General features: G+C 46.2%; 3 protein-coding genes across 3 annotated transcripts; 1 reads left to right on the top strand and 2 right to left on the bottom strand.

Annotated features, from left to right (window-relative positions):
• Positions 1 to 14916: 14916 nt before the first annotated feature.
• Positions 14917 to 31205, bottom strand: Slc26a2 (solute carrier family 26 member 2). Its single transcript, XM_034518440.2, has 4 exons — positions 31003 to 31205; positions 21106 to 21241; positions 19440 to 20158; positions 14917 to 17506 (listed from the first exon to the last, which is right to left on the bottom strand). The coding sequence occupies exons 3-4, from the start codon at positions 20136 to 20138 to the stop codon at positions 15986 to 15988; spliced, it is 2220 nt and encodes a 739-aa protein (XP_034374331.1). The 5' UTR covers positions 20139 to 20158; positions 21106 to 21241; positions 31003 to 31205; the 3' UTR covers positions 14917 to 15985.
• Positions 31206 to 41839: 10634 nt separating this feature from the next.
• Pde6a (phosphodiesterase 6A) lies at positions 41840 to 106985 on the top strand. Its single transcript, XM_034517824.2, has 22 exons — positions 41840 to 42453; positions 51434 to 51586; positions 52783 to 52872; positions 54072 to 54212; positions 58733 to 58807; positions 66131 to 66195; positions 69367 to 69433; positions 72506 to 72553; positions 73062 to 73211; positions 73680 to 73823; positions 76448 to 76513; positions 76661 to 76807; positions 77704 to 77811; positions 80974 to 81083; positions 83400 to 83487; positions 83631 to 83731; positions 84409 to 84516; positions 98453 to 98516; positions 98783 to 98857; positions 100589 to 100672; positions 102599 to 102746; positions 105286 to 106985. Exons 1-22 carry the CDS (start codon positions 41980 to 41982, stop codon positions 105360 to 105362), a joined length of 2583 nt encoding a protein of 860 aa, XP_034373715.1. The 5' UTR covers positions 41840 to 41979; the 3' UTR covers positions 105363 to 106985.
• A 1509-nt stretch (positions 106986 to 108494) lies between these two features.
• Ppargc1b (PPARG coactivator 1 beta) lies at positions 108495 to 217986 on the bottom strand. The gene is made up of 12 exons (XM_076912578.1): positions 217243 to 217986; positions 140284 to 140457; positions 133430 to 133642; positions 129884 to 130000; positions 128098 to 129193; positions 127301 to 127337; positions 126675 to 126736; positions 124841 to 125657; positions 122264 to 122339; positions 120191 to 120312; positions 116810 to 116964; positions 108495 to 115918 (listed from the first exon to the last, which is right to left on the bottom strand). The coding sequence occupies exons 1-12, from the start codon at positions 217318 to 217320 to the stop codon at positions 115818 to 115820; spliced, it is 3048 nt and encodes a 1015-aa protein (XP_076768693.1). The 5' UTR covers positions 217321 to 217986; the 3' UTR covers positions 108495 to 115817.
• Between the last annotated feature and the right edge of the window lie 16205 nt (positions 217987 to 234191).

Below are 234191 nucleotides of genomic sequence, written 5' to 3'. Positions count from 1 at the left end.
TCATATCCACCTATCACTGTCACCATCTTCTCGAGCCACCATCATGTGTCTGACCTCATGCTGTTCTTCCTACCTCCACTCTGGTCTCTACAGCCAACACAGCAGATTGATCTTTTTTGCATGGCTAAGTCTGATCTGGTGTCCTGTCTTTGGACCAGGTAATGTAGATCAGTGGTAGAAGGCTTCCCTAGCATGTGTTTAGCCTGGAGTTCTGTTTCCAAGACAGTTCTTCCCCCCAAACATAATGATTTGACCAAGACAAAAGTTACTAATTCGGCTCCTCATCTCCCCATGTCTCTTCTCAGTATCAGTAGTTTTCAAAACAAGTTATGACATTCATGTATAAACTGACAACATGACCATTCCTAAGTGGAGGGGTTTTACTGTAAATACGAGTGAGAATATTCAGAGGCATCTCGAAGAGTCCAGAGCAGAGAAAGAGGTAGACCAACAGACTGGACCTGGGTGAAAGAAGTGTCAGGTTCAAAAGAAGCTCCATTTCCCCAAATTCCAAAAGGCAAAAGAGACAGATGGCTACCTGTGATGCCTATCAGGGTACAAAAGCACATGCTAGCCTCCAGTCTCTCGGTATCACAAAGTCAGTGCTAGCCTCCCAACTTTTTTTTTTTTTAAGATTTATTTATTTAACATGAGTAGGCTGTCTTCAGAAACACCAGAAGAGGGTATTGGATCTCATTACAGAGGAGAGCCATCATGTGGTTGCTGGGAATTGAACTCAGGACCTCTGGAAGAGCAGCCAGTGCTCTTAACCAGCAAGCCAATCCTCCAGCCTCCTAACTGTTATCACCCCCTTCCTTACCCTAAACTCCCTCCAATTCAGAGACTGCCCTCTGCCTTACTCATTCTCCTTATAGCCCTGCTATTTTCAGTATGTTTGCCCTCCCTCCCCCCAATATCTCTGCTCTGCTCCTGAGTCTCTCATGGTCAGGTCTAGTCTGATGGCCAAGTTCAGTCTACTACTTTCTCTGATGCCTCTGTCTCTTCTCTTTCTTATTATCTACAATAAAAGCCTTCCCTTTAACCATAACACAGAGTTATGTGGTATGGTTATGTTGTCAGTTTATTCAAAAGCAGGAGCAGAACACATACACACAAACACACAGATGTATGTATGTATGTATGTATGTATGTATGTATAGAGGGGGGGGAGGGAGAGAGGGAGAGAGATGGAGGGAGGGAGGTGCTCTTGCAAAAATACAGGGTTATACGGGGAATGAGTACCTGGGGTTAGGGAAGTCCTTAAGCTGGAGGGAGTTTAGGGCTGGGGAAGAGGTGGGAAGGGTTAGCAGGACTTTGAAATGTTTAACAAGCACTTGTGACACTGAGGGAGCCTGAAGACCAGCACCAGCTTTAATATATTAATAGGTGCCATAGGTGCCTTCTGTCAGTGATAAGAGAAATGACTTCTTTTGGTAGGAGGAAACTAGCTTCACAGGATCCTCAGAAATGCTGGCTTTTATCTTACTACCAGAAATCCTCCTGTAGTCCAGACTGAGCCATTTCTGGATATCTGGACTGCATTCTGGAGTTTTGGAGACTGGAGTTTCCTTTGGACCTAACAATTTGGAGCATTTACATTCATTCTGCTACAAGGAAGCTCTATTAATCCTAGGAAGTGCTTCATGTAATACAGCCTCAGTAATTGGTCCCTGTCAGTAAATGGCATCACATCTGGAGAGTTACCCTTTACTCCTCCACCTCACACCAAGGCACAAAAGCAGCCAACCCCACCTGAACACTTGCCACCTCTCCTGTAAACCAACTTCCCATATCTGATCTGAGCTGTTCCCCTGTCTCCATTCGGTGCTGGTGATTGATTGAGCTCAGGGCTTTGTACATGTACCCTGCTGCAAGGCTACGCTCCTAACTCTGGGATTCCTGTTTTTCTCTGACACTCTTTAAACAAGTCTTGTCTTGTCTGTCTGTCTTTCTTTCTTTCTTTCTTTCTTTCTTTCTTTCTTTCTTTCTTTCTTTTTTCTTGTTCAGAGCCTTTCAGGAAACTCCCCGCTGTACTTAAATTAGCCTCCAAATTTTATAAGGTGAACTTCCAGCACAGCAAAAAAAAAAAAAAAAAAAAAAAAAAAAAAAAAAAAAAAAAAAAAAAAATCCAAACTGTTCCTGCTGGATGGTGTTTTGTCTGACCACACTCAGCAGAAACGGCATTTGTTTTCAATCTTTGAAGTTCTAGCTCTAGCACTTAGTCCACAGCTTCCCCCAATAACTTATCCCTCAATCGGTCACTTGTGCCACAGCCCTGCCCTTATAGGCACTGAGTTTACAACATTTATCTAAGGCCAGTACTTTAATCAGAAAGGGATTTTGGGAGTCATCTGGTCCTGTGGGTTTTGTAACATGGCTTTAGTAGGCCCCTAGACCTTAACACAAGTGACTCCATAATGCAAGTACCGATCAGGCCATAAAACTTAGCATGTAGACAGTACCACCTGCCAACATGAAAACAAAGACTTAATTCATCAACATCCATAGTTCTGGGAAAGCCTCTAAATTTATTAATCTTGCCTTTTGGCTTCTGGCTAACTGTTCTTGTTAACTGAAGTCTGTCAACCCAGAATATGGATTTTGTTCTTAAAAGCTCACCATGGTGAAAGCTACACCGAGCTCCCAAACGCCCAGTATAGTCACTAGCTAATAGTCATTCTATTGGCCTAAACTCCTGTCCCAGGAGTCTTCTCTGTGGGAAGGGCTACCCCACAACAGTTTCTAAATATGCAACATGTCAGAAATCACTTTGAGCCTTTAAAACTACCTATGTCCTCATGGAGATTTCATCCAGTAAGTGCTAGGTCAAGCCTGTGTATCAGATAGGACGTGCCTTCCCTAGTTGAGTCTAAAGGTTTTGTGTTTGTTTGTTTACTTATTTGTTGTTTTGAAACAGGGTCTTGTTAGATAGCTTTGGCCGGCCTTAAATGTTCACAATCTTGCCTTGGTAGCCCCAGTGGTAGGATTAAAAGCATGTGTTTCCATGCCTAAGCTTATTACAAAGCAGGAAACACACCGAGAGAGGGATTGTAGTATGTAATTCACCTATTATGTCTGCCATTATTTCCTCCCCAATAATAGCACCCAGATATTCCACCCATTTCCCACAATATAACAAGATTGACGTCTGTTTGCTTGCTTTTCTGGACAGGGTTTCTTTGTGTAGCCCTGGATGTCCTGGAACTCTCTCTCTGTAGACCAGGCTGGCTTTGAACTCAGAGATCCACCTGCCTCTGCCCTGCCCAATGCTGGGATTAAAGGCATGTGCCACCACCACTAGCCATTGAGATTGATTTTTTTTTTTTTAAAGATGCAAAGCAGGCAGAGAATAGTGGTACAGGATAGTGATCCTAGCCCTGGGAGAGACTGTGAAAAGAGGATTTCCAGTCTCAGGGGAGCCTGCTACATAGCAAGAGAGGAGAGAGGAGAAACAGACACACAGGAAGAATATGGATGAGAAGGAAAATTAATGAACATTCTCTCAGCAAACTCCCTGGAAATTTTGAGTGACTTTCTGCAGTACTCTGAATAAACGCCTGCTGCTTACCACAGTGTCAGAATGCTCTAGCTCCCCCACTCTTGTGACTGAACATCTGAACCTGTAAGCCAGCCCCAATTAAATGTTATCCTTTTAAGAGATGCCTTGGTCATGGTGTCGGTTCACAGCAGTAAAACCCTAACTTAGACATTGGGGTAGGCTTACATTTTCAGAGGTTCAGTCCATTATCATCATTGCAGGAAGCATAGCAGTGTGCAGATTGGCATGGTGCTGAAGAAAGAGCTGAGAGTTCTACATCTTCATCTACTTTCTTAAACAATTGTGACAAGTTAAAAAAAAAAAAATGCAAGAGGCATTTGTGGAACCCCAGAGGGAAAGGATGAGGAATCACGTCTCTGGTAGCACCAGAAGGCTCTTTTTGCATGGTTTCAAGAAATTCACACCAACCACATTATCATCCCTAACTTTGTTTATCAGAAAAAGGGCATTCACCTTGGCCAACAATGCTTGGCTATGACAGTTTTCAAGCAAGTGTAAGCTGATTGAACAGAATCAGTCTCTAGAATACAGACTAACATTCTTCTCCTTTGAAACCTCTTGAGCTGGGCTCCCATGGTTCAAATCACCCTCAGCACCACTATCTTACATGTTCCCACTAGGATGTTCCATTAAGCATCACTTAAGATGTCCAATCACACTTTTCTAGTCCAGAGCCCCATAGCATTCCATATTCCTCCAAACAAAAGCATGGACCAGCCTATCATAGCAATACTCCAGTCCCTGGTACCAACTTCTGATTTAGTCAGGGTTTTATTGTTATGAAGGGACATTGGCTTCCAGGCAGCTAGGATGAGGGTATTAAAGCCCATGCCTACAGTGACACTCTTACTCCAACAAGGCCACACCTCCTAATAGTGCCACACTCTGGTCTATGCATATTCAAACTATCACACTAACGTGGTTTGGATGAGACATAACCCATGGTCCGGGGCATTTGAGAACTTGGTCCTCAGTTGATGGTACTATTTGGGGGAGGCTTAGGGGGTGTAGGTTTGTTTTAGGAAGTATGTCACTGGGGACAGGCTTTGGGCTTTCCATTGTGCTCCTTCTGCTTTCTGCTTAATGTGAGCTTCTAGCTTCCAGACCCAGCTGCCATGCCTCCACTCTGCTGTTATGGACTCTTATTTCTCTGGAACCATAGGCCAAAATGAACTTATCTATGAAACTGCCTTGATCATGGTGTTTTTAATACAAATAAGTTACTGAATTAATTTAAATAAAGGGCTATTATTATGACAGCATACACAGTACTCTGAGATAAAGCTTCCTGGAGTGGAATTTGGGAAATAGAATTTGTGTGTTCTCCTTTGACTAATACAGTGCTTCTCAAACTTGCCTACACATCAGGGGTACCTGAGGATCTTTTAATTAATTCCAAAACCCAGACACTAGCCCTAGAAGGCTTCCCTATGTAAACCAGACTGGCCTCAAACTCGCAGAGCTCTGCCTGCCTCTGCCTCCCAAATAGGTCCCTACGTGCTGTTCCTGGGTCCACAGGTTGAGAACTGGGTGTAGCTGGGTCCTCACACTTCTGGCCGTTTAAATGTATTCCCTGTTGTCAGTTACTTGCTCAAAAAATAAAAAGCATAAACTGTGCTTACTCCAGACTCACTGATTCCTTTCTCCCCTGTGCTAACTAGAAAACTCTAGAATCTTCTTGAATAATCCCAATCGTTATTCAAGTATTGAGTAGGGAGTACACTTGTCTGTGCCCAAGAAATGAACATCCTGCCTTCAGATGGAGCACTTGGTGTATGTGAGAGCGCTGGGTGGAAGGTCATGCTATGTATGACTGGGTTCTGCCCACTGCTTCCTTGATGCCTGTGAGTAATCCAGTCTGTAAAACAGATTAAGATCAAGACATGTTCCATTTGTCCCCCAATACACTAGAAGTCACCTTCTTCCCTCTATGGATGTCCTTCAGAGAAAGGGGCTATATTTAAGTTATTTAAGACTGTTTAAGCCAGGTGGTAGTAACGCACGCCTTTAATCTCAGCACTTGGGAGGCAGAGGCAGGCGGATTTCTGAGTTCGAGGCCAGCCTGGTCTACATACAGAGTGAGTTCCAGGACAGCCAGGGCTACACAGAGAAACCCTGTCTTGAAAAACCAAAGAAAAAAAAAAGACTGTTTAAATTTATAGTCAGATTTATGTTTTTCCATACAGAGATATTCTTAACATCTTTTATAGCCTTAATATTTTATTACTAATAAATTAAGAGAAATATCAAGTTTGTGTGTAGAGAGCACATACAGTACCTATTAAAATGTTAGTGTAGTTTTTAAAAAATATTTATTTCTTAAGTTTTTATTTATGTGTATGTATGTGTTCCTGCCCAAGGAGGTCAGAGGACATTGGGCCTCCTGGAGTTGGATTTACAGGTGCTTTTGACCTCCCTGACCTGGGTTCTGAGAACTAAACTTGGGCCTTTTGGAAGAGCAGCCAGTGTATTTTAAATTTACTTTCTTTTATTCATGGGTGTGTATGCACAGAAGTCAGGGACAAGTTCTGGGACTCAATTCTCCCCCGCTACCTGTGGGTTACAGGGGATGAAACCCAGGTCCCATCAGACATATGAAGCAAGTGCTGTTACCCCGTGCTACGTCGCTGGCTCTGCTAGTCTTTATTTTGTAGTTTTGCACACTTACTTATTGCATGTGAGTACATATCTACCATGGCACACGTGTGGAGGTCAGAGGTCAGTTCTCTCCTTCCCCCATTTGTGTTTTAATGATCTAACTCACCTCATCAGGTTTGATGGCAACTGTCTCTACCCACTGGGCCATCTCGATGTAGCAGCTTGGTGCTGTTTTCTGCCAGTCTTCCTTCTGGGTAATTGCATGGAGTTTTCGGAAACCCACAGCAATTATTTTTCTTTCTTCAGTTTGTTAATTGAAACAGACACATAAAGCAGACTTATTATAAAAGCACTTCCATATTGAATAAAGCAAGTCAAGAAAAATACAGTAGATGTTTGGTTTCTTTTTCCTCTTTAACAAGCCAGTATGAAATTTTGAAATAAAAGCACTGAATATATTTTAATTTTTTTTGAGACAGGTTCTCATTATATAGTTCAAGCTAGGCTAGCCTGAATTTGCCATCCCCCTGCCTCAGCTTTCTGAGATTATAGGTGCGTATGCTGATGATTGTCTTACATTTTAGATTCTGACCACTTGGTGGGTGAAAATGTCTCCTGGATAGAGCCCGTGGCTGTACCTAGTGCTGTCCTCAGCTTCCTGTGTCAGGGTTAATTCAGAGTTCTTCCTCGGCCCACCCTTCTGCGGTCATTACTGCTTATTCTGCAAATTCTTTTGGGACCTTGCCATTCCCTGACCAAGTTTCTATGCTGGCTCTCAAATACCTACAAGAATACAAAAATCAGAGCCATTGTAGGGGCACAAAGCCAGCCCTGGAGAGTCAGCGGCAGGTGAATCTCTGTGAGTTCAAGGCCAGCCTGGTCTACACAGTGAGTTCCAGGATTGTTATACAAGGAAACCTTGTCTCAAAAACAAACAAACAAGCAAACAAATAAACAAAACAAATCAGATCATTCCTCTGAGTTTTTATACCTTGTATAGTTGCCGTGAACCTGCATTTCCAACCTGGAAATCAAGCTAGACACTGAATTCTTTGAGACAGTGGTTCTCAACCTTCCTAATGATGTGAACCTTTAATATAGGTCCTCATGTTGTGCTGGCCCTCAACCATAAAATCATTTTGTTGTTACTTTAGAACTGTAATTTTGCCACTGTTATGAATTATAAATATGTGATATGCAGGATATCTGGTACCTGTGAGAGTCTTTTGACCCTCAGAGGGGTTCCCACAGGTTGAGAACCACTGCCTTAAGGAATGAATGGAGTCTTTTGACCTCCAGGCTTTCCTAAAGTTTCCATCAACAGAAACTTCATCCTGTTCCTTTATGTTTTCTCAGTGTTCTGTAATACTTCTTTAAAATGACTTGTTTCTTCTTAGTGCATTGGTGTTTTGCCTGCATGTACCTATGTCTGTGTGAGGGTGTCAGATCCCTTGGACAGGGGTTACAAACAGTTGAGAGATGCCATGTGGGAAATGAACCAGGGTCCTCTGGAGAAGCAGCCAGTGCTCTTAACCACTGAGCTATCTCTCCATCCCCCACCCTGTAACTTTTTAATTAGAGTCTGAGCTCTGTGGGAGAAATAACCAGCCTGTTCTTAATGGTGCCTTGCCTAGGGCTGTGGGGATATAGCTAGGGCTGTACTCAATTGGAAAGGGTTGACCAAAGTTTTCTGTATCATAGCTTCCAACCCAAATGAAACACTATTGTTTGACAATGTGTTCTAATGCATAGCATTAAACTTGTGCCCTTCCATCAAAATCACTGTAAGACATTTTGCCTCTGTTTATTCAGACAGGACTTTAATAAGAAAGGCTTCATCTAAGTGCCCTGAACATAGTAGATATGTGTTTAATTTGCTTTTTTTTTTTAAAAAAAAAAAAAAGACTTATTTAGTTATTTTATATGAGTATACTGTCGCTGTCTTCAGACACACTGGAAGAGGGCATTGGATCCTATTACAGATGGTTGCGAGCCACCATGTGGTCACTGGGAATTGAACTCAGGACCTCTGGAAGAGCAGTCAATGCCCTTAACTGCTGAGCCATCTCTCCAGCCCCTCCTTTTCTTTTTTCTGAAAAAAGGAGACCCAGTGAGGTGGGTCAGTGGGTAATGATACTTGCTGTGCAGTCCTGGCAGTCTGAGCTCAACCAATCTCAGAACCCACAGGGGAAGGGCCACTTCCTAATATTGCCTTTTGATCTCCAGGCATGCACAGTGGCACATGTATTCTGTGTCTGTATCTGTCTGTCTGTCCGTCTGTCTATCATTCCCTTTCCTTCCTCCCCTGACCCCTCACACACGAGTGTTCTAGGAATTCTCTTTGCTGGGCTTTTATCCAAAGGGAAGAAAACTGAGATTTATTGTTTGCCTATTTATGTCTAGTACTGTTTAATTTGTGATCATCTAATCTTTCTAGAAAATCAATGCAAAACTACAATGTCAAGTTACAGAACTGTTAATAACTATGCTACAGGGCATACTTCTTTAGAGTGTAGCTGCATACTTCTGCCACCAGAGGGCAGAGGTGGACTACATAAGGGAGAAAGCTTGGGGAACCCTTAGGAACATCCAGCCCTAGTTGCTCTGATGCTGTAGGGAAGTCAGGGAAAGAAAAGCAAATAGGAGACTCAAAACGTGGGCCTCTCATTCAAATGACTAAAGCTTGAATTAACTGTGCCTGAGTGTGTGATGGTTTGAATACGCTTGGCCCATGGGATGTGGCACTATTAGGAGGTGTGGCCTCGTTGGAGGAAGTGTGTCATTGTGTAGATGGGCTTTGAGGGCTTTAGTGCTCAAGGTCCGCCCAGTGCAGAAGAGACCCTGTTCCTAGCTGCCTATGAGAGTCTCCTCCTGGCAGCCTTTGGATAAAGATGTAGAACTCTAGAGAACCATATCTGCCTGCATGCATGCTGCCATGCTTCCCACCATAATGGACTGAACCTCCGACACTGCAAGCCAGCCCCAATGGAATGTTATCTTTTATAAGAGTTGCCTTGGTCATGTCTCTTTACAATGGGAACCCAAACTAAGACACTGAGACCATTTAATCTACCCCACTACATATCTCTTTATTAAAAACTTTTCTTTTTCTTTAAAGATTTATTTATTGATTTTATGTATGTGAGTATACTGTAGCTGTCTTCAGACACACCAGAAGAGGGCATCAGATCCCATTACAGATGGTTGTGAGCCACCATGTGGTTGCTGGGAATTGAACTCAGGACCTCTGGAAGAGCAGTCAGTGCTCTTAACCACTGAGCCATCTCTCCAGCCCAAAAAACTTATTTTTCAATCTATGAATATTATTGGAAATGTAATTGCCTTTTACTAGGCATATTCCAGAAATAAACTGAAGAAATAATTTTCCAGCAAACATATCCGTGCTTGCAATAATAATTTATCTTACAATATAGGTACTGCTTGCCTTCTGCACTACCACTCTCAAGAAACTCAGCTGTAGAAGTTGCGGGGATGAATAAGAAACATCACTTCACTCACTATGCACAGGCGACACAGGAGTGCAGCAGTTGGAGCCCAAAGGATCCACTGATTAAGAGGAAAAGGACGACTGAGACATGAGGCAGGGAGACACAGGGAGTTGGTAGAAGAGGGTGGAAGACAACTCGAGGTGGAACAGTGTAGCCTAGGGTGTCAACTGTTCCACTGGGCACAGCTAAGGCGAGTGGTTGGCATGTTAGGCAAGACTTCGTGGTAGAGCAAAGGCTAGAGGAGCACTTGTCTTCTTTCTCCTCTCCTCTTTGGGGAGACAGTATCTTGCTATGTAACCCAGGCTGATTTCAAGCAGGAAATTCTACTCCACCATGCTAAATGCTGGGATGACAGGCATGTACCACCATGCCCAGGTAAGGCCAGAGATTTTAAGGTCTTGTCAGCCAGGCCTCTAATCTCGAGCTTATCCTGAAAACACTGAGGAACTACTGATGAGTTGTCATTTTTTTAAGTTAATTCCTAAGTAGAGTTAGATGTGCTGGCTCACACCTGTAATCTGAACACTTAAGAATCTGGGGATAAATACAGTTACTGTTACAGGTTGGCTGTGGTCCTTTTTAAAAAATCTGTATAAGATTTATTTGTAGTTTATATATGAATGAGACACCAAAGAATGAAAGTGTTCTCTATAGGATCCAGGACGCTTGGTGCTGTGCAGACACTGTATGGAAAGGCTAGCGTAGTTACCGCCCTCACTCTGCTGAATGCTAATGAGGTTGGGGAGAGAATACGCAAGTTGCTGTAAAAAGACTAGAAGCCATCCTTAGCCCTGTGCCCACATTCACTCATTTGAGAAGGCATAAGAAGTAGGTATAGAAAGTGGTAGTGCCAGTGCCTTCCAGGCAGACATGATGGCGCCATGTCTGTGATCCTGACACGCAAGCTGAAACAGGAGGATCAGCTGTTTGGACCACGTGGCAAGGCCTTGTGTCAAGCAGACAGACAAACAACCATCAAAATGTCTAACTGTGCTCCATTAGGAATTGCACTAAGTTCTCTGTCACCCTGTGGTACTCTTCTCTGTTCTCTGATGTGAAAATTCGGCTTAGGCCTCTCTTGCTCAACCATGCAGATTGGGGCTTTCTGACTGATGTTACAGGAGTCCAGCACTGTGAGAGCTGAGGGGTCTTGAAGCAATCTAACCCTCTTGTTGTGTTCGCTAACAAAAGAACTGAGTCCCCAGAGGGACAGCATTGAGTTGTCTATCATTAGATGCGTGTGTACAGGTGAATGAGATACTATTTATTTATTGAGACAACCTTGACTGACCGTCCTGCCTCCCTGCCCCGCCTCTACTTTCTGAGTGCTGGGGAAGCAGGCCTGTGTCACCACACTAAGATAGCACTTTCAAATGCACGGGTAACTGATTTCAAATAACTGGTAACTGGCAACTAAGGGCACTGGCTGCTCTTCTAGAGGACCAGGGTTCAATGCCCACATGGTGACCCACAACTGTCTGTAAGTCCAGCTCCAAGGGATCTGATTTCCTCTTCTGACCTCTGTGGGTACTGCACACACATGGTACACAGACATATGTGCAAGTGAAACACCCCAAGACGTAAAAGTTAAAACATTTTAAATCAAATTCACCAATATCTAAATGTTTTAGTCAGAACCTCCAGTACTAAAATAATTTACACAGTAATATTTTATTATAATAACAATTTATTTAAACAAATGACACCCTTAAATCTCAAATACATAGAAGACCCTTGTAAAATAAGCAACACAAACATATTCTTCCAGAAGGAAATGATTAACAACCTCCTCCCCACAACAGGAAACACCTCATCCTTGTCTGAAGGAGGGTTGAGTGCTGATTATCAGGATCAGCAGGGAGGCACGTAACTGAATTAAAAAGCCTACTATAAAATACATCCCTAATAGTAATCAGGCCTGGCAAAGGGTGGTGACGGCTAAACCCTTCTCCATCATGTCTGCATTTGTACACAGTGCTATGAGGGGGGCAAGCCAGGCCATGTGGGTATTCTTACACTCACTGCTAAGACACAGAAGGCACAGTGGCATCAGGACCCCAATTTCCCAAATAATTTGCACTGAAGAGGAGGAAGGAGCTATTTGGTTCTGCATTTCTTGCTAGGGATGCGGTACTGGGTGTGGGATTATCCTCAGAGTAAGTCTGTTCAAGTTTCAGATTAAAGCCCTTTGTGACCTAGCAGCTATGACAGACTTAGAATACAGTGTCTCCAATAAAAGCATTTGTTACTCTCACTACACAGTCTGCAGACTTCAATACACTCTTATTTTAAATTAAGTCATAGGGTACAAAATACATACTCAGAAATATACTAGTATAACGTTTATTTGAGTTTTAAATAGTACTTAGCAATTTAAAATTTCAGTTACAAAATACTTTTGGTAAAAAAAAATAGTTCTTACCATGATAAAAATCACCTTATTAAAAACATTCCATCTATGTCTAAAACCTCAATTTCCAAGTTACTATTAAAAATAAAACTTTAAAAACTTACTTTTAACACAAAATAATTCAGTTGTACTCTACTTTATGAAATAGCCTATAACAAGCCAGCTGGTGCACTGTTTTGTCCTGTTCCATTATAATTTTCATGCTTAAACTTAGCACCCAAATGTACTATGATCCATAATTTACTAGAATCTTTATATATAAAAAAAGGAGTTGGAGGACAAATGGGTCTCCAACAGCTAGCTAGTTTTCTTCTCTCTTCTGCTGGCAAGGTCTCACCAACTATCTCAGGCTGGCCTCAAAGACTCAATCCTCCTGCCCCAGCCTCCCAGTGCCTCCCAGGCTACTGTGCCCACTCTGAGTCTAAGTAGCAATCCATCCTTTCTGTAACTTAATTTAAAGTCCAAGTTCAAATTAAAATTAAGACCACCAGAATTAAGAGTCCAAGAACAACACAAATGAACAAAAAAATTAGGCAAAAATGTAAAGCTAATCCTGGAGAATTCCACTTTTCCGGAGATCAGTCTTGCCTGCATGTACCAGAGTGGCACTTGCCTCCAGCTCAGGCCTTGATCTGCCCTCAGCACAAATATTCTCCACAAAGTACTTCTAAGTCCCCCGGGACACTGACTCCCAGACACTGGGGCTATGCAGAAGCGTTTACTTCTGTGCAGAGAGCCATCAGCTCATTCCTGTCAGCACCTCCATGAAAACTCGGAAGTGAGGACACTAACGGGGGACACAGAGCTCCACCATCACTGTAAATGAAGAGACTCATTGGAGGGCCTTAGTCCCCAGACCTACCGCACTCCTTTCTGTGTTTTCTAGACTGAGGTTAATCCTGGCAACGTGTTCTTAAAGGTCCAACGGCCAGGGACACCCGCGGAGGATCGCTGTTGTAGCTATGATGCAGCCAGGAGCATTCGTCTAATGAACTCGTCTATCACCTCCATGTAGTCTCAGAGTTCGCCTTCATTGTGCTGAACACTTTATATAAATCATACCTGTCCCACTGACCCTGCTTAAAATTAACTAGGCACCCTGGTCAATTTCTGGCCAATACAGATTTTGGTGTTCTAACCTTTCACTCCCCTGACCTGTGTTCTTTTCAGTAGCACGTCTGCATACACATTAGCATACTCCATCCCCAGGACCTGTGAACTCCAGCACCTGGAGGCAGAAGCAGGGAGACCAGCAGTTCACAATCACCCTTAGCTACTTAGCATGTCTGAGGCCAGCCTGTGCTACATAAGACCTTGTCATAAAATATACACCGACACATGCACATTCTGTATATCAAATAAATGATAGTCATTTAACAGCATTCAGAGTTCAACTCTGTAAACAATCAGGAAATATTTTACACTCTAATGTTCAGAGTGAGCAAGATAACTTTTATAAATATGTTTAAAGCATCAAAAAGGAAATGAAAATGGTTTTTTTGTTGTTGTTTCTGGTGCTGGTGGTAAATTAGGCTTTGGTTCTAAATTCGATTCCTTCAAATGTCAGCAATCAAAATCAATTTTTATGTTCAATTTAGAAAGATATCAACCCAAAGAGAAAGGCGGCAACAAACTCTAGTGCAATTGTGTTTTAAAATGGCTATTAAAAAGCAGGATCCTGTTTGCTTTTGTGGGACAAACACAAGTCAGAACATAACTTGTGAATTTCTTAATACACATATATTAAAAACCAATTAGATCCACACTATGGACGTACAGGTTAATCAAAGGGCAGATACTTTCCAAACACTGAGCTAAAATCTTCTTCTATTCTGGTATTGAATGGATTATACAGTTATCTTAAACATGTGCCTTAAAAAATGTGTGTGTGTGTGTGTGTGTGTGTGTGTGTGTGTGTGTGTGTGTGTCTGTGTACCATGGAAGTCAGGAGAGGGTTAGATCACCTAGAGCTAAAGTTGCAGGCGGTTGTGAGCTGTCTAATGTGGGTGCTGGACTTGGGTCCCCTGCAGGAGTAGCAAGTGCTCTTAACTCCTGAACACCTCCCTCGCCCCCACTGAACATGTACGTAGTAGTCTGTCCCTGAGTAACATCTCTAACAGTCTTAATTCCAACATGGCCTGAGGAAAGGGCAAGAGGGATTTTCAAAAATGACAAGGATACTGTGATTTTTCAATTATTCATAAAGCTAGGGAGACAAAAGAACAAGCGAGCAGCAGTCGACATTTCTAGAACTCTAGGACAGAGTCCAGAGGGATGTCAAAATCCATGGCAATGATTTGAAATCCAGCAGAAATCCACATTTTCTACTGTGAAGCTTTTATTGGAAGCATGGAAAGCTATTTCCCACATAAGCAAACAGGAACACTCTGCCACTAGGGAAGAACAGCGGCAGATCCTGGAGTTCGCGTGTGTAAAAGGTTTGAAAGCACTCCACCTCAGTAGGTTCGTTACACAGAGTGCTTCCCATAAATATTTTAAATTGTTTTGCATGTAAGAACAGGCTAAAAATGATTTTACACTTCAGAAACTGTTACTTTAATAAATGTCTTCATTGCATGTGAGTCTTCTATGCCTCACTTGGGAGAACTTTTCTTACCTGTCGAAGTCTTTTTTTGAAGAAACTACTCAGCTCATAACCTGCAGCCAGCTACTGAGAATGGCACACCAGTACATCTAGAGCTCTTTGAAGGTTCCAAGTCTTGCATTAAAAGTGGCCACGGACATCAATATTTATCATATACCAACAGGGTGTGTCGCAGTAAGCATCAATGCTGTTTTCACACCTGCAAAGTTAATGATGGACGTCCTTTTGGAAGCACTCTCTCACCTCTGTACTCATCCACAAACAGCCACTTCTATAAAGAAAGACTGACAACCCCCAGTGGATCCTTGCTAAGATGTCTCAGTGGTGGGATGGTGGCATTTCTTAAGGGGAACTGTCATTTATTCTTTACTTTTTTTGCAACCTCTCCTTGAATGTGCACCACGAGCCCATTCACTGTGTTGTAAGAAGCTGCTGAGCCAATATTCTGCTTTCCCTGACAACACTGCCACTCGTGTTCAGAAATGCCAATTTAGCAAGGATTCTGGGGAAACATTGAGAGTAAGTCAAAGGTGAGACAGAGCTTAACATTAGACAAATTCTCAAAGACAGAGACAGAGATGAAGAAAGACGACGGCTTCCACTACTGTTCGGGTTTTAAACTCTTTCCTTGCCTACTTATTCTAAATACAAAGGGATGACTAACACACCAGATATTTATAACACGGGGTCTGTACAATAGTGTCAGGCTGGCTGTGAGGGTCAGATTCTCTTATGAGACTCTGGCACGGTTCCTGTGTGAAGAAAAGGAAAGATGGTGATTTCCAACTATCAGCAAGAGATCTTACTGCTGTCTGGGGAGCAAACCCAGACAGAGACACACCAGCAAGGTCAGACCTTGTCTCCTTAGGCCCTCGTGCTTTGCCAGCCTCTGTACCAGCAACACTGCCTCCTTTCTTGCCGTCTCCAGAGCCATGCAAAGGCTCCAGTGTGTGTAAAGCAAATCCCAACTTTATGTTCCTCTGCATCCTGGGGATAGAGTTCAGATATACAGTTCCTAAAGTAAGGCAATTAAGTTGGGGGCTGCTTTGCAGTTCAATTCTGTTTACACTGTACCCTAAGAATGCTATTTGCATGAAAGCTGGAAGCCACAACACTTACTTCTTTTTGATTCCAAAAGCTCTACTGCACATGAGACGATCAAAAGGCTAGCTGCAAAGGAGAACTATTTCAAGAGTGCACCGCTTTCTCCTTTCAAGGTAGAAAATGTTGCACACTGAAACTGGCAAGACTATTTTTCCTTTTATTAACTTTCCCAGCCAACAGAAAGACTCAGATTAACTTTCTCAGTCACCAGAAAGACTCAGACCATTGACAACGCACACCCCTTTCTGCTTCTGAGAGTCTTCTGCAAAAGCTACCGCTTCAGACAAACTGTAGAAGAGGAGATTTTCTTCTTCCTTTTTGCAATATTCTCCTCTGGCTAAAGAATCCCTCACAGAAGGATTGCACTGAGCCAGTAAAACCTGGATACCAATGGCTTCATAATCCCGGCGAACTTCTTTCAGTGTGTGGATCCCTGCTGTATCTAAAAACTGTATTGCACTACAGTCAATTACGATAGTGTGCACCTCCAAGGGATCATGGGAAAGCTGCAGTGAAACTTCATCCGGGTCCCCACGAAAAGTCACTGTTTCCTCTTTGAGTTTCCTCTTTGCTGCCTTTTTCCAAGCTGCCTTTACCAAGACTGGGTTTAGAGTTTTCTTGTATAAAGCTGATTTAAAGCACTCTTTGTTTATGTAGTAGAGAGGGGCTATGAAGCGGAAAACCTTGATGCCTGACTTACTCCGAAGGTTCTTGTAAGTGGAAATGGATTCAAAGGTTTCAGATTCTTCTTCCAAACCAAGCAGTGAAATCTTTGGCTTCTGAGTACGGAGGATCACACAAAACATTGAAAAACAAACCCCTACAAGCAGGCCTATTTCAGTGCTTAACAGAGCAGAGGACAGCATAGTCACAAACCAGATAACTGTATCCATTCGGCTGAGCCTCCACATCTTTGGCAGGTCTCTAAATTTCAGAAGTGCACCCCGGAGATTTACAATAGTGATCACACCAAGGACACATTTTTGAAGGGAATAGAATAAAGGAGCTATTACCAGAAGGACCAACAAAAGAACAAGGGCTGTCACTATAGCTGACAGCTGCGTCTGGCAGCCTGTTGACTCTTTAACCAATGTCTTTGCGAGAGCAGCACTAGTAGTTATGCAGTGGAAGAAGGAAGGTATGATATTGCAAAAGCCAATGGCATACATTTCTTGGTTTGCTTTGACCGTGTAGCCATGCTTCTTGGCAAACATCTCAGAAAGTGATACAGTGATAGCAAACCCAATGATAGAAATAGCTATTGCATCTACAGCCACATTAGGAATGAGGCTCCAGTCTGGTGCTTTGGGTGGCATAAACCCAGTGGGAATTTTTCCAGCAATACTGGAATTGTAATTCTCATTAAGTTTTCCAAAATGAGAAGCCAGTGTGGCTGCCACAACGACAATGAGCTCGATGGGAATTGGTGCCTTGAGCTGGGACTTGAAGTGTTCATTGAGTTCTTTGGTTGGCACAAGGACCAGGAGACACAAAAGGCTGGTGATGAGATCACAGATGTTGGTCTTATGGATGTTTCTGAAGATGTGGATCCAGGTAGTAATGACTGAGCCTACTCCATGACTCCGAGGAAGGCTCAGCCCAAGGAGGTACTTGGCCTGGGAAGTGAGGATGGTGAAGGAGGCACCAGTGACAAACCCGCTCAGCAAGGCGTCAGAGAGGTAGACAGAGACAAAGCCTACTTGAAAGAAGCCCATCGCTACCTGGAAGGGAGCATATGCAAGTGTTAGGCAGAGATGGGAACGAGCGCCTCGGCTTTGTACTACCTCAGCCTTCCTTGCCTGGCCACAAATTATCAGAGTACCACAGAGTGTCAGAGCTAAAAGAAATGCAATCACACATTACACTTTTCCATGTCTCTACGAAAGAAAGTTTCCTGTAGTCAAACTCATTAGCCCAGCTATAGTGAGGACTTGGGATTTCCACCTTATATAATAATTTAAAACTGCAACACCATTCAGACTGCTTCCAAAAAGAACTGTGTTCAAGGTTCCAAATAAACGTATACAAACTCAAATTGGAGCCAGGCAGTGGTGGCGCATGCCTTTAATCCCAGCACTTGGGAGGCAGAGGCAGGTGGATTTCTGAGTTCAGGGCCAGCCTGGTCTACAGAGTGAGTGCCAGGACAGCCAGTGCTACACAGAGAAACCCTGTCTTGAAACAAACAAACAAACAAACAAAAAACAAAAAAATTATTATCATTAAACTGAAGGTTTTTAGTTTTAGAGTTAAGGTCTCATGGTCCCAGAGTAGCCTTAAACTTTGCCAAAGATGAGCCCAAACTGTTGATCCTCCTGCCTCCACCTCCTGAATGCTAAGATTACAGGCATGGACCATGTTACAACTGAAAGTAAAATTAACTGGTAGAAAAACTAGATTCACATCAAAACTGAGTCCCACTCTGTCATGCGTCCGAGTTAGCAGTAATGCTACATCCTTCCTGCCCACATCCTCAGAGCCTGTTACTCTTCCTCTCCTTGGTGAAATACACTAAGAAGAAGTCCACGTGGACTCTAGGAACACAACCCATTGCCCCTTCCTTCTGTCTCTCCCTCCTTATCTAAGTACCAAATAAAGCCAGCTATTCTCCCCCTTCCTTTCCTGGCTCCAAATACCTGTACTAGAGAGCATGTTTAATGTAGTATTGATTAAGGCAGGGACATAATCATAGCAACACATTAGTGGCTCTATAGGATACTCAAGGATTTTTAATTTCTAATCATTTCTCCTGGCTGGTAAAATGATGGTCCTCAAGTTTTTCTTTCCTTCTTCATCAATCCAAAAGAACTATTAAATTTAGCAGAAGTCTCTCAGTAATATAGCTACTCTTCCCCCCCCCCCACCCTGTTCTTTGAGACAGGGTTTCTCTGTGTAGCCCTGGCTGTCCTGGAACTCACTCTGTAGACCAGGCTGGCCTCGAACTCAGAAATCCTCCTGCCTCTGCCTCCCAAGTGCTGGGATTAAAGGTGTGCACCACCACTGCCCGGCTAAAGTAGCTACTCTTAAGCAAGGCAAGAGCTAGCAATAATGTCAACCACTCTGGGCTTTCTCTTCACCCTTCCCCACTCCCTGTCCCATCCTACTGCCCTCCTGTCTGACTATTCATGGTGATTTGCCAAGAATCAGCCACAACAATCTTAAGCAAACTCAGTGTTTCCAACATACAAAGTTATGAATTGTACTAGTTATGACTTGTACTAGTTATGAATTGTACTAGTTATGAATTGTACTAGTGGGCCTGAGGACCCTTTTCTGATCTTTTTTTTTTTTTTTTAAATAATAAAAATCTGGCTGTTGCTGCTTAAGAGGTAGCCTAGGACGAGCCCAGTTTTACAGTGGGATGTGTGGTTAGGCTGTGGGTTCTGCCATTCATCTTCTTAGCACTCAGTACGTGGTAGCCTTGTTACAACCCCAGCAGCCTATATACCAGAGACTTTGTGTATAATGATTACTTTCGCCAGAAATAACCAACTGTTACATCTCCCTCTTTCTTCTTCCCCTGGTGTCTCAGGCTCTCACCATGTAGTCCTAGATCTTGCTATGAAACCAGGCTGGCCTCAAACAACTCCCCTGCCCCTCCCTCTTAAATGCTGGGCTACTACGCCCAGCCCAAATGTTCATTTCTCTGTTTCTTACCTGATAAACTCCAGCCATGAATGTCACAGTGCTGCCAATTTTAATTGCATAATAGCTTTTGTCACAGAGTCCGTCTAATGTTTGGTTTACCACCACAGATCCATTTGAAACCACTGCTAGCGGAGACGATGTAGCAGCAGTGTCAGGGCAGGCTTTATGTAGTTCTCGGTCAACTACCTCACCAATCATAAGGCACAGTATTCCAAAAATGCCCACAGAGATGTGGCGGGAGGTACCAAACAGGAAATAAATAATGCTGGCAAAAAATGATGTATATAGACCATAGACAGGCTCCTGGCCAGCCAACAGGGAGTAAGCAATAGACTGGGGCACCAACAGTATACCCACAATCAGGCCAGACATCACATCGCCCAAAATGTTTTTCTTCAAATCATATTTTGGGAGCCACCGCAATACAGGAAAGCAATCGAAAATCCCATGTCTGACTTTGGCTGCACTACACTGGCAACTCTTCTGGAGCTTTCTGATGACAAACTGTTTGATGTTAGTCTCTGGTTTCTCATGAAGTTCCATGTGGATCCTACGGAAAGCTCTCCGTGGATCACTGGTCTCAAACTGCCTCAAGTCAGTGCTTGATCCTCTTTGAGCCTCCAGGGGGAGCTCAGATGGGAAACCATAGGGTTCTTCAGGTAAGTCCCTCGGTGAGAGGTCATGTTGCTCTTTATTTTCTGAAGACATTTCTGGAGATAGTTTACTTCCTGGCCCAGAAAAAAAAAATGTTAATTTACAAATTAGTTCTCAGTGCTCATATGTATTAGCAGCCTTATTTATCATCTGTGAGGTTAAAGAATTCCATTTGGGGGTAGGCTTTTTCTTTTGAGACAGCACTGGCTGACCTAGTACATGTAATGCAGATCAAGCTAGCTTAAAACTCACAGATATCTACCTGTCTCTACCTCCTTTGTATTGGAATTAAAAGGATGGGCTACTGTGCCCAAACTGGGGATAGATAACCTGCATATCTCCCCCTTAAGTGAGGCTCATTTGGCCCTGGCCTGAGAAGTTAGAGAGAAAGGCCAGAAGTAGACTATAAACAGCAAATCAAAATAAATCATTACTATACAACTTCTCAAGAAAGTCCTCAAGAAAGAAAGACAGTAATCACTAAGGATTCTCCCATGTATCCTCCTGGATCCCCTGAAGATTTTTCTAAAAAATAAATTAAAAAAAAGTATGAGGGCCAGGTGATAGTGGTGCACACCGTTAATCCCAGCATTCAGGAGTCAGAGGCAGGTGGAGCTCTGTGAGTTCCAGGCCGGCCTGGTTTCCAGGGCAAAAGTATGAGGTGAGGCAGCCTTTCTTGGTTCCATATGCTACCAATGGTCCTCACAGGCTAAGTAGAGAAATAGTGTTGCCCAGAACTTCCACTTGGAAGATAAACAAGAGGCCCTACATCTCCGGCCCTGGAACTAATCATCTAGTACCAAAGGACCTACCTACCTCTAGGAACTAGAACATAACATAACAAAACAAAACAATTGGTTTTTGTTGTAATAGAATAGCCAAGAGTTTGGTATGTGACATATCAAGTATTAAATATCAAGTATTTAAACATAAGAAACACTGAAGTAGAGGTCCAAGAATCTTGAGAATACCCAGAAGGACGGGCAGAAAAGCTAACTCCCCAACCATCACCACCACTTACCAATCACTGTTGCTCAGAGTGTGCTTCTGAAGGCAGACACACATCACTTACAGAGTAACAAAGACAGGAATTACAGTACATGTCCTGGAAATGATGGAAGCCAGAAGATGATGTCTTTAAAGCAGTAACTTTACACCTGGAATGCACAATAAAAAGAAAATTCTTTAAAAGATGGAGTCACTGAATTTATTACCTGAGCTCAGTGTGTGTCCACATGTGCAGGAGTGAGAGAACCTGCACGCTCACCCCCTCACCCCAGGGGCTTTTTTTTTTTTTTTTTTTTTTTTTTTTTTTTTTTTTTTTTTTTAGATCTATTAGGACAGTGTTCGACTTTAAATATACCAATTTTGGAAATAAAACATTTACAAATCCACATTAATCACTATGTAGCTTTGGCTGGTCTGTTTAATTACGTAGACCAGGTTGACTTTTGTATTAGCTGGCTTTGTGTCAACCTGACACAAGCTGGAGTTATCACAGAGAAAGGAACTTCAGTTGAGAAAATGCCTCCATGAGATCCAGCTGTAAGGCATTTTGTCAATTAGTGATCAAGGGTGGGAGGGCCCCTTGAGGGTGGTACCATCCCTGAAGTCCTGACTTCCTTTGGTGATGAACAGCAACGTGAAAGTGTAAGCTGAATAAACCCTTTCCTCCCCAACTTGCTTCTTGGTCATGATGTTTGTACAAGAATAAAAACCTTGACTAAGACAAACTGGTACCAGAAGTGGGGTATTTCTGTGACAACCTAACCATGTTTTGGGGAGGATTGAGGAAGGACTTTGGAACTTTGAGTTAAAAGAGCCATTGGAATGTTAAGAGCTATATGGGATGTTCTGTAGGAGCTTGGGAGATAATGTTGAGAACAGTGCAGAAGATGGAGGCCTGGCTTGTGAAATTTCAGAGAGAAGATTAAAGACTCTTATCAGGGCTGTTGCTAGTTTGATTGTGAAGATTCTGTGGTTTTGGTTAGCTGGGGCTGAAGAATCAGCTGTGATTAAGAAGATACCAAGAACTACTAAAGCGAAACCTTTACATTACCAAGATTATTGATGCTGGTTAACTGGAGCTAAGAAATTAGTGGAGATTAAAAAGAGACCAGCATCACTGAGGTGAAATCTGGGAAGTGTTTTCTGAGAGCACAAAGAAGTTGTGTTTCAGAGATAGCCAAGGTTGTACCTCGTGCTGTGGCTGGACTTGGTAATGTGTAAGAGTCACCCAGGTGGTACTGGTTTTGAAGACATGAAGGGGTCATAAAGAACAGCTGAGGCTTGGCATTGTGAGAGGCCATGGAAGGCCATTTATGAAGTTACAGCTTCAGTTACAATTGATGGCCCAGGACTGAAGGTGTCACGAAAAGGAGTTGAGACTCGGCACCATGAAGAGAGTCTATTGGTAAAGCCTAGTTACAGTAGAAGACAACAGTGTTTTAGAGATGCCAGTACCATGAGATGACCACCAAGAACAACAACAGCAGTGGAGTATAGAGAGCTGGAGCCTAAAAGACAATGTGTGTGCTACTAAGGACAGGGCTGGAGAAGTGTCTCAAACCCTTGGAGGAGCCCAGAAGATCTTGAATAGATCCCAGACATTGGGTGGTTTGCTTTTGCTTTTGATTGTGACTGTGCCCTGATATATTTTTCCCTCTGAAAGAAAAAAAGTATTTTAGTAGAGCCCACAGTTAAGAAACTTAATTGTAAAAAGACTTTAAATTTTAAAAGAGATTAGATATTTTAAAGAGATTAAAATTTTAATATGTAAAATTTACAAAGACTGTAGGACTTTTAAAGTTATTTAGATTTTAGAGACAAATAAGAAAATAAGGGTCGAGGCTTAATAGTGATGTGTTTGTGTGTCGAGTTGACAAGGGGTCAACTGTACTGGCTGGTTTTGTGTCAACTTGACACAAGCTGGAGTTATCACAGAGAAAGGAGCTTCAGTTGAGAAAATGCCTCTATAAGATCCAGCTGTAAGGCATTTTGTCAATTAGTGATCAAGGGTAGGAGGGCCCATTGTGGGTGGTGCCATCCCTAGGCTGGTAGTCCTGGGTTCTATAAGAAAGCAAGCTGAGCAAGCCAGGGGAAGCAAGCCAGTAAGTAACATCCCTGCAAGGCCCTGCATCAGTTCCTGTATCCTGACCTGCTTGAGTTCCAGTCCTGACTTCCTTTGGTGATGAACAGCAACATGAAAGTGTAAGCTGAATAAACCCTTTCCTCCCCAACTTGCTTCTTGGTCATGATGTCTGTTCAAAAATAAAAACCCTGACTCAGACAACTTCAAACTGATAGAGGTCCACTTCCCTTTGCCTCTTCTCAAGTGCTGGGATTTACGGAGTGCACCACCATGCTCAGCTGGATTTTCATTTTACTTCCTATGTGTGCTTTGTCTGCAAGCACATCTGTGCATTATCTGCAGTCAGTGGCTGTGGAGTCCAGAAGAGAGCATTGGGTCCTCTGGAATTGTAATTGCAGAAGCTTGTAAGCCATTATGTGAGTGATGGAAATTGAATTTAGTCCTCTGGAAGAGCAACCAGTACCCTTGTTTGCTAGGCCATCTCTTTTAGACTCTATAATTAAATTCATATAGCTGTCATTTCTTGTTTTTTTTTTTTTTTTTTAAAGACACTACAGAGCTACAGTCCTTTGAGTATGTGGCTTAGTGAGGAACTACAATGCTGACCCAACAGCCTAACACACTTGCAAAGAAAGCCCCTGAGGAGAAGTAAGGAGAAGAGCTGAGGCAATTCACAGTGGCTGAGACCCAGGAGTGTGCATGCCTAGGCTCATGACACAGCTTTTTAAAACTTACCTTCTACATGGTTACTTGCTTTCCTCTCATATATAACCATTTTTACTTTTTTCCCTCAAAGTATAAAAGGCATTAAGTCTGAGCTCATCCACTGCACACACAGACTCGCAGCTCAGGCGTTACAGAGCTGTCCACACGCTGATAATCATCTGATTCAGTACAACACAAAGAACCAGGGCACAAAAAAACTGAAATAAAACCTTTTCGTTAGACCTAAGACTCAGATACTCAGGCTAGCTCCTTTGCATCTCCATGTTGATATACTTATATTCCTGTATAAGCTTGTTTGCTGTCACTACTTCAAGTCAGGTCTAAAACCTCAAATCAGCTACCCAGACAAAACAAGTAAGATTATCTCACTAACCTCATAAATTATGAGGTCAACTTTCATGATAACTCAAAACACTGGAATTTGACAACATACGCTCGGTGCTTCTTTACAGCTCTTTTTGGTGAGGCACACTTGGTGGAATCCGGGCACAGAAGGGAGCCTGTGTCCTGCAGACCCACTATGCACAGCTGTATGAGGAATGTTAGTGTGTACACCAACTGCCACTCGGTTCCTTGTGCACTTCAGCCTGTCGCAAATGACAACAACCAAAGTCTCTGAACACAGCGAGACTTGCAGAGAGGAGGATATTCTTGGAGAACGATGGCAATGTCAATAGAGCAATTCTGAATTTCTTCATCCATTCTGAGATATGTGCTGTAAAGTCTGGATTAGCAAACTCTCGAGGAAAAGATTTCAGGTCCCCAGAACCTCTCATAACCAATGTCAATGGGAAATTCTTTGAGATAGCCATGACTCCAGTAAGCTGTATAATCCATTTTGAGCTATCTGTGTCACAACTGTCAGGTTACTAACTGGGCAGACCTGACTATAGTGTCCCTTTACAGGGATTGTTCTGGAGTCCTATTTCTTGGTCTTTTAGCAGGCGCTGAATAAATACATTGTATGTAACTAATGTAATACACATTTATAATCTCAACACTTGGGAAGTAGAAGTAGGGGCATCAATAGTTCAAGGTTATCCTCAACCTATACATTAAGTTTGAGGCCAGGGATACATAAAATAAACACATATAAATACATAAAATAATAAAATAAATAAAATATACATATACATCTTATTTTGCAATTGGGGGTATGTCCTGTATTTTCATCCCAAACATGACATATGACCCATATCTGTTGTTTATTGCCACACTAATCAATGTCTACTTTCCTACCTGTCTAGGAACAACTAAGGGCAAGAACAGCCTCTATGGTGACTTACCACCATTATTTCAGCAGTCTAGTCCTTTCATCAAGTCCCAGTAGACGTTTGGTCCACTGGTTCTCAACCTGAGGGTCTTGACCCCTTTGGGGGTCACCTAAGACTACTGGAAAACACAGATATTTGGGTATGTCTCAGAATCCCTCTAAGGCTGTCTACTACTAAACAGAAATACTGGTATAGTCTTCCTCTAAAAGCAAACCCCACAGCCTCTATTTTCTTTCCCCCATGCACCCAATCAGCAGTCATGAACACTAAGCAGCCGGTGCTGGGTTGCAGCCTTCAGACTCCATGCTTTTTCCTGACATCTCCATCTATTTCTTTGGGAGGTGAGCAAGTGGAGTGTTGGGGTTTGAACCCAGGGCCTTATACACACTAAGCATGTGCCCTACAGAAGACTTCTTTTGAGAGATAGCATCTTTCAAAATGGTGTGGAAGTAGAAATAGAAAACTGAATGTCTGCATACAGAAGAATGAAATCAGGCCAACATCGATTATCTTGCACAAAACCTAAGTCCAAATGGATTGAAGACCTCAATATGAAGCCCGAAATACTGAAACTCAGAGAAGAAAGCACAGGCAGTATCCTACAGATATAAGTGTAGCAAAGGACTTTCTGAATAGGACTGCATTTGCTCAAGGATTAAGCAATAATCAGTAATTGCCAAGTGGATCCTCATAATGTTAAAAAGCTTTCTGCACAGCTAAAGAAACAATAGGATGAAGAGGAAGCCCATAGAATGGGAGAGAATCTCCAGCTATATATCTGACAGGGGTGTCTTAGTTAGAGTTTCCATTACTATGAAGAGACACCATGACTAAGGCAACTCTTATGAAGTACAACATTTATTGGGACTGGCTTACAGGTTCTAAAATTCAGTCTATTATCATCAAGGTAGGACGTACAGCAGTGACCAGGCAGGTATGGCACTAGAGGAGCTGAGAGTTCTACATCTTCACCTAAAGGAATCCAGGAGCAGACTGACTTCCAGGCTGCCAGGAGAAGGGTCTCAAAGCCCACCCTCAAAGTGACAAACTTCCTCCAACAAGGCCATACCTCCTAATGATGCCACTCCCTGGGCCAAGCATATTCAAAGCACATCAAGGGTTAAGACCCAGAATATATAAATAAACAAAACAAAATTAAAAACCAGAGACAAAAACAAAACAAAACAAAAAATTTTTAAAAATGGGCTAGGGAATCTGAACAGAATTCTCAAAACAAACAAGCAAACAAACAAACAAACCCAACCAAAACCAGAAATGTTTAAGAACTATCAAATCATGTTCATCACCCTCAGCAATGAAGGAAATGCAAACCAAAACAACTTTTGAGATTTAATATTACCCCGGTCAGAATGGCTATCAGTAACAAATAACTTACAACAAATGCTGGGAAGAGTTTGGGGAAAGGAATCTGTTGGTGAGGTTGCAAACTGATCCAGTCACTCTGAGAATCAGTGTGGAGAATTCTTTAAAAGCTAAGAATAAATCTACCCTATGGCCCAGCTATGCCACTCCTTGGCACACGCCTGAAGGATTCAACACCCTATTACACAGCTGCTTATCTGGTGAACCTGAGCTGGGTCTAGCCTGGGCAAGACTACTGGCTGCTTCCCTCTGTGGCACCTTGCATGGCACCTTCTGGTATTATGAAAACTAGTCCTTAGGGAGGACTAATTTTCCAGTTATGTTCATTGCTGCTCTAGTCACAGTAGCTAGGGAATGGAGACGATCTCAGTTTCTCTCAACATATTAATGGACAATATATGATACATACACAGTGGGATACTATTCAGCTGTAAAGAAACTGAAATTGTAATAATTTCAGGTAAATGGATGGAATGAGAAAATATTGCATTGAGGGAGGTAACCCAGACCCAAAACACCACATATTCTCTCTCGTCTGTGGTGTCTAGCCCCAGATCTTCATGTGTGAGTATATACAATCTGGAGTAACACAGAAACCTGCAAAGTCAAAAAGGATCTAGGAAGGGAGGTGGACCCCTAGAGAGGGGAATAACAGGATATAGGTTTCAAGTTGTTGGTCACTGTGGTAGTCTGAGTAGATATGGCCCCGACAGACTCATGTGTTTGAATGCTTGGTCCATAGGGAGTGGCACTATGAGGAAGTGTGGCCTTGTGTGGACATGTGTCACTGTGGGGACAGGCTTTGAGGTCTCTTATGCTCAAGCTATGCCCAGTGTGGTACACAGTCTCCTGCTGCCTGTGGATCAAGATCCCAGCTTCTCCAGGACCATGTCTGCCTGCATGCCGCCATGTTTCTCCCATGATGACATGGGGGAAACCTCTGAACCTGTAAGCCAGCCATAAATTAAATATTGTCTTTGTAAGTGTTGCCCTGGTCATGATGTCTCTTTGTAGCAGTAAAACCCTAAGTCAGGGAGTCCAAGAATCACCCAAAACAATACAGGCTACTGCTGTTGTCCCTGGAGGTAACTTTCTATTGATATGCACTTCAGACACAGGACCCGGAGGATCCTAGCTTGATCAGACCTGAAAGCATCCTCCCTGAGGACTAGGTTCCAAGGACCCATGTAAGCTTCCAAAGAAAGGAAAATGCCAACAGTCCCACCCAGCTGGGATACCTGTGAACCACAATGATCGGCATAGCAAGACACCTTAGGGGTATAACAGTGGCACTCATATATCTTTGTGAGTAACCTACAGTTGTCTAATTGGACTTAAGGCCTGCTGACAGGAGGAATTTATGCCCAATACTGTAAACCTAGCCAACTACTTAGGACTAGTGAAGTCATCAATTTCAGAGAACTTACTGTCGATAGTTTACTAATCTAGCATGATTCCTAACTGCATTCTAAATACTGTCTTATGCCCACAGATAAGTGTAGCCTTCGCCCCTTATCAAAGACACTTCTCTGTACAACAGATGGATGAAAATACAGAAAGTCACAATAGGTCAAAAGGCAGAGAACAAGTGACTGTAGGGTGTCGAGTCCCGATAGATGCATCCAGAGCACAACGCCTGCACCTAAGGCTCAGGGGATATCGTGGAGGAGGTTGGGGCAGAAAGAGGGCCAGAAGGCTGGGAAGTCGGCTGGGACACTGCATTACAGAAATGCCAGGGAAGCTTTATCCATGATACCTCAACAGTGTGGCTGCCTAAACGAGACCTGAACAAGGATGACAGACACCAACAGACACTGAAGGGAGAACTCTCACTGAGTCCCACCCCAAAACAAAGAACCACAGGCAACTGAGGAATGCTGAGTCTGGGTGAATTAGTCTTCCCCAAGGATGAGCCTCCAAATGTGTTATCCAATACTAAATGGTCAGCCCTGAAACCATACACAGACAGATAACACTAAACAGACTCAGCACACACTATTTATATCAACACAGTGAGTTTATATATTTGAGCATCTGTAGATATATGTACCAATACCAAAGAAAAAGAAGGCAGACATTTGAGAAGTGAGGGGGAACGTGGGAGGGTTTGAAGGGAAGAAATCAAAGGGAGGAAATGATATAATTATGTTTTAAGAATTAAGATAAAGTTATAGTTGTGTGTGCATATATACACACACACAGATACACACACACACACACGCGCACATACACATACTGTAGTGGATATGTCTTTTTAATTAAAAAAATTAATTACTGTGTGTGTGGTTCTGTGTGCAGGCACATTAGTGTTTGATTACTGTATGTGTACATGTGTGGTCCTGTGTGCAGGCACATGAGTGGACAACTCTGTGAAGTCAGTTCTCTTTCCACTTCTACCTTTACATGAGTTCTGGGAATTGAACTCAGTAACCACACATATGCAGCAATTGCCTTTATCCACTAACCCATTTTGATGACTTGCCACTGTATTCTCTGTAACAGGGTCTCTCACTGAACCCAAAGCTCAGAGTTTTAGCTAGGCTGGCTGGCCAGTGAGCTCCTGAGACCCTCCTGTCTCCATCCCCCATGACACTAGCAGTGGTCATGGCTATTACATGTCCTCCACTGATGTTTTATGGTATGTGCACATGCCACTAAAATATTCTTTCATTTTCTATTAGGAACAACAATATAAAGTTATTATCTGTGTTATAATCTCATGCTTTGCCTTCCTCCGTAATTCTTTGTTTGTTTCTTCTAGCTGGATTGTCTTTCTCCAATTATATTCACAACCCATTCTTTTTATTTTCCTCAAGTGTCACCTCACCGATCAGCTCCTTACTAAACACAGTATGCAAAAACAGCACCCCTGCCATCTCCATGTCTGCCTCGAGGGGCCGGCTGCCCTTCTCTTTGGCTTGGCTTTCCCCTATGGCCTTTTTACCATTTCTATTACATATTCACTTTTAAAAGATTCATTTGAATTATGTGTATATGTGTGTGTATATGTGAGTGTGTGTGTGGGAACTTGCAAAAAGGTGCCCTTGGAGCCTAGAAGAAGGTATGAGAACCTCATCAGTTACAGGTGGTTGTCAGGCATCCACGGTGGGTCCTGGGAACCTAACTCAAGTCCTCTGCTGGAGCAATCTACTCTCCCAAGCACCGTTCCATCTTTCTGGCTCCTACACTTATTCTGTTTAAGCTGTAACCTCAAGTTGCTTGCATGACACCTATTAAGTGCTTTACAACTATTTGTAAAGTGGACAAATGATGGTTTAAGAGCTTTGGGGGTGGGGGGGGGAGGGGGGGAGGGAATCTCAATCTAACTCACCAAGTGCCTGCACCTCTTTCCATAGACGCTAAAACCAAGCCTGCATCAAAACACTATAGTTTGTCTAAAGCCATCTACTTGGCTTTGCTCACTCAAAGCTTATAATGTCTACTTTTAAAACGTATCCTAAAATACAATTTGGAGATCTCCAAAGTCCCAAATATGTTCATCTCTTGCTTTTCCTCTAGGAGGCAGCACACCACAGTACTATACAATGATTTTCAGCATAGATTTCAGATAAACATGCAGATTCTTGGGCCTGCCCCTGCAAATCAGAGGAAACAGAAGGCTCTGTATTCCGGGTGATGCTGAGCTAGTGAGCCTGGGACCACAGTTGGCAAATCAATAGGCAAGATCAATCGCCACTCAGATCCCAACTACTATTCAACAGCTTGATGGTACTGGGTGAAAACCACTTGGCATCAATTTCTGACCTGTAAAAAGGAGAGATTATCAAATACCTCACACAAACGAAGATCTCAGAATAGTACAGTACGTGAGAGAGACGTGTTTATGCAGTACAATAGATATTAGGCTCTGTCTCTTGCAATCCTTAACATTCCTGAACGACTTTACACTTGTTACAGGTTTAAATTTCAAATACAAGAATTTCTTCTATATCCAACACAGTATATCACACTAGTTCTAGATGTCTCATTTTTAAAAATCGTGGGGTCAGGGCTAGGAGTTACATAGCTCAAAAGAATACTTTGGGGAGGGCTTTGGTTCAATTCCCAGCACCTTTACAGCCAAAAAGAGCCCTAGAGCAAAGAGGAAAAACTGCAGTAGCCTAGTGCCAAAAAGGGAACTTGATGTCTGAATGCTTGTATTTCTGTGTACCCCAGTTTGTGAGAGCATTGGGGAGAGGTGGAGTATCTTCTCAGCGTGTCCGTCTACCTAACCACTGAAAGAATACAAACTCTAGTTAAGTGTAAAAGGATTTCTGCACTTTTGCATCTAACTAGGAGTGGAAGGTGGAGATAGCCCTTCGGTCCGGCCCGAACACATGAGGTCCGAGGCAGCCCGGCTAGCACTGTTTGCACCTGTCCGGTTCTGTCTCGGCTGCAGATGCCCTGCTGACCACGGCGCTCCCCTCCCGCCTCCCGTCCTCACCTTAGAGTTCGGGGCCGCCGTACACGGGCTCCCGCGGGGCGTCCTCCCGCAAGACTGAGCTGCGGGTTCACCACCGCACGGGTACAGGCAATCCAGCCGCGGGCGAGCCTCCCTTTAATACCCCGGCAACGGTCCCCGCCCATGGCCCGGCCCCGAGGAGGAGGCAGTCGGCCACAGTCACGGGAGGAAAGGTGCAGGAAGGAACCGGGCAAGGCCGGCAGCGTGGAAGTCACGTGGCGTGGCGGCACGGCCGCTGGCCAATCACCCGGGCCGGTGGGCGACAGCCCCGCCCCTCGCCCGCTCGCTTCATCGTGATTGGCTGTTCTGGACTACAAGCCACGCGTCAAAGTCTGTGAATCTTCTGTGGATCGCGGGATCTACTACCCGGACTCCTGCTGGGCCGTAGTCATGGAAGATACCCGGGTACGCGGGGGCGCACCCCGAACCCAGCTTGCCTCTGAAGGCTTTGAATGGCCACAGGCTCTCGCCCCAGGATTCATTCTCCACCCAAGAGCCAAAAACCAGAAGATGCTTTTAAAGTTGTAAATGGAAGTGTAAAGATAAATATGAAATTTCACCCCAATCCCTGTTGACACCTTTCCATGATCGTTAGGGAGAAAAATCAAAGGGGCTCCCTGCTGGCCCTATCCCAATGTTTGTTTCTTCTACTGGGAAGAGAGAGATCTGTGTCTCTACATCCCAAGTGCTGGGGTTAAAGGTTTGCACTCACATAGCTCAACACATTTTATTCAGTCCTCAAAGCTTGAGGGAATACTGTATTATGATTTCTTCTTTTAAAAATATTTAATGCTTTAAAAGTTTTTATTACATTTATGTGTGGGGGTGAGATAGAGGTTATGCGTGTGGAGGTCTAATTGGTTCTCTCTCTTCTACCATGTGGATCCTGGAACAAAACTCAGGTTGTTGGGCTTGACGGCAAGCAAACTGAACCGTCTTAAAGGCCTCGTCTTTTGTTTTTGTTTCTTGGTTAGTTGGATGGTTTCTTTTGTTGTTGTCTTTTCTTTCTGTCCTTCCTTCCTTCCTTCCTTCCTTCCTTCCTTCCTTCCTTCCTTCCTTCCTTCCTTTCTTTCTTTTGACAAGGCCTCACTCTGCAGCTTAGTTGTTCTTGAACCCATAACAATCTTGCTTCCAAGTGCTTACAGGTGAGAACTGCCACACCTGGCTGTGACTGGCTCCCTTTGTATAGTGAAGGACTATGACTCAGACAGTAGGTGAGTTGCTGCAGGCCTGTAGGCAATAAGTGACTGAATATAACCCTGTCACAGCTAAGTAGGAAGCCCACTCTCTTAAATCGCAACACTAGTGAATAAAAATCTCTCATCCCAGAGCTTAACAGATAGCAGTAAAGACTGACCAGATTTAGTAAATAGCAATGACCCGTCTTCTTTCTGTCAGTCTATGTCAATCTTCATTATAGATGAAGAAACTGAGAGTCACAGTATTCATCAACATGTTGTTTGTCAGGGCAATGCCACCGAGTAGTGGTGGGGCAGATACGAATTTTGGTGGAAACTATCAGATGCCCAAACGTAAGAACTCTCAACTATGTCCGGTGCCAGGGAGGACGCAAAGAAGCCATAGGTCAGCCATTGTGGCTTTTCCTCCTGTTTCACTGTTCCCAGCTGCTGCTTCCTGTTGCATCTCCCTCGGAAAACATTCCAGGCAGCTGGACTTTGGCCTGAATGTCTGTCTTTCCTTCACTAGTGCTCCAGGAGAAGATAACCAGTTGCCAGGCTGCTGCTGATCTGACTGAGCTCCCTAATAATCTGCTTTAGCAACGGGTCAGCAGCCTGGCCACTCAGCACCTAGATCTCTTTAACCTCCTGTCTAAGCCTGAGCGTTTGTCCTTCAGTTCATGGAGGCTGGGTGTGGCTGCCTGAGAGCAACACATACCAGTTATAATGTATCCTTCCCTAAACATCTCTTACCAAAGAGTAACTCCTGATATATGCAAAGAATCATTTCAGTTAAGGACCATATCAGGATTCCCCCCCTCAGCACTTCCTGACCACCCAGTGAGACAGGCTACTGGTTTCTAAAGCCCTCTGATGTTGGGATGACCCGCTAGCTATTTAATGATCTGTTCCTAATGGTCTATATAGCTGTTTTATTTTTTGAAAAAAAATCAGTCTCATTGCTTTTAAAAATAGGTGACACAGTTAAACTCAAGATCAACAGGAATCTGAGGATGTGGTTTAGAGGGTAGCATGTCCTTAGGATGTACAAAGCCCTGGGTGTTCATCGGTGAAAAGTAAGTCTCTCTCATACCCTCCTTTACTAAGTCATTTTTGTCCCTTTCTAGAGACACCCACAACAGCAGTTTCCTCTGTTGCCTTCGGTGTTCAATTTATCTCATCAGTTCTCAGTTGAGACTATACATTAGACTGTGTTGCAACTTTTAAAAGACAATGTAAAGATTTAACTGATGTTCAGAGGGGATTGGGGCAATTTTTTTCTCTTTTGTTTTTGGTGCTGGGCATCTGAGTCAAGGCAGTGACTCACCTCTATCCCTATTCCGCTAGTGTTCTTTTTGTAACTATAGAGAGTTTTCCTCCATCCCCTCATCTTCAATCCCCAAAAGGGGTGTGGCCTTTCAGGACCACTTGGAGCTATTATACAACAAGGGAAAAGCCACATTCTCAGACTCAATAGAGCAACCATTTCTATGATTAGTCTTGGAAGAGAATTTTCTTTGAGTGGAAAAGCCAACTAGCTAGGAAAAAAATAAGTTTTTTTTTTAAATATTAAAGAAACTTCTCTAAGGTTATGGGAAAAAAAAAACTATGCTTTGCAGGATTTTTGAATGAAATGGCTTTGGGGTTTTCCTTCACTGGAGAGGTAGCTGCATCTTGTATGCTCTTATGCAATTGGTTGCTCCAGAAAATGAGGGAGCCTACACTATGAAGGCCAAGCACAGCAAGGCTTCTGAACTCCCCCTGAGAGAAGACTCTGCATTTCAGGGGACCATGCCATCAAAGTGGAGTAACAGCCAGAAGATTCTTATGGGGCTGGCCAAGCAAATCTTCACATGATCATAAGGTGGACCATCAGTTATAATGATTGGGATGGAATGTCCTGCTGGCTCTGTGGGGTGGGCACTTGCAATATATACAGTTTGGTTTGGAGAAAAAAGAGAAAAGTGATCCTCATACCCACTGTGGAGGAACTCATATCACTTGTTATAAATATTTCAGTACTGAAAGTAAGCAATCACAAACTACAGTACCCAGTACCCAGGTTGCTTTCAAGAACACAGGTTAAGAACTGTAGGAGACAGACACTCGAAATGGAACGTGATCTTGGCATTAAAATATTGACTTCTGAATTATTTGATTAAATTCTGCCAGATAGCCACGACAACAACTTACAACATTAGAAATAGACTTTTTCTCTTTCTGGTCAAGAGTTTGATTAAAGAAATTAGAAAGTAAGCCAGGTGGTGGTGGCGCACGCCTTTAATCCTAGTACTTGGGAGGCAGAGGCAGGTAGATCTCTGAACTGGAAGCCAGCCTGGTCTACAGAGCCAGTTCTAGGACACCTGGGACTACACAGAGAAACTCTGTCAAAAAAAAAAAAAAAAAAAAAAAGAGAGCAAAACAGTATTGTACAACCACAGTTTCATTTTAAACATTGCATAACTGGGAAAGAAGATGGAGGCTGGAGGCTGGAGGCTGTAGCTGTAGCTTAGTCGGTAGAGTGCTCGCCTGACATGCACAAAGCTCTGGGTTCCATCCCCAGCACCGCATGGTGACTCATGCCTTTAAGAACAGTACCAAACGCAAAAGGATCAAAGCCAAAGAATCCTCAGCTTTGTGGTGAGTTCTAAGATAGCCTGAGGTGGATGAGTCACTTTTAGAAAGAAAGGAAAGGGTGTGGAAGAAAAAAAGAGGGAAGAGGAGGGAAAGGAAGATATGTCTCTGAGCGATAACTGCTGTCTTATTTGCCTGTATTTCTCAAATTACCTATATCATGAAAATGTACCTATATGTGACTCATGCACTATAAAGAGAGGAAATATAAAAGTTTATTTCAACAAAAGGAGCCAGCCATGCTAGTGCACAGCTCTAGAATTCGGAAGCTGAAGCATGTGAACCGCTATCTCCAAAGAAATCAAAAGGGGAGGGGGACAGGGAAGGAGGGAAGAGAGCCAGGAGCCATGATATTTGGGAAGATAGAAAAGAGATAGCCTAGGCTATATTATGAGACCCTCTCTCAAAAGAAAATAAGAAAATACTAGAGAGATGGGCCTATCTGTCACTATCTATCCTCATTAATCTTTGTTTTCAACTTAATACAACCTAGAGTCAGCCGGGAAGGGGGAACCTCAAATGAAAAATTGCCGTCGTCAAACTGGCCTGTGGCTGTTGTGTGAGACCTTGTCCAGATTGATAATTGATGTGGGAGAGCCCTGCCTACTCTGTGCAGCCCCATCTCTAGGCAGGTCCCCAGGGCTGTGATGTATAAAAGCAGGAGCCTCTAAGCAGCATTCCTCTGTGGCTTCTACTGCAGTTTCTGCTCAAGTTCCCGTTCTGATTGACCTCAACGAGGGACTGTGACCTGGAAGTGGAACCCAGATAAGCCCACCCCCTAGCTCCGCTCCGCCCCGCCCCGCCCTTTCTCCTAAGGTGCTTTTGCCCAGGGCTGTTTTATCACAGCAACAGAAAGCAAATGAACACTGCCTCACACTCGGCTTATGTGATCATTTGTGATAGCTGTGTTTACTGAGACCTTGCCATCCTTTGTTCAATATATCAGCCTCCCAGCAGTTCTGTTAATAAATGTCATCATTACCTATCATTTGCAAATAAAGAAATTGACACAGTAGTTTAAGTAACTTCCCCAAAGTAAAAAGTAAAATATTTGTTCACAGAAGGAACAGGGTTCAGACTCAACTCTCTCTGGCTTGGATAGCTGACTAATTGTGTGTTCTCACCTACTGTCTTTTTTTTTTTTTTTTTTTTTTTTTTTTTGTTTTCCTGGTACTCACTCTGTAGACCAGGCTGCCCTCGAACTCAGAAGTCTACCTGCCTCTGCCTCCCAAGTGCTGGGATTAACTGCCCGGCCACCTGCTGTCTTTTAAGATCAAAATTTTTAAGGTTTTGGCTGCACCTCTTGGGAGTTGCTATGAATGTGTTTCATGTGCTGGGACCTTGGTCCTTAGTGTGGTGGGGCTGAGGTGGTGGGGCCTTGAAGGAGTGGGGGGGGGCATAGATACCTGGAACATTTCTAGTAAAAGGGATTAATGTCATTTCTGAGGTACTCTGAGGCAACAGATCCCCTAAGACAAGTAAGCCAAGCTCTTGCAAACCTGCTGGCTTCTTGCATTGACAAGTGATCCCTCCCACTCCCAGTCCCATGGTGACCAAGAACTAGGAAAGCCTTTACATTTTAAAACCTCAATAAACCTCTGTTCTTTGGACATTCCAGTCTCATGGATTTTGTTGCTATCTTAGAAAACTGTGATAAAAAAAAAAAAAAGATTATAGAATCATCGAGAATTTGAGCTTAAGGGGAAAAAGTGCTGCAAGGTGAAAATAAGGGCAAGCCTTGGCAAGCCATTTCTCCAGGTTAGACCCTCAAGATAAAATACAGACAATTTTCCAAACTCAACAAGAAACTCATCTAGCTGGAATAAAATTAGGTTAGCATGTGGCCAGATAGGAATCGACAACAACTCTAGGTCAAGGGTAAGAGAAAGTGACATTTGAGGGTGAGCCGGTGTGTGTAAAGTGAGGGTGGAGGCCCTGAAAGGTTGTTCAGCAGCTCTAAAGGCAACTATCCTGTAAGGGAAGCTTGCCTCTGTGGCTTCCTGGATGAGGTTGGGTTTGGCAAGTCCAGGGGAGAAAGGTCTTTCATCAGGAAATGCAAGGTAAAGCAGTACCTAACACCAGTGAAATGTCCTGTACAGGGTCACTGGCTGATGCCTAGAGAATCCCAGTGACGTGGAGATTAGCCAAGGTTACCACTGTACCTCATGCTACCCTCTTCCCATCACACAGCATGGCTCACATGTTATCCTTCCTCCGACAGCCTCTTTACTGCTGTTCTAGTCCTAGAGTCAGCTTCCTGTACAAGTGCTGATCCTTGCGGTGTTTGAATGTACCCCATAGGTTCATATATTTGAATGCTTAGTCATTAGGGAGTGGCACTGTTTGAAAGGATTAGAAGGATTAGAAGGTGTGGCCTTGTTGGAGTAAGTTAGAGGAAGCTGGCCAAGGGGAGTGGGCTTTGAGGTTTCAAAAGCCCATGCCAGTCTCAGACTCTCTACTGATCAGGATATAGCTCTCATGATTCTACTCCAGTGCCTGCCTGCATGCTGCCATGCTCCCTGCCATGATAGACTAATCTTCTAGGACTGTAATCTAGCTCCAACTAAATGCTTTCTTGTATAAGAGTTGCTTTGGTCATGGTGTCTCTTCACAGCAATAGAACAGTGACTAAGATAGAGATTGGTACCCTTGGCATAGAGCTTACTACCTATATGGTGAAACAATTATTTTATGATCAAAATAACTAGAAATAGCTAATTACTATCAAATTGAACACATTGCCATTTGTGTAAGGAAACAAAATTTCTGTCAGTTTTGACGGTTCAGCTTAATGTTCACATGTGGCTTTGTATTATATATTACATTATCTTGTTGATTGTATGACATTATATTATCTCATTTAATTCCCAGAATAGTCATGTAGACTTATTCTAATTTTATAAGTAGGCACAGTGAGGTTTGCAAATTGTAAATAATTGACGTAGTATGAAAGGCTCATGGTCTCATTAAATGGTATAAGCTTGTCTCTTCTTATTTCTCTGCCTCAGCCTCCCAAGTCCTGGGATAGCAGTCATGCAACACCATGCCAAGGAACCTTCTGTCTTGTTTTGTCTTCTGTTTTTTGAGATAGAGCCTTACTGTATAGCCGGTGCTGGCCTCAATGTTTCCTACGCAGCCCAGGCTGGCTTCAAATAGTAATCTTCCTTCTTTAATCCCACTGACCTCTAGAGTCACTGCCACGCACGCTGCTCCCAGCTTCCTCCATTTTCTGACAGTAACTTATATCTTTGTCTTAGTAGATTGGCCTGTTCTCTGGACCCTTCCTGAACAAGCTAGCATTCTCCTACCAGGACTTAGATTCTCAGCACCCATATCAGGTGTTCACAACTGCCTGTAACTCCAGCTTCTTGGAATCCAACGCCCTCTTCAGGCCTCTGTGGGTACTGGCACACACATGTATAAACATGCATGCAGTCATACACATTTAAGAAAATAAAAAATAAATATTTTTGAAAGAAGCCAAAACATCTAACTATGGAGACTCATTTACCTCTCAAGGGGCATAGGGAAATGTCAACAATATTTTTAATTGTCCCAATATCGAGAGATTCCTCTGGCATTTAGGGCATGGAGACTAAGGTAAGTATCTTTGGTATATAGGACAACCTCCTTTGTTGTTTTTTTTTTTTCATTTTTTATTAGATATTTTATTTACACTTCAGATGTCATCCCCTTTCCCCATTCCCCCCCCCTTAGAAAACACCTATCCCATGCCCCCCTTTCCTTTTTGCACTTATACATTTTTTAACAATGTTAATCAAAGGCTTTATAAGTTTGGTATTGCTCAATTAGAGGTGTAACCCACTACCTAACCTAGATATATCAACTATCTTTGACTGGTGGAGATACATGAACATCTGCCTCCCTGTCTCCCCCCTCTTTCTCTCTTTCATCACCTAGCTTCTCCTCTCCTTTTTCTCCTCCTCTTCTTACTCCTTCTCTTCCTCTCAGTACTCCTCCCACCTTAGCTCCTCCTACATATAACCCTTCCTGTTAAAATGAAACTTTTCTCTCAAAATACAATTAGAGCATAATTATGCCAATTTGTACCAGTGAGGTACAAGATAGTCCTAATACCCAGTCCATCATTTTGTTGACTAACCAAAACCTCTGTCATCTATCCTAACTAAAATACTTAGTTCTGAACCTGGCTTTTTCCTTGGTTTTAGGATGAATGTCAGCTGATGACCATCCACTCAAATCTTTTCCCTCAAGGTAAATAGCCAGGATTGGCTATGAGGCTCTAAGTTTTCAACCCCGTCAGAAATCCAGAATGACTGAGTTAACTATAATTGTGGGAAGCACAAAGCATAGCTTCTAAAACTTAGCCAATTTATAGAGACCTCTGAACACCTGGACACTCCCTCTACTACAAAACGTTGGAGCATCTGTTCTTCTGCCTTCTGGCCCAGGATCATCTGACAGACCTTAGTGCTGCAGAATTATTAAGGGCTGATTACTCTGTCTAGGCAGATTTTAAGACAACCTCCTACAATGAAGAATTACTGGACTCCAAATGTAAATGGGGCCAAGGTCAAGAACCCTTACTGTAGAGGACAGTGACACAGCACAGAGGACAAGTCTGCAGTTGTTACAGTGAATGAGACGTACGTACCTTTGAAATACATGATAGTAAAGAAGGAAAAAGCATGTTACAGTCTGGTATATGGAAGTACTCTAGAAATCTTTAAGTGTGCAATGAATTTTAATTTTGATCTTCTCTTTTTTTGGTCACCCTGTATTTTCTAAAGTTCAGTAGTCAAGAACATATGAAAATTCTAAAAAAAAAAAAAACTTTAAAAAATAGCTTATAAAAATGGCTTCAAAAACTTGGCTGAACACCAAGTATGTACCAGGCAGCCCTAGAAAGACCTAGAGAACAAACCCTGGTAGGTCCTTGCCCTCATGAATGACTTTTCCCGTCCAGTAGGGAGGACAGAGTCCAGTGGGAAGGACAAGAGAGAATTTCTGGAAGGAATGAACACAATAAAAGAAATAGGATGGGATGTCGGGAAGGAACTGAGGGAAGATGGCATGGTGCTTCCTTGGGCTGAGATAACGAGACCCGATGAGCAGTACTAAAACCTTAGTCTGCAGACCCTGCAGAACAGGGTAAGAGTGTTTGAACAAGGTGTTCCAGTGAGATATGGCATCTGGTTGGGTGAAGGTCAGATTGTCATATGTACTGTCCAAGTAAGGGGCATCCTTTTCTTTTCTCCTTTAACAATAATAGGTGAATATTTCTGTGACTTGCTCATGCCATTACTTGAATGTTGAAGAGAAGAGCAACAAGCATGAACGAACTACCACCACACATGACGATACAGACGAAAACCACAAACGCGCTGAACAGAGAGCTTTGCGAAGCTCACCTGTGCACTGTTTACCATTGGGTGGAGAGGGGCACCTTTGTACATGGTACCGAATGAGTGCAATGCCCCCTCGAGTTTATTGCACTCTACGATGAAGGAAGCAATCCGCTTTACAATGAAGTCCCTTTACAAAGTTCAAAGGGCCAGCAACTGTTTATAGTTATGCATTCCACAGTGTTTATAGGTACTGTGCACAGCATAAGGCTATCGTGGAAGCTAAACGAAGGTTTGGACAGAGAGGGGGTGTTCTTTCCTACCCCTTTTTGTGCAGGAGAGACACATTGACGAGAATTCTGGTGCTTCTAGATTCTCTGCAGTTGACAGCCTACAGGCAGTATGTTTTCTGATTAACAATCCAAGAAAGCACAAGGATAGAGTCAGAAAAATCACATTAAAGCACCAGGAGGAAGATCAAGTGGAACAGAAATAGATTTTTAAAGGTGAGCCTCTCTGGAAACCACAACTACACTGTTAAGCACAGCAGTCGGATTATGTGTGGTTTTAATTGCCCTTTTCCATTATTTTCTTCAGAGAGCATGTATTAAATTTTCATAATAAAAGAATAACTATGGGAGGTGTGTTGGTTTTTTTATAAGGGCCATTAGAATACTAAAATTAGAACATCATTAAAATCCAAACCCAAGAAAGACTAAGACTATGATATACCTGTGTACATGGATAATAAGCAACCTGGCAACAACCATGGCCACTGAAGCCCCACAGTTGAGAGGCTTAGAGAGAGAGGTAATGAGTGTGGGGTGGTTAGCTTTAATTGTCAAATCAACACAACCTAGAACCACCTGGAAACATTGTCTCAATGAAGGATTGTCTCCCTACACTGGATTGGCCTATGCCCCAGAGGGCGTGCCCTTTGGGCATATTGATGGATGTAGAAGACACCCTACTATCCCCTAGGTAGGGATTCTGAACCGTAGAAGGACAGATAATCAAACCCAAGGACAAGCAAGCAAGTGTCAATGCATGCATTCATTCTGGTTCTCTCTGCTCTTGGTTGTGGATGTAAGGTGACCACCAGCTGTCTCAAGCTCCTGCTGCCAGGCCACCCCACTCCCACCCCCATCCCCCACAAATAATGGGCTGTGACCTGAAACTGTGAACATAAACACACCCTTCATCCCCTAAATTGCTCATTGTCAGGATATTTTATCACAGCCAAAGACTGGAAGGTTCCAGTTGAGGAATGGCTGGAGAGGCTTCCAGGTGGCTGTGGCAAAACTCTGGTCCTTCCTGCATGGAGGCCTGCAGTTAGACTTGTTAACTCTTCTTATTGTCCATGAAGTCAAACAAATCTCCTAAATAGTAATTGTCAGGCATTGATGTCATGGGTCCAAAGAAAGCCACCGAGGGCAGAGAGGACACATTTACAGGATGGTGTTAGGCCGCTTCCGAGCTGTCTGTCACATCCTGTGCATGAGGGATGTTCAGGGTGGATGTCTCCTCCCAGCTCTTATCAGACCAGGGTGAAAAGAAGCCACACCCACTCTCTCTTCCGGGCACCAGCAGAATTTGGAACACGCTGATCCTCATGATCTTCTCAAGATGTATTAATAACATATATTAATAACTTAATCCCCCAGCTTGCCCCTGCTCTTGTGTGGCCTGCTCAGTGTGATTTACAGACAAGACCCAGAAGAACTTCAGATTGAGGTGGGGCATATTGAACTCAATTTGCTTGGAAACTGCCCAGGAAAGGCTGAACCCTTCCCTGGGAGCAGCTAGAGGGAGTCTTAGCCATGGGTGAGGTGACAGCAGAGGAGGTAGAAAAGTTCTTGGATTCAAATATTGGCTTTGCCAAACAATACTATGACTTTCACTATCGGGGGAAGGTCATCTCAGACCTTCTCGGGGCCAAGGAGGCAGCCGTGGACTTCAGCAACTACCACGATGTGAACAGCGTGGAGGAGAGTGAGATCATCTTTGACCTCCTGCGGGACTTTCAGGAGAACTTACAGGCCGAGAAAAGCACATTCAATGTCATGAAGAAGCTCTGCTTCCTCCTGCGGGCTGACCGTATGAGCCTGTTCATGTACAGGACCCGCAATGGCATCGCCGAGCTTGCCACCAGGCTCTTCAATGTCCACAAGGATGCTGTCCTAGAGGAGTGCTTGGTGATGCCTGACTCCGAGATTGTCTTCCCTCTGGACATGGGTGTCGTGGGCCACGTCGCACACTCCAAAAAGATTGTCAATGTCCCCAACACAGAAGAGGTACGCTCTCCCTGTAAGATGGACTGTGGGAATGTACTGTTCCCTGGGGTTCTGGAGTCCAAGTGGGCTGGCTATTGGTGGCCACCCAAGCCTGGGCTAGTCATAGCATGGTACCACTCTCTACTTATCAAAAATACTTAGAACATTTTATTAAAAAAAAAAAAGACTCAAAACTAGCAGGAATTTAAAATATTACAAAGAATTGTGTATCTTTCATTCATATTCACCAGTTACTGACATCTTGGCACATCTGTTTCTCTCTCATTTCCATGGTCTGCTAGAAGGAAGTTGCAGGCATGCCCTGAGCATACAGCCTTTGGTCTGTACTTCTAGAGCAGGACATTTCTTCTACAACCACAATACAATGGTGGAATCTGCGGAGCATAACAGTCTCACAGTAGCATTATCCAACCATTTATATCCAGTGTTTCCCAGATGTCTCAAGTACACTAATGTAGTCCTGTCTCTTTAGTCCACTCCTGTCTGAGACTGTTCCTCTGTCTTTGTTTTCTGGAAAACTGGTGTACTTAAAGAAACATTTTATGCCAAACTGGCCACTAAACCCACAACTATTTTTACAGAAATTCCCTTCTGTTTCAGCTTATCTAACCCCTCCCCCCCCCCGCCATATATTTGTTGGAGCGTTTGTTAGATCAAGCTTACTACACTTCAGACAAAGAGGGAGAGAGGGAAGGAGAGAGAAGAAGAGGGAGGAAGGGAAGGAGGGAGGGAGGGAGGGAGAGAGAGAGAGAAAGAGAGAGAGAGAGAGAGAGAGAGAGAGAGAGAGAGAGAGAGAGAGAGAGAGACAGAGACTCATTTGACATCCCAGGCTGGTCTAGAAGTCCCTGTGTAGCCCAGGCTGGCTTCAGACTCTTGGCAATCCTTTTCTCTCAGCTACCCAAGTGCCAGGATTATAGGCATGAGCCACCATGCTGGGTTGTCTGATATGCCTTCATAATTAGGTTGAGTTTCAAGTTCTCTCAGAAGTATCCCAAAGGTAATATTATTTTTCTTCATGTTTTCTATCTGGAAACAGAGATGATTATCCTATTATGGAAAATGTTAACATTGATTACCTGATCTTTCTCCCCAAAATTCAGAAGTCTAGAGTATCACTGAGTTCTAAGCAGTGAGCTACAGAGTCAAGTCGCAAGCCAGTCTGGGCTACAGAGTCAAATTACAGGCCAACCTGGGCTACAGAGAGCCTCCACATCAAAAATCCAACCCAACCCAAACCAACCAAATCCTGCAGCTCATGGAATCTTGCTGGAAACTCTGACAAAGATCCCTATGAGCAGATCCATGTGCTTGCTGGATATTAACTTTGAAGGCTGAAAAGCTGTTCCACTTGGTCTCCTGTCCAAGCCAACCCCACTTCCCTTCAGATCTCAGTTTAACAGTCTCTTCCTTGGGAACACCCTCTGTCATAGTTGTCCCCTTCCTGAAGTCGCTGATCAAGGTTCTAGCACCAGGGACCATATTGACTCAATATTTATCCTCAGATCCTTCACACTGTTAGGCATACAGCAAGTGGTCAATCAACATATCCCAAAGACTAGGAACTTTGCAGTGATTTTCCCTTCATTCCACGGAAAGTTAATCCCTAAACTCCAGAGTCACACAGGCCTCATTTACTAGTTACTCCAGTCACACTAAGAAACCATGTTTGACCATTTCCAAGGTCCAGCTCCTGGATATGTTGTGTCCCTTTCATTTGTTTGTTTGTTTGTTTGTTTTGCTTGCTTGATTGTCGCAAGACAGGGTCTCACTGTGTGGCCTTGGTTGGCCTAGAACTTGCATTGTAGACCAGACTGGCCTTGAAGTCATAGAGATTCCCTTGCCTCCATGGGCTGCCACATGCCTGGCCTCCAGCACATTTTGTGACTTTGTCTTTATCTTACTCCTGTATTTATTTCAGATCAATAGTCTTGAGGTTAAAAAGGGAAGAGGAAGGGCTAGGAAGGCAGCCCAGTCAGCAAGGTGCTTGCTGGGCAAGCATGAGAAGCAAATTCAATTCCTAGAACCCACATTTTAATTTTTTTTTAAAACTCAGTCATGCTGGCATGTATCTGTAATCCCAGAGATGGAAAGGTAAAGACAGGAAGAAGCTGGGGTTTGATGATCCACTAGCCTAGCTAAATCAATGAATTTTAAGGCAGTGGGAAACTCTGTCTGGAAAAAAAAAAAAAAAACAAGAAAATTAATCTAAGGAATGGCATCTAAAGTTCATCTCTGGCTTCGACATGCAAGCACATATAAATGATGTATGTCTACACACACACACACACACTACAGAGGGAAGAAAAGAGGTAACATCAAAGTCCAACTTGTTTAACTGGACTCCAGAGGCTTGCAGCAAAAGCAGTAAGCATTAAGTCCAAGTTAACACAAGAATTAAAGGGGTCATCAAACAGCGATTACCTGGTCTTTCTCCTAAAAATCCAGCTGTCCAGAGGACCACTGAGTGTTCTAAGATGGCATGAGCTACAAAGTCAAGCTTCAGGCCAGCCTAGGCTATGAAGAAACTAGCAGAGATCTCTCCAACACCAGGCAGAATGCATGAGGGTAATCTCTCCCTGTGTGCCCACTTGTTTGTCTCCTTTTCCCTTGTTTACAAACTTTGGTACACTCTACGTTCTCAGGTTCTTGTGTAATATCTCACTATCTCGGGGCTACAGATGATGACATGGAAACTCTAGCTCACAGTCACACGGGTGTAAAGCAGAGATGGAATTTAAACTCAGGTGCTCTGGCCTCGAGCCTATGCTCTGACCCTTCCTCCTTAGGTGTAAAGTGAGGTCATGGGATGGAGGGTTACTTACGAAAGGTCATTTCTAATCATATTTCAGGAGTTATGGCCTTATGCCTTGAGCCCAGAGCTGGGTGTGGCTCTTGTCAGAACATAGCCAGGCAAATCATTTAGCCTAACTAGGCTCTCCTCTTACTGTATAAAACATTGATAGTACTCTGTTTTTGCCTCCTACATGCTAGGATTTCAGGTGGGCTGTTACACCTACCTAGCTTTTACATGAGTTCTGGGACTCTGAATTCTGGACCCAGCTTGGACAACAAGTGCTTAACCCATTGAGCTAGCTTCCTAGTCTACACGAGCAGTTCCTGTTCCTTTTGCAATCCCATTGCTTTTAGTAAGGACCTATTCTAAGTGACAGAGCCACATGACATCTGTATGGACTATAGGAAAAAAAAATCTAACCTTGCCTTCTGGAGTCTTCCTTTTAAATGTGTTTAGTCTCTAGAAGCGCTAAGTCCTTCATAGGCCTTTGTAAGTGTTGTGAAATCCAGGATTTGAGAAGGTCTGATTCCAGAAGATCCAGGCCTCTGTGCTGACCTGTTATTTTCTGTTCAGCTCTCAAAGTTCATCCTTGCAGCCACACCTATGCTTTCCCAGAAGTCTTTAGGTCTGGGGCAGTGTCCCTGGCTGTGAGTGACTCAGGCCTGCATGCAAGTTCAGCCAAGGCCAAGAAGTCCAGAGTACTCAGTATTTGCATGTTGCTTGCTGTTCTCGCACTTGGGAAATCTCACTTAATTCTAGGCTATGGGATGGACATGGTCTTTCTAAAGAAGCTGAGTAACTAGTGGAGGAGAAGATGGTGTGGACTGGGGTCTGAGTTGTCTTTGAATATCTATAAAGTTATATTTTGAGCCTTCATTGCCCTAAAGAGTCTGGGAATGGTTACAGTTGCTGCACTGTTGGGACTGGAAACTACAAGCTAGTTTTCCCAGGGTTCTCCTGCACATCTGCGTCCCTGGCAAATCTTTGCTCATCCTGGTGCTCGTTATAAATGAGATCAGCATCAACAGGTAAAATGCTGCAAAGATGGAGAAACTTGCCTGTGGTTAGCTTCAGCGGTTACTTAGTACACTGCCTCAGTTTCCCCCACAGTGAAGTCAGAGTGATGGTTTAGGTACTCTATGAGGTTTCTCTCCTGTCTAGTGTGCCAATTTCTGAGTCTCCAAAGAAAAAAGGACAGAGGCAGACTAGACCTGAAAGGCTGCAGGTGATGATTCTCTCAGCTAACAGTCCTTTCAGGCCTGAAGTCTTCAGAATGGAATTGGTTGGTACTGAAGAGAGGCTGCCCCTTATTCACTCACACATTAAGTGAGCGAGTATTCTACTCTACCCCAGGTACTGGATGAAGTGTCAGGGACAAACAGTAAAGAGGAGAGATAGGGACAGACACTTCATGGGGTTGGAGACTCTTTCCAATAGGCAGGAATCCTGGAGCTAATTGACTTAATAAACCAAACAGACCTAACAGATACTTACAGATGACTTCACCCAAACACAAAAGAATAGATTTTTTTCTCTGCACCTCATAGAAACTTCTCCAAAACTGATCGATCACATACCGGGACACACAGCAAGTCTCAACAGATACAGGAAAATGGAAATAACTTTTGCATCCTATCAGACCACTATGGATTAATACTGATAACCAACAACATGTTGTCATGTTAAATCTGAAATTCCAGTAGGTAATAAATACATTGTCCTTATGTAGGCCTCTAGCAGACGGTATGGCCCAGATTAAAGGTGTGTACCACCATGCCTGGACCTAAGCTGTTCTTTTCTTGGAACTTGCTCTGTCCCAGACTGGCCTTGAACTCAGAGATCTGTTTGATTCTGTCTCCTAGGATTAAAGGTGTGTATCACCTTGCCTAGGCCTAAGCTTTTCATGGTCACTATGCTTTAAATCCTGTGTCTTCCAGCCTCAAGATCTGGATTAAAAGTGTGCCCTGCATTTCTGGATTGTAGTTCATTCCAGATAGGGTCAAGTTGACTACTGGGAATAGCCATCAGATGCTCACTGCTTGCTTGCAGTTCAAGGGCACAGTCCATCATGGTGGGGAAGTCAAGGGTACAGCCCACCATGGTGGGGGAAGATCAAGGCAGAAGGTGTTTGAAGCACTGGTCACAACACATTCACAGTCATGAAACAGGGAATGATAAACAGATGCTTGCTGCTGAATGCTCTTCCTCTACTAACATAGCCCAGGATCCCAGCCAGGGAATAGGGCCACCCACAGTGGACAGGTCTTCCCATCTTAGTTAGCAATAAAGGTACTTCCCCACAGGTCTTGACATATCCAGTGCCTGACACAGAGCCAAGGCTCAATTAATACAAATGAGTGAATGAATTAGCCAATTAACCAGTGACTAAATCAACAGCCAATGAATGGGTAGAGCGGCTGTGCTACTCATCAGCAAGGGACTTGTCCGTGAATGAGAACGAACAGCTCAGTTTGGCAGATTTAATAATGTATGTAAGTCGTCTGGCTTTTAGCAGAGCACATCCTTATTATTCAGTAAGTAATGGGTTCTATTAACAGATCCTGCCATGGGTCCAACAGAATTCAGCACTGTGAGTGCTTAGAGGAGGAACTGGAGAATAGGGAATGAGAAGCAGAATTTAAATTTAGGCACGGTAATATATACCTGAAATCCCCGCACTCAGGAGGCTAAGACATGAAGATGGTGAATTTGAAGCCACACTGGGTTATGCAATAAGTTATAAACCAGTTGTAGATGCGTAGAAACTCTCCTGCACAATGAATGAATGAATGAATGAATGAATGAATGTGTGAATGAATGAATGCTGAGGCTCGTCACTCCAATTCTGTCCTCCATTCTTCCCCTCTCTCTCAATGCCTCAGATACACAGATCTTTCTTGTGTTCTAGTCTTCTGTCTTAGAATTTCATTGCTGTGATTCATAGACACCGTGGCCATTGGGAACTCTTATCATGGAAAACATTTAACTGAGGCTGCCTTACAGTTCAGAGGTTCAGTCCATTCTCACTATGGTGGGAAACAGCCGCATGCAGGCAGACATGGTGCTGGAGAAGGAACTGAGAGTTCTATATCTGGATCCACAGGCAGCAGAGAGTGAGACACATCTCCTCCAACAAGGCCATACCTCCTAATGGTGTTACTCCCTATGGGTCTATGGGAGCCAATTTTATTCAAACTACCATATCTTTCAAGCCCATTCCTACCTTCTGGACTTTGTAGTCGTTACACCCCTCCTTAGAATGAATGCACTCCCTCTGCTTCTCTGCCTTGGGCCCCCAGCTCAGTGCTACCTTTCAGAGAAGACTTCCTGACTCCCACTCAAACCTGAGCAGCTTCATGCTAGCACCCCTCCCGTCACTAGTAAGCTATTCCTGGTTTGTTCCTTCAGATCAGATTAGCTCAGGCTGCAGGGCAAATGCTGAACTCTCTTCTTATTTTTTTTTTAAAAAGATGTAATATATACTGTTGTCTTCAGACACACCAAAAGAGGGCATCATATCCCATTACAGATGGTTATGAGCCACCATGTGGTTGTTGGGAATTGAACTCAGGACCTCTGGAAGAGCAGTCAGTGCTCTTAACTGCTAAGCCATCTCTCCAGCCCTCTCTCTTTCCTTATTTTTTAAAATGTCTCCTCTGTTTAACTATGTTTTCACCAGAATAAAAGTCTCCAGTTCTCTACTGTAGCCTCAGGGTTCAGAGCAATGCTTCACTCAGAAAGCATTCTGTCAGTCCGGAGTGAATGAATGACTCTGGGCCTTCCTTAACCAAGACTCTTATGCCTGGATTTTAAAATCAATGGCTTGGGGATGAGGAAATAGCTCAATAAGTAAAAGAGCTTGCTTTATCAACATGAAGACTTGAGTCCAAATCCTCAGCACTTATACACACACAGAATAGTCAGGTATAGTTATCTGTGTCTACAACCTCAGTATTGGGAGAACAGAGACAAACACATCCCTAGCATTCAGTGGTCAGCCAACCTAGCCAAACTGACCAGCTTGTGTTCAACAGGAGACTGTCTCAAGGGAATAAGACAGATGCTCTCCTTTGGCTTCTATGCCAATCTCAATTCTGTGCTCTCCTCTCTCTGTCTCTCTCTGTCTCTGCCTCTCTCTCTCTCTCTCTCTCTCTCTCTCTCTCTCTCTCTCTCTTGTGCACACACAGGGTACTTTAATTTACTACGAGATGGATACAGGGACGGCAATGCTTATGTAGATTCCAGTCATTTGGAAGATGGAGTGTCCATGAAGAATCCCTTGTCTGAGAACTCTTTCAGTGTATGTAATGGTAATCTACACAATGGACTCACTTCACAGACCTTGGGGCATGTCAGTGAGGGAGTATTTCGATCAGATTAATCAAGGTGGAAAGACCCACCCTAAATGAGAGCAGCAGCATCTCCATGGGCTGACATTCCAGGCATCATCTCCATGGGCTGACATTCCAGGCAGTATACAAAGGAGAAAGCAAACAGTATATCCATGTGTTCCTCTCTGCTTGCTGCAATGTGGTCAGCTGCCTCTTGCTCCTGTCAACACACCTTCCTGGAAATAGAAGACTGTGTCCCCTCAAACTGGGAGCCAAAATAAGCCCTTTCTCCCTGAAGTTGCATTTGTCACGTATTTGAACACAGCAATGTGAAACGTGACTGATGCACTGGAAAAGAGGCTTCTGGTGGATTTAGAGACTTCTGCCTTAGAGCAGGTGAGGCCCGAGTCCTGGCTTCCCTTGAGGAAGGTGAATATTGCAAAGCTGAACTGAAATGAAACTGAGCGTGCCCGATCCTGGGCTACGGCACTCAGCAGGGTCTTCTGAGAGTGACACAGAAAACCCTCCTTGGCTGATGCTGCCTTCTAGCTTTTTCTAATCCCCCGAAGCTAATTTAAGTGGAGCATGACTGGTTTATCTTAATCTCTTTACCTTCACCTGTTTGAGTCAGCTTCCCTGACCTTATGCTGTTGTCTGTTTATTGAATCTCACTTTGCCTGGGAAGAAATCCCGAAATACAGAGCACCGCAGCAGGAATAGGAGCTGTAGGAAAAATTATACCCTTTAGTTCTAGAGAAGTTCTAGAATTGGCTGTGTAGATGAATCGCTCTTCTCACAAGAGTTCACACTGTGCATGTTTGGGCTGGCTCAGGTCCCATGGGACATGGCAGTCAGGAAATTTACCGTGGTACTAGGGACAGAGAGGTGGATTCTTTTGACTATAGACAATCCAGCCTGTGTCTCCTCTCCCTGACCACATAGACTGTATCAAAGCCTCTGAAGACTAGTCAGGCTGCCTTTGGGTTTAGGAGTCAGGATGTGTGGATCTCTGTGTGCTTCAGTTTTCAGCTAAGTGTTTATAGCCTGTGTTAAGGTATTAACTTCTTTTGTGCTACTGTGACCAAATACCTGACAGAAACAAGAGACGAGGACACTGGCATGGCTCAGTGGCTACTTGAGTTTGATCCCCCAAACCCATGTAAAGGTGGAATGAAAGAAATTGCTCCACAAAGCTATCCTGTGATTGCCACAAGAGCACTGGCACCCGTTCCTTACCACAAACATCGCACCTCCCCCATAACGAGAGTAAATAATATTTTTAATGGAAGGAAAGAAAGATTGCCTTGGCTCATGGTTTAGGGCTGGTAGTCTGTCACGGGGACATCGTGAAAGAACAGGGCAGTTCATTTGGAGGCCATTGTTCAATGACGTGGACCTCAGCGTAGCTTCTCTGAGGCAATGTGAGCTGAGCAGAGCAGAGAACAGGTTCTAAACACTCACAAGTCATGTTATCGTTGAGTTGCAGATCTTTCTGTGAGACAGGCTGTTGGTTCCTCTCTCATAGGCTGTTGGGAGTATGAAGATGAAGGGATGAGGTGGAGTACCACATGCCATGCCCACTGGCAGTCATCATGGTCACGCTCCTAACTCCCTCACAGCTCCCACTAGGCTTCATTGCCATGATGTGTGTGTCCTCCGTGGCCCTTGGTGGACCGCCTGTCAGACCTTCTTCTGATGGATGGATGCTGGAGGTGTACATGGTTGCCTCAGGTCACCAGGCCCTTTTAAAGGGGAACAGATAGATGCCTCCATCCCCTTGTCAGCAGGGTCTCTGGGATGCTCCCTGATCTTTGTATTCATCTGTCTCTCTGTGCTTGGCTCCGCCTTCTTTCAGGACGAGCATTTCTGTGACTTCGTGGACAATCTCACAGAATATAAGACCAAGAGCATCCTGGCTTCCCCCATCATGAATGGGAAGGATGTGGTAGCCGTCATCATGGCTGTGAATAAAATAGATGAATCCCACTTCACCAAGAGAGATGAGGAGGTAAGGCTGCTTGGGACACTGCTGAGGTGGCCATTCTAGCCCATTCTTCCAGCTCACAGAATTCTCCAACCTTGCTATTAGGCTTGACTTTAGTTTTTCCAAAATATAAGGCAGGAGAATAGCCAAGCATGGTGGTCCATGCCTGTAATTTCAGTATTTGACAAGCTGTGCCAGGAGTATTGTTATAAGTTTAGTACACACCCATAATTATAATTATATAGCCTGGGCTGCATAATGTGCTTCAGCCCAAGGGCAGCATATACTACAGATCAGACCCTGTCTCAGAACTAAAAGAGAGAGAAAGAGGGGTGTGGTGGTTCACCTGCTAGTCTCAAGGAGACAAGGGAAGATGACAGTGCCAACACTGGATTTGGGGGTTAGGAATGGAGAGGTGATTGGTCTGGGTCTCTCGAAATCTTGTTTTATTTGGACAAATCACTTTTTTTTTTGTCTTAGTTAGGGTTCTATTGCTGTGAAGAGACACCCTGACAACTGCAACTCTAATAAAGGAAAGCATTTCATCGGGGCTGACTTACAGCTCAGAGGTTTAATCCATTGTCATCATGGTGGGAGGCGTGGCAGTGTTCGGCAGATGAGCTGCTGGAGAATTAGCTAAGAGTTCTATAACTAGATCAGCAGGCAGCAAGAAGAGAAAGAGAAAGAAAGAAAAAAAGCCTGGCTCAAGCTTCCCTTCTCAAAGCCCATCCCTGGTAATACACTTCCTCCAGCAAGGCCACACCTACTCCAACAAGGGCATAGGTCCTAGTCGTTTCAAACAATGCCACTCCCTATGCTCCCTATGAGCCCATGGGGACTATTTTCATTCAAACCACCACATTTATCTTCCCTGATTGTATTGTTTTTTTCCTTTGTAACATGGGGTGATTTTACAGTATCTACCTCACAGTGACTTATAATGACCAGGTACCGTATACCAATGACTTATTACAGGGACATCAAGTTCAATATACACTAGCTATTTTTATTAATCCATTCTCATTAACAAATCAGCCCGCATTGTGAGTTTCCAGTCACAGTGCAACAAGTGAAGAGTCTGCACGCCACGGCTCGGTTGTGCAAAGTACCTCTGCAGGCGTGAGTTTTAATGGCGGTCAGACATTTGCTGGTGTCAGACGTTAGCGAGCTGAAGGATTTCTCCTTCTCATCTGCTTCCCTCATGCCGTTTGGATTTGTAGATTCTTCTCAAGTACCTCAACTTTGTGAATCTGATCATGAAGGTATTCCACCTGAGTTACCTGTACAACTGTGAGACCCGGCGTGGCCAGGTAAGTGGCCTGGCTCCAGGGCAGCCAATGAGCTTGTCCTTCTACTGGAGCATTGGCGGGGTCAGGGCAGCTGGTATGAAGGTACTGGGAACTACTGTGCTGTGTCTGGTGGGAATCCCCTGGTATTAGGAGGTAATGGATGCTTGTAAGATTGAATCCTAGAGTTGTTATGGTTGGATTTGAACACTTGCTCACTAAGGAGCCATCAGACCCTAAGCAGGTTTCTTAGCCTCTCTAATAATGTACACAGTGAAGATGGGCAGAGTGAGGCACGCTTGTCTTCCTACCACTCAGGAGATGGAGGCAGGAGGATCAGAAATTCAAGGTCCGCCTCAGCGACATAGCTAAGTCGAGGCCTGACTGGGCTACAGAAAACCTTATACAAACAAGCAAAGAAATAAATAAAAACATATGGATAATTATATATCACCATCAAAGATTATTATCAAAATAAGTTAACATATGTGGGGTACTTATGCTCAACTGCTTGTTATAATTTTATTTTATGGTTTTTGCCGTGTTGGGGGATTGAACTCACAGCCTGTACATATAAAGCAAGTACTCAGCTATGGATCTGCATTGCTAAATCCTGTGCTTACTTTAGTAATAACATATGAGATAAAATAAATGGAAAGAATTAGACCCAGTGTAAGCCAGCTGATCACTTCACTGCTTCAAGCCTGTTTGCAACCTATAAGATAGGGCTAATGACCCCATCTGTTTCTCTAGATCAATGGTTCTCAACCTCCTGATGCCACAACACTTTAATACAAGTCCTCAATGCTGCGGTGACCCCTCCCCCAACCATAATATAAGTTTCCTTGCTACCTCATAACTGTAATTTTGCTTCTGTTAAGAATCATAATGTAAATATCTGTGTTTTCCTATAGACTTAGGTGACCCCTGTGAAAGGGTCATTTGACACCCCCCCCAAAGAGGTTGCAATCCACAGGCAGAGAACCACTGTTCTAGATTATTATGAGACTTAAATAGATTAAGTAGAAAACTTTTCAGAATTCTTATTATTTTTCTCTCTAAGAAACTTTTAATTTGTACTTCAAAAACTCTGATTGTGTGGGCAGGGATTTGTAAGGGCAGGGCTGGGAGGAGAGGAGGGAAGGATTGTAATTAGAATGTAAAGTGAATAAAAAATAAATTATTGGAAAAAAACCCCTCTGTTTATTTTCAAATGTCTTCAGATATTGCTGTGGTCTGGAAGCAAGGTCTTTGAGGAGCTCACGGATATAGAGAGGCAGTTCCACAAGGCCCTGTACACAGTGCGAGCTTTCCTCAACTGTGACAGATACTCCATAGGACTCTTAGACATGACCAAGCAGAAGGTAAGCAAACTTCAAGGACAGACCTTTCTGAGGAACACATGGTGACTGAATGAAGTCTGGTCAATAATTCAACTAGCACATGACACAGTCTGGGTGGATTTGAACGGCTGTGAAGGGTTTTACATAGCAGGCAGGGAGACAGCTCAGTCAGTAACATGCTTGCCTTGAAGCCATGAAGACATGAGTTTACCCCTAGAACTGATATTAAAGGCACGTGCCAGACATAGCACAGGTGTAATGGTCAGAGGACAACTTTTGGAAGTTGCTTCTCTCCTTCCACCATGGGTTCTGGGGATTGAATTCAGGTCATCAGACTCACATGGGCAAGTGATTTTACCCTGGAACTATCCTGCTGCCTCTAAGTCTGGATCCACAAACATCTCTGACTTCAAGCTTTCTTTATCTTAAATGTGTGTTTTGGAGCATGATGGCGCACGCCTTTAATCCCAGCACTTGGGAGGCAGAGGCAGGCGGATTTCTGAGTTTCAGTCCAGCCTGGTCTACAGAGTGAGTTCCAGGACAGCCAGGGCTACACAGAGAAACCCTGTCTCGAAAAACAAAAAACAAACAAACAAAAAAATCTTTTCTAGCCTCTAAGATCAGAAAAATATTTTACTTATGTAAGCTTTATTTTTGTGGATTTTACATGTAGCTCTACAATATAACAAAAATCTTAATGTATTCTGTGACACATGGTAAATATTACTATTCCACATGGACAACCAACCAATCAATGATCTTGTCTGAAAAAGACCCATCCTTCCCCACTGGCCTATTGAAAAGTTCATCTTTTCTCAGTGTCCCATTAAAAAGCCTGTCTCTCCTTGCGCTGGCTTCTGGAATCTCTAGTTTGTGGCATTGGCTTATTTCTCTCTGTTATTCTACAATGACACACTTACCTTCAGTATGTTTATACAGTATCTTGACATACACTTGTGAAAAGATCTCTGGGTTTGGTGTTTTATGTTAAGAGTCTTCACTGTGTGCTACATTTTGTGCCTTTTCTCCCCGTATTTTCCACCCTTTCATACTTAGGGGCTTCAGTTTGAATATTTCTTCTCATGCTGGGTAGCAACGAAATTCTTTCTTATCTTCTTCATGAAACATTAGGTTCTAGGGCAGTGGCTCTCAGCCTTCCCAATGCAGTGACCCTTTAATACAGTTCCTCATGCTGGGGAACTGTCTCAACCATAAAATTATTTTGTTGCTACTTCATAACTGTAATTTTGCTACTGCACTGAATCATAATGTAATTTTTTTTTTGAGACAGAAGGTTGCCCAAGGGGTCAAGACCCGTGGGTTGTAGGGCACGTGCGGTGGTGTTTCATACACCATCAAGTGGCAAACAGGAGGTCCCCAGTTCACATTCTCACCCAGTCCAGCATCTCTTTCTATTGTCAGAAGTCTAGAAAAAGTGCCCAAATGGACAGAAGGCCAAGGGTGTGGAGTGTGAACTTCCTGTGAACTCCCTGTGACCCCTGGGTGATATTAGCATAAGCAAACCTCATGATAAGCATACTCAAAGGAACAAAAGAGAGGGTGGCATCTACGCAAAGCAGTTTTAGTGCTAATAGGTCACTGTTAGTCCCTAAATACTAACAGCTCAGTGATCAGAAGGAGCCCTGGAGGAGGAAGGCCTTCTTTGAAGGCAGAGACTTTGACCTAACACAATCTTTGCATCTCTGCAGGCAAACAATGCCAGCAAAGAAGCCACAGGCAGAAGCCTGGGAAACTCTGGTGGCTTCTCCTCATGAGCCTTCTTTCTGGGCTCTTTCTTTTTTCCTTCTTCCTTTCTTTCTTGAGACAAGGTCTCCTGGATCCCAGGCTAGTCTTAAACTTGGTCAAAGATGAGCTTGAATTCCTGATCTTTCTGTCTCTACCCTCTAAGCACTGGGAGTCCAGGCAAGTGCTTCTACGTGCATTTGGTGTTTTGTGTTGGAACCTGGGGCTTTAGGCCTGCTAGGCATGCATTCTACCAAGTGAGCCACATCCCTAGTCCTCTCTCCTCCATCTTCTGCTTGTGTCTTGGGCCATGGTAAAAAGAAAAACTCAAAATAAAATAAGTTCAGTCAGGAATGATTCCGTGAATCAGGTGGCGCCCAGACAGCAAGCCATCAAGGGCTCTGCTCTCCAGCGTGGGCAGAGAGCTTGTCTGAATGGAACAGGATGAAGCTCGTGCATAACTTGATTAGCTCCAGTTACACATTCGTCTGACTTAGGTGTGATCCGATCAGCTGGCTAGCTGTGGTTGTCTAAATGCCGGGAGCCGACCCCCTCGCCCCCGGCTTGGGGGTGAGAGAAGGGGAGAGAGAGAGATGTAGTTGGTTCTTCTTTCTTCTCCTCCTCCCACCATCAGGTTCTTCTCCAAGGCAGCCCCTATGCTACTGTAGCTGACCTGCAGTCAGCATCCTGGCCCTAAGACCAGCAAGGTGTTAAGTAAATAGCCCTGTGCTATCCTAAAAACTTCTTCTGAGGATAAATGGACTGCAGGCTAGGGTGATTAACACCTGTAGCCTAACAGCAGAGGATTAGGCAACGTGGTCTTTGTTCTATCTCAGCAGGAACTGCTGGGCTCTAACTTACAAGAAGAAAAGACACTTTAGAAAAGTTACTATAGAGTTTATTTAGTGTAAAAAGTATCCTATGAAAGCTATCTGAGGGGAAACGTGGAAAGGTCCTGAGTGGGGAAGAAGAAAAGATTCTAACAAAGTAAAATTCTAAGGGAGAAAAATTCTAAGCAGGGGGAAAGGAAAGGGCGATGGGGTCTAACTAACTGACTAGTCTAACTCACCATTCTAACTGCTCATTCTAACTTCCTATTCTAACTGCTCTATTCTAACTTCCTATTCTAACTGCTCTATTCTAACTGACTGTCATCTCTTTGTCCTCAGAACTTATACATCTTTCAGAGTACATGGTCACATGTTACAAGGTTCATCACAAGTTCACACCAAATTTCAAGTCATAAATTGAAATAGAAGTTTACAACATAAAATGTTTACATGAATACCCATTAGGAGTAATTATCTAGCTAGACATTCATCACCTGTCTAGCTCCACAGGTTCGCAGAAAGTTTGAAACTATAACTTAAGAAATTAGTGAAGTTTTGTATAGATAAACCCAGGCAATATTTTCTCTTCTGTCCTGGTACCTATAATAAATTGTGGATTCCCTCTAGTAACCCAGGCTAATGGTTTTATGACCTCTTGGAATGTGCTCTGGGCAGGAGAAGGTCCAGTTACTATCACTCTTGGGGCATTTAACTAATAACACTCAGGAGACTGGCAGAGTTCTCATTGCAGTTCGACTATGCCTAAGGGACTTAATAGCAGTCCCGATATAAAAGAGCTTAATAATCACTGATATAATTTTAGGAATTCTTATAAGATCATCATTAAGACTTAAGAAGTCATCTATTTGTCTATATAGTATCACTACAAGACAGTACATCTTCGTGGATCTGCAGAGATCTGCTACAAAGGGGTGTGCTATTGCTTGGTGATAGTAGCATATGTCTAATAATAGTAATAATGGGAAAAGCATATTAATAGCAGGAATCTTTCCTAAAATCACGTCCACCACAGCCTTGCTAATGGGGCACACTCGTCGCAGATTATATAATAATCCGAGGCAAGCATTTCAGGATGATCATCTGCTCATTATTAGCTTGTCCCATTATGGCTCCCGACATCTAAAATTTAATTTGTCATTAAAACACGTCTCTTAGGTTATGACTCTAGAGCTGGGATGGACTCCCAGGGCCTTGCACAGGCTAATCAAATGCTTTAGCCCTGGATGGCCCCAGCCCTAGCCTTTGGTTGTGATGGGGGGGACATGTATTGTAGTACAGAAGCCCAAGTACAAAGTCAGGCTGAGGTACATGCCGTGTTTATGGCGTTAAATAGCTTTTAGGGTCTTTTGAATTTTTTCACAACACTTAACCATTTAGCATTTCTGGAGTTGACAATGGGATTATGTAATGTATTTTGAGATCTTATATTTTCTCTACTGCTGAATTATATAGCTGTGGCATCATCATCATCAAGGCCCTACTTAAAAGAAACCTTCTTTGTGTGTTTGTCCGTTATGTGCGTTAGCATGTGAGTGTGGTTGTGCACATGCCACCATGTTTAAAGTCAGAGGACATCTGCTTTGGGGGTTGGTCCTCTCCTGCCAGGTTAGCTGAGACAGTCTCTTTACTGTTGCTATTCCATGAGACAGGCTAGCTGGCTAGAGAGTTTCGGGAATTCCTCCTGCCTCTACTTCCCGTTTTGTTCCAAGAGAATTGACATTACAGACACAGTGCTACTGTGTCCTACTTTACCTGGGATCTAGAATTTGAACTTGGGTCCTCACACTTGCAAAGCAAGCAAGCACTTTTACCTACAGAGCCATTTCCTCAGCCCTAAGACCTCGTTTTCCCGTGCCAAGTTCAACAATACTAGGGACACCCCAACTCATCACCCGTATTTTGGCTGATTCGACAGATCTGTTTATCAATGTTTTTGTTAACCCCTAGGAATTTTTTGATGTGTGGCCAGTTCTGATGGGCGAGGCTCCAGCCTACTCTGGTCCCAGGACTCCAGATGGAAGGGTAAGTTTCTTTGAGATCTTTTCCATATGCCAGGCTTGGCAGGCTTGCTTGAGGACTTTAATTTATCATGCATACTTATCTTCACTGTGATAGGCTTTCTTTACTATGTTGTGGTAATTCTTGCAAAAAGCTTAACATCCTGCTGGAGTTTCAGAGGGATCCAGAGGAGCAGATGTGGCAGGAGTCAATACCCACATCCTGCAGACAGGATGAGCCTGGAGATGTCCCGCAGCTGGCTCAAGGATCTTCCCAGCAGGAAGTTAGAGCCAGTCTGCAACTAGAAAGAGGCCTCAGATCTAATCTAGAATGTTCAAACTGGTAGCCAGAGAGCCCAGACACAACTACTTGATATGTTTGTGAGCTTCGTGCATTTACTTGTTCATTTCTACTTACAAAAAAACTGGACTGGTTTATAATGATAGTCATTTTTTCCCACAGTAGCTTCTAAATTTATATTGAGAAGACAGAAGAAGGTCAGTTAGATGGGATACAGCAGCCACAGGATAAACTGGACTGGAGCTGGGTCAACAGTCCACATCACTCAGAGTTCTTCCATACTCCTGGCTGGGTGCTCCTGCTTGCCTCCCATCCTTACAGCACAGGATCACAAGATGTCATATAACCAAGTTATACCTGCCAAAGCTGTGGTCGCTCCAAAGAGGGAAAGGAAAAGAAAGTCAACAGTGGCTGGATGTTTGGATCAGTGCAGCGCTGTTTGTGTGCCAGGAAGTTCAGTGCAGGCGCTGACCACATTCCTGTCAGACGGTGATTAAGTAATAGCTTCTCTGAAACAAGTGGTGGTATGTTCCTTCTAGAGCACTAAGAGAAAACACAGGAGGAGCCCTGCACAAACTCACAGATATCCCTTAGCCAAGGCTAGTCAGCCTTGTGCTGTTCATTTATGAGCAGAAAAAAAAAACCCATAATAACAACAAAACCCAAATACCAGGCCAGATATAGTGGCTCATTCCTGCAATCCCAGCAATGGGGAGGCTGAGACAGGAGGATCACCATAAGATCAAGTCTACCCTGGGCTACATAGAGAATTCTGGGCTAGCCTGGACTATAGTATAAGACCCTGTCTCAAAACAACAAAAAAACAAAATGGCAAGGTAAATGTAATAGCTTAGCTACCCACAGAAGAGCCTGAGGCAGGGGGAATTATAAGTTCAAGGCTGCCTGGGTTACCGAGAAAGTTTAAGGCTATCTGGGCAACATAGTGAAATTCTGTTTTAAAATATAATGTAAAATGAGGGCTGGAGATGTAACTCAGTGGTGGAATGCTTACCTAGCATGTGTGAGGTTCAATTCCTAGTATAGGAAAGAAAAGGGGGAGAGAGTGTGGGAAGGAGTGTGGGAGGGAGGGAGGGAGAGAGGAAGGGAGAGAGGAAGGGAGGTAACATGATTGGATCTGTTTATTTCTGGAGACAAAGTAAATGTGGTTGGTCCCATTTTAACTGGACCAAGTGTATCTGATGTGCTTGATCAGAAGTTATAATCAGAAGTGTTAGAACTGGCTGATACAGCCCATAATAGACAGCATGGATTTGAACAACTGCGTTATGCGCTGAAGTCGTCTTCAGCTTGAAAGTCATTCCAGAGAAGAAAGGAATAGACACTAATTGGGTGAGACCCTCCAGGACTCAGGTAAGTACTGCTTTGGGGTCAAAGATACTGAAGGCTTGGAAACAGAGCCTGTAGAGATTCCTGCAACCAATGAAACTCAGGATATATTAAGATGTGTTTATCACCAAGGCATAGGAGAGGAAACAATTCTCCAGGGAACAAAACATGGATAATCTAGTTTCCCAAAGACCACCCACCGGCTGTTGTCCTTGAACTCATCACCAAAGCCAAACCTAGGCCTACACTCACAGATGTGACCGGGCCCAGACACAGAGTCACAGGATTAGCCTGGATGGATAATGTAAAGAGTGGGAGTCGCTGCTGAGGTGGCTTGGTGGGCAAAGGTGACTGAGGTAAAGCCCGAGGACCAGAGTTTGATTTTCACTACTCGTTCTGTGAGAGGAAAGAATGTGCTTCCATTAAGTTGGACAACTTGGGTCTCTTTATGCACCTCTGTTCTGGAACGCTCTATGCAGACCTGGCTGTGGCCTTGAACTTGAAGAGATCTGTCTGTCTCTGTCTCCCGAGCGCTATGGCTATGGTTAATGAACCTCGATGCCTCACTCAAAACTGTGTTTAGAACAGAATGTGGGTGCAGTGGGAATATGGGTACACTGAGTCCTGACAGTAGGCTTGGGACATTTCCAGAAGCCCACCACATCTGTCACACTGGGCTAAGCCAGTCTATCCACAGGACTTAGGTTACAAGTGCTGGCTTCCCACTGACACGCAGCAGGCAGGCGCTCCAGTATAAAAGCAGAGCTGACTGGGTTGTACTTCATTGTCTGCTGGGCACTGTACCTGAACTGCTCTCTCTCTCTCTCTCTCTCTCTCTCTCTCTCTCTCTCTCTCTCTCTCTCTCTCTCTCTCTGTGTGTGTGTGTGTGTTGAGGTGTGTGGTTTGAACCTAGGGCCTCATGCCTACCAACAAGTGTTTTATCACTTCTTCAGCCCTTTTTATGTTTTTTTTTTTAATTGCTTTTATTTTGAGACAGCTTGCCCAAGCTGGCCTTGAACTTGCCTCTTAGCCTAGGAGGCCCTTGGACTTGGGGTGCTCTTCCTTCAGCCTCCCAAGCAGCTGGAATTACAGACCTGCAGCAGCAGGCCCAGCTGTCTTCCCATTGGACAGGCAGTTGAAGAGATTAAAATCTGGAAAGGCCAAATCATTTGTGCAAATTTAAAAACCAGGGTCCTTCTCTCTCTGGTGACTGTCTTCACAAACATGCCTTCCCATGGCTTCTTTTGCCTTCCAATGTGACTCACGCTTTATTGGCCGAATTCAAACACAGTTTTAAAATACAGCTTTTGACTTTAACCACCCCTCCCTCCGTCTGAGGTCTGAGGCTCTCTAACAGTCAACTGTATCTCATTTCATCTCCTTTAGAAAGTAAAAACAGCATGTGTGTGTTTAAAGTAGGAAAAAGTCACACAGGCTAATTAATTAGGCTTCATGGAAAAAAAAAAAAAAACAAGACATATACCACTTGTCTTCAGACTGCCATGTTTCCAGGCCTTGTTATTTGGCCACCACTGGACTGGTGGCTCTTTCATAGATCCTGGTGTCACAGTGTCTGCTGTTCAGCAGAAGGTAACAAAGGTGCCCTTGATGGCTCTGGTTTGGTTTTCCAGAGTCTGGGAAGTCATCCATGAGTGTGGCTTCCAAGGCCACACAACAGCTGCAGTGTATAGAAAAAAAGCCCTCTTTGCCTAAAACACACTGAATTATTTTGCTGCTTTTTCTGAAAGCAAATTGATTTACCTGTAGGCTTCAGGAGAAGAAAAAAACAACCAACCCAACACACTAACCAAACCCATTGGACACAATAGGAACTTTTCTGAGTCCAGAGTCCCCTGGCATCAGCACTGGCCACATGTTCGTCTGCAGACTTCACAGCACATGTTGCTCAGTCCAGATGTTTGAGTACCTTTTCTTCTCTTGTCTGTTTTTTTTTTTTTTTTCGAAGTCTAACTCTGTAGCCCAGGCTAGCTTAGAACCTACCATGTAGCCCAGGCTGGCTTCAAACTTGTAGTGACCCTCCTGTCTGTTTCCTGACTGCTGGCATTACAGATGTGACCACTATATTTCAGTGACTCTGAGTCTCTTTACATAGCTCAGGTGATCCTGGAACACAGTCCTCCTGCTTTAGCCTCTGAAAATGCTAGATTTACAGGCATGAGCCACTTTGCCCGGGTGTTTTACAGTATTTGAACTTACGATGGGTTTATGGGGAGGTTACCCACTGTGTGTGGAGCAGATGTGTGTGGTATTTGCTTAATCATTTTTCCAGTCATAGACGTGATCAGGTGGGGCATGCTCAAAGTTCTTCTGTGTTGTAGAGAATAGTTCCTTTCAGGCTGTGCCTTGCCCTGAGTGATTCCTTGTTATAAACAGTTGGCTCTGTTTTAAGTGCAAATGCTGGTGAAGAATGATTTCGCATGTCGTTTGTGCAAGCAAACAGCCACCATCTGCCCAGCACCATCCATGAGGCAGACTGATAGCTCATTTATGCGAAGAAAGGATGACCCCCTTTGAATGTGTCAAATTAAATAAGAAACATATGGGTATATGCATCAAAACTGTGCCAGAGTCCAGACTTCACATGCCTTTGATCCCAACACGCTGAGAGCAGAAGCAGGGGCAGGGGCAGGGGCAGGGGCAGGGGCAGGGGCAGGGGCAGGGGCAGGGGCAGGGGCAGGGGCAGGGGCAGGGGCAGGGGCAGGGGCAGGGGCAGGGGCAGGGGCAGGGGCAGGGGCAGGGGCAGGGGCAGGGGCAGGGGCAGGGGCAGGGGCAGGGGCAGGGGCAGGGGCAGAGAAGCTGAGGCAGAGGGTCAGCCCAATCTACATAGTGAGTTCCAGGCTAGCCAAGACTATATAATGAGACCCTGCCTCAAACAAACAAACAAACAAACAAATAAATAAATACATAAATCAAAACTGTATAAGGAAAATAGGCTTGTGAGTCCATTGAACTTAATGAAAGCACTGAATGAATGAATGATGCAACCCTGTACTAGGATCATATAAAATAAGGGGCACCTATCGATGAGCAGCACAGCATTCTCCAGCCCTTCATCAGAGCATCCTGTGCATGAATCATGGGATCAAAGGGTATTGAGCTCTCAGCTCTTCTATAATGTGTATGTTTTACACACACACACACACACACACACACACACACACACACACACACAGAGAGAGAGAGAGAGAGACAGAGAGACAGAGAGACAGAGAGACAGAGAGACAGAGAGACAGAGAGAGGTGGGAGGAGAGATGCACACCATTTTATGAGACAGAGAGAGAGAGACAGAGAGAGACAGAGAGAGGTGGGAGGAGAGATGCACACCATTGTATGAGACAGAGAGAGAGAGAGAGACAGAGAGAGACAGAGAGAGAGAGGAGAAAGAGATGCACACCATTGTATGAAATGTAATGAATAACCTGAGATCTAATATTTGTATTTAAGATTGGATTGAAAAAAAAATCCGGAACTGTCAATAGCCACAAACAAAGTGAAGTCAGTAGTAATTGGTGAGTTTGAGCTGATGAAATTGATGTAGTTGTGAATTTGTTGTTTTTCAATAAATTGTGACATTGTAGAAGGACATAGGCATGTCAGTTTATGTTTCTGGCATAACTGACTCACCATAGGCTTGGAGTTGTCACAAGACTTTTTAAAGTAACGCGGCTGAGACGTATGGATGTGACAGGATTCCTTGAGGACGTGACTAGAGGATGGGTACGTTGCCATATGTGGAAATGCTAGGTCAGAGAATATGTGCATTTTGATCCTATAGACATCCTGCTAACTCTCCACCTGCAACCGTAAGTCAGAAGCAGGATGGGGCCTCAATAGTATTGAAGTCATAGGTAGGATGAGCCATCCATAAGATTGTGTTTTTATCTGTGACATGTACAAATGAGATCAGTAGAATGGAGAATCCCCATGTGCTGTGGGCCTGACAGAGTTCTCTGTCTATAGCTCTATTTCTTTGTCCGGTGGAGAGTGAGAACCTTCTGTAGTTTTCCTCTGGAAGCCAGATTCAAGATCCAGATTCCTGAGCCAGATGGTGGTGCATGGCTATAATTCTAGCATTTGGGAAGTTGAGGCAGGAGGATCAGAAGACTAAGGTCAACTTTGGCTACATGTCAAGTTTGAGGCCAGCTAGGGAACACTATACAAAATCTTATCTCAAAAAACATAGCCAACAGAATCGATAAGATAGCTCAGCAGGCAATAGCACGTGTCTCTGAGCTTAGTGACCTGAATTTGATCCCTGGGTCTCACATTATGGGAAGAAAGAATTAAATTCTACAAGCCGTCCTCTGATCTTCCCACCTTCATTGTGATATGTGCATGTAAAGGTACACACATATCCCAGCCTACTAACATACACACTTGAAATAAATTACACACACATATATGTATATAATATATGATATACTATACTATAAGTATGAACAATGGGCTAGAGCGAAAGCTCAATGGTTACTTCCTATGCAATGATGATGGGGAGGGTAGGCAGAGTGATAAAAAACTCCTCTGGGCTTGCTGGTGGGGCCGCCTTTCCTAAAAGGCATGCATGATGAAGAGTGGTAGAGGAAGACACCGAGCATCCTCTACTGGCCTTCCCACATCCACAGAGGTTCATGCATCTGCCAGCACAGACGTGCATACAGCACCCTCCAGTCCAAAACAAACTATCCAGACTTTCGTATTTTAGTTAATCATGCCATTTAAAAAATGTTTGTTTGTTTGTTTATTTATTTATTGTATACGAGTACACTGTAGCTGTCTTCAGACACACTAGAAAGGGGCATTGGATCCCATTACAGATGGTGGTGAGTCATCGTGTGGTTGGTAGGAATTGAACTCAGGACCTCTGGAAGAGCAGCCCGTGCTCTTAACCCCTGAGCCATCTCTCCAGCCCAATCACATCTTTTTTTTTTTTTTTCAAATAAAAAGAGGTCTAGTAGCTGAGGGAGAGACCCAAGTGTGGAGTCGATGCTTCTTAATAAATGCAAGTAAATGCCTGTTTCAAGTAAATGTCACTGTTTCAGTGACAACAGTCTGCTGGTCATTATCTGAGTAGCTGTGTCCCAGGCAATAGATGTAAAGAGAGACACTGCAGTTCCATCTTAAACTAAGTTCCATCTTCCCTAAATTATATAACTAAAGGGTCTCTGAGCTAGCCAGGACACAGGCTCTGATGCTGGCTCATTGTCTCACTACACAGTAGTCCTTTCCTCTCCTGGACCTCAGTTCTTGTCTGTGAGACAGTTGCTAAGCTGTCCATCATAGTTAGGCATACAGAGGACCTGAGAAGGTAATGGAATTTTCTGTGGAGAGCAAGTGGAATGGAGTGAACTACCAGCTGGTTCTACGAAGGTCTATGACCTTCTGTGACCCTCCATGAGTGTTGCTAAGATCCGTGAGCATGGAAGGCAGCAGAGCTGTCCTTAGACAGAGCTAGGAGCAAGCTTGGTATCCCTGAATAAATAAACAAAACAAAGCAAAACAAAAAAAAACCTCAGATGACAGTGAAGGACAAGGTATGGTGTCTTAGGCATGGGTAAACTTCCTGTATTCTTTTTCTTGTTTCAAAAAAAAAGGAAAGGAGAAGAAAGAGTCAGACTAGCTTCATGGTGCATTTCCGCTGAAGCTCTGCCCTCACTGTGTATAATTTTCCTCTTTTGCCAGGAAATTAACTTTTACAAAGTCATTGACTACATCCTGCACGGCAAAGAAGACATCAAAGTAATCCCGTAAGTTTCATCCCCAGACATGAAAATGTCAGGCTTACTCCCAACACAGTCTTATTTCTAACTCCTTCAGTCTGTGGCTCCCAAACTGAACTCTGGTCAAACCCCAAACCACCATGCATTTGGTTGAAGGCAGAGAGAGCAGGGGGAGCCCTGAGACTTGCCAGGTGGTGGACCCAGGTCCCCATAGAGGAAGAGCTTGATCAAAGACACCACAGCTGGGTTATGTATCAAGTGGGGTCCCAGACCCATAGCCAGTGTTAAGAGACAATGGCTGCCCTGGCCCCCAATAAGAAAAGAGACAATGGTCTCAAATCGAGGCTTTTCAATCACTCTGTGGAGCAAGAAGCTGGGAAAGAGACTCACACCAAGGAACACCGAGTCCTGAGCCTGGCAGGGAAGGATGCTGAGGGTGCCTGTAGAGAATTATTTTAGGGGCAGAGAAGTCACAACCTCTTTTGGGATAGGCCTGAGCTGCTTCGGTCAACAGAATGTTCCAGATGTCTTCTTGAGGGGTCTTCTTATCTCCCAGAATCCCTCCCTGTTCCTAGAGCCACACCTAGAACTCCACCAGGAGACAAGCTCACTTTCTTGGTTTGATTGCAGGGTCCTTAAACTGCAATTAGGCTCTGAGAGAGGGCCACACCTGTATGCGCTGCTGCCCGCAAAGCCAGAGAGCTGAAGGGATTTATCTGTGCTGCCCTAATCCCCAAATAGTAGTGATAACCAGAAAGGCTGACTCAGTCTTGGTCCCCAGGTCAAATCCTAAATACTCCTCGGGTCTGCCTTTTACTGGTTGTGGGTGAGAAGTTATCTCACACTTCCCTGTTGCTGAACTCTCTACTCCGGTACCTCTTTGCTGGTGTAAATACTGTTGCTGGGCCGATGAGAGGACTCAGTGGTTAACAGCAGTGGCTGCCCTTCCAGAGGCCCTGGATTTAGTTTCTAGCACCCACATGGCACATCTGTAATGCCATGGCTTAAAAACACACACACACACACACACACACACACACACACACACACACACACACACATTTCAAAAGTTACGTTTTAAAAAAATAACATATTCAACCTGGTGGTGGTGCCATACACATTTAATCCCAGTATTTGGAAGAAGGTAGGTAGATCTCTGTGAGTTTAAAACCAAGCTGATCTACAGAGCTAGTTTTAGGACAGCCAAGGCTACACAAAGAAACCCTGTCTCAAATCCCACCCCCTACTCCAAATAAATAAAAAGCATATTCAGCTTCTCCCATATTCTACTGACCACACAGATCCGTGGTAAAGATTGCTGAACGTATCTAGGATTCTTGTTTATTATAAAGTGTAAAAAAAAAAGTCGCCATGTAAAATGAGATTTATGACATAGGTAACTGCATCACATCAAGTCTACAGAGAAATCTAAACCAGTGAAAAAGGAGCATTACAGGAAAGTAAGAGAAAGACGTGATCAGGACGTCTGTAACGGCAATCATACTACAAACACATTGAGATAAGGAAGACCACGGTGACAGTCTTCTCAGACCCTACAGAAGGGCTGTAATTCAGGAGTCTGAACTTGCTAAGTATAGGCAGGGGCGTGGAACAAAAGAAGCAGCAGCATACTACAGCTGGGGCATACATTGCTACTACTTTAGAAATTAGAAAGATAGACATCTTCCCACTTAATATTTCCAAGACGGACACTACAGTCTACAGAGCTGACTTTGCAATGCTGCCTCACGGGATCTCCAACCCGGAAAGGAAGCAGAAGGTAACCAGCAACAAGTGAATGGATGAATCGTGCTACTGTGGCAAGGAGAAAATTGCAGACATGAAAGAGAAAGCAAACAAAATAATGAGCCTTGAATAATTCCTTCTAAAGGAAGTTGAAAAACAGGCTGATCAGGTTGTCAAGGACAAGGGAGCATAGCCAGGTGGTAGAAAGCTGAAGAAAAGCCACATACTTACACCAGAAAGATGGTTCTCCTGGGTTTGGGAGAAGGCTGCGATTGACAGGGGCTGCAGCTTCCAAAGTGCTGACACCTCTGTTCTTAACTGATGTGGGATTTCTGAAATGTTCGCTTTCCAGTGTGTGTGTGTGTGTGTGTGTGTGTGTGTGTGTGTGTACATGTGTGTGTACATGTGTGTGTACATGTGTGTGCATGTGCACATTCTGAGGCCAGAGGACACCAAGTGACTATTTCTGTCACTCTCTGTTTGAACATGGAGCCAGGCTGGAGGCTAGCAAGCCCCAGTCACCCTCCTGTCCCTATGCCCTACCCTTCAGTGCTATGGTAATAGGTGTGTGCAGCCAGTCACACTCAGCCTTTGGCATGGGCTCTAGGGATCTGATCTCAGATCCTCATGACTATGCAACAAGCACTCTTATCCTTTGAAGCTGACTTTCTAGCCCAGTGTTGTTCACTTGATAATGACTGATGATGGTTGTTTTTGTTTTACTGTTTGGTTTTTTCCAGACAAGGTTTCTCTGAGTAACAGAGCTTTGGCTATCCTGGAACTGGCTTTGTAAACCAGGCTGGCCTTGAACTCCCAGAGATACATTTGCATCTGCCTCCTAAGTGCTAGGCTTAAAGGTGTGTGTCACCGCCGTGCCTCACTAATGATGGTTGCTGTACACTTTTCTGTATGTGTATTTTTTTTCTTAAAATAATGAAGCAAAAAGTAATAAAAATCATGTGTCCCCTCCTCAAGGAAGTCGGACACATGAGAAGCACATTGCCAAGTGGTTTTGTACCAATACACAGTACTGAGTGACAGATCTGTGAGGCCACTGACATATATGTGCCCACTGTTGACTGAAGCACTGTTATACAACATGTAACTGTGAGCCCAGGTTCTAGTGTTGCTTCCCCTAGAAATAAACACTACAGTATTAGCTTTGTGCTCAGTCCATGGCGGGAACTTACCACCTCCGCACTTCACGAGGGGAGACAGGGCATCTGCTTCGCAGTTAGTAGCGATCAGTGTCTGGAGTGTTCATCCTCATGGACAGTCATGAAAATGTTTTATTCATGACCTTTCCCATTTCGGAATGCACAGTACATGGCTGGCCAGCCTTTGGGGCTGAGGCAGCTGCAGTGAGTGGGAGCAGAGGATGGTCCAGCTGAAAGTGAGGAGGCACAGCCCCTCGCTTGAAAGTCACTATTTATTTGGCTTTGGCTTTTTCAGGAACCCACCTGCTGACCACTGGGCTCTAGTGAGCGGTCTCCCCACTTATGTGGCTCAAAACGGTCTGGTAAGTGTGATACATCTTGGGAAGGGGTTGAATCTGGGGGGACAGGAGAGTTTTAACCAAGAGAATGAGGAAAACAAGGCTAGTGTGAGTCTTTCAAGCCAGAGGCTCTTGTTTTTCTAGTTTACTCAACATCCGACCCACAGAAGAGAGTAGATCATTGATTGACATGTCCGGAAATAGCAATTGTAGAGAAATAGCTCTCACATGGAAAGGCTTACAGTGTCCCTGACAGTAGAAACTTGTGCAAATATGTCAGGGACAATGTCTTGACTAGCTGATCTCCTAGGCGCCCCAGATACTAAGAACAAGCTCTTACACCAGACTTAATTGCTATTCCCAGCCTCTCCCTCCTACCCACATCCAAGGCAGAGCACCAGTGTGCTATCTCCTGCCATGCCTGTGTTACTCAGACTTTTAGTTGCTATGACAAAACACCTGGCTGGGGACCTTGTATAACTTTCAAAGTCACACTCCCAGTGACCTACTTCCTATAGCTAGGCCCCAAAATAGCCCCATTCAGCTGAGGACTAAGCTGTCAACTCAAAAGCCTGTATGGGATTCGCCCCCTCCATATTTAGACCAAAACAATGTCCCATCCACTCAGTGTCATAGGGGAGAGTGATATGTGCTGTCTCCTGTGTTCCAGAGCAGGGTCGTGTCTGCTAGTCACACATCACCCCTATGTGATGCTTTGGCCTGTGGCAAAGCATCATGGTAAATCAGTGTCCAGGAAGCCAAAAGGAGACAGGGAAATGATGTGTGGCTTCCAATATTCCCTCAGTGGCATGCTCCAATAATTGGAAGAGTACCTGCTAGGTCCAATCACCTCTTAAAAGTTTCTACTACTTTCCTGCAGGGTCTCATTGGTGAGCAAGAGTCTCATTTTACCCATGGGATTTGGGGACCCTCCATATGCAGACTCTATGACGTGCAGAGCTGGGTGCATGACATGCTGTGTGTGCTTAGTTTTGCTACAGTATTAGGTTGGAGACAAGAGAACAGATTTCAAGGTAGCTCAAGAGGGAGGAAGGATCCAGATCTAGTGGGCCTTGGATGCTGTGTGGAAGGCTGGAACTTCAGTCCACAGGTCACTGGAGGCAGACTGAGAAGGGCACAGTTCAAGTAAGAGGTGATAAGAGTCTCAAAGAATTGGACAGGGGATGGATGTCACTCAGGTGATGGAGTGCTTGCCAATATCCGTGAAGCTCTATACTTCATTAATCTGGTTGTGGTGGTCCACTTCTGAAATCCTAGAATCCAAGAAGTGGGGGCAAGAGGATCAGAAGTTCAAGGTTATCCTTGGCCACATAGTAAGTTGGAGACCAGCATGAGCTAAATGAGACTCTCAAACAAACAAACAAACAAACCCCAATCTCAATGAAGGCTGACAGACAGTCACTAGGTACTAACGATGATTCAGGATCTAGATAAATGTCTCCATTTAATACAACTTTAGCAGAAACGAGATGCAAAGAAAGAGATACAGAGTTAGATCTAATACTGAGAAGGCAGAGCAGGCAGGACTTCGTGATTAAGCCAGAGGGCAGAGGAGAGACAGGTCAGAGTTGATCTCAAGCTGCTGGATGGGTTGGACACCACAGATGTTGAGCTGGGATACCTAGTGATGTGTTACCCATACTCAACAAGAAGTAGAGACATTTCTCAGGGGCATATCCAGCAGGGGGATGAAGAGACAGTTGTCACACCATGGAATGCAGAGATAGAGATGGGGAGCCTCAGGGTCAGGCAGCACCAGAAACCACAGGTGCAGATTAAAGCTCCAAGGGAGATGCCAAGGTTTCCAGAGCTGGTAGAGGAAGAGGATTTTGTGAAGATCAAACAGAAGAGGTCAAAACTGTTTGGAGACCCAGGAGAGGCAGGGCCATGGTAACCAAGGAAGCAATGTGGGAGACCACATGTATATAGCACAGGGATCTGGTGAGGAAGAAGCAGGAGTCTCACCACAGCATGAGGCCCTTGGCAGACCCAATAAAAACAGATCTGGTAGTGAAGTGGAGGTAAAGCCAGCAAAAAAGTAACTGAGGAATGATGGTCATCGAGCAGGTAGAGATAAAGGAGGAGAATGTTTGCCTGGATGGTTGCTATGGTGACTATGTCAGCCGGAAGAAGATTAGCAAGACTGTGGGAGAGATTGGAGCATGCCCCTGGACTAGGAGCAACAATGAGGAGGGAGCAAGGGCATCTGATGGACAGTGCTTAGAAAGGACATGCCTAGTTCCCTCTCTGAGGCCAGGCAGCCTATCTCTGCAGCCTATCTCTGCGCAAGCATGGCTGTTGCTAGCCCATGTGGGAACTTTTTGAGAACTGAAAGAGGAAATAATTCACAGTTGGATTTCAGCAGTTAATCAGATGTCTTTGTGCACAGTACACACAAATAGTGGCTCCATTGCCAGTGTTCCAGAGGGGGATCATATTGACCTTCAAGAGAGAAATCTAGCAATATAGAAGCAGAGTTGAAACATTTTTTTTTTTGTTTTTTAATCTACTTTACAGCCCAAGGAATGAATTCCTTCCTACCAAATAAACAGAACTCTAATGTAACTGAGCCAGAGATGTTTAAAGGAACTTCTTGTAACATCAGCCCTTAGGAGGCAGAAGCAGATTGGCTCCAAATTTCAGGACAGCATGCATGGGCAGACACACACACACACACACACACACACACACACACACACATATATGCATTTACATACATGCACACACAGGTGTGCATGCATGGGCACATACTCACACACATGCACACAACCTTACACATGTACCTGGATATCCAAATACTTAGCATAAAAGCCACAGAATGGGATACTATGCAGTTATTAATAATGACAGCTATACTTTTAGCTGAAATGTCTAGGATGTAACAGAAATAAAATCTACCAGGTGAACTTTCCTAGCTGGTAACCTCATTTAATAACCCTGAGCCATTTTGAATCTGTCCACCTGACAAGGACAGCATACTGCCTTGGACAAGGACTTGGGTTCTGAATAGGGAGCAGGGCTTGTGGGCTCCTGCTCAGCCCTGACCAATTGCATTATTCCTCTCCTGACTTGCAGATCTGCAATATAATGAATGCGGCTGCAGAGGACTTTTTTGAATTCCAGGTAAGACATTTTTTAATTTGATCTCTTAGCCATGGGACTTTCTTCTTTCTCTCTCCAGAAAGAGCATCAGAATATACTAGGATCTGCCTATTTTCTTGGGAAGCAAGAAATAGTGGAAATTTGGACCAAGTTACATAAGAATGGAAGGGAGAGACAGTGGTAACTGGGTAAATTCCAAGGACACTTACAATTTCAAAACACTTGCATCCTTTGCTTTCTGACCCCAGGAACATTGTTTAGGCTACTCCCTATCTGAGATGTTTCTGATCCTGGCATCTAACACCCTGCCCGGCACATGCCAGCCCTGACATCTTGGGGATGGGAACCATAGCTCTTGGCCTAGGGAGTTCACAGTGTTTGTAGGCATCTAAACCCACACAAGATCCAAATTCTATCTTCTTAGAACTGGGCCAGGCCATTAGAGTCCAGCCATAGCCCCAATTCAATCCCTGCAATCTGCGCTGCATGGAAGTGGTGGAGCCTGTATAGCCCTGCCATTATCTTACAGAAAGAGCCTCTGGATGAGTCTGGATGGATGATTAAAAATGTACTCTCCATGCCAATCGTCAACAAGAAGGAAGAGATCGTTGGCGTGGCCACGTTTTACAACCGCAAAGATGGGAAGCCCTTTGACGACATGGACGAGACCCTCATGGAGGTGTGGGATGCTGGGTGGCCCTTGGCTGATGGGGTTCAGTGTCCACCAGCTTCAGGGTCGCCCTTGAGAGCTGTGTGGTGGGACCTAGTGTGCAGCTGCCTCACCACGGCAGGTGGGGTGGGATGGGAGGCCATAATCTTGAGGAGGCTTGAGATCCACTTTCTCCATGCTCCTTCCTCACCGCTCCTCACTTCCACACTTCACTATCGGGAGCAGTCTTAGGATCACCTGAGAACTGATGAGAAGACACCAAGCTCCCCTGTACATCCTCTTTGCTCCACACATCTCCATTCATGACATTGTCACTGATAAATCTTCACTTAAAATGCATTTACATCCATTATTTTATCACAGCCCACCTGCCCCACACACTTTATAGCTGAGAAAACTGAGGTCTCAACAATCTTCCCCTCAGTCAGCATCAAGACCCAGGCTGCTACGGCCTCTAACTCTTTCTTTTCTCTACAGTCTTTGACTCAGTTTCTGGGCTGGTCAGTCTTAAACCCTGACACCTACGAGTCCATGAACAAACTCGAGAACAGGAAGGATATCTTCCAGGATATTGTAAAATATCACGTGAAATGTGATAACGATGAAATCCAGAAGATCTTGGTGCGTAGCGGTCTTTGCTTGTTTCCACTGTGGTAGAGGATGTCAGGGAGATGTGCCAACCAGAGGCCCTGTAGGAAGCCCATGAGGCAGAGCCTAGGATGAGTAGACTCAGCCCTGTCCTCTCCCACGTAGGACAGAGATTTGACAGGCCTCAAGGATAGATAGGTGAACACCAGAGACTAGCCAATAATGATTGTCTGAGAAACAATATCTTTTGCAGGGTCACCTCTGTCTTGGAGACCTGACAGCACCATAGACTCCACTTCCCCTGAGCTCAAGACTGACTTGACACTAGAGACAGAGGCAACTAGCCTTAGCTCTTACTCTGGCAGCAGGCTTTATCTGAGAACCCTGTGGATCAGAAGCCATTTCTCAGAGTCTCTCTTCTATAAGGAAGGTCACTATAGGACTCACCCATGTGGTGAGCAAAGCGGTGGTTCGAAGAGAGTAGGAAGCTTTCCCGTAATTACACCACATTGTAATTTAGGGCTGGAGATGCGGCTCAGTGGCAGGGTGCCTGCCTAGTATGCATGGAGCCCTGGATTTGATACTGAGTAACTGTACACACTAAAGCACTATAGTGCACACCTGCAATCACAGAATCTAGCAGATGGAGGGTCGGGAGTTCAAAGTCATCTTTGGTTGCATAGTATGTTTGAAGCTAGCTCAAGCTGCATAAAATCCTGTCTCAAAACAAAATACAGTTTACACAGCATCCACGAATATATTTGAGGCTTTGTATGCATTAGCCTGGTCAGGGGTGCAGGGAAGCACTTCTTACCCAGTGCAGAGATGAAGAAATTGAAGTCTTCCCACTTTCCCAAAGAGGTGGGGGGAACTTAGCCTCAAATCACCTACTATGAGAAGAGTTCTCAGTTCACATTTGTCAGGAAAATGAATTACTTCTCTGTGATCTTTCTTAATGGGTGCCTCCGTAGGTGGTGGGCACCCATCAGGAAAGTTGTCCAAATAGAAGCTGGGTGCTCATGTATCAGGGGTATAACCATGAATGGGAAGCCAGATGTGTGGGGGTTGGTGGTTTATTGTTCCTGGGTGGGGGGGATTGGTGTTAAATAAACCAAGATCCAACAAACAAACTAATTTAGTCAAATGGCTTGGGGTATGATACCCAGCTGAGCTGCCAAGACCTCACATGTTGAAACACCCCAGGCCAATGTTCTCAGAGGTCTCTTATTTCCTTCTCTCTTTTGTTTTTTTGAGGTATAAGTAGTCCAGGCTGGCCAGTCTTCCTGCCTCTGTCTTCCAGTGCTGGCATTCCATGTGTGTGACACCATGCCCAGCCTCGTGAGTTAAGGACACACAGAGCCCAGGCCGGCCTCAGACTTGTTCTGTAATTGAAAATGTCCTTGAGCTTCTGATCCTCGTCTCTACCTGAGGTTACAGGTGTGCACAGCTATGCTTAGGTTATGCAGTAACCCAGGGCATGCTGGGTAACCTTTCCACCACCGACCTATGTCCCCAGCAAAAGGTCAGTTCTTAATCTTAGAAGATGCCAGAGAAAATTTGATGATTTCTTATCCATCAATGGTCAATTCATAGTAGAAAACACCGAGTTTAGATGAAATGCCTCGTGGTTTGACTCAGGCAGTAATCCCAGTCAAATGGTGCATATGTGAACTAGAAGGATACACAGGCTCAATGAACCAGTAGGAAGTTAACAGATTCCACTCTGGATCAAGAAATCACAAACAGTTAACTTTTTATGAAGGATTGCTTCATCTGGCACAGGGGAAAAACAGTCCAGAGAAGGAAGGCACTTGCCTCAGGTCACACAGCAAAGGAAAGGAAAGCAAAGCAAAGCAAATGGCCAAACCCTCGTTATTCTCATTATTCTCCGTCACTAAGAACAATAAAAATATAAATAGCAATATTGTTAGTACTACACTGTGACAATAATTTATGCACTTATTTTAGTTGTACTTTTGTTTGTTCAGAGACAGTTTTATACAGCTTGGGCTGAACAGAACTTCTCTATATAGTTTACATTGCCCTCAAGTCTAAGATTTTCTTGCTACAGCCTCTGAGTGCTGGGATTTCAGATGTGTTAAACCATGTCTGGCTAGTTCACATATTCTGTTTAAAAACAAGAACCAGGAGTGGTGGAGCGTGCCCATAATCCCAGCACTTGGGAAGCAGGGGTTGGAGAATGGATTGTTCCAGACCAGCAAATATGAGCCAACCTGGACTACACAGTGGGACCTGTCTTAAAAAGCAAAATCCTGAGGTTTTTGCTTTTTAAGAAAAACAATGCTACAGTGTTTCCCAGTATGGGAAAGGCCTGGGTTCCGTCTCTAACACACACACACACACACACACACACACACACACACACACACACACAGCAAGCACAAATTATCAATTCCAGGTTTTGTTATCCCCATTTAACAGAAGAGGAGGTTGAGATTTAGGCATTCAGTAGCACAGCTAGACAGTGACAGCCTGAATTTGAGTGTAGGTCTCCATGGCTCCTGAGCTGAACAGCGGCCTCTGATTGGGCGCTTCTGCTGGAAGAGGGACCAAAGCAAAAGTGGGACGTGGGGGTCTCCTTGGGTTCTTGAGACAATAACCTATTGCATTTTTTCTGCTGTTTGGGGGCATGGCAGAAAACCAGAGAGGTGTACGGCAAAGAGCCATGGGAATGTGAGGAGGAGGAGCTGGCTGAGATCCTGGTGAGCAGCCTGACTGGTGCATTAGGGCTCAAGCACTGCCCCTCCTGCCCCGACCCCCAACCCCGCTTGGCTTTCCTTGGCAGACCTGGGGGAGGGGCCCAGGAGCACATCATGTTCTTTAATCATTGGAACTCCACTCCGATGCAGCAAGGAGAACTTCCAGATCCCGAGAAATACGAAATCAACAAATTTCACTTCAGTGACCTGCCCCTCACGGAGCTGGAGCTGGTGAAGTGCGGCATACAGATGTACTACGAGCTCAGAGTGGTGGACAAATTCCACATCCCGCAAGAGGTGAGGCCCCAAGTTGCTCGCCTTTCCTCCCTCTGCAGCCCCATCTAGCGCAGAGCTCATCACGTGGTGCAGCCTGGCCTTGAACTTGTGGCTTTTGGGTCCTGGGACTCCAGGTGGGAGCTACCACACTCAGATCACTGGCCTCCCTCTCTCTTTGATTTTAAAGGAACAGCTTGGTCTGTAGAACATGTGGAAAGAGTATGCGCCCTGAATTTGGGATTTAGAGTTTGTGCCTACAGCCTGTCTGAGTCCTCTGGTAGAAAAGGCACTGCTGTCTGGACTGGGCCCAGAAGCTCTCATGTGGGTGGGAGATATTAGTTAAGTTCCTGGAAACAGGATCCTTCACTGCAGGAATCCTTTCAACGGTACTCAGTGGGAGGCAGCGTGGGAAGGAGGCTGGTGCCCCAAACCTCCTAGACTTTGATTAAAGTAGTGGTTTTCAAAGGGTTGCCCCAGACTACATCCGTACAAGCCAAGACACTGTCAGACTGGCAATACGCTTCACACACCACACGCTCCACAGATGCGGGCACATCAGTGTGTTACTAGCTCTGAGGACTCTGACAGTAAAAGGACCCCCGGTGATTCTGAAGTACACTCCAGCTGGAGAACCATGGGAATAAACAGTCCTTTCTCCCAGGACTCGTTGCACTCTGGCGCATTTAGAAATCACTGCGGAAGCTCAGCCTGTGGAGGATGTGGGCAGCTCATGGTCTCCTTGGCTCTAACACCCGCCTTCACAGTGTGGAGAAGTACAGCACTTTTCTGGTGCTTCTGCATCTGTGCCTACTTCCCACAATCTGGGTCAGTGATGGGGTTGGAGAACATTGGGTCTCCGGAGTGAGGTCTTGGCCACCCTGGGCAGGTACATGCCTCACTGACATGTGTGTTCACAGGCCCTCGTGCGCTTCATGTATTCGCTAAGCAAAGGCTACCGGAGGATCACTTACCACAACTGGCGGCACGGCTTCAACGTGGGGCAGACCATGTTCTCCTTGCTGGTGGTACGGAGTGCTGTGGGGTGGGGGAGACTGGCCCACTTGGCAGCCATGGCATGGCCATTTTTATTTATTGACTTTTAAGAATTGCAAAGTTCTGTCTGGGACTGTAGCTGAGTGATGAAGTACTTGCTTAGGAGGTTCAATTTCTAACATTGATTTAAAAAAGAAAAAAAAAAAAAAAAGAATTGCAGGAGTAATACAAGCATAAAAAAAGAGGTCCCTGAATAAGCTGGGCACAGTGGGCAAGCCTGAAATCACAGTACTCAGAAGGCCAGAGCAGGTTAGCCTGTACCATCTAGCAAGACTCTCTCAAAACACAAACAACAAAAAATTCCAAGAATAGAGAAGTGTACAGATTTTACTAAATTTTTTATAATACACACAGAAAGAGAGAATGCGTGTCATTTATTTTTAAGATCAATGAAACAATCTATAATGTTTTATTTGAAAATATATGTATCATACATTTTTATGTTCTTCAATTATATATGACAATCAGACTTTTTTAAAAGTAGATTTTCCCCCCCTTTGGATGAGTGTTTTGTCTGCATGGATGCAAGTGTACCATATATGTACAATACCCAGAGGGACCAGAAGAGGGCATCAGATCCATTAGAACTAGAGTTTTAGATCATATGGGTGCTGAGAATTGAACCCAGGTCTTGTAGAAGAGCAGCCAGTGTTTTTAACTGCTGAGCCATTTCTGCAGCCCCAAGATTCTTTAATTATATAACCTCATACACACATAAAACACATTTTATACTATATACAACACGAAACTGACCACTGAAGTAATTTTTTTAGGTGTATAATCCAGTGACATTAAGTACACTCACAATGTTGTGCTGTCTTTGCCACAACCATCTCTAGAATGTTCGCCTTCTCAAACATCAGTTCTGTGCTCGATAGACAATAATGCCCATTTCTCCTAGGTCCTGGGGACCCCACTGTATCTTCTCTCTATGTAAGCTTGACTACTCTAGATGCTGCTGCCGTTGGAATCATAAAGTATTTGTTCTTTTGTGCCTAGCTTTTTTCACTTAGCACAGTGTCTAAAAGGTTCATCCATTTATAATTTTATTGCTGCACAAAACAGTTGTCCTTTGCGATCGTGTGTGTGTGTGTGTGTGTGTGTGTGTGTGTGTGTGTGTGTGTGGTGGGTGTTGGAGATTGGTTCTAATGTTTTAATTCAATCAAGAATCTGTGTGTCCAAATGCTGAAGGTCCTTGTCCCCAGTAGGTTTTTGACCAATCAATATAGATACCAGCAGCCAATGGCTGGGCAAAGGAAGATTTAGAAGGTGTTGAGCCAGGAGTATGGGAGGGAAGAGCATGTTAGCTTCAGGAGGCTTAGAACTGCCAAGCCCTTGAGTAGCCAAGTCATTTCAAGAAATAAGTTAATGCGTGCGTGCGTGCATCTTTCATTTGAGAATCCAGATAGCTTCTGGGCAGGTACACGTGTGCAATCTACCATGAGCCAGCTAAAGCAGTGTAGCCCAAACTCACCGATGGGGTTTGGGTGTGGGGTGTTTTAGAACACCTCCTAAAACCAAAACTTTGTGTACAGTCAAGTTTCTTATATAAAACAGTAGAGTATTTGTATGTAACCAGTGCCTCCTACATATTTTTGTTTGAGATCAGGTCTTGGTATGTCGCTCAGCTTGACCTTGATGCCATGCTTGTCCTGTTTCAGCCTCCTAAGAACTGGGATTACAAGCATGTGCCACCATGCCAACCTCCTTCTGGATACTTTAGTTAGCATCTAGATTACTTAAGATGTCTAATGTAATAGAAACACTATACAGGTGTTTTGCTCTATTGCTTAGAGAATAGCAACAAAAAAAATGTTGGTATAAGCATAATTTTTTAAAAACAGGATTCATGTAGCCCAAGCTGGCCTCGAACTCTCTGTGTAGGCCAAGATGACCTTAAGCTTCTGATTCTCTTGCTTCTACCTTCTGAGTGCTGGGATTAGAGGGTATGACACCATCCTTGGTTTAAACAGTGCTGGGGGTGGGACCCAGGGCTTCATATATTCGAGGCAAGTACTCTATTGGGCTACATCCTCACTCCTCTAGAAGACAATTTAAAAATATCCTTTGGATCCACAGCTGGTTAGATCCACAGACATCAAGCCCGTTAATACAGAGGCTGACTGTAATTACGTTTCTTTTCCAACACCCTAATGTTGGATATGAAGGCTGGTTTTTAATTTTTTTTTAACTAGGGCAAACATTGCTACAATGTCTTTGAGTGGCCTTGGTATGTTTGTGTCAATATTTTTGACTCAGAAATTTCAGGGACCATTATATCTCATCAAAAGTATATCTCCAGATAGGTTGTTCTGCAGCTTCCTGCTGGGGTCGGTTCCTTATCTACATTCCTTCCCCTCAGGCCTAGCAATGCCTAAGCACTAAGACTTGGAAGCAGGAGTTCTGGCAGGCCACCAGAAAGAGACAATTACAGCTATCTTAAATTTGGCTTTCTTTTTTTTTCATTTTCTTTCCTTTCCATCCCATCTCCTCCCTTCTTCTCTCCTTTCTTCCCTCCCTGCATACTGTGTGCGTGTACGTGTGTGTGTGTGTGTGTGTGTGTGTGTGTGTGTGTGTGTATGTATGTGCCTGTGTCTGTATGTGGTATTTTTGTGGTAGGTATGTATGTGCAACCTGGTGAGTGTGTATGTGTGTATGTGCAGTGTAGGGTGTGTGTGAGTGTGTGTGTGGTATATATATAGTGTGTATGTGCATGCAGTGTGGTATGTGTGTGTGGTATGTATATGTGTGTAGTTTGTGTATGTTGGGTGCAAGGGTATGTGCGTGTACACATGTGCCTGTGTGTGGTGTTATGGCCAGATTTCAAAAGTTGTCCTTTGACCTCCATGTATGTGTTGTGGCACATACAGGTACACAGGTGAGCATGCACATGTATGCATGTGTGTGTGTGTGTGTATACATGAACACACACATGAGAGAGAGAGACACAGAAAGAGCATGCAGAAATTTTAAAATGAGTTCTAGGCAGGCCTGGGATACTTGAGATACTATGTAAGGAACTAAAACAAGCAAGCAGACTTACGTGTATCCCAGTCTTGCCCTGTCCACCTGTCTTTCTGCCTTGCTTCCATTCTACTAAATGTTAGTGGCTTAGACTTCTAATATCCTTCCAGACAGGAAAGCTGAAGAGGTACTTCACTGATCTGGAGGCCTTGGCCATGGTCACTGCTGCCTTCTGTCATGACATCGACCACAGAGGCACCAACAACCTCTACCAGATGAAGTGAGTCAGGCCCCACTCCTCTATCCCCCAGCCAGATCCATTACCCAGCTCTTCACTATCCCCAGACCGACTTACCAGAGAAAGCCCCACTGTCGGAGCCTCCATTTCTCTTGCTCTAGGGTCTAGGTTCAGTCCTATAGTAAAAGAAGTGACAATTTCCTGAAAATGACCATAACCCAAATCCAGGAACCCATAGATGTTGACTGACATTCAGAAGGGGACTTTTTCCATTGTGATTAAGTCCAGAAGCTTGGGATGTAAACCAGGATGATGTGCAGGGCTCCTACAGTCCCAAGGGTCCTGGGGAGGAGGAGGCAGGAAGTTAGTAAAAGGTACGATTCTATCTGCTGTCTTTGAAGATGTTAGAAGGGCCTACCAGCAAGGGGTGTGAGTGGGCTCCAGAAGAGGGAAGGGACCCAGAGACAGACTCTCTCCTCCAGGGCCTCGAAGAGGAGCACACCCTGGGACCCACATTAGCTATCTGAACTCCAGAGCTAAAAGAAGGTGCAGTTTATTGTTTTACACCACTAAGTCAGTGATGGTTTGTTATTGTAGCAATAGAATGATGTCCCTCCCGTTCTCTGTCTTATGTGTGGAACTAATTTGAGCTACCAGGTTAGTAATTGTAAAAGTTCATTCATTCGCCTTGCATTTGTAATGTTCCTGGTGGGAGATCATGAGTTCCATTAAAAAGAAGGAGAAGGAGAAGGAGAAGGAGGAGGAGGAAGAGGAGGAAGAAGAAGAGGAGGAGGAGGAGGAGGAGGAGGAGGAGGAGGAGGAGGAGGAGGAGAAGGAGAAGGAGAAGGAGAAGGAGAAGGAGAAGAAGAAGAAGAAGAAGAAGAAGAAGAAGAAGAAGAAGAAGAAGAAGAAGAAGAAGAAGAAGAAGAAGACGACGACGACGACCAAGGCATCCTGCATCCTAACCAAATTTATACTCCAGTTGACCTCTGAGGCATTGTCCTTGAAGCATGGTCTCACTGAAACCTTATGATAGGCTTTGAGCTCGGGTAGAGCACAGGTGTTACCTCAATGTCTTAATTAAGTTTCTGGTGCCATGAAAGACACCATGAGCCGGGCGGTGGTGGTGCACGCCTTTAATCCCAGCACTTGGGAGGCAGAGGCAGGAGGATTTCTGAGTTCGAGGCTAGCCTGGTCTACAGAGTGAGTTCCAGGACAGCCAGGGCTACACAGAGAAACCTTGTCTCGAAAAACCAACCCAAAACAAACCAAACCAAAACAAAACAAAACAAAAAAAGAAGGACACCATGACCAAAAGCAAGATGGAGGAGAAAAGGGTTATAGTCCATTACTGAGGGGATGCAGGGCAGGAACTTCAAGGCAGGAACTCGAAGGGCTCGGCTTACTGGCTTACTCCTGAAGCTTCCAGTCAGCTACCTTTCTTATCCCTCCCAGGACCACCTGCCTATGATGGCGCTATCCCCAGTGGCTGGACCCTCCCACATTAATCAATGATCAAGAAAAGGCCCCACAGACATGCCTACAGGCCAACCTGATGGAGGCATTTTTCTCAGTTGAGATTCCTTCTTCCCAGATGACCCTGGCTTGTGTCAAAGTGACACATGAGAAAACTAAACGGCTCACTCATCTTATGTGAGAACACCGGGATCCCACTCAGGCCCGTGACCTGTAAGACACTCTGAGCACCGGAATTCATTCTTCTCCATATCTTCTCCCTATCCTCAGCTGCTCCAAGTATCATGTTATGTTTTACACTATAGGACTCTGAGTGCTAAGCATAGCATTATAAGTTTAAAGCATAATTTATAAGCATTATAAATTTACTGAATTTAAAAAAAAAAAGAACAAACATTTTTTTTCTCATGGGAATTTCCCTAAAACTCAGCTATGTTCAACACATGGCCCAGTGGTGTGTGTATGTGTGTGTGTGTATGTGTGTGTGTGTGTGTGTGTGTGTGTGTGAGAGAGAGAGAGAGAGAGAGAGAGAGAGAGAGAGAGAGAGAGAGAGAACGAACAGGGGATAAACAGCTTTCTAAAAACTGTGGTTTTGCATATACTTGTGTCTAAAAGATCCATGACCCAGGGGCTCTTAGTCACTTAAGAAGAAAGGGAAAGACAAAGTTAGGATGTTTGACATCTGCTCCTCATCTTCTCCTGCTCCGTTTTTATTCTGTGCAAGATCCTTCTTGCTCCTTCTCCTTCGGCATCTGCCTACAGAATTAGGAGATAGCAGGACTGGGTTTAGAACGTCTTTAGTCTCCATCTTACCCATTCTATGTTGATATTCACATTTAGTCTGTCTCTCTGTCTGTCTGTCTGTCGCTTTCTCTCACTTAGATCACAGAACCCCCTGGCCAAGCTCCATGGGTCCTCCATCTTGGAAAGGCATCATTTGGAGTTTGGCAAAACACTGCTGAGAGATGAGGTAAGGTGATGCCCATCTGGCAGGCAGCCTTCTTGCCATTGGCTGAGGCTGTCATTGTCTGCCATCACTTCTGGTGGCCACCAGAAGAAGAGTGACATTACCACCAGCACCATCTCTCAAACTTGGTCTAATTCTTTTTTTAGAGCCTGAATATCTTTCAGAACCTGAATCGCCGGCAGCATGAGCATGCCATCCACATGATGGACATTGCAATCATTGCCACAGACCTGGCCTTATACTTCAAGTGGGTATTTCTCCTCATTTAATAATGTCCTCACTTTAATATTAGCAATGCAGGGGGTGGGGTGGGGTTGGGGAGGGGCTGGAGAGAGCGGTTAAGAACACTGACTGCTCTTCCAGAGGTCCTGAGTTCAATTACCAGCAACCACATGGTGGCTCACAACCATCTGTAATGGGATCTGATGCCCTCTTCTGGGGTGTCTGAAGACAGCAATGGAATACTCACATACATAAAATAAATAAGTAAATCTTTAATAGTGGCAATGGCTATTGTAGCAAATACAATAGTTCATATTGATGTTTGTTCTGCTTCAGGCCCAACACATTGTCCTTGTAAGGAAGATATTCTTACACTCATCTTAGAGGGAAACAGATTCCCTAAACACATAGATCACTGACATCTAGTCTAGAACCTAGTCTTTATTTCAAGGCTAGAGTTTTTTCCATGTTGTTTTGGTTTTTTTTTTGTTTGTTTGTTTTTCTTTTTGTTTTTTTCAAGACAGGGTTTCTCTGTGTAGTCCTGGCTGTCCTGGAACTCAATCTGTAGACCAGGCTGGCCTCGAACTCAGAAATCCTCCTGCCTCTTCCTCCCAAGTGCTGGGATTAAAGGCGTGAGCCACCACTGAGCTGCTTGCTGCCCCACTGTACTTGACCTCCTTACCAAACTGGTGTGTCTTTCAGGAAAAGGACAATGTTCCAGAAGATTGTGGATCAGTCAAAGACATATGAGAGTGCCCAGGAGTGGACCCAGTACATGATGCTGGAGCAGACACGGAAGGAAATTGTGATGTGAGTCAAGGCAGGGTTAACACTCTTCAGCCTGGGGGGCTGGCAGGCGGAGGCTGCACCCATAGCTCTTACTGCTTTCAACAGAACCCTGGTACGCTTGCTGCTTAGAGGTCACCCACATTTGAAAACATGAGGCTGTATCCAAATGGAATGGCACAAGCTGCGCGGAATATTTAACTTTTATTTTAGCACTGAAAACGCAAGCCCATATGTTGTCATTATTTTATATAACTGCATACAGAGAGCATAATATTTGAAGCATGTTAATGATAAAATCTAGGATTTGACTAGCAAAGTGATACAGTGTTCAAGCTTTGAACAAATATGTGCTGATGACAGGGTGCAAGCATAAGGACCTGAGTTAGAGTCCAGGAACCACATAACAAAGCTAGACATAGTGGAGCGCCCAATGGAGCTAGGTGGTTCTCTAGCACTCATTGGCCATTCAGCCAAGCCTTGTTGAGCTCAAAGCCAATGAGAGACCCAGTCTCAAAAAGCAAGGTAGATTGCTCCTGAAAGCAGCGTGCAAGGTTGTTCGCTGCCTTCTGGATACACACAGATGCATATACACACATACACATGTACCTACGTCCACATGAATACACAGATGCACACATACTTTTAGCATCTGTAATCTCAGCACTCCAGTGGTGGAAGGGTGGCAGAGACAAGGAAATCATTCATTCACCAGTTCATGGACGAGCTACCCCGGAGTATGCAGTCAAGAGACACCTTGCTTCCGCTATGTAGAAGGCAAGACCTGAGTCCAGAAAGGTATCGTTTAACGTCCCCTCTAGTGCTGTGGCATTCACATGTCCCCACTCGTCCCCCTGCACAGAAGAGCCAGAAAACTCTCAAACAGAAGGATAATAGGGCAGTTTATTCCTAAACATGAGTCGGTGCTGATATTAATGGGGCAATTCTACTTTGAAGGACTACATGTTCTAAAAGAGAATTTCCTATCAGGAGAGAAAGGCATACCTTAGTACATGACCTTGGGAAATCGGGGTGGCTGCAAAGTTAGACTCCTCTGTCATTCTGATGGGTAGCACCATCTTTGATATCAAAGTAAATTCCAGATGAAACCAAGAATTTTTAAATAATGGGGGGAAGGTAATGGGAGAATGAAAAGGAATAATAATTTCAGAATAAGTTTTTCTAAGTGTGACCCAACATTCATAAGCTATTAAAAAAAAAAAAAAAAAAAAAAAAAAAAGACTGGATGAATTTGAGTATTGGAAAATTAAGAATCTCCACACAACGCACACACAAAACCAAAGACAAAATTCAAGTGAGTGACAGGCTGAGGGAAAGTATTTAAATTGCTTCTAACAGAAAAGCAGACAATTTCCCCAGTAAATGCCAATACAATTCAAGAAAAAGGCTAAGTCACCAGAAAAAAGGACAAAAGGCACACAGAGCCTATTGCCAGAAAAAGGAACCACAGCGGACTGTAAACAAAGATGGTGGAGCCCAGACTGTGCACAGAGGAGTATGGAACAGAAGTACAATGAGAGGTGGGGTTCTACCTCTCCTCTTGGCAAAGACATCAGTGTGTTGGCCAGAGTGAAGGGAGTGGGCGTGTCCTTCACGGTGCTGGGAGGGTAAATAGGTATAATCTTTACAGAGGACAGTGGGGCACTACTATCTGTGAAGCTGTGACCCCAAACTTGAGAGAACATCTTAGCTATCTTCTGAAAGCAACTTTCCAGTTGAGATAAAACTGGGTATTCGGGGTAGGGCGAGCAGTTTTGAGGTAACTCAAGGTGATTTTTCCTATTGTCTCAGGGAAAAGTACGTGGCTTCTGCTTGCTTTTGTTTTCATTGTGGCTTTGGGATATTGCCACCCTCGTCAACAACCACATCCTCCGTGTCCACGGGTTTCTATCCATTCTTTTTCTGGCCAGACTGCACACTTTCAAATCTTCCTGCTTCTTTGGGTTCCCAGTGCTCACTCTCAACCTGGATAAAAGCATCCAGCATTATCTGTGCCACAAGCTGAATAGTATGTATGTTCTCTGGACATTCCCTCCACCAAATTAATTAGACCTTTAAATCCAGCCTCCATCTCAGAATACAAAGTATGGACAAGGTATTTGTCATACAGAATGCAGATGACTTACAACCCAATTCCTAATAGAGCCCTCACTTCCACCTTGAAAGCTGTGAGCCCTCTGGATTGCCCATGCTTTTATCAGCACTGTGGTCCTCTGTGGTCTTCAGAATCTCCCACTGTGCTTTGCTGACCGAAACCCAGGCTTACTATCCTGCTTCTCCAAACTTAAATGCCTCTCCCAAACCAGCTCCAAAGGCTTAACGATGACATTTTCAGGCAGATACAACAATGCCCTCACTCCTGGTACCAATTTTCTGTTCTACTTTCTTTTGAGTGGCTTTGACCAAGCCAGCTGAGAGAAAAACTTAAAGGCAAGGAGAGTATGGCTTTAATCCCAGACTTGGGAGGCAGAGATGGGATTGCAGCAAGTTCAAGGCCAGTCTGGTCTACTTAATACATTTGAGGCAAGCCCTGGCTAGACAGCAAGATCTTGCCTCCAAAGCACCGTAAAGGGAAGGGAATATTCTGCATGTTGTCTCTTGCTCAGCCCCAGGCACTTGGGCAGAACTCCATGGCGGTGGCAAGGTGTGGTAAAGGGGCTTCTTGACATCACAGAAGACAGGAAGCAGCGGTGGGGAATGGGAGGGGCTCTGAGCAAGGGACAGCTTCCAAGGACACACAGTGACCTTCCTCCAGAGAGGTCCCGTCTCCTAATGCTTCTAGAACTTCCCCAGATAGGACCACTACGTAGGGACTAAGCAGTCAGCATATGAGTTTGTGAGGGACCCTTCACATGCAATCTGTAACACTGTAGGAACTGCAGCTACCTCTGCTCTGAACCAGCAGCCCCACAACTAAGATTTTATCACTACACATTCTCCCACATGTGCACCAAAGGGTGTATCAAAGTCCTTGCCACGTGATCTCTAGTCCCAGGGAAGCCCGAAAACAACTTACAGTCCCACCAAGTAGAACCCAGGCTAAACACTCATGGCGTTTTCACACAAGGGAATATCAACTAGAATATGCAAAGGAATATCATATTGAAGATATGTTTAATTAAACAAACAAACAAACATTTATGTTTAATCAAACAAACAAACAAACATACACACAACATGGACAGAGCTCTGCTTATTGTAAAAGCCAGGTGGCCTAACAAACATGTTTCTAGGCTGAGCCCACGGATCCTCTGGGGAACCCGACGCCTTCCAAGACATGTCTGGGCGTGGTAATCAGTGTTCTCTTTCATAATACTAATCTTCCTGAAAAAAAAAGCAAAGGCTTAGTAGGCAAGGCGTTCCCACCCTTCTCCTAGTTTACAAAGGAAAGGCACATTCTTCTCTTTCTTGATCTGCCTTCAGGATTTTGGCTCAAGGTGCAAGATTCTCTAGGCCACACAACAGAGCAACTATCTGAATGTTAGAAATCTGTTAGAAACACGTGTGTCTTCAAAGCCCCTTTTGATTGACGTGTTACAAGCCTGAGGAAGGGCTGCAGGCCTTCTCCGTTTATATATTCTGATAAAGATACTTTCCTCTAGAGTCTCAGAAGGGATACTCTTGACAGGGTACGCAGAGGTGTTTTTTCTCTGCAGTTCCTTGCTGTGCATCCTACAATCGATTTATTGCTAAACTATTATGTGCCTGGAGTTAGGATCAAATCTAACAAGTTAAGGGCTCATTCCTGTGAGATGCGCTTGTCTCCCTCCACCCCCTCTCTGCTGGAGGTGAAAATCAGGATCTTGGCACATGCTGAAGTAAGTCCTCCACAGCAGAGCTGCAACCTTCCCCTTCTTTCCCGTGTAAGTGCTGCACACTAACCAGTTTTGCTCCCCTGGAGCATTCTTCTGCCTTGTTTCTGCCTTGTCTCACATGTCTGGGCTTCTCACGTTTCTCGCAGATGGATGAGTCAGACATCCTCATGACTTCCTCCTTAACTTCTATCATTTTCCATAATGGCTCACAGAACTCTGGGAAATACCTCACTCACATTTGCCAGTATGGATGGGATGGCTACAGATAGATAACCATACAGAGGTACATGGGAACAGTCTGGAGGCAAGTGCCCTCTCGCCGTACAGGTGGCCACTAGCCTAGGAGCCCACCCTGTTGCTGGTTCTAAAGGCTTTTTTTGGTTGTTGTTTGTTTTGTTGCTTTTCTGAGACAAGAATCTCACTACGTAGCCCTGGCTAACCTGGAGCTCGCTATTCAGACTAAGCTGGCTTTGCAGGAACTCACAGAATCTACCTGCCTCTGCCTCCAGAGAGCTGAGATTAAAGGCATGTAGCATTACCCCTGGATAAAAGTTTTGCCATAGTTCAGTCTCTAGCCAGTCTTCCCTAGAGTCAGTGAACAGGGATAACACTGAATCCTGAAATCACTTGGTCCTCCTGGTAATCGGCTCCAATCCGAGGCTATCTAGAGACCCATCCTAAGCCACTTCAATGGCATCATATAAGGTACAATCAGAAGGAGCTCTTATTAGAAAATTTAAAGGCTTTAGGAGCTGTGTGCAAAGACCTGAGGACAAAGGCCAAATATATTCCATATTACACACCATTATATGCAATATTTTAAAAGCAAAACAAGACATTGGAAATGGAGGATTTTGTTCTTGGCTATTTAACACATAGGCAAGATCAAGGTATGTCCTAATAAGCAACTATAACTTTCTTCAGAGTATGTGTCACTGTTTAGGGACCATTCTCTAATAAAGAGCAAAGGCCATCTGTAGGAAGTAGTGAGAGTGACAGATCCTGATATATATATATATCAATATTTAAATTGCTAAAGGGATCAAACCTCATGACGTTAGATAAGGACTCTTTGGACTTACACTACTACCTAGTACCATGCCTGTCTGTCTGCTTGTCTGCCTGCCTGCTCGACTGTTCATCTATCATCTATCAGTCTGTTATTATCTATCTGGTCACTTGTTTATGCAAAACAGTGTTCCGTGTGACACTTGGAGGAGGGAAACTCTACTGTGAGTCACAGTTTCAGATGCTTCAGTCTAAGGCCACTTGGCCCTTGCTTTGGGTTTTTAACTGCATAGTACATCATAACCATACCATGTGCCATAGACGGCCTGGCCTGCTCTTCTTATGGTAACTAAGAAGCAAAGAAAGAGGAAGGAATGGGAGCTTTTAAGGGCACACCCCAACTGACCCAACTTCTACCCAACCCCATCTCCTATCCACCACATCTATACTTGGCAAGAGTGCTGTGGACTAGAGACCAAGCCTTTGGCATGTGGGCCTTTAGAAAGTATTCAAGATCCAAGCCAGAACACTATTTGTCTGTCTATCCATCCATCCAACTGCTTATCACCTATCCTGCACTATATCTCCACTTCTCTTAGAATTAAAAATAATGAGAAAAACAAGAGAGGAAAAATACAAATGAAAGACTAAAGAGATGTCATTGGGATACATTATAATGTGCTCACTGAATTGAAAAGTTACAGGTCAGACTCTGATGTGGCTGCTTTAGTTGATGGCAGGAACCTATGGCTCCTAGTGACATCACACAGTATGCATTTCCATAAACTAAATGAGTTAAATCTGAAGCCTCAAAGTTTCATTGAAAGCAATATTGAAACTCGTTATAAGATAAAATCCCTTTACAAAAATATAACACTGGAAAAGATGTATTAGAATTAATAATGTTTTAATGTACCTGCTCATTTTCAGTATCTTGGGTTAACATAGCACTTCTGAAGAAATGCCAGGGGTGTAATTAATAGTCCTCTGAGGCGCTTTTGTTCTGTCTTCATGGCATGCATCCCAGAAATGGAAGACGTTAAGACTCTAACATTGGCTTACAACAAAATGGAAGGAGAATGTAATTGAACTGTCAGCAGATGGATCACCCGGTTAGCGATCACAAGATAACTTTTAACAGTTAATTCAGAAAAATTCAAAGAATGGGTGATTTGCTGTAATGAGACTCCTTCCACCTCTAGGGCATTTATAAAAATGAAAAGTGCCGCATAAAACAGATGCTGAGTTTCATCAGTCTAGCAGTGAGAAACGTTTAAAAATCCTGCCTTATATCCCCAGGGATGAAGTTCCAAAATCAATGACTTCGAGTATCAAATAATTGTTTATTAAAATAGATAATATATTTTGTTCTTTGGTCTAATTGTAAGACTTAATCCAAAGGGGGGAAAATTAACACTTAAAGGCTTATGGTCAGTGGAAAAAAATCAGAAATAACTGAAACTAATCAAGATATTTTGTTACTGTAGTATGAAAGGGTGGTCGGGAAAGACTGAAGTGTGTACATAAGTGCACAGATTAAAAAACATATCCATGTATATATCTGTGTATATACAGTGCTAGGATACAGTTCTGCAGAGGTCAAGTGGAAATACAAGTTCAAGGAGAAAAACTTGTTTGTTTTTTTCTGCCATAGATGATGACAGTTGATATTGGATTGCCACACTCTTCAGACTCCTTTGGATTTCGAAGAGTGAAGTAATACTTTCCTCTGGCTGTCAGTATTTGTGAGACATTGCCAACCAGATCCTGGCAGATATTTGGACCTATGATGAAATAGTTTCAAGTGTTCAAAAGGTTCACAGTTTTCAAAACTGTTTAAGGAGACCTTCAGAGAATGTGGTCGGAAGACACAGAAAGCTGACCTTGACAACCTCAGCACCACTGACAGGGAGGGAAATTAGCTTTTAATGTGGGCCTGTCTTGTGTCCTATGGGCTTTCCCTACCAGATGCCAGTAGCAGACTTTTTACCCCAGTCAAGATTATCAAAATGATTTCAGACGGTGGCAGGCGTGCTGAGTCTCCCTGGGCAAGAAGCACTGGTGTGAGGCAATCTGAGTTTTGTCCACTGGCTTTTCCATCTCTCATCAGAATCACTTCTTACCCGGGTAGAGTGGGGGCAGTTACACAATTAGAGCCTCAGTACCAACCAGTCTGGGTTTGAGTCTTGGCTCTCTTACTTATTGGTGGTATGACCTTAGCAGGTTACTTCACCAGTCTGTGCCTCAGTTTCCTCTGTAACTCAATGGGGACGATGATAGTGTTATTTTTCAGATTCTCTTGGAGCTGAGCTGGGGGTAAGTGGAATGCTTTACAGCATGGGTTGGGTAGGTGGAGCTTTTGGGGTGGCATTTCCTGTAATATAACGACATATAGATTTGGTCTTTGTCCTTGGTTCCTCACAGGGAACCTAAGAGCCTTGGGTTTTCCTGAGTGGTAATGGTATCCTTTGTTCTTCTGAGGTTACTCTTGGCAAGAGCCTAGATAGTTTTGGAATGGGGGCTGGCTTCTAGACCCCATTATAAGAAGCTTGAGACTTATAGCCTCATTTCTACCCTCTAGGGAGGTAGGGGAATACCTGGATAATTACTAGTTACACATGTTACTACTGTTACACTGTTACACTGTTAATTACTAGTGATACATGGTTTAATTTATCATGCCTACAAGACAAAACTTTCATAAAATGGTTTAAACTTGGGAGTTTGGAGACCTTCTGGATTAACGACCACTCATGACAGGCATGAGCAAAGTGTTCCCTAAGTTTTGTGAGCTGATTCAGCAAATTATTGAACCTGAAAGGATGTTATGGATGCCCCCCATGACTGATTAAAGCCAGATCAGACCAAAGAGGGGCTAATGTAGGGCACAAATCCAGACTCAGCTTCCGAAGGGAGGGCAGTCTGTGAGACGGAACACTTAAATCCTTTGAGTCAGCGCTAACTCTAGGTGCTAAGTGTTAGCTCAGAGTTGATCTGTGAGGAGGGAAAATTCTGAGACCTTTGAAGGTTAGTTAGAAGGCAGGGAGGGATGAGACATGGAGAGGAGAGATGACAAGATACTATTTGGCTAACAGTTTAAGCCAAACCACCAACAACCAACCAAATAGGAAGGTCAGACTTCACCTTCCTAAACACATGGTGGATCCTTGTCTCTAAACCACCAGACAAAACACCACCAATGTGTTACCATATTCATCACTGAGAATCGACAAGCACATCTTCTACACAGCATCCTCTTACCCCAGGTCTTCCCGCCCCTCTGCTCTGCAGCCAGGGTAGGTTATTGCACCTTCTTTCCCAAAAGCATAGGGAAGTTAGGGAACTGGGGGCATCTTCTAACTGCCCCCATCCTGTAGCTGCAAGACTTTTTCTCAGGACCTGGCCCTTTCTTTTTCAGACTAGCATCTGTAATGACTCTCTAAACTCTTATTTCCAAGATCTCTTGGTCTGCAGAATTTGGGTTCAGCAAAAGGAAACCATCAGCACGGAGTGCTTTGATTGTCTTAAAGGTGCTCATGTTGTGAGCTTTCTGAGATCCGCACTGAACTCCTTGCTGTGTCCTGAGTCATATATCTGTGTCAGACCCTGCCTGGCTCTTCTGTTGTCCTACTGTTAAGGCCACGATATCCCACCAACTCTTGAGGCAAGGATGTGACTTCCCACTCTATACCAAGCCCTTTCTGTCTCCTCTTAAATTTATCTCTCATTTCTTGATTGTGGCCAAACAAGGAGTTGGAAGCCCTCAGCATCCTCAAGACTAGGGTGTAGGGCCTGCTGCCTGATTTCATAGGACTTTCAAGATTTTTGTTTTGTTTTGTTTTGTGTGAGATGGTCTTACTACATAGCCCTATATAGCCTGGAACTCACAATATATATCAGGCTGGCCTTGAACTCACGGAGAGATCTGTTTTCTCAAACCTTACAAGTGCTGGGATTAAAGGTGTGTGCCACCATGCCTGGTGCTGATTATATTTTTAAGTGGTTGGTGGGAAATTTTAAAAATATCATTTCACACCAAAAGAAACTAAAGTTTCTATGTCCATAAGTGAAATTTGATCCTTTTAGGGAGAGCTACATTCTGACTTTATGGGCTGTGGGTTCTTTTGCCTTTATGATACCTTCCTCCATGAAAATCAATCAAAAAATTAGTTAGCAAATAAATACAAATGATATCTTATGACTTTATTGGTAGAAAGATAAACTAAGAAAATTGATTATCATTTCCTTTTTTCTTCTGACTTTATTGATTGATTTGTTGAGGCTGTCTTCATAATTTCTGCTGGCCTGGAAGTCACAACAATCCTCCTGCCCTGGTCTCCCAAGTGTTGGGATTATAGGCATGAATCACTACATCTGGTTTTCTTCTGTCAACAGCAATTAAAATTAAGATATTTTCATAAACTTCCAAAAATATGTGAATCTGTAGCATTAGAAGTCAGATCAGGAAATAAAACAGGGCAGGAACCTGGAGGCAGGAGCTGATGCAGAGGCCATGGAGGGGTGCTGCTTACTGGATTGCTCCTCATGGCTTGCTCAGCCTGCTTTCTTGTAGAACCCAGACCACCAGCCCAGGGATGACATCATCCATAACAGGTTGAGCTCTTCCCCTTCAATCACTAATTAAGAAAATGCCTTACAGCTGTATCTTATGGAGTATTTTCTCAATTGAAGTTCCCTCCTTTCAGATAATTCTAGCATGTGTCAAATTGACATAAGACTAGCAAGCACACCCTGCTTTCTTATTATGTATGGCTGCTCCTGCATCACAATTGGAGCTGAACAGAGAGATACAATAAAGGCCATGTCTTCTGCAAAACCTAAAATGTCCATCACTGGGACCTTTGCACAAAGTTGATCAACTCTTGGTCTAGTGTTTTACAAAGGAGAAAAGAGAGATCCAGAGAGACAGAAAAGTGACTTACCTGGTGACTTACCCAGGACTGTGGCCCAAGACAAAAGGCCTGATCCTGCTTATTTACTATTCTCATGCTGCTGAAAGGCCTCCCAGCGAGTGTCTGAGCCAATGTTCTACAGAGTTCTGGAAATTGGAGGTCTAGAGTGCTTTCTCATGAAAGTCAGCCAGGGGGCAGGAAGAAGGCCGCTGGGCTTCACAGCCAAGTTCTGGAAGGCCTTGTGGATAGACCAGGTAAGAACAACTCAGGTGCCCTCGAGCAAGCTGAACTCTTAGAGTAGCTGTCCTCCTAAATGGTAATTTGATAATGTGATGACAAACTGAGGACAATGGCACTAGTAAAACCCATGCTTTGTGCTCGCCCTGATACATCTCAGGGGGAATGACCACATGAAATTGACTGAATTCCTTTTGACCCACAAAACCAGAATTTCATGGGTTCTAACCTGGTACAGCTGTCTCACTTTATACACTGAGCTGAAAGACATATCTTAGACATCTTGTTCTAGTCATTCCAAGCCAAGCAAAGGTGGAAGGGCGGGATTCCTCTGGGTCTGATGCCAAAGCCCTGCATGGAAGCATTAAACTCTAATCCTTTCTCCCTTAGTGACTTTGGCCTAACACGAGGCTCTGGCATGGGTCCCCGGGCCCTCAAGATCATCCTGTGTCTTCTTGTACCCACGTCCTCCTTCCCACTGGTTCACCTCCATGCCTCCATCTTCCACCAGCGGGGTTTACTCTTCAACTGCTCTTACCCCTGGGCATTTTCTTGATGATTTCTTCCATCTCCTGCTCATTCCCAAGATGGTTTCCTTCTTGAGCTTCCCTGGTGCAGAGCTCAACAACAAAGCCTCTGTGGTGTGTAAATCTGACCTTGTCCCTCTTCCATTCAAATCTTCCTGTACTTTGGGAGATGTGGCCCTGCGCCTCTCCCTGTCCCACGTGCTTTGAGGTCTGTACCCACGTATCAAGGGCCCCTCTCTCTGTCTCTGTCTGTCTCTGTCACTCTGTCTGTCTCTGTGTCTCTCATTTTTGAGACAGAGTTTTTTTGTGTAGCACTGGCTGTCCCGGAATTCCCTCTGTAGATCAGGCTAACCTCAAACTCAGAGATCTGCCTGCCTCTGTCTGCTGAGTCCTGAGAGATTAAAGGTGTGCATCACCTTGCCCAGCCTGACTGGGCTTCTCTTAACAAGGCTCCTAAGGGTTTCCCAAGGTTCTTTCTCCCATGCCCCAACCTTCTGAATGCCACCAGACTTCCCGTTACCTGGTGCCAGGTGTTCTCTCTGTCTTCTTTACCAAGCTAATGAAGACATCATAGCTGCTCTAACATTTAACTGGCTTTACTTCCTAATGCCATTAGGTTAAGGCTTCAGTGTGTGGATTGGGGAGGAACACAGCATGTGGTCCATAGCAGAAAACTCCTATGCCCATCTCTTGCCCGGCTCTACCATTATCTCTCAGCCTGAGCAGGACCAGTTGCTCTCACTTATAGGTACTCCTCTCCCCTCCCCTCTCCTCCTTGTTTTCTTCTGTGCCTTGCACTTTACTGTCCTTAGCATATTGCCATGTCAGTGCTCTGCTCTGTGTTCCTGGAATGACCATGAGCTTCATCTGGGCCTCCCTGAATCCCTCATGCCTCACATAGCACCTGGGATCCTAGGATACATCAGGGGTGGTGATGGGGCACAGCCATGCCTCGTCTTTAGGGTGTGACGTTTGGATTAGTTATTCTGGGGCTACATGGCTTTCTTCCAGCTCACGCACACACCAAGTCTGCCTATAACACACGCGGGTGTGCTTCCCCAACCTCCAGGAATGTTTCCATGTGATCTTTTAGCCAAGCAAATCAAATATCCTGTACTCTCCGGAAGCCACACCCGTGGTTTAACCTGGGGACAATGACAAGTACCAGGGAAATGGTGGCTCTTGTATACAGAGCTAACTATTTATTTGCCTGATCTGTTTACATATGCACACACCTAACATTAAACACAGGGCGTGGAAGTTACTATAAAGCCTTAAGATGTTGCTATGAAACACCATTTCTGGAAGCGTAGCCCCTTGAAACTTATCCACTAAAAATCACATGTCTCATTACATAATTAAAGATTTTATTTAAAGTTGTTAATGTTTTATGAGTGACCCACGTGGCCTCCTGGACCAGCTGATACAAAATGTTCCAATATACAGGTGACTAGTTATAAAAGCCATCTGTGAGGCTAGGGAGATAGCTCAGACAACAGTAAAATGCTTGTCGTGCAAGGTCATGCAAGCCCAAAAACCTGGATCCAGATCTATAGCACTTGTGTTAAAAAAAAAAAAACAAGTTCTGGAGGTATACTCCTGTACCCCTAGATCTGGGGAGGTGGAGGTAGGAAGAACCCTGGGGCTTTCTGGCCAGCCAGCATAGTTGAATTAAGGTCCAGCTTCAGTGAGACACCCTGTCTCAAAAAAATAAAGTGGAGAAGCAACTGGAGAAGACATCTGACCTGGGACTCTGTCTTCCACATGCACACACAGATGCACCTGCTGACACACATACATGTGTACCCATGGACATGTATAAACTCACACACACACACACACACACACACACACACACACACACATAGCATAAAGATAAAGAAAATTGCCTTCTAAAAATGTCGAAGCAGAAATTTGGTTCAAAGTCCAGCCTGTCCACACTGTTGCCCTTCAACTCCTGCCCTTGCATTGGAGTGAGGTTGACCCTGTTTCTTCTGCTTCATCCGAGTAGGCATGGCTACAGGCAAGCCTTTTTTGCCTCTTTTTGTTGTTTTTCCTTCCTACAACATAGCTCTGACATGTCTCCCTCCCTTACTTATCCCATACCATGTGCAGCCCCAACATGGGCTTTAACCTCTGCTTTAGTTCTATTGCTTCAACAAAACACCATGACCAAAAAGCAAGTTCAGGAGAAAGGGTTTATTTGGCTTACATTTCCGTATCGCTGTTCATCATTGAAGGAAGTCAGGAGAGGAATTTAAGCAGGGCTGGAACCTGGAGGCAGGCGCTGATGCAGAGAGCGTGGTGAAAGGGTGTTGCTTACTATCCTGCTTCCCCTGGCTTGCTCAGCCTTCTTTATTATAGAACCCAGGCCCACCAGCCCAGGGATGGAACCACCTACAATGGGTGGGGCCTTCCTTCATCAATCACTAAGTAAGAAAAAGCCTTACAGCTGGATCTTATGGAGGCATTTTCTCACTCGAAGTTCTCTCCTTTTAGATAACTCATTTGTGCATCAAGTAGACCTAAGATTAGCCAGCACAACCTCAAAGCCCAGGACGACTGACTGGAATGTTTTCTCATTCTGCTCCCTCTGTGGCTTCAATTCTTCTCTGTCTTCATCCTTCTACTCTCTGCTGTACCCACTGTGTAGGGATTCATGACCTGCCTTCCCATCAGTGTGAGACGGAACCATTCACTGAGCCCGAGGCTCCCCACTGGCTATCTGGCTGGCCAGTGAGTCCAAGGGCTCCTCATTCCCTTGCCTCCAGAGCTTGGGTTATAGGAGCATCTCACCATGCCTGGCTTGGTGCATGGGTGCTGGAGATCAACACTCGGGTCCTTATGCTTACGAGGCAAGCACTCTAATGGCTGAGCCATCTTGTCAACCTGACATCATTTTTTACTTTGGGGAATAAACAATCAATCTGTACCACATGTGTTGTGCTACACAGGAAGTGATGTTTGTGTGTCCAGCAAAGTGCAGACTCCTGTCTCTTCAGTAAAATGGAGTCACTCAGGGCAAGGCACAGCCTAAGAAAAACAGTTTATATAATATAGAGTAAGGGCCCAGCTTGATCTCAACAGGAATAGATACCCAGTGTGTTTGCTGCGCACATTCCATGACTGAGTGCAACAGATTGAACTTCATGTTCATTGTCTCACCTAGCCTTGTGTCTAATCTATGAGGGAAGCACGGCTATTATACAGACAGGGAAGCAGAGGCTTAGAGAGCTGAGCCCAGTGGCAAACTTCTGATTGTATACAGAGGCAGGACTCAAACCTGTGACTTGAAACTCCACCTCCAATGGGAAGGATGAGCAAAGGCTCACAAAATGCTGGGGTTACCTACTAGGAATCGGGCAGAGAAACGTGAGGGGAATTACCTGGGTTTTGTAGCTTTAAATGGCTTTGGACTGAGAGTATTCTGTTTACCCAGGGCCATGATGATGACAGCCTGTGATCTCTCAGCCATCACCAAGCCCTGGGAGGTACAGAGCAAGGTATGAACTCTTCCTGCCCTGGCAGAGGGAGCTCAGTATCGCCGATTACAGTTAATGAGGTTGGACCCTCTTAGCCCAACCCCACCTCTCGGTCTCTCCAGTGATGATAAATAGTGTACCAGGAAAGGGGGCGGGGCTTTCCTCATTAGCTGAACTTGAAGCACAGGTGAAGTGGGAGTAGGGGTAGGAGGGTTGGGCTGTGCATGTGTATGTATGTATGTATGTATGTATGTATGTATGTATGTGATCGGGTCCATCGGTTGCAGGTGGCTCTGCTGGTGGCTGCTGAATTCTGGGAGCAAGGAGACCTGGAGCGCACAGTGCTGCAACAGAATCCCATTGTGAGTAGTTAAAGGGAAGAGGGTGTCATCTGGATGCCAAGAGAGTACCATTTCTTCCTGACCTGGAGGTGTGATCAATGACACAGGGCTGTGTGACCTTACTTTGGGTTGATCTTTTACCAGCACAGTGGTTCTCTGAGATGGTAAACGGTTTCTAGATGACTCTCAACCTCATTCTTTGAGAACAGAAACGGGGGGCCAGAGATATGTGCTCTACAGTTATTTAACCCTCTGCAGTTTGAGAGCCTTGCCGTCAGCATGTGGGTCCTTAGCTAAGTAGAACTTGACCAGTGGATACCAAACTGATGTTCTTACAGATACAGAAGAACAGGGGCCACTTACCCTGGCTCTCTTCTAACTGCTCAGAGCCAGCTAGAGGAAGCTTGTCTATCTGGGAACTTATCTTACCACTGAGAGCTGACTAGGCTGGGACTGAGGGTCAGCTGGCTTCCGACAGTTAGGAACTGTCCTCAAAGGCCTGAGGGTAAAGCTAGGAAGAGGGCTTCGGGTGGAGGAATCAAAAAGACAAACCACGGATGGGGAACAGATGGAACTGTGGGAGTGCTGAGGGTTCATGGGTCACCACCTTAGCCTTCAAAGGGAGGCCAGGGAGAGGAAAAGGCAGGGCAGGTGGAAGAGGCAGAGTGTGAAAAAGAACATGAAGAGAGAGCCTCAGATCTGTGTCTTCCCTCCTTCCTCCATTCATCTCTTGCCTTAGGCAGATTTTAAGGACGAGGCTGGGAGGGTGGGAGGGTGGGAGGGGAACAGCTACATTCCTTGCCAAAATATCATAAGAGTGGTCTCTGAAACCTCTTGAGCCAAGCAGTCACAATCTACTTTGATCTCAGCACTGCCATCTTCTGTTGGTTTTGTTCCTTTAACATTTTAAAACGTTGACTGACTAGTTAGTGATCTCCCAGTCTCATCAGCCAGAGTCAACAGTTAGCAAAGCATGCCCATGCTCCGATTACCTATTCTGGTTAATGCATTTTCTTTTCTTCCCTGTTTGGCTGGGGTATTTTATGTGAATCCCAGACACGGCCATTTCTTCCTAAACAGTTAGCGTGTATCTCGGCGAGAGAAGATTTGATTATAGATAAAAACATAGCTTGAGCCAGCACCGTCTCACACTGACATCATCTGCAATGATATTTTAACAGCACCTGGCTTCCACTGCTTGTCTCCACTGATGGAGAAAAAGAATTCTGTTTATTTGTCCAAATCAGAACCCAAACACAGTGTGGCTCCACCTCTGAAGCCTCACAGAAGCAGCAGCAGGTTGCTCCACTCCTCCCTTTCTCTTCTCTCTCCTCCTCCTCTCTCCTCCTCTCCAACCTCCCGCCCACCCTCGTGTAATTGTTAAAGACAATGGGTGTTTAGTGGGTGTTTGTTTGGCTAGTGTTTCCCACACTCTGGCTTGGTCACTTACATTCTGCATGTTCATTAACACATCCTCCTCTGTCTTCCATATTTTCTTCAAATTGCTAGTCAAATCCGGAAGCTTGGTGAGTTTAGGATTTTATTTATTTTATCTTATTTCTGAGAGTCTCCCACAGGGCAGGCTGGCCTTAGGCTCACTACGGGTTGAGGATGGCCTTGAACACAGTGATTACAGCCTGGTCCTACCACTCCTAGTTCTTCTTCTTCTTTCCTTTTTTGCAAGAATGTTTCTTGGGTTGGGCGACCCCCTATTATTGCCCCATGCCATTAACTCTTTCTCTCCCACGACAGCCCATGATGGACAGAAACAAGGCGGATGAGCTACCCAAGCTTCAAGTTGGCTTCATTGACTTTGTGTGCACTTTTGTCTATAAGGTAGGCTTCCCCAGAATCCAGCAGACAGCAAGGCAATCACATGATGCTTTGCAGAACAATTTTCATCTCCAGTGGCACGTGGTTCTCGGGACCGCCTTCTAGAAGGGAATGACGTACCTCCAGCTGAAGCCTGGAGCTCCTTTCCCTTCCTTGCTCAACAAATACTCACGGGACAAAAGCTAAGCATGCTTTTGTGGACACAATGTCATTGTGAAAAAGTAAGTCGGAATTTCTCTTGTAGTTCTCATTCAGGTTAGTCCCTTCTTGAGCGGCCCACCACTGACAAACCCATCTCTACTCTCTACCTGCTGCCTCTTCATTTTTGAGACTTGGTCTGGCTATGGGCTGATCTCCAACTCATGATCCTCCTGCCTCAGCCTCCAAAGTGCTGGTGTAACATCAACTACATCACTATGCCTGACTCTACCTCCCATTAATTATTTTTCTTTTGGCCACATTATGTATATATATAAGGAAACGGAGGTCAGAACAGATGCAACAGGGCCAGCATCTCTGGACCCACCTCTGGGTCAGGACAGAAGCTGGCTCACCTAATACCCAGGCCAGGGCTTTCTACAGTATGAGCTGTAGTTCTTTTGCATGGAAGAAGAGCAACTGATCCCCAGAGGGAACAAAAGTATTTCTGTCATCACACAGACCAAGGGCCATCTGCTCAACAGGACAGCATGGCTGATGCTTACACTGCCAGCAGGAGAGTTATGAACAGGGATTCTGAGTTTCATATTCACCTGCCTAATCCCAGATCCTCTAGGGTAGGAGCCGTCGCCACCCTACTATCTAGATGAAAGTGAACTTCAGCAGTGACCGCCCCAAAGTCACACAGCTCCTGGTAGAGCATAGACCACAACTCGGGCATCTCTGGGCACAGCGAGCCCTGCCTGGCTCCTGCTGCAATGGGTCCTCCTCACTTCGGCAAACCTACTTCACCAACCTGCACTCGGGTCCCTCTCACTACAAGCCTAGGAGTGATGAGACAACCCACATTGGTGGCGGGGCTCAAAAGACCCAAGGAGATAAAATGTCCCATAGAATGCAGGGTACTGTTCTCAAGGTATTATTTATTCAGTTCCTAGAGTTGCCAGAGGTCATAGGAATAACCTCAATAACCCAGTTTCATTCACTGAGTATTTGTGAAGTATCTGTGTGTTCCAGACCAGTGCTAATTCTGAACCAACTGAGGGGATGACCCAGGCAGTTCCTGCCATCTCTAGGTGTCACCTTCTAGGAGAGGCAGGCAAAGGGAGTCATTATAGGGAAGTGGGAGTTGATTAGAGAAGGCTTTGGGGACATCCATTTACCTACAGGGTCAGAAAAGGTTTTCCTGGGCAAAGTGGTATGGACGTAGGGACCTCAAGGAAAAGGGGAAAGGCAGAATGTTCCATCAGAAAGAACAGCAGTGGGAAGTCCACAGGTGGGAGGAAACACTCATAAAGTGAGATGTGGATGCCTGGGACTTCTGGATGAGAAAGAATAGAGATCAGTGAGTAACATACTAAGACTTACATTTGCACCCTGAAGGAACGGCCATACAGGAAGGTTCCAAGCAGGGGAAGGACGGGCTCCCTAGTGTCAGCAGGCATGAGAGGCAAGTCACTCCAGTGACAGGCAGAACATACCCCACCTTGATCCAGCATCCTAGGGCAATGCCCCTGTTTTCACTGAGGCTCCTGGAGATGAAGTGTTATGGCTAAGACACATAGTATATGGCAAAATCTGGTCCCAGAGGCTGCAGGATGCTCTAGGGTCCTGTAGTTGAACATAAAGTAGACTTGTTCTCTCTCTCTCTCTCTCTCTCTCTCTCTCTCTCTCTCTCTCTCTCTCTCTCTCTCTCTCTCTCTCTCTCTCTCTCTCTCTCTCTCTCCTCTCCCTCCATCCCTCTCATTGTACTTCTCCACTTCTCCCCAGGAATTCTCCCGGTTTCATGAGGAGATCACACCCATGCTGGATGGGATCACTAACAACCGCAAGGAATGGAAGGCGCTGGCTGATGATTATGAGGCTAAGATGAAGGCACTGGAGGAGGAGAAGCAGAAGCAGCAGGCAGTCAAGCAAGGTAGGCAGAAGAGGCAGGGTGGAGTCTTGGCCAGGCACGTTTCCAGCATACAGTGCATCTGGGCTTGAACTGTGGTCTCCATTCGGGGGGGCGGGGCGGGGGCGACTGAGCCTGCTGGAGGCAAAGTATTGTGGCTAAGCCACACAGTATGAGGCAGAATCTGGTCCTTAGATAGAATAGAGGCTGAGGCATGCTCTAGGGTCCTGTAGTTGAACATAAGGTAGACTCTGATTCTAAGGCTGCAGACATTTGTATCAGGAATTATTAGTTGGAAGGAATTTTAATAGCGGACTTTCCAGCCATTTGTCTACTTGAGTCCTAACTTTACCACCACGAGGTTTGGTTTGTATACTACTAGTGAAAGAGGGCTAGATATCCTTCACAGCACCCTTTGCAGTATGCGGTTGGAAAGGGCTCCCTTGAACTCAAAGTGCATTTGACTTGTAAAACTCTTAGTGGCAACTTCAGAACCACCCCACACTGCCCAGGACTGAGCTCAGCAGGGGCCTGCCCATGTTCACATTAAGTACCATGTGTAGAGGTTAAGGAGATGGCTCAGGTCTCACATAAAGTCAGATGCAGAGAGAGAGAGAGAGAGAGAGAGAGAGAGAGAGAGAGAGAGAGAGAGAGAGAGAGAGATCACAGGCCAGCTAGCCTCAAATAATGAATAAGAGACCCTGTTTGAAGTATGGTGAGGACTGACATCTGAAGTTGTCCTTTGACCTTTGACCTTTTTTTTTTTTTTTTACATGTGTAGCGTGGCATGCAACATCTGAACTCAAACATATGAATGGGCACCCACCCACTTCCCCTCCACACATACACGCAAACTCATACATAACCAGGTATCCAGGGGGGTTGTGTGAAGTTAAGTACAGGGACACATGCTTGCAATCCCAGCACTCGGGAGACTGAGATAGGCAAATTACTTTGAATTTCAAAACCAGCTCTCTCTCTTAAAAATTTAATTATTTATTTTCTAATTACACTGCAGCTGTCTTCAGACACACCAGAAGAAGGCATCTGAATCCCATTACAGATGGTTGTGGGCCACCATGTGGTTACTGGGAATTGAACTCAGGACCTCTGGAAGAGCAGTCTGTGCTCTTAACCTCTGAGCTATCTCTCCAGTCCCAGCCTTCTCTTAAAATATAACAAAACAAGCAAACAAAACGCAATAACGAAAAGGGGCAGGGCCAGCAAGATGGCTCAGCTCATAAAAGCGCCTGCTGTGCAAATTGGATGCCCTGAGTCTAATCCCAGAGCCCATAAAAGCCAGATAGAGCACCAGGAATCTGCACCTTCAGTATTTCTACATCAGAATGGGGAGGAGGGGAGGTAGCTCACGAGACCTTGCCTCAGTAGGTGAAAGGGGAGGACTGATTATCAAAAGTGGTCCTCTGCCCTCCGCATTTGCTGTGGCATGTGTGCCACCCCAACTATTAAATGTAACCAGAGAGACAAAGACTGTGTGCAGGAAGGGAAGTTAGTCAGGGTGGAGCAGAGACTAGACGCCAAGACTTCACATACAAGTGGTCCTAGCTTCAAAAGGAATTTGTCCCAACGCCTGTCACATGGCATCATATGACACAATTGTCTCCGTCCTCTTTAAGTTATCTCTGTCTAGCTGTGTGTTGTTTCCTCACAGGACTTGGCTTCTTGTCCCTGCGGTAGGCTGCCCGACTTCCCGAGCGTGTGTCTCTCTGTTCTCAGCACAGACACTGTCTGGTCCCCAGTTCTTCTATGGGCGAGCGGCTTTGAAGATGGGGGCACCCTTGATATCTCTCAAGGGTCTCTTATATATCACTGCTCCTGTGGGTGGATTTAGCTAGTGCACAAGCTGTCTTTGGGAAAAGGAGCAGGTTTGTGTAAACATGAGGCCTACAGTTTTCCTTTTTAAAATAGCAGCGCAGGGAGTCAAACCCAGGCCTGATGAATACTGAGCAAGTGCTCATATCCCTGAGCTATCTCTTTACCCAGGAGCTTTTTTTGGTTTTTCGAGACAGGGTTTCTCTGTGTAGCCCTGGCTGTCCTGGAACTCACTCTGTAGACCAGGTTGGCTTCGAACTCAGAAATCCGCCTGCCTCTGCCTACCAAGTGCTGGGACTAAAGGCGTGTGCCACCATCGCCCGGCTGAGCTTTTTCTTAAAATGTGAATTTACTATTCACCTTTTAAAGTTGGGATACTCCAGATCTAACAAACAAAAAAGAGATTTTCAGCAGCTTTTTTTTTTTTTTTTTTTCAAGATCTAGCGAGTAAACTAGCTAGATGAAAATGGCTGAGTTGAATAGTAGCTGTCCTCTGGGAGTTTTCTCCCCCAAGTCAGTCCCTACAGCTCCCTGTGTCTCACAGATGTTAGTTGACATTTGTCATTCTGTGTGGCTTCTCAGTGGGGGAGAACCTCTGATTCCCCTGCTTCTCCTGACTCATGGGTCTGCTCTCTGCATGTGCCAAGCCTTGAACTTGGTCCAAAAAAGGTCAAAGGTAGGTTTGCTGCAGCCTCCTCTGACCTGTTGTGTGCTTTCCTGTTCTTCACAGTTGCTTCCAGGAACCAGCCAGGAGGGAACCCCAGTCCAGGGGGCGCAACTGCATCCAAGTCCTGTTGCATCCAGTAGCTGACTTTGCTGCCGGCAGGGGGTACAGCCCTCAGGAAGGAAGAGGTCACTCAGGCCACTGAGCAGTTAAAGAATCAGGAGTTGAGGGGTGGTGACAAACACAGCAGGCATCTATATCATCAAATGGTCTTAGACATTGTTTCTGTTTTGTTTTGTTTTGTTTTGTTTTAGACAGCTCTGGCTGGCCTGGAACTCTCTATGTAGACAAGGCTGGCCAAATTCACAGACACCCACCTGCTTCTGTGTCCCAAGTGCTGGGTTAAAAGCATGCACCACCACACAGGGCTTAGAGATCTTTTTTTTTTTTTTTTTTTTTTTTTTTTAATCTTACAAAGTCTATTGAGTTTAGCCCAATATTCTAGACTTCATATACTGACTTGATAAATTTTTGTTCTTATAATTCTTATAAGCTCTTTAAACTTAGTGTTTTATTATAAAAGTATCTGCTAATTTCCAAAAGTAGAGAATTATACATCAAATACCACAAACTTACCCCAGATTTGAACATCAAGCTCTGGTCATGTGTGATTCACGTGTCTTCATGTTCCTTTTCAATTTCTCTCTTTCTCTCTTTCCTCCTTCATCTTGACCTTCTTCCCTCCTTCCCTTTCTCCCTCCCTCCCTTTCCCACCATGTAGCCCCAGCTTGCTTTAAACTCTCCATTCCTGACCTTTGTGTTTACTACCACCCATGACTTAGCTGAACAACTTATGAAAAATTCCATACACATGGCTCCACCCCTTCACAGTCTTTAGAGGAGTTTGTGCATCTTTACAGGAATAGGCATCTTTAAAGCTCGCATATCTTACGTGGTAGCACATGCCTGCAATCCCAGCCCTGGGGAAAGAGGAAGGAGGAGGTCAAGAGTTTCAGAGGTCTTGGTCTATACAGCAAGACCCCACCTCAAGGAGGAAGTTACCCTTCCTTAAAGGAACAGAGCCTTTTCTAGCATGACACTGTCACATGGAGGTGAATGCTTCATACCCAGCTGTGGAGTATATTCTGGTGAGCCACAGAGAAAGGGCTTGGAGCTTCAGTAGACAACTCTTTCAGGGGTTTCCTTAGCTGCAGGATACTCTGCATTTCTCGGGGAGGGGGGATCTCTACCTGAGGTGGATAAGTATGATCACATTGCCCAACATGGGTCAACTGTGGAAGGCCAGTCTAGCTCCAGGTTAGAGTCTGTTTCCTAGGAAATCCAGCTGTGATGTAAACTCTAAATCAACCACCCTTATGGCCCCAAAACTTTTTAAGAGACTATTTGTGCTGGGTGTGGTGGTGCAGACCTTTAATCCCAGCACACAAGAGGTGAAGGCAAAAGCATGATGGTAAATTTGAGGCCAGCCTGGTTTACACAGAAAGTTCCAGGCTGGGCTACAGTGTAAGATCCTGTTTCAAACAAAACCAAAGAACAGAGGGGAAAAAAAAGTTTGGTGTCTTAGCAGGTAAAGGCTCCTCCCACTAGGGCTGCTGACCTGAGTTCTGTCCCAGAGCTTACCAACACATGTCCACATGTCATACACACACACACACACACACACACACACACACACACAATGTACATAGTGGAAAATAAAGTATTGCCTAATCTAAATTTCACATATTAAATGTGTTTATTCTGTCTCTCTTTGCTTGCTTCCTTTTATTAAGATCTACTTTTTGTTCTCCAATTTTCCGTTGATTTCAGTTGCAGACCTTCTGTTTAATTAAGAGGCCCCCTTGGCTTAAAAATGGACTACATTTAAGTATGTTGTGCCGGGCAGAGTTACTGTCCATGACATCCAAACTTATGAAATTGGTAGAAAGAAACCAAAAGTTGTCAATAAGATAATACTCACAAGAGACTGTCAAAAAATATCTGCCATACTTGCTTAAGTTCGAACTTTGTTTCTATTGTTTCCCATCCTCAGGTTTTAACAGCTCTAACAAAGATCAAATTTAAGGCTCAGAGTGGTGCTTTGTTCTATCCACATGCTGTGAGATTAGCTAGACCATCAACAACCCTACCTTGTGCAGGCACAGCTGAAGCTGCTGTAGTAACCTGTATGCCCTCATTTCTTTTTCCTTTGCCAGCGACTTCCTGCAAAGACACGGGTCAGTTGCCCCATATTCTTTAATCTCCCCTGCCCTCCCCCTGCTCCCACTCTGGGGGTGGTGCATAACACCCGCCTGCCTTTCATAAATGGCTATCTCTTAGACATGTCTTCCTCCCAGACTGGGGGTTGTTTCTGTAGACACTTATATTAAAGCAGTTGCCTCAAGGAGGGGGAAGGGAAGTGCATAGTTTCCCTCAAATGTGGACCACAAGTCTACTCTAATGCCCCCCTTTAAGCAAAACAGGAAACTGAAGGCCAGAGGAGAAGGCTGGAGTCCTTACAGCTCAGTTGTCTGGCCTTCTTCCAGAAGATATCCAAGATCAGAGAACACTGCATGTCGTACTTACATCCTGTGACTTCCATTGCAGAGCTAGCTGTGCCTCGGGAACAGACGTCCTGACCTTCTGTTCAGGTTTCATTATGGCAGGACTTCAGTCTTTTAATCCTGAGCTGTGTTTTCTGCTCTGTTACAAGTGACACTAAGGACTCTCTTTTCTCAAGCAAAGACATGTCCCTAAGCATGGTTTAAATGGCAAGGAGAAGAAGAGCTATAACTCTACTGAAGAGATATAACTCTTACTGAAGAGATGCTGTCCTGGAGCACACAGGGTCTGCTCCGCTGGATTTTCATCACTATATTTAATGAGGTTGAGAGAGAATCTGGTTGAGGACCAGCATAGTCGTGTGACAATACTTCTACTAGTCACGAAGCTGAGGCAGGAGGCTTGTAAGCTGAGGCCAACTTGAGCTACACAGTGAGTTCTGAACTAGACTGGACAACTTAGTGAGGTTTTGTCTCAAGATGAAATTAAAAAGGTGCAGGGGTCTAACTCCATGGTACTACTGTGCAAGCCCTTGGGTTCAATTCCCAGTTCCGGACAAATAGAAACCAAACAAAACCCAAACCATACATTGGCCAAGACTTTCTGAAGCAAGACTGGATCTGGATTCCCTCATTTAGGGAAGAGAGTGCGCCCCCTCCCATACACAAAATGAATTCACAGGACCAATAAAGAAAGACACCTCTGGGCAGAGCTGTGGGTGGTATTTTTTAATTTCCATAGTGTATTTGTTCGGTTTATTTATAAGCAGATCACTTCACTATTTACAGTACATGAGCATAGAGAGTCTACAGTTTTTTGTGATGTAAACAATAGCTCCCCAGCGGGAGCTGAGAAAAGAAGCCAGTTCTGAAGTATTTACAGACGTTAAAATAGAACTTTATACTCACAGAATAATAATACATAGAGCAATTTGGTTAAATTATCTACGAAACTATAGAATCTGACAATGTACAAATACAGGAAAACAGTTTCTCATTTAGAAGGTAAGACGGATAAATCACTCCGGAAACAAAATAGGGACAATGACAACCACAATAATTAAGAGCAAAGAAGTCTTCTTCCTTGCTTCTCACAGATATAGTATTTATATAAATAAGGACACAACCCAACGAAATGGAAAAAATATATAAAAATCTTCTACCAATTAAAAAAAATAGCAAAACTAAAAACTCGATTTTTTTCAATCATTAGCAGTGTCCTTTAAAAAATTAAAATTTAGCTTCTATTATAAATAATAAAGCAGATGTGTCCCTCTGTATAGGTGAAATTCTTGCACCTTTCTCAAGAAATGCATCAATGTAACACACACACACACACACACATACACACACACACACACACATACACACACACACACACACACACACACACGCATGCACACACACAAACACAGCCTTACATTCACGCACCCCAGGCTACAGTTACCTTGTTGAGTTCCATAATACATAATGCCCCTACAACAGTACCCTGGGTATGACCAAACCTCTCAAGTTTAGCCATTCCCTGGTTTGACCCTGTCGTGGAGTCAGGGAAAGCCCTGGCTCCCTATTGCTCAAAATTCTCTAGGCTGCATGGTCACACTAAGAGAAAAGGGTTTTGAGTCCAAGATTTGGAACTGTCAGAAGGGAGCACAGAAACCACCTTGCCCAGTTGATTAAGGCTAGCTACAGACAGCATCTCTTGATACCTAGGGGTTGAGGAGCAGGGTAGTCTTGGTTTCAACCTTAGCAGCCGCTTCTAACAAAAGCACGTGCTTTAGGCCAGTGCTTAAAGGACACAGGAGACAAGGAGGCAGGTGTGAACCTCTGGAGTCACTTGCACGGAGTTGGACTTCCAGATGGTCATCTTTCCCAGCATCCACCAGGAAACCCCCACCCCCCATGCTCCATCGCCCTGTCTCATGTACCCTTCAGAACATGCTCCCTTGAGACTTCCAACCTGTTTCAACTGGAATCAGAACACCCCTTCAGAAACCAAGGTGGGAATAGTTTATGACTTATTATTCCTAACACAAAAAACGTTGGACGAGATTCGAAAATACAAAATACAAAAAATTTAAAACAAACAAACAAACAAACAAACAAACCTGTTTGGCTATTCAGTGGACCATATCAAAGGTCATGGCCAGGGCCCCCCTTTTCCCCCCAATCCTCATACATAACTTCTATGCTTGTCCTAAAGGTACCACGTGGGCCACCTAGCAGAAAGGTTCACTTAACAAGGTTGGCAGCTAGGCTGCCAGTATTGCAGTTATAGTAAACCCCTCCGGACACATGGGTGCCGGGTTCAACCCCATCCCCTCTTCCACAGGATAACTAGTGCATTTCCTGGACTGCTTAAGCAGCTAGGCAGCAGATGATTTTCTGAGTTGGTACTAAACACACAAGACAAAAAACTCATTTGTGTTGCTGTATTTCACTGCCAAGATAATGTTGGCCGACATGGTGGCTGACCAAAGGAACTTATTTTGCCTTCCATCTTGGTGTCTGGTGGACACCAGTCTTCGGCCACTAGGTTGGTGGCCACACATTGATAAGGCAAAGTGCTGACCAAGCCCCTCCACAAGGACACTACCCAAGGCCAGCAAAGGGAGAAAGGAGGCTTGTTAAGGCTTCCTTGGAGAATCCTTTGATGAAATAAAAATATGGCACGGAGGGGTTGTAGCCACATGAATACCTTTCGGAGGAGCTGTTGTAGGGACTGACCACCTAGAAACCATATGTTGCAAGTCCCTCGATTTGGGCATATGGATTCCATACTCCTTTCAATAGTCAAGGCTTTCTGATGAAATGGCTTTGTGAACATCTGTCTCCCCAAATCCCAAAGGCTTGGTCACTGCTGCTATACCATTAAAGATTAAAAAAAAAAAAAAACAAAAAACCAAAGAACCAAAAAAAAAAAAAAAAAAAAAAAACCAAAAACAAAAGCTGCCCTAAACATATGCAGTGTGATCCATGCCTCCTGATGCCCCATGTGTCTTATAATCAATCATCTGAAAGCAATGTGTGAAAACTGTCTAAGTCGAGCTATTTGGGGAAAACAAGTGTATTGCTAGTATTATCCGCAAGCAAGCAAGGGACAGCCAAGTGATCACAACATTCAGATTAAAAGCTGTTCGGTGGGGATGATGACAAGGCTAACTGGAGACTGGAGGTTGTCAACGAGGCAATGAGGGTTAATTCTTTACTATCCCACAAGAGACTATGGCTTGGATCTGTCCTGAGGAGCTAGCCTCTTCGTAGAAGGCACCTCAGTCAGGACTATGTGGATCTCATCCTATCAGAGGTTGATGACCTCGAAGAGAGTGCCCTTTCCCCCCCCACACACCCCAATTTAGCCAGAGAGTAAGTGGAATTCTGGGCTCCCCTGGCTCCATTATCATTGGATAGCCTCATTTGCTCAAGGAACAGGGCTCTAAAGTCACACAGTAAAGAAGAAACATAAAGGGAAGATTGCTCCGCAAAGCATTGCAATTGGCTAGGCTGGGTTTTTTTTTTTTTTTTTTTTTTTTTTTTTTTTTTTTTGATTTTCTAAAAGTGGGTACCAAGATATAAGCCCATCATTCTATTTCTTGAGCTTCTAGGAATGAAGCCAGTCAGGCAAGGACTGACTATCTGCAAGCTCTCTTGTGGCTACTACCTTGAAAGATGCCTCTGTTTTCTTTCTCACACTAGCCCCCTCCCCTATCCCCTAACCAACCTTCAGGACAACACCTTACACACAGATAAAGGATACACAGATTTACCAAAGGAGAGTGTGGAACAAGGCTGAAGTGTCAGATTTCTCAAAGTGCTTTCGTGGACTAGTGCAAAGTGCCTAACTGCTTCCCGGGTGTCCCGGTATTCCGCAGCTAGAGTCAGGGGCACCCTGCCCACACTCCCATCTGTTCTAGGCCAAGACCATCTCTGTGCAGGGAAGTTTCTCTCCCAGGCTGTCTCTGCCCTTACCCTGTATCCCCAGATGCTCCAAACTGCCTGGGAGCTCATCCTTGTACAAAACCCTCAGGGAATTGGAGGGCAGTGTCAACATATTGCACATAAGGACTAGTTAGTTTCCTTCTACCCCAGTGAGCAGGGCGAAGGGATCCCTTTTCTTTGGCTAATGACACCAACAGGTTCACTCTATTTATTATCATACACCCAATCCCTTTCCATTGTCACACGCGACACTGGGATATGGCTTTCTCAAGCTGATCACAACTGCTGACAATCAAACATTAAGAAAAATACTTTTGACCTCAGTGAATCACATCAACACATCCTCTAAGGGTGACTCCGGTTCACGGAGAGATGCCCTTGCCTCTGAAGCAGCAGGGTCAACTGAAAAGTGAACTGAACTCGAGGGCCAGGACAGACCCTGGAGAGAGCTAGCCATGCAAAAAGAACAGGCTGCCTGCACTTTCTTTCTCTCCATTTACCACCTGTACAGCGGCCATGGCAGGCATATCACATCTTCCCCCAAATGCTGACCTGCAAGGCTTGAGGTCACAAAAGACACCTTACTGTATGTCTTCCCATATTAGGACTTGAGGACTAAGACTCTGTGGCTGGCTCAAAGTAGTCCTCCCACCCCTGGAGCCTTGCTGTTCACCAGATTTTAAAAGATCAACAGAAAGACACAGGCATAGGATGGGTACTTTCTGACTCAAAGCATTTTTCTAGCTGGGGCCACAAGTGATGTTGGGGGAATGGGGAGTAGGAACCTTGGCTATATTGCACCCACTCATATTTACCTACTTGATGCATTTTTCTTCGGTGACAGAGTCCCCTGAGGGAGAGGACTCTGATTCAGCCTTGTAGTGACTGAGGAAGGAGATGGAAGAATTCCACTTAGTGGTTGGATCGGACAGTTCTAGAAAATACCAGCACGGCACAGAGATGACACGGAGCCTGCCCTCCCTGGGCGGCTGTCAACAGTCTATAGGAAGCTGTATGGCAAGCACACATAAACATCATTGAGACACTTCAGGACAGCTATAACGAGAAGGTTGCCAATAGCAACTGCTCCCTCTGGGTTACTCCTTGATTTGATGGGAAAGAGATCAAGATGGATTCCGGGTCTTGGAGGGGCCTGACATTCTCCTTGGAAATTTATATGCAGCACCGAATGAATCTTCCAGAGAGAGAGGTCATCTGCAGAGCTGGTAATCCATTTTTATGAGAGTGTAAGTGGAGAATACTAGAAACTTTTGGTGGGCATCAGTTCTCGCCAGTGAGCTCTGGGACATTAGTCCCCAGTGTCAGGCCTGGGGCTCTGCTCTGCTCTGCTCAAGAACAACATGTAAGTGACTTTGAGTGCCAGAGAGTGAACTGACTGGTCATTTCCAGTTAACCCTGGCTGGGGAGAAAAAGACTTAGTGTTGATTAAGTATTTGTTCTTTTACTCCAGAAACCATCTTCTGGTTCAGTGTAACTGCAGAAGCAAATGGTAAGAGCCCATGATTCCCTGGACAACTTCTACAGTCCGAGGCCCAGGAAGAAGGGACTCATAAAGTCACAGAAGAAGTTCTTGGTGGGGTCAGAATTCAAATGGCTCTCCAGATTAAATCTAATCCATTTCCCTTTGCATGATTTCGGTGAGCACTGGCTTTTCTCTGCGATTAGAGCCCTGGTTTTAGTGGATGCAACTGAAGAACTCTAATTCAGTTCCACTCCATACCCATCTTCCATGTGCCCACCATATGCTAGGCAATGAATAACCATAAAGGAATTCAGAATCATTGGGTCTGTGCTGTGGAAAGTCCCTTTTTGGATCTATCCTTAGAAGCCACACCTTCTCCAGTTATGTTCCTGTATGCTATTCTGCCCCTTTCTTTCTATACTATTTTGTTTTGTAATAGTTTTGGGAGTCCTCTACCATGTAATAGCTTCAGGGGCTTTTTTTTTCTCAATGGATCAGGTTATGACAGGGCTGGCCAGCATAAAAACCAACCAGCATATGGCTCTACAATGATAGTCTTCCAAAGATTAGAACAGGATGTCAAATCAATTAAACACTGACCAATTAGTAATGCCTGCCCAAAGCACTGTGTTGAGTATTCCAATAGCATGACCAGGCTCAAAAACATTAGTGTTATGATCAATTCGTTATGTTTGCATTGGCTAAGGATGTGGGGGGTGGGGGGAGGCATGGCTATGACTATAGACTGCCCAAGCAGCAGCTAAGACTTCTGCTGTCTAATTTGCTCCTCAGTCTGTTTCACAGAAAGAGAACCTGGGTTTTAGGGAGGTCAATGGATTTGACACAGAGATATTCTGTTTCCCTATTTCTGCTAGAGCCAGCCTTCTTGTCTATGGGTGAAGACTTTCCCCTACACCAAGCACAAGATCATGGTTCACTTTCTCTACTGAGGTATTTGATAATCTTTAAAAAATAAAAAATAAAAAAACCACCAATTCTCAAAGGAATAAGCCTGGCATTAGCAGCTGATTAATTTAGCTTGGGTAGTCTAATGAGTAATTTACTTTCAAACTCTCTCATTTTGGCAGAACATTGGGTGGGGAGGGGGAAGGGGAGAAAGAAAGAAAATGTCACAAGACCAAGGAGGAACAGAGCTATATGAAGTATTAGAATTGATACTCTGCCTAGCTGGTTCTCCGTAACGAAGGGCCCCTGGGAACCCAGAGAATGTCACACTGGATATGGCTTTGACAGTAGTCAAGAATGGGTTGAAGAGGAGCTCACTGTGGATGCTCCTTGGGAGGGCCTTGTCCACCCCCAACCTGTGCAACCCCTCACTTGGCACCTCCAACTTTACAGAGGCGCGGGCAGGGACACTGTAGGACATAGGATGGGCTGCCAGTTGCCTTCCCTGCCCCAAAAGACTGCCCCTAGGTAAAGTCTGTGCACCACTTGCTGGTGTCTCAGAGCCCTGAGGGGTACCTGCAGGCAGGATAAGTCACAAGACACTGAGGATCAAAGCTCGGGGACACCTGAGTCTGTGCTGAAGTTTGAATTAGCCTTAATGCTGGTGAGTCAACTGGTGGCCCAATTCTCAAATGAGAAATAGGCTTCTAGCCTATTGCTCAATTTAGCTAATTCCACTCCTCCAGCCTCTGACTTTTGCATCTTTATGCTGTCTCCTGCAGCAGGCTGGGGCCAGGAATCAGGAGGCTTGGTGTGGATCACTGCTCTGCCTGCTCCCTGGCCGTGGGACCTCGGGGTAGGACATTTCACCTCTCAGGCCCTATCCTCTTTCCCTGCGGAATGGGTCTAACACAGCTTACTCTGCCTTCCTTACAGGCACTCAGGGCTCTGAGCACGAAAGACGGGCACCCTCCAAGTGTGGGTAGACAGGGGAAAGGGATTCTCATTACACTGAGTGGAACTCACTCAAAATAAAAGATACCAGGACTTGGTAGAAGATACCTGGACACCTCTCTCTTCCTCATACCTGTGACTGCAAGCCCCTCTTTTCTGCCAGGGATAAGCAGCAGTGAAGCTCAGTAGCAAACACCTAGTGACAGTGCATAGTTAAACAATCAAGGAAGCAATACGATAATCCCAGGCACAGAGGATCTGAGCCATAAATACATTTTTTTTTAAGGATATACTTTTTTTTTCTTCAATTAAAAATGAGTTTCTAATCCTGATTCTATTCACAAGTAACAATTTCATCATCACACGCTACAGACAGAAGATGTTATGTGAACACAGCTCAAGTCTACAGAAGGAAGTCAGTCGGGTGGGAGGGGCAGAGGATGACTGACAGCACTTTGAGGTGCACCCAGGACGATCCGCTGGAAGCGAGGACGACGCTAACGTGGCAGTGGAACATCGACAGCATGGAAACTCACGGACGGAAGCAGCTTTGTTCAATGTAAACATTGATTTGTTTTTAGAAGGAAACGACAGCAGATTCAAGTCTCTCTCTCCTGTGTGTTCTCTCACGCTCGCTCGCTCGCTCGCTCATTGGCTCGCTCTCTCCCTCATATACTCATTTCTTTGAAAACGTAAACATATTGGAAGGGCCTTGTCTGAGGTATTGAGGTATTCCTCGAAGGTTAAGGCTGATATCAATGCAGGCTCTGCTGGGCCTCTTTCAGTAAGCTGTCAAAATCCATGGCTTCATACTTGCTTTTCCCAGACGAGGGAAGGGACTCTTCAGATGTGGGATCTGCGGGCCGGTGAGAGGTGAGGTGGTGAGAAACTCAGTTGGAACCAGCAAATCTACCACTGAGGGTGGGCCTCAAGGAACCGGGATGGCCAGGGTGTCACAAATCTACCACTGAGGGTGGGCCTCAAGGAACTGGGATGGCCAGGGTATGACAGTGCAAGAGTGGGCACTACCACAGCATCAACAGTCATTCTGCTATGACATTTCTTCCATGTTGACCAGACCTCATGGCTTCCAAGTTCCTGATATAGAGTGATGGGTTCCTGAACAGAACACCCTACAACTCCTTTCCAGCCAACATCATAGAAGTATATTTTCCAAACACCCTTCCACCAGCTAGTAATTTGATACTCTGATACTAGTCAGTCACAGAAGAAAATGCTAATGGATCTATTTCAGACAGATGGGGAAACTAAGTCTCACAATGGACTACCTGTATCACAAAGGCTACCATGGGCTCTCCTCTACAAATCATTTGTCTTTATGTCATGTTTCTTTGTCTTCCACCATCTTGTGCACAAATGGCACAGGCACCGTGTCTGTCCACACTGCCCTCTATTAAGGGCAAAGTTGCTGTCTGTCAAGGGTCACCACAGAGTACATGTCAAAAGGCAGGACAGCCAAGGTACTGCAGGGTGGCTGAGAGCACAGACTGTACCATCCTATGAGAACAGGAAGGTGACTGTGTGGTTAGAGCTACTCACAGGACCACAGGCCAGAAGAAAAAGCAAGATGTCAGTTGCAGAAAAAGCAGCCGTAGAATAACAATGGGGGAGGAGCTTGACAAGGGGGCCTGTTCAGAGGGGCCTTCAGTCTACGTGTCATTAAAGGAAGTCACTGTCCCTTTTACTCTGGGACTCATTACAATACAGTTAGACTCTGCTTTCTTACCGTAGTCAGTGTATCTGGGCCAGCGGAAGTGCCGGAGCCCTCCATAGCTCAAGTGGAAGGAGGGCTCATTGCGCTTTCTCAGGGTGGCGCCGTTCCTCACAGACAGGGCAGCATGCTCTGAACACCGGAAGGTAATAAAGCCGTGCTTCTGGCCTCTGGAAGGAGAGGATAGGGTAAGGGAGGGTGTTCTAGGCCAGCCTGGTGGATATCATAAGAGTACACATCATAGGATAAAGAACAGGAAACCATGTCACGTGCCCGCTCCTCTTCAATAGTGAGATTTGATAGGCCAACCGCTGTACTGTGAGGATAGCAGGAGCATCTGAACTCCTGGACGTTTGACAGTTGCTGGACATCATGCATTGCATCATAGTCAGATGACCCTGGGAGGGGGTGTTGTCATCTCCGCCTTGCCCAGGCAAAATAAGCTTTGTGGCATTCCCGGGTCAACCCAATGGCATGGGACTCAGCAGGGACTGATAAGACCCCTGGTCATGAAGCTAAATGCTCTTAACACTCCCCTGTCTCCCTCATCACTCCCCTGGTTCTGCTATGTCTCCTTCCCATTCTCACTCTGCCATTCTCTGGACCAGCGGTTCTTAACCCTTCCCGTGCTGCGACATTTTAATACAGTTCCTCATGTTGTGGTGACTCCCAACCATAAAATTATTTTTGTTGCTACTTCATAACTGTAACTTTACTACTGCTGTGAATCATAATTAAATATCTAATATGAAGGATAGCTGATATGTGACCCTTGTGAAAGGGTCATTGGACCCCCAAGGGGTAGCAACCCACGGGTTGAGAACCACTGCTCTAGACCCTTCAAAGACAGCTTCAGCCTCTACTTCCTTGGCTGCCAACTTGCCCTTCATCTTAACGGAATCCCGCTGATGTTTCAGACCCATCTTAACCTGCACGTATGACACTTGCTAGTCTACCTGCCTGCAGCATCATACACTTCCTACCTCTGCAGAGAGCACCAAGTCACATCACAGTACCTCCCTGGGCATGGTGATATATGTTCAAGGATGAACCTATCGCTCAAAGCTAAACCCCAGAGGTCTGTACCAGATCTCTGCTGGAACAGTGAGCAGAAATTCTGTTCCCCAGGAAACTCTGAGCTGTTAATACACCGGTGAGCTTAGAGCTCCGTGGCAACCAAGAGCCTGTTAGGGAAGGACTCAAGGCAAGGGGGACCTCCAGCCAGCTCTGCTCTGATAGTTCAGCTCCATCGATGAGTAAACAATCCACTGACACAACTTCCTCGAGCTCCTGTGACTCAGGATAGGCCAACCACAGGAGAATCCTAATCATGTACACTGATACTTGTCTCAACTGGGGCCAAGTCTGAGCCCCTCTGCTGCTATGAATATCTGAAAATGATTGTCTGTCTAAGACTCTCCTTTTAAGGAGGTTGTACACTTTTACAATCTTAGCAAACTAAGCCTTTTCTTTGGAGTCTTCTTTCTTTTTCTATGTTTGGATGAAATCCTGAAGACTGCATAAAACTTTGCAAACTTCTCTTTGTGTAGTGAGTCAAAAATTATAGTAAAAATATATAACACCACAGTTACCATGTTTAACTGTATAGTTGAGTAGTGTTAAGTAGACATTGTTGTATAATGAGTCTCTAGAAAAATGTTTAGTTTGTTTTGTATTTCAGAGATAGATGTTACTATGTAGCTTAGGCTAGACTTGAGCTTGCTGTGTAACCCACATTGTCTTCAAATTCTCAGTTCTCAGGCTTCCAGCTTCCAAGTGCTGTGGTTGCAGGTGTCTACTGCCATTCCTTGGGTGATCAACAGAAAATAGTTTATTGTCTAAAAAGCACTCCTATAGCCTTTAGACAGTATCTCCATTTTATCCCTGGGCCTCCAGTAACAATCATTTCACCTTCTGTTTCTAGGTACATGGTATAAGTGTGAGCATACATTGGCCTTCGTGTGACTAACCCATTCCCTTAGCACACTGTCTTTAACGGATATTCATCCATGTGAAGCATGTATTGCCACTTTCTTAAGACTGCATAATACCCCACTATACGTATACACTGCATTTGGATTATTCTCCTGTCTCTGCTGTTGTGAGCTATGAACATGGGTGGCCGGCCCCTCTTTGCAAACCTGCTTGTCATCCTTTTGAATATATTACTGTATACCCATAAATAGAGTTGATAGATCACACAATAGCTCTACGCTTGTTTTAAGAAACTGCTCTAATGTTTTCCGTACCAGTGATGTCATTTTATATTCCACTTCACTCTAATTGGGTTCCATTTTCCCCACGTCTTTACCAGCACTTCTCTATTTTTATTTTAACAGTAGCTATGCTGGTTAGTTTTGGTCAACTTGACACAAGTTAGAGCCATGTGGGAAGAGGGATCGTCTATTGAGGAACTGCTCCCATCGAAGTGGCCTATAGGTAAGCCTGTGGGTCAGTTTTTTTGATCAGTGATTTGATCAGTATGGGTGGACCCAGGCCATTGTGAGTGATGCCATCCCTGGGATGGCTGTTCCAGATTAAGAAAGCGGGCTGAACAAGCCATGGGGAACAAGGTCATGAGAGGTGTTCTTCCATGGCCTCTGCTTCAGTTTCCGCCTTGAGTTCCTGTCCTGCCTTCCCTTCATGAATGACTAAGCTATAAACCGACATAAACTCTTTCCTGCCAAGGTTGCTTTTGGTCATGGTGCTTAGCAATGGAAAGCAAACTAGAGCAATCATCTAAATGGATATGAGGTGCAGAATGACAGACAAAGGGCTATTTTCTGGCTAAAGATTTTTATTATGATTATAACTTACTTTGCAGGTATGATAGCAGATAATTTGGAACTCCTTTTAAATTAGCAAAGCTATCTGTGGAGTCTATACTAAATGTTCATGGGCAACTCGATTTTTTTTTCTTTAGATTTTCTTACTGATTAAAAACCAGCTCCCCTAGGTGAATGAGGACTACTTAGCAGATTGCAGGCCCAGGATGCACTGCACAGGAGGGGAGACCTGTGAGTAACATGGAGACTGTGCCGCAGCAAGGTCTCAAAACAAGTACATCTTCCAGTCGTCAAAGGACACTTCCTGGCCTGCACGGTTGTTTGAACAAAGGCTTTGAAGCCAACATGGCCTCCAGCTCTCCCCTGTCAGCTTGTCTGAGATCCCCCAGAACGAGAATGAGAATGAATGGGTTTTTAAAAGTATCAAGTATTTCAATGACAGAAAGCATGGATGCTGTTGGGCGCTGAGTCACATGGCAGCACGGTGTGGAGCTGTCGCCAGTTTTACAATGACCGCGGTTCTTGTCCCACCTGTGTCCCTCCCAGCTCCTGGCTCCTTCCCCTCTCCCCCTCCCCCATTTGTAATGGCTATCCCCCGACCCCCGCTCACCTCTTATTTCTCGTCAGCACCTGGCACTCTACTATCTCACCAAACACCTCAAAGCGCTTCTTTAGTTCCCGAGAGCTCATGTCACTGGAGAGATTACGAATGTATACCACACGGCCTTCACCCTGCTCATGAAGGGGGACAGAGAGGGACCCCGTTATTACCCTCATGCAGTCTCTGTCTAGGCCTGGGTGAGCAGTAGTAACTCTTTACTGCTAGAGTAAGAGAGACGACCATGACAACCTCTATACCAAAAGACCTGAGCTTGTTGGAGCAGGGACCACTGAGTCCAGGAGAAGCAGCCCCGAGGGGAAGCTCCCACATGGAGGGACAGAGCAGAGACTGGGCAGAGAAGAGCTATATCATCAGACAGCCGCATGTTCTGCTCATTGCTGTTTTGAGCCTACAAGCTTCTGAGGATACACTGGGGACCTGGTGGTTTGTGGGGGTCAGAGTACATGAGGAGGAAACGTAATGAAACGGGTCACAGGAGCCATCATTTTATCTGAGTTTACCAAAGAAAGCGGGATGAGGCCGTGACATAGACACCATGCCCCACAGGTCACCCTCAGGAGAGTTTGGCTCTTTGTGAGATGCTAGTGGGTACGCAGATCAGACAGGGAGAGAAGACAGTCAGGGAGGCCAGGCTGCGACCTCCTGCCTCTCCTGAGATTCGTGATTTGATGGGGCCGTTGACTGAATACCTGTGCTCTAGTGGGTTGAGAGTGTGTGGCCCAGACAGACTGTCTCTAGGCATAGCCAGCAACTCTCCAAACAGCCAATCCACCAACCACAGATGTCAGAAAAGAAAGCCTAGAGCCAGCATCCAGAACAGGACCTCATATGCAGTCATAGAGTCTGCTTTGGCATGCTGGGGTCCTTCCAGGTCCATAGAGAAAGCCCTTCCTCCCAGTCTGCTGGTCATTCCCTGAATTTCTGACCCCCCCCCCCCACCTGAGCTCTTGGACCCTGCATACTTTTGGTTGCTCCTTTATCCCTAAGTTCCTTATGGTATCTCTTGCAAGTCACCAATGTAAATGGTCCAAGTCAGGACTCTGTCAATCTCAAGGACTTTATATCAACGCTTAATCCTATCAGTTTCCCTTTATGAGTCTGCTGTTTTTCTCTCCTTTCTGCCTCAACCACAGGAATAAGGACTTAATTTGTCTTCATACTGCTGTCACCTGAAGCCTGGGAGTATGCCAGCTTTGTCAAACCACCTAATCCAAGAAGACTATGTTCACCTATAATTTGGTTTTGTTTGAGATAGGGTCTCACTATGTAGCCTCAGCTAACCTGGAATCCACTATGTAGACCAGGCTGGCTTTGAACTGACAGAAATGCACTTGCCTCCTAAGTCCTAGGATTAAAGGTATGTGTCACCATGCCTGGCTTTACCTGCAGTTTTAAGTTGTACATGGCTGTGCACCTCTGGGTTTGTGTGCCCCGCCCACACACCCACCTCCCAAAGCATGGCAAGCAGTGAGGCTGTTTGTCCTTTTTTGTGTCTACTATACCTTCCCTCCCTTCTTTCTAGGGCTATGACATAATGTCTGGCCCACGAACACTGAAGGCTCACAGGGACACCTTTGTGGACAACCTCAGTTTCTAAGGACAGGCTCTGGGAAGATCCTTGAGGTGGGTGGGGAGGACAGAATGGGTTTGTTAAGGGATCCCTTATGAAACACAAGGCCCAAATCTCCTGTGTACAGACAAATAAACTGAGGCTCAGGGAAGATAGGCTCTTGTCCAGGATCAGACAGAAGGCATGTGAACTGACCAGCCAAGCTTGTCTCTGCTTAAGTCCCATCGTCTTCTGTCTTGATTCTTTCAGAGTCCCTGAAGCTACCTACTGCAGACGATGGCCAGTCAAATGCTGGGCTTCCCATGGTGCTACCTTTAATGGCTTTTGGTTACTTATGTTACTGTGAAATAAGATATACTTGTGTCCTTTCATGCAGTCTATGGCTCACTAGTCCCCAGGCAGGTGGGGAGTGAAGGCTGGTGGCTTAGCATTTCTCGATGCTCCTGGGTTGCCCCCACTTTTTCTAGGTCCAGGGACCCCATATCACTTACGATGGCCTTTTCCCGCCGCTTCCTGGCATGCCGGGCGCTTGGGGTTCCATCTGAACAGGGCCCTCTGCTCTCACGTCTGTCAGTGAACAAGCAAGGCACAGTGCTCAATCTCACTCTTGCAGAAACCCAGCCCTGACTGTGTGGGACCAAACACTGGCCTGGTGTCCTCTGGGGCTCCCAGGCTGAGATCCCTGCGAAGCACCCCGTATAAACTCTTGTCCTGACCTTCTAGGCCTTGCCCTTCTCCACTGTCAGGGATAGAAAGCCCCTTTGCTTCCTTGCATTATTAATTAGAGGAAAAAATATCCAGGATGTTTTATATACGTCCATTTTCCAAAAGAAAGTCTGAAGCTCAGGTGCCAGTTAAGATTTGACCAAAACTAGAAATGGTAGAAGCTAGAACTGGAATCAGGTCTACTCTGAAACCATGCTTGTTCTTACCCCAGTTTGGAAGGACCAGGTCCATCACAAAATTCACCATCTACTCTTGCTCTCAAGGGGTTGCAGCCATACCCAGGGCCTGCCCTTCCCCAAATGAGTCTTTAAAATGTAAATACAGCTTAGAAGAGCATGGACTTTTGGGCTACACGGACTGGACTTAAACCCCTACTTCTTTTACTTCTACCTCTGGTCTACAGAGCGAGTTCTAGGACAGTCAGGGCTACACAGAGAAACCCTGTGTTGAAAAAAAATGAAAACACACAGAAAAAGAAACATGTATCTTCCAACGACATCTGTGAAGCCCAAGTGCCACAACAGAAGGCGATGTGACTCGTGACTTGTTAACTTTCATGTGCTATTATTCAGTCAAGAGTTATCATCCACTGAGACCAGAGTTGGCGAGCCTTCCCTTCCAGACTGCTGAGACAGGAATTCTTGGAACTGGGCTGGCATTGTTCAGCTGGACTCAGTGCATTGTCTACTGGTAGCCAGTAAGTAGAAAGTAAGTCTAGAGAAGGCTGAGGGATGGTTTCACAGGTTTGTCAGATACACAGCTCTGTGGGCAGTTGAACAGGGGACTGGCATAACCAAGTCACTCTCCAGTGAACAGAAACAGCCAGGCCTACACTGGGCCTATATCTGAGAAGAGAAAATACAGAATCTATAGTCTCAGGGAAGATTTGGTCTCAACTTTTAGGGTCCTGGAATACAGACCCTGTTCAAATCCATGGACTAGGTGGGAAAGGAAGTGCCCAGGAACTCTAATGCTGGCAGTGGGGGATTGGCTCAACACCGAGGAAATTTTGATGGCATTAAGATGTCTTAGTGGCAAACTCCTGGGAAATTATAAAAGGATCAGCTGGCAAGCCTTGAGAGTTCTGCAAGACAGCTGAGCTGATGGCTTGTCAGTAAAACCTCAGGGAAAGTCATTTGTAGTAACAGATAACTTGCACATTGGTTTGTGGGGCATTCCTGAAATTTCTTTGTGTGTGTTGTTGGATGAGCAGAGGAACCTTTGCTTTCTTGGGGTCCTTGAAGAGGTAAGAACACAGCTGGTAGAAATGTGTACGTATAAAGCTGAATTTGTCTAAGAGAAGGTATCTCTACAAGATTTGAATTCTGATCTCAGAATGCTTCGAGAGCTTGCTCGAAATGCCAATTATCCACACCCACAGGCACAGACGGCTCAGCATATCCCTGACCCCTCCAGCAGCTTCACAAGATTCCCCCATAACTCCATGGCTCTGCTCAAGGCTAAAGAGTTCCATCTAGTGGCCAATTAGGTAACCTCAAGCTCAGGGCTGGGACACCCTCACCTACCCACCCCTTGCAAAATCTTTCTGGAGTCTCTCCAGGACAAAGCTGGTCCCATTACCAGCTGTGATGAGAGAAAGCAGAAGCTGCTGTCCCCCAAATCTGCCTCCAGGTTCTTCCCTTGAATTCCTGCCCTGTCTTTCCTCAGGCATAGAGTGTGACGTGAGAATTGTAAGATGAGATAACTCCTTTCCTCTGCCCGCTGCTTTTTGTCATGGTATCTTAGCACAGTAACAGAAACCCCTTTCCAGGTCTGGTGCTCAAAGAGGGGATGCTCAAACTAGCTCGTGATGCACCATCTACCAACTGGGCTCTCATAGGGTCTGTTCACAGCGACAAACAGTGCAAGGCCAAGCCCAGGAGTAAAGCCCATCACCATTGCTTTTAATCTGGGTGTTTTCCAGAACATAGATCAAAACCACACCATTGATCTTTCCCTTATACATTAACATCATGTTGCTTTTCAACTATGTGGATCTGCTTGTTTGCATAAAAAAATCTATCCATTGACAAACACAGAGTAGAAAACAAGTTCATTAGGCTATATAAAGTCTCAGAGGGCCAGGATATAAAGTCTCAGAGGGCCAGGATATAAAGTCTCAGAGGGCCAGGATGTGGAGTTTCTTTCTTTCCAACAGTCCCTGCCAGGCCTTACTTGCTTCAGATACCCCAACTCTTGGGGAGCCCATCTCATGCCTTCTGACCAAGGCTGGACTGCAAGCAGAGATGCAACCCAAGTCTCAAAGCAAATTCCTAGGCCTACTCCCCTCTGGTACCTAACAGGTGCTCAGATATCCCTCTCCCCAGGGCCACCAAGAATACCTGAAGTTCTTCCGGGTGGCTGGTGACCAGGAGCTGCAGGATGAGGAGCCAGAACTGGAGCGACTGCGAGAACAGAGCTGCCGACTGGCCTTACTGGGTGGGCTCTGGTAGGGGCAGTGGTCAGAGCAGGGAGGGCTGACCCCTGAGTCCTCTCCTTCATCGTCTTCTTCCTCTCCCTCCTCTTCTTCCTCCTCCTCCTCCTCCTCCTCCAGCAGGAAGTTGCTCTCCCCGCTGCTGCTGCTGCTGTCCTCAAACACAGTGTCATACTCTGGGCTTTTACATGAAGCCAGGTCTTCATCCTCCAGAGCGGTCTCCAGCAGCCCAAAGTGCTTTGTGAGGCTGGCACGGATCTCATGGTCTCTTAGCTGCATGCTGTCCTTGGGGGTAGGGTCACAGTTCTGGTCTCCCTCCCTCCTAGGGGCCTTTGTTTCTGTTGGCAGAGTGGCACCCTGCTGGGCCAAGTCTTCAAGGTGGACCCCGATTGGCTCCCAGGACCTCAGCACCTTCCTCTGCAGGGCAGCCTCTGGCCTGAGCACCTGGCAGTAGTCATGGTCTCCAAAGGAGCAGGAGAAGGGGCGCTTTTGGCCAGCCTGGGAGACTGGCTGGGTGGTGGCATGCTGCAGATGGGACAGGAGCTCACTTCGCTCCGGGTGCCTCTTGGGCAGCTTGTGGGAAGCCCCTGGGGTGGCTGTGAGCTGAAGAGCCTCAGGGGAGGGGAGGCTGGGAGCTGTGTCTTGGCCTGGGCTGTGCTTGGTGTCCGGCTTGAAGACGTCCTCCTCCATGGGCTTGTATGGAGGTGTGGTGGGCGGAGTGAGTCCTACCCAGGCAAGAGGTAAAACAGGTGAGGGCAAGGCAGGTCTTCTTGGAGGACATTAAGAGTTCTGTTTGCAAGGACACTGAAGTGGCTGCATGCCACAACATCCCTACAGGTGGATGGCAGGCATCACTAACTGCTCACCACACCACTGCCTAAGCCTGTATGTAGCCCAGGTATCCTCCTGCTCTTAGGAGCTGGCACGAGGTGAGAGCCAATGGGCATCCTTTGGGTCTTGGTAATAGCAGCTAATGTGTCCAGGTCAGAGATATCTGTTCCTGCTCTACTGTCAACCATTTAAAGAGCTCTGCCTCAGAGGTACCCCTGAATGGAGGAGGCAATGCCATTGGGAAAACCAACCATTCGGTGTCTCTGATGCTACTCGATCTGCTTTTGTCTTCCAGTCTTCCCAGCACACCACAGGAACTTGCTAAAAATACCCACTTGTTTCTCTCCATGCCTTCCAAAGCCTACAGGATGGGCACCAGGTACCTTTATGTGTTGGTCCTTTGGGGACCGCTATCCCCTCCCCCATTTTGCTTTTAGCGGGACCAGTGGACCCGTAACTCTGATGTACCCTGTACTTCCATTCTTTGTATCTTTACTCATACCAATTCTTCAACTAAGCACACCTTTTTTTGTTTCCCAATGTCTGTTGGTCCTTCAACCCCTCAGCACCTTCTCTTGTCCTGGGCACTCCACCCTTTGACCAGGCCACTCTGACCTTCTGCTTTAACCAGATCCCACCTCACTCAACATACAAGACTGAGTGCTTGAAATGACTGCATGGCTAACCATTCTCCTGAAGGTTTAGCCCCCCAGAGCTGATTTTCCTTTTCTGATCTCAGTACCCTCTCAGCTGCTGGTACCAGCAGGCAAAGGGCTCGCCCCAGGCCTTGACCCTCCTCCCAGCATGCTCCCTGTGCATCTCAGTGCAAGAGTAGTTCAGGGGGAGATGCACTCCTGCCCAGGCCATGCAAACTCCCCACAGGTACCCCGCCAGCTGAACCCATAGCTCACCTGCTGTGCCGCAAAGCTCCACCGTCAAGGACTCCTCAAAGCTCTTCTTGCCAAGAGGGTCGCTGGTAGAGGCAAGGAGGACAGAAAGGGAAGAGGCTGGTCAGTAGGAGGCTTTCGCAGGCCCATACTTTTGAGGGGAACAAAAGGTACTGGGATAGACCCTGGGACTGCTACTGAAAGGGGCTGAGAAAGAATGTGCTGAGAGGCCCTATCCTGGCTGTTAAAGAAACTCAAGTTGCAGTTTTGGGAAGGTACAGGCAAAGTTTGATGTAGATTCCTTGCTTTATAGGTGGAGTACCTGAAGCCCAGAAAGGGAAGGATCATAGGCTTCCAGTCCTCATCCCAAATAACACTCTTTAGAGCCCTGGAGATACCAGCTTATGAAGTGGCTTGACTCTCCATCTTTCTCCTTAGCTCACAGAGGTTCCCCTTTAAAACTCAAACCCTTTGAAAGGAGTCTGGATCCCAAGGGCTCAAGGTGACAATGAAGGCATGTCCTGAGGGTGAGGCCAGGCTCAGGGGCTGATAACCTCCCACCCGAATGCATACATCTAAGACAAAAGCTTATGGAATAATAGACCAGCAAGTTCTAAAAAAAAAAAAAAAAAAAAAAAAAAAAAAAATACCTTTGTGACAAGGCCAGCATGAGGCACCTGGGGGAGTCTGAAAAGACAAAAAAGAAAATAAGATTTCCCCCACACACCATCATAAACACTCTCCCCTTTGGGGAGACCTCACAGTTCTGGGGGGCCCCAAGGACAGATGCCCTTTAAGGTGACATATGGCCTTGGCCATCTAAGGGAAGGATCGGGTGCAATTCAAATCTACCTTGCACTGCTGGGTCTCAGCCAGCAGATCTCCTCAGTTTGCAGAAATAGCAGATGGGTCAGGCAACCCCTGCTGACCAAACAGTGCTGCACAATAGCCATGCACTGAGGCCAAGCCTCCAAGCCCAGGCTGTGCTTCTAGATAGTTCTGGTGGCAGGTCCTTCACTAAAAAGCTCTGAGCCTTGGGCCTCTGTCTCTGTTAGTTATATGAAACAGGTCTGCGTATGTACCCAGGCTACCTTCAAATTCTATCCTCCTGTCCCAGACTCTTAAGTACTGTTTATCACCATGCCTAGCTTGCTTGCTTGCTTGCTTGCTTGCTTGCTTTATTTATTTATTTATTTAACTGTCCCTTGCCCTTATCTACGCATGGATAAGGCCTCTTGTTCTTTGTTCATTAAGCAGTGCTTTGATACGCACGATGAAAATCTTGAAGATGACCAGGTATTTTCCTGAAGGTCTGCCACAGAAAGGGCAGTGAACAACTAGATCCAACCTCATTCAACACACAAGACTGAGTGCTTGAAGGAAGTGCTCCCAGCTCCCAGTGGGGATGCTCTGCTCACCCCACCCTCTCTGGTGGACCACAGACTACCTCTGGAAGGGGGCTGTGGGCAGCTTGGATCCTCATCTGTGTCTCCACACCCACTCTCACAGGGACTTTCCAGGATGGGGATCTGGGATCCCTGGGGAAGCTGCTGGCCTTGACTACTGTCTGTGAGGCTGCCCAGGTCTTCCTCCAGGTTGTGGGTCTCTGTGGCCAGGCACATCGAGGGCAGAGCACCTAGGGCCTCATCAGTGAATGTCAGCCAAGGGCCCAGCTCTGGATTTAGTCTCCTGGAGCGCCGCACTGGGCACACAGAGCTGTCCATCTTCCTCCCTAGTTTGGTCCATGGCAGGCCACGACCTGGTCTCTTCCTGCCCCACTCCTCTTCCTCCTCCTCTTTTTCTTCTTCCTCTTCTTCTTCCTCCTCCTCCTCCTCATCTTCCTCCCGCTTTTGCCTTGCAGGCTTGTTGACATCCCGTTTCACCTCCAGCCTCAGAGGACGCAGGCTGGGTCTGGGTCCGGTGCTCTTAGGGGAAGCAGTGATTCTCACCTCTTCCACCATGGCAGAGTGGGTAGGGGAGGCCTGACTGTCTTTGGGGGGCCTGGGTCTGGACTGAGGTGTGAGGGAAGCATACACAGGTATGGCCAGGCGGTAGGGCTTGCTAACATCACAGAGGATATCTTGGGCCAGAAGTTCCCTTAGGATGGAGAACTCAGTCCAGAAGGCTTTGGGGGGATGCCGGGATCGGGGTGAGGCCTGCCTGGAGGGGCTGCTGCAGGGCTGGGGGATTGGCTCTGGGGCCCTTTGGGGCAGCTTCCTCTGGGGTAGGCAGTAGGTATGCATGTAACGAATAAGCTGTACCATGGCCCTCACATCCTCCCCGGGAGCCTGGGCACTGTCGGGGCTGGCTGTGTCCTGTGCTAAGGAGTCTTGGGGAGAGGCTGGAGTTGGCCAGGGGCTTGGGCAATCCTCCCCCACCTCCTCATCCTCCTTGGAAAGGAGCTGAGGACTTGGGTGGGGAGTTGGGGAGCAGGCTTTCACTCTGGGGCAGGGCAGCACTGAAGTGAGGTGCTTATGCAGTTCTGTACAAGGCCGGCTCTGAGACCGCAGCGTGGGGGTCTTCTTGTCCTGGGTGCCATCCACCTGGAAAAGGAAATAAGCCAGAGTGAGCAGGGAGGGGCACAATGCTTCTCCCTCGGCCTGCTCTAGTAGCCAGAAGTTCCAGGATCTCTCTCAGGATTGTGGGACTGGCCTGTTCCTTCATTTCATCCCTAGACCCCAGCAGGGCTGGTACCTGGCAAACTGAGTTGGTGAGGAAGGAAGAGATAGCCAGACTTCTACAGGGCTCCCAGCCTTAAAGCCACTGTACATCCTTCTAGATACCCACCAAAGCTTTCTCTGACCCACCAAAAATAAGGCCAGGGCAGGTATGGGTGTCACCTTTTGTGTGCAAGGTTCTAAAGTAGCCAGAGGCTCCTCAGAAATCCTGAAACCCAAGTATGATCTGGACTGTGGCCTCCACAGCGAAGTTCACATCTGTTCCCCATTAGCTCATGGGCCCCAAAGGAGGCCACGCCTTCCCGTCTCTGCTCTAATACATGTCAAGATCTGTGTCAATATCTCACAGCTCAAAACACTCAAGTGTGGGAAAGTCCAGAGCTCTTTTTAGAGTCTTAAACTATGCTGGTTTCAGGGAGCATTGCCTGGGATTCTGGCTCAGCTAGCACTGTGAGGAAGAGAGAGAAAGAGTGATGTAGACTGAACCTGCCACTCTTAGCCACAGTTGAGAGCCACCTGGGGGCTCAGGTCACTTCTGGGCATATGCAGAAATACCTTGACACAAGGCCGCTGACTTCTGGAACTGAGGCTGGTCTGGGACCAGGTGGCTCCATCCTTCAGAGCGTCAGAGCTTGCTGTTGGGGAGGATGTGGCCAGGAGGAGCTTCTGTAGCTGGGAAGAGGCAGAGGGGAAAAGACTAGGGCCAGGGCATACAGAGACACAGGGCACCACGTGCCAACTGACCATGCCCTGGCCAGAAAACAGATTGCTGTCTACCAGACTCCCAAATGCTATTCGCTCATCGTTAGTACAGTCAGTGACCCAGGTCTGGGTGATGCCTGCTCAGTGGACTGTTAGAGTCAGTTAACTCCACATGCCTGTAATAGACACATGTGTATACATACACAGATGTCCCGATGGAGAGGATATAAACCAAAATGATGCTCAATATGGGACCCAGCTGACTCCCCCTTTGTCCATGACATTTAAGAATGTATTTCTTTAATTAAGTACATATTACTCACAAATGTTAACACGCGCATGGGTGTGTGTGTGTGTGAGCATGTGCGTGAAATTCTAAAAGGTAGACAATTAAAAGCAAGTCTCCTGGCCAGACGGTGGTGGTACATGCCTTTAATCCCAGCACTCAAGAGGCAAAGGCAGGTGGATCTCTGTGAGTTCAAGGCCAGCCTGGTTAGCAGAGCAGGACACAGAGTATGTGTCCTGGGTATGACACAGAGAAACCCTGACTAGAAAAAAAAACCAAACCAAAACCAAAACCGAAGAAGAAGAAGAAGAAGAAGAAGAAGAAGAAGAAGAAGAAGAAGAAGAAGAAGAAGTCTCCTTCCTTCTCAAGGTCCTTTCTCCTTTCCAGATGCAACTGCCACTATTTTCCTGCAAGCCTTCATGATGTGGGCTTTAATCATAAGAATATATAATCATGCAAGAATATATCCAAGGTACATGCTACCTCCAACCCACTCAGCTGTTTGCATACAAGTAAGAGAATGCTAACCTTTAGTTTGTCTTTTCTTCAACTATTTTTGTGGGGGGAGGTTAGAGGGGGTCAGGTCACATGTAGCCCAGGCTATCCTCAAACTATGTAGTCAGGGATGATTTGAATGCCTGACCTTCCTGTCTCTCCTTCTCAAGTGCTGAGAGTTCAGGCATGCACATCCACACCCAGTTTTATGGGCTTCATAATGTGCCAGACAAGCAAGTAGTTTACCTATCGAGCTGCCCCCTTAGCCCTCAGATAGCGTTACAGATAATAAAGATCGTCGAGGCTCTCCAGCTTCAGGTCCCTGCTGGCAGGTGCACAGTTCATCTACCCAAAGAGCAAAGAGACTGAAGAAAAAAATATCTTCAGGCTCCACTGCAGCCAAGGTGAGAACAAGGTGAGAGGTACCCTGGGATTGTTCTATGGCACCACGCCTTCCCAGAACCCCAGCAGAAAGCACCAAAGGCCCAGCTAGAGAAAGGCCACACCCTACACTCTAAGTGACTGAGGATTCCTGACACCTTATGTAGACTACACACACACACACACACACACACACACACACACACACACACACACCACTTTTTTGGATCCTGGGCTAGAGGGAAGAGATCTGGTTCTAGTCTACCTCAGCCCCAGTCCAGGTCACACTCTGAACAATCTATTTCCTTCTCTGCACTGACACAGGATGGGGGGCAGGAGGGAGACACCAAACAAAACAACCCCCCCCCAAAAAAAAACCCCACTGGATCTGAGACTTTAAAAAAATCGAAACAAAACAAAAACCACCTCTGAGAGTTTAACAGACACTACTGACCTCAGAATTTGTACAGACCTGTAGAAGTTCACAGGTCTTCCAAAACCTCAGGCCAGCCCTCTGAAATCTAAGGCAAGGCCTACCGTCTGCATGGTTTCTCTGGGCTCCTCTAGAACTATCAATGTCCCGGGGGATTTGACATTGAGACTTACTGCTCCTAAGTTAACACAGTGTGGGAAAATAGAATGGAAGGCTCAGGACTAAGACAGCCTTTGACCACCAGGGGCTGCTCTTTCCCTTGCTAAGGTCTCCTGCTGCAGCCTGGTGCAGAAAACACTGAGAATTCTTAGTACTGACGGCCCTGTCAGGGCTCTGAGTCACCAAGCGTGTCCTAGGTGGGCCTGTATGCTAGGCAATGTTCTAAACGCTCCCTGGATAGTACCCACAGTAATCCTCTCAACAGCCTTTGACCCAGGCCCTGTTATCCACTCCCATGGACGAGAAAGCTGAGTCACAGAGAGGCTAAGAGAAGATCTGTGCCCAAGGACCCACAAGCTCTCACTAGTAGAGCTGGGGTCCAAATCTAAGAGACCTCTTCCAGTCTGGAAGGACTCAGGACCCCACAGGAGGGAGTCGCATTATGACACTGAACACGATCTGGGCAGGGACACAGTAAACACTTGGTAAAAGTCCCCTCAATGTTCTGGGACCTCAAAGGCGGCAGAAGACAAGCCACAGAGCCCTAGAACACAAGTCAGTACACATCCAGTCCAGTCTAACTTGGTTACCATACCAACTTATGAGACTTATGCCCTAGGCCTTCGCTACCCCAGAGCAGAACACGGTGCTCACCGAGGGCCTTTCCAGGATCTAAGAGCCCAGCTCTGACCAGCTCTAAACCCCAAGGAGCTCCAAAGCTCCAAAGAAAGGAAGGAACCCTTGGCATCAGCACAAAGTTGACCCCTCGTGCCTGGGCTTGGGTATCCTCAGCTAGAGCCCAGGGCAAATGTCTTCAGGAACTTGGGCGGTCCAGACTCTTGTAAGGGCAGTCAGAGCTTGTATCATCTCATTTCTTCGAAGACTCTACACACATACATTTAACTTGTACATGTTAGTGTGAATATTGATCCAATGTCTTTGAAGCATAACCTAGAAGGACCTATTTGAAATGAAAGTCATGTATCCGTAGACCCAGACATTCTATTTCTAGGATTTGGACCTATTTACATGGGTTCAACTGATGACTATAATGTTGTGTGTGACAATGGGGCAGGTGACAATGGATGTCCATCAGGAGGGGAATGGTTAAATGATGGGACATCCTTACCTGGAAATCCTACACAGCCAACAAGGAGACAGAGCTCCACACACTCATCTGAAGAGTTTCCAGGACACACACACAGCTCAGTGAGGAAGCAAGGTGCTGAGCAGGCTATAATGCAGGCTCTGTTGTTTTTGTAGTTAAAAAAAAAAAAAAAAAGGTGAAGAGGAAAGTCATGTAACAGATCAGTAACCATGGTTACCTCTGGGGAAGAAGAAGGCAATTGTGAGAGGGCTTGGAAGGTTTTGCTTTTAACTGTCCATGTTTCCATTTCCTTGTTTTTGTTTTTGTTTTTTATCCCACATGTGTTATCTTTGTGTGTGATTTTAAGGTTTAAAAGAGAAATAGAACAAAGTCAAACACCACTGTCCAGGCAGGAAGGATAAGGTTGAGGGAGGCCTTGAACCTCAGGCTCTCTGCAGAAACCATGTCCTGATGCTCAGGGCCCTGACTGAGCTAGATCTGACAGCTCAGCCTTCACTGGTCTACAATCTGACATCAGCCCCAGGCCACAGTCCTCACCAGTGAAAGTTCATCCACTTCAGACACTGGGGACAGAAGCCTCTCCAGAGGGGGGCTGGGGGGCGCAGACAAGGGAGCAGGTGAAGTTGGGGTGCAGGATGATGTGTCGCCTTCATCCAGTCCTGGGAAGGCAGCCAGCCCCACATCGTCTTCGGGGATGTCATCCAGGGTCTTGGTAAGTGCAGCCAAGAGAGCTTCATTCTCACTGTCAATCTGGATGGAAGAAACAAAGGGGGGGGGAGGGAGAGGGTTAGTCACTGTGGGGGACCCAGCTGCCTGTCCCAATGAACCAAAGCTACCAGCCCCTTAGCCCAAGAAATCTGTTCCATATTTCTGGAAAATTCAGTAAACAGGTTGTCAACTCCAAGAGCCACAAGAATTTGATAAGCAGGCCACGAGAAGGAGCCTTGCCTGAAGACCCAATCCCGGCTCTGCTGCTCACTGAGCTGTGACCTGCACAGAAGACAGCCTATTTAAAGATACCTGCCTCGTCAATCAAAGACTCAAGCAAAGACTTCTCTTCATCATTGGTACCTTGAGGCCCACACAGGCTAGAGACTGGATATCCCAGGGCTCAATGGGGTCATAAGTAGAGCAATGAAAACCAGCTTGGACTTCCCGTGGGATCCTAGAGTTTGTTCTCTTTGCTCCCTCGGGGAGAGGTAGTGGGTGCTGTAGTTAAGAGCTTGGGCTTTGGAGCTGTTGACTCACAAAGACCACACTTACCAACTGCGGGTTCTTAAGGGCAAATTAAACCTTCTCTGCCAGGTGAGATAACAGACAGGACCCACACCAAGGAGTTCTTGTTGAGTGTGAGTGGGTGACTGCAGGCAAGGCGCTTAGAAAACAGGGCCTGGCACCAAGCAAGCGCTTACTACTTGTTATGCTATACTTACCATGCTACCACCATTTTAGAGACAATGATGAGGGCCAGTGCCCACCCTACTTCCTTTCTTCCTTTCCCATTGCAGGCTGTATTGCATCTGGCTTTGTATTGGATGCTGGCCATTCAGCATACCAAGGCCACCATATTCCCTGCCCTCCTAGAGTTTGACCCTTTGTAAGAGTTGAGCCAGACAAGAGAAGAAGACAAGAGTGCATCTTTGAGCTTGAGAGAGACTTGGGGAAGACAGAGGAGCCTGGGATAGGAAAAAAAAAAAACAAGATTGCAGGCTGCCTAGAGTGGTCAGCTGCCGATCCTTAAACTTCAGTAGCCAAGCAAAGGGCTAAGAAAACAAAGCTCAGGGTAAGGGGGCACCCACCATGAAAGCCTTGGGCTTGACAGGGACTGGAAAGCTGTCAGTAGCACCTAGGAGCTCACACACCACCACTGTGAGGGGAGCATGGTTTTAATCTCCATTTTTAAATCAGAGAAACTGATCACCCAGAAAGTATCAGACAAAGTCAGGGCTTGGACCATGTGCCTGTGCAGAAATAAACCAGGGCCCTGCTTCTCCGCTGTCTGCAACCCAAGGTACTTAGCCCCTCAGGCCCCCGAGATCTAGATTGGGAGCAATGAGCAAACCGCTTCCAGATTAGGCCACCCCAGTCAGTAACCCTGAGTCCCTGCTCCGTGCTGGCAGAAGCTCAAGCTATCACATGGTCCCTTCTGAGGCACGCTTTCCCATCCCAGGTCCAGCTGTTCATCTTTTCCTCAGGAAGTTCATCTGAAACACACATCTCGTGATGGCCTTTTGGCTGCACTAAATCTGTTCCAGGCTGCAACCTTACAGTCAGAACGGCAGCTGAGTAACTCAATCGGGGACTTGGGGAGAGGAGAATAAACGCGTTTGTAATTTTAGAACAGAGCTAAGAATAAAAAAAAAAAGTCAGAAGTTGTTAGTGGGTCTGAGCCAGGGCTTTGTGGACTGTGGATCTAGAAAGCGATGAGGACTCACGTGGCTGCCCCCACCTGCAAGACTCTCCCAATCCCCAGGCAAGACTTGCTAGGCTCCATTTCTGTAACAGCTTCCTAGCACTGGTGGAGAATTAAGAACCTGGGGACCCACTGATATTGTGTGGGGATGGCCACACAAAGCTCTACCACTACCAGGCTGGCCTTGGACAAGGTGGCTCCTTCCACTGAACTTACTACCCAAGGTGAGGGCATAACCACAGGATCATTCTTCCTTCCAAGCTTGGGTATAGGAAGCAGGGAAATTGCTGAACAAAGATGAGGGGCAAGAGGGAGAATGGCCGACTTCAGTTTCTCAGGTTCTAGCGAAGTCACTCAGAATGATGTCATTACTGCTGAGTGGAGAGAGAATTCCCAGGGTGCCATAGATTATCGCATAGAGCAAAACTGTAAGGGCTTTCAGGGTCATCCAGTGGTCAGAGGTGTCAAAGGAGCCACGTGTGTGTTCCAGCTCACCTGCGGCATGGATGACTTCATGCCAGAGTCCTGGTGACACATGGCTCTAGGCAACAGCCTCCAACAGTCACAGCTGGTGTTTCCTGGGAAGCCTACCTGCCATTCTTTCCACAGGCGTTCTGAGGAACAAAGACCTATCAAAGCCACATAGCAAGCCAGGGCAGGGCCAAGGATGAGAGAATCCTAACTTACAGAGCACAGGCCTGGGTGGGGATGAGCACCAAATGACAGAGACCACGATGAGACTGGATGTAACCTACACTGACTAACAAAAGGCCTGCTTCTCACCCCTCTCCCCGGGTCAGCCTCACTCTGGGATGGCTGAGTGGGGCTGGGACAACAGCCACCTTACCCACACATTGCTGTGGCTCTTTCTGGGCCTCCTGGCTGCCCTGTAGGCGCCTTTGGATATCACTGGAGCTAGCCACTTCATCCTGCCTGGGCCCATTAGCTTGTTCCCCGCTCAGCTTAGAAATGGAGTGAAAATTAATGGCGAGTTAATCAGCTGAGAAAGGGATATTAATAGACTTTCCCCACCCCCAGCCTTCCCAGGCTCATCTCAAGCTGAAGGAAAAGGAGCCTTGGAGGAACCTTAATGAAATACTGCATTTGGGGACTGGAGTGGCATGAAGGAGGGCCAGAAGAATACACAGACAGAGATCCTTGCCTGTCCAAGAGGCCCTCATGAGTCTGTAGACACTCAGGAAGTCACCATGGCCTATCATGCCCTTCTTCTGAGAGAATCAGTGAATTCCCAGCATCTGTAATGACTGGTACTTTCTTTCTCCATCTTTAACATACCAAGAAACAGTGATACACAGTCCAAGTTCCTTCTTCATTCCTCACAAGGGGAAACTGGGGACCTATAAAAGGGAGCTTGCCAAGGCCACATAGCACAAAGTAGCCAACCATCGGCTTACTCTAGGCCATCCAACTAAGTGCCTATCATACCCTGGCCCAAAAACTTTGGAACATTCAGATAATGGAAGGCAACGGCCAGGTCCCCAGATTTTGTCAACCCTTATAACTATAGCTTGCTATCATCCTTTCTCTTAGCTTGTTCCTGTAGCAAGTCCTGTAGCAATGGTGCCATTAGATGGTCAGAAAAGGACTCTGGCACAGCACCATGCTCCATGGTGCCCCCTGGCAGGATGAAACTGCCTAAGTTAATGACAGAAAGAGGATCAGAACCAGTGGGCCCTGGGCCTCTCCACTCAAGGTGTCGGAAGAGCTCATATTTGGCCCTTGAGCTACTAATTGAACCATTACCATATGCAAGGGCTTCAGAAACAAGTAAACCATCATCTACAGGGAGAACACAGACAGAAGATGAGTGTCCATGAGCAGAAGTGACCAAATGCCTCAGGAGAAGCAACTCATGGCTCTTTTTACATGATTATTATTTATTTGGGCTGGACACAATGCTAGACACAGACAGGGTAAGGCCATGGGGTACTCTATGCATGACAATGACATAGTCCTGGAGTTCAAGAAGGGACAGAGGGATGCCACACAGACAATGATGACAGCAGACACTAAACACCTGTACAGCAGCTGCATTCATGTGCCATGGCCTGGTCTGGGGAAGAGGGGATGCAGCAGAGAGGTACTGATGTAAAAGCTCGGACACTGTGAGGGCGAACTGCTCGCTGGGCTGAGAGCCTCTGCATTGAGCTCTGAATCCGTGTCACCCATGGCAGGACTTCGCCAGAGGCCTGCTGAGGCTCTAAGTTGGAGGAGTAGGTGTGGGGGCCTGAGCAGTCTCCTGGGGATGGACTCCACAGCACTCTGGCCCCACTTGTCCATTAGCTCTCTGCAATCTGAAAGCATTTTTGAAAAACTGTCCCTTAAGAGGGAGGGAACAACATTATTTTGGCACCGTGTTTTAAGTTTTGATTTTGTTGTTGTTTTGTTTTGTTTTTATTGCTTTTGTAATAGAGAGGGCTGGTGAGGCAGTTGGTAACGCGGTGGCCTCGCAAGCAAGACAACTGAGATTAAGGCTCAGAAGCTGTGTTTAAAAACAAAGCCACAAAGCCATGAGTGGCAGCGTGAGCTTTTTATTCTAGGGTTAGGGATGGTGAGACCAGTGAACTCCAGACCTGGGACAGAGTCTGTCTCAAAAAAGCAAGATGTGCTGGATGTGGTAGTGTGTGTCTCTGATGCTGGCACTCAGGAGGCAGAGGCAATGGGCCTCTGCAGGGACACATGATGAGACCCTTCCTCAAAACTGGACACATGCAAAAAGCAAAGTGGCTGTGCCTGAGGAATGACACAGAGGTTGTCCTCTGGCCTCCACAGTCAGAGAGAGACAGAGAGAGAGAGAGAGAGAGAGAGAGGAGACGGAGAGACACAGAGCGAAACAGAGAGATACAGAGAGAGAGGAGACGGAGAGACACGGAGGGAGACAGGAGAAACAGAGAGAGACACAGAGAGAGACAGAGAGGAGAGACAGAGACAGAAAGAGACAGAGACACAGACAGGACAAACAGAAAGAGATGCAGACAGACAGGAGAAACAGAGACAGAGAGACAGAGACAGGAGAAACAGAGACAGAGAGAACTAGAAAGAGACAGACAGAGACATAGACAGACAGACAGACAGATCCTGAGAGACAGACAGACAGAGGCATCCTGCATGGACCCACACAGGGCCAGGGCCCAGCTTTCACAGGATTGGCAAAGGGGTTCCTGCAGGTTGTGGGCTCCTAAGCCAGAGAATTTGCCTTGACCCCTCCCAGCTGTGTGACCTTAAGCCGGTCACCTCAGCTCTCTGGACACCTATACAATGTGATAATAATGTGCAACTTACAGGTTAGAATAGGCTCAAGGAAAATCCATGCTCTCTACCACAATGCACAAGACTCCTTGGTGAGACCCCGACTACCTGTCTGACACCCATACGTCCTCCCCAGCATTGCAAGCTCCCAGCGGCTGCACCAGGGTCACCGTTTCTACCCTTCTACCCCCAACACCCAGCTAAATCCAAGAGGCTTTTCCTGACCGCTCTGCAGGCATTCTCTGCCATGTGCCCTGGCAGTCCCAGCTGCTGGCTTATGGGTTTGCTAATCTAGGGATATCTCCCTCCAGACTGAAATCTCCTGGTGACCTCAGCTCCCGACACACAGAGAACTTGACAGGCTGATCTGGAAGGACAGACAAGCTCCATCTGCAGGACTATCTGGGAAGGCACCATGGCATGCAAGCCCTGCATGTGCATGGTACAGTGCTGCTGCCTGACTGGCACAGAGGCACGCTCAGCCTAGGCACCTTCCCCTATGGGAAAAGACGATTTGGGGGAAAGACCAGTGAATCTGAAGGCTGCATCACCTAGCTTCAGCATGGAGAGTTTTATTTCCTCTGTGGCCTTCCATGTACTGTGCCCCTCCCCCCAACACACATAAGCAAATGTCTGTACAACTTGCTTTATTCTGAAGAAAACTCTAGACTTTTCATGCTATTATTCTATTGAAGAGGCCTCCTTAAAAGGAATGTCAGCCATCACGTGCCTGGGGATGGACACCCAAGCCACTGGAGCTGAGTAAACTCTGCAGAATGGCTCTGGGCACTGGTTTGGTTGTACCTCTGGGTGCCCTTTCTAGTAAGAGCTGCTGAGAGAACAGAGTGAGGCTGTGCAAACAGGCAAACCCAGGCAAACAGGAAAACTGCAGAGACTATCAATACCACAAGCCCCACACTGGAGTCCTTGCCACAGTTATGGCTCAGGAAGAAGGCCGGACTTGTATAGTGGAAGCTGTTGCTAAGATCTATTTCTTTATAATTTATTTAGGTGTACGTATCCATACACATGTATGTGGTGTCTGCAGAAGCCAGAAGAGGTGTCACATCCCCTGAAGCTAGATTTACACATGGTTGTGAGCTGTCCAACGTGGGTGCTGAGAACCAAACTTGAGTCTTCTGGAAGGTCAGCAAACCTCAACTGCTGGCCCATTTCCCCAGCTCCTGATTTTATCTTTTGAGATAAGAATTCACTCATGGAAGGGAGCCCGGGCTGGCTTCAAATTCATGGCCATCATCCTGTCTCAGCACCCCTGATACTGGAATTTGAAAGCACGAATCATGATGCCCAGCTCAGAGTCTAAGTCTAATTCAGCTACAGAGGAAGTGACGTGCCCAATTTCTCCAAGCCTCAGTTTTCCCATTTATAAAACCAAGAAGTAATGACACCCGACTCACAGGAAAGGGAGTGAGGAGATAGTGTGGGCACAGAGGACTTCGAACCCCCTGACCACCAGAGGAGCCTGCTTCCTCCTGTGAGGCACAGAAGGGGCAGCTCATTTCAGACCCTACTTTCTAGAGGTGGCAAAACAGGCCAGGCACGGGAGCTAGAGCTGGCCTAAGCCAGGCGTAGATCCAGAGAGGGAAACGGGAGCCCAAGAACCTGGGTACAGTTGGCTTGAGCAAGCACAGAAGGCAGGAGACTGAGAAGGCGACACAGGGTGCGGCCAGCGAGAGTCAGGATTCACCTGGAAGAGCTCGGAGTCATCGGAGCTGTATTGGATGGGCTCTGTCTCTGAGGTCTCCGGGCACCACTGCAGCTCCCCAAAGCATGTGGCTGAGTCAAAGTCACTGGTGTCCAGCTGGGAGAGGTCGAGCTCTGGCAAGTCAGCACACAGCTGTTCCTCTCCAGATTCCCCACCCTGAGGAGAACAGGGAGAGAAAGAGGTGATCAGAGCTGAGTATGGCCATACCCAGCCAGGAACCTGCTTATTCATAAAGCTGTAGATCTGGACCCTATATTAAGACCCAAATTTACCAGATAACCAATAAATGTAAAGATTTGCCCTATTTCTCGAAACTGCTGAGCTGACTGGAAGGTACGGTGGGCCCTGAGGCACAAAAATCCCCGCTTCTCTCTTTCCCTTTGTGTTGCTACACATCCCTCAAGGCCCTGCCCACATAGCATGTCTTTCTTACTAGGACTTGGTTGGAGTCTTTATGAGAGCTTGGAAACAGTTGCCACTTTACATATGTGCCCAGTACCTGAAATACATTGCCACAAAGTTAATGCCCCGTATATATCAATCCCAGAACAGAACAAAGAGATAATAATAATGACACATAATGAGTGACTCCCAAGCTCTTGTAAACCACCTCACTCCACGGGCATGGAGGGGGGGTTATATCTAAAGTGTAGAAGACCACCCGTCAGAGGATAGGTTGAAATAAAGCCACGACACAGCTCTATTACAGAACACGGCAGTCTTGCCGAAAAGAACAAGGCAGATCTATGAAGATGCGGCAAAGAAACGCTAAGTCATAGAATAGCCTCACGCACGGCAGGCAATCCACAATCCTCATGTGCGTGGGAGGAAATGACAACCAAGCTGGAAGGTTCTCCGTTTGGGAATAATATCCATGTAAGTTCACAGGAAGAGGTTGACAGAGCCCCTCGCCCACCTGCAGTAAGGCCAGTGTGGGAGGAAGTTTGAAGGGACTCTGGTAACAGCACCATCCTGACCAGTGGCTCTCAAAGTACCAGGGCCAGCTGCATCCTCATCTCCTGGGGATTTACTATTATTGTAGACACGAGGGCCAGCCCACCTCTGCTGAGTCAGAATCTGCTGACTTTCTTATCTCCTCCCCAAGGTTACCCATCACCAAGTATAGGACTGCCCCGAAGATTCAGAAATTGTTAAGGCGGGAAGACAGCGCTGTAGTGGATGGGTCACCACAGATGTGAAGAAGCAGTTGAGGCCTGGCCCCATCTACTCATCAGCCATGAGCCTGTTAGGGAAGACCATTCACATGACCCTCTGAAACCCAACTGTCTCACCTATGAAATGGGTACAGCATTGTACCTGCCTTACAGGCTCAAGAGCAATTGAGATGATGTTACAGTCGGGTCCACCAGGTGCTCAGTAAATGTCGGTTAAGGGTAGTGACCTCAGAGAAAGATGATGGTCATATAATGAATGTAGCATCATTCCGTGGAGGATGGGAGGGGTGGCCTCAGCAACCCCCAAAGCAAATATGACACAAGAGCAATCGGCTTTTCCAGGGCCTTTTCCTTAATTGTTCCCACTTACCAGGCCTCATAAATTATGAATAAATGTGTATAATTAGCTCAACTTGAAACAGGAAAAGGGCTTTTACCCAAATTTGGGTCAAATATCTTAATTGGCATTTTGCAAGAATCCTGCCTATATGGGCAGCATGGGGAACAGGCCTCTGTGCACATGGCCACTCCCAGCTGAGTCTTAGGCCAAGCAGCACTGTGCCTGTGCTCCAGGGACCGGTCTCCCCATCCCTTCTCTCCATCTTCTCCAATACACGGATACCCACTATCCCTACGTATTGAGCTGCAAGTTACACAGAGCCATGTACCAGAGAATATGCAACAGCCAGGGGTGGGACAGACAAAGTCAACCACTGTCCACTCAGAGGTGGACTGCTAGGGCTGCAGGAGGATGGCATTAGGCAAATCACACAGAAGATGTGATTCTAGACACCCCCTCTTTATCTCTACAGAAAATTCCAGAAGTAAGCAATTCATAAGCTTTAAATTATGCACCATTCTGATTAGCGTGATGAAATCTTCAGGGCCGAGTCTCTGAGTCATTCATTGGTCTAGTGTATCCACAGGGTGTATACGACCTATCCATCATGCTCTCTGGAGGCACCATCATTACCTCGCAGACTGCTGTGGCATGGCCGTTCAGTTAACTCTTACCTCACTGGCAAATGACCCCAAAGTTCATGAGCAGCAATGCTGTCATCAGGACATGCTAACGTGCCGCCATGAGGGGAAAGGCATGTGTTCTAGTCAGGAAGGAGAAGAGGCCTATGGAAGACTAGTTAGGATTGCAGAATTTGTGAAGAGGAGAAGAATTCATGTGGGTTTGGCTGTCACACCTCAAACTCTTACAGTTACGGCTGCAGTACAGAATAAGGACCACTGCAGGAACTGCGATGAAGTCAGCTAGATGCTTCCGGGCCTAGCTCGGGGCCTGACGGTGAAGGGAACACATTGCCTTAACTCAGAAGCTCCAAATCACCACTACTCAGTAGCTGCTGCCACTAACGGGAACTCACTAAAGGTGGCTACTCCCAGCTGCCTCTTGGAGCTTCTGTCCCCTATACACTCACTCGGTCTGTGACAGTGTGGATGGCTTTGGCTTTTGTGGATGGCCAATTGCTTTGCTTTTAGGTTTGGGCCACTGTAAGTTTGTCACAGTTATGTTTAAGTCTTTCGGCGGACATGCCTTTATTTCTCTGGGGATAAATATTAGGTCTGGACTTGCTGGGTCATTTGGAGCATGGGAGTTGACTGTTTTAGATGGGGTGGGGGGGTGGGGGGGGTGAGGTGGGAACAGACAGAAGCCAGAAGTGATGGAAGAGGCAGGAGGGGCGTTTGGGGCATTAGTCAGGACAAAGACCTCAGTGAGGGCGAGCCTAGGACATGCTAACATGGAGCCAGGGAAGTGCTGAGCTCAGCAGGCTGCGGGCGCATTGACCAGAGCTGGGGGATGGCAGTGGACAGGCAGGTGGAAGCCGGATCAGGTGGGGATTGTAAGAGATTTGGGTTTTACTCTGAGCATGATGGGGGTGGAGTCACCATAGCAACAGTGTCCGAGTGTGATGGGGGTAGGGTCAGCATAGCAACAGCATTAGGCTGCTGGAGGCACGCAGGAGACAGGAGGTGGCAAGCTGGAGAACCATCACTTGGCTATCACGTAGAGCCTGTAGAATAGCAAGGGGGGCCTGCAGGCGAGATGGAAGGGTGCTACATAGCGGGAGCCTGCTGACAAGCAAAGCCTTCGGCAGTCAGCCTTCTGCTACGTCCTTGGTCTCTCTTACCCCAATAACTCACAGAGTCTACCTCCATAGCACCTGGTTTTTAGAGGCAGCCTTAGAGTCAGACTCTCAGAAGCCCAGTTCAGCCAGGAGTCAGCAATCCTGAAGGATGATCTGGGTGGTAGATGATCTGGCATACGCAAAACTCTAGGTTCAATCTCTGGTACTTCCAAAAAGAGAAGCATAATGCTAATTCTTCCCCACGACACACGTGTGCACACAGAATTCACACACAGCTCAGCGGAAAAGCTTCTGCGCTGGGTGCTCTACCTCATTCACTTTGCAGACGTGGAAACTGAGGCTCAAGGAGGGTAAGGAGTCTGCTTAGGGTCATCCAGAGAATTATCTATCCCTCCTTGGCGACCACGCTACCTCCTTCACAAAATGCCCATAAGTGCCGGTGGTAGCTACACATATTGATCTTCACAGCAGCTCAACAGCATCCTCAGAGTGCAGCCATCATATAAAAATAAAGAACCTCGGCTTTGTAGCTTCGTCAATTAGGCCCAAGACCACTCTTTAGCTAAAAACCATTAGGTGCTCCACTAATGGGACATTCTTGGCCTCCTCTACATTTACAGGCTTTTGAAGGGGTACGTAAGGTGACCCAGTTCCCTGAGAAAGGTCTCAGCTGGGGCTTTCTGGCCCTGTCCCGGCTGTCTACCTTCTGCAAGCTCTCCTGATAGAGCCAAGAGGTCATGGCACAGGACTAAGAGCCACCGCTATTATTGTGTGCTCACTATATGCCCAAAGCCATGCTAAGTGTCTCATGTATACCTTCGCCTCAGGGTCCTAAAACAACTCAGGAGAGTGGCCGCCAATGTTCCCCGCAGTACTGGTCAGGAGACTGGTGGGGGTGGGTCACCTGTGTTTATTGCTATGGCTGCAGGTGACAGCATACTACCTGTGCGTGGTATCAACAGAAAATCAGGATCTGTAGTTTGGAAGGTTGGCGGGCTGACATCGCATCAGCTTGCCAACTGGGCTCTTCCGAGGCTTTCAAGGGAAAGAACTGCTCTCTGTCTTAGTCCTCTCTCTCTCTCTGCCTTAGAGGTGGCTATCTTCTTTTTCTAAATACATTCTCTCCCTTTGATAAGGAAGCTAGCCATGCCAGATCAAGGCCCATCTAATTGACCTCAACTGAACTTGATTTTTTACTGTGAATAACCAACCTTATCTCCAAATAGCACCACCCAAGGTCCCAGAGAGATGAGGCTGAGTCAAACCCAAGTCTTTCCTCTAAAAAGCCTGTGCTACCCCTTTTACTGTTGGTGAGTGTGAGAGGAACACTGCAGACCACCCATTCCACTGACAGAGGGAAAGTGTGACTTAGGAAGGGAGTTGGGAATGACCTAAGTCAGCAAGGTCAGACTAGGGACAGCAACACTGCACCATGCTCCCAGCTTCCTACGCACAACTTCTCTCGCCCATCGGTTCTCCTAACAAGTTGCTGTCCCATTATGCCCCTTCCTCTGGCAATACCATACCCCTCATCTGAAAGGGTTGTGGCTTCCTCGAGCCAGGGAGATAAATGACCCTGGCAGAGGATTTGCACGGCTTCACTCCAGACTCACATAAATGGCTTCATTGGGAGCTTGTGTATCTTGTTGGGAATTGATCCCCTGCTTCAGAAAGAATGCATCAGAGAGAGAGAGAGAGAGAGAGAGAGAGAGAGAGAGAGAGAGAGAGAATGTTCTAGTTTTCCTGCCTGCAATCAGCAAATCTCCTAGCTTACTCCATGGCCCAGAGCAAATTCTCAGAATTCCTGAGTGGAAGGGAGGAGGGGATATGGCAGGTAGCTGCAGGGACAGCTTGGGTTTTGGACCTATGCTGTACTCACCTCGGGTCTTTCAGGGGATTCTTAGAACGTGACACTGGACAGACCGCAGGGCCCCTCCTACCCAAACCTTTCATATGTTTCTTGAATTTATCAAATGTCTCAGAACCATGTAAGCCTTGGGGTAATATTTAGGCTGAACTCAGCATTTAATTAAATGAGCACATCAGCGAGTGAATTAATGAATGAACTTCCAGAGTGGAAATTCCAGTACAAAAGGAAGAACTGCACTGAGATGAGAAGCAGCCAAGCAAAGGTGGGCGGCGGCGGGCAGGCTTGCCGGTGACTCCGCCTCTGAGATCAAGACAGTCACCTTGACTTTGTTTTTCCAGACACATACTGATGGTAAGGAGAGTCCTACCTTCAGGGCCTCTTACCAAAATAAGGAAGAAAGGCTGAGTGATTCCCACATGCCAGGCACTTGGTGAGTACCCTGTATCACTGCAGACTGAATACGACCCCACAAATTCATGTGTTGAAATCCTACTCCCCAAAGTGAAAGGTGATGATGTTAGGAGATGAGATATTTGGGGGATGACTGGGTCACAGGGTAGAGCTCTTGTGAGATTTGTGTCCTTAGAACGGGAAGCCTTAGCAGCCATTACCAATCCATTACAAATGGCCTAGTCTAGACCATGACCCTGAGCCTCCATGCCTTTCTGGGAAAGGAGGGAAGGAGATACACACAAGGTCCCCACAAAAGCCATTTCCTTCTTCTCTGACATCCCTTGTTTGGTCTGCATCTCACCAATTCCCTCCGCCGTGGGAGGAGTCTACTGAGTATCTTTAGGAACCTACCCCTCCCCTAAAGCCAGGCAAGTCAGTCTGGCCGAGTGGGCAAGATTGGATTCAGGTTTTGTGAAGCGTCTGATTAAGAGGGTTCAGCTATTCTAGACAGGCTGGCAGCCATCTTTGCCGGTGACTAGGAACAGCAGCCTAGAGAGCAGCAAGCTAGGGCAATGCAGAGCCAACCCTGAGAGTCGGATTCCAACAAGGTAATTTACACACTGGATCCAGCTGGGTCTGGAGGCAATGACTCCCTGCACTCTACAGTTGTACAAGTGAATAAATTCCCCTTCTAAACTGCATGCAAGTCAGAGTTTGTATCACCTATCAATGACAAAGTGATAGCTAATTCATCTCTCTTACATACAAAGAAAATCCAATCTTCTTCTTGTCTTCCAAATTAATACAAAAGCTCCTAAAGAAGTCTAGAAGAATAGTAAGAAGGGTAGGCAAGCTTTGTATCCCTCCCCCAAATACTTACAGCATCATCAGAAATCACACACACACACACACACACACACACACACACACACTCACACACGCTCAAATGCAAAGAAGAATAGATAAGATAAAGATACTCTAAGCCCAGCTTGAGAAGTCCAAAAATGCTTGAAGTCAGAGATCTCTGAAAGGGCCTAAACACTGGGCTAGCCAATCATGGGAGAGTCTGGCCTTGGGCCAACTGAACACAACATGGTGTTCAGCCCTTTATAGCCAGGTTCCAAGCTCTAACCAAGCAAGTGGTCAAAGACCCTAAGAGAAAGTCTGAAAAGAATGGATCTTGCAGCTCAGAGAGCAAGGCAGGGTCAGGTACTTAGAACTGGTCACGAGCTTACTCCTGTCGGCAGTAAAGGAGCCAAAGTACAGTGTGCTTTCGACAACATTTCTGCTCCAAGGACAGGGCATCGGAACCACCCTGGACAGCAACCTCCGAGTCCCAGCCCAGCTCCACTCAGAACTTCTTGCCATGCTAGTGTTTTTGCAGGCTGTGGGCAAACCTAATCCCATCAGACCTATGGTACAGCGATACCCAGTCTCCAGCTGACCAGCTAACCAGGTTAACTGGTGTGCTTCTGTCCTGCACACCATCACCGCTCACCCGACCTACTTCCCCAGAGCCTGTGCTCTGCTAGGCCCTGCTTCCTCCCGATTCATTTGTTACCGGCCTTACAAAACTTAAATAGTTCTTAACTAGAACGTGTTCGTAGAAAAGACGAAAGCTCCGTGAAAACTAAACTGTGGGCTTCGGAACAAGCCAAAAAGCTCGGGTTACTGAAAAACCAAACTGCTGTCAAATTTGATATGGATGAGATCGGATCAAAGGTGAGACACACTGATGGGAGATCTCCAAAGATGAGGAGATGGTGGACTCTGTACTGGCTGCCCAGCAAGCATCTGGATCCAACTGTGTGGCTTCCCAAGCAGGACTCTGGGGCTCTGGCCCTGGGATGGGGACTGTGTTGCAATGACTGGGATTGTCAATTTGGTACCAGAGTCCTCTACCCAGAGGCAAGATGAAAGCACAGAACACAGGGCTTTGTTAAGATGGTAGGTGGGTATAGCATTTCAGAACTTATCTGACATTTTCCTAGGAATTCCCATCCCCCACACAGCTCCCCTCTCTGCCACCAGATAAGAGATAACTGATGTAAACCTATTCCACCTCTGCTGCGCTGGGAACAGCTCCTCATATCAGCTGAGAAACAGCATAAGGGGTGGAGCGCTAGAATATTCCCTTGCCACACTTGTCCAGACAAATCCCTTGTATTGTAGGTGACAAAACTGAGGCTAATATAAGAACAGGAATGGAGTCACCCAAGATCCACAGAGCCAGCTCCTAGCAGGATCATACAACTAGGATCTCCCTGTATCCTCTGTTCAAGCTCTTTTCAAAATGGCAGGTCACTTCCTCAACAGCTGTGGTCCATGTTCCCAAATACTGGGTCAGATTCCTGCCTGCCAGGATGAGGGGAGGGAAAAAGAACAGAGGTCCATAGTGCAGGTACTATCTTGCTTAGTCACCGCCTCCCCTATTCCCCGTGGCCTCCAAGCCATCTCTTATCCCTCTGAGATCTGTGAGCTCAGGTGGCTGGGCAGGGTGGGATTCCCTGGAGGTTGGGAGCTCTTGCAGGGCTGGTGCAAGGCCTTTAGAGTCCAGACTCCCTTTGTCTGGCACCAGGGTCTGGGAGGGTACTCTCCTCTCTATCCGTGGCAGCATGGATTCCGGTCCATGCCATTAGTGCCGCTCAGCAGGCACACTGATGTTCAGGCCCTGGAAGGCAGCGTTTGTTTTTAAACAATAAAAGGTTACTGTGTGCTGTGACTTGGGCTACTGTGCACTTGGTGTTTGCCCGTCTTTGCCGCTGATTGTATGCACTTGAACTCAAGGGCCTCTTGAATTCCCACGAGAGTGGCAGGAAAGACACTGGCTCAACTGCCAAGTGAGGCGTGCATGCACATCAGAGGCACCAGAGGCAGAGCTAGCTAGCCTTGGCTGAGCCTCGCTATTCACAGGCAGCTACTGTGCCTCTAGACATCTCCAGAGACCCACATACAGCAGAGAGCACGTGGGTTCCTACCTGGGGCCCTCTGAACTGGCACCCCTTGCTTGCCAGTGGCTACCTCCCCTTCGAGGTCTCCAACCCACTTGAGCAGACCACCCCGCCTCCCGCTTTTGTAGCACCCTGCTGAGATTCTCTCTGTGAGCGCTTCATTTTTTTCTGGAATAATTTTAACTACTTTCAAGCCTATAATTTAGTGGCATTAACTACATCCACACTGTTGCGCAACCACCGCCACCACTACCACCCACTTTCTGAACTTTCCCCTATTTTAAATGTATCTATTCCTTAACTAGGAGTTCCCTGGCAGCAGAGCCTTGTCCTGCTTTGCCCCCGCCACGCACCCTGCCTCCCCAGTGCACGGCACGATGTCTGGCGGGTAGTAGGTGCGCAATGAAGATGTGTGTAATAAGCAAAGCAGGAGTCGTGTGAACTGTGAAGGGCAGTGAGTGAGAGCCAAAGATCACGTGTTAATTTTTTCCCAGACAACCCCCAACCAAAGCTAGGTTGCTCTTACAGCCCCAGTTATCACATAATAATTTCACCTCTGTCAACCCCTGTCGGGACAAAACTGCTCCATGCTCCTTTTCGTTCCTGGTTCGAGGCCCCTCGCCTTGAGGTCGAGAATGAAGGTATGTGAACACAGGAGCCAGCTGATGTCAGCACTCAGCATCCGAGCGCATCACCTCTGCCCAGTGCTACATTTATCAGTTGCTGAAGGGCAGGGCCAAAAATAAACCACTAGGATCAAATGCCACTCGGGGCTGCACTGCCAATACTCAGAAGTAGCTGAAAGGCCTTGAGAGTCCTGGTGATTGGGGGTAGGGGTGGGGCGGAGGGGGATCTGTCACAGTAATGTACAGGAACTGGAAGGCAGAGCCACAGATGAGAAGAGGGTGACTTAGGCAGCCAAGGTTATAAAAGGTACATCAAGAAGGGGGTGGGGGAGGAGGAGGGAGAAGAAGATACAATAGATCCACCATGACTAACAAAATACCAGAACTCACATATGGTGGAGTGTGGATTTCTGAGTTATCCCTCTGCCTCAGGTCCTGGTGCTCCAAGTTCCTGTCTTTATTTTAAAAACTAGTATCTTTATACTTAAGGTTTAAAAAAAAAAAAAAAAAAAACAATGAATTGAAATACAACTTATTTTGATTACTGAATTGTTTGCACAGGAGCCAAGTGCCTTCTTGGTCTAACCTGGCCTCTCCTTGGCAAGATACAATGAAGTACTTATTATATGTGCAGGAGACTAAAATAGAATTACATCCTAGGCCATGTCATGAGCTGAGACTTGGGACCTGTGTTTCGATCTCTCTGCAATGGGACCTCTAAGCTGTCATTGGCTAAGGAATTGTCCTAGTCTGGTGAAGTATTCTGTGTGGAAAGTGTTTGGGAAAGCTATGAAATGCTCTCTATAGGAAATGCTACTAAATTCTTAAAGTAGCAGAGGGACTAACAAGAGGAGTTTGGGGCTTGTTTTTTTTTTTTTTTTTTTTTTTTTGAAACAGGTTATCAATATGTACCCAGATTGGATTCAGACTCTTGGTCTCCTGCCTCAGCTTCTTGAAGGCTAGCATGGTATATGTGCAATACCACACCTGGCCAACAGAAGTTTATGTTCTTTTGTTCTGTCTCTATCTGTTCCTGTCTCTCCTTCCCTTTTTCCCTCCCTCCCTCCCTCTATATCTGTCTGTCTATCTCTATCTATCTATCTATCTATCTATCTATCTATCTATCTATCTATCATCTACCTCCCTCTCTCTCCATTCAACCCAGGTTTCTAGAAAATACTCTACCACTGAACTACATTCACACTCTACAGTCATACATGTACATGTTTCTATTTATTATTATTACATGTGTGCATCCTGTGGGCCTGTGTGTCACAGCACACTCGTGGAGGTCAGAGAACAACTCAGTGGGCTCCAGGGTCTGATCCCAGGCAGCCTGGCTCTCCACGGTACTGTCTTTCCCCATCCCCCACCCATCTTCCCTATCTCACCAGCCCTTGTTTGTCTAGATTTTGAGACATGGCCCCACAATGCTACCCAGGCTGGAACAGAATATGCTTTGTAGCCCGGGTGAGCCTTAAACGTCTGATCCTCTTACTTTAGCCTTCTAAACAGCTAGAAGTATGGGCCTGTCTCACTATGCCCAGCTTTCAATTTGAAGTAGATTATAAAATACTCGCTCTGTTTCTTTATAAAAGAATGGAGTCTAGCAAATGACTAGAGGGCTTGCAAGAGGACTCAGAGAATTAAGGGGCTTGCTGCCAAACCTGGGGGGACCTGAGTTTGATCTCTGAGACCTACATGGTAGAAAAGAGAAAACTACTAAAAGTTGTTCTCTGACCTCCACATTAGTGCCATGGCATTGGCACACACACACACACACACACACACACACACACACACACACACACACACATAAATAAATAAGTAAATAGATAAAAGAATGAGAGATGAGAGAAGATTCCTGTTTTTTCCCCAAATCAAGGCATTCTCTCACCTTCTGACTTACTAATAAGGAAAGCTGGGCCAGGGAACCAGGTCTTTTCACCCCTCTGTAGCTAAAAATAGAGGCCACTGAGACCCTAGCAACAATCTGCCTTGCTCTTTCCCTCATTCAAAAGAGTTCCCAAAATTTAGGGTATACCTTGGGGCAGGGCTAGAGCCTCCTGGGTTAGGTGTCTGAAAAGGACCTGACAAAAACATTCTGGCCAGCCAAGCATGATGGCACACGCTTTTAATCCTAGCACCCAAGGGACAGAGACAAGAAAATCTCTGTGAGTTCAAGGCCAGCCTGGTCTACATAGTGAGTTCCAGGATAGACACAGATGCATAGTGAGACCTGCCTCAAAACACACAGACTGAGACACACACACACACACACACACACACACACACACACACACACACACAAACATTTTGGAGATGGAGACTGGAAAGCTTATACAGAATAGTCAGTGTACTTAATGCCATTGTTTTGAATATATCAGTATATACGTTTTGCATACAATAGTGTTTTGTTTTACCCTAATAGAAGCAAAATGAATGTTTAAAAGTTCCAGAGACATAAGAAGACTAAGAAAAGGAAAAAAAAAAAAAAAGAAAAGCATACACCCCATCTGAAGGCTCCTTGGGGTCCTGGAAATCCATTTTCTCTAGTTTTGTCCATGTTGTCCCTGCCCCAGCTGGCAGCAGAGATGGCAGAGCCTTGGCTGGGGCTCATCTGAAAAGCCCTTTGCCTGTTAGCACTGTTATAAATAACCAGAAAGAAGCAGAAAGGGGTTCTGGCAGAAGAGTGAAGGTCAGGCAGCCCCATGTAGCATCTGAGAAAATGTCACACTCGACAGGCCAGCGAGGTGCAAGCTCACATCTTTTCCCGTCTGCCCTGGTGGAGTGAGGCCCTGCTGGGACCTGCCCAATAGCAACCATCCTGAGGTGGTCGGCTTCTTGGGGCTCGGAGCTGGGATTGTACCCTTGAGGGGTTCGCTTTTCCTAGCAGGCTGGGACCTTGGCAAACTGAGACAGCTAGGTCTTCCCACCAGTGCAGGCTTCTTGGCCAGTCCTCCCGACAACCCACCCAGGGAGCATGACTCAGTCAGTGTTCAGCCCACCAGTGCCCCTGCTGCCACACAGTGTGGAAGCTGGAGGGCCACATTGCCCATCTGGTCCTGTGGTTACTATGCTGGGCTCCCTGGGGAACCCCCAGCCTGTTCTTTTCCTCCCCCACAGCCCCAGTAAGGCCTTCGGCTTTGAAGAGAGAGGAATTCTGAGGGAGTTAATTAGTTTTTCCATTTTTATTAGCTGAGAGCCATATAGTGGCAAGCAGTCTCACTATTTAACCTTAGTGAATCCAACACAATATGTCTGGCCCCAAAATAAAATAAAATAGATACGTTACTATTTTCTATACTTGAAAAATAGGGTACAGATTTTGCACCATAGATGCATACACACGCTACACACACACACACACACACACACACACACACACACACACACTTCGATGGTGATCTAAAAGTTTTTATGAGGTTAATTTGATCCAGATTGCAGACTAAGCAACCACTCCTAAGGAGATCTCTCCATCACTCTGAGTCTGAGCGACCCATGAGAGCCCAGCTATGTGGGTAGGCTCCGTCTTAGGATAGAGAACCTGAGACCTGGGGGTAGGTAATGCGGCTCTGCTGAGCAGGAATGTGAATCCAGACTTAAGCTCAAATTCCTTGTTGTACTATTAAGCTTGACCCACAGTGTGATTGCCCCTGCAGAGAAAAGTCTCCTTGACTCTGGGCTGCTGGACTTGGGGCCTTGACTCTGGGCTGCTTGACTTGGGGCCCTGGTGAAACAGCAAGCTCTTAATGCCTGTTGACTCCTTTGAATCCAGGCAGCACTTCAGAGAAATACCCAGGGAAGGCTAGCACTCCAGCAAACCAAGTTGGGCATACTATTTGCCTGAAAACCCTACTATGTACCAAAGCTTCATAGGGTTCCCAACCTGGTTTGTCCAGAGGAGCTCTCTCTTGTCCACCTCTCCATGACTGTAAAACAGTGGTCTTCCTTCCTCTGGAACACAGCTCATGAACCTTTGACCTCTGCCATGTCATGGTCACTGTCCCACTATTCAATTTCAAGTTCATTCCTGAGACCTCAAGTCACAAGCTCTGTGAGGCTTATAGCACTGTACTTCAGCCATAGCACCAAATCAGAGCCTGGCTGCCTCTAGTATGCAGGGACCAGGGTCTGGCTGTGTCTTTGTGGGAAGGCTGGGAGTAGAGCTGAGGAGAGAGCTCCCACTTCCCTGGCTAGTTTGGATATCTCTGCCTCACATTCCTGTGACAGCCATCAGCTCCCTCACACTCTCCCCCTTGAAAGAGGGCTTCTGCATCCATGTATTCCCCATGGAAACTTCTTTCCTTTTCAGTGGGTCAGATGAGAAATCCAGACCCACAGACTCCCAGATAAAGCTGGTGGGAAAAGAGATTCTCTTTGGTCCCATAGGCTTTCCTTGGTCATGTGCCTAGGGGAGGCCAGAGGCCCAGCAGGCTGATCTGCTGGGGAGGATACACAGGCTGAGGCACAGATGATGGGTTTTCAGTCATGGGGGATGGGGGGATGAGTCCTGCCTTCTGAAGAACGTTCAGGCTGAAGAACTGGACAGACCAAGAGATCTGCCACTCAATCACAAGTGTTCACAGCCTTCTTAAGAAGCAGGTGACTGAGGGAGGGGGTGTCATTGCCCACAGAGGCAGTCAAAAGGAAACACATGATTCCAGGAGTCACTCAAGCCTGAAAAAGGAGGTTGGAAGCCCTCACCCACACTATACAACACCAAGAACAAATCGCTTTGTCCTCCTTGCTAGGACGTGGGGTCGCAGAGTTTGTAAGAATTCTTTGAGTTCTAAGGTGGACACTCTCCTCTTTGCTCTTCCTAACAGGGCAGAAGTTAGAGTGTTTTTCCAATAGTGATACTGAAGTGTCTGGAGGGGAAGTGTCTTCTATAAGGCCACACAGGAAGTCAAAGAGGGGAAGAGGACCCATCCTAAACCTCCAGCTCCTAGCTGAAGCAGTAACAGAGAAGGCAAGTGGGGTGCTTGAGATCACACTCTTTGCAGTGGCATGGACCTTGTACTGGTTATCTCTGAGGCTTTTTCCCATATCTCAACACTGGCCAACTTCACAGACCAGGAGAAGTCACCAGGGCCTTGGTACACATGGGGTCAACAAGTGACACCCTGGGCACAACAGAAGCCACAGACGCCCCATAAGCAACTAACTCCTGATGAGGAGGAACACATGGGGGGCACGAGTCCTGAGGGACCAAGTGTCATAGTGTGTGTCATGGCGTCAGTCATGGGCCAAGTGTAAGACACATCTGGCGCACCTTCACTTGCTCCTAACTTTGGGGTCCCAGCAACAACAACCTCACCTGGAGTACCCATCTTTCATGCTGATCTAGACCTCAATCAGAGCCGGCCTGTAATAAGATCCTGGTAGCACAGATGTACATTCAAGTGTATTCAAGCAAGAGTATTAAAATTGGGAAGAGAGCCTAGCACATGAGTCTAAATTCTGCTGGCTGGCAATCCCCAATGAGAACCGATAAAGCCAAGTACCTACTGCCCGAGGCTTAGTGAGACCACAGAGGCAAACCTCTGTACCAAGACTTTGGGTGGTAACAGCTGCATAGTTACTCTTCTTTCCTTCCTCAGGCCAGAAGGAAGCCGGCTTTTGCTTCAATTCCAAGTCCTGCCTGCACATCTGGGAAGCAAGGCCAAGACCCCATGGGCAGCAACAGATGGGGACAGGGTGGGAGCAGGGAGAAAAGTGGAGAGCACAGGAGGTCAGTGACAACAAAAACCCAAGCAGCAGAGACCATCCAATCCCCAGAGACACGCTGCTTAGCTCACGGCAAGAGATGCCAGAAGCCAGCAGGCCTGAGCAAGGATCAAGAACCACATGGCTGTGTCCCCTCAGGCTACACATGACAATGCCTTTCTAGGCCTGGCTCTGAACTGGTTCATGTGGCTAGGGCAGACAACGCTGAGGGTCACTAGAGCAACTGGATTGAAGCTTGGGTCATAGCTTGCCCTGAGCAGGGTCAAACACTTCTAGGTTGTCCAATGAGATAGGAGGTCCTGTGCTGTGTAATTCTGGCCAAACTATTTAACTACTCTTGTTCTTTAAATAGTGGTGCATTAGCCAGAATTGTATGTGCCTCCTTCAGGTCCCTATGAGGGTGGAGTGAGAAGATCTCTGTATGGTATCTGGTGTTCAAAAGACAATGGCTATGCTGGAGAGACGGCCAAGATGGAGAGGTTAAGAATGTGTACTGTTCTTAGAGAGGACCAGAGTATGCGGATCACAGTCCCTGTAACTCCAGCTGTAAGAGATCCAACACCTCTGGCTTCAGGGGATGCACTCAGGTGCACATATTAACTCTCTCTTCCCCTCATATTCTCTCTCTCTCTCTCTCTCTCTCTCTCTCTCTCTCTCTCTCTCTCTCTCTCTTTCTCTCTCTCCCTCATACACACACACATTCTCTCTCTCTCTCTCTCCCCCTCATACACATACACACACAGAGAGACACAGACACACACACACACACACACACACACACAATATTAAAACATTTTGAAGGTTAATAAAAAGACAATGGTCATTAGTGAGACCTCAACATGGTCCTGGACCAGCTGCATCTAGGGCTGATGGATGGCTCTGTCCCTCGCTCACCACACAGGCATGGTGTTAACTATCAGGTCTGAGGATGGCCCAGTCTGCAGTAGATTCCCTCACATCTCAAAGGTAACCAAGGCCTATCGCCTCCACTTAGGCTCCTTCCAGCAGTTTAAGGCATTTCCAGGCTGCTGGATGAAGCAGCTACTGCCATCACCCTGAGATGCAGATCCGAGCCTGCCAAATCCCTCCAGGGACCTCAGAGGGAAAGATTAAACCCTCTCCAGTCCATAGACACTGTAAGGTCTGGCTCCTGGGTCATTTTAAAGCTGTAGCACTCCTCTGCCTTGGGCTCCAGCCTTGGCCAATTGTCTGTCCCTGACTCATCAGAATCTCTCCCGGTAAGGAGTTTTGCACATTTCATTCTCTCTCTGTGGAATACACTTCTAGAATGGACATCTAACCCAGATAATGCCTATCCACATGTCCTTCCTTCCTTCCTTCCTTCCTTCCTTCCTTCCTTCCTTCCTTCCTTCCTTTCTCCTTCCGGAAGCTTCCACAGACCACATTAGGACCCCAACTGTATCCTTTCATAGCCTTCTCGATCCTGAGCCTTCTATAACTTATAATGTGAAATTAAACATTAATCTGCATGCTATCCTTAGTACCTGATACATAGTAAGTGCTCAATAAATACTTAGAGCAATCAGGAGCCTGTCTAATATCGAGCCGACATCATACCCACTTGCTCCATAGAACTGACCCTCTTTGCCCGCATTTTCCTTTAGTCCCACCCATGACCCAAGCCCAGATGCTGTCTGATCCTTAGTCTACGTCCAGGACCCAAAGGACTTGTGCCAGAGGTCCAAACATTTCTAGATCTGATTTTCTTGAAAGCAGCCTCGGCCTGGATCACGGCCAGGGGAGGCGTGTGTTGCTGGCCTCGGCAGCAAACGCTGATGAAGCTGTCTGGCCCAGCTGAGCCAAGATCAGGAAATGCCAAGACTTAAAAGCATCCGGAACCCATTATTTACTGTTGTTCTTGCGCTTCCAAGCTATTTTGAGCTGTGGATCGATTGGCTGGCTCTCCTCCTTCCAAAAATTACTCCTGAAACACCCAGAATTCACCTGGCCTACCTGTCAGGGGTCAGCTCCCCAGCCCCACCCACCAGTCACAGGATGAGACCAGCAGAAACAAGGAGGTTGTTCTTGTGAATCAGGTGTCCTTGGGAGGGGGTTGGGGGACTTCACGGACAGGTCCCAGAAACCCCAAAGGGTTATAGCGATGCAGAAATAGACTCAAGAAGGTAAAGAAACTTGTCTAGAGATGGAGAGATAGTTCAGGGGTTAAAAGCATCTGCTCCTCTTGCAGAGGACCCAGGGTCTATTCCTAGCACCCACATGGTGGCTCACAACTGTCTGTAGCTTCAGTCCCAAGAGATCTGTTGCCCTCTTCTGGCCTCCATGGGCACCAGGCACACTGGTGCAGACATATATGCAAATAGAATACTCATATACGTAAAATAAATAAGAAAAAAGGAGAGAAAAAAAGTGAGAGGGAGGGAGGAATAGAAGGAGAGAGGGAGAGAGGAAGGAAGAAGAAAGAGAGAGAGAAAAAACATTCTGAATCACACAGCTGAAGAAGCTGGGATTTGACACCAAATCTTCTGGGGTTTTTTTGTTTTTTTTTTTTTGTTTTTGTTTTTTTTTTTTTTTTTTTTTTTTTTCTTTTTTAACACGACCACATCTGCCTCCAGAGGGCGGGCTCTCAAGGCATGCGCCACCGAGCGCATGCTCAAAAACCAGGCTCTTTACCACTCAACAAGTGGCCTTCCCAACGGGATCCAAGTTCCTCTGTACACTGTGGGGTTTCTCACATCTCTGAATGCCTGAACACACCCTTTTGGCCACGTGCAATGATTCCCGTCATTCCCTCACTACTAATAAACAAGCAAACAAACAAACAACAACAACACTCCCTCTTTGGGGCTGACAGATGGCCCAGTGGCTAAGAACATTTGTTTCTCTTGCATAGAGCTCAGGTTCTGTTCTTAGCACCCATGTGGCAGCTTGTAACTGTCTGTAACTCCAGTCCCAGCAGATCCACTACTCTTTTCTGGCCTCCTTGGGCAGTAGACACATATGTGGTGGATAGACACTCATGCAGACAAAACAACCATACACATGAAAATAAGTAATTTTTAAAATATTTACTTAAAATTATTTATTATTTATTTTATTTATTTAAAAACAAAACAACAACAACAAAACCCTTCCCTTCCCATCTTCATAGCCATTGCCAAAGTGGCTATGGGAAAGGAGGGCTGGCTCTGCATAATGCTGCCTGTGGTTTTACACTGATGCATGTTGAGCCCTTCATACTGCATGCACAGCTGTGAGGACACACAGAAGATACTAAGGGCCTGAGAGAATGAGAAAAATGGATTGCTCAGAGAGAGGGAGGCCAGAGAATATCTCCTTCCTAATTAATGTCCTTCACAGTTGGGAGGCTTTTGGTTTTAATCACATATATGTTCAGCCTATTCTCTGTCCCACACACAGCCACCCTGGCTGTCCCAGCTTGTTTCTCCTCTAGGTCTTCCTCTGGTCCTCTGGACACATCTTTGAGTCCTCCCCACTGAGAGTCAGAGACCCAGTAGCTGGTTCAGGACTTGGCCCCGGATCTGTGCTTGGGGTGGAGCATAAGACAGGTGTCAGAATCCTAGTGTACAGTCATCAGCTTTTTGTCTAGGCCTGTGGCCTGGCAGAAGCCAAAATAAGTCAGAAGCACTAAAATGGAGCCCGGGGAGAGAAGGGAAGGCAGAAAGCAGAAGATCTGAGGTAAATTCTGCTTTTGGCAGCCAGCCGGGTACATGTTCCCAAGCCATGACTCAAGTGCAGCTTCTGCCAAGAGACAACAGTCCATCTACGCCCTAAGTCACCAAGACTCCCCACGGCCATGCTTATTAAATAAAGAGTGCATAAAATAGGGGTACCACTACTCACACTGGAACAGGGATGGAGATGGGGATGAAGGGCCATTCTCCCTGATGGCTCATCTCCGATGCCCCTGGTCTCACCAGGAGCCTAATGATTATGCCATCTCAAGGAGCAAGGAGGTATCTGTCCCCTCCCTGAGATCCAGGAGAGCTGGGTACCATCTCATTGTAATGGCCACTGCCCTTGTAGGACTTCTGGGTACCAATCCCCTTACAAGGCACCTTACTTTACTGTCTGACAGCCAGATAAAGGCATATCTAGTGTCCAGATCATCTTGGGAAACTGAATTCAGGGAAGTAATGTGCTCAGGCTTGTAGTGCTACCGGAGTCGGGACTGGACCAAGACAGCAAAGGCCTGACCTGGAGCTTGATGGCTGATAATCCCAGATTCATCTTACTTACTTGCTAGATTAAAGCTAGGCAAGGCTATTTTCTCTGTCTCTGTTCATACACTCAAGGGGCACAGAGTAGGGTCAAAAAAATATCCATTTCCTTTCCCTCTGAGATCTACCAGAGCAGAAGAGTAGATCCTCCTTTTTTTTCCCCTTTGTTCCTTTGTCTTCCTTCTTCCTCTTTAAAAAAAAATTATTTAAGTATGTGAGTACACTGTCGCTCTCTTCAGACACATCAAAGTAGGGAATCAGATCCCATTACAGATGGTTGTGAGCCACCATGCGGTTGCTGGGAATTGGACTCAGGACCTCTAGAAGAGCAGTCCGTGCTCTTAAACACTGAGCCATCTCTCCAGATCCTCCTATTTTGTTGTTTGTTTTTGTTTGTTTGAGACACAGTCTTACTATGTAGCCCTGGCTGGCCTGAGACTCACTATGTAGACCAGGCTGGAGATCTACATGTCTCTGACTCCCAAGTTCTGGGATTAAAGATGTGTACCATGCCCAGAAGAAAGAAAAATCTTTTCCCTGGTAAAGAACGCATTGATCTATTACAGGAAACAAAGGCATGACAGGAAATCAGCTGCAAAAGCTGCTTTTCTGTTTCCTTTTCATTTGTATTGTTATTTTCTTTGCCATTGATTTGAAGCAGGATCTCAGGTAGCTCAGGTTGCTACCTGAGCTAAATAGATGTTTAGCTAAAGATGGCCTTGAATTCATGATCTGCCTCTTAAGTACAGGGATCAAAGCCATGTGCCACTACCCCTGGAGAGAGTGTGTATGTGTGTGTAGGTGTGAGTTAGTGTGTGTATGTGTGTGTGTCCAAGTGCACTTGGGTATGTGCAAAGGCCAGAGACAATGTTAGGCATCATTCTCAGGAATATTGCCTGCTTCCTTTTAGATAAGGTCTCTTATTGGTCTGGAGCTCACCAATTAGAGATTGTCTTGTCTCTACCTCCCCAGTACTGGCATCAGGCTCCCCAGTGACCTCGTTTTTGGAACTTACTCTGTACCTCATCTTAGGCAAAAGGCTGAGAAGCAATATTGAATGGACTGTGCTCAAAGCCTTTGTACATCTAGCTGATGGGGCTACTTGGGCACTGACAGACTGTTAAGAATACTGACTTTGAGGCCAGCAAGACGGCTCAAAGGGTGAAGGGGCTTGCCACAAAGTCTGACAAACTGAGTTCAATCCCTGCCACCAACATGGTGGAGAGAACCAACTCCTTCAAGTTATCCTTGGCCTCCATGGTGTGTGTGGCATACATTCCTGCAAGCACAAAGAAAGGGGAGGAAGACACACAGAGGAACGGACAGACAGAAGGAAGTGCTTTGGAATCAGAAAGAACTGCATGGGTTTGGATATAATCCCCCATCAGCTCTGTGCACCAAGATAAGATCGACATCTCTGTGCCTTAGCTGTTCTCACACAGTGTGGGGAAGAGGCCTTGGCCTTCTCTGAGCCACAGGCTCCTACACAATACAGTGAAAGTTATAAAGTCCTCAGAATGCCCGTGGATGCATAAAGTAAAAATAAAACACAGGGTTATAAAGAAAACACAGTTAATATCAAAATACACTTATAAAATATTGAAAAGGTGGGGCTGGAGAGATGGCTCAGTGGTTGAGAGTATGTATTACTCTTGAAGTGCCTGGCAGGTGATGCCCAACTCCAGCTCCAGGGAATTCAGCGCCTCCTTCTAGTCTCCATGGCCACCTGCATTCATGTGCACACTCCCACACATAGATACATATACATCACATACACACATAATAAAAAATTTTAAAAACTACTCAGAAGGGTGAATTCTACCCTAACGGTGGCTCCTTATTAACGTACTGAATAGTGAGAGCCAGTGGCAAGTATAGTAATTGCCTACAACTTCTAATTAGCAATAAACCCAAATATTTCCAGAGAACGTTGACAACTGTGAAGCAATATGGAAATATCTGTGATTTCCACTGGTGACAAGTCACAGGCACCACTAAGGCTTTTTTTTTTTTGTCACCTACGTTCATATTTAAACGAAATGCTAAAACAAATACAATTTTTCTCATCCAAATTCCCATACTTCCTAAGCACGAGGTTGTCCAGCATGTTACACAGAGGTGGCCATCCTCCATGACCTAACAGGGCTTAAGTTTCCACCCGCATGGCAACAGAGATCTTTGGAAGGGAATAGGGGTATAGCAGAGTAAATGGTCCAAGTGGCTCTGGGTCTTAGGGGCTCAAGGTAGGGTGTGGGTTATATGAAGTGGCAGGGTAAGGGCTGTGGGCCTCAAAGCTAATCCAGAAGCTTAGGCCAGAAGGGGGTTAAGCCTCCATCAGACAGACACAGGCTGTCCAAGCACAGAAGAAACTGCATTCTCCAGCTGGGGTGTAGCTCAGGTGGTAGACTGCCTGCCTAGTGCCTATGAGGCCCAGGGTTTGATCCATAATGCTGTATAAACTGGGCATAGCTACACATGCCTGGAATCCCAGCCCTTGGAAGATGAAGGCAAAAGACCAGAGGCCAAAGGCCATTCTTGGTTATATATGGAGCTACAGAGGACCATGTGTCATATAAAGAGTAAATATCAGTCATGGTAGCTCATGCCTTTGATCCCAGCACTCAGGAGGTGGAGGAAGATGGTTCTCAGTGAGTTCCAGACCAGCTGGTCTACACATTAAGACCTTGCCTTTAAATAGATAGATAGATAGATAGATAGATAGATAGATAGATAGATAGATAGGCATTTCTTTAAAGAACAATTTGTATTCTTCTATGCAGAAGCTATGTGTGTTCTTGCCTACACCAGCGAAGAAGGAAGGACCCCTTTGCATCCTGCTCCTCTGGCTCTTATCCCTAGAACAGAGGTACCAGCCATCTTGAACTCTCCAGCTCTGCTGTCACTGGTCTGTGCTATCTTCGTCTCCACCAGAGTTGGGGAAAAGATTCGTAACTTGTCTCCCATTTGCCCACTGCCCTCCCACCCAACACGGTCTCCCCCATGGGCGCCAAAAGTCGCCTCTAAAATATGCAAATTAGATGATGTCCCCTCACCCGCAGGTCAGAAGTGTCTGGAAGCCCTCATGACACCTAAGAACACAAACATCTAAGGCTCACAAGGCGGCTGTCAACTGTGCCAGTTTTTTACAATTGAGCTCAACAGCTGCTCGCTGCTTCGTGGCCTTTGCACAAGCCACTTGTTTATGGCTGTCTCCTTCTTGATTTTCCCATCAGACGACACTCATTTTAAGAAGCAGTTGGCTCTGCAATTGTCCCTCTCCCCCCCCCCCCCGTCACATTCTGTGACCCTTGGCTGAGTCATGCTCTTCCTGAGCCACACCGATGCATTCGCTGATGTTATCTTTCCAAGTCCAATAGAATAAAAGCTCCTAAATGCTGTCTTGCTCCCCACAGATCCTACTCAACACAAAGTTGGTACTCTTCACATTTTACCGAGTGGGCTGACTGTGTGTGGGAAAGTGAGCTGAGTTCTTACATGCATGATGTCAGACAATCCCTTAGCTGGCATCGTTCCCATTGCATATAGGAGGAAACTGAGTTTCCCCTGTCTGATTTCAAAAACAGGTTCTTAGTCACTGTATCATTTTGCTTTCTACACACACTCGCATCAATCCTAAAGAGAAGACAAGGATGCAGAAAAACATAGAAGTATGGGACCGAGGTAACAGCAGCCCAGGACTCATGAGCTTGCAACTTTGACTCCCGAGCCCGGTGCCTAGAGGAGCTAGTGGGGCTGTCGGGCCACACTTGGATTCACATTTGCAAGTACAATCCTGGGAATTTCCTAGTGCTCCCTGATCTTTGTCTCCTCTTTCCCCATCCCTGCTTCTCCACCCTCCCTACCCCTAGGCCTCTAATCCCTAGGTCAGGTTTCCAGAACTCTAAAGTGTCCTCTGCCTGGGAAAGTAACTGCCCAACCAAGCCTGCCTGAGAGCCTCGGGGTGTGGATGTATACTTGCAAAGCCCCAGTAGGAACAACCTCTGGTTTGGTCTCTACCTATCAGTTTAACCACGACAGCCGCAGGTGCTGATGGGTGGACCCCATTTACGTCCACTGCACAGGCGAAGACACCTGAGTCCCACAGAGGTCCACTAACTTCCTTTGGAAATACCCAGCTGGGGAGGTGGTTTAACTGAGCTAGGAGACCAGGAAATCTAACACCCCCACACCATGACCTTTACCCTCTCTTCCATAATAGAAACAAAACCCTTCTTGCTTCAGAGCTGTTCCCAGGAATGCCCAGGAGGCAAGAGCATAGAACAGGGAGTGAGAGGGAACCTTTGCCCCAACAGGTCTAACTCTCATGGTAGGAAGTAACTGATGCCCGGTTGCTTTATTGTTTTTTGTTCTTGTTGTTGTTGTTTTGGTTTTGTAATTGGGATTGAACCTAGGGTACCATGCATGCTAATCAAGTGTTCTACCACTGAGTTGTTGTAGCCTCAGCCCACTTTGTACATTTTGGGTTGAAACAGTATTTAGGGGCTTTCACTAGGTAGTCTAGGTTAGTCTAGAACTTGTCATCCTCCTGCGTCAGTCTCTTAAAATAGCTAGAATTAGAGACCTGTGTCACCACACCTAGCTGAGAAAGTCTTTGGTGGAATATCTGGCATTCCTTTCAGCCAAAAGGCTAAGCTACCTTGTGTGTCCCCAAGGCCTTGGACACAAGTCAAGGTATACAGGGGTCATTTATCCTTGGGGCACTGGTCCCCACAATGGACATACTCCAGGAGAGCAGGCCCAATGGATAGGGCTTGCATTCCAGTCTGGTGACAGCAGGGTGGTCAGGTGCTAGGCAGACAGTGTGCCACTGGCAGCCGCCTGGCAGCTGCTATGCAGGAGTTGGCCTCAAGCAGATCGGGCTGTGACCATTTTAGCCATGTTGCTATGGGGCAGCCCTTGTCAGGACGACGACCTCCTTATATAGGGACAGGGTAGCAATTTGTGTCCACACTTCTCCTTGCTCAAAGGCAATAAGCACAGGAGAAGCACATCTCTGCCATTTTACTGCAGATTAATTCACACTCTCTCTCCCCCCTCCCCACCCCATGCATGTGTACCCATACATGCTTACAATAAAATAGCCATTCGGAACAGAGTGCTCTGAACTGGGTTCTCTGGGACTTAGTTCTGCCAAACCTGCTCCAGGTAAGTCTTGTTGCCTCTATGGGTCTCAGTTTCCTCCACATGAACATGCAAGGGTCAAACTAGGCACTGTCTGTCATCTTTCTCACCCTATTGTGTATTAAGTCTATGGAACCAGACAGGCTTCCCATTCATTAAAATTTCAACAGATGACGGACGACACTTGTCAAACTGGGAAGGCTCCAAGGAACTTCTCTTGGCTTTCTTTTCCTGAAGTTGACTGTTAACCCTCCTTTGTTAGCTCACATCAAAAAGTGCTAGATGTCTTTCCATTTGGACTTTTAAGCCAGAAGGCCTCTTTGCAAGCATTGCACACAATGCTGTAAAAGACATGTGCATGGCAGGTTCTAATAAAATTTTATTTACAAAAACAGGCTGCTAGCGGGAGTTAGCCTACAGGGCTGTAAAGGAGTTTGCTAATGGGGGGCTGGAGAGATGACACGGCATTAGAAACACGGACTGCTCTTCCAGAGGACTCAGGTTCAATTTCCAACACCCATATGATGGCTCACAACTGTCCATAACTCCAGTTCCCAGGGGACTCAACACCCTCACACGGACATACATGCAGGTGAAACACCAATGTACATAAAATAAAGATAAATAAAATCAAAAGAGAAGAGGATGAAGAAGAGGAAGAGAAAAAAAGAAGGAGGAGGAGAAGGAGAAGGAGAAGGAGAAGGAGAAGGAGAAGGAGAAGGAGAAGGAGAAGGAGAAGGAGAAGGAGAAGTTGTTGAAGTTTGGTAACCACTGGAGTCACCATCGTCCCAGCCTCTCAACACACAGTATTGTCTATTTGCCCGCATGAGTCCTGGGCTGCTGTTACCTCGGTCCCATACTTCTGTGTTTTTCTGTATCCTTGTCTTCTCTTTAGGATTGATGTGAGTGTGTGTTGAAAGCAAAATGATACAGTGACTAAGAACCTGTTTTTGAAATCAGACAGGGGAAACTCAGTTTCCTCCTGTATGCATCTATTTGCCCTGGGCTGCTTTCCAGGCACTGAGAGGGGCTGCTCTCTGCTCAGACAGAGCCTCTAGCTGCCATCTCTCCAGCAAGCATTCCTCTCTGAAATGAGACCACTGTCTTCAGGAAATGCCCCAGCTCCCTGCTTAGGTGCAGTCCCTGGCCTCCTGCAGTGACCGCCCTACCCTGCTGCAAACATAGGCAGTATCTAAAATGAAAGACTCTAGGCTCTGAAGGAAAATCTCTGTGGGGACAGCAATTTGAAGTCTCTGTGATGGTCCCAACAAAATGGCTTGCTAAATCCAGGAAGACAAGGCTGCTGCATGGGGCATGTTGGGAAGCTGAGGTGTACCTTGCCTCCCCACAAACCCTTGTGGCCTGCTTGTCAAGCAGGGTGGTGCCGGGCACTTCTCTAAGCAGCGTGCTGGATCTATGAGGAGACAGAAGTAGCCCTAATTGAACCAACTTCCTTCTGTTCTTCCCCTAGGCCTTGATGATCTAACTACTTCTCTCTGCTGGCAAGAAACCTCTCCTCTGAGTCAGGGACTCCTCCTGGCGGGCAGAAACACTCCAACCTACGCAGAGCACAGCTGCCTCCACCTGTTCCCAGGAAGACCAGGAGAGAAAACAGTAGCAGCCACCCCAGAGGCCAGAGAGCTCCAGGGACCCATCAAGGATAGACATAGGGATTCACAGGGAGATGAGCTGGAGGGCATCTGAGAATGTCTGGCCTGTCGTCTCATCTGTGCAGTTCTGGGAGAAGACGCAAACTTCTATCGTGAAGTCTTAAGGGTGGACCCAGGACACCAGCGGATGAACGGCCTATCTTTTCTTCACAAGGATGTTAAGATTAAGTCAACTATTTCCTTTCTTGCTGTGATTTATCCACAGGGTGATGGTCACCAACTGTGAAGGTGAAGCCCCAGCAATCTAATGAGAAAGAACAAGTTGGCATAGCCTCACCTGTATGTCTGCTCTGGTCCATGTCCTTCATCAGAGTCTCACGGGGTGGGAGCTGGCATTAGCCCACCTTACAGATTCGAAAACTCCAAAGTTACAACAGGTGGACACTGTAGTCCCTTGGGGAACAGAATCAGACTCTGACTCAGATTCTGAATTAAGCCCATTCTAGAGGCTAGGAATACATAGCTCAGTTAAAAAAAAAAAAGTGCTTGCTTAGCTGGTTGAAGCCTTGAGTTCCATAACAAGAACCACAGAAACTGGTGTGGTGGCGCACATCTGTAATCTAGTGCTTGGGAGGTACAGGAGGCAGGATCAGGATTTAAAGGTCACCCCCAACTACACAGAGTTCAAGGGCTGTTCAAACCCAAGCCTGGGCTACATGAGATCTTGTCATTCACAGATAGATATAAATAGAATCCCCGCTCCTTAAACAAAGTCAAGAATCTGCTTCTCTCTTTACCATCTTGCCTGAGCCAGGGCCCAAGATGGAATAAACTGGTTCTGATAAAAGATCTTTGCTCTTATTTGGTTCCTTTTGCCTCTAGAGGGATGTTTGCAGGGGATGGAGGAGGGGTAGAGAACCCAACATCTCACCCCCTACTCTGCTCCTGAAGGATCACAACTCTCCTGTGGGAGCTCCTGAGGACTCCCAATACGAAGTCTACTTGCTGATCCCATTTTACAGCATCCACACCCTTGACTCCAAATAGAGCAGGCTCCATCTTTCCCTCCCACCCCGCCCTGCCAGGTGATTGCACAGTGCTGTCTGCACTTCCTCCACATCCTTTCTCTCTGACTTGCCTAAAGGCCACCAGTGCCCTTTTGGTGCCCTCCGCATCGGCTTCAGTACTATTTCCCCATAAGGAAGCTTTAGACTCAAGGCAGGGATTTACAATATGTGCCCTGGGCTGAGGAAGGGCTCATTCACCCTGCATTTATTTCAAGAGCAAAGCCTTCATAGGCATGCCCTTTCACATACAAACAGGAAAAGCATGCAGCACTGGAATATGGCCCTCAATATCTTAATCTATAAAACATTACAAGAAGGCAGGAGGGTACTGCTGGCCATTGTCTCCTTTGCTCTCGGGACTAGGCTGGCCTTGAAATTGTGCTCCTCCCACTCTGTCTCCTGAGTGTTGGAATTACTATAGGGTAGAAAGGATCACCACACCTGGTCTTATTCGTGCGTGTGTGTGTGTGTGTGTGTGTGTGTGTGTGTGTGTGTGTGTGCATATATGAATGTACGAATGTATGTATTTGCTGGTACTAGGGATTGAACTCAGAATCTCAGCCTGCTAAGCAAGCACACCACCACTGAGCCATGCCCCCAGCCCCCTTTTGTATTTTTTTTTCCATTTAGAGAAAAGGACTCCCTAAACTTCCCAAGCTGGACTTGAACTTGCTCCACAGGCCAGACAGGCTTTGAACTTGCTATCTTCCTGCCCCACACTCCCAAGCAGCAGGACTCACTTACAGGCTTGCTCTTCAAGGTTTGACTCTGTCAGTATCCCTCCAAGTTTGGTCCCTAGCCACTCACTGGAGAATCTTCTTGGAGAGCAGAGATCCAGAATCATGGATCCCAGGGACCCCAGAGGTGCTGAATCCATCTCAGGGATGCCCAAGAATCTGTCCTTTATCCAAGGCCCCAAGCAGTAAAGTAACCGTTACTGTAATTGTGTGACTATGCACACATACCCACCACAACTGCCAGACCCTGATAGACAGCCCGGCTTCCTGTGACCTCTAATAGAAGGAATGCACTCAGCATGAACCACGGGAGGGAGATCCACGGTGTGCTACCATCTGCCTTTGCTTAATTATAAGTACTTTACATGTTCCTCACACCAGAGTTGGGAGCAGGACCTCTCCGAGACGTGCCCATTGACATTATAATCTTCTAACCAGGAGAGGCCTCCAGGAAACAAGGGCAGGCTGCAGACCAGCTCATTCTGGATTGGACTGGTTTGGGGCTGTAGAAATAAGATAGGATCCAGGCACCAGCTGTTGACTGCAGTCTGACCAGGCAGAGCAGGTAAAGGGAGCTGGCCCTAAAGGAAAAGCATGCCCCAAGGAGTCAACCCACCCCAAGAGGTCAGCTTTCCCATGGATTGGGAGAGTGGTAGTTTCCACCCATCCCCAGCAAAGGAGACATCTGCTCACAGCTGACTAGGACATGCTATAAATGGTGCTGCAGCAAGATCCTGGTCCCTGGATAGCACACATGATTGCCATCAGAGCTCAAACAGGAAACTAATGCTTAGAGACATTAAGTAACATGTACAAGGTCACCCAGCAAGGAAGGCATAGAGCCAGTAGGTGAACCCAGGTGGTGCGACTGGTGACCAGTCAGATCCTTAACGTTGGACCACGTCTCCTCCCTTACTACCCAGGTAGCCTGGGAACAGTATCATTAAGCCCTGCAAAGTAGGCACAGATAAAAAAGAAAATCCGTTTTTAATTTCATGGGTGTCAGTGAATGACTAAACGCATAAGGTCATTTCCTGAACAAAAAAGGAAATAGCCCTTCCAGAAGCATGGCCGTAGGTTCTGGAGCGAAAAGCACCACAATGAAGGGCCTGGGGGCATCAACCCCACTGCCAGGCTCCCTAGGCCCAAACCTTGCTCTACAACTCTGTGATCTGGGTCATGTGTCTTGGCATTTATGCCCAAGTGCCATTTTCTATAAACCAAAGAGAACAATAGTAAATACTTCATAGGGTTATTCTGAGGACTAAATGAGGGTATAAACAAAACACTTAGAACAGTGGCTAGCACGTAAAACTGCTTGCTGCTATTTTAAGTATGACAAAATGACTTCACATTTATGAGTTCATTTCAACCTCCTTAACCACCCTGCTTAGTTCACAGGAAGGAATGGTCTGTTCCATTCTGCTGATGAGAAAAAGGAACTTAGCAAGGAGCATGCCTTCCACAGGGACACACACCCCGTTAGTATAACTCAGAACTCTTGAGTCACTTCCCAGGCTGGCCACTATCTCATGGGTCTCTTTTTTGAGCCCGGAGGCGATTCATAATTTTGCTCTGTTGATTCATGTCTGAAGTGAAAGATCTGGAAACAAGTACACGAATGGTTCCTACACAGTGAGCATACCACCATTTTTGGTGTCTCTGCCCACTGCAGACATTACTAATCAATATCAGGTCTCTTTCCAGCTAAGTCAAAGTACCGCTTTGAATTTTCCAATGGTTGTTATCAGTCAATCACAAATGGACAATGATCAAACCTAACCTTTCCACTCCATAGGAAGAGTCTTTTTTTCTTTTTTTCCAAATTCAGGATATTTATCTAGCTATGACAGGGAAATGGTGCACATAACCCCGTCCATGTTCTTATATACATTAACCTTTCCTACGGATACCATGATAAATCATGGCGCCGATGTGTAGAATACCACATGTGTGGACTACCACAGCATCAGCCACCTTTCTCTATATCCTGACTGCTCGACACTTTGCTTAGTTCAACCCCACAGCCTCATCTTCCTGACTGCCAGCAGCAGATGTTCTCAGCATTCTGCATCAGCAAGGTTCTCTTGTGGCTGTGGACACTAGCCTAGTGTGTGCTAAGTAATTTGTTGCTTGTTACATTTAAATCCTAACTTGGTGGGTGGTCGGGGTGCTTACTCTAAAGCTGGGGAGTCTCTGTGGGCTTCAGGGTCTTCGTCTCTTCATCATCTGTCTGAGGGACAAACCTCCTATCTGAAGTCTCATGTATCAAGAGAAGCTGAGCCATAGACACATTCTTACCCTAGTGGTGGGCTTAGAACACTGTCCTAAGCAATCAGAGAGCCATCTTTCTTATCTACCATGATGGGCTCAGGACTTACCATGTGACCTATTAGACAATGAAAGCTAGCCCGTGGACAAAGGCTAATACTATTGAAAAAGTGCCCCCCCCCCCATCATTACCAAGCCGACTCATGTGAAACCCTGTGGGAGCTCACACTGGTAGCAAAGGCCTGTCACAGGGAGAGAGCAAGCCCAAGACCTGCCTGGGCTAAAGAGCCCAGATCTAGCCTGCACTAAGTTGCATGTTTAAAAGGTGTAACCCTGTCTCCATGTAAAATTGAAAGAGAGACTGGGGATATCTCTACGAGAGTGCTGACTTAGAATGTGTGAGGCCCTAGGTTTAATCCCCTGTACCAGAAAGGAAAACAAAAAACATTTTGCCATTTCTCCTTTGACTGGGGGGAGGCACAGGGCAAACAAGTGTTATAAATGGAGGTGAGGTGGAAAGTGGGTATTCCTGCATCCAACTGAAGCACATCTTCAACCGCAGAAATCAGTTGACTTCTCTTGGAAGGAGGTGGCTATGAATCAGCTCTGCCACTTAGAACCAAAACAGATCTCACGGCTAAATATATTGTCATGAGGATGGGAAAGAAACTCAACTGGAGCCCTGTTCCTGTGGCTTCTCCTCCACACCCACCACTGGTACACAGGCCAGCAAGCCTGGCGTTTTAAATCTCTTTTTTCCCTATATTTGGGTGTGTGTGTGTGTGTGTGTGTGTGTGTGTGTGTGTGTGTGTGTGTACTTGCAGGAGCTGGTTCTCTCCTTCCACCATGTGGGTTTCGGAAACTGTACTCAGGTGGTCAGACGTTACCTACTGAGCAATCTTGCTACCTGGTCCCCAAGCCTGGCTCTCTAACACATTTTCCATTAAAAACGAGAAGATCTGCGGGAATCTCTGAGCTTGACCTTTTGCTTAAGGTTTGCTTTTGATACATTTTTGTCTGCTAGTAACCCTGGACACCTAATAAAATTGGCCAGCCAAAAGGCTTAGTCCTCGGCTCTCAGACACGGGAGAGACTTTTGCTTCTAGTGGAAAGAGGTATCCATTCATTTCCCAGCGTTTGCTGCTGTCTGACGGTCTCCGTCCTTACTCCCCACTGTTGTTGTTACCAAAGATGCTCCTCTCAAACCCACACCTCAGTTCTGCAGACAGTCTGCAACACGCGCACACGGAAGGGCTCAACAGGAACCCACCCTGTGAGGAGGGTGTCTGGGACAGTAGGCATGTCGATGATACCTGCCTTTGCACAGTGGCTCCTGCCTCAGGCACCTTCCCATGAAGAAGGGTGCTGGCTTATAGCTTCGTTCGCCTTTGCTTTGAAACAAGCATGGAGCGAGCCTCAGTCAGCTAACTGTACAGACATGGGGAGGGATAAGCAAATCATTCTATTCTCTGGCTCCATTAATGCCAACCCTGGCTGGAGGCAGACAGTCTCAGTTCTAGCCTCCCAGACATAGCCGGACACTCAGGTGGCACCTTCGAATTAAAAAAAAAAGGGGGGGGGGCCTTGCCTTTGCATGTAAATAAGGAAAATGGAGGTCCAGAAGCCAGGGGGAAAAATGGCATGGTGGGCTGTTATAAACATCAAGTACCACAGTCGATAGAGGAGAAGAGCCAAGAAGTCTTGCTAATGAAGACTTGAGACGTGTAAGCGTCTGGTTCCATCATCAGATTGGAAAGGGGCACTATCTTCTTGGGCTTACTAAGTATCAGGATTGGGTTGTCTCATTTGGTTGTCCTAGCACCCTGAAAAAGAACCTAGCTATTCCAGTCCTCTTCACAGATGAAGAAAGTCGGTGTCAGAGAGGTCACGCAGCTAGCAGGCGACAAGAGCAAGATCGCAACCTGGCTCCAGCAAGCTACACAAGCCACCTTAGCCTCTTTGCCTCTTTCCTGTGCTCCCTTCAGAACCAGTGGGTCCCGTAGAGGAGAGTAGCTGGTCCAGTCCCTGGTACACTAAACATGGAAAATCAGAGAGGAACTGACCCCAGGCAAAAATTCCACCTGGGACTCAGTGTTCCCGATACCCTTGGGAGGACTTCACTTCCTATCACCTCAATCTTGAATATCAATGTAATGACCCCTTGTCATTGGAGGCCAAGGTCACCTGAGAGCAAGTAAATGCTCTATATGAGAACTATGACTGGGAGAATAAGCAATACCAGGTCCTATCTGAACTTTGATGCAAGAAAGGTCATAGGAGAAAGACTTCCCTGTTATCCAAACTGAGCAGGGAGCCCCAGACCAAGCAATTAGATCCCATGGGAAGGAACTGAGAGGAACTCAGGTGGCCAGAGTGGACAGTGAGGCCTTGCGGAACAAGGGTGAAGTTCTAAGGACTAGATCCTGATGGGCTGTCACTGGGCTACTGAGGGAGCCTATGCAGGACTCCTTAGGACAGGGACAGGAAGATTACCACCTGGCTGACAGGCAGCAATGTGTGTGGGAGGTTGCCCTGAAGAACCCCATTTTGGACTGGCCGATGAAGGTGAGCAGAGTCACCAGCCTTGTGAACCCCACCAAGAGGTCTCACACTGACCTTGCCCATCCATGCAAGCAGCCCACATGCATGTGTGCAGCAGAGACAGGTGGCCAGCAGGGCATGGTACATTTATATAACACAGTAGACTCTCGGAACCACAAAACATCCCCGTGAGGCCCCTCCTCTCTCTATCTCACAGATAAGAACTCAAGACCCTTGCCTACCAAGGTCATGACTTCAGCGCCTTTTTTTTTTTTTTTTTCTATAGTCCTTGCCTAATTCCCTTTGGCTGGCACCCACTTTCTTCATGGAAAAAAAAAAAAACCCACACAGGTGAGCATGAAGATATGCCTGTAATCTCAATACTCAGAAGGCTGAGCCAGGGAGAGCATGAGTTCATGGCTAGCCTGAGTTACATCCTGTGACCCTGCCTCAATCGGGGAGGGAAGGAAAGAAAAGGAGGAGGGGAGAGAGAAGCGAAATAAACAATCAAAAAAGCTACACAGCCCTTAGCTAAGATTCAGCAGAGCCTAATAGGACAAGGGTGGTGGTAGGTCAAAACAGTCTCTTCCATGGCTGCTCGTCTTAGGAAAGTGACAAATTGGCCTTTGGGGTGCTGAGTACGACACCAAAAAAAAGAGAGAGAGAGAATGGCCTGAAGGAGCTGACCGTTTCTCTTTCTTTTAACTCAGTGTGACTTTAGCACCGGAACCTGGGTGTGGCAGTGTGCACCCTGGGGACTCTAGCCTGTAAGCTCAGGATCACTGGTCACCACATGCAGGCCTCTTTCCCTTCTCCTTCCCCATGTTCCCCCTCCTCTGTTCCAGAGGGCCTCGTGGCCCTTTAGGGTTGGGGCTGAGAGAACTCAGAGGGAATGCTCTGAGTGGGCTTCCAGCCCTGCACTGCGGGTTCATACTAGGGCATCTGCTAATCTGCAGGACACTGGGGTCACTGACAGTGGACAGGCGGCAAGATGAGGCACTCAGCCATGCCAGTACCCAGGACCACGTGACCCCGAATCCCAGCTATAAATAAATGTATGAGAACCTGTCATCCCCTGCCCACACCGGTTCCCCTCCTTCTCAGGGAAGAATAAAGGGTGTCTTGCAGTAGCACAGAGGCCTGGACACCAACTCTACTACTCTGGGTCCAAACTTTCTGCTGACCTGGGGGTGATTTTATTCTCTGGAAATGAAGGCATCTATGAGCCATGCAGGCCTTTCTAGCCCACACCTTGGCTTCTTTTCGCAGTAACTATGCTAGTGTAGCTGCTGTTTCCTGCCCCCACACTTCTGAGCCATTTGGATCTGTCTTTCACAGACTGCCACCCCCACGAAGTCATTAGCCCTGTGCTTGGGAAAATGAAAGATAGACACACACACACACACACACACACACACACACACACACACACACACACGCACGCATGGCTGCTGGTGGTGGTCTTTGTAAAAAAAAGAAAAAAAAAACAATATCAATCAATTTGCACCTCCTCTTTCTCCTTCTCACTTGTCTCATAACCACCTCAACCAAGAGGCCACATCTGCCCCAAACCACATCCAGTCCCTGCCAACACATGAACACTCCCCCTTGATCCACTGGCTGAGTCACTTGCTTAATGATGACAGAGATTGGTATTCCTGCTTATTTTCTTTTATTCAGCAGAGGCCCACCTCATAGGTCACGTGGTACCAGTAAGTAGTAGCTGTCACAGGTGAAGAATATGAGGTCGTACAGCCAGCAGGAGAGGACAGTGAATGGCTTAACCATCCACTCATGCCTACTTTGGCTATTCCTGATGGCTTGTTTGTTTATTGTGATGCTGGTCACGGAACCAAGGGTCTTGTGTATATGAGGTAGGTATTCTACCACAGAGTTACATCTCAAAAAACAGTCCTTGTTTTTTTTAAGATAAAATCTCACTATTGCTCTGTACCCTAGATTGGCCTATATCCCAGAATGGCCTTTAACTCATGATCCTCCTGTCTCAGCCTCCCAAGTCCCTGTATTCCAGGCACACAATAGTATACCCAGACCTGCTTTAGTATTTACCCTTTACATCACTCTTCTCAAATCTAAATTTCTGAAAGCAGCCATTTGGCTATCTAGACTAGATGCCTTAAACTACAGGTTGGCGGGGGGATGGGGGGGAAAGGGAGGGTGTTCCCTCATCTTGTCCACCATCTAAGAGCCAGCAAGGTGGCATGCAGACAGCCTATTCCTTTGGAGCATAATGAAGTCTCTGTCACCCCCTTAAGAAGCCACACAGGCAGACATTCATTCTGTCTCCTTTTCATAGGAGGAAACTGAGTCATGACTGTCACAATGCTATTTGCCAGGACTGCACCTGAGCCCCCAGCTCAGCTCACAAAATGGCACTCATCCCGAGCCAGCAGAAATCATCCCATCCAGTGACCCAGGGGGCAAAGAGCATCTTTGTTCAGGTGTTCATCCATGTGCCTTCTCACGCGTTTCCCTGGAGAGAAACTCCCTGCCATCCCAAACAGGCAGCTCATTCCAGCTAGAGCCAGTCTATGGCAAGGTCCTTCGGGCTCACACTGAAGTCTCTACCCATGATTCCCATTCACCACTTCCCACATCAGAGATTCTCAAATGGCTTTCATGATCTCCTCCTGCTTGTGTCCTCTGGGATGCGCACCTTGACAGCATGGGCCACAGATGATCTGAGGATGTGTGTGTGATGCTAGAACGCCCGCTAGGTCTATGTCCAGATCTCTGTTAATATAGCACAATGTTACAAGTATTGATTCCTTATGGAGATTCATTACTCTCCCAATACCTGCCCCAAGCCAAGAGCTCCAAAACAGAAGAGCAGAAAGGACAGACTATGGAAGCCAGAAGGGTCTCAGAGAACCCAGTGCAAATCTCTCGCTGTGGAGAGATGGCTCAGAGGAGAAGAGCACGGACCGCTCTTCTGTTTGGTTTAATTGTATCACCCCCGAACACTAGGTGATTCTTGACTTGAAGTCTTGTACCCAATTCAAGGTCAAGAGGGCTAAGTGGGGTCATCTGAGCCTTGGTGACTAGTGAGGAGAAGAATGTGAACCCTCCAACCTGGGGCCAGGCCTTGGCCATAAGCAGCTCCCGCGACGGGAGAGGCAAGGCTTTGGGTGCGCAGATTTACACTGTCCTTCTCAAACACTCTGCTTCCCCACCCCAGCTGCCCCCCAAACTCCACAGTGAGAGCAGTTGGTAATATGAGCCCAGGAGTTCATCCCAGGTCCCCATCCCTCCACTCAGCCTGGGACGGATGCCCTTTCACCCAGATCTTCTTTCAGTGGCTCCTGCCAGGCAGAGAGTGTTAGGAAACACCACAGGGCCATGGGGAAGATCTGGCTGGGCCAACATGAATACAGGGTTGGAAAAGACTTCCTTCTGCTCCTCTAACAAGTATCACAGAGCAGTGGCACCTCGTCCTAGGCATAGCCAGGACCTGTGACAGCGCTGTCCTGCAATCTTCCCTGTCCTCTTCAGCCTCACAGTCCTTCACCACGCCAGCCTCGCTCAGATTTTCCCAGGCATCTTCAATGTCAACCAGTCTCAAGAGTCACTCCTAGACCAAGTCCTTCCTGATACACTTCCTCTCATTGTCCTTTCCTCCATGTCTCACCATCTTCTGATTTGTCTCCTTGACTCTGTTGGCAGCGCTATGGATAGGGCATCTTGCTGGTCCTTGGTAGACCCTCCATTTCTAGTATATAGTAAATGCTCAATAAAAACCTCCTAAAGACACAAACACTGCAGTGGTGTCTGAGGCAGTCCAGGGATACTGGGGCATGTGAGAGGTCCTAAAACTTGACCTTTAGGACAGAAGAGGTAGCCCCCCACCCCACCCTAACACGTTCACATGCCTCAAGAGGAAAGTTGATAGTTGAACTTGCTGATCATATACCTGTTCAAGTCCACGATCCCCAAAGGGTTATTCGTTCATTTGTCTGTTTTTTTTCCTAGGGCCTCAAGCATGTTAGCAAATGCTCTGCCACAGAGCCATATACTAGCTCCTTATCTGAGTGGAAGAGACCCATTTAGAGAGGTTTTGTCAGGGATCTGTCTAAATTGCCAAGCTGCCCCCATGAGCTACACTGAGGAGTGGATAGAAAGGGAGTTGGGATAAGATGGTGTTGGCCTTAAGGACCCTGGCCTGGCCTGGGAGCTCAGAGAAACTCCAGGAAGATCCTTGAGGGACTGGTGTGTATGTGTGTGGGGGGGTTGTCTTCATGCTTGTGATGCTCAAAAAAACAGCATTGCTTGGAGCAATGGCTCTCGGGGAACCTTTTCTAAAAGATGGACAGAGAAATAAAGCCCTGGGCCAACACCAGCACTACCCAAGCCATGGCCCCTATGAGATGTTCTAGAACTTTCTAGCTGATTTCCTTCCCTGAATCCTGGGAACTGAAGGGCTCATAATTAGACAGTCTGCCAAGCTTCTACTTTGCACAGAAACAGAGGCTACCCCATTGTGGCCAGACAGTCCTGAATGCTCCTGAGGTGACCAAGAAGGGAGGTGTGTGTGTGTGTGTGTGTGTGTGTGTGTGCGCGCGCGCGTGCCCCTCTCCCCCCGACAGTTCAAAAAGGTGAGCCTTGCTCTATGAAGGTCCACAAAACTGAGCCCGGGGCCACAGGTAGACACCAGGATGGCAGTCAGAACTTCCCAAAGATGGTCACAGACAGCCTGGGAGGTGGCCTTGGGAGGCTCTGTGACAGGATGTGTGCAAACACAGACTGCCTGCAGTGGGCCAGCAGCCTCCACAACACAGTCTTTCATTTCCCCTAGCCCTATCAAGATGAAGAGTCAGGCTTCTGCTCTGAGCCTCTCCTGGTGGTCTCTGAGCTGTTTCTTCTGCTCATTGAAAATCTACACCAAGTCAGGGAAACTCACCAACCTGGTTCCTCGCACTAAGCTACAGGCCAGGGAAGAGACAGCCTGAGGCACTGGCCAGTAATCCGGTCCTCCACACTGGGTTCAGGCTACCTTTCTTCTGCAATGACTTACAAATACAAGTCACCTGCAGACATCAACCTAATGCTGATTCAGGCATGTAAGTGATTGGGTAAAACACACACACACACACACACACACACACACACACACACACACTCGTTTTTTAGGAAGAAAGCTTTAAAATCTCTCCTTCTCAGTGTCCCCTCCTGGGAAGCTAGAGGCCCTGGGAGGAGGACAGGGCTCTGTGGCTCTCATGGGGAAAGAGGACCAAAGAAGGAAATAAATCCAGATGGAGTGGGGAGGGAGGACACTGCCCATCGGTTTCCTGAGAAGAGTCAGGCTGTAAAAGGAGAGAAGAGGCCTCTGTGATCCATGGGCACAGGGCAGCCGCTTAACTCTTCCGGTGCAGCATCCAACTGTGGGAGGATAGAGGAATTTCCCAATGCATTCCTGGGCTTGAAGCCAGGCAGGCCCCCTCCTACTCCTGGCTGTCAGTATTGCTTAAGCTCCACCTTACTACACAGGGCAGCTAGTGGCCCAGAGGGTAGTAGCTTTTGAAAATGGTTAGGGTTGGTGGAAAACAGACTCTGCAGACAGGAAACACTGGCAACCAGGACATCTGTTTCTGGATTTCTCTCTGAAGAACAGTTTCCACATCTGTAGGTTGGGCCACTGTGTGTGTGTGTGTGTGTGTGTGTGTGTGTGTGTGTGTGTGTGTTTAGCTTAACATAACATGATTCTAAAGCCAGAACACACAGTAAGTATGTCATAAATAGCAGATGAAACAAACCACAGCCCTGCCTCTGTTCTACAGCATAGGGCACATTCACACTGACTACTGCCTTCAGCTTTTACTCTCCTTAAGTCATGACCCCCATCTGAGTCTTAGGCTGGCAATTGCAAAATGGAAAATTATAGTCTCCCTCTTGTGAACTACAATGTTCTTCCAGCCAGGGAATGTCTGCCACTATTATGGAAGAGTGGAGGGGGCAGGGCAGGCCTCCAAAGAAGCGGGTGGGTGGGCAGGGCAATGTAAGTGCATAAGTCTGTGTATCTCTGTGCAGTTCAGGGACCTGCCCAGCCTCACCCAATCTGAAAATGATGCCAAACAGAAGAGGTTCCTGGGCCACACATGCCATCCTGTTCCAACTGTCTGAAGTCCAGAGCTGGCCAGGGGCAGGGCGGACAGTTGAACCCAGGGGCTCCTCCTTACTGTACACTGGAGCCTCTCGGTGAGTCATGCCATGGAAGTGTGCAACTCATCTTCAAAACAGCTGCTACCAACAGCCCACCCAGCCCTCCCTAGCCAGCAGCCACTTCATCCATAATCTCAGAAACCTCAAGGTTGCCAACTACAGGTGGCACAATGGCTAAAAAGCATTGGGTATGTTCTCTTGTCCCAAATGTATGAGACAGTCCCACACCAAAGAAAACCATCCAAGTGGGAAACACTTTTGTTACTCCTTTTGGGAAACACTTCATTCAGGCAAACTTCTGATGGGGAAACTGAGGGCCAGAGCGAAAAAGGAATCTGTCCCATCACATGTCAACCTAAAAATGGAGATGAAGCTACACATGGCTCAGCTCTTTCTACTCCTAGACCAGTGTCTTCACTACCCACATGCTGAGATAGATGTGTGTGTGTATGTGTGATATCTATCAACATATATCCTATATATATTTATCACATATGTATCATACCACACACACGTGTGTTGTACTACCTATTACAGTCAGAGCATGGTGTAGAAGGGGTCCAAAATAAACGTAATTGTATGAGGTCACTAATGGGAGCGGGTGGTCAAGGGCAGACACAGACAAGGAGTATGCATCTTGTCTCTCCACCGCTAACCACCAGGAGGCACTGCTAGCCTCAGACAGCTTGGTTGTGTTGGAACAATGTCAAGAGGCCAGAGAGGAGAAGCAGAAATGGAAAGACTGTATTGAATATTGATTTCTGTCTCTCTCTTGATTTACTTCCCTTACAGACAGCCCAGTGCACCTCTAGAGTTGCCTGGGAGGGAGGTTTGGGGGAAGAGGGTGAAATGGAGAAGGTGTTGTGGTGTATGCCTATAATCCCAGCTCTTGAAAGAAGGAGGCGGGTTAGGAGTTCAAGGTCATCCTCAGCTACATAGTGAATTGGAGGACAGCCTTGATTCCATGAAACAGCCCCCACACACACACACACACACACTCACACACACTTAAGATCCAAAGCCTGGCCAGAAGTGGCTGTCACTGAAGTGTCTATACCAAGGAACCTTTCTAGACCTAGAGCTAGAGCACGTGCTTTCAAGTGGCAGACAGTCCACCTCTAAGCAAAGTTGGAGCCTCTTGCAGGGGAGTCAGGCCTGTCTAAGTTCAGGCATGAAAATGAGGAAGCTGATAAGCTCTGTCTGCCAGACATCCTTATGCTGTCCCAGCCCTGCCCTTATCCCCTCACCCATGAAGCCACTACTGACCACACCATGCTGCATCCTCTGAGAGAGACAGGTGAGCGATCCCCCTGGAAGGGAAGGAAAGAAGTCAAGAGAGCCCATCCTGCAGGCTGGGACACGACCCTGAACTCCCTGAATCCCCCATAGCTCAGAAGTGCATTTTCCTAACTCTGGATAGAGTTAGGAGACTTACGCAGGAAACCCAAAGCAGTAAGAATTCACCACTGGCTGTGCCCCAACCCACCCTACACACCCCTTCAACACACCTCGGGAGCCTGGCAGACACCCACCAAAGGTGGGAAGGTGATTTCAGGCTGAGCTGAGAACAGTCTCACCATTCGCACCTGCCTGCACCCACTGTAGCTATCCCTGCTTTCTGACCATGTGGACATGACCCGGATGAAGGCAGATTAATCCTGGAAAGGATCAGAACCCAGCCACCGAGTATTCAACTCCTAACCAGCAGCTTCATCTGGTCTCCATGACTCCCCCAGCAGATCTTAGAGAATCCCAGTCACTCTGGCTGACGGGACCTGGCTGCAAATGGAATGTCTGCAGTCAGCAGAGGAGCAGAGACAGAGAGTGGGTAAAACTCAGGCCCAGCTCAACAGCTAGATCACCAGGGGCAGGAACACCATCTCTGAAGCTTTGGAACCCCTCAGTAGGGCTTGCCTCTTAAGGTGTGGTTTGCATTCTGAATGATTGAAGGTCAAAACTAAGGGGTTTTCCTAACTTTCCCCATCCTGATGCTTGGGATGGGATAACTCTGTCCATGTGGTGGGCACAAAAGCAGAACCAATAAGGAGACTACAAATAGTAAGCTTTTTTTTTTATGGGCCCTTATTGTGGGCCAGGACCCCAGCTAAAAATATGTCCTTATACAAGGTTATTTCTATGTCCTGGCCCCTGGGTACAGAGCCCTCTGACCTGCAAGAGCCAAATGTGTGCTTTCACCTACGACGGAGCTACACAGGTAACTTGTGTTGTCATTCCAAGCACCAAGAACTGCCCTGGGTGGGCTTGGCCAACACACAGTATAACATAGCATCTTATAGAGACACCCCCACATCCAAACCAGCTGCCCCCTTCAGCCCAGCCAGTCATCACTCCATGAGGCTGTCATGCTCACAGCTAAGTGTGGCCACGGGAAGCCACCACACTGAACATGATAACTGCTCCACAAGGTCACTGAAACTCTTCCAACACCGATACCACAGTAGTTACAGTTACAGAGAGCACAGTCCTCAAGGCCAGCCCCACTCCACCAAAGCTCATACTAAGGGACACATTGAAGAAGGTCTTCGGAGGTGGACATTACAGTTAGGCTGTCCCTGGGTGCGACACACTGTTGCCCTCTGAACTATCAGAAGCTGAGATAACCTATAAGAGGTCTACCCAAGATGGGGCCCACCCATTTATTATGAATTGGGGACGATGCTCCTATGTCCCGCCCCTCTCTGCAAATTTTTGGGCAGTTGATGGGGAGAATGAGATGTTCTCTTTGATGATGTAGCTGCTCTTAAGTAACCCTAGTTAAAATCACTGGTCCACCAAGCTAGTCTTAAGGAGCCTTGTCTCTTTGGTCTGTTGTCAGGTGCTTGTCGTTTTCCCCAGGAAACACAGTGACCAGCGTGACCCGTAACCGCAGTAGAACACACAATTAGACGGTAGATGGTCAGGTGAATGGGAGTTCACAGAGAGAAGATGCCATCTACAGCAAATAAGAGAGGCCTCAGGAAACCAGTCCTCATGGTGTCTGGACTCGAGGAGCACAAGAAGATACATTCCTATTGTTAAAGTCACAGCTACCACAGCAACACACTGCCTCACCACAATCAAATATTCACGTCTACACAGCAAGCCCGGTTGCGTGGGTCACACAAAACCACATCCCAAACAGCCCATCAACAGCACCATCACATCCAGCCCACCATGACACCCCTGCCAAACACCTCATAACAGCAGGTCATCTTTGTCAGCCCAGTGAGCTCACAGTGGGAACTTTTACTACCAAAGCTGTGATAACCAAGCATGATCTAATACCTACTGTGCGTTCTTAGAGCTACCTTATCAGAGGCTGGCATCTCCCTTGGGACCTCTGCTACCCCCCCCCTCACACACCCCCACCCCAAGTATACTGAACAAGCTGCATGACTACCTAGTCTGACTGTCCACTTCATACTCTGCCATATAAGGCCCACCCAGCCACACAATGGCCTTAGCAGATTGAGCTGAGCAGAAATGGCTTTGTGTGTGACTCTGCAATATAGCACCTAATTTATAGGACTGCCTAGGGATAGTAATGAGATTGGAAAGCCAAGGTGCTGAAAGAGTGGTGTCAGGTGGGTGACAGAAATTGGCTCTGCTGGAAATACCCTCAGCAAGGTGTGTTCAATGAGGAACGTACACTGGTTAGAGGTCCTGGGACCCTCCTCAGCCTTGGCTCCACAAAGCAACCACCCAAAGCCTTCAGGGTTCTAGAACATAAACTTTGGAAATGGAGCTGATGGACCTTCAAACTGCAGAACCTGCTCACTTCCGCTGCAGCCCCTCCCACGGACCCTCAGTGAGCCCTGCCAAGAGTCTTAGCATTCCCATTTAACAAATGAAGAAACTGAGTCTGAGAGGTGAAGTCTGCCCAAGGCCATGCATGTGGTTGCCTGGACATGAAAAAAAAAAAACCGCTACTCATTGGGTAACATAAGTCAATCTCTCCCTACCCCTCACCTCTCACCTTCTAGCCCCCCCCCCCCAGTGCCTCAAGCATGCTAGGTGGGGAAGGGGCTTACCACTGAGCTACATCACCAGCCACTAAGTTAGTGATGGCTTTATTACAGCTGCATCAGAAAGCTAATACAACCCTGGCTCATTGGGTAAATGACGATATGAAGTCCCAGCATGGAGGAGAAAGTGGCCAGAGCCTTCAACTAGGAAGAAAGGCCAAAGGGAAGCACGAGTCAGAGTCATTGCAGCTCCCTGAAGGGAGAACCTGAAGTGATATGCCCGAGGCAGTGTGGTAACAACCTCCTGGGGCTGCAAGACTAAGAGTCATGGCAGCACACTGAAGCCATTTGGGGGTCAGGGGAGGCTTTGTTGTATGAGAAGCAAAGACGGGCCAAGAGAAAGGAAAATCTCATGATCTGAACAGGTTCTAGACTTCTAGAATTCAATTACATTTGGAACAAGGCTCCAACTTCTTTAATTGGAAACATGATCCTATCATGATCAGACCCATGCCTGCGAGCATATAAGGACATCTTGCCACTCCTCCTCAGAACCCTCAGGTATCTCCTCAGACCCAGAAGAAACACCAGGAAGACGCCTAGGAGTCCCAAATAATCCACCACTCCTAAACAATTATCTTATAATCATGGAGTCTTTTAGCCTGCCTCACCCACACGACATCCTACAGGGCTGTGGAAATGAGCCAAGATGGAGGAACACACATGTGGGGAACTGTACCTGCCTGCACAATGCCACCCCACCCCTCCAGATCCCAGAGCTCATCTCCCACCCCACACCCATCCCTCCAATGGAGCTAGTGTGAGAAGTGGGCCAGGATGGCCAGCTTTTCAGAAAGAGGGTTGTTTTCTCCAGTACAAGACAAACTTCTGCCCTTGGCATCAGAGGACAGCCTTGCCAGGAGCCTGGGAGTTGTGAAGACTGGCTGTCTCCTCACTCAGAGGACTGGGTCTTCATCTCATGATCACCAATCAGGCAAGTATCACCAGCTAAATGGACATGAAAGGAAGTCACTGGTTCTGTTTCCGCTCCCTGCCCCCTGCCCCCTGGGATGTTTCCATACCCAGGTTCTTCTCTAAGCACAAGCCAGATCCCTGTTTTCCTCAGAACTGCTCAAGAAAATGAAAATAAATCCTCCCTACCGGTTTGGATGGGGAGAGGCAATTCACCCGTCCCAGATTGCGGGGGGCGGGGGGGGGAGAGCAAGAAATCACATGGATGCCACAATTAAACACTAGGCTTGGTAACAGACACACGCAGGACTCATAGGGCATAAGCCTGGCACTGGTAGCAAAGACCAAGAGCATAGCCCATTGAACCCTCTGGGGACCTGGGGCAGGACAGATTTTTGGCCTGGTCTTGGTGAAAGGTTACTTACTTACTTACTTACTTTCTTACATACTTACTTATTGATTTACTAAAAAGCTAAATTATACTATCTGGCCCAAGTGCCTGATTTGTCAACCTACAAGCCATGTGTCATCAGAAAGGTTGTTCAGTTATTTCTAAGTCACAGTTTCTCTTTTGAAAAATGTAACACTAGTGATATGTACATGCCTTGTAGAGTGGTTTACAAAGAACAGACTCGATGTGTTAATTAAATTGTCTGGCTTACGGAACATGCCTAATAGGTGATAACTTTGAATATATGGATGGTTGATCATTAAAGCCCAACCAGGCCTGGAATTCTGTAGCCTGGGACTGAGCCTGTCTTTCCTGGTTACTCCATAACCACAACATTTTAAAATTTTCTGACTGATTCCTTATTTCAGGCTATCTCATCTTAGCAAATAACTGTAATGACCACCACCACCACCATCATCATCGTGAGGTTAAGACTTGGAAAAAAAAAAAACAAAAAAAAAAAACAAAAAACTAGCCAGACTTTAATCCCAGCTTGGGAGGTAAGACAGGCAGATGATGTTAGTTCAGTTCATGGCCAATCTGATCTACATAGTGAGTTCCAGGACCACCAGATCTACAAAGTGAGAGAGAGCCGGCCTCAGAACCAAAACAAGACACTAAGCTTGCAATTTGGGTAAATTGCCACCAGGGGGCAGTTTGCTTGGAGGCAGGTCAAAGTGAAATCCAAGCTTTGCACAGACTCAGACTTCCCAACTCTGCTGTGTCACACAGAATGCAGAACTTCTGTAAGGAGTCACATGCACACAGAGCTCTATTAAAATAGTAGCTTTAAATAAACCGAGTATGTGCAAGGTATTGTCAGGGGCTTTAAATACATCGGCACATTTAAACTCAATTCTAAAGCTAATTTCAAAGGTTTGGGCTGTATTTCCCCCATTTTGGAAACAAGGATCTGAAGGCTCTGGAGGGTGGACAGAGCCACCCTAGGACCCCTGAGTCCTGGCTCATCACATGGCAGGCTCTACACAGCCACCATCTGGTACAGATCAGCAGGGGACAGAGCACACAGCCTGCTCCATTTTCTCAGTCTCGTGGTTAGGAGCAGCCTACAGCTGAAACCAGTCCCACGTGTTTGGACTTTGGTTGGGGATGTTACTCTACTCACGCTGGAATCTGATCGAAGTCCCAGCGGAAAGACATCTCTGGAAAGTGACATCACTCCCTGGCCTCCTCCCACTCTGCCCTGTCCCTGGGAAGAGGCTCCCCTCCAGGAAGGAGGCAAGAAGCTTAGTGTATGGGTTGTTCCTCTGCCCTAAGGAAAGCTCTCATGGGGACTCAGGGACCAGCCAGGGTCAAATTTATCATAAATCCGGACAGGCCTTTTAAAAAATTATTTATTGGGATATATGTATGTGTATAAATGTGCCAGCCACCAATCCCAGGACTGAGAGCCAGTTCCTGCAAGTGGTCCTCTGACTTCCATACATGTTGTACTATATAGGTATACATACTAAATTCACTAATTTTTAAAAAATGCCTTTTGCTCACTTTCCCTCTTAGACCTCCTTAACAATAAGTTAGATGGTTCTAGCAGTATATTCTCCCACGAACATAAAAATAAACATTGAGTATCAAAACAAACTAAGTCGCTTCCACTCCAAATACCAAGCATACTCTCCAGAACACACACTGAGCCTTTGATTAAAGCCGTCTACATGTGCTGACTTGATTCCAGTCACCTGATCTGGCTGGGCCTCAGTTTCCTCTTCTGTCATGGACCAAAGCAGTAGAATACCAGAACTCTTTCAACCCCATCCCAGGTATCCCTAGGTCGCAGAACTTAGCTAGCCAAAGCTCCTGCCATCCCCATTACATACATCCACCATTAATTCATGTCTTTAGAGTCTTTCAGCCCACCTCAGGCTCCTGTATGGGGCTGGAGGCCAACAGTCCCAGACCAGGGCCTTGAGCCTTTCTCTCTGCTACTCTGAGGCCCCAGCTGCCAACCCATCAGTGACTATGAACACAGGACTCAGTTTGTCTGTCTGTGAAGGAAGAAACAGCAGTCCTTACTTTAGGCCTGTGTGTGACTTGTAGGGTCTAAGAAAGCCCATGCAACCTTTCTCATGGTGCCATGCCTCCTTGTGGGGCCCGCATATCATAGAATCTCCCCTCAGGGGATCATAACTGAGGTAAAACACTGGTCTCAGAAGGCCCTTCCAGCATTCTCATCTCTTACATTCCACTCAGCTGCACTCACACAGAACAGGGCAGATCTCCAAGAGGGGTTCAAAACACCTCCCTTTTCCCCAAACTGCCTCACCAAAATCCAGACAGCAAGAGGAGGGCAAACATATCATTGGCCTGCACCTTTCCCTCAGTGGAAGAGTCAAAATGAGCACAAACTTCTAAGAGATGGAGTTCACCCAGGGACTTAGGTCCATAGAAGGCTGTCATGCAGATTCCATAATGGGACTTGCAGGTCCAGCACAGGAAAAGGACCAGGGAGTGCACAGAGGACAACAGCGTACCTCTGCAGACTACTCCACTGCCACACAGAGAAAGCAAGGACAGGAGCTGGATTTAGCTCCACACACAGACTGCCATACAGCCACCAATGACCCACTTACTTTCAGAGATGGCCAGCATACACAGCAATCCGCAGGTGGACAAGCCAAGCCCACCCTAAAGGATGTTGGGTAACAGGTTCTATTTTCCATTCTTTGGTCTTGGAATTACCCTTGAGGACAAAGAGAAGGTTAGGCCTGGGAAGGTGGTGGCCAGTCCACCCAGAACCAACACTGGCTCTGTGAGCCTGCTGTCCTATCTCACTGCTGTCACTCCCTTGTGCCTCATACCCCTTCTCCAGTCAGGGAGGAGGCCAGGGTGTATCTCAGGCTTCTAGATGGCAGGGCCAGCACTGGTCTGGCAGAAATCCAGATGAAAATCTGAGAATTCCTTAGTCACATGGTCTCTCACAGACTTCTAGGTTACAGACGAGGAGACTGAAGACAGACCTACAGTCTGTCAATTTAATGTCACAGGCTGTTCAAGTCTGAGTGTAAGCGAGATCATGAAGCATGTGCCTGCATCTGGCTTATGTCACCATCACTGTGATGGCCTGCAACACCACATTCCGCTGCAGATGATAGAATTTCATTCTTTATGGCTGAAGAGTACTCCATCTTTGCGTGTATCATGTTTTCTTTTTTCATCTTTTTTTTTTCGAGTTCTTTATGTAACTTGGCTACTGTAAATGACGGTGTAGTTTCACAGGAGTGCAGCTACCTCTGGGGCCTGCTTTCATTTCTATTAGCTATAAATCCAGAAATGGGAGAAGCAGAGAGTAGATGAAGCAGGGATGAAGAAATAAGGAGGGACTGGTCAGAGGACATAGTCTGAGTTAGGTAGGAGGACTAAGTTCTAGAGATACAAAGCAACTAATGTGATATAATAAACAAAATATTGCATTCTTCAAGGGGAGACCTAAATGTTCTTAGTGTACACATGTGTGTGTCTGTATTGATCCTCATCAATATTATCTTGTATTAATTATCTTGATTATGCTCATCTCAAAGTATGCATACGCATCAAATCTTTTCATAGACCTTAACCTTCTACGGTTTGAGTTGTTAGTACCAGAATGAACAGGATGGCTCAGCGTATAAAGGCCCTTGCCACCAAGCCTGAGGACCTGAGTTCGATCCCGGGAACCGACAACAGCAGAAGAGAAGCCACTCCCACAAATTGTCTTCTGACCTCCACAAGCACATCATAGTATGTACACATGAGTCCTACCCCCCTCATCCCAAAAAAAAAAAAAAAAAAAAACCCTCTGGAAAAAGAAAATTAGAGGCAGGTTTAAACCCCAAGTAGACTGTCTTCAACACCCACAAAATCTTTCCTTTTTACTTGACTGCACAGTGATTTGGTTTGAATGGTATTCTACAACACTCTGCAGGAAATAAATAAATAAATAAAACAAGCAGACAACACCCCTGCTCCTCTCCCCTGGAGCCTTGCACAGATCTTACTTGTGTGTCAGGGGCACAAAACTGTTAGTAGAATCATGTGTGCTAAGTTTCTGTAGCATTTGCAGTCCACTGGACCCGCCGGACCAGACTGCCTCGAACTTCTAACAGTGTTATCTGCTAGTTTAAGTGGTCATCTTGTCCACAGCGACAGGTACAGAGTGCAGGCCTTCAGGAGTGCTGAAGAGGTGAGTGTGTGGACAGCCTCGCTGGGCCTTTGAAGAATGGCCACAGTACATGGTGTCATCTCTCTCTGCTTCCATGGTTGCATCAACCTGCAGAGCTACTTGCACACAAATCACACTCTATCCCACCCGTGCAGGTATTACCATGGAGCACGCAGTGGAAAAGTCTCACTCACTCTGTATCCTAGCACTGCCACTAATAGGCTGTCTGCATGGTCTGACCTCATTGAGCCTCAATAACCAGGTACGGGAGGACCCCAGTCTGAGGGCTATGGGCAGGTAGGCTCCTTCCCAGCTCTAAGGCATAGCTAGAAAAATGCCTAATGATGATGGGACTGAGGGGGCATTCTTAACAAAATCCCCACTTCCTCTGGATGGTGAGAATGAGGAGGGTACCTTTGTGGTACACTAACTTACCCTGCCCAGGGCTCAGCCCAACCTCCATTTTTATGCTGCTCCATAGCCCCACAGGCAGGTGACTCGGCCTCTGAGTAGGAAATGGCAATATCCCTGTCCTCCCTCTGTTCCTGTTCCTTGGTGGCAGCTACACCAGGTCCAGTGTTGACTCTGTCCATTCAACAAAGAACAGTTATCTCCCAGTGGTATGGGTTAACGAGACAAACAAGAACCAGGGGTCAGGAGTGAGAGGTAAGTATCACAAGAACGAACCACAGAACAAAATCTCAAGCCCGGTCGGTCATGAAGTACTTCTTCCTGCCCCCATCATCGTCAAAATGGTGCATTTAAATCTGTAGGGCCACGATAAAGACTCTGGGACCAAGTAAGGCCTGAATATCCGACAGAACAGTGCTAAGTGGCACTATTCACAAAGGCGATATGGACAGGGGAAAATGAGCTCAGGGTGGATGCTTCTTAAGAGTGAAATGACTGTGGAGCGGGGGCAGGCTTCCTTCGGAAAAGTCTTATCTCAACTTCCTTAATTTTCTTCAATAAAGATTTAATTCCTTTGTAAGAAAAAATTTAAACTAAGTATTATTTTAATAAAAACAAAAACAAAAAAAATGAAAAAACAAAACAAACAAACAAAACCCAACAAAGCAAGACACTTGAAAAATAGAGACAAGAGGTCAGGGTCACCTCTCAGCTATAAAGTTTGAAGCCAGTCTAGAGACCCTGTCTGAAATAAATAAACTAAGATAATAAAAAGAAAAAAAATTAAAGAAAAAGAAAGCAGGAAAAGAGATTCATGAAGCCTTACATTGTGAATATATAAAGTTGATCGTCAATTCTTGAACTACATGTGACAGTCAATATTGACTGTCAAATTTGATGAGATCTAGAATCACCTAGGAGGCAGGTCTCTCTAGGCATGCCTTATGGGGGACTAACCTGATTAACTTCATTGAGAAGACTCACCCACAGTGAGCGGCACCATTCCCTATGCTAGAATCCTGGAGTGTATAAAAATGGGAAGTCGAGCTGAGCACAAGCCTACATTCACCAGTCTTTGCTCGGTGACTTGGTACAAGGTGATCAGCTGCTTTAAGCTCCTGCTACTTTGGCTTCCCCACGGTGATAGATGGAAGGTTCTAGAATGTGAATATAGATGACCATCTTTAACCCCTTGGTAATTAGCGCCTGGGAAACACAGCCTAAATGCTGTTTCCCAAAGAGGTTCACATGGAGGGTCCATGTGCATCCAGACCATAGCTTGCTCCAGGACACATCTGGGAAGACATGTTTCCCAACGGGGACTGCTGTGTATGGTGTTGGTGACAAAATCCTAGTACTTCTAGCAAGTTCACCATTCACAAGGCCTTATTGCCCTCCTCCCTGGGGGCACTATGCTCTAAGTTTACCCGAACGGTCTGTCCTTCTCACAAAACCACACAGCTCTACTCAGACTGGCTCAGTAGATACTTGTTAAATAAATAAATAAAGGAAAGTGTCCAGCTGACTCTGTCTGAACCGTGGGTGGTGAATGGGTAAACCTGTGGAATCTGATCTGAAATAAGGTGAGTGGCTAGACCTGTTCAGAGCTAGCTACTCACTGCCTAGCCAGCGTGTACCACAGGTTGACCGGATGAACTCTAGCCTTCTCTCTGTGAACTGTACTGTCACATGGTCATCATACAATCACAGACACGTGGTAGCACTGACCACACGTGTGACATCAGCTGGCAGAGGTCATGGTTAAAAAGAAAACAGGAGTGTATAACTACCAGGCTGCGAGCAGAAGAAACTAATCAAGCCAGGAAATACCAAGCTTCCCACTTACAGTGGGACCAGGCTTCCTTCCCAGGACAGTGGCTCTTGGTTCCCAGGATGGTGGTGACTTCCTTTAATTAGGACTCCAGCCCAGGCTTTGCCCTCACCTGAAAGCCTAGCTCCTTGGTCTGGCCATGCTGGTTTCCCTGTGTCTTGAACCTGCCTGAGGCCCGGCTATTCCAGCTGTAGAGGCAGCCATTTATTAAGCAACCCAATTAGCCCCTCTGACCTCCATTCTCTGTAGCTCTCCAAGCAGCCGGGCGTTAAATAGGAGATCCAAAAGTGGAAATTGACTTTGTGTCGACGGTGGCTGTGGATGCTGACAACATTAGATGGAGGGCCAGTGAGGAAGACTTTGTCCCCATCAGGACAGTCTGCCAGGGTTACTAAATTCAGAAAACCGCGATTCTGCAACTTAGAGAGGATGTAAAATGTCCTTACTTTAGTAGAATCTGTAACTCTAGCCACAGCCTAAAGTGCATTGATCTGCACACCCCACTATGACTGCTACCCTCTCAGTGAGGCCTTGCAGTAACTACAGCTACAGTGAATCCTGCTCTAGCCAGGGTGTGTGTGTGTGTGTGTGTGTGTGTGTGTGTGTGTGTGTGTGTGTGGTGAGTGTGTCTATGTCTGGTGTGAGTGTGTGTGGTATGTGTGTTGAATGTGTGTATGCGTGTGGTGTGTGTTTTTATGTGCGTGTGTATGTGTGTGTTTTATGTGTATGTGAACATGTATATGTGTGTGTGTTGAATGTGTATATGTTGAGTGTGTTTATGTGTGGTGTGTGTATATGTGTGTGGTGTGTGTATATATGGATATGTGTTAAGTGTGTGTGCATATGCTGAGTGTGTTTATGTGTATGTGTTTTGTGTGTATGTGTGTGGTGTGTGTGGATATGTGTGTTAAGTGTGTGTTGTGTGTGCTATGTGTTTTGTGTGTGTTGTGTATGTGAATGTGAGTGTGTATGTGTAAGATGTGCGTTGTATGTATGAGTGTGTTGTGTGTGTCAAATGCGTATATGCTGCGTGTGTTTATGTGAGTGTGTGTGTATGTGCATTTTGTGTGTGTCTATGTTAAGTGTGTGTGTGTATGGTGTGTGTTAAGTGTGTGAGTTTTGTGTATATGTGTGTTATGTGTGTATGTGTGTGTATACATTTGCTGTGTGTGTATGTGAATGTATGTGTGTTGAATGTGTATATGTTGAGTGTGTGTGTGTGTGTGTGTGTGTGTGTGTGTTTAGAAAGGAAGGACAAGGCTAGGACACTTTTCCCAGAAGGCTTGCTAACTTTTTGACTTCTCAGCCTTCGGATAAGGACCCTCTCAGATGAGCATCCTGTGAGAGTGACTTGGCTCACCCTCTCTGCTGCCGACAACACCCCTTCGAAGCCTTGCAGACTGGTTTTTTCAGGCTTCTCATTCTCTGAAATCCTCTCTGACTTTCTGCCTTCCTTTCCTGGGTAGTTCAGGGTCAGGTTCACAGCTAGATTCCCAGGCCCAAGCCCAGCAGTTGGCACACAGAAAACAAGCATTAAGCATGGGCTAGGTGGGTTGAGAAGGGTAGTCCTTTTGGCAGAACAATTTATAAGCTAGAGAAACTCAAGGCCAGCATTCCAGAAGCCATATCTAAACTGCACAGAGCAGGGAACAAGCCACCAGACAGCCTATTCCAGGAAGTAGCTTCTGCTCTGACCAGCTAGGTAACCACCACCACCAACAACAACAACTACCACCCGACTCCACCACCATCCCCCAACCCTTGAAGGCAGGAAGAAAGTCAGATGTGGGGTTTCCTAGGGTTATAGAAAAAGAACAGCTCACAGGAAGGAATCTGCAGTCTGTGGAGTAGGAAAACACCCCAAACTTCCTCAGGATGTGTCCTATAACTTATAGGAGTGACACAACAGAATCTGTATCAAGATGGACACTGGTCCCCAAGGCTTCTCTATTAACTAGCATTGCAGTGAGGATTATTTAAATAATATATTCATATGTACCTCCTAAGTAATGGACCTCTCTATTCAAAGCCTACTGATTTTATGGTTGTTTGCAACAGACTCTCTAATATATCTCACACTGTACTAGAATGCTATGTAGCCAAGGTTGGCCTTAATTGATGGCAGTCCTCCTGCCTCAGCCACCATCCCCACACCAAGTGCTGTGATTACAGGTCTGAGCTGCTATACCCAGTGATAGATCGATCTTTCAACAGGGAAGACTGCCATTCTTGCCTAGAGGACAGGGATTGTATCCAAGGACCTAGATCACCTCACCAAGAGACCACCCAAAGCCAGAGCTCTGCCTCTGGCCCTCTCTACAATCCTGTGTGAGAAAGCCACATAGAGAAAGCAGCGAGTGAGCCATCTCCTGTCTAAGGTCCACAGGCAACAGCAGAGAAGGAATTCCATTTAAAAAAATTTCAGCTATGAGAGGGCTCAGCCCCAAGCGAAATGCCATTATGGAGGGGAGAGATTTCTGATGTCTACTGAGGCATTCTTAAGAAGTTGCACATTGTCATAGTTCTTAAGTACAAGCCAGGCCAGGTGAGTAGACACCTGTCAGACCTAGCCTTCACATGTAGCTACAGAAGGAAGGTCCTAGTTTATCTGTTTAACCTTACCATTGGGCTTTTGGGTCTAAAAATCTCACCACTCAATTTGAAACCAAGCGACAGTTCATAACCTAATGCTTGTAAAAAATACTTTTACATTGATGATGTCATGTAAGCCAACATGGCTGCTGCATAACTAACATACTCACATAGACAGCAAGCAACACTGACTTAGGCACACTCACACAGCAGCCAGGTGGCAGAAGCAGGCTAGGCGCTCTAGAGCTAGTACAGGGGTCCTTCTCCTTCAATCCAAGCTGCCGGAGGAAGCAGGAGCACAGGAAGGGCCCCAGATCCTGCCAGGAAATGTGGATAATAACAAGTTCATCCAAACTGCTCGATAAGAACCAGCAACCTGACAGGTAGGTCACCATAAGGGAGACAGAGAAGCTTCACTCATGTGAGAAGGGCTGGGGTTCCTAATTGAATCCCTAAGAGACATCAGACAGATAAACATCTGTCTGGTTTGGGCCAGTGAGACAGCAGAGGGTAAAGCCAGTAGCCACACAAACCAGAATGAAAGCACTTATCCACAAGCCTGAGGACCTAGCCCAGAACCTATGTAAAAGTAGAAAGAGAAAACTGACTTCACAAAATTGCCCTCTGACCTTTAAGTACGTACCATAGCACACATACCCACAAACGCATAACACACACACACACACACACACACACACACACACACACCACATAAACTTTGGTTATTTAATTACTAATCATATTATTCTATTATAACATATTACTAAAAAATACATATTTTTAAAGGTTTAGTAGCATCACATGTTGGTGAAGGTATGAAGAAACAAATTTTTTTCTTTTGTTTCTATGCAAACAAACTGACAGAATTTAGTGAAGAAGAAAGCATCAGTATTCTCCAAATGTAAAGTGCACGCACCCTTCACCCTGGCAATTCCCTTCAAGGTATTCAGCTATGCACATTCTAATGTGTGTACAGAATGACAGTTATGCAGAGGCATTAAAACCAGCCACACTACAGCAGGAATACCCAATTGACAACTAAAGCTCTGCCCAAGCCAAAACAGGAAGTCGATCTTTGCACACTGACATGAAAGGATTTTTCAAAAACTATTTGGGGGTGGGGGGCAAGTTACACAACAATGTTGTTAGTTTGGTACTGCTTGTGCCAAAAAGAGGACGGGGGTGGGGGGGGTGGGTGGGGAGGAGGCAGGAAGTCAGACCATCTACTGCCGTTGTCTGCTCACTTCTGGAAGGACATATCAGATATTGGTGGAAATTGCTCTGGGGACAAAAACACAATAGGAACACAGTATGGCTTTCCATTTATAACTTTTATGATTTTTACACTAAGCCCTTTATTAGACTGAACATGCACGCACTCACACACACTCACACTCACACACACTCACACTCAAATGCACACTCACACACACTCACACAGACTCACCACAGACTCACATACAGAGACTCACACACCCACTCACACACACTCACACACACACACTCACACACACTCACCCACACTCACACAGACAAGTCTATTTCTTTCTTCCTCATGAAACCATGATGCATCATGAAACCAGTGTGGAAGTCAGCTCACCAGGCAGCTGGAGGTTCCAGGGGGAGGGGGCCTGTTTCTCTTGACTCTCCCCAGTAGCTTCCCCTTGGGGCTGTTCCAGTTGTAGCCTGAATCACAAGATAGATCACTTAACACTTCCATCGGACTGGCTGAGTAACAGATTCTAAGTTAGGAAGCATGGGGAGTACATATCTCTCCTGCCAATAAGGATGTTTACCCTCTCTGTCTATCTTAACAAATGTGTGCAAGGTGGACTAGCCATGCTTGGGGGTGACTAAAACCTGACAGAATGGCTGGAGGTCCTGAGAGACACTTGGAGATGACCAAATACTGAGTTAAAACCTGTGGGATGGGGGCTCCAGGAACTGCACAGGGATGTACAGGCTGGTGAGGCCAGCCACAGAGCCTCATGTCCAGCCTGTGAGAGGGTGACAAGACTGGGCTCTCAGATCCATTGTGGATGCCCCTACCCACAGAAGAGCTGTTCCCCTGCATTAGAGTAGGAGCCGAGGCTCAGGCGGTCACATGGTAAGCTACAGCTAAAACGGTGACTTTCCCTCTCAAGGTCATAGGCAGAAGTCAGCCCGTAAATGTAGCCCTGTAGGGCAAGGCCAAGGATGTGTGCCCAAGGAGGGAAGCCTGGCAAATGTGGAATGTTCAATGGGACCTTTTACTTGTGTGTGCATTTTTTTTCTTTTTTTTTATTAGATATTTTATTTACACTTCAGATGGCATCCCCTATCCCCATTCCCCCCCACCCCCCTTAGGAAACCCCTATCCCATGCCCCCTTTTCCTTTTTGCATTTATACATTTTTTTAAAAATAATGTTAATCATAGGCTTTATAAGTTTGGAATTGTTCAATCAGAGGTGTAACCCACTGACCGACCTAGATATAACAACTATCTTTGACTGTTGGAGATACATGAACATCTACCTCCCTGTCTCCCCCCTCTTTCTCTCTTTCAACACCTAGCTTCTCCTCTCCTTCTTCTTCTCCTCTTCTTACTCCTTTTCTTCCTCTCAGTACTCCTCCTACCTTAGCTCCTCCTACACATCAATCACCCTTCCTGTTAAAATGAAACTTTTCTCTCAAAATACAATTAGAGCATAATTATGCCAATTTGTACCAGTGAGGTACAGGATAGTCCTAATACCCAGTTCATCCTTTTGTTGACTAACCAGCTCCTCTGTCATCTATTCTAACTAAAACAAGTTGTGTGTGCATTTTTAAGTATTGCTTGTGACAGATCTTTTTTTTTTTCCTTTCTATTTTGCCTATTTTTATTTTCAATAAATTAACAACTATCATCTTCTTAGTTTATGTATGTTTGTGTTTCAAAGGTCGATGAGTGTCTTTTCAAGGCTGAGGCTTAGTACATTATCCAAACTGGCCTGAGACTCACAACACTCTTGCCTTTATTCCCCATGTGCTGGAGATCACACATGTGCATTATCATAGCTCACACATCCTTTTGAGACAGGGTAGTAGCCCTGGCTGTCCTGGAACTCACTTTGTAGATCAGACTGGCTTCGAACACAAGAGATCTGTCTGCCTCGGCCTCCCAAATGCTGGGATTAAAAGTGTGTGCTACTATGCCTGGCTACATCTACTACTTTTTAACAAAGAAAAAAATACCCGGGCAGTGGTGGCCCATGCCTTTATTCCCAGCACTCAGGAGGCAGAGGTAGGCAGATCTCTGTGAGTTTGAGGCCAGCTCTGACCTAGAGAGCAAGTCCTAGGATAGCCAGGCCTACATAGAGAAAGCCAGTCTTAAAAAACAAATAAACAAAATATATACATATATACACAGAAACACAACTTAGTAAGGAAGGGTGAAGCTTGGTAGTAGATGACTTGCTTTAAATGTGCAATTCCTTGCACACACATACCAAACCTTATATAAAAATGGAAGAGAGAATCACATATTCATCTGAGAGACATTTAAACACCAAAAGTAGCTCCCTAGTAGGGAAAAGAAACTGTGGGACTGAATAATTGGCCTCACCACACACACACACACACACACACACACACACATGCACACACACCTAACTCGGTCCCTAGTGCTGAAAACTTTTAAACTACTACTTTTAAAATGTTTTTAAATGGCATTTTAAATATACACGCATATAAAATTCTTGTTAAGCAAGACAATTAAAATATAAAATTTTAAGAGTATATAAAATTTTTAAAGGAGTGCAGTATGTTGCAATACTCAGGAAGACTGAGGCAGAAAAATCAGGAACTAGAGAGGTCCAAGCAAGTCTAGGTAACATTGCAGGACCACCCCTTAATAAAGAAATTAACTAATTAAAGGAATCTAGGGAAAGAAACCACATCTCCAAGACATCTTTGAATCAATGATAAAATATACAGCCCAATAAAAGTCATGCCTGAGTTTTTGCAGTGTAACATTGCCACTCTTTGGACTTGTCAACTTTAGGCCCCTTTTTTTACTTGACAAGGTGGCTTCACATTGACTTGGTTTGTGAGACTTCAAACCCAACACTCTCCCTAGACATAGGCAAATCCAGTCCTCCAGGCTTAAGGGCCAAGCCCACAAAGGGCCCTACTGTGCACACTTGGTCCTGTCCATCATTCCTTGGTCACTTAATCCACTGGCTTCACTATCTGAGCCGGCAGCTGAGGAGGCTCAGAGGGAATTGGGTGACTCCGGTGTTGAATTGCTTACTGGCCACATGGTATGGTAACCATGGTCACTCTTTTTCCACTTGATGTGAGATTTCTTTAAATAATTGCAGACCTCATGTCAACAGCTGCAACTCTGTGTGAGAGACACCACAAGCCAACATCCAAGGATGACCATCCAGAGTCTCAGAGGCCACACGGAGTCAGATTTATTGACCCCAGGATATCCAGGAACTCTCCTGTATTACCTTCCTTATTAAAACACTTTTTAGGTAAACCAGATCCCAAAACTACAAGCAGTTTGTTTGTGGGTTAAAAAAAAAGACTTAAAATAGACAAAATAGTACTGGGGAACTATGTGCACACACACACACAGAGTCAGTAAAAGATCTTAATAATTTGTTCCTTTAAAAAAAATCTGACCCAAAGTTTCCAATTTTCACCCAATCTTGCCACCTCCCTTAATGACTTATCCAATGTTCCATAATTCACTGGGGAGGTAGGGAACAGGCGTTCTGGAGTTCCTCCTCCGCCTTCTCCTCCTTCCAACCCACTCTCTTAAAGCACATGATCCCGTGACACATTTCTTCCAACTTACAGTTCAAAGAGAAGTCAGCCCCTGTCACTAGGGAAGGGGGACAATCTTGGGAGTTAAGGACCTGCAACTGGCTTTACCCAGTGAGTATGGAGGGTGGCCCATGCATGCCAGCCACCTGAGACAAGACTGTGGTCTTGATCCATCTGTGTCCAGAAAGCTACCTTCTCCTGATCTGTCCAATATTTGGTGCATGCAGTATTTACAAAGAAGAAAACCCCTCAGTTGATAATCCTAAACTTAGAGTCTAAGACGGTTCCAGGAAAGGAAACTAGTGAGATACAAACTGGTAGAGAAGAGAAACTGGAGCCCACCAGCCCCAGGAGGAGAAAAGATTGAGCCAAAGTTAGACAGCAAAGAACGTTCCCTTCAGACTCTCAGGGACCACATCCCTTCCGCTACACTCTAAGCCCCAAGCAGAGACAACAATCTCTAAAGACTTGTTTCTCTGTTCCCTAACTCACAACTAAAAGAGAAACCCATAGAAGTTACCATTTTCTGGGGGAGGTATTCCATTGCAACTGTTGCAAAATCACACAATAGGTAGATGTTGCAATTTCAAAAAGACTGGGAATCACTCCTGAGAAGAGAATTCAAGACAATCTGGGAACTAGGTCTAGACAAGACCCAGACAGGACTGGGCCTCTTTGAAACATCATCCTTTCTCATTAGGCAGATTTGGGGGTGGGAGTCACGAGTCACACATTCCTGCCAAGTTCATGCACCAGTGTCCTTACTGTGCAAGTCACTTCCACATCCTGGGACCTTGGGCTTTCCTGTGCGTGGTGATGGGAATATTCACAAGGATGTATATTCTAGATGTGAGATGGAATTTCCCAGCAATATGCTACTGGGCCTAACACTAAAAGAGGGGCAATAATTATTATGGCAATAATTATCATCCTTGTTACATTTATTGCACATTTACCCCACCTTCCCTGGCCATAAGGTGCCTGGTAGGTCCAGGTTATGAAAGAAGTTACTGCCCTACTGAGCAAGGACCCCAGTCAGAACTAAGATGAGAATTGTACCCTAGCCTTTCCTGTCCACAAATCCCCATGTGCTTCCTCCACCCGGAAGGCCTGGAGATGAGCTGTGCATGCAAACCACAGACAGCAACACTCATTCTGTCCTGATGTGTGGCCCTGGGAAAACAGAGTCATCCAAAATCACCTTCCCTTGGGATCCTTCCCAAGGCCTGGCTCTCCACTCTAGAGCAGCCTGCAGCTAGTTGGTTTTTGCTGGATATCTTGCCATTCCTCCTCATGGTTCCTCCAGACACTTCTGATTCCGGTAGACATTGTGTTTATCTTGCCTGCTGTGTGTTCTCAGAGCCAACCTCAGAAAGCACATAGCTTCCACTCATGCCTGTCACCCAGTCATTGGGTATATATCTGCCACATCAGTGCAGGCTTCTCCCACCATGTCAACCAACCTTCTCCTTCCACAACCGTCTCCTTCCAGAGCTCCATGAGCCACCTCTTCAAGGCCTTCTGCAGACATGTTTCCAGAGCAAAGAGTGTAGCTTGCTTAAATCTGTAACCCCAGCTTAATGGTAAACCAAGAGTGACCACTGTGTAGACAGAGAACGAAATTCTAAATAATTGTCCACAGCTCCAAAGCACATCTATTGGTTTCCATCACTGAGTTGTCACCAGCAAGTCACTGGCAAATGTCCTTGTCAGTGATAGCCCTCCCCCCCCCCCCAACACCATGCAAAGCAATTCAGTTGAGATATATAAAGTTACAACACGCCACAGAGGCGGAAACTGAGACCCAGGCAGAATAAGCCATACGCTGGAAGGTTGGACTGCTAAATGGAAGATCCTGGAGGCACTCTGCTCAGGCCTGCCTTTAATCAGTTCTAGTCTGCCTTCCAGGCTGGGTTCCTCCCCAGGAAGCGGCCTACACTGCACCTTTGCTACTCTGGCTACCTGGCAACCACACTGTTAAAACTCCATCCACAGATCATCTTAGCAGAGAAGAGCTTTCTTCCTTTGTGGATTCCTCTTTGCCCCCTCCTCTCTCTCCTGATTGTCTCTTCACCCCCATGCTACAGCACAGCCATGGTGCTCCCACCCCCCCCCCCCCAGGCTTCAGAAGTCAGTCTGAGCATAGAACAGGCTTCTGTGGGTCTACTCTGATTCTAAGGTGAGGGACTTCTGGCCCGCAGCCACCCTTCCACGTATACACCGCAGAAGGCATAGCCAACAAGCTATAGGTGGGCATGGCCACATTTCTGCTGAGGGATAGACCAAGAAGCTTGAGCCAGGCGGCCTCTCTTTCAGCCACTAGGACAAAGAGTAAGTGCTAAAGCAGGCTGGAAGCCCAAGACTCTGCAGGGCAGGTACAGGGGCCACACCCACAGGATAGGAAGGTGTTGCCTAACCCCAGGAGAAAGTGGCCTGAGGTCACTGGGGCACTGGGGCACAGTGGCATATTGCTGTGACCTGTGATTCTGGAGCAGGGCTCTAGCCACACTTGCTTACTGAATCTTGAGGGCTTGATTGATCAACCAAGGAGCTGAATATCTCACTGAGACCCTCACCCTAAGACCCAGGCCCTCCTGTAGAAAAAAAAAAATGGGTTGAGGTATGTATTGCCCAGCCTACTGGGAAGATTGATGGGCTCTGCATAGCTTAAGGGAGTCATTCATTCATTTTCCCTCATTCATTCAATGAACTATTACAAGCATGAAGGAGTTCCCAGATCTAACCCCAGCCATAAAGATTAACCCAAGATGAATCAAATTCCTCAAGGTAAGGCTTAAAGATTCAAAATGTCTAGGAGACAAAAGCTTCATGGCACTGGATTTAGAAGTAAGTAACCATGATTTCTTTTCACAGTGCCACAGGCAGAAAAGAAACTGATAAACTGCGTCTCATGAAAATTCCAAGAGCAAAAAGGAAGCTCCCCGGCCAAAAGGAGAAAATATTTGCAAATTATATTCCTGATAAGGAGTTCCTATCTTGGTTTTGGTTCTGGTTTGAGTCAGTTTCACTTTGGAGACCAGGCTGACCTGGAACTCACAGAGCCTGCTGGGATTGAGGCATGCAGTACCACGGCCCAGCTCAGGATTAATACTTTGAAAGCAATTAAGTGAACTTGATAACCTTCAATCAATCTGATTCAAACATGAGTAAAGGACCAGAAAGGAGCTGGGTGTTGTGGTATATACTTATCATCCTAACACTTGGAGGGAGAAACAGGAGGATCAAAAAGAGTCCTAGGTCAATCTTGCATAGATAGTGAGTTTGAATCAAGCCTGGGCTACAAGAGACCCTGCTTCTAAACCACAGATGAAGAGTTGAATAGCTACTTCTCCATAGAAGATATTCGAATAGCCAATAAGCACTCAAAGAGATACTGAATCAGAAGAATAGTCAACACTACAAGAAGAAGATACTGTTAGGAATGGCTACTATCAAAACCCAGAAGACAACCGGGGGGGGGGGGGGGGGGAGGCAGCATTCGGGAAAACTGGAAGCCTTGCTCACTGTCAGTAGGGATGGAAAATGGTGCAGCTGCTGTGTAAAGTGTGGCGGTTACTCAAAAAAATTAAAAATAGAATTGACACAGGATCCAGCAGTTCCATTTCTGTGTATACCCAAAAGAACCGAAAGCACATTCTCAAAGCAGCTATCTTTATACCCATGCTCAAGGCCCCAGCCTTTATAACAGGCACTGCGGGAAAGCAATCCAAATCGACAAATGAATGGAGAGACAGAATATGGGCACATACATACAATGGAATACTATTCTGCCTTAAAAAGGACAAATTGTGACCCATGTGGGTAAACATCTGAGGGTAAGATATTGTAGTAAGTGAAACAATCCATCCAACAAAAGGATACATACAGTAACCAAATCCTGAAGCCAGAGAAAGGAAAGTAACCTGTGGAGGGCTGCTGTTCAAGTGGGTACAAAGTTTCAGTTTTACAAGATGAAAAGAACTACAGAGATGGACTGGCTGGTTGCACAAAACGATGAATGCACTGAGTGTCACTGAACTGGATGCTGAACAAGTAGCTAAGATAGTAAAATGTATCGGTATTTTGCTACATTAAAAAAGAAAGAAAGAAAAGAAGGAAGGAAGGAAGCTTGAGTAAATGTGGAACACCTGACAAGCACTAGTCTAGATCCATAAGACACCACAGCCACTGCTCTGCCAACATCAGTCCTGTAGACCCTCAGTGTCCAGAGGGGAAACAGGCAAGCGAGAAGGCACACACTGGAGCTGGGGAAATAGCTCAGTGGTTATGAGCACTGGATGCTCTTCCAAGTTGTATTCCAAGCATCTACATGGTGACGAACCACCACCTTGTAACTCAAGTTCCAGGGTGTCTAACATCCTCTGGACTCTGTGGTCACCAGGCACACACTTGGTTTATAGACAAACATGCAAACAGAACATCCATATACATAAAAGAGTAAAACATTTATTGAAAAAAGAAGATACACGTTAATAAACCAGAGCGTCCTGAAGTGCCACATGCCTTAAAGAAAAGACTGGGTCTTGAGGTAGACAACGGGGAGGAGAGTAGGCTCTGAGACAGCCTGTCTGAGAAGGTACCTGGAGGCCTAGAGGAAAGAGAGACTTCAGGGTCAAACATTCATGTAGAGAGGACAGCAGGCACGAAGGTCCCACCACAGCTCCATCATGCCCACTGGCAAAAACAGCTCACGGGGGCTAAAAAGATAGTACATCCGGCACCAGATATGGACACTGGTCCCTTGCTCCTTTAAAACTTCTGTATGGCTCAACCACAACCAACACCCTCTAACCTTTAAGGGTCTTGACAATTTAAAAAAACTAGGCAGAGGGTCTGCAGGTGGTCTGCAGGTTTCCTCCTTTCCAACCCACTCAACTCTTAAACTAATTCTACCTTCCATGAGTGGTCCGATATGTGGGCGTGTGGCTGACAATGGAGGAGAGCAGATGTGGGGTATTTGAGGGTTGGTTTATTTTATTTTTTAGATTTACTTTACGCGTATATTTTACCTACATGTATGTCCATGCACCCTGTTCATGCCTGGTACCTGTGGAGGTCAGAGGCATGCTTCACATTCCCTGGAACTGGAATTACAGATCGCTATGAGCCACCATGTGGGTGCTGGGATCCAAACCCAGGTCTTCTAACGGTAGCAAGTGCTCTAAACCATGGAGCCACCTCACCAGCTCCAGAAGGCACAAAATGGCTGGATGCACGTCTGGTCAATTTCACTTCCAACACTAGCCTCATTTCCATAGCCATAAAATGGAATGTGACAAGCAAGGAGAAGAAGCAAGGATACCTAGGAAAGCCAACCTGCTTAAACCAGGCACTCCTGTGGCCCCTCCATTTACCCCTAGTCACTTGTAAATGAAGGGCTAGGTACCCAGCATTCCAAGCAAAAGCCAGCCAGACAGACAGACAGACAGACAGAAGAGGGAGGAAACCTGCAGGGTTAGTGCCAGACACTCGACAAATAGTATTTGGCTTTTTGGAACCAGGGTAAGGATATCATCACAGAGAACCTTTTAAGACACAGGACAAAAAGGGATAGACATAGAAACACATAAATAAACAAAAAGAAAGAAATACACGGAAGCTTGAGGCCTACACACATAGTAGGCTAATGTGTAATTAAGATGTTTTCACTTCATAGCTGATTCCAATGCGCATATGTGGCTGGCAGCCACTGATGAGCTCCTGAGCCTATAAGGTAAACCCCAGTTATACTCTTGTATGGGAGCTGGCTAACTGGAGCAAAGAGTTACTATCTAACTCCTCGGATCACACGGCTAAAAGCACAAAGCTAAGACTGACCCAGGTCCATCAGACCCAAAGTTTACATCAGGTCTTGAGGGCAGTTAGCACCTACCTATCACCCAGCCTATGTTCTTTGTACTATCCCCAGAAGTCTTGGGAAGCTAAGAGATAATACCTCATTTTCAAACTGCATTAATTCTCAAAGGAATGTTGACAACTGATCTAGCACCTTATTTATCTGGCGGCATGGAAGAACAACAGATGCATACAAAGGAAGTTATAAGAAGCCTAAAACTTTGACTGGTTTGGATAAACTTTTTTTTTCTCTTTGTGCTTAACAGGATCTCTCTGTATAGCCTAGGCTGTCCTGGAACTCACCCTATCCACCAGGTTGGCCTTGAACTCCCGGAGGTCTGCTTGCCTCTGCCTCCACTGCCCAGCCTGACTTTTTATTTTCAAAGGCATTATAAAACTGTACTACAGACAGCTTTGCTCCTCCTTGCTTCTCTGACAGACTATACCTTTCCCAGGGATGATACACTGGGGATTTTCAGAGTAGACAAGGGTTCATGTAGGCCCGACCTGGCCTCAAACTTACTATGTTATCCAGAGAATAGGAATACTTCCCTGAGTTATGAGGATCTGTGAGCTCCCACGGCTTGTCCCCAGGTGGAGCACAGCCATACTCCGTAACTGGAAGAATTTCTACTATGGGGCTTAACATTCCACAAGGACGTTCCCTCAGAAGGTGTGTTCTGATAGAATTCCAGAGACTCTACAAAGAGCTTGTCTTTGAGCCCTCTGTGCATAAGGCATATCTTTGGTGACAAGGACATTGGCCCCTTGCAGAGGCTATTGCAATCTCTCTGTAGGGCTCACCCATTTACCACAGCACAGCTCTGAGCACAAAGGCTGTAGCTGGTGAAGGCCACCTTCTTGCGTTTAACAAGTTCACGGCAAGATCAAGAGTCGGGACAGCGTGGCACACAATGGGCCCTGAAGGACGTCTTTCCTGTGTAAATCATTCCTCAGACTAAGTCCCCTTTTTTCTATTCTCCTGACCCTGGCCTACTCAGATGCCTCTAGCCACTCCATTCGAATGCTCTGTGCCCAGTTGGATTAGCCACACTGCAGTTGTCAGGATCAAGTGCTTTGAAGCAGACACACCTAGTTTCCTATCCCAGCCCTGCCAACATGAGCCAGGATCAGGTGATCTGGGGATAGTGGCTGCGATTCCCTAAGTCCTGTTCTCAGGCATTAGAGCACCAACCTCACAGGCTGCTGGAGGATTAAAAAGATAATGCCCTGAAGGTCCCAGTTTAGGCTCCTGCATATCACGCAATCCGAGTGGTTGCTATCCTGTGATTTACCCTTAAAAAATGATAATGGTGATCGAAAATTTCTTTGATGACTCTTAAGGCTTAGCCAGTCAAACTCCTCGTGTGGATTAGACAGTTAAAGCTTTCCTAGTTAGTCAGACTCCTCATGTTGGGATGTTTGAGGTAGAGGGTGGGGGTGGGATGTAGCTCAATGTTAGTGTCTACTTAGCAAGCAAGGTTCCATCCCTAGCACCAAATCACAAAACAAAAACTCTCAGGATGACAAAATACAGGGCAAAGCCAAGGACTGTAAGTGTAATAGGTTGTGGGATCACAGCAGAAAGGGGACCTCTGAGAGTGAGGATCAGAGCAGGTGGCATCTGAGCTGGAAATTCAAGAATATAGGTGGAGACAAGGGCAGGAAGGAGGGTCAGACCCCTCATGGCAGTGTCTCTTAGAAGCAACCAGGGAAGAGAAACTCTAGAACATCACTGGGCAACTCTATGTCAGCCTCAGTCTACCCAGTTGTAAAATGGGGCTTGGTAGAGACTTCATGAGGTTCTTCTGAGGTTAATTGATAGTACACAGGTAGAATTCAACACAGGGCCAAACAATTCCTGGAAAGGGTTAGACAGTAGTTGTTATCTATCCTCTTCCCCCTCCTTATTGCAGAAGGGTCGGGTTGAAGATGAAGCCCGTCTAGAAGCATCTAAAGCCAGAGATCACATTGCAAATACTATGCTTTTCTGCTTATCACAGCAGGTCACACAGGCAGTAGCTGACTGACAAGTGAAGATGTTAGGTGGGCATTTGAGACCTCGAAAGTCCTACCCGGAGGTTTATTCCTTCAGGTCTTCCAGGGTGGACTGCAGAGTTTTTCATCAGAAGATACCATGGCCTGAGATTTCCAGCAGCGTGAAGTCTGGGCTACCCTCAGTGCCATGAAGCCACAACTCAGTCCTCTGTGCTCTAGGTGCCTCATTTCCCCACAAGGAGCCTGAGACCAGAAATAAAGGCTTGCTCGAGCAGCCACGTTGCCAAGGCTGTTTGCCATGGCAACATCAGGGAGGGACTCGTGGGCTGGCTGCTGCAACTGCTCAGGGCCCGGTTTCTAACGTCTCCTCTCTCCCTCTGGTAAATGACTATGTTCTGCCAGGCAATCACGAGGAAAAAATATGGCTGCAGAGCTGTCGGAGAGCATCCATCTCAGCCAGGCAGGGCTTACCCAGCTAAGTATCCAGACAGTGGGTCCCAGAAAGTGGAGTCCCTGCTATGTGGAACCAGCCATGGCAAGGAGACAGCAGCAGTTCAGGGTTCCAGCCTGCCCCTGCTGTATGACCTGGAGACATCTCATCTGTTCTTAAACCATTTCCTTAGTTTGAGGTTTAAAAATAAAATATTAAGCAAGGTGATCCCTAAGGTACTCTGAGCCCCTCAAAAGCTCAAGATGACATTTGTATGATGAACATTTCCATCCCTGCCGCTACCATTGCTGATGTGACAATCATTTATCAAGCACTTACTATGTCAGGGAGGCAAGCCGCTGTGTCCTCCATAGTTATACCGTGTTTCCCTAAGACCACACAACTATCTCCTGATTCACATCTGAAGCAATGAAGCTGAGAGAGAGATCAAAACATTTGCTTGAGGTCATGAAGCTAAAAAGTGGGAAAGCCCTGATTTAAAATGTAGGCAGCTAAACCTTAAAGGCCGGGGTTCTTCGACACTACCAGATATTCCTTCATTCATCTCTCTTCAAGTGGCATCCAACTGGATTTGGTTTTCTAAAAGCCAGCATGGCAACAGTTGCTAAGGCACAATGGGACACTTCTTTAGATTTAGTGCAGGAAAAGAAAAACAATTACTTTGACAGAGAAACTTCAGGCCTAGGCAGGACCAAAGACTTAGAGTTCAGGAGGAAAAAAAATAAATCCCAGGGTCTGTACTCTGTCTCTTCATACAGAAGGCTATATACCAAACATCGCTGTGTACCTCATAGGCACTGTCTGGGGCCATTTGCACTAAGATCTTAGAGTTCATGACAGCATGCTACTGCCACACTCTTTTGGCAGATGAAAATGCGGAGACACGAGCAAATCCTTTGCCAAGGCCATACATAGGGCCTACTGTCCCCAGAGCCCAATCCCAGAACTCTAACCCCTTCTTCTGGAACAATCAGGGCAAAGAATTATTGTCCTGCTTTAGACACTACACTCATAGCAAGACTGGAGCTAACTAGTCAATGACTTTACCTCCCCGTTTGTAAGTCTCTCTCTCGATCATGTGGCAATGCAGTGCCCTAGGAAAGAGCAGAGCAGGGTCCCAGGAACCCAGCTGCCACCCAAAGCCTGTAGACCAGACCTCAAGTTAGGACTGATCTCTGGAAGCTCTGCAAGCCAAGCTGTTGACCATGTTACCTCTTCATACCCTCTCCATCTCCCACACTAGAGGGCCTGAGTGTCTAGTGAGAGAATCCATGTAGGTCAACTGCAAACAGTATACATGTGTGGCCTTGGGGATTTAGGGATGTGAGAACAGGAAGAAAATCCTAGTCCAGGATCCGACAGACACCCAGAGTCCAGCAGTAGAATCTCTGAGAAGACTTCCTGCCCTGCCCTTCCTCTGAACCAAGATACTCTCTCCCCTGACCACGTGCTAGAACTGGACAAGACTCGGCTGGAAAGAAAAAGACCAAGCCTCTAGGCACCTCAGGCCCCCTCTTCTGTGAAAGGCAGGCTGGCTATGATATTCTCTTAGGGCCCTTCCAAAGTGTGAAGGAAAGGAAGCTGGCAAAGTTCAAATTCTGTGCCAACCACTGGGCCTGCTGTGAGATTTAACTGACCCGACCTCTCTGTGCCTCAGTTTCATAATTTACAAAATGGAGAATACACAACCGACCTCCAGCATCACTGCAGGAAGCCCATCCTCGTCGAGACCATATGTTCACGGATACTGAGCCACTCAAATGAAAGATGCGGTGTGCAGCATATGCTATGATACCCTGATATTGCTGATAATGAGGCAAGGGTGTGCTGAGGGACTGAGGAGTCCACAAAAGACTTTATAGGAACTGTCTCCACTAGTCATCATCATGGGCAACGGTACTGATGACCTGTGAGGAAAGCATGTCCTGCCTAAGTAGAAGAGACTTAAGTGTCTTCACAAAGAAGATGGGCTCTCAGGCAGGGGCTTAAAGCTCAGGTTGACTAGAAAGAAAGATATTAAAATGACAGCAGGGGCAATGGCCTTTCTCCGGAACTCTAAGACACAGTGAAAACCAGTGGGTGCCCTGCTTCCAAGAGAGCATACGCCACCATAGTGTGGAAGCACTAATCTCTGCTCTGCCCTGGGCGTGCCTGTTCTCCAAGGAGAAAATGGTATCTGAAACAGCAAAGCTCCATCTTTATCGTGCTGACTATCTGGGAGAAATTTCCTAAAGAATATTGCCTGTGGCCTGTATAAGGGGTGAGGTAGCACTGGTCCGCTAGGCAAACAAGGTGCTATAAACCCGTGCTATTGTTCAATTTGCAACCGCTCTTTATAAGAATGGAGGCTCTTTGATGGGGATGCTCTATGGGACAGCCATATGTCATTAAGAGTTATCTTATTTTAGGAAAAAAAAAAGAGTTATCTTATGGCTATGTTTCTTGAACAGAATAATAGCAGTATGTTTTCCCGACATGGTCTGTGAACTATCTAGACTCAGGCTCTTGGACACTTTGGCAATGTCCAGTAAACATTCTATCTCGTGAAGCGGGCCTTCAATCCAATCAAAACGCCACTGGTTGCTCCCATGACATTTTTGCCACTATTGTATCCGTTTGTTTCTCAGGCATGTTACTGTTGTAGGTTGTAGCCTTTGTAGCTGCTGGAGACCAGTGATTCCCTTTCTCCTCCTCCAGTAGTGTGTGGAATACATTCCAGCGCTATGAATGCTGGTCTGTAGTACTGCAGCTTCAAGTATGGCGCCAGCTGGGCTTCTCTGTAGTCAATGACAATGAATTAACACAGAAACCCACAACTGGACAATGTGAGGAGTATGAGAGACTTGAGTATGAGTATAGGAGCACTCAGCCCTAAATGGGATGTCTTCATCAAACCCCTCTCTTCAAGGCTCAGGAATCCATGTGGAGGAAAAGATGGAGAGATTGTAAGAGCCAGAAGTGATGGATGACTCCAAGGGAAAAGTGTCTTCCAGGCAGAACAGGATAGATGCACATATGAGCCCACAGAGACTGTAGCAGCACACACAAGACCTGTACAGGTTCAAGCCTGTGGTCCCAGCACTGACAGGGAGAACATGGGCTCCACACCCCTAAACAAGCAGCTATTTGCAATTGATACTTGCTGATAAAGGGAAAATCAGTTCTCTCCAATGGAGTTTGACCCAGACTCTAGGACAGGACCCATGCCCAGGAGTAGCTGGCTGGCACAAAATAAATTCCATTTTGTTTTCTGCATATGTGGGCTTTTTGATTAATTTTTGTTTCGGCATTTTTTTTTGTCCTATTGGTTATGTTTTGGTTTTTATTGAGGAATGGGGTTGAGAATGAGATAGAAAGAAAGACAAATGTGGGCAGGTAGGGAGACGGAAGTGATCTGGGAAGAGTTAGGAAGAGAGAAAAACATGATCAAAAAAGAGTAATAATTTAATAATGATGATGATGTATGAAAAGAGTAATAATTTAAAAAAAAAAGGAATCTCATGTGACTTCTAGTGGTTAGGGAGGTTTCCTAGCAGAAAAACCACAGATCAGGATTTAAACCCAGTGGAGATCATTCCAGAGCTCTGCAGGCCCAGCACACGGTAAAGCAGGGCTGGGGTCATTGGGTCCAGAGATGGGAGAGTCCATACACAGCGCAGCCAGGGGAGACAGCTCTTGCAGGTGAATAGAAACGGTCGGACAGACATGAGAGCACAGCAAAGGACGGCATGAATCCAGGTCCCTGGAGGAAGTCTCCCAGCACATTCTGGGATGAGCCACAGAAGAATATACTGTTATCCCCAGTTTTATATATGAACTGACTACAGTTGGGGACATTTGTTCAAGGTCATGGTGCTTGTAAGTCCTGACTTAAAACATGGGAAAAATGAACAACTCTGGTTAAATCCTGGCATCTAGGCTCCAACTTCAAGGACCTGATGCCCTTGTATATCAAACTTCAAGTTTGGCCATGAATTTAAAAGTTGTAGGGGGCTGAGCCATCAAAATATGAAAAAATGTAAAGCAATCTTAAGTCACGTTGCTACCCATTCATACCTACATACTACATGAGTGCAGTTACATGACACTCTGAAAAAAGGCAAACCCGTGGACACAGTAAAAATGCCGGTGGTTGGCAGCAGCAGGAGCAAGGGAAAGGAAAGACAGAGTGCAGAGGGCGCTTAGAATGACGGACGGCCCTGCAGTGCTGTGACGTACTGTTGCTACACACTTGTCCCAGTCCACGGAATGTGCGACTCTAGGCGTGAGTCCTGTGGTGAAGGGTGAGGGCAGCTCTGGGCAACCATGCTGGGTGGGTTGTCGGTTGTGAGAATGGACTTCCGATGAGGAACACAGACAACTGGGGAGGCTGTGCATGTTGAGGGGAGAGCAGGCTCATACAGAAAAATGTCTGTACCTTGCTCTTAGTCTTGTGATCAAGACCAAGGGCAAACGAGAGAAGACACTGTCGATCGTGGCAAAGCCTGGTAGCAGTTGTGGGGTATCTAGCTGTGGATGGGGGAGAGGGACCTAGGACAGGAGGAGGACAGAGAACAGAAAGGTCAGCTCAGTGCAAAGGATTGCACATCCTAGAGGTGTCCAGAAGATGACTGTGAGGTGTTCCTCTGCCTTGATGAGTCAGAGGGAAACTGGCTGTGAGCATCTCCATCACCTCATATAGCTCAAATGATGCTTCTCTTTTAACATAAGCAATGATTGAGGTCCACGACTGGGGATCCAGGGTGGGCACTGTAATCCTGGCTACCCCGAGCTGCTGAGGCAGGAGGATCACAGATTGAAGGCCAGCTTGATCAGCTTACTGAGACCATGTTTCAAAATAAAAAGTAGCTAGTGGTGAAGCTCGGTGGTAGAATGCTTGTCAAGCTTTTTCAAGGCTTTGTGTATGATCCAACCAATGACTGCATGTACAGAACCAGCTCAAAACTTAAACTTGCCCTATAAAAGGGCTTCAGTGAGAAAATTCCAAGTTGTAGCAGGTTGATGCTCATTTTACAGCCATTATTTTTATTCCTGACAGGGTGTGTTAGCCCCATTTCATGGGTTGAGAAACCGAGGCCTAGAGCAACAGAAGTACTTTAGATACTGTCTTCTCTCGGTGTGTCATCATCATTGGTTTAAGGTGCCGGAGAAACAACACTGAGCACAAATAGAGTGCAGTCTGTCTTCAGGTAGCGTTAAGAGTCAGGTTGTATGGGCATGCCATCACTATCCTCACTTCTTCAGTTATTCCAAGGCAGTGTGAGTGATTGGCAAGGCAGAGACCATGGAATCTTTAGAACTGTAAAGCAGTACCTAGGTTGTATGGATCTTTGTGAGGAAGAAATGTAATAGTGCCAACAGACCATGTGACTGGGAGGATGCTCTCTCTGTAAATGCTGCTGCCTGGGAAGGGAAGGCAGCTGTTAACACTGCAATGCTCTTGTCATGACCTCACTTCCAAGCCTGAGGCCCCATCTGAGGGACGCTTCTGGCTCAAACCAGTGCTTGGTCTAAATGAGAGGGAAGGAAAAGGGTGACTCATAGCCTAGCATAGTGGAGTTCCTGGCTGACCAGAACCAGTTAGAGAGAGGAGGCCCCAAGGCTAAGGGGAAACATGAGCCCGAGGGGCCCAACTGCTAGGCTGGGTTTCTTAGCCATGCTCACCCACCAGCATCAGCCAGAGAGACCAGAGAAAGTGGGGCTGGGGCCTCTGGGAAGCATGCCCCCAGATGTACTGAGATGAAAAAGTTACCCTGCCCCCCAGTCTCATGCAGGCCAAAGGTGGGCAAATGCACCTGCTCCACATGGCTACAAGTTTGACTTGGACAGCAGCTGGCCCTGGCTTCAATGGCAGCAGAGGCACCATTATCCCAGACCTACCAAGGAATGCTGAGACTTCAAGTCATTCCTCCAGTTCTCCCTGTGCCATGAGCCCCTCTGTATGCTCAGGTCCCCCTTAACAGTGATGAGGAGACAAAGACCCATCTGCCAAGTAGGACAAGTTCCCAACTATGGTGCTATATGGAACCAGTAGTTAGTGATTCTCCATGGGAAGGGGTTGAACACAGGATGCAGAGACAGCCCCAAGTGAATGTAGGTTGTTGGCAGGGACACAACTCAGACCCATAGGAAAATGGCAAATCACCACCCCCCTACCCCCCATCAGAGTGGGGCTCTGAAGCATGGCAAAGCCTTCCTCGGTGTCCAAGTGTGAATGTTGATATTGAGTGTAGAAAATGTCCACCCTGGTTTTCTTCTCTTAGATACTAGAGTCTGAAGATGGTTCCCCTAGATAGATGGCTTCTAACAAACTTAGCTAAACCTGACCCTTTGATACCCTTTGATAAATCTCAACTCCTCCTTTATCTGTATGCATAGTCCCACCTCCTTGATTCGGCTATATGCAATAAACGCTATCTCACTGTACAACTGTATATAATACACGCTGAGCATCTGAGGCTTTCTCCATCAGCCCAACCAATCCACTCAATCCCAGTTGTTTCTGTGTTTCCATGTGTCTTTTCTTCACTCTCTCACTGCCCTAGTCAGGTTAAGTCCCTGGGGCAGTGCAAGGGGGCAGCCATTGAACATCAAAGAAACTGCAAGAGTAACAAGGTAGCTTGTTGACCGAACTGTAACAAAGTATATTGTTGTCTGAACTGGTACTGCATGAATAACTGGGGTATGGCCAGCCAGGCGTTTCCACACAATGCTGATAAGTGTGCAAATGAATGCAGTCTCTCTCAAAGACGATTTCCTTATGTGTTTACCAAATGCCTGCGTAGTTCCTTTGACAGAGCAATTTCACTTCTAGGAATTTAAATGAAGGAGAAAAAAAAACCTCATGTACACAAATATATTTGTTTCAGCGTTGCTTACAGGCAAGCAACTGAGTGACAGCAGAGGATTGATTGATGCATGTTGGCTCAACGTCCCATGAAATACTATACAGCCATTAAGATATTAGGCACAATATTTATTGATGAGGAAAGGTGTTCACAGTATATTGTGAGGAGGAGACAAAAAAGAAGCAAGTTACAAAAACAGTGTGCTTGCAAGTTACAAATTAGTATAACAGAATAACTCCATTTATTATTTTTTCCCACCCCCATGCCCCAAAATAACTGGTCTATATGAAAAACATCTAGAGATACATATGACTTTAAAGTGGCTATCTTTGGGTAATATTACATATTTCTGGACTGGCGAGAGGGCTCAGCAGGCAACAGGTGACAACCTGAGTTAAATCTCCACGTCCCATTTTGTGGAAGAGAACAAACTCCTGCACCTGTCCTCTGACCGCCACACACATGCCAGAGCACACATGTGCAAACACACATACCAAATTAGCTAATTTAAACTAATTGAAAATATTAAACACGACTCCCTTTTCACGGTGCTTGGCAGTGTTTTCTAACAGTGTTAACATTATTTTTTTAAACAAGGGTTGTACTCCCTGATTTATAATGTCCTTGTCATCTCTGACACTATGACTGTTCCTCCGGGCTCTCAAATGATTTCAAATAACTCCTTTATTCACTGGGCTTCCCGTGTGGCCTTTGGAGTCAAGGCTTTTGCTAGCAGCTGTAGCCCTCCCTCGACATTGTCCTCCCCCATGTTCACTGCCCAGCTGTCTTCCCTGTCAGCCCAAGAGCTTGTTTGGCAAGGCTCAGCTGTACCCCTATTTGTAATCCATGTACCTCATCAAGAGCTGGGCAAAGGGACATTGCTTAGCATGCTGACAGGTGCCATGTGGGCACAGAGAGATAAAAGACTCAACTTAGATCCTACTGGATAGACTCAAACACATAAAGTGCTTGGCTCTATAACTATGAAAGGCAGAAGAGAGAGTAGGGCAAGCTGGCAGGAAGACCTGCTAAGGGGGAAAGCCATGCGGGATGGTGGGCAAAGCCACCAAGCAAGGGGTATAGCCAGAAAAAAACTGAAGCCAGCACAGAGTTCTTTGGAACCTATTCTTCAAACATTTCCAAGACACTTCCACAAGCCTGGTTCTGTTAAATGTCTACTTTGGTCCCAACGGATAAATGTTAAGTCTCTCAAACAGTTCTCTTTAATCTAAGCCTGGGTTAGCCACCAAAGACAGGAAGGACTCTTTTGGGGACAAAGACAATCCACTTTCCCCAACCCTCCCGAGGGGAGAGCTGGGGGAGGGGAGGGTCTGGGAAGGGCTGTGGGGAAGAAGCAGGACAGCCAGACAGCTCACATGCAAACATGGCTCACCCCACCAGCAGGCCTCTGGCTTCTCCGTCAGCGCCACCGACCCCATTGGACAGATGGAGGAACCGGCTGGAGAGTTAAAATGGCTTGCTCCAGGATCATCCAGCCAGAGAGCGGGGAAGGTGACTCCACTCAGGCCTTCTGACTCCAAGTCCAGTGCTATTTCGAGGTAACACACAGGACCTGGAGTCAGGAGCCCTGGGTGGCTCTGTCACCCCCTGGCTGAGTGGTCGTGGACAGGCAGCTCACCCCTCACAGCCTCTTCCCCAACTGTAAAATGAGGCGGCGGGCTGCCCCGCCCATTCCCGCTCAGCTCTGAGCCTTCTAGGGGCGGCTGCAAAGCTCCTGGTATCAATTACATTTCCCAAGTTGGCCCAGCAAAGATCACCCGGAGATCTTCGGCCTGTCACGTGATTAAGTTAAAAGGGGGTGGGGGGAGCAAACGTCCCAAATTAACTTTCACTGCATTGCTTCTGCTGACAACTGATTACCCGATTTTCTAGTTTCCTTGGGTGAAACAAGGAAACAACCTACTGAGTAGAATAGGCGGGTGGTTAAAAGGGCAAGCAATTAATTATCGGTGAACCAAACACCAAAGCTAGAGTTAAAGACGAGGGTCCTGTCCAGAGCGGACAACCTTGGTTTGGGTGAAGGAGTTTCACTGGCAATTTTGGGCCTGTTCTACTCGGTTCTTAAGTGTAGAAATACGGACACGACTCCACGCAATCGAGATCTGGGGTGCAGGTCTTCTCCAGGACCCCCATACCCCTACCACCTCCAGTTCTGGTTCCACGCTGTCCACTCCCGGGGTGCTGAGGCTAAGGCCCGCCTTGGGCAGACACAAACACCGGGCGTGTGACCGTGCCCGGCGACGCTGCCGGGAGCTCCACTGCAGTTTCGTCAGAGGTAAAGGTACGCGCCCGGCGCGCGCGGCGTGTGCACACGCTCAGGGGACACACACACACACACACACACACACACACACACACGCACACCACCCGCACACAGCCCGCTCATTAACACCCCCTCCCGACCTGAAGAAGCGCGATCACTCGCCACCATCCCCTTGGGCCTCTGCTATGAACCCACCCGAGCGCGCCAGCCCCACACCACGCGGCCACGCGGCTCCGGGACGCCACGGCGTTTGCAGAAAGCTACGACCCGCCGTCTCCCGCGCGTGGCGGGCTTCCTCTCGCTCGGCGACACCCCGCCACGACGCCAATCCTAGTCGCCAGCCTGAAGTCGCCACCGGGAGTCTTCCCGGAGCAGAACGTCTCGGCCGCTGCGTCCCCTTCCAAGTCGCGTCTCACCGCAAGGAGTCAGCTTGCAAGCCTCTCCCCGCCCACCCGGTCCCATGACAGCTGCTACCGCCCAAAGACTGGTAGATTCTAACCAGAAGCAAAGTTTCCCTCTCTCCTCCCACCTCCCGCCCCCCCTCCGCCTTCCCCTCCCTCCCAGTGTTATGCAAAATGGGCCGGCACAAACGCTTCCACACCAGGTACTCAGCTTGTCCCCGAGAGTCCCGCGGGTTTCTGCCTAGCAGCCCCTCTCCGTACCCAGGCGTGTCCCCGCATCCGGGGTCTCTTCCCAGGCTCCGTCGCATCCCCAGCCTCTCGGGAACACACAGCCAGGAGCCGGGAGCAAAAGCCCTAACTCGGGAGCCAAACTTTAGGCTTGCAACAGGCATGGGCTGAGGGGGAAACGGAGGAAGAGGTGCCCCCCCCCAACCCCCACGCCGCGTGCACACATTTTCCCGCAACTGCTTGTCCCAGCAGCAGACCCCATTTTAGGCTCCAAAGTCCGCAGCTTCTCCGTCCTCCCTCCCGAACACCAGAGCACACTCCTGTCATGCGCTTGTAGCCGGTGAGGCTCTCAGTCTCAGCCAGAGCCCGGGACGCCGCCTCACCTTCCCTTCCCCCTGCATCGTGGAGCGCGCGCCGGGGCCGCGCGCCGCAGGGGGACCCAGGCACCCCCTAGATAGTCCTTCCGCCCGGATCCTGCCTTGCTCTTTCCTAGCGGGTCTCCTCCGGATAGTGAGAGCTGGAAGACGCAATCTCCGCCCGCATGTCCACGTGCCCCGCCGACCCCTATTCCCCTAGCCAGCAACTGACAGGAAACTCTGCGCTGCCGGAGCAGGTCGGGGGGGGGGGGGGGCTACGGGGTACCCGATGCTAGAGAAAGAGGGGACTCCAGGGCTACCGATCGCCTCCCTTAGCCCTGCCACAAGTGCACGTGAAAGTACGGCAGCAAGTGCCGGGCGCCGAGGACGCGCCTACAACACCCAGAGCTAGCCTTTAGGAATCCCCCGACCCTGGCTGGATTCTACCTGCCGGAGGACTCGTAGTATCCCTCAACTTTGCCGGTGGGGGACAGCAGACTCTAGGTGGCCCTGGCTGTGCCCCCCGATGCTACAGCAGGCGCCGGCGACCTGCAGCTCGCTACGCCTGTAACGGAGCGCAGCGCAAGGCACGTGGAAGGGGGGGCTCTGCAGCCTGAACCCCCCGATCGCCCCCGGTGCGCCCACCGCTGCGCTCCTTTCCTCTGCAGCTGCGGCTGCAGCCCCGCGCCTCTGCACCCTAGTCCCTGGCCTGCGTTCCCAGCTGGCAGTACCTGCGTGTCAGACAGATAGTTGAGGAAGAAGGACGAGAGCTCTTCATCCAGCAGCGCGCCGCAGTCGTTCCCCGCCATCTTCCAGCCGCGGCTGCAGCGTGCGGCGGAGTCAGCGCCGAGCCCGCCCGGGGGAGGGAGCGAGCGAGCGAGCAAGCGAGCGAGGAGGAGGGAGGAGGCAGTCGGGCGGGCGAGTGGAGGGCGGAGCTCGGGCCCCCGGCTGCGGCAGGCGGGCTGGCTGCGGGGGCGGGGCCGCGCGAGCCTGGGGTCGCACCCCCGGCTTTTCCTTCCTGAGTCTGGCGCGGCGACCAGGTCTCGCAGCCCCCTGCAGGGAAAAAAAAGCGCCGGCAGCCAGGTGGCGGTGCCCCGGCCAGCAGCCTGGTGCCTGCGCAGCAATGCGGGCACCCCCTCCTTACTGCTAGAGCGAATCACGTTGCGTTAGCGCTGGGCGGGCCCTTGCCAGACAACCTGCTTCCACACAGCTAGGGAAACTGAGGCTCCAGGAGGCTTAGAGGCGCGTTTGAAGCCGCGATGCTCTGCCACTGCAAAAGAGAAAGCTTCGGAGGCCTAAGTTCTCTCTCCACCCAGACTGCAAGGCCAGAGAGGGAGGGAGACACGTACAGGTCAAAGGCAGAGAAATCAGAGAAGGCTCCTCAGAGAGGGTGGCATTCGTATGTTTTCTTTGAACCATGCGGTTTTTTATTCCATTTCCTGTTAAGCCTCTCTCTCCCCCAGACCCACCCAACAACCCCCGTTAAAGAAAAATTTCAATCATGTCTTTTACTGTAGCCCAGTGTCTAGAACTGGCTAAGCTTCTGTCAGCCTCAGGGGTCCATTGGCCTTCTCTTTTCTCTTAGTATAAACCTTCTGAAAACGAACTGCTATGCCAATCAGCCATTCACCAATGAATGGCATCTTTAGGGCATCCTTACCCATCGACCTTGTAAGTACCAACCCATTTGTTGCTCTCCTACCTCAAGCCTGTGCTACCCTTCCCTTAGAAGTGTCTCTGCCTCCCTTGTACCTTGGTTTCGATGAAGACTTGATCTGAGTCAGGCTGTCCTTGCTAGAGTCTAAGAAACCAGGCTTAAATCTTGCTTTGGCTATGTCTCCAGTTTACCAGAGGTAGTTAATAAATAGTGTGTTAACTGAAAAGGCTGGAAGGTTTCCCCGACCGGCCACCACCACCATCACTCTACACTGACTAGGGAGCTGGAGGTCAGGAGTACACACCAGGAGAGTCCTGAACCACAGCCAGGAAGCAAACCTTCTGACTTCAACCTTGAACTCTCATCTCTTTGCTGCTTGCCAGGCAAGCATCTAGGTGTGTGCCTCGGGGGTGGGGGTGGGGGGTGTACTGGAACTGGATAAAGGCTGGAAGGCAGGAAGACTCAGACCTATTTATTGGGCACACCTGCCTGCTGCCCTGCTCCCACAGGGTACTGACAAGGGCTGCCCCACCCTGCCAGGCTAGCAGGCTCCTTCTAGCGAGAAGAGGAAACAGTCCCAGCACACCTGCTCAGACTTGAGCCACTCAGCAACAGCTTCCTTCTTCTCCAGTCTGAGGTTCCCAGAACCGCAGGGTGTGATTTCACTCTTTGGGCTTAAGGCCAGCACGCTTTTAAGGAACAATGCTGCCAACAGAGAGAATGCACAGCTAACCTCAGAGGAGTCCTGGGTTCTGGTCCAGCCCATACTGCCTCTTGTTCCAGCACCGGGCAGCTCAGTAATGTCACTGCCTGGTTTTGAACCCCAGCAAGTCGCCTGGTCTCAGGCCTTTTGTTTTCTCATCTATACAAATGTCTATAGTAAAATCACTTACTCATAGTGAGGTTATGGAGATAAAAAGATAAAATATGTAAAGTGCTTGGCACAGGGCCTGACCTTAGGGGGATTGCTAAGCTACTGGGGAAGAAAATACCCTTGTAGGAGTAGCAGACACCATTATGACTTCCCTTCCCTCCCATACTTAAACAAGCTTTGTGCTCCATTCAGGTCTGAATCCTGGTGCCAACTTAACTGGGTGCTACTGTTACCTAGAAGTAAATGGAGAGTCTGGCGTGATGACACATGCCTGTAATCCTAACGCTTCGGACATGGAAGGAGGAGGGTTAGGCCAAGGTCATCCTTGGCTATGTATGGAGCTATAGGCCAGCCTGGATTACATGAGATGCTGTCTATAATAGTAATAGTAATAATAATAATAATAATAATAATAATAATAATAATAATGAGCTATAGGCTAGCCTGGATTATATGAGATGCTGTCAATAATAATAATAATAGCAACAAGGCAAGGGCTGAGAACATAGTTCATGTGGTAGAGCACTGTGCCCATCATGCATTAAGTTCAGAGTGCCATAGAACTGAATAAAACTGGGAATTGTGACATGCATTGCAATCCCAGCAGTGGGGAGGTAGAGACAGAAAGATCAGATGTACAGGGTCATCTTTGGCTACCTAGCACATTTGAGACCAGCCTAGGCTGCATGAGACCTTGTCTTACAAAATCAAAACAACAACAAAAGGTAAAAGCAACACTTGCTTAACCTCTCTGAGCCTCAAAATGGGGACAGCGGTGGTGTTATTCCACACAGGGTCAAATGAAACAACGCGTTCAAAATAAATTGCTTGGCCCGGGGTCCCGCAGACAGGAAGTACCCATCACCATTGTTACCATCCTCATTCCCACCAAGGATTTGAATGTTCCTAAGGCTGCTGCTGCTGCTGCTGCTGCTGGATTAACTTGCAGTCCTGTGGGATGGTTTCCAGAACTGTCCCCATTCAGCTTGTCCCCTTGGTGGTGTTCCTTTTATAGTCCAAGAGATACACTGGGTCCCCTCCCCAGCCAGCCATCTCTAGCCATGGCCCTGCAGAGTGGCTGCATTGTTCAGAGGGTCTGTTTGCTTTTAGAACTCTGGTGGTGGTGTTAGAAATACTACCCATTGCCCAGCCTCGAGGGCTTTATCACTGATCCTCTGACTAGGTTGTAGCTGGCAAGACATTTGAGGTGCTCCTTCTCCACAGGAGCTTAGCTGGCTTCTTCAGCAGCAGCACTCACAACAGGGCCCCTTTGAAGGAGTGTGGAGTTCTTTTATGAAAAGGCCCTCAAATGTGCAATGTGACAATTCATACCCCAGCATTCAGGAGGCTGAGGCAGGAGGGACCCACAATGCAAGCCTGAGGCCACCCTAGGATATATAGGTTTTGAGACCTTCTCTCAGAAAAGAAAAGAAAAAAGTCCTCAAGAGACCCAAGGTGGCAGAACATCTCCCACTGTTTGCTGGTCTCCTGACTGCTGCTGCCTAGCCAATGAAAAGACCGATGGGTGAAGCTGTGAGGAATCCCCTGACCCGAATGCGCTGCTTCTATCAGACCAAACCTCCCGCTTTTTCTGTGCATCTGAGCCATGTCATCCATAATCCCTCAACAACCCTCAGTAGGGATGAATCATGCTATTTATTATTATATCTTGGGGAAACAAAGGCTTACATGCGGTCAAAGCTGGGGGTCTAGCTCAGTAGTGAAATGTTTGCCTAGCACATTCTAGGTCCTAAGGCTAAATCCTCAGTACTCAGTGCAAAAGGGGTTAAAGTGACTGGCTCCAGCCCAAGTACTAGAGGTCCAGCTTAGGCCAAGCCTAGGCATGTACCAGGTCCAAGCCACAGCCTCCTAGAAGGGAATAAGAAGCAGCTGGCTACCCTGAGGAAGCTAGAACGGAGGCACATTTCTTAGTTTATGACTTTCACGGGAAGGGCAATGATGCTGCCAGAATTGGACTCCATGGGGCTCCTCCTCTGCCTTTTTATTGGCCTTGCTGTGAGTGTGGTACCAACCCAACCCAGCCCAAAGCCCAGAGCACCCCGGGGCTCCTCAGATATGGAACCTACACAATGGGACTTGAACGTTTTACTCTCTACCCACAAAGCCTCAAAGGGAAAGCATTGACACGTCTCCGTCTGAGAACAGGAGAATTTTCTATTCAGAAGCTGCAGCTGTACTTCCCAGGCTCTTGGGGACATGGCAGTCACCTGGGGCTCTGTCACTTAGTAGATCTAAGGTGGACCCAGGTTTTACAGGTTCCCCTAGGTGAGCTGATGCCCATCATTCAACAGATGTTTAATGAGTACCTGCTATGTACCAGCTACTGTATGTGGTGTACACATAAGCCAGTGTATGGAACATCTGTCATTCCTGCCCATACACTGGCCAACACAACTATTCAGCAAACTGTTGTTCAATGAGGGAGGGAAGGTTTATGGGTCATAACAGGCAATGAGGTTTCCTGCCAGCCACCACAACTCTGTGAGCCTATGACTGAAGCTAGGGTACCATATGTTGCTCTATTTCTCAGCTTTTGTGCCCAAGGCAGGTTTGAACTCAGGTCAAGATGAATTTTTTTTTAAATAGCACCTTTGTACAGTTCATCCTAAAGCCACTGTCTTAGTTAAGGTTTCTATTGCTGTAATGAACCACCATGAGCAAAAGCAAGATGGGGAAGAAAGGCTTCATTTGGCTTACACTTCCATATCTCTGTTCATCATTGGAGAAGGCCAGGACAGGAACTGAAACAGAGCAGGAACCTAGAGGCAGGAGTTGATACAGAGGCCATGAAGGGGTGCTACTTACTATTCCCCCTTTACAACTGCTGTTCTTGATGGTCACCCCATGGTATTGGCATCACCAAAATCCTGGGGTCTTCTACAACTAGGCTGAACTCTCACCAGTAATCTCTCTTGGGTTGCCTAAGAAGAGAGCACCCATAGTTCTCTCTTTCCCTGAAAGCCCTTCAATCCTGGAGCTTCCACCACGACTCCAGCTGCACCATCACCGGTGGCCTCTCCTGGCCTCTAACAGTGTCATGTCTCAACTGTTCTGTATGACCCTTTCATGCCTTCGAAACCAGTACCCCCTGGGAGACTCTTACACATTCCAAGTTTGGCTTCCAACATAAGGTGCAACTCTGGCTACCTGTGACTACAGCTTCTGTGCTGACTCTGGGGACACACTTTCCAGAAGATCTCAGCTCAGTGATACTGGTCTCTTTACTGATTTGCAGCTCCAGCTGACCAGCATCAATTGTCTCAGTCAAGTTTTGACTTCAGTTCTATGGAACTCTGAGCTTATGCGTGCCAGGCACAATACTCTACCACATGAACTATGTTCCCAGCCTTTGCCTTACAAAAATTCCAAAAGAACAACCCACTGAGCTCTCAACACTCACTGGCTCTTCTAGCCCAAAGTTCCAAAGTCCTTCCACAATCCTTCCAAAAATATGCTAAGATCTGGCACATAAACACCCCACTCCTGATACCAATTTCTGTCTTAGTTAGGGTTTCTACTGCTGCCATGACCAAAAGCAAGTAGGAGGGGAGAGAGTTTATTTGGCTTACACATCTACAGAATAGTCCATCATTAAAGGAAGCCAGGACAGAAACTGTCCCTCCGCCTTCCCCTGAATGAGGAACTTCAGAACTGTAGAGGACCACTGGCTTGTCTATGTAGGCAAAGGATGTCACCTGGATCACAAAGCCCCTTTTCAGCAGAGCCAGGACTAAAGTTACAGGCTCCAGATCACCTAGCTCATTTAAAGATCTTAGGGCTGGGGGTGGAAGTCTCTGCTCTTACTTGAAGGCTCAAGATGAGCAAGGCACAGTTTGTGTTTGATGATGCCCTTGTCTTCCAGCAGTGGTACTTTGTGGCTTCACTGATGCAGTTGAAAGAAACAGCAGTTCATGTTCAGTTTTCTTTCATGTGCTAAAGATGTCTAAAGGGCCTCTGAATCAGCATAAAAACTTTAAAAAGAAACAAACAAACATGAGTTTGGGAACAGGTAGAAACATTTGTTTATAAGAGAAAGGTCTTCAACATCATTCTTCTCATGCTTATTTAATAGGTGAAGAAACAGGGGCCTGAAAGATGTGCTGTCTTTTCTAGATTATTATTAAGTGTGTATACCAGCTGGGCATGGTGACACAGCTCTCAGCACTCAGGAGGCAGAGACAGGGAGATCTCTGTGAGCTCAAGGCCAGCCTGGTCTACATAGCAAATTCCAGGACAACCAGGGCTACTTAGACTCAATCTGAAAACAAAACAAATATATATATATATATATATATATATATATATATATAAACAAATGAGGGCTGGTTGAGATGGCTCATCAGTTAAGACTTCCAGACGTTCTGAGTTCAATTCCCAGTAACCACATGGAGGCTCACAACCATCTATCTATAGGGGGATCTCTTCAGGCAGGCAGATGTATATGCAGCAGATGCACTCATACATTAAATAAATTTTTTTTTTTTTTTTTTTGGTTTTTCGAGACAGGGTTTCTCTAGCCTTGGCTGACCTGGAACTCACTCTGTAGACCAGGCTGGCCTCAAACTCAGAAATCCGCCTGCCTCTGCCTCCCAAGTGCTGGGATTAAGGGCGTGTGCCACCACCGCCCGGCTAAAATTTTTAAAAAAGGAAAAGAAAAGGTGATGCCACCAATCTCAAGGACTTCTAGAAGCAACTGGAAAGAACCTTGATGGAGGAAGGGAGCATGAGGTAAATTAAAATAAAAAAATTGCTTTAAAAAATAAAGAATGATATGTTATATAAATATATAACCAATATTTGTCTATATTAGAATTATATAAGTATATATCAGAATAGCAACATTTAAAGAGACAGTACTTGACGTTAAAAGGCAACACAGTTTAGAGTCAGTTTAATATGTGTATGTATTCATATATATGAAATGATAAAAATGATAGCTGAGTGCTGTCATTTGCTGGCCTTGGGGTTTTGAAGATTATGCTATGTCTCCAACCTGGCCTGAAGCTTTGTATAGATCAAGCTCATATTACAGAAGACTTTGCACTCGATACTTGCTACTCTAAGGAATTAACGGTGCTTCTTTAGGAGGAATTAAGTTTGACTCAAGCTTACGATGTCATGACTGAAACAGCATGATGTTTATATATATTTTGATTCAACAAAACTTGTATATCCTGATGGGTGCCTGGTACCTGCTGCAGGTCTAATAATAGTGGCCACTTTCAGTTTTTGCTATCAGGTATTTTAGGGTTCTGGGTCCCATGATGTGCAGGGGGTGAGGAGTCACCAGACAAGTCTTGAGATACGGTAATGAGTTCTTCACTGGGAGCTGGGAGGGCTGAGGACCAGTCAAGACAAATCACTTTTCTCCTTGAAGACTCAACTCTCACTCTGCACAATGATGGTCTTGAACTGGACCAGCTACTATCCCATCTGGTTGCCACAGGCATCTCTCCAGGGCTTCAGCCATGACAGTGAGATGCTCTAATTCCTGTTTTGTGGGAAAAGTCATTTGGGCCATGCATACTTTGGCAGCAAAGGCAGCTGGAGTCGGGATGCTGAGAGGAGAATCCAGGTCAGTAGGCCACCCCAGAAGTGTTTTATATGAGGAGGAATCTCCTCGGCTCTAGAGCAGCCAAGAGGCCTATAGGATCCAGAGGAAGAGCATGACCTCGGGGTATGACACAGCATCTCAAAGAGCAAAGCATGGTGGGTCCTCAGTGCAGCAGAGTATCATGGATACTAGCATCTCTCTCCAGCTTCCTCAAGAATCCCACAGACAAGGGGAGGGGGCAAGTTGAAAGGGAACAACCACATTCATTTCATTGCTTTGCTTTTAAATTGTAAACTATTTAAAATTACACCTGATCCCCAGGACCCACATGGTGGAAAGAGAGAACTCACTCCCACAGGTCCCACAACCTGTCTCATGACCTACACACACGTGCAGTGGCATTCATATACCCTATGCAAATGTGTCATTGACTTGCTCTGTGTCCATGGATCCCTTGTGATACTATTTATTTTCTCCACGTGGCTATTTAGTCCTAGTTATATTACAAAGGAATATGCAAATTTTGTTAAGAAAGCAGTGAGGATGATGAGTACCTTTACTTGTTAAACCATCAGAGGCTGTGAGATGCTTTTACTGAGCCTTGGTCTTCTGATGCACAACCAAGCCAGCTCTGCATAGAGGAGTCTGGTAAGCATCGATCTTGTTGCATTATCTGGAGTTCATTTATCATCCCTTTGTAAACAGCCTACTTTGTGCCTGGCACTCTGCTAAATTTAGGGGGACAACATTAGCTATGACTTCTTCGCCTGCAATGAACAGAAAACCTTATGCAAATTGGCTTCTACTGGCCTACATAGGAAACGCTCCAAAGGGAGACTTGTCAGGATGCTCACTCCTCAGCTCTGGCTTCCTCTGTGGTTGCTACTGTGGATGTCAGGGTGTTACGATCTAGGCCAAGGTCCAATCCTCTTGGCAAATCTAACAAAGCAGCCCTCTGGATTGTCCCTCCAAAAGTCTTGAGTTCACTGGTTGCTTCAGTCTGGGGCAAAGGCTCCTTGCTTAGCCAGTCCCTGCTCTCATTGGCCAGAATTGAGTTACATGCCTTTTGAATCTAGCAGTTGAGAGGATTTATACAAACTCCCAAACCAGGGTTTGTGAACAAAGACTTCTAATTTAGATGAGGGGGAAAGTTGGGCGGATAGTCCTGGGGGGAAAGCACTGGAGAATGGGGGAGGGGGTGATCAAAATATATTGTATAAAAAAATTAATTCAAAACAGTTAAAAATAAAAAAGAAATAATGTCCCAACTAGTGATATAGCTACCTTAAACACTAAAAGAAGTACAAATTAAAACAGAAGAGAGGGGTAGAAATATGGAAAATTGGGCAGACATTAATAAAAGTAGAATAGAAAAAAATCACAAAATCAATAATTGATGCTTTGAAAGGACCAATAAAATTTACAAAACTTTAGATTGGCTAACAGTGTGACAGGGGGCATGATGACTAACTTAATTGAGATTTAAAAGGTCATAGCAATTAGAAAACAAATAAAATAGACAAATTCCTAAAAAAGAACAACCCACTGAAACTGACTCACGAAGAAATGGAACCTTTCCATAGACCTGAAACAAGAGCTTCAACTGGTAATTAAAGAGATACCCACACAGTGCTAGGCATGGTGGTACATCCTTGTAATCCTGGCTCTCAGGAGAAAAAGTCAGGAAGGTCACAAGTTCAAGGCCAGCTTGACCCACACAGCCAGACCTTGTCTCATAAAGGGGTAGGGGGTAATTCCCCCCACTCAAAACACAAAGACTGTGGTGTATCTTATGATGTAACACTTGCCTAGCATGCACATGGTCTTCTGTCCTCCATTAAAAACAATCTATCCAATGGAAAAGAGCCAGATCACATAGCTTGACTGACGAATTCTACCTCACAGGTAAAGCATTAACAGCAATTCTTCATGATCTCATCTTGAGAAGCAAGAGGAGGGGACGCTTGCTGACTCCTTCTCTGAGGCCAGCTTTACCCTGACAACAAAAGCAGACAGAGACATAGCGAAGTAAGTCTAACTCAGTGTCTCTTACAAGGGCATATAAAAATCGGTACACCTGAAAAAATCAACAGGACTTAAATATCCTTATAGAAAGATATGTATAAAGGATGTCTTTGGCTCCCAAAATATTCCAATTGTGAAAAGCAATAAAGGATAATGGAGACATATCAAACTAAATTTAAGCATTGAAGGTGAGTGAGGCCATTTGGGGAAAATATGCAAAGACAGTTCATAATGCAAGATTAATACCTGCAGTAAGTCCCGATTCTTTCTGCAGTTATTTTGAGGATCATCTAAGATAAAGGATATGGGAGAATTTTTACAACCACTTGTAGAACACTTATAGGACTCTTCACAGTCTATAGATGATGTCCTTACCCATGGGCACCATACGGTTTCCAGCATTAAACTGTCTCCTGTCTTGTATCCTTTTCTCTCATATTCCCTTGACCTGGAATACCCTTCCTTCTCTCCCTCATCACAATCCCTCAGAGCCTGTTCATATCCATCATCCTTGGCTTACAGCTCATCTCCTCAAATACCTGCTCTGACCATCTGATATGAATTAAATTTTTGAAATGATCTTGTTTGCTTATTCATGTGACAAGGAAGGTACTAGTAGTAGCAGGAGCCACTTGCTGTGTTAGCCATAGCCTCCCTTGAGACACACCACAGGGCCTGCAATGGGGAAGAGAGTGCTGAATGAAGAGTGAACAGAGAGTGTCTATGGTGTAAGTAGAAAGCTCTTGGTTCTGAGGAGGAAGCTGAGACTCCATGAAGAAAAACAGCTTGCTCAAGGGTCTCAGTTGGGATTTCCATTGCTGTGAAGAGACACCACGATCAAGGCAACACTTATAAAGGACATTTAATTGGGGCTGGCCTACAGGTTCAGAGGTTCAGTCCATTATCATCAAGGCAAAATGTTAAAGGTAAAATTTAAAATGAGCCGACTATCTAAGCAGTGGTGGCTCTGCTTAGCTCTGCTGCCATGTCACCGGCTAGAGGCCATGCGTGCCACAGCTAGAAATGGCCAGAGGCCACGCGCATGTCACAGCTAGAAACAGCTAGTCAAAAACACCATCCCTGACACCCAAGAGACGCCAGCATGGGAGATGGCTCTGCCAATCTACCACGCTGTCTCCACAAGGCTGGGTTGAGCCCAGACCATCCTGTCATCCATGCGGTACCCGGTAGAAATGAGACTCTAATGTTTAAAGATTATCCAATAGCTTTATATATTTGGTAATGCTCAATAACAAAATGCCCACACAATTAGAGGTGTTACCCAATTAACTAACCTAGATATAAGTTGTTACCCAGGACGGTCCTGGACCCGTGGTTCTCCATGGCTCTTACATCTCTCTCCTCCTAGCTCCTCCTCTTCCTTCCTCTTCCTCTTCTCCCTACTCCTCCCACATTACCGAGTTTATTGTAAAATATCCAGCTACAGCAAAAAGCATGACAGCATCCAGGCAGTCATGGTGCTAGAGTAGCTGAGAATTTTACATCTTGCTCTGAAGTCAAACAGGAGAAAACTGGCTCTCACATGGCTAGGAGGAGGGTCTAAAAGCCCACCCCAACAGCAATACACTTGCCCAGACAAGACCACACCTACTCCAACAAGGCCACACCTCCCAGTAGTGCTACTCCCTGGGGGGTCAAGCATATTCAAACCACCACCACATCAAGGGTCAAGGAGAGTGATCATAAATTTGGAGTGTGCTCTGGAAAATACTGAATTGGACAGGACACAGATGTGGTAGGCACAGGCACACACAGCAAGGTAAGATAGGTTATGCGTCAGAGGGAACACTAAACACTGTGATCTTTTCATCTGTTTGAAGTCCTGGGAAATGTGAAAGGCAGGACATTGCTTTCTCCATGTGTCCCTGATCCCTCCGACTCTCATGACTCTGCTGACTCTATTGTTAACCAGAAGTCCCGAGCAGGCTGCCCCCCCCACCCCCCCACCCCGCACAGCTGAGGATTCCCCTACTAAACCACACGATGCCATGACAGACCCGGCCTCCTTTGCAAAGAGAAAGTAGAATGTGGGGGAGAGACTTAAATATACACAGTGCCTAGAGGAGTGTCATGCAGAAGCAACTTGTCTTAGCCTACAACCGTCTGCTGCCCTTCGAGCCCTTCTTCCTTCTCTTAGGAGTCCACCCTGAAAATGTGAGAGAGGAAAGACTTTCCAGGCAAAGCATTCCTAGGTTGAACACGTGCGTGGAACAATAGCAGCCCCCATCCCGCCCAGGGTGTGCTGTTCCTTCAGGCATCAAAAATAGGGTCTGTTTCTTGCCTCTATCATTCTGAGCAGCCTTTATGACTTTCATTGGATCAAGAGAATCAACAGAAGATGTGTTCTGCTCACTCCTGGGGTATGTGTGATTTTGCTCTCTTGGAAGCCAGCCACCATGGAAAGACCATGCAGAAGATGCTCTGGGCCCTGTCAGCTTCCTCTGCAGAGACACAGACATCTGAATGCACCCACTCTGGGTCATCTAGCCATGGGCCTGCTATCCAGTCAGTGTAACACAGAACCATAGAGACCAGTTCCATGGCCCTGCTCAAACTGCAGCATGATCAAGTAAGTAGTTATGGTGGCTTTTCAAAATAAAATTCACTCATTCATTCATTTGTTCATGCTGGGGGGGATGTCAAACTCAAGACTCTCACAAATGCTAAGGAAGTACTTTGCCACTAAGCTATATGCCTCCAGCTCTATGGCTTTAAGACACTTAATTTGGGAGCAAATTGTATGTATGGTGTGGTGTGTGTTATTGTGAATGTGGACACGTTTGTACCAAAGTGTACAAGGGAAGTTAGAGGCTCTCCAACCTTGCATGTCTACCTTATTTGAGACAGAGTCTCTGTGGTTCATCACTGTGATCTCCAAGCCAGTTGGACTGCAGCTTCTAGACGTTCTCCTGTCTCTAGGTCCCACCTGAAGGAGCCTGGGATTACCATATGCAGATTTACATAGTCTTAAGTTCCTGTGTGTTTATGGCAAGATCTTTACTGGGGGGACTATTTTTACATAAAGCAATAAATAACAGAAGCACAGACTCTGCAGATGTTGGCAATGTGTTGGCACAAGCTGAGCCTCAGGGCTTCATCTGTAAAATGAGGTAACTGTAGTACTTTATAGGACTGCGGTGATGTCCAGTCTACATAGTAAACCATTAGTGGTTTTATGGATTGTATAGAATGTAATCTTTTGAGCTTGGTGCCACATAACTCTAGTCTCAGCACTCTGCAAGCAGAGGCAAGCTGACCTATGTGAGTTCAAGGTCAGCCTGGTCTACCTACCTAGAACAGCCAGAGCTACAGAGTGAAATCTTGATAAGAAAAAAAAAAAAAAAAAAACACTGCAATGTATGCTTACTGTTGCAAAATGTGGGTAGACTTTTGAATAAAAAAGATGGAGAAATAGAAACAGTATATTCGTTGAGATTAGGTTTTGGAAATAATGTTCTCTGCTAAAATTTCCTCTAATTTGATCTTCAATATATATATAAAAAAAAAACCTTCTATTTAGTGAAATTACTAAATAGAAAAACCAGCCCTTGTGCAATTTGTCCACTGGTACTGGAGCTTCAACAGGTAACTAGGTACTTGTAATTCTTCATAATTTAATAAACAGCCTCGTGCAGTGCCTGAGGGAAGGGCTTTCTGGATGTCTTTGGTGCTCATAGAAATTTTATCAAATTTTGGTGCTGTTATAATTTCCCACTTCACAGATGGGGAAACTGAGACCCGGGAGATCAGGCTGTTTGTCATATCCTTCTCTCTTGGAAGTGACAGAGATGGGACTTGTGCCCTTGACACGTCGGTCCAAAGCAGTACACACTGCTCCCAAAGCTTGTGAGCTCAATAAATAAATAGCAGTGATTGATCAAACAACTGAAGTGTGTCCAGAGACCAGGCTTTCACAGACACATCAGGAAACCAGACCGCGGCTCTGACTCATGCTGAGTCTTTCCCACCGAGCCCCAGGGCAGTTTCCTAGATTTCTAGAAAAACTTGGGTAATAATCCAAACCATAATCCCTTGGACCTTAACTTTAACTGATTAGGGTTAACTTTAATCCTAAAATTCTACTAAAAGTGTACCAGTGGTACTTAGACAACTCCGTGTAGTAGTTTAACTTGAAGTCCCAAGATTTAGATTCAGACATCTACTTTGAGTGCCTCTGGTCCAATTCTTAGCTCCCTGGCTCTCAGATTCAATGACAATAATCCTGACCTCTCTCGTGGATCACACAGCTTAAATGAAGAACCCCTATGAAAAATAAAACTGTATAACTCCATATTTAATTTAAACATCACAATAAAGTGCCCATGTAAAATTATATACAACATTTACAGGCAAAGGAAACCTGTGTGGGTGTCTTTCAATCTTGATAATTCATTAAGTTGATTGAACAAAAGCAAATTACTGCAAGGAAGAGAAGCAGATGTGTGGCTTACTTTGTGGGATCCTCTAGGCAATGTGTATAGCCCATGGTAGTCCACCAGGAAGCACTGCCTGTCTCATAGAGGATGCTGAGTGAGCAGTCAATGAACAAATGGTCGAGTCTCTTGATGCCACTGGAAGTCCCCTGAGCACACCCCAGCTTCCAGTCCCCACCATCACCCCTGGCTTATAGATGCTTTTTCTTCATTTTCCCCTTCATTGGCCTTACCTCCCATGTCCAGATGCACGGAGAGAAAACTCTTGAAGTATCCGTTCCCATAACCCCAACCGCACCCAAGGAAGTGACAAAGCAGAACCAGCTCTGGATCTTAGTGTCTAGGATTCTCAGAGATGACAGGATGTGGGACAGAGAAAGTGGTCTCTAAACATTTGTTGACTGAAACGGACCAATAGAGCTTAGAGATTCCTTTTTCTTGTTTACTTATTTATTTTTAAACTCTATTTTTTATTATTATAAATATGAGGGTATATGAGGGGGGAGTGGGTGCTACACTGGGAATGCACAAACCAGAGGGTTCCCTGTGTGAAGCGGTTTCTCTCCTTTCATGATTTTTCTAGTAATTGAACGCGGGTCCTCAGGCTTGAGCAGCAAGTATTTACTTGCTGAATCAGCCATCTCGTTGCCTATTTGTTTATTTCTCAGTCAGTGTCACATGTAGCCAGGCTGGCCTCTAAGTGCTGGGATTATAGGTAAGTGTGCATTTTCATCCTTCTAATCAAAAACTGGAAACTGGTCCTTTAGCTGGTGAATGAGTAAACAAATTGTGTTATGCCTATTCAATTAAATATCCCACGATAATAGAACAACATACTATTGACACACATGTAATAGCACGGATGAGTCTCAAATATATGACACTAAGTGCAACATGCCAGACTCAGAAGTCTATATAGTGCATAATTCTATTTAAATGAAACCTTAGAAAAGGCAACATTATGTTAACAAATATAAAGCCAAGTGTGGGGTGAGCAGATTGGCTGCAAAGTAGCACAAGAAAACTCTCACATGAGGGAAATACACACACACACACACACACACACACACACATTGTGTGAGGGATATGACTGTTCAGTCTTGTCAAATGCCAATGCAATGAAACAGGTGCATCTTATTAGAGGCAAATTGAACTTCAGTAAAACTTATGTTTAAAATATATATTGTACATGTTTGCTGCTTTGTTTTCATATGTGAATTAATTTTTGTTTTGTATTACATTTATTTACTCTCTCTCTCTCTCTCTCTCTCTCTCTCTCTCTATATATATATATATATATATATATATATATATATATATTTACAATATATAACAATTTTTACCTATATATATTGGTATACACACATCATAGATGTGGGTTGGGTATACACATGGAGGTCAAAAGACAACTTTCAAGAGTTGGTTCTATTCTATATGTGGATCTCAGGAATGGAATTCAGGCTGTCAGTCTTGGTAGCAAGCACTGTCACCTGATGAACCATTTCACCAGCCCTGAATTCTTTCAGGCAATTCTCCTGTCTCAGGAGAATTCCAAAGACAGACTGAATGGGTGTTTGCCAAGTACGTCATACAGGGGATTCCTGAGTTGAGCACGAATGAGACTAGATGGACTTTTAAAATATTTAGGATGGAATATAATAGTATGGAATTTAGGCTTAAAGTCAGAATTATGTGCAGTAGAAATAGCAATGGTCCAGATGTCAAGAGCCATTCATTCATACGTGCATTCATTCACCAAATACCTGCCACATGTGACACTGTACAACAGAGTTGAGTACTGGTTTGAGTTAAGTCCCTACACAACCACACCTAAAAGAATTCTAGGGAATGCAAACCCAAACTAGGCATTAGACAGGTGGCTACTGACTTGGTGGCAAAGGAGGAATTGGCTATGACTCAAGGAAGTCATGGGGACTACCACTGATGACCACCTTGTCTACCATAGGCTACCATTTTTGCCTCAGGATAGGCCCACTGCTTCCCCCTTGCTTGAACAGCCCACAGCAGGCTCCTCCATGCTCTCCTTGAGAGTGCACTAACTGCTTCTGGTTCCCTCACATGCAGCAGCCAGAAGGTTACAGTTGCCACACGAAACTCCAGATCCTGCTCCTATCCTACTTCAACATTCTTTCATGGCGACTCATGGGCTTATTTTTAAAGTCCACATATTAAAGGATGGTTCAAGGGGCTGGCCCTATGGAACACAGCATATACTGAAAGATCAGCTAGGGATGTGTGTGTGGTCCATGAGCCTAAGAGGGGGAAGAAGAAGCAGAGAAGAATGGACTGAAGAAATGCTTAAGGAACAAAAGCCTCGTGGATTCTGCCCCTGGCTGGCTAATGTGTGACTCAGTTTCCTCAGTCATCCAGCACCAGCTGGGTGATCTATAAGGGTCCTTTCAGTTCCTCAACTGTTACTTGACACCTCTTGCTTGCCGTCCCTGTCTCTGCCTCTCCGTGACCTTATCACACCACGGACACCTTTACAAAAGTTGTTATCTGCACACGTGAGACAGAGATTACACTGCCTCAATCTGCAGGAGGCTTTGCAGCCCATTCCGCTGAGAAGATTCTCTGCCTAGAACAGCACCAAGGTCATGTTACCAACCTGGGGTGCAAAAGAATCCTGGTGAGTGAGTATCCTTTGAAACAGGAGAAGAGGGACAGAGTTCTCCCAGATTGTCTTCTATAAACAGAGAAAGGGCGTGAAGGAGAAGGCAGGCGGTTGACAGCAAGGCCCAGTCTTTCAGATCTCCCTGCTCTACAGCAGAGGTACTCAACACACTGCCAGGGAGGTGTTTTCTCCTGGTCCAGTGGAAAGGTCAGGGAACTGGCTGTAAATCAATGCACCGCTCAGGCTCGGCTTGACCTTGACAGTGTTGCTTGACCTCCAGCTTGGTTTCTTTAGCAACTGGTCTGATCTAGTAAGCTTGATTCAAGCTCATCCAACGTCTCACTTCATTTTTAATTTTACAAGCAGTAGAAGCCGATGAAAGAGAAGTGTCATGCATGAATAATCAAAGGGGAACTCCCTCAACTCACCACCAAGAGGTGGGCTAGTGTTTTTCTCTTTT

Source organism: Arvicanthis niloticus, chromosome 14 (assembly GCF_011762505.2).
Source record: "Arvicanthis niloticus isolate mArvNil1 chromosome 14, mArvNil1.pat.X, whole genome shotgun sequence".
NCBI classification, from domain to species: Eukaryota; Metazoa; Chordata; class Mammalia; order Rodentia; family Muridae; genus Arvicanthis; species Arvicanthis niloticus.
Note: the sequence above shows the minus strand (reverse complement) of the source record. Positions and strands in the feature narration are given on the sequence as shown.

Coding starts and splice junctions, on each gene's coding strand:
- Slc26a2 (XM_034518440.2), bottom strand. CDS start 20,138: ATGTCTTCAGAAAATAAAGAGCAACATGACCTCTCACCGAGGGACTTA. Junction 17,507..19,439: donor TCATGGCTGGAGTTTATCAG/GTAAGAAACAGA, acceptor GCTCCCTTCCAG/GTAGCGATGGGCTTCTTTCA.
- Ppargc1b (XM_076912578.1), bottom strand. CDS start 217,320: ATGGCGGGGAACGACTGCGGCGCGCTGCTGGATGAAGAGCTCTCGTCC. Junction 120,313..122,263: donor AGCGGCGGGAAAAGGCCATC/GTAAGTGATATG, acceptor CTTCATGAGCAG/GGTGAAGGCCGTGTGGTATA. Junction 115,919..116,809: donor GCCCAGATACACTGACTACG/GTAAGAAAGCAG, acceptor ACCGGCCCGCAG/ATCCCACATCTGAAGAGTCC.
- Pde6a (XM_034517824.2), top strand. CDS start 41,980: ATGGGTGAGGTGACAGCAGAGGAGGTAGAAAAGTTCTTGGATTCAAAT. Junction 54,213..58,732: donor TAGACATGACCAAGCAGAAG/GTAAGCAAACTT, acceptor GTTAACCCCTAG/GAATTTTTTGATGTGTGGCC. Junction 77,812..80,973: donor CCATGTTCTCCTTGCTGGTG/GTACGGAGTGCT, acceptor ATATCCTTCCAG/ACAGGAAAGCTGAAGAGGTA.